Raw genomic sequence first — 247,735 nt, 5'->3', positions numbered from 1 at the left:
GCCAGCTAATTTTGTATTTTTAGTAGAGATGGGGTTTTTCCATGTTGGTCAGGCTGGCTCAAACTCCCGACCTCAGGTGATCCGCCCGCCTCGGCTTCCCAAAGTGCTGGGATTATAGGCATGAGCCACCACGCCCAGCCTGGGAATTATTTTTTATTGTCTTAGATGTGATACTGCTGTCTGGGTGTGAAGGAGAGCATCTTTAATTTTTGGAAATGTGTGCATGTGTGTTAAAGTATTGCGGTATAAAATATCTGTAATTTTCTTTAAAATGTTCTGAAAATGTATATATACACATATACATATATGTGAATCAAATATGGTGAAATGGAAAAATGTAATGATTGCTGAATCCCGGTGCTAGGGATATGAGTGCTCATTATACTGATTTTGCAGGCTTCTAAACTCCTAGAGTGAGTTTATCCTCCATATTTTCACATTATTTCTCCTTACCTTCTCACAAGCCTGCCTTTAAAAGGCCTTTTTTTTTGGCCGGGCGCGGTGGCTCACGCCTGAAATCCCAGCACTTTGGGAGGCCGAGGCGGCGGATCACGAGGTCAGAAGATCGAGACTATCTTGGCTAACACGGTGAAACTCTGTCTCTACTAAAAATACAAAAAAATTAGCCGGGCGTGGTGGCGGGCGCCTGTGGTCCCAGCTACTCAGGAGGCTGAGGCGGGAGCATGGCGTGAACCCGGAGGCGGAGCTTGCAGTGAGCCGAGATCGTACCACTGCACTCCAGCCTGGGTGACAGAGCGAGACTCCGTCTCAAAATTTTTTTCCTGGGTTCCAGCGATTCTCCCGCCTCAGTCTCCTGGGTAGCTGAGATTACAGGCACGCATAACCACTCCTGACTAATTTTTGTAATTTTAGTAGAGACGGGATTTCACCATTTTAGCCAGGCTGGTCTTGAACTCCTGACTTCAGGTGATCCGCCTGACTTGCCCTCCCAAAGTGCTAGGATTACAGGTCTGAGCCACTGTGCCCGGCCAAAAGAGACTTTTTGAGAATTGTAGATGTCATCCTGTACTGCATACATTTTGGGAAGAATTTAGCTGCTTTGTGCCTATACCAGTTTCTTTTGGAGGGACTCAAAATCATTATGCTCCTACTGTTTTTCTTTTCTCTTTTTTTTTTTTTCTTTTTTTGAGATGGAGTCTCATTCTGTCGCCAGGCTGGAGTGCAGTGGCACAATCTCGGCCCACTGCAACCTCCACCTCCTGGGTTCAAGTGATTTTCCTGCCTCAGCCTCCCTAGTAGCTGAGATTATAGGCACATGCCACCACGCCCAGCTAATTTTTGTATTTTTAGCAGAGACGGGGTTTCACCATGTTGGCCAAGATGGTCTCGATCTCCTGACCTCATGATCTGCCCGCCTCAGCCTCCCAAAGTGCTGGGATTACAGGCTTGAGCCACTGCACCTGACCTTTTTTCTTTTTTTGAGACTCACTCTGTCACCCAGGCTGGAATGCAGTGGTTCAATCTCAGCTCACTGCAACCTCTGCCTCTTACTTTTTTTTTTCTTTTTTTTTGAGTCTTACTCTGTCACCCAGGCTAGAGTGCAGTGGTGCAATCTCAGCTCGCTCCAACCTCCACCTCCTGGGTTTAAGCGATTCTTGCGTTTCAGCCTCTGGAGTAGCTGGGACTACAGGTGTGTGCCACAACAGCCAGCTAATTTTTTTTATTAGAGACAGGGTTTCATCGCATTGACCAGGCTGGTCTTGAACTCCTGGCCTCAAGTGATCTACCTGCCTCAGCCTCCCAAAGTGCTGGGATTACAGGCATGAGCCACCATGCCCGGCCTATGCTCCTACTTTTAAGTTTAAGACTTAACATTTAAATACCTTATGGGTATATTCCCTTTATCATCAGTACATCTAATATAAATTCTCTCTTCCCTGAAGGAAGGTGGGAAGTTAGATGGGGTGGTTTCCCTTCTTTTCCCTGCTAGTTAAAAAAAGCTTCTTATTTCCAAAGCATGTAGATTGTGCCTCCCAACAGGTCTCCATGCCTTTCACAAGGCCTTTGCTCTTCCCCCTGCCCATAATACTCAGACAGACAAAGACAGACAATCACACACACATAGGTTTCACTTGCCATTCACAGCCCACTTCAGTTGTCACGTCCTGGCTCCCCCAGGCACAATTAATTGCTTGGTTTTATGTCCTTGTAGCAACAGTTACCACTTTGGTAATTCACACATTTGTTCATCTGTCCTCCTCATAAGCTCTGAGCTCTTCAAAAGGAGGAACCATGTATTATTTACTTTGTACAGTGACTAACACATAGCAAGCGCTCAATATAAGCTTGTGGGTGAAAGAATAGATAAGTGGATGAGTAAATGCCTTTGAGCTGGGGTCTGGGGAAGATCTAATGACTTGTAAGACCATGGGGCCTATCAGCATTTCTAATATCTCCCTTCAGATCCTGATACTCAACCTTCAGATCTTGAACTTAATGTGATTGAACAGCAGCCACTCTGCATGAAATTAAAACCAAAAACTGTTAGAGGTATTTAAAGCCTAGGGCTTTTTTCCTACCAAATTTCTCTTTTTTCACAGTTTGAAAATTAGAACTCTAATAGCCATGCAGAACATTCATCAAACACTTCCAGGGGATGATAAAAGTCACAAAATATTCACAGGGCACATATGGACCCTCCAGACAGGTGGTGTTGGTGACCAGGCAAAAGTATTAAACTCAGAAAAATCCATCTGGAAAGACAGGCATTTTTAAAATTATTATTATTATTATTATTATTATTATTAGAGACAGAGTCTCACTCTGTCACCCAGGCTGGAGTGCAGTGGCGTGATCTCGGTTCACTGCAACTTCTGCCTCCTGGGTTCAAATGATTCTCCTATTTCAGCCTCCCAAGTAGCTGGGATTACAGGCACCTGCCACCATGCCTGGCTAATTTTTGTATTTTTAGTAGAGAGAGGGTTTCACCATGTTGGCCAGGTTGGTCTCAAACTCCTGACCTCAAGTGATCTGCCCACCTCAGCCTCTCAAAGTGCTGGGATTACAGGCATGAACCACAGCACTCGGCCAGAAAGGCATTTTTTAAAATCAAATGTTAGCAAACATTTATGCTAGGCTGTATTCTGAGGGATTTAGGTATAATATCACATTTAGACCTGCAGCAGTCCCATAATGTAGGGTCTATGATCATCCCCATTTTATAGATGTGAAGGCTGAAGAATGAGGCAGTGAGCACACTCACCTAAGAGTCAGTCTGAATGAACTCAGTCTTGCCCTGGAGCCTGTGCTGTATACCACATTGGACATCAGGGTATCTGGCCATGTGCAGAGCTGCAAGACTCACCAAATATTAGCTACATATTATCAGCCATCTAGTTAACCGACTGAAGTTCTAGAGAGGCACACTGAGGCCCAGAGAAATGAATGACCTTACCTGGATTATATAGATTGTTCCCCGGAAAATTGGGCTAGAAGCAGGATCCCTGGTTGCCAGCCCAATGTGGTGCCTTCCCCAATGACACAGGACCTTGCCTCTGGACTGTTTATCATATGACATCTGCAGGTTGGTTTGGGGTAGTTAATGAAATTAGTCTGTGTTTCTCACAAATGGATCTCAGAGTGTCCATCCCACCCAGACAATTATGTTGAATATGCTCAGGCTAAGTTAATACACCAGTAACAACTACTGTGAAAGAGATGAAACCTAAAGGAGGAAAAGGAGGAGGAGGAGGAGAAGGAGGAGGAGGAGGAGGAGGAGGAGGAGGAGGGGGAGAGGGAGGAGGAGGAGGAGGAGGAGGAGGAGGAGGAGGAGAAGGAGGAGGAGGAGAAGGAGGAGGAGGAGAAGGAGGAGGAGGAGGAGGAGAAGAACAAGAAAAGATATTGAAGGCTGTTTCCCCCTCAGTAAGGTTCAGTTTTTTTCTCCACAACTTTTAACAAAATGGGAATCTCTTCTAGAATGTTAACATCTGCTAGATGTTATTAAATATCAATTTTCTAGCAACTGAACCATTGGACATTCTTGCCTAAGTGAAACAAACCCTACTTGTGCTTCTCCACGGGTACAGAGCTTTAATTAAAGGCATGTGATTAAATATTTTCCCGTTAACTTAGAAAAGAGAGCCACAAGGTAAACAGACAGTGGATTAACTGAATTTTTTTTAACTCTTGATCTTTCTGCATTTATTTTCAAGTTCATTTGTCATTTAATTTGTTGTCACAAAGATTTTAGATTTTCCAGATTTAACATTAAATTTGAAATTAAACGTAACATAATCATGAATTCCAGATTTCTTAAAACTGGAATCCTGGATACCTAACTAGCAATTTGCCGTTTTATTCTCTGCCCTCCACCCTTTCAGGCAACAGACAAAGCACTAACATGTTTCAGAAATTTGTTAACAGAGAAAACAGTAATTTGTGCTGTCATCTCCTAGGTGAAACAAACACCCCTGTGTCTTCTGTTCTCTCTAGGAAGGATGGAGGTGACCTCCTCCCTTAGAAGCCTCCTCCATACTGAGAGGAAGGGGAGGTTTCCCAGGATGTACCTCTTTCAAACATCTTTGAAAGCCTAGTTCTTCCTTCCAAGTTTGGTAGGCTGTTTAATTGAGACATGTAAAATGTGAATGTGGGTTGGGTGCAATGGCTTTTGCCTATAATCCCAACACTTTGAGAGGCTGACGTGGGAGGATCATTTGAGCCCAGGAGTTTGAGACCAGCCTGGGCAACATGGCAAAACCTCAGCCCTACAAAAAATAAAAAATTAGGCGAGCATGGTGGCACGTGCCTGTAGTCCCACCTACCAGGGAGGCTGAGGTGGGAGAATCACCTGAGCCAGGAGGTAGAGGCTGCAGTGAGCCATGATCATGTCAATGTACTCCAGCCTGTGTAAAAGATTGAGAACCTGTCTCAAAAGAAAATAAAAAAAAATTGAATGCATTCAGGACAAATAAATGCCATGAAATCCAGATTCTCTGACTCTTCCTTCAGAACCTATTTGCTCTCCTGCTGAAGAGGTCCCCCAGGATTTGATCACAGCCTGGTTGTCCCAGTATCAGAGAACCCAACCAACATTAGCATTATAACTATCAGAGCAATGACCATTGTTTGAGGGCCCACTGTGAGCTTACTGTGTTATCTGATTCAGCATGAGTGGATCACCTTCTTAGAATTAGGATTGTCAGCCAGGATGTGGTGGCTTACGCCTGTAATCCCAGCACTTTGGGAGGCTGAGGCAGGTGGATCACGAGGTCAGGTGTTCAAGATCAGCCTGACTGACCAACATGGTGAAACCCAGTCTCTACTAAAAATACAAAAATTAGCCAGGCGTGGCGGCATGCGCCTGTAATCCCAGCTACTCAGGAGGCTGAGGCAGGAGAATCGCTTGAACCCAGGAGGCGGAGGTTGCAGTGAGCCGAGATCACGCCACTGCACTCCAGCCTGGGAAACAGAGCAAGACTCTGTCTCAAAAAAAAAAAAAAAAAAAAAGGAAAGAAATAGGATTATCCAGGCTGAGGGTAGTGGCTCACACCTGTAACCCCAGCACTTTGGGAGGCCGAGGCAGGTGGATCACTTGAGGCCAGGAGTTCAAGACCAGCTTGGTCAATCTGGTGAAACCCCATCTCTACTAAAAATACAAAAATTAGCCTAGCATGGTGGCAGGTGCCTGTAATCCCACCTACTCGGGAGGCTGAGGCACGAGAATCACTTGAACCCAAGAGGCAGAGGCTGCAGTTTGAGCTGAGATCGCACCACTGTACTCCAGCCTGGGTGACAGAGCAATTCTCTGTCTCAAAAAATAAAATAAAAAAATAAAAAAAGAAATAGGATCGTCCATGGCCGGGCGCAGTGGCTCATGCCTGTAATCGCAGCACTTTAGGAGGCCGAAGTGGGTGGATCACCTGAGGTTGGAAGTTCAAGACCAGCCTGACTAACATGGAGAAACCCTGTCTCTACTAAAAATACAACTTAGCTGGGCATGGTGCTGCACGCCTGTGATCCCAGCTACTTGGGAGGCTGAGGCAGAAGAATCGCTTGAACCCGGGAGATGGAGTTTGCAGTGAGCCAAGATCGTGCTATTGCACTCCAGCCTGGGCAACAAGAGCGAAACTCCGTCTCGAGAAAAAAAAGAAAGAGAGAGAGAGAGAGAAAGAAGAGCGAAAGAAGAAAGAAAGAAAGAAAGAAAGAAAGAAAGAAAGAAAGAAAGAAAGAAAGAAAGAAGAAAGAAAAAAGAAAGAAAGAAGAAAGAAAGAAAGAAAGAAAGAAAGAAAGAAAGAAAGAAAGAAAGAAAGAAAGAAAAAGAAAAAGAAAGAAATAGGATTGTTCAGTAAAATCAGGAATTTTTGTCCTGTCCAGGCAGTTCTGCCTTTACAGGTCAGACAAAGAAAGGAGAAGAGTTGGTTTACATCCACTTCCTCTTTTTGAGAAGAAAGTGACCCTCTAAACTGCCATACAGGCTGTTTTGCTGGGAGCTCTTCCATTGTCTTTTTAAAATTTTAATGCGCAGTAATCTTGACTCTTTAATGAGGGACCATCAGAAAGAACTTCCTAGTCGAGTTGTAAGGGGGCGGAGGTGTAGACCTTGTTCCAGGTTCTGCTCATTTCTTCCCCTGCCCCTCCCAGGCCTGTCACAGGTTCAGGGCTGGTCAAATCTTGTCCCAAAACCAAAGAAATCTGCCCCAGAAGACTTCTGAGAATGTCACAAGATTTCTAGTTATCAGAACCAAGGCCATCCAGGCCTCCAACTGAATCTAGATAAAAACCATCTGAATTGAGAACATTCTAGAAACTGAGATCAAGGACAGGATGATACTTTGTAACTATGGGAGGGAATGTGGCTTCTCATTTTTCAAGAGAAAATAAAAACAAGATTTCTTGACGTTCTTTCCACTGAATGCTAAAGAAAGCTTCATTGTTAGCTGTCTCCTCTCCCAAACAATAAGGAAGCAAACAAACCAGAATAGAAGACCCCTGTACTTCAGAGGTCTTTTTTCTTAGTGCTGCATGTTTTATGCATTATGAACCGAGGTTATCTTTTTCTCGTTAGGGTTTACATAGAACCAAGATAGCCATCAGATATTCTGATTATTAAAGAAGTTAGAAATATTTTTTTAACTCTAAAGGGGCCTCTCTTATTTAATTCTTTTAAAAATCTATTTATTACTGTAACGCAGAGCATTGTCTTTGTCATTAAAAAGAATTTTAAAAAATGATAACTAATACAGTCTTGTTTTTGAAGTTGTCTTCTAGTTCAGAAGGGAAAGGGAGAATAAACCAAGAATATGAAAAAGCAAGAAAAGCATTAAGTGTGAAGGGGTCTTTTAAAAACTTGTCTTAGGAGTGGTGGAAGGTAGTATTTCGTAGTGTTCCTAGGATTTCACTAATGAGCAGATTGAGGATACAAATGATTAATAAAACACATTATCTTGGCCTGAAGGATCTTCCAGGCTAGTTGAAGGACAAGCATGTAAATCAATTGATTACAGTTAACAAGACAAGAGTTATAAGGAATAGAAATGACATGCTGTGAAAACTGAGAGAAGAGAATGACTAGGTCTGCTCAGGAAAATCAAGAAAGGCTTCACATAGAAGATGACATTTGAGCTGGGTCACCAAATGTGGTAGTTTTAAAATATGTTCACAAATTTTTAGATACTTCTCCTTTCAAGAGGTGGAACTTAACTCCTCTCCCTTTGAGTGTGGACTGGACTTAGTGACACTCAGCCTCCCAAGTAGCTGGGATTACAGGCGCCCACCACCATGTTCAGCTAGTTTTTGTATTTTTAGTAGAGACGGGGTTTCACTATGTTGGCCAGGCTGGTCTCGAACTCCTGACCTCAGATGATCTTGCCCTCCTTGGCCTACCAAAGTGCTGGGATTATAGACATGAGCCACGGCACTCGGTGTCAACTTCTTTGTGCTGTCTACTAGTGACACTAATAGAGAATGGCAGAAGTGACAGTGTACTTCAAAGATGAGGTTATCAGCAGCATTATGGTTTCCTGTTTACTCTCTTCCTTGGATCACTCACTGTGAAGGAAGTCAGCTGCCATGTCATGAGGACACTCAAGCAGATCTATGAAGACGACTACATGGCAAGAAAGTAAGGCCTCCTGCCCACAACAGCCACGTGGGTGAGCCATCTTGGAAGTGGCTCCTCCAGTCCCAGTCAGGTCTTTGGATGACTGCAGCCTCAGCCAACATCTTGACTGCAACTGCATGTGAGACCGTGAACTAGAACCGTACAGCTAAGCCACTCAGAATTCCCGACCCCAGAAACCGTGAGGTAATAAATGTTTATCATTGGTTTAGATCACTACCTTTTGGGATAATTTGTTATACAGCAATAGATTCCTAATACCCCAGATGAGTATCAGTTTGCTCTATTGGCAGGTGGGAGGCATCCAAATAGAAGAACTGAAAGGGTCCCAGTGAGTGGTTGAGTACGGCTGGAGTATAAGACATGTAGTTGTGACTCTTAAGCTTTTAGTGTATTAGCAAATGCCCTAAGTATTCTTAAAAGTGGAATTTCCTTGAATTAATGAATATCGTTGGCCAGGTGCAGTGGCTCATGCCTGTAATTCCAGCACTTTGTGAGGCCAAGGCAGGAGGATCATTTGAGGCCAGGAATTCAAAACAGGCCTGGGAAACATAGTGACACCCCATGTCTACAAAAGAAGAAAAAAAAAAAAGAATACTGTGGAATATGGCTACTCACTGCACTTTGGGGGAAAAAAATTAAATTTTTTGCCATGACCTAAAAGCTACTTCTCTAGTTCATACTGTGTCACAGTCCTCCTTGCTCACTACACCTGAATCACATTGGCTTTCCTTATTCCATTTCCCCTACTAGGAGTTCTGTGCACACAGCTACTTCTGCTTAGATAGCTCTTCTCTTTACCTTCCCTCTGGTTGACTCCTGCTTCTCTTATAAGACACAGCCTGCACGTGCCTTCAAGGAGATCCCTTTTCTGACTATCACAACTGTTGTTCTTCTCCGTAGCGCTTGTTTGTTTCTTCCATCAGAGGAATTACTCTCCAAAGTCATGTTATTTATGTTATTTGTCTGTTTGCATGTTTTTGTCTGTCTTTCACTCCAGACAGTACATTCCACTACGCAGGGGCCACTTGCTGATTGCAGTATCTCCAACACGTGGCATGGTACCTAGCGTGTGGTAAGTGCTCACAAAACATTGATTGTAGCTATCTTCCCCTTCCTCCTGTGTAGTAAAACCTTTATATTAGGTATTCCAGTTTGTTTTGTTTTGTTTTTTCAGATGGCGTGAGCCATCGTGCCCAGCCAGGTATTCCCATTTTAAGACTATTTGTCGGCCAGGCGCAGTGGCTCACGCCTGTAATCCCAGCATTTTGGGAGGCTGAGGTGGGCAGATCACCTGAGGTCAGGAGTTCGAGACCAGCCTGGCCAACATAGCAAAACCCCATCTCTACTAAAAATATAAAAATTAGCCAAGAGTGGTGGGAGGTGCCTGTAATCCCAGCTACTTGGGAGGCTGAGACAGGAGAATCGCTTGAACCCGGGAGGCGGAGTTGCATTGAGCTGAGATTGTGCCACTGCACTCCAGCCTGGACACAGAGCAAGACCCTGTCTCAAAAAAAAAAAAAAATGTAGATTAAACATCTTGGCAGCAATACTTCAGATACAAGGCTGTACAGATACAAGGCTGATACAAATACAGACACAAGGCTGTACTTCATACATACATATATATGTGTAAGTAACTCCCATGTATCATATGTATATATGTATATCAAGAGGTACATAATTTAGTGTCTCTCTTTTGGTGATGCCAAAATTGGACACTGGGCTTAGGTGGTAACTCCCAGATTTCACCCTGTAAAGTTGTGTTTTTCCCCTTGAGACTGACTGCCAAGCCATCTAAGGAGTGATCTTTTGCCATCACAAATTGGAGACATAGTAATATCCCACCCATAAATACTTTAGCATATGTCATTAAAATGTAAGAACATTTTCCTTCAATGCTAAAATAAGATTATCTCACTGAACAAAATTAATATTAACCCCTTAATATCACCTAACATTCAGTCCATGTTCAAATTTTCTCCCAATTCCCAAAATGTCTTTTATATCTGGTTTTCCAAACTGGGATCTAAACCAGAGAAGCCAATTTTTAAATGATCATAGGAAAAACTTTAAAACGTATATTACCTTCGATACAGACTTTTCCTTTTAATTTCATATTTTATCCACTAGTTAAAAAGAAATGTTGGCCGGGCGCGGTGTAATCCCAGCACTTTGGGAGGCCGAGGTGGGCAGATCACGAGGTCAGGAGATCGAGACCATCCTGGCTAACACAGCGAAACCCCGTCTCTCGTAAAAATACAAAAATTAGCTGGGTGTAGTGGCGTGCGCCTGTAATCCCAGCTACTCAGAAGGCTGAGGCAGGAGAATTGCTTGAACCTGGGAGGCGGAGATTGCAGTGAGCTGAGATCGCGCCACTGCATTCCAGCCTGGCGACAGAGCAAGACTGTCTCAAAAAAAAAAAAAAGAAGAAAAAAAAAGGAAATGTTATTGCTGTCATTGCAGTAGGTGAATGTCATATGCATGTAGTTAGGAAATTTACAAATCCTGTTCTAAAATCTTTAACTGAACCGGGTGTGGTTCAGTTTACAGGCTCATGTCTGTAATCACAGCACTTTGGGAGGCTGAGGTGGGCTGATCGCTTGAGTCCAGGAGTTCGAGACCAGCCTGTCCAACATGGTGAAAACTCGTCTCTACTAAAAGTACAAAAATTATCTGGGCGTGGTGGCACACACCTGTAATCCCAGCTACTCAGGAGGCTGAGGCACAAGAATCGCTTGAACTCTGGAGGTGGAGGTTGGAGTGAGCCGAGATTGCACCACTGCACTCCAGCCTGAGCCACAGAGCCAGATTCTGTCTCAAAACAATAAAAATAAAAAAATAAAATCTTCATCTGGCAGTTCTAGTTCCAAAAAAAATAAAATAAAATTTATCACTAATAACATTATATCCTCATGATTTTTAAGTCCTTACTAATGATAAAGAAATATTAAAATCACTATAAGATTGAAATATATTCATTCATAAGTTGAATCCAAGTAGTAAATCTTGCCCAGTGGCTAAGAATCAGAAACAGAAAAAAAAAAAAAAAAAAAAAAAGAATCAGAAACAGAATCAGCTTCTTGGCCGTAAGCACTATCTCAGCAGAAGAAAGAGGGAAACTAGTAGCTAGGTTCACACTAACATCAAGGATGAGAGAAATGATACATTTCGACTTCTCAGTGAAGAGGACTGGGAGCTAAAGCCTTACAGAATCTCTTTTCTCTTTATAACGACACCTTAAACTTTCCAAGCCTTCCTCGGAGTCTGTTCATTTTACTAAAAGAACAAAGAGTATTCATTTTCACATCACACCCTGACCAGGTGTGGAAATTAACAAGTCAAAGTGATATTTCCAAGATATGAAATCATGTATCTTTCATCCCTTTGTACCCGCAAAGTATTTGAGCTATGCAAAGACAATAAACTACAACTTTATTTCTTATCAAATATTTCTGATGAATAGGAGGGAAACATTCATGTTTTAAATTAGCCTTTTCATTAAGTACTAGGACCTGTGTTATTCAAATGAAGCAAGAAAATTTGTTCATAATTTTTTGTTTCTGTTTTTTTCTTCTTTTTTTCTTTTTTGAGATGGAGGCTCACTCTGTCACCCAGGCTGGAGTGCAGTGGCACCATCTCAGCTCACTGCAACCTCCGCCTCCCAGGTTCAAGCGATTCTCCTGCCTCAGCCTCCCCAGTAGCTGGGATTACAGGCATGTGCCATCACACCCAGCTAATTTTTGTGTTTTCAGTAGAGACGAGGTTTTACCATGTTGGCCAGGCTGGTCTCAAACTCCTGACCTCAGGTGATCCACCCACCTCGGCCTCCCAAAGTGTGGGATTACAGGCGTGAGCCACCGTGCTCGGCCTTGTTTCTGTTTTTTGGTCTGAACGTTGGTGGTCGCTTGTTTGATCAGTAACACTGAAATATGTCATAATCATAACTCTCCTTTTATATAGACACTTTAATCCTGAGACCACAAAAATCTTTATAAGAATCTGTTTTCAAGTAATATTGGTCACTTTGAAAATAGGAAAGCTGAAGACAGGAAATTGCCTGCACACTCGAAAGTACATGAGTCAAGAAGCAAGTCAAAACTAAAGCTAGGTCTTATCAGTCTCAGCCTTGGCCTGATCAAAGTCTGAAGGACTGACTTTATATCTTAAAGACCCTTTGTTCTTCCTAGTCTCATGATATTGACCCAAAATATTTTGCGTACTTTATCACTAAGGTAATGAGTTCTCACTTGATACGTAGACCATTTTTTCTATAACTATATGAAATATCTATGCATAAATGAATCAATGGCATGGTTTACATGTGTGTTTATTTTGTCTGTTTCTTTTTAGTGACTAGACACATCCAAGAGACAGAAGAGTCTATATAGTTAGGAACAAAAGAGAAATAGACATTGATCACTTTGATAATTTTTTGATAATTTATTGTTCTTTTCTTGGGCTACAAAGGTAACATATTTGTTGTACAAATTTTGAAAACCTAGGAAAAGCACTAAAAGGCAAATGCAAATTAACCATTTTCATACTTCCCTCTCTTAGAGAGAGCTACCATTATCATTTTTTATTTATCTTAATAAACTCCTTCTCATGCATGTACTTTTCACCTATCGTGGAATCTCCCTATCCCTAAAGACGCAGATAAATTTGGCTCAAATCTCTTTCCAAGGCTGTGGAAAGTCCAATAATCTCCTAAACATCTCTGTAAATTCTTCCAGGCTAGGGGCAGGTGGGAGAGTGAGGGGAATTTGAAGAGGGCTTTCATAAGGCACCTTTAACTGATTTCTTGCCTCTGCTGATTCCTATACTCTGCCCAGGCAGTCTCTTTGTGGTTTACATTCACACACTAAATGTAAGGCCCTGCTGCGTCAGACTTTACTCAAGGCTTGAGAAGATTTGAGAAGATGGAGGGAATAGAGGTTTATTGCAATATAAACAACTTACAATTGAATATTTAATGTCCTGTTCTTAAACTCTCTTAGTTTCTTTTTGACAACTTGGACTGTAGCCTCTTGACGTTTTGCTGGGCTCTTTTTACGTCTTCACTGACTGCCTGGAACCTGTCTACAACTCTATTCCAAAAAACACCTCTTTCCATTTTGTAATACTAAGCTATTCAGCTTTATCTGTATCTCTAATTTGGAGTCTAGGGGCAGAGGGCATAGATTAAAATCCTGAGACTTGTTCTTGGACTAGTAAACTCTCTAAGCCTCAGCCTTCTCATTTGTAAAATAAGAATATTGATAGAACCTCCTTCACAGGCAAAGCACTTAGCTCATCTCCTAGCACACTGAGTAAACGTGAGCTACTTTCATTACTATTGGGAATATTTCATCTGGGCTATACAGAGCCTGGAGAACCTGTCTGGACTTCTGTTGAGTACCCCATTTCCAGTGCCCAGAACACTTATATAAAGGGAGAGTGAGGCTTTGAGATTAAGAACACAGTCTGGGGCCAGGCATAGTGGCTCATGCCTGTAATACCACTACTTTGGGAGGCTGTGAGGGGTGAAACGCTTGAGCTCAGGGGTTTGAGACTAGCCTGGGCAACATGGTGCAACCACATCTCTACAAAAAATACAAAAATTAGGCCTCTCACCTGTAATCCAGCACTTTGGGAGACCGAGGCGGGTGGATCACAAGGTCAGGAGTTCAAGACCAGCCTGACCAACATGGTAACACCCTGTCTCTACTAAAAATACAAAAATTAGCCAGGCGTGGTGGTGTGTGCCTGTAATCCCAGCTACTCAGGAAGCTGAGACAGGAGAATTGCTTGAACCCGGGAGGTGGAGGTTGTAGTGAGCCAAGATCGTGCCACTGCACTCCAGCCTGGGAGACAGAGCAAGACTCTGTCTCAAAAATAATAAAATAATAATAATAATAATAATAATACAAAAATTAGCTGGGTGTGATGGCACGTGCCTGTAGTCCCAGCTGCTTGGGAAGCTGAGGTAGAAGGATCACCTGAGCCCAGGAGGCAGAGGTTGCAGTGAGCATTGATTGCACCACTGCACTCCAGCCTGGATGACAGAGTGAGACCCATCTCAAAAACAAAAACAACACATAGTCTGATGCTGGAATGCCCGTCAACCATAACTGGGGTACAAGATGTTTATTAGGGATCAACACCTGTGGAAGGCAGGGGAAGGAAGCAGGATTGGGCTGAAGCAATAAACCATCCTGGTTTGTATGCAGCTGAGGGTTTACTGGGGCAAGGAATGTTCAGTGCTAAAATCGGGAGACTACTGAGTAAACTGGGACAGTGGTCACCCTCGTTGAGGAAACTGGTTATAAAGCCTTTGAAGGAGGATCTGAACAGTGAGGATCTGGACAGTGCATCTCTGTGTCTAACGAAAGCGCCAGTTTGTGCCTGGGTTTCCTTATCTGCAAAATGGCGATAATAATGGTAAATGCCTGATTGCATTGTTGTGAAGGTTAAATAAGTTGCCATGTGTAAAGTGATTAGAGCAGTGCCCACACAGTAAGCTCCTAAGTATTAGCTATCTTGCCAGATCAAGTCTCCTCCTGTCAGATCCTGAAATTCTTGATCTTTGGTCTCCTTTGTCAAACCACCACACTAGTGTTCATCATTACTTCAGTCTGGTTGTAATGTACAACCAGACTGATTAAATTTGGATTCATGCTGGTTTCTTGATTACAGCCAAAAAACTGGGGTAAGAGGGTCTTCCATTTCCCTCTCACTCCCATATTTTGACTGATTCAGGAGACCCCCTCAACTCCTTGTGCTATCCTATTTCTATTACTGAATAATGGAAAGAATTAAGTGAGGAGAAAAGTGACACAGAAGTAAGGGCAGAAGAAATAATTTTTATTTATTTTATTTTATTTTTTGAGACCGAATCTTGCTCTGTCACCCAGGCTGGAGTGCAGCGGCACAATCTTGGCTTACTGCGACCTCTGCCTCCCGGGTTCAAGCTATTCTCCTGCCACAGCCTTCTGAGTAGCTGGGATTACAGGCACGTGCCACCACACCCCAATAAGTTTTGTATTTTTAGTAGAGATGGGGTTTCACCATGTTGGCCAGGCCAGTCTTGAACTCTTGGCCTCAAGTGATCCACCTGCCTCGGCCTCCCAAAGTGCTGGGATTACAGGTGTGAGCCACCATGCCTGGCCCTATTTATTTTTATTTTTATTTTGGAGATAAGTTCCTGCTCTGTCACCCAGGCTGAAGTACAGTGGCACGTTTGTAGGTCACTATAGCCTTGAACTTCTAGGCTCCTCGCACCTCAGCCTCCCAAGTAGCTAGGGCTACAGACTCACACCACCACACCCAGCTAATTTTTAAAATTTCTTGTAGAGCTGTTTTTAAATTTTTTGTGGAGATGGGGACTTGCTATGTTGCCCAGGCTGGTCTTGAACTCCTGGCCACAAGTGATCCTCCTGCCTCAGCCTCTCAAAGTGTTGGGATTACAAGTGTGAGCCACTGTGCCTAGCTGATTTTTTTTTTTTTTTTGAGACAGAGATTCGCTGTTGTCATGATCTCAGCTCACCGCAACCTCCGCCTCCCGGGTTCAAGCAATTCTCCTGCCTCAGCCTCCCACGTAGCTGGGATTACAGGCATGTGCCACCACGCCTGGCTAATTTTGTATTTTTAGTAGAGACAGGGATTCTCCATGTTGGTCAGGCTGGTCTCGAACTCCCAACCTCAGGTGATCCGCACGCCTTGGCCTCCCAAAGTGCTGGGATTACAGGCGTGAGCCACAGCACCCAGCCTGAATTTTTAAGTTAAAAGTAGCTTTCAAAAAAAAAAAAATGTAAGTATGAGACTTTGGAAGCCAGAGGGGGATGCATAAAAGGCAGAGTGACTAAAGATCATTTTTAGCCTGGGTAACTTTTGTGATTATGAAGCTGATGAAATAAATGATCCTCACTCTGACTTCTCTTTTCTCCAAAATAAACCATGTCGTGTAATTCCATCAGGTGATCACTGGTTGCTTGTTCCTCCATTCTGAAGAAGCTAAAGCTACTAAAAGTCACGTGAATCACTTTATGAGCAAGAGCAGGAAACAGCACTAGGTTAAAATTTGGTGTATGACATTTTCAGTATGAGAATACTTCCCTCCCCAAAGAGTTGGACACAAATTACTTTTTATAGCAGCCCATGGCTTTTCATTTTGCCAGGAGGGAAGTATGAGGTAGCAGGGCTCCACACCCTTGTACCTGGATGACATCCCTCTGTGTCATTTAAACAGATGCTACTTAGAATAAGGAGGTGGGTTATTTACTCTCTATTCTCATCACCTGAACTAAAGCAAGCAAGCGAACAAGCCAAGCAAAAGAGCAATCTTAGAAGTCATTTTTTAAAATGCCTCGACCTCTTTTGGCTTGTTCTTCTGTTGAATTCCAAGCGTTATTTGTCTAGGTTCCCTTGCCTAAACTGTTGGCACAAGAGGTGCAATTTTATCCTTGAAGCAGGGTGTTCCTCGGGCACTGAGCCAATGCAGTTGGCTCATTCACTTCCTTCCCTGCTATGTTTCTTCAGGGCTTTCTACATGTAAGAAGCCTATTACACAATGATTCAGAAGAGGATACAGGAAGTGTTATTCCTACTGTGACATTGGCTGCTCACCTCTCTCTAGCCCAAACTGGTTTACTTCACCAAGGAAGCCACAGTTTTCTTCGTTTCAATTCCTTTCTGATTTCACAGTTACCCATGATGGAAATCTGAAGTAGAAAGGACTTCGGCCAGGTGCAGTGGGCTCATCCCTGAAATCCTAGCACTTTGGGAGGCCAAAGTGAGATGACTGCTTGAGCTGAGGAGCGTGAGACCAACCTGGGCAACACAAGGAGATCCCTGTCGCTACAAAAAAATAAAAAATATTAGCCGGGCATGGTGACACACACCTATGGTCCTAGATACCAGGCCGCTGAGGTGGGAGGATCACTTAGACCCAGGAGGTTGAGGCTGCAGTGAGCTGAAATCATGCCACTGCACTGTAGCCTGGGTGACAGAGTGAGATCCTATCTCAAAAAAAAAAAAAAAAAAGGCAAAAAAGAAAAGGCATGGTGGCTCACACCTGTAATCCCAGCAGTAGTTTGGGAGGATGAGGTGGGTGGATTACTTGAGCCCATAAGTTTGAGACCAGCCTGGGCAACATGGTGAAACCTCATTTCTACTAAAAAATACAAAAAAATTAGCTGGGCATGGTGATGCACACCTGTAGTCCCAGCCACTCAGGGGGCTGAGGTAGGAGGATCACCTGAGTCCAGGAGGTCAAGGCTACAGTGAGCCATGATTGCACCACTGCACTCCAGCCTGGGCTACAGAGTGTGACCCTGTCTCAAAAAAGAAAGAATAATATGAAAAAGAAAAAGTAAAACAAACAAACAAACAAACAAAAAAACAGAAGAAAGACTTCCACGTCCACTTTGTGGGGAAAGTGATTAGGACTTTTGCAGCTTCTGATGGAGAGCCTGGGCTGTCTGTCATGCAGGGCAGGGCTGCTTGTCTGATTTCCACTACCCATGCTGCTGAGCTTCTTTTGTGCAGGTGGCCCAGCTAAGCCCTGTCCTAAGGACAGGCACATTCATGTGTTTCCCTTGTGGAGGTGTTGGTGTGCATCACTGCATCCTTTCTCACTCTCCTGGCTCTTCTCAAGAACCAGAGCACACAGTTCCTGTCCTAAAATTTTATGATTTGAGGCACCTGGCCCAGGTTAGGGATGCCTACTCTGCATCTCTTTCCAGGAATCATGCAGACACCTTGATCTCAGAGCCCACCCAACTGTGTGAAACATTCCCAGGAAGCCTAAAATCCTGTTTCTTTGTAATGAGCCAGACCTGCCTGTCCTTACAGGCATCTCCACACAGGCTCAGGGTTCTGATCAGAACAGTAATGGGGCAAAGGGGACCTGCACTGGAAATGTGTGTGCAGAATCATGACAGAGGATGGTCTCTGCGTAGAAAGCCTGCCAGAAACCAGAGGGAAGAGAAAGAGAGAGCTGCAGGTTCAGACTTCTCCCTTCTATCATGCGACTCGAAGATCCTCTTACCAGCTGGAGGGGTGCCCAGCCCAGCTTCTCATTCAAGGACGCAGGAGATAAAATGACTGGGTTGGTGTTTAAGTAGATGATTCACTCACCTTTTTATAGTCAGGAGGACGCAGGAAAGTTTTATTCTTTCCATACATTTTGTACTTTATCCTTACATTCTATTGATTAAAATGAGAAAAATGAAAAAGAAAGCGCAGTGTCTGGGAAAATTCTTTCATATGCTGCAGACTCAAATTTATTTTATCCCCATAAACCAAAATCATCTTATCTCAGAACTGCTTGAGCTTTATAATTAATGCATTGTTAAGGTTTCACGTTGACTATACCTGTACCATGAGACTTCTTACAGCCTACAAAGATGATTGAATAGATTCAATATCTTTTTCCTTCACTACCTCTTTTTTTTCACTCTCCACTTTCAATATAACCACTGCTAAATGATCTTACAATCGATTTCATATACATAAAAACATGGTGCTTAGTTCCATGTTTTTATGTATATGAAACTCTGGGACGTAGGGGAAGAAGACATGTGTAAGAAGGTATTCTGGCAAAGACACGCTGTGTCAGTTCCCTCTGGATGTTTTGTAAAACTGGTTGTGAGAAAATTTAAGAGAGCGTAGACACTGCATGACAGTGATGGAAACAGGCAGTGATGAAGGAACCATCTCCCTGAAAGCCAGCTATCTTCCAAGTACATCCTGAGTCACGTTTCTCCTCCACATCTCCTGCTATTCCTCCTCGTGTAGCTTGTCTGCCTACCACATCCTCAAGATTTGTCTCTTTTCTCATCTAAGGTTCAGCTAGAGATACAAAGAGTAAACTGAGGCCCTCAGATACCTTTTCCACTGTCAAAGCTCTCCAGAATGCATCTTTAACTTGGAATCAAACTTAAAGGGCTTACCTGCCTTCCCTGTAAATTCTTTTGGGCCACTTGGGCAGCTTGTGAAATCTGTCCTTCAGAACATTGCTGGGTGCCTCTGTCACATTCACCAGTTTTTCCTTTCTTTGTCCTTTGATGAATTTTGAAAAATGTACAAGGGTTCACTATACAAGGGGCAAACCATGTTTCCAAAAGACATCATAAAACCAAACCAAAAAACAAGAAAACAATGAAAATCTTGTACCTACATAATTCTAAGGCATTTTTTGTAATTTTTCTAGAGAAGAGATGTTTAAATGCTATATGCAGAACTCAATCTGTGGACATAATATTGCTTTGTGATCTTTTATGAACCATAAGCTGGAACTGTTAAAAATAAATTCAGGTGGACAGATGCCAAATGAAAGCTGGGGTGGACAGTGGTGGCAAAAAGGGATTTTTACCGCTCCATTTCCTCACAGAAAAACTCCACCCAATAATTTCTGCAAAGCAAGACTAAAATACATTGAATCCTCTGCTGATCTCTAAAATCTGCATTTTAGAGATGCTTATGCTTCTGCATTAAGGTGAGGAACATATCCTGATTGAAGTCATTAAAATAAACACTGGTACAAGTGCCCGGAGAAAGCTGGCAGTGGTACTGCTGAGAAATTCCTTAATTTGTTCAATTTTCCTAAGACTCAGTGCTTGTGCTGACATTCTGAATTTATGTGCCAAAGAAGTTCCTGTATTCTGTTAACAGACAAATACACTGGGGTGTAGGAGAAGAAGACATGTGTAAGAAAGTATTCTGGCAAAGGCACACTGTGTCAGCATAAATTTTATAGGACAAGTTGACTGTTTTAGGCCATACTTTTCTAGTTGTTGAAAAATACCATTATAACAACAACTATGAAACATTGAAAAATAAAAATAATGCTTCAGAAGTCCACCAGCTTGATCCTAAACTGTTCTGACTGGCTTGAATGATGACTAGGTACAGCCAGTGATATCCATTTGCAGATGTCAATTTGTGTGACTTGATTTGCATGAGGGGAAAGGAGAGAGGAGCCTGTGATTTGGAAAAAGAATAAAGAAACAAAAAAGAGCTAGGCGCAGTGGCTCACGCCTGTAATCCCCAGCACTTTGGGAGGCCGAGGCAGGTGGATCACGAGGTCAGGAGATCGAGACCATCCTTACTAACACAGTGAAACCCTGTCTTCAATAAAAATATAAAAACAAAAATTAGCTGGGCGTGGTGGCAGGCGCCTGTAGTCCCAGCTACTTGGGAGGCTGAGGCAGGAGAATGGCGTGAACCCGGGAGACGGAGCTTGCAGTGAGCAGAGATGGAGCCACTGCACTCCAGCCTAGGTGACAGAGCGAGACTCTGTCTCAAAAAAAAAAGAAAGAAAGAGAGAGAGAGAGGAAGAAAGAGAAAGAAAGAGAGAGAAAGAAAGAGAAAGAAAGGAAAGAAAGAAGAGAGAGAAGGCAAGCAAGCACCCTGTTTGATTCCTCAGCTCATTTCCAGTACACACTTCTGAGCCCTAGAGACAAAAGGGCTTCATACAGTTGTTAAAGGAAGCATTTTTATGAGAGACATCTGTAAGGCAAATGGGCCTACTTTGTGGTGCTGGGTCGAGGGGTGACATGGAGTGAAAGCATTAGGAGGCAGCACACATTTATCATGGGCAACAATCTTGTCATGCTTGGCACTGACATAGGTATGGACCTGCAGATGGCTTCTTGGGCCATAGCCAACAAAATAGGAGGCAAAAGAGAGGAATATGAGAGACCTGTTTGTGAGCACATACGAGATCATCCTTGGGGATTCTAGGAGAGACATCGGGTGAGGCTGGAAAACCTGCATTATGTAGGTTGAAACAAGAGCCAGTAAAATTTAGGATTTGTCATTAATATGACCAAATTGGCTGGGCACGGTGGCTTACACCTGTAATCCCAGCACTTTGGGAGGTTGAGGCGGGTGGATCACCTGAGGTCAGGAGTTCGAGACCAGCCTGGCTAACATGGTGAAACCTGTCTCTACTAAAAATACAAAAAATTAGCTGGGCCTGGTGATGGGCACCTGTAATCCCAGCTACTGAGAAGGCTAAGGCAGGAGAATCACTTGACCCCGGGAGGTGGAGGTTGCAGTGAGCTGAGATCATGCCACTGCACTCCAGCCTAGGCAACAAGAGCAAAACTCCATCTCAAAAAAAAAAAAAAAAAAAAAAAGTGACCAAATTTATATCTACAGGCTGGGGAAACATGATGAACAAGAAAAATAAATCACTTTTTTTTTTTTCTCTAGATGAAGTCTTGCTCTGTCGCCCAGGCTGGAGTGCAATGGTGTGATATCGACTCACTGTAACCTCCACTTCCCGAGTTCAAGTGATCCTCCTGCCTCAGCCTCCCGAGTAGCTGGGATTACAGGTGCCAGCCAGCACACCCAGCTAATTTTTGTATTTCTAGTAGAGATGAGGTTTCACCATGTTGGCCAGGCTGGTTGCAAACTCCTGACCTCGTGGTCTGCCCGTCAGCCTCCCAAAGTGCTGGGATTACAGGCGTGAGCCACCATACCTGGCTAATAAATCACTTTTAAGACTTTTTCTTTTTTTGAGATGGAGTCTCACTCTGTCACCCAGGCTGGAGTGCAATGGCACGATCTTGGCTCACTGCAACCTCCGCCTCCTGGGTTCAAGCGATTCTCCCACCTCAGCCTCCTGAATAGTTGGGATTACAGGCACCCGCCATCATGCCTGGCTAATTTTTTGGTATTTTTGTGGAAATGGGGATTTCACCATGTTGGCCAGGCTGGTCTTGAACTCCTGACCTCAGGTGATTCTCCCACCTCAGCCTCCCAAAGTGATGAGATTACAGGCGTGAGTCACTGTGCCTGGCCCACTTTTAAGTCTTTCAGCCTAATGTAAAATCATGAATGTAGGTATATTGTTCAAGATTTTTGGTTGCAAACAACAGAATCCACTCTTGCTAGTTTAAAAATAAAATGAACTGGGCGTGGTGGCTCATGCCTGTAATCCCAGCACTTTGGGAGGCCGAGGTGGGTGGATCACCTAAGGTCAGGAATTCGAAACCAGGCTGGTCAACATGGCAAAACCCCATCTCTACTACAAATACAAAAAATTAGCTGGGCGTGGTGGCTTGTGCCTGTAGTCCTAGCTACTCAGGAGCCCGAGGCAGAAGAATCACTTGAACCAGAGAGGCAGAGGTTGCAGTGAGCTGGCATCACGCCACTGTACTCCAACCTGGGTGACAGAGTGACACTCTGTCTCAAAAAAAAAAAAAAAAAGAAGGAAAATAAAATAAAATGAAAGTATTAAAGGGTATTAGATAGTACATAGACTGTCTGGAAGGGCCAGAGAATCATGTTCTGGGCTACTTGGCAGGAAGTTATATCCAAATCACACTGCTGGACTGTTATAGAAGAGAACGCCACTGGCGTTGGCACTGTGGCTGCACTAACTCTCTGCTGGGGATACCAACACTGGTGCTGGGCCATTTCTGTGCCACTGGCAAGCTCCATACCTTCACCAGAAAACAGATTCTGCACGACACCTGCTTTCTCATGGTTTTTTCTTCTGCATTCAGTGTTGCATGGCTACATCTGATTGCAGAAACTAGGTCACATGCTTGCACCTTGGCCGCAAGTAAGACTAGAATAGAGAGTTCTAGTTTTACCTTGAAAAACAGAACTCAAAATGTAGAAATTCCCTTGATATGGGAAGGGCTTTTAAGAGATGATAAGAAGCCACAAACATAAAAAGTGTCTACTAGGGCAGGCACAAAATGATTAGGCCACCAAACCCTTGAAAAGCAGCAGGAGGCCAGTGTTTGCAAGGAGACTTCTGTTCGTGATTGGAACAGAAAACAGCCATAAAAGGATTTTTCTGTAACAAAAAAAAAGTCTTGCAGGAGGCATTCAATCTATAAATTGTTTTTTTCCCACCAAATGCAAGGAGAGATTCAAGGTCTCTCCCTCACAGCTTGGCTTTGGCAGGTATTCCCAGAAACTTTGCAGACATTATTAGCACACTGGAGGACAGTCATATCTCCACCTTGACACAGATTTGGAAAAGAGTAGGCAGAAAAAAAATGAAAGCAATTTAAACGTAGTTCTTAACATTTGTGTGGTGCAAAGCAAAAGATCTCCATACCAGACTTTAAGTAACTGCAGATAGAGAGACTGAGAACTCTATAAACAGTGGGTCCCATCAGTTGAGAGTGCTATGGACCCGTACAGAAGTAGATCAGCACAAGGCACAGAATCCGGACAATATAGGAACGAATTCTGGAACTGAACTAGGACAGTGACATTACCTTAGCCAAAATCCTCTACGGCAGAAACGCTCAATAGATTTTATCTTACGTACCAAGATCTATGGTTGTGGCAACCTCAGTTACCTTGTTAAAGACTACCAAGAGGCTGGGTGCGGTGGCTCACGCCTGTAATCCAGCACTTTGGGAGGCCGAGGCGGGCAGATCACCTGAGGTTGGGAGTTTGAGACCAGCCTGACATAATGGAGAAACCCCATCTCTACTAAAAATACAAAATAGCTGGGCGTGGTGGTGCATGCCTGTAATCTCAGCTACTCAGGAGGCCGAAGTAGGAGAACCACTTGAACCCAGGAGGTGGAGGTTGCGGTGAGCGGAGATCACGCCATTGCACTCCAGCCTCCAGCCTGGGCAACAAGAGCGAAATTCTGTCTCAAAAAAATAAAAATTAAAAAATAAAAAATAAAAAAAGACTACCAAGAAAAATGTCCTTATGTAAACCCATTTTCACGTGGTTGATACTTAGAAGGTTGATACTTAGAATTTTGTATTCTGCCTTTTTCCTCATTCATTGAATCAAAAACGTCTTTTCATGTTGTTTAATCTTGTTAATTATCCCTTTTAACATTTGCATAGTATTCCACCAGCTGATGCACTCTAATTTACTCAACATTTCTCCATTATTTTATACTAGGATAAGCTCTAATAATTTGAGAAAGATAAGTAGAATTTTTAAAATAAATTATTTCTGTTATTCTAAAGAGATTGCACAGAAATAGTACCTGAGCTTTTTACGGATATGGTCATGTCAACCTTGGGCCTACAGAGATTCCACAAGTACCTTTAAAGGAAAAGTGGCTTTATGAGAAATCAGGCTCCATACTTTCTTGGAAACTTGAAGCAGGAAGACTTTAGGAAGTCCTGACATATGTTCCCAAGGTGGCAACTACGTACTACAATAAGACCTCTCTTCCTGAACTGAATATCTCTAAGATATCCTAGGGGAAAGAGACCCAGAATGGGGCTGGCTCCCACTTGAAGTTCTGAAAACCACTCACCTTGAAAGCTCAGTCTCCGGAGTCTGGATAATTAGTAGCGAGAATGCAGAAAGCTGCTCAGCCTGTTGTGGGTTTTGAGATAAAACCTCAATTTCCATAATCGTCATAAAGAGCAGAATAGTCTTTCTACCCCAAAATATATTCAATATGAATTGTGAAGTGTCTTAGGAAGAATTTGCATGCAAGGAACAGAATTCCACTAACTCAAATAAAAAGAGGGTTGATTGAAAGGCAGAGGTTATTATGGGGGTCACAATAAGCCAGCGCTGGAGATACAGCTGCTGGGCATTATAGGGCCAAGAAGGGGATTATGCAGATTTTATTTCTCTCTCTCTCTCTCCTCTGCCTTTTGAGGTACATGGCCTCTCTATTTGACTCTGGGTATCAGTCTGCCCCATCTTTGTGCTCTTTTGTTTGCAGATGAGCTTTTTCTGCTGACTCATGGTTTCTCAGCTTCCCTTCACTGTGGCTAGCATGAGGTTTCAGCCTGCTGTGGCAGGCCAGCTGGGCATGACCTTGCAGCTTGGCTCCACACAGCTAAATGACTCAGCCTCTTTGTCCCTATTCCAAATTCCTGGGAGAGAATTCGATCAACCCAGCTTGAGTCAGAAGTCTATTCCTGGGTCAGTAACTGAGACTGATGGGGCACAGTCACATGGCAGGTAGTACTCTCCCTTCCAAGTCAGGAGTGGGGCAGAGTCTCCAAGGCAGCATATGGGTAGGGAGGAGGGAATGTTTGACATCTCTGGGGCAGATATGGGGCTGAGAGAGGCATGCATGGTTGTGATTTAAAAAAAAAAAAATGCATGGGGTTTGGAGAAAAAAGAAAATCTGCCATTTCATAGTCATGAAACTATAGACAACTTTCCTAATCTTCCAAAGACTCATGTCCTTAATATGTAACCTGAACAAAATGACCTCACAGCTCTCAGGATCTATTACTGCTATTTTCATTTTAGGAATCTCATAATGTAAGGAAAGACCAACTCTAATATCAACAATTTGGCAGGTTTTACATGAACAAACATTGAAAAAATTGTCTTTGCAGTAAGTCCAATGGTGTATTATTACCAACATTACCATTACTGTAAACATTTTTGGAAGGCTGCTCACATGTGCTAACAATGTTGAAGTCCCCAGCTAGGCATTCAGCAAATGTTTCTTGCTTAGGGGGCAATTCTAAAGGAAGAGGAAAGCAGACCTTCCTCTGAGGTTTGCCTGTTAAGGTGTTAGAGGCTTGAAAAAGTAATGTGGTGAATAGATGCCTCCATTTCAACAGAAGATTCACTCAGTTCTAATGCTGAGGGTGAGCAATGCTCTAAAATGCATTACTGGTGAACTGCTGCAAATAAAGAAAAAAGACTATGTTAATTGAAATTTCTATCTATGCCAAATTAATACAGCTATCCTACAGTGTATGAAACTGAGGCATTCCTGTAAAGTTGTCTACAAAGCAAGATTAATTTTTCCCCATTGAAATCCATTGTGGCATTGAATGTTTAGTATGTTCCTATGACAAAAGGAAGGATCCAAAGGGAAACTTAGCAAATAACAATTATCCTGGTGAGGATCTTAATTTCTCAACCTACTCAAGTTTCTTTTAAAAATCTGAGCAGCCGGCTGGGTGTGGTGGCTCACGTCTATAATCCGAGCACTTTGGCGGCGTGGGGGGTGGGGGGAGGGGGGAGTGGGAGGGGGGGCGGATCACGAGGTCAGGAGTTCAAGACCAGCCTGGCCAACATGGTGAAACGTTGTCTCTACTAAAAATACAAAAATTAACCAGGTGTGGAGGCACGTGCCTGTAGTCCCAGCTACCCAGGAGGCTGAGGCAGGAGAATTGCTGGAACCCAGGAGGCAGAGGCTGCAATAAGCCAAGATGGCACCACTGCACTCCAGCCTGAGCGACACAGCGAGACTCCATCTCAAAAAAAAAAAAAAGAAAGAAAGAAAAAATATCTGAGCACCCATACAAATCCATGTTTGATAGCAAGTAAATATGTCTCTGGAATTACCCCAGGCCACCACCAGTTTCCCAGTTGGGCCCCTAGGTCTTCCTATATCCAAGCCCTCACTTGGTTGCATACTTCATTTCTCATCATTTACCTGCCTCTTCTTTTCATATATAAATGTAAAAATATATTATTTTTGGCCTTGAGCTGAAGAGTTAAATTCAATTTAATTAAGTTCATTGATTCATTTATAGCAGAAGAGAAAGGCCCCTGGGTTGTAGGTAAGCCAAATTCTTCAAATAGGATGGTCCTTAGGCCAGGTGTGGTGGCTCATGCCTGTACTCTCAGCACACTGGGAGGCTGAGGCAGGAGGATCACTTCCGGCCAGGATTTAAAGACCAGCCTGAGCAAGGTAGTAAGACACTCCCCCACCTCTACAGAAAAGTTTTAAAAATTAGCTGGGCATGGTGGAATGCATCCTAGTTCCAATTACTTGGAAAGCTGAAGCAGGAGGATTGCTTCAGCCCAGGAATTTAAGGTTGCAGTGAGCTATGATCATGCCACTGCACTCTAGCCTGGGTAATAGAGTGAGGAAAAAAAAAATAAAGGATAGCCCTATGTACTCTGTGGTGCTAGGAGAAGCTGACTTTTCTCTTGTCTAACCTAGATAGCTCCTCCTAATAACCCCAGGCCCTGGGCAGGGGCAGACTTTATTGCCACCTGCTATGCCTGATTGTTACTGGGAAAAGATTGGATTTTTTGTTTTCCTTCTTTAATTTTAAAATAGTAGATATTTTCCTTTCACATATGAAATCTGTACTCTTTTTTCCCACCAAAATTGAATATCTTACTGCTTTTTCTTCTGATTATAAAAGTAATTCATGCTTAAAAAAATTCAACAATATGAAAAGTGATAAAGTGGAAAGTGAAAACTTCCCATAATTCCATTCCCAGAGGCCACAATTATTAGTTTCATATGTTTTTTCCTATCAGATGGGTAATATGCCAATGTTTTAACAAGGTTCCAGGGTGGCACATCTCACACATGTGCGTGATCACCCAATCATCTTGCTCACGAACTACAAAAGGATCTAATATGTACTCTTTCAGATACATATTACACACACACACACACACACACACACACACAAATATATATATGTATGTGTATACATATATGTATGTACCCCAAATATACTATGTACAGTACAAAATATATACTCTATATGTTAACAAAAATGGGGTCATATTATCCACTCTTATCTGTGCCTTGCTTTTTTTATTTTTCTGAGACAGAGTCTTGCTCTGTCACTCAGGCTGGAGTGCAGTAGCATGATCTTGGCTCACTGCAACCTCTGCCTCTTGGGTTCAAATGATTCTCGTGCCTCAGCCTCCCAAGTAGCTGGGACTACAAGTGTGTGCCACCACGCCTGGCTAATTTTTGTATTTTTAGTAGAGACAGGGTTTCACCATGTTACCCAGGCTGGTCTTAAACTCCTGACCTCAAGTGATCCACTTGCCTCTGTTTCCCAAAGTGCTGGGATTACAGGCATGAATCACCATGCCTGGCTTTTTTTTTTTCTCTACAATTTGTCATATACATTTTACATACCGATCCATCTCATTCTTTATAATTTTTATAATGGTCTCTCAGTATTCTTTTGTACCATAATCTCTACCCTCTGCTGAAGGGTATGTATGATGTTCTAAGTTTTTCTTAAATACTGAAATACCGCAATAAACATATATGTAGATATATGCCTATGCATGTTCTGATTATTTCCTTAGGATAAATTCGTGTAAGTAAAATAACTGGGTTAAAGCTTATGCACATTTAAAATATTAAAACATAATGCCCAATAGTACACTAGAAAAATCATATCACCTTCCTCTCTTAGCAAGTTTCCTTGAGTTATCTTTATTTTTCATTGTTGCCAATCTGACAGTCCAAAAAAAAAAATTAGTACCTCACATTGTTGTACTAATTTGCATTTCTTTGAATATTAGTGAAGATGAGTATCTTTTCAAGTGTTTGTTAGCCATTTGGTTTTCTTCTTCTACAAATTGTTTGAAATTATGTGTCTGCACTACTCAATCTGTTTAATCCCCCCATCCCATGTATATGTACATGTGATCGAGAGTGTCAGGGGCAGGTATGTAATAGAAGCTGGGCCAATAAATTCCCTCTTCTAGGAATTTGGGTTGGAGAATAGGGCACCTGTAGTCTGCTGTATTTAAGCCAGAAAATCATGCAGTGCTGTCTGGGTCAACAATTTTTTATCATGTACATCATAAGGAAGAGAAAGTAGGTCTGCAGAAAGAAAAGAAACAGGGATACCTTGGAAGCAGAAAAGATGAGGGCTTGTGGCCTTGATCACATCCTTTCTCCAGGCCTGTGAGAAAGTTCTGTGTCCTTAAGCTAGTTTGATTGGATTTCTGTTAAGATAAGCAGTATCACAAGTTCTCTTCATAGGAATGTTAGGGTGGGGAGGGAGGAAATGGTTTTGAAAGAATATTCTGATCTTTATTTTCCTCCCTCCTGGTTCCTAAGAAGCTCAAAGAGACCCTAAGATATCTGTGATCCCAAGCTTTGAGGAAAGCCGAAGCAAAAAATTGCACAATGGACCACATGTGTCATCACTGTATTAGTCCTTCAACTTGTTCTTCTAGGATTCCCCATCTGATCAGTTGCCACTCAGCTCCCTGTCAGCCTGATCTCAGTACTACAGCGTTACCATAGTATTGGCTCTGTTTATTGAGCACTCACTATGTACTTGCTGAGTGCTTTGCATACATTAATTATTTGACCATAGTGCATATATTATTGCTCAATTTGACAGAAAAGGAAATGATGGCTTAGGGAGGTTTAGTAAGTTGCCCAAGAACACTCAGCTAGAAAGTGGAGGAGCAGGTTTCCAGTTGCTGCTGTCTGATTCTGCTATACCTCCTGCTCCAGGCCAGCTTGGCGACTACAGCCCAGAACTTAGGGGACATTGGCTTCTAGGGCAGAATTGAGGTCTCCAAGATTATGACTTCAGGCCGCCTCTTACTGCCACCTTCAGATCCTTGTCTTTCTTAGAACAGGAGGCACACTAATAACCTAGCAGCTAGCACATTTCTGGCCACAGGCAGTGCAGCCTCGCTGCCCATTTCCAGTGTGAGGTTTATGCCAGGACCCTTTGTTGAATAAGCAAGCTCTGAAGGTTGTGCAGGCTACGTCCTGAAGATGGGCTGGGTTTAACAAAGGTGTACTCACTCTCCTCTCTACTCTGTCTTCCCTTAGACACAGGCTTCCCATCTGCCCTGTGGTCTATGTCCTCTATAATAATGATAGCTAACACTTACATAGAGTTGGTCATTCAAAGCCCTCTACATATACTAGCTCATTTGCTCCTCATATCAGCCCTTAGAGTTAGATACTATTAACATCGCTGTTTGGGAGGCCAAGGCAGGATGATTGCTTGAGGTTAGGAGTTTGAATCCCGCCTGGGCAATATAGTGAGACCCTGTTTTTACAAAAAATTAAAAGACTAGCTTGGCATGGTGGCATGTGCCTGTAGTTCCAGTTACTTGGGAGGCCGAGACTGGAGGATCACCTGAGCTCAGGAGTTTGAGGCTGCAGTGAGTTATGATTGTGCCACTGCACTCCAGCCTGGATGATATGCATGATAGAGTGAGACTCTGTTTCTGAATGAATAAGTAAGTACATAAATAAATAACCATCCCTATTTCAAAGATAAGGAAATGGAAGCATAGACAGGTTAAGTGACATGCTCAAGGTCACACAGCTAGTAAACAGCAGCCAGGATTCCAACCCAAGTATCAGACACTCCTTTGAGTAGTTGATGAAAGCTAAGACTTGCTCTTCAGAAAAATGCACACGTTTGTGATTTTGTGTAGTGTCAGGGTTTCATCTCAAGGAATCCCCCTATTGTAGGTCGAGCACTTTGCATAGGAGGGCTCAGAAAATGTAGATGTTCTCAGGGGCCAGGCAGGAATGTTAATGAGCGAAGGGGCTAGATGTGAAGAAAGACAGTGGGCCTGCAGGGTTTTTTCTTCCCAAAAGCACTCTGATGAGAATAACCAACCAAAGCAAATCCCCTGTACTGGACCAAGAAAACTCACTTGTAAGCTGACCTCAATCAAGTATTATACAATCAGTTGGCACTTCTGTTAGAACACAGCATAGGCCCTTATTTGCTATAGACTCCTGGCAGATCTGTCTGGTGATCCTAATATTCTGGTATGTTGAACTTCTCTCCCAGCTCAGGGGGGACCTACAGCTTATTCCAGGCAGAATCTCCCCATATGAACTCTAGAGATGATTCCCACTTGACTTTCACCAAACCTCTGGGTATCCAGGGCCCCAGCTACTCTTGCTTGGGCTTCTGATGGGCTAAGGATGTTTTGAAGGTGCAGTTGTCCAGGTTGCGTGAGTCAAATGGTGTTACTCCTGCAGACAGTCGTGAACGTGGAGAGGGGATAGCTGGCTCTCAGAGACTCTGGATTTAGGCAATGGCAGTTCCCAGCTCCCAGGTGGCTCCTGGACTCTGGAAGATAGCCCACTGTAGGTGAGATGTGCCTGGTTTCTCTCTTCCTGGCCTCTTCAGTCCAGCCCTCTCTTTTTTGATCCCCTAATCTCCCTCTTGTCTTTGTTCTTCCCTACATCCACTCTCAGGAAGTTAGAAATATTTTTCTAGTCCTGGGAAAGCTGCCCTCTCTCAATACTGCTGCTGTCTTTTCTCAGTGGCACTTGCTCCATTTTGTTATTACTGCCTCAAAGCACTTGGCATAATTTGCTTAATAGGTTTAGGCTTTTTGGAAACACAAAAGCTAGAAAGCATTCCTGCTTTCCACTTGGTAATGTTCCTCTTCTGAAGCAATGAATCACATGCTCGAATGTGATGCAAGGAATACCTGCTTGAATGGAACGGAGTGGGAGAGAAAAAGAAGGGTGGAAATATGGGAGAAAAAAGTTACCATTAATTATTAAAAATGTTATTCTATCACGTATTCATCTTAAGACATTTTACAGTTTTTTCTTTTATTTTAAATTATAAAATAATTTTATTTGACAAATTATAATTGTATATAATGATGGGGTACACAGTGATGTTATGATATATGTATCAGTAATAAATATCTGTCACCTTATCATTATTTTCATTATTCTCTAAGAAATTTGTACCCAAACCCCTTTACATTTTTCCCAAAATGCTGGGATTACAGGCGTGAACTACCGCACCCACCCTTTTTTTTTTTGTTTTGAGATGGAGTATCACTCTGTTGCCCCGTCTGGAGTACAGTGGTGCGATCTCGGCTCACTGCCACCTCCACTTCCTGGGTTCAAGCAATTCTCCTGCCTCAGCCTCCTGAGTAGCTGGGATTATAGGCACCTGCCAACACAACTGGCTAATTTTTGTAATTTTAGTAGAGACAGGGTTTCACCATCTTGGCCAGGCTGGTCTCGAACTCCTGGCCTCAAATGATCCACCCGTCTTGGCCTCCCAAAGTGCTGGGAATACAGGCATGAGCCATCGCGCCCAGCCACATTCTTTTTATTTACTTATTTATTTATTTATTTGAGACAAGGTCTTGCCCTGTCACTCATGCTGGAGTGCAGTGATGTGATCACAGCTCACTCAGCCTCAACATCCTGGGCTCCAGTGATCCTCCCACCTCATCCTCCCAAGTAGCTGGGACCACAGGCGTGTGCTACCATGCAGAGCTAATTTTTGTACTTTGGGTAGAAACAGGATTTCGCCATATTGCCCAGGCTGGTCTTAAATTCCTGGGCTCAAGCTATCCTGCTGCCTTGGCCTCCCAAAGCACTAGCATTATAGGGGTGAGTCACCACACCTGGTCCCCTTTATGTTCTTGACAACCCCCAAAAACTTGTTTATGTGGGCTATATCGTATTGATGTTTATTGTTTTAGAAATTAAGATGGATAAATGTTTCAAGTATTTACTAATACATTTAAAAATAACAATAAAACCATGATATGTTAACAAAAATGACTTTAAAAAAAAATTGTGTTTTCCAAAACAAATGAACAAACAAAAAAGATTTACTGAGAAGAATGGCATCACGCATGTTTCTGCAAGTCTTTTTAATGTCCAGCATAAGAGAAGAAAGTTGGATTCACATCTGTGGTTCTGTACTCAATGTGTTGTGATATAGCACATGTCACATAGCTTCTGGAAAACTCCCCCATACACTGGTGAGCAAACGAGTGAAAGACACATCTTAGTATTTGGTGAAAATACCTTTACCCAGAGGACCGCCTGAAAGGACCACACTTTAATAACTGTTTGATAACTGTTCTTTCAAATCATGACGTGTACGCAGTCTAGAGTGCTAGTCCTGCTAGGAAACATACACAGTCATCATCTTAAGGAAGCAATACATGGTCAAGTGCACTGATTTTGGAAGCAGACACTTCCAGGTTTGAAGCTCAGCTCCTCAACTTCCTACAGAGTGGCCTTGGGAAGGTTACTGAACTTTCCTAAATTCCAGATCTCCTACCTAGAAATAGAGAATAGTACTTACCTTACTGAGTTTTTGAAAGATAATGTAGTATTTTCCAAACTTCCTTAGTCATAACATTCGCCAAGTCCGTGTAAGACCTATAATATTATCCTCTTGGTGTTTTTCTGTTGCTCACTTTTTAAACTTCAACAAATGTTTTAAAACGAAATTTTATATCACTGTTATAAATGCAACACTACTAGCCCTAAATTGAAGGTGCAATGAAAGTTAAAGAACTTGTTGCTTGAGAAAGTGTTAAGCCTAAGGCCTACTCTTCTTTTATAACAAAAGGAATAAGTTGATGTTAGAAAGTCATTCAAGACCTGCACCAAAGGGAGACTCTCTGCCAGGTGTAATTAGGAGTCAGAGGCTTGAAGAAGGAACAGCTTTCTCAATATGTGATGCAATTTGATTTCTGCCTAGCCCGTGTACCACTAAGCCATCAACTACCTGAAGCCATTTCCTGTATCACCCCACACTTAGGAGACAGTGAGATCATGCATGTAAGCGCTAAGCTCAATGCCTGGCACAACGTAAGGACTCTGCCATGTAGCTTTTGTAATGTTTTCTAATTCTTTCTTTTCTTTTCCCACAGGGGTTAAATGAGTCACCTAAGCCTGCAGCTGTTAGGTGAACTATGACTATAATGTGTGTCTTATATTCCCTTGTGGGTAACGGCATGGACTCTAGAACTGGGCTTTGCCACTTTAGTGTTGTGTGACCTTGGACAAGGGACTCAACCTCTCTAGGTCTCAGTTTTCTCATCAGTAAAAGAATGATACAATAGCAGCTAATTTATTTATTTATTTATTTATTTATTTTTTTGAGATGGAGTCTCGCTTTTTCACCCAGGCTGGAGTGCAGTGGAGCGATCTCAGCTCACTGCAAGCTCCACCCCCCGGGGTTCATGCCATTCTCCTGCCTCAGCCTCCCGAGTAGCTGGGACTACAGGCGCTGCCACCACGCCCGGCTAATTTTTTTTGTATTTTTAGTAGAGACGGGGTTTCACAGTGTTAGCCAGGATGGTCTCGATCTCCTGACCTCGTGATCCACCCGCCTCGGCCTCCCAAAGTGCTGGGATTACAGGCTTGAGCCACCGCGCCCGGCCTAATAGCAGCTAATTTATAAGAGTAAATGAGTTAATGCACATAAAGCACTCAGAACAGTGCCTGGCACACAGTCAACACTTTGTATATATTAGCTAATAGTGTTCTTTTTCACCATGCTGGCTTTGATGGTGGTAATCATTAACAGGCAGCTACACTACTATAGAGAAATTTTTCTCAAACTATCTGCAGGAACAGCTTTTTTCCCCAATCCATGTTGACCAATAATTTTGTAAATAGAACAAAATTAATTACTAGAAAAAAGAAATAAAAAAGAGAAAATATGAAATATAAGCCCATATTTTTTATTATTTGATTCAACAGACATATATTTTAATAAATATAATCAGAGGCAGGCCGGGTGCAGTGGCTCATGCCTATAATCCCAGCACTTTGGGAGGCTGAGGTAGGCAGATTGCTTGGCCTCAGCAGTTCAAGACCAGCCTGGCCAAAATGACAAAACCCTGTCTCTCTCTAAAAAAATAAAATAAAATAAATAAATAAATAAATTAGCTGGGTGTGGCGACATATATGAGGTAAGAGAATTGCTTGAGCCCAGGAGGTTGAGACTGCAGTGAGCTAAAATGGGACCACTGAACTCCAGAGGGTGACAGAGTGAGACAAAAAAAAAAACAAAACCCCGAGGAAAAACAAGAAAAGATAAATTACAAAAAATGTACATATTGTTAATGGAAAGCCTAGGTATACACAATTAATAGAGTCTTGCTTCACTATTCTTGTTATTCCTTATTTGTGATGAAACAAAAAGTCATGAAGGAAATAGCAATTATCTATGTTAAGTGCTGATACGTACACTTGAAACAAACACCTTGTATACTACTATTTAAATTTTTTCATGGCAAAAACCACATTTACCTTTGCACCAACCTAATACGATCCTAAAGGCATGTTTCACACTGTTGACTTGGGTGGCAAAGAAACTCTGAAGGAAGGAGATGGATTAAATTTTACAGAACATCATAATGGAAATAAGTAGAAGCGGTTAACTAAAATTTTCCTTTTTTTTTTTTTTTTTTTTTTTAATACAGAGTCTTGCTCTGTCACCCAGGCTGGAGTGCAATGGTGCAATCTCGGCTCATTGCAACATTTGCCTTCTCGGTTCAAGCGATTCTCCTATCTCAGCCTTCTGAGTAGCTGGGATTACAGGCACATACCACCATGCCTGGCTAATTTTTGTATTTGTAGCAGAGTCGGGTTTTCACCATTTTGGCCAGGTTGGTCTCAAACTCCTAACTTCAGATGACCCGCCCGCCCCAGCCTCGCAAAGTGCTGGGATTACAGGCATGAGCTACTGCACCCGGCCTAAAAAAAATTTTTTTAAAGAGAGTCTCATGTTCCAGAGGGCACAAAACATGTCTCCTACAAAAGCCTCATTTTTTTTTTTTTTTTTTTTTTTTTTTTTTGTGGTGGAGTCTTGCTCTGTCGTCCAGGCTAGAGTGCAGTGGCACGATCTTGGCTTACTGCAGCCTCTGCCTCCCAAGTTCAAGTGATTCTCCTGCCTCAGCCTCCTGAGTAGCTGGGATTACAGGCACCTGCCACCACACCCAGCTAATTTTTGTATTTTCAGTAGAGACAGGGTTTCACCATTTTGGCCAGGCTGATCTTGAACTCCTGACCTCAAGTGATCCGCCCACCTTGAGCCTCCCAAAGTGCTGGGATTACAGGCATGAGCCACCACACACACCCTCACTGTTTTGTTTCTCCATGGAACCTGACACTTGAGTACCAAGCTTTAAAAGATGATTGATTATTGCAGTATCACGTTTCTGTTTTAAGTGATTGAGTTCTCCAAGAGTATTGTGAAATGACATGGCCCACATGACTTATTTGCCTTTTCTAAGTAATGTCTTTCATCTTTTCTCTAAAACAGCTAGCACTTACCTACAGATCACTAAAAATCATTCCCAAATTATATTAACCACACCTTTTACTTCACCTAAATAGATAGAAGTTCAGGTTCCTTTCATTCCTCTTGGTTCCTTGACACTCAAAATGTGAACCATAGACCAGGGGAAGCAATGGCATCACCTGGTAGGACACCATTGGCATCACCTGGTAGAATCCAAATCTGCATTATAACAAGATCCCCCAGGTGACTCACATGCATCTTAAATTTGAGAAGCTCTGCTCTAGTTCACTTAACTTCTTGGCAGATGTGTCAATGATGCTATGCCACGGTCCTCAGGTGTGTGGCAAGCCCTCTGTGAGGCCACAGAGATACTAAGATAACTAATAACTAAGACATGACCCCGTGATAGAAAGTAATAGTCTCTACTCTGCTCCATTTTAGACTGTGTGACCTTAGGCATGAGCCACAAATTCAATAGTAAAATGGGATTAACACTATGACCATGTAGGATTTTTATTAGGATTGGTGCAAAAGTAATTGCAGGTTTTGCCATATTCCCCCCACATATTGACAACCTAGGCTGTAACTCACCTATCTAGGCAGGATTAAAGTGACACACACCCTAAAACCCAACTGCACTGATTGGGAACTTCAGATGTTATCTGAGTTCCCTCTTTTGCACTCTCTCTAGTGATATTTGTGTACATTTCTCCTCCACTAGACTATAAGCGTAAGGGAGGGGCAGTGTCTTCTTCATCTTGCTAGCCTCCGTGTTGTCAAACAGTGTCTTAGACATAGCAGACTCTCAGTACATGGTTGTTTAAACAAGGAAGACTACTCTAGGTGTTCAAAATAATCTTTGTGTGCACCCCAATCTCATCTTTCATGTCACTTTTCATATTCCAAAATAAACTGCCAACACACAGGTTTAATGAACCCAATCACTATTATCTTCTGTTGTAACCTAAAAGGCACAGTAGGTTTTAGAGGTTGGAAATTAGGCCATAATCCTGACAGTCACTACTCCTATATTGCATGCTTATCAGAGAACATTCAATTGGGCTGGCTGATTCTCTTCTCAATGAATACTCATAGCCTTTCTTTCAGAAGGGTTGTGAATTTTTAAATTGACAATTGTGCATGACCAAAACATTAAAAGATGAGACTCCATTAGAATTGGAATGTCAGCTGGAGAATGGTTTGGAATATTAGTTTGACAGTTTTGAGTCTGAACTCCCACTCTTCTTTGGGAAGACATGTAAGAAGTCTTTGAAACACAATAGAAGATAATAAGGAACATCCTAGAAAGGCAGTCAGAGGTGAGAATTAAACTCACTACCCAGGAGTAAGGCAAAATTGAATAAAAGTCATTGGCAGCATTCTGCTTGGGCGTGTATGTGGTGGAGGCAGTTGGCTCAGAAACTGGACCTCAGCAGCCATAACTGGACTGTGGGGAATCTAATAGACAAAAAGGCTTGGGGAGATTTTGGAGTTTTCCTTAGCATGATAATAATAGACATGGCTAACTAAGGGTTTATTATGCACTAGACAGTATTGTGTGATGTACTGGCTTTTAGTCTCCAGACTGATGGTAACTGGGATGACTTTTTTTCTCCAGAAAAAAATTAGATTTTATTTTTCCAAATTATTATGATAAATGGGACTTTTGAAAAAGAATTTTCAGACAAGCTTGTAAAATAGAAAGTAAGCTTTGAAGGTAGGAACGTCTTATTCCCACGAACCCACTCCATGACCCCACTACTCAGAGGCAAACCATACCAGGAGTGTGAACTGTCTCTTTTAAGTACAAGATGGGGACAATCCCTTGTACTCATCTGGCCACAATATATAACAAACTGTGGGACACAAGTTTCAGATAAAATCTATCAATTTTTTGAGTACTCTATAAAGTCCTAACTTTAACACAAGCCCTGAGGACTGCAAGGCACCAATAATCAGTCCCAAGGTGATGCTTGTTATCAGTGGGTGGGGTTAGGAAAGCTGCTCCTGGGCTAAGAGTTGAGCCTCTTTTTTCATTTCCTTCACACCATGCACCTGGCTAACCCTTATAACAATGGGCTTGCAGAGGAAGCCCAAAATATTGGGGAAGTGCAGGTATCATCTCATTCTCTCAAAAAGCCTCATCAGAGAAGGTTTGTGGTGGCATCATGGAACCACAGGACAAAAGGCACAAGAGGGAACGAGAGCCTGACACAGACAGTGACACCAATTCTGAGTCAGGCTTGGACGTAAGCAAGACAACGGAACAGACAGCTGCAGTAGAAGGTGTGAGGGAATTCCAAAACTAAATGACGAGGTGGGGCTAGAGACAACCATCAGGGGCTTGAGGTCCCCCACCAATGGGGAGATAGTGTGTGAAGCTTTTCATTATTCATCAAATGTTTACTGTTTAGTTTATAGCTGGCACTCTGCAGTGACTAGAACATGCATGGTCCAAAGTATTTCATGTATTTAACTTTCCAAACAACTGAAACTTTAAATTATCTGAATCTTAAATACCTTCTATGGGATATTTTCTGTTTCTTTTCTTCCTTTCTTTTTTTTTGAGATAGAGTTTCACTCTTGTTGCCTAGGCTGGAGTGCAATGGCACGATCTCTGCTCACCACAACCTCTGCCTCCCGGGTTCAAGTGATTCTCCTGCCTCAGCCTCCTGAATAGCTGGGATTACAGGCATGTGCCACCACGCTTGGCTAATTTTGTGTTTTTAGTAGAGACAGGGTTTCTCCTTGTTGGTCAGGCTGGTCTCGAACTCCCGACCTCAGGTGATCTGCCCGCCTCAGCCTCCCAAAGTGCTGGGATTACAGGTGTGAGCTACTGCACCCAGCCGGGATATATTTTTTTTAAATTATACTTTAAGTTTTAGGGTACATGTGCACAACGTGCAGGTTTGTTACATGTGTATACATGTGCCATATTGGTGTGCTGCACTCACTAACTTGTCATTTACATTAGGTATATCTCCTAATGCTATCCATCCACCCTCCCCCCACCCCACAACAGGCCCGGGTGTGTGATGTTCCCCTTCCTGTGTCCCAGTGTTTTCACTGTTCAGTTCCCACCTATGAGTGAGAACATACAGTGTTTGGTTTTTTGTCCTTGTGATAGTTAGCTGAGAATGATGGTTTCCAGCTTCATTCATGTCCCTACAAAGGACATGAACTCATCCTTTTTATGGCTGCATAGTATTCCATGGTGTATATGTGCCGCATTTTCTTAATCCAGTCTATCATTGTTGGACATTTGGGTTGCTTCCAAGACTTTGCTATTGTGAATAGTGCCGCAATAAACATAAGTGTGCATGTGTCTTTATAGCAGCATGATTTATAATCCTTTGGGTATATACCCAGAAATGGGATGGCTGGGTCAAATGGTATTTCTAGTTCTAGATCCCTGAAGAATTGCCACACTGACTTCCACAATGGTTGAACTAGTTTACAGTCCCACCAACAGTGTAAAAGTGTTCCTATTTCTCCACATCCTCTCTAGCACCTGTTGTTTCCTGATTTTTTAATGATCACCATTCTAACTGGTGTGAGATGGTATCTCATTGTGGTTTTGATTTGCATTTCTCTGATGGCTGGGCAGGATATTTTCTAATATCATGTTTGTTACACATTTTTTGAACTGCATACTAAACATAGTTTGTGCTTTTCTTGATGATTCATGGTCACTGTCTTGTGCTCCTTACTTAGGGTTGCCAGACAAAATACAGGGCACCCAGTAAAATGTGGGTTTCAGCTAAATACATGCAATATTTGTGATTTTTTTAAAAAATAGAGATAGGGTCTCACTATATTGCCCAGGTTGGTCTCAAACTCCTGGCGCAAGCAATACTCTCGCCTCAGTCTCCCAAAGCTTTGGGGTCATGGGCATGGGCCACTGCATTCCAGCCTGTTACATATTTATACTAACAAATAATTCCTTGTTAATCTGAAATTCAAACTGAATTTGAATTTGGGCATCTTATATTTTTGTTAAATCTGGCAACCCTACCACTGTTACACATGATGTTATAATAATACAAGGGAACCTCAGCTGCAGTCGAGCTGTGGTAGGGCTAATTGTCCTGACAGGGAGGTGTCTCAACATTGTTGTGCTTTTTCAATTCTGTAGTTATTTTTGACAGTCTCTTTTATTGCTATCCAATGATTGTACTGCTTGTTGTAGCCAGTGTATAGCACCTTTAATTCTCTTTTCTCTCTCCTAGTATATTCTTTCAGTTGGTTTGGACCGGAAAATAAGATCCCCAAGCACATTTGAATTTTCTGTCAAGTTAAGAGTAAATAGTTTTTGAAGAAGGGTGCAGGTACTTGAGGGCACATACTTAAGAAAAGTATGCAAATTTAAAAATAAGGACTTCATGATATCTTAATATGACTGTCAGAGATTATCCTGTAATTTCTTTTCAACGTTCCTCAGGCTAAGTGAATCATGGTTTATTTCCTGGAGTGCATAGGGCATTGTATAAGGAGAACTCAGTCGCTGATGAAGAGATGAAAGCTATATTAGGTTGGTGCAAGAGTAATTAAAAGTAATGGCAAAAACTGTAATTACTTTTGCGCCAACCGAATTGATAAAAGAATTTGCAATTGTGTTTTTTACACTTGAACGGGATTCTGAATGTTCTTGACAATCTTTAGGAAGAGTCAGAAACTGGTCTGGCTTGAGTAGTTAACAGGTAATCTTGCCTTGAGACTGGATCGCACTAGGTGACCTCTTGAAATCACTGGCAGATATATGGTTCTGCTTACTCTGTGATCTACCCGATCGACTCAAAATAATGACCACATCCAAAATTATGAAAACTGAAAAATTAGTCAGCATCATATCTACAACAGAAAGTACTGTGTATTCCAAATATGGTGCTCAGAAGAGATTTGGGCCAGCTTGCAAAATCTTATGCAGAAGGAATTACAATGTCTATTCTTCCCTAACTGCACTCATTTACACAACGATTAAACAACTTTTCTGCCCTAGACAATCCTTGTTCTGAATATAGATTTGAAGTGGCTCCTGAATTAGAACTGCCGTTCCTAATGCTGAGCCTATGATTATTCAAACTCAGCATGAAAAGTCAGCAAACACCTCCCCACACCTTATATATTTGCATTTATCTTTATTTGACATCAGAAAAAAATTGTTTGAAAATGATTTAACATAAGCAGACGATCTTCAGTCTCAGGATGATGAGGTCTTATGTTACCCAGCTATGTCTACTTTTATTGGCTTTAGTCAAAGAATGACTCATCAGAATCAGTTCCTGGAGAATATTTCGGGAGGTGTTAGGAAAGTCTAATACCAAGCAAGACCAGTATCTTGGTAAAATAATTTTCTTCAGAGGCTTCTGAGATTGTACAAATCAGAAAATACTTGCTAGGTCATGGTAAAACTATTCTAAATATGTTAAACCTTTAAAACTTGTTACAGGCTTTTTAGTTACAACAGGAGCAATTCTGGTCTGTGTAGGTCACTGGAGCCATTAGCTGTACTGTATATTTAGATTCATGTGACCTGATTCAGCTTATTAATGTGTTAAATATAGTTTTCTTTTTCTTATTTTTTCTTTTTATTTTTTTAAACATTTTTTTTGTAGATATGGGGGTCTTGCTATGTTGCCCAGGCTGGTTCCAAACTCCTGACCTCCTCCCTGCCTTGGCCTCCCAAACTGCTGGGACTGCAGGTATGAGTCACTGCCCTCAGCTCTTTTTCCTTTTTAGTACTTCCTTCCCCCCACCTCCCGTCTTAAGGTCTGCTGTCTTTTTCTTCTTGATCAACAAAATAAATTCATTTCTCAAACATATTGTGGTGGCTTACACTTATAATCCCAGCACTTTGGGAAACTAAGGCGGGAGGATGGCTTCAGGCCTGGAGTTCAAGACCAACCTGGGCAATGTACTGAGACCCTGTCTCTACAAAAAATTTAAAAATTAGCTGGGTATGGTAGTGCAAGTTTGTAGTCCTAGCTACTTGGGAGGCTGAGGCAGGAGGATCACTTGAGTCCAGGAAGTCGAGGCAGCAGTGCGCCTTGATTGTGTCACTGCACACCAGCCTGGGTGACAGACCAAGTCCCTGTCTCTAAAAAATAAAAGTAAAATATACTATGTCATGACTTACGGCTTTTAAGTATTATCTTTATTTTCAAGTTTAGCCTAATAAATACTTTTGTAGGTTTTTTTTTCAACAGCTTCCTTCTACTCTAAAAGGGTTGCTATAGTATTTTAGCAGATCTATAAAGGAATAAGGATAATGTGGGCTACTGGGGATAGTGTGATAAAAAATGTTTAAGAAATATTCAGTGGACATTTACTGAAGCGTGCAAGGTATTATACTATTGGTGAGGAGCTAACAATGACAGGAGAGGCAGATTCATGAACAGAATTTTATTGCGATGTGGTGAGGATAATGATGAAAATATGCAGATAGGTGTCTCTTTCTCTGTGAGGCTATAAAACTAACTTGGCTTTGAAACACTGGGGAAGGCTTCCTGGAGGAGTTAATGCCGGGCTTGAGTCTTAAAATATAAGTTGTCAGGCAAAAAGTGTGGAGCAGAGAGCCTGAGCAAAGACATAGGTGAATAGGGAAGGGTCTTCCTTGTCTTTTTAGTTTCTGAAGTAGCTTCCTGAGTCATTGGTAGAAGGGGAGGCACCCCAGCCCTGTCACTGTTTAATCTTGACAGCCTTTTGCAAATATGCTGTGTAGCAGTGACCACACAGGCAACTATTATGACTAAACTATCAAGTTTACCAGATATCCGCCACCACCTTTAAGTACAACAACACTTTGCTGGCTGGGTGCAGTGGCTCAGCCTGTGATGCTAGCACTTAATGCTGTAATGCTAGCCTGTAATGCTAGTGGGAGGATCATTTGAGGCCAGGAGTTTGAGACCATCCTCGGCAACTTAGACCTCTGTCTCCACAATTAAACAAAAGAATACTTTCCTCATTTTCTAGGCATTCTGGTGTATTTCAAATGATAGCCTGATAACCACAATCCTCTCTGTATTAGTTTCTTACAGCTGCCATAACAAAGTACCACAAACTGGATGGCTTAAACTACAGAAATTTATTGTCTCACGGTCTAGAGAATACAACTCTGAGAAGGTGTTTTCAGGGTTGGTTCCTTCTGAGGACTGTGAGGGAGAACAACTTCTCTCGTAGCTTCTGGTGTTTTGCTGGCCATCTTTGGCATTCCTTGGCTTGTAGAAGCATCACCCTAATCTCTATTTTCATGTTCATGTTCATGTGGGTCAAAATTCCCTTGGCCCCATGCCTGGGTCCAAATTCCCACCCCCACCCAGTCTCCCCTTCACCCTGGCCTTTTTTTTTTTGAGACAGGGTCTGGCTGTGTCACCCAGGCTGGAATGTGGTGGTGTGATTATAGCTTACTGCAGCCTCGACCTTCTGGGCTCATGCAATCCTGTCACCTCAGCTGCCCCAAGTAGCTGGGACCACAGGTGTCCACCACCATGCCTAGTTAATTTTTTTTAAATTTTTGTAGAGATGAGGTTTCTTATCATTGCCCAGGCTAGCCTCAAACTCCTAGCCTCAAGTGATCCTCCCACCTCGGCCTCCCAAAGTGCTGGGATTACAGGTGTGAGCCACTGCACCTGGCCCAAATTTCCTTTTTTTTTTTTTTATAAGAATACTAGTTATATTGGATTAGGGGCCCATCCTACTACATTTAGCTAATTACGTTTGAAATAATCCTATTCCTAAGTAAAGTCATATTCTAAGGTACTGGAGGTTAGGACTTCATATGAATTTTGAAGTCCTTGAATTCCCTCAAACATAGGAATTTAACTCACAACATCACATTTCAAATGTAGATTTTATAACTTATGGGCAAATCTTAATTTCAGAAAATATTACCATGTGTTTAGAATTTAGTGTTTAGAATTTAGTAGAAATTTACCTAGTAGGTGTCTTAGTTAAGCTGCTGTTTCATTAAATGCTTATCTTTTTCAAAAGATTTTCCAAATGTAGGAAATGTAGGATATTTTCAAATATCCTAAATTAAAACCAGAAGGGCTTACTTGTTGACACAGTGTGATCTCTGAAGCACTGGACAATTCTGTAAAATTGTCTATAAAAAAGAATATACTGAACTACTTCTAAATATGGTTTAAAATAATAGACAAAATGGCTATAAAACATCTGTTACTGAATAAACAAGAATAAATGAGCATTGGAAATCAGTATTTATAATCATTTGACAGTTGGCATTCACAAAATTGTTTTGTATTGCACTGGTGATAGTTTCTACATATATCACTTTTTTTTTTTTTTTTTTGAGACGAAGTCTAGCTCTGTCACCCAGGCTGGAGTGCAGTAGCTTGATCTCGGCTCACTGCAACCTCCACCTCCCGGGTTCAAGCAATTCTTCTGCCTCAGCCTCCTGAGTAGCTGGGACTATAGGTGCGCGCCACCACGCCCGGCTAATTTTTTGTATTTTTAGTAGAGACAGGGTTTCACCATGTTGACCAGGCTGGTCTCGAACTCCTGACCTCGTGATCCGCCTGCCTCGGCCTTCCAGTGCTGGGATTACAGGCATTAGCCACTGCGCCCGGCATCATTTTCTTTTCTTTTCATTTTTTTGAGACAGAGTCTCGCTCTATCAACCAGGCTGGAGTGCAGCGGCAACATCTCGGCTCACTGCAACCTCCGCCTCCCGGGTTCAAATGATTCTCCTGTCTCAGCCTCCCGAGTAGCTGGGATTACAGGCACGCGCCACCACGCTCGGCTAATTTTTGTATTTTTAGTAGAGACGGGGGTTTCACCATGTTGACCAGGCTGGTCTCGAACTCCTGACCTCAGGAAGATTCGCCTGCCTCGGCCTCCCAAAGTGCTGGGATTAACAGGCGTGAGCCACCATGCCCGGCTACATAGATCACTTTCTAAATTAGTGCTGTATTTGATTCTTATTTTAGGTATGTGATTAAAAGTTTAACTTTTAGAAACACTTTTTGCCCCTCCGCTTACAAAATGGATCCACCCAGTATCTATTACCTAAGCATTTCACTGTCTTGATTAGTTTTGTACCAAAGTTCACAATATATGCACCAATATTCAAGAGAAATTATGCAATGTCTGATACCACTTGCTTTTTACCCAACGCAAAACAATTTGATTCTGGAAGTCGTTCAAATCCTATTCATTTACAGAAGCAAAGCTAGCTTTACAGAATTTCATTAGTGGATGAAGCAGCTACCTGCGAAGGGCAAAGCATCGAGTTGAATCAAGGATCCTGTAACCTGATACTATTACTGTTGTTCTGTCTGCCAGTCCTAAATAGGTTTCATAATCTCATTATCTCCTATCCTCTCCAAGTGAAAGGTCTTGTTTTGGGTACTGTCGATACCGAAATTAATCTAACTTTGACTAGAGATTGGCTTATTATATTTCCCAGATCTGAAATCACTGTGGCAGCAACTATGCGAAGAATCTTAAAAGATTTCTACGTCGCTTAGCCTGCTTTTGCCACAGGTTCGCTTTCCCATCTCCCACTGTCTCAGCACCTTCTCTTTTTTTTCTCTTTTGCTTAGTTCCTCTTACACTCAAGCTGTGCAGGGGGATTTAAATTCCAACCCGGAACTCGGAATCACGCGCCTTGCATGACGGAAGTCGTAGTTTCTGTGACTCCTCCCTTCCCGCCTTTCAAGCCGATTCCTCCCGGTAGCTAAAAACTACAACTCCCAAAATGCATCCTTGGTTTGGCCCGCCCCCGTGCGCACGCGCTCTGAGGCCGCCGGATTTGAATCGGCGGCGTTGTTATTGACGCCATATTGGGGCCGGCGGCGGGTGGGAGAGTCCTACGGGGGAGGGGGAAGCCGTTGGACGTGTTCGCTCGCGCTCCTGCTGCCGCAGCCACCTCGCGATCTCTCTGCATCGATCGCCGCTCGCAAGCTACTGACTGTACTCGGGCGTGTTAGGAGCCGCGTTCCAGCCTCACACCCCACGGTGCTGTTTTCGATTTCAGAAAGGACCTAGTCTTCGCACAGAAGCGCCTCAGGCGCGGCGTAAAGCTCGAGCGGACGGCGGGGGCGGCCGGAGCCTCTCCCGGGGGAGCCGCGCCTGAGAAGGCGGAAGAACCCCCCTGACGCGACTGGTGTGTGCTTCTGCCCGCCACCGCCCCACCCGCTCTCACCCGGGCCGTCTCTGGCCACTGCCCCTGCCGCGGAGGCAGCGGCGGCAGCGGCTCTCCTTTCCACAGCCGGCGCTCCGCGACCCGCTTGGCTCCTGAGCCCGTCGGGTAGGCTCTCCTCGAGTTCCCGCTCTTCACCCCTTCCCTCGCCCTCTTCTTTCGTCACCCCTCCCCGACCCCACCCGAGCCCGGCGCCTCAGCTGCCCCCGGCCATGGCGTGCGGAGCCACTCTGAAAAGGACTCTGGATTTCGACCCACTGTTGAGCCCGGCGTCCCCGAAGCGAAGGCGATGTGCGCCATTGTCAGCGCCCACCTCGGCCGCTGCCTCCCCGTTGTCGGCGGCCGCGGCCACCGCCGCCTCCTTCTCCGCTGCGGCCGCCTCGCCGCAGAAGTATCTCCGAATGGAGCCATCCCCCTTCGGCGACGTCTCCTCCCGCCTCACCACAGGTGGGACCCGGCCCCGCGGCCGCCGGGGTAGTCGAGAGAACTGGGAATAGGGGTCCTGGGGCGTGGGATGTGGCCCCTGGGATGGGGGTGCCGGACTGTGTGGTTCTTGTTCTTAGCAAAGTAGTAGGGCAGCCACATTTTTTACTAGGTCCTCGTAGCCCGAGGACCTAATAAGACACAATAGAAATGGGCTGATGTCAAGGGGATAGTGTTTGGAGGTGGGTAGGGGCTTTGCCTTGCCGGTATTGGGTAGAACAGGGACAGCTTTTTCTTTGGGCCGAATGATTGGAATTGTTTCCGTAGTCGCTGGAGCCCCAGCGGAAATGATCAGAGAGGGCGATATTATTCGTAGATTTAGGCGAAAGGGTCACATTTCACCCCAATCTGGATGTGTGCCTTCCGTAATCGATTGGTTGCAGCTATTAACTCTGGGACTGGGTGGTTTGAGGCGAGGCTACAGCCCCTCCTCCAGTTCAGACATGGCTGATTTTAGTATAGTGGGGGTGGGGGGTAGGGATGGATGTCACTGGGGCGAGAGCTAGGCCTGTCATTAATCACCCACAAGAACGCCACTTTGGCTGAGTCAAGACCTGTTTCCCTAGCAGGGTCAACAACAAAGAAAATGCTCTTCCCGAGTACTGTAATATGATCACACTATACGTCTAGACCTTGAGAAATCTTGAACTTTTAATAAACACATTGCATTGAAAATTGGGGCTGAGGAGTTGCTTTTATTTGGAAATGCTTTATTTTTGCCCAACAAAGTATGTTGGGAAAAAACAACCTAGCCTTGAGAATAATGAAGAAATCAACCCAAGATTCCAAGGGACTTCTACTTTTGCTTTTCATCTTGAAACATTTCCTGAGAGAGACTATGGGGAATGTCTCTGGCTGCTTTGTAGGGCATGTGTATGCCCAGTTTTTTCTGTACTTTGAAATCCTTGTGTGCTCCTGGCACAGTCCTAGGATAGGCTTTTGTGGACTAGAAGTGTAAATGTTTCCTTTGTGTGTAGCATGCAAAGATTTCTGTGTGAGCCTTTAGTAATAATATCACCCTTTAGACAAAGCCTTTCCATAGCTTGATTTAAATGTCTCATTATCATTAGCTTAAAAAAGTGAAGTATATACCTCCATATTTGGTGACTTCCATTTGAAACTGACTTTAGTGGTTTTTTTTTTTTGTCACATTTTAGAATATTTTCTAAATCCATGGAGTGACCCTCGAATATGCAAGCTACCATTTTTGCTATTAAATATTTGGTCTAATTTAAGGACATACTGTTTTAGAGTTGTAGTGAGTTTTCACGGAAATTCGTAAATAAATTTATTTAATGACCTTACTAAACTGTCTTTTAATTAGATTGAAAAGGGATTTGTTGATTAATTGTTAGGCTTTACTTTGGAAAAAAAAAAAAAGGAAACAGCCAGTGTCAAGAATGAGCTACTGGTGGTTGACATTTTTGGAATTTGTTTTTTAGTGAAATGGTATCATTGGAAATTGAAATGGATTCTGTACTTAACTAATAAAGCCATTTCAAAATAACGTCATTAAGTAGCTAACCAGCAATAAATTTCAGTCGAGGGAGTGAATTAATACAGTGCTAGGTTTGGGAATTAAAGTACTATATCTCAATGTCAAAATAATCTTGGGCATGTATGTAAACAAATTGGGGGCTATAACGTGTTCCTCCCCTTTAAAGCACACTTATTCAGAAAGAATTGTGATCCTTTGTAAACTTGACTTTTCATTGGCATATCTGTAGCATTGGTTAATACAATTGGCTCCACATTAGCTCAAGTTTAAATTAATTGGACTATTGTAGTAAAACGACTGGAATTATTGGAATTGTTTAAGCCAGCTGATTGAGATTCACATTCACTTCTTCAAGGTGTTTTTTTTGACATCTACTTTGGAAGTTTGATTATATCCGGAAACCTAAGATCACATCCTTATTGATTCTGAGTCTGCTAAAAGTTATTTCAACTAATTTGAATATTATCGTAAAAAGTTTACTTGAGAAAACAAGTTGAAATTGAAGTTTTGACTTGCTAAAATTACATTTTTTAAACTGTAGTTTTGAATGACATTCTAAATGTAATTTAGTTTGACTTTGTGTTTATATGGCCAATTTGGGGTATGGTCTTGTATGTTTTTTGTAATGTCATAATGGGAGCTGCAGTGTTGTGCAGGTATCAAAGAGCTTCCCAGTTTTCATGTTACTAAACTTGGAAATAATTTTCTCATGCACCTGATTTTTAGCTTCCTATTTTAACACCGATTATTCTTAAACTTTATGGGAGTAAATACCCATCTGTTATTAACTAAAATGAGTAGTTAGGATTGGAAGTAGACAGTGGCTTACCAAATTGAGATTGGCAAACTTGTGGGAACTCTTTGTTTTCCTTTCACATCTGTGAGTTCAAGTATAATACAAATAATGTACAACTAGAGTACTAAAGTGAATTTTTTTCAGAGCATGTATACAATTTATTTTATCATTGTTCTCCTCTAGATACTTTCAGTTTCTGATGGCATAGCCGAAGTCATGTTGTGGCTTTATTAGTTTCAGGAACTTGGATGTCTGTTTTAAACCTTAGCTATCATTTTAGTCATCCCAGGAAGTTTGACTTGACTATTCTTATTTAAATATTTTTCAAACTGTTGCAACTTAGTACTAGGAAAAAGGAAGGGACTAGCTGAGCTGACGGAAGTTAAGCTTGCTTTCTTAACCGCAAGGCTTGGAGCCTTTATTATGCTAATTGGCATTATGAATTTTTTAGGGGCTCCTTAACACACAGCTATCCCAAACCTGTTTTTTAGGACACCTAAGTGTTACTAATTCAGAAATGCTGTCCAGGGTCTAGGGATGGTTGACAAAGTACAGCCATATGTTTGTGTAGCCTGCGAGCTAAGAATGTTCTTTACATTTTTTAAATGGTTGGAAAAGAATCAAAAGAATTATTTTGTGACACGTGAGAATTATGTGAAATTCAAATTTCAGTGTCCATAAATAAAATTGTATTGGAACACAACTGTGCTCATTCTTTTTTTTTTTTTTTTTTTTTTAAGTATTGTTCATTGCAGGTGACGATGGCAGAGTTTAATAGTTGTCACAGAGAGTGTATTGCCCCCAAAACTCCATATTTGCTCTCTGGTGTTTACAGAAAAAGTTTGCTTACCCTACTGTGGGGTGTCAGCAGTGAGGTTTATAATACCCCTGGGTATGGGAAAGGAAAAGTGATCAGTGGAAGTAAGGAGAGGGGGAGCAGAAGCATTGAATATCGTTGGTGAAATGAATACCTCTAGTAGCTGCATCAATACTTACCCTGGTAAGTTAGTTGAGAACCAAAATATGCTTTACTATTGGTTTTTGAAATATCTCATAATATTACCATTTAGCCAAAAGATTATCATGACATTCCCAAGAAAGAAATTATTTTAATAAAACCAAAATATTGCAACATTGTAAGAGACCGTCAGTCAAGTCCAGCACATTGTTTTCATTATTATGTAGTGAATGAATGGTCTGAAGATACCCTTCTGTGAATGTTAATGTATTTGTGAGTTTGTTAGGCACATTAATTCACATTGTTTATGGCTTGGTACCATTAATCTGCCTTAGGAATTGAATTCTGTGAAGAGTTTAAGTTCCTTTGTAAGAACTCATTGTACTTGCTGGAAACTTGCCATTGAAAATGGAAACTACAGCTTGTGAATGGGGAAGGGTTTATAGGAACATAGATTGTTCACCAGACATTGATGCATGCCTGCAAACGGAGACACCAGCTGTCTTAAATGAAATATAAATTGTTCTAGGCTAACAAATGAGACGTCTGTTGGAGGAGGCAGCGTCTCTCTTCAGATGTCATTTATATTGAGCCAGAAGTATTTTTTAATATTTTGTGGTTATTTAGACAGCTGTTAAATTGCTCCTAGTTTCTCACTGGATTTGGCAAATAAATGTTTTTAATGGTCTTTGTACTTTGAATCTTAAACCTGATATTCTATTTAGGGCTGTGTATGTAGCTGCAGGCACTGCATATTTCTATGATTTATGCATTTAAGAATCCTGTAAGTTTATGGCCATTAAAAACTGCAGTTGTATTCATTACTGATACAGAGCTTTTTTTTTTTTTTTTTTTTTTGAGACAAAGTTTTACCCAGGCTGGAGTGCAGTGGCATTATCTCAACTCATTGCAACCTCCATCTCCTGGGTTCAAGTGATTCTCACGCCTCAGCCTCTGGAGTAGCTGGGATTACAGGCGTGCACCACCACACCTGGCTGATTTTTTTTGTATTTTTAATAGAGATGGGGTTTCACCATGTTGGCGCGGCTGGTCTTGAACTCCTGACTTCAGGTGGTCCAACTGCCTTGGCCTTACAAAGTGCTGGGATTATAGGTGTGAGCCTGTGCCCCCGGCTTTTTTTTTGTTCGTTTGTTTTTGAGACGGAGTCTCTGTCACCTAGGCTAGAGTGCAGTGGCGCAATATCTGAATTCGCCTGCCTCCAGCCTCCTGAGTAGTGATTACAGGACACCACCAGCCCGGTAATTTTTGTTTTTTAGTAGAGTGGCTCCCAAGTAGTTGGGACTACAGGTGCCCGCCACCATGCCCAGCTAATTTTTTGTATTTTTAGTAGAGACGGGGTTTTACCGTATTAGCCAGGATGGTCTTGATCTCCTGGCCTCGTGATCTGCTCGCCTCAGCCTCCCAAAGTGCTGGGATTACAGGCGTGAGCCACTGTGCCCAGCCCCCGGCTTTTTTATTAAGGTAGAAAAATAAAGCCTAACTTGAGCACAGCAACACATACGCTAAACGTGGCTAGATTAGAGTTTAGCCCCTCTTTAGGTGTGGAAGGTACTAGTCACTATGGTTGCCATGGAGACATAACCTGAGATGTAAAGGAGAATAATATAAATGTCTTCAGTTTTTTAATGGCTTTATTGGAAAAAGAATGTAGTACATATTAATTGGGTCTTTGTTTTGTTTTTGTTTTCTGAGACACTCTTGCTCTGTCCCAGGCTGGAGTGCAACAGCACAATCTCGGCTCACTGCAATCTCTGCCTCCTAGGCTCAAATGATCCCCCTGCCTCAGCCTCTCAAGTACCTGGGGCTACAGGCATGTGCCACCATCCCCAGCTAATTTTTGTATTTTTTTGTTGAGATGGGGTTTCAACATATTGCCTAGGCTGGTTTCAAACTCCTGGGGCTCAAGCAATCTGCCCGCTTCACCCTCCCAAAGTGCTGGGATTACAGATTTGAGCCACTGTGCCCGGCAGGTTTTTTCTGCTAAGTGTTTTGATAGACCTAGAAGGACACAGTGATAGAAAGCTTTCGTTTTGAAAGACTGAGAATAAAAGCTTCAGTGGAAGTAAGATTGAGCATAAAAGCTTCAGTGGAAGTGCCCAGTTGTATCTTTCCTATTTGAAGAGATTTTTCTCTTTATTAAAGAAGAATGTGAAGTAATAGCATGGGTTAAGTTTGGGCCTCTTGAATAGTTGGTCCGTGAAACTAGATAATGGTATTAGGAGTGGGAGTAGGTATTTTCAAGTACCTGTCACTGAATTAGTTAACCAGCAATTTGTAGTCCCTGTAGTCCTTGTGTTAACCCTATGCCTAGCACTGTTGATTCACAGAATGTTCTCTATATATGTGAAACTACAGGGAATTTCTTGCCTTTGAGAGAACCGCTTGCTTTTAAAAAGGTACGAGAGAAAATATTTATTTAAGCCTATACAAAACAATCAGGCATCTTAAGTCTTGACATTTCCCAAGGTTCTTAGAGTTGCTATGGTTGAAAAAAAATGTAATTTCAGTTTTACCCTGTAATTCTGTACCAAATTTTCTTTTTAGACTGTTCTGTGACATTGTCATAATGTGTAACATTTTTGACAAAAAATGTGACTCAAACGAGTCGTAATAAATACTGCAATTAGTTTAAGACTTTGAATAATACTTTTCTGAGGCACTTTAAGTATATTTCTCTCTTCATTTTTCTGGATAATGATGAGAAACGTGGATTACATGAATTACAACATTTTAAGTAAGCCCATGTATAAAAATTTTTCTGTTATCAGATGTTTGCTCATTGGAAGAAACATTTTAAAGGGTTTCACAGGATTTTTAGAAGAAAATACTTTTTAATATGAAGTTCTGATTTATTTCCAAAGAAATTGAATTATTTGTTATAGCAAGTTTCTCACATGAGATGATACTGTAGCTATATTAAGTAGGGAATCCTTGCAGGTAATTTAAAATTCTAGTGGATGTTAGTTTTTCAGCTTTGATATTTATTTTGGGTCTATTGATCAGAATTTTACAGTATAATAGATTTTGTAATATTTCTGGTGACCAGGATTTTACAGTATAACAATTTTTGTAATATTTCTTGTGATGGTAGGCTTTGTTGGGTGGTAAACTTTCTAGCACTAAGAAAGCAGCTCATCATAATATACTTTTAGTTTGTCTTGGGGTGTAGCTTTTTTTCCCTTTAGTTTTTTCTGTCAGAAGTGTCATAGGCAGATCATCTTGAGATGTACTAGTGGCTATTGTGATTTTATTAACATTGTAATCTTTCCATTAAATACAACTTCTGGATTCGACTTTTTAGGTCTTTTGATGTACCGGATTTCTTAACATTATTAAAACATTTAAATTCTTCTTCTAGAAGTCACTTGTTCAAACCCTTATGAACCTCATTTGAGTTCCAGATACTGCACTGGCTAGGTAAAGAAAAGTAAGAGTCTCTCTTGAGAGACTGGTGATAGAGCAGCCACTGTTGATACTTTATTAGCTAGCACTTTATGCTTTATCAGTATACCTATTTTCATTTCTTATTAACATTTTTCCATATTAGTATTCATTTCCCCTTTGATAGCCTAAGTATTGAAATTGGTTTACTGATTAAATCACTTTTGAAACAGTTTTTTTCCTTAAAGTGTTAAGGCTTGTTTACTAAGTTTCTGAAATTGTGTCAGTATATGATGTGTATTCTCACTTTGGTTAGCATTCATTTGCATTTCTGTTAATGTTAATTCTTATAAAACTCCCTCAAAAAAATCAAACTAGATGGAATGGTTGGAGAGAGGGACTTGGATTTTTCTTTGTTTGTTTTTGTTGAACTGATTAGTAAATGAAGAGTAGAATGTACAGTGAAGTTTGAAGAAAGCCAATTTTTCAAACATTACTGTGCCCCTGAACTGTGCCTTTTAATTATGATAGGAGATTGCCTTCTTCCTCCTACTAAAATATGATTATCTAGAAGAACTTTTTTAAGTGGTATACTTGATTTAAAGTATAGAAGATTTTAGTTGCTATGATAGAGAGGGGGACCTGATGCTCACTGTGACAATCTTTCATAGCCAAGGGTAAAATAGTGCATTATCAGAGCCTGGCATTGTAATTAGTTGTACATGTGTGGAAATACTGACCTATCAACTTGGAATAATTCTTCACTGTTTTTTTTTTTTTGGTTTTTTTTTTTTGTTGTTGTTGTCGTTGTTTTTTGTTGAGACAGAGTCACGGTCTGTCACCCAGGCTGGAGTGCAGTGGCGCGATCTCGGCTCACTGCAACCTCTGCCTCCCGGGTTCAAGTGATTCTCCTGCCTTAGCCTCCTGAGTAGCTGGGATTACAGGTGCGCGCTGCCACACCTGGCTAATTGTATTTTTAGTAGAGATGGGGTTTCACGATGTTGGTCAGGCTGATCTTGAACTCCTGACCTCGTGATCCACCCACCTGGGCCTGCCAAAGTGCTGGGATTACAGGCGTGAGCCACCGCGCCCGGCCATTTCTTAACTTTTAAAACACCAATAAAACATTCTGGTTAGATATAAATACCTGTCCCGAGAGGAGGCATTTTAGACTCTTGAAGCATCCCTTATGTACATTTCTGGATGTAACATGAAGAGGTATTACAATTTTTTTTTATAGCTAGTGATTGCTGTTTCAGGGGTCTCATTAGATGAGAGTTATGCTTCATTTTGGTTATTGCCTTTTTCTTTTTTTTTTTTTGAGATGGAGTCTCACTCTGTCGCCCAGGTTGGAGTGCAGTGGCGCAATCTCGGCTCACTGCAACCTCCGCCTTCTGGGTTCAAGTGATTTTCCTGCCTCAGCCTCCCGAGTAGCTGGGACCACAGGCGCCCACCATCATACCCGGCTACTTTTTTATATTTTTAGTAGAGATGAGGTTTCACCATGTTAGCCAAGATGGTCTCGATCTCCTGACCTCGTTGATCCTACCACCACAGCCTCCCAAAGTGCTGGGATTACAGGCGTGAGCACCGTGCCCGACCGGTTATTGCCTTCTTGACAATCCCATTTTTTGAAGTTTCAGTGTATGAAAGTATAAATTATGCATAGTAGTGATGTCTCTATTCTAACTCCTGTTTTCTAAAAATTAACTTTCCTCATTGTGATTATTTATTTTTGAGACAGAGTGTTACTCTGTCGCCCAGGCTGGAGTGCAGTGGCACGATCTCGGCTCACTGCAATCTGCCTCCTGGGTTCAAGCGATTCTCCTGCCTTAGCCTTCTGAGTAGCGGGGATTATAGGCGTACACCGCCACACCCAGCTAATTTTTGTATTTTTAGTAGAGACAGGGTTTTGCCATGTTGGCCAAGCTGGTCTTGAACTCCTGACCTCAGGTGATCTGCCCACCTCTGTCTCCCAAAGTGTTGGGATTACAGGCGTGAGCCACTGCACCCAGCCCATTGTGATTTAACATTAGATGCTAATAGGATTTTGATTAAGTGTAGTAATATACTACTGGAGAGGGTAGTAGATGTTAAGAACTTGGGCCCTGAGGTCAAACCTGGCTCTGCTATGTTCAAGCCATGTGACATTTCAGAAGACATTGAAGCAGAGCCTCATTTTTCTCATCTCAGGAAATGTGCACATGATGATAGTAGCATATGCGTCTTAGGGTTGTTGTGAGAATTAAGAGCATTTACTGGCCAAGTGATGGAAATGGTCTCAAGAAGGCAACCTCAGATGGGACTTTTTACTGACCATCAAGTTTGCCTTTCAGTGAATAAGCCTGCCTTCTACAAGAGTTGCCATCAAATCACAGTTTTTTCATTGTTTTTAGTACCAGCACTACTGACATTTGAGCCTGTCCTGTTTTAGTATCATTGAGGATTAAACAATTATTAAAGCACTGTATATAGTGAGGGAAAGATTCCACTTTTCTCCAAAGTAACTTTCCTTTTGATTATTCTCTATTTCTTCTCTCAATTGGATCTTTGCTTTTGGCTTTATATATTCCCAGGCCTTCCATGAGAAAGTAAAAGAACAAAACATACTCATTTTCCTCCAGCTATCTTCCAGATTTCCTCCACTTCAAAATCAAATTCAAAGAGCTTTCAAATAGTCTCTTTGCTTCCATTTCTTCAGTTCTCAATTCCTGACATGCCTCAAGCAGCTCCTGTCAGGTAATCAGTGACTTCCATGACACTCAATCAGTGCTCCTCTTATTTGACCTTTCTTTCAGCATTCTGCCTGCTGGCACACTCCTTTCTTTTTGAAATGCCTTTTTCTCCTTCTTTGGCTACAATTTCCCTCTACTCCCTAGCTGTTCTTGTCTTTACCTGGGCATTAAACCTTGCAGTTCTTTAGTTCTAGCTTTAGCTCCATGCTTATCTCACTTAATAGCTCCCTAAGCAGTCACATGCCTGCCCCTGACTTCAGTTTCCATTTACAGATGTCTCTTTAATTTGTATCTTCAGTTGGTTCAGACAATTCCTCTTTAGTTCCAGCCATGGGAAATTTAGACTTTTTTTTTTTTTTTTTTTTTTTAAAGATGAGGTTTTGCCCTGTTTCCCAGGCTGGAGTGCAGTGGTGCGATCTCGGCTCACTGCAACCTCTGCCTCCTGGGTTCAAGCAATTCTCCTGCCTCAGCCACCCAAGTAGCTGGGATTACAGATGTGTATCACCATGCCCAGCTAATTTTTGTATTTTTAGTAGAGACGGTTTCACCATGTTGGCCAGGCTGGTCTTGAACTCCTAGCCTCAAGTGATCCGCCCACCTTGGCCTCCAAAGTGCCGGGATTACAGATGTGAGCCACCACGCCCAGCCTAATTTGGACCTTTTTATCGTCAGATCTTGGTAGCGCCTTCCCTCCACCACTAGAAGTCAGAATTTTTGTGAAATCTATTGACTTTTAAATGTTCACAACTAATTTACAAAATACATGGGATAAATAAGAGATGTATATGGACTTCTAATCAGCGTCTTATGGTGTGAGAGGTGGTCTTTTTGTTGTTGTTGAAACCGTCTCACTCTGTTGCCCAGGCTGGAGTGTAGTGGTGCAGTCTCCGCTCACTGCAACCTCCGTCTCCTGGGTTCAAGTGATTCTCCTGCCTCAGCTTCCCTAGTAGCTGGGATTACAGGTGCCTGCCATTATGCCCAGCTAACTTTTGTATTTTTAGTAGAGATGGGGTTTCACCATGTTGGCCAGACTGGTCTTGAACTCCTGACCTCAAGCCATCTGCCCACCTTGGCCTCCCAAAGTGCTGGGATTACTGGCATGAGTGACCGTGCCTGGCCTGAGAGGTGATCTTAATTCCTCTTTTTAAAAAGTGGTCACGTTGGTAAAGTAAATGAATTGCTTCATCATCAGTCACATAATGACGAATATGAATTTCGTTTTTTAAAATGTATTAGGAGAGATGAAATAATCATTATATATAGGTTAATGTCATGTAATGAGTTTTCCTAAGTAGGTCCAATCAAGTTAAATTAATTTGCAGAATATTTTCCTCCTACGAGAGGGGTATGTCTAACTTAGAATTACACTTGATCTTAGCCAAAAGGCTGAGAAGCAATGAACTTACAACTACAAAAACCAGGTGAGGGTGGCAAAATGATTTTAAGTTAGCTTAGGTATTTTCCTACTTGTAATAACCTTGCTGCTAATGTCTTCCTTTCCTTCCTCTCCACTCCCTAGTATGTCCAATAGTAAACCAACCACTTTTTAAAAAATGTTCAATTAAGAGTTGTTTTTTTTGTTTTTTGTTTGTTTGTTTGTTTGTTTGTTTTGAGATGGAGTTTCGCTATTATTGCCCAGGCTGGAGTTCAATGGCGTGATCTCAGCTCACTGAAGCCTCTGCCTTCCAAGCTCAAGCGATTCTCAGCCTCCCAAGTAGCTGGGATTACAGGCGCCCGCCACCATGCTCAGCTAATTTTTTTGTAGTTTTAGTAGAGACAGGGTTTCACCATGTTGGCCAGGCTGGTCTCCAACTCCTGACCTCAAGTGACCACCTGCCTTGGCCTCCCAAAGTGCTGGGATTACAGGCGTAAGCCATCGCCCGTGGCCAAGAGAGTTGTTATTTTAAGCAGGGGCTAGAAACTTTAAATACGCATAGTTCCAGACGTATATAAAGTAAACTAGGAGGGAGCTAGTGAATTCCAGTCCTGACCAGCAGCATCACCTCATAAGGAATGTAGAATCTTAAGCTCCACCCTTCAGAGTCTACATTTTAACAAGATCTGGAGGTAATCTGTGTGTGCATTAAAATTGTAGAAGCACTTGAGAACTTAGGCCCAAAAGGTAGCAGTCACTATGAATCTTCAGCTGAGTTTTGCCGTGTTATCTGGTTTTCCCAAGAGTAGTCAGAAGTCTGACTTATATATGTAAAACCACCCAGTTTTTAAATGTCCACAAATTAACATGTTTTTAAAAAAATCATGTCCATGGGGCTGAGTTTGGCCTGTTAGTCATCAGTTTGGCAAATCCTGGTTCCAGGTATGCTTTTTTTGTTTGAGACCGAGTCTCACTGTTGCCCAGGCTGGAGTGCAGTGGCACTATCTCAGCTCACTGCAACCTCCCCCTCCCAGGTTTAAGTGACTGGGATTACAGGCATGCACCACCTTGCCTGGCTATTTTTTTTGTATTTTTAGTAGAGATAGGGTTTCGCCATGTTGGCCAGGCAGGTCTCGAACTCTTGACCTCAGGTGATCCACTCGCCTCGGCTTCCCAAATTGCTGCGATTATAGGCATGAGCCACTGCGCCTGGCCCAGATATGCTAATTTTTTGGGGGGTGCCTGAACAAGTTGTTACAGGAGATGGGTTTGTTCTTCAGCTTGATTGTGCTGTACTGGAGTCCTCAAAGAGTCTGCCTTCTCAGTCTCTGCAAGCTGGCTTAGGTTCTACATTTATACTTATATAATAATTAACTGTATAAAAGGCATTCATTTATCTTCCCTACAGGAGGAGGAACAACTGGAATCAACTAGGTCAAATTCTTTCATTTCATTGGTACTGTATAGCTAGTGCTACTTATTTGAAGTAAATTACTCAATTTGTTAAAACCCTGCAGGTAAATACACATTACATTGCCCCTGTGGTTGTGGTTAATTGGAATAGAAGCTGAACCTTTTGCCTTGGAACCAAATGTTTCTGTAGCATGCACATTTTGGGTTTTGGATTTGGGGCAGTTCAATTTCCCCTTCTCCATTTATTGCGTGTTTTTTTTTTAATTTTATTTTGGAGACGGAGTTTCGCTCTTGTTGCCCAGGCTGGAGTGCAGTGGCTTAATCTCGGCTTGCTGCAACCTCCACCTCCCCCAGGGTTCAAGTGATTCGCCTACCTCAGCCTCCCGGGTAGCTAGGATTACAGGCACATGCCAGCACGCTTGGCTAATTTTTTTTGTATTTTTCGTTGAGACGGGGTTTCTCCATGTTGGTCAGGCTGAGCTTGAACTCCCTACCTCAGGTGATCCGTCTGCCTTGGCCTCCCAAAGTGCTGGGATTACAGGCATGAGCCACTGTGCCTGGCATTTTTTTTTTTTTTTTTAAGACACAGTCTTGCCAGGCATGGTGGATCATGCCTGTAATCCCAGCATTTTGGGAGGCTGAGGCGGGAGGATCACCTGAGGTCAGGAATTCGAGACGAGCCTGGCCAACCTGGTGAAACTCTGTCTCTACTAAAAATACAAAAATTAGCTGGGCGTGATGGCGGGCACCTGTAATCCCAGCTACTCTGGAGGGTGAGGCAGAAGAATCGCTTGAACCCAGGAGGCAGAGGTTACAGTGAGCTGAGATCACACCGTTGCACTACAGCCTGGGCGACAGAGCAAGCCTCTGGCCCTCCCCCCGCAAAAAAAAGCAAGAAAATAAAACTCAAGGTCTCACTCTTGCCGAGGCTGGAGTGCAGTGGCGCCATTGTAGCTCACTGTAGCCTGGCACTCCTGGGATCAAACTCTCTTTCTACCTCATTTTGCCAGTAGCTGGGGACTACAGGGGCAAGCCACCACACCTGGCTAATTTTATTTTTTGTGTTTTGTAGAGAGAGAGTTTTCGCTTTGTTGCTCAGGCTCATCTCCAACTCCGGGCCTCAAGTGATCCTCCTGCCTCGGCCTTGCATAAGCCACTGCATGCAGCCATGCTTTCTTTGTTATTACTCTATTTTGGTAGCTTGTAAGTTATTTGAGAAAATACTTAGTTAAGAGCTACATAACAATAGCAACAAGGTTAATGTATCCCCTTAGTGTAATATAAGCTGGAGGTGTAAAACTTATATTTACCTGCAGAGTTTTAACAAATTGAGTCGTTTCTTTCAAATAAGTAATCATTGGCTATATGTACCAGTGAAATAATAGTATTTTAAGGTGAATTTAAAATGGTATCAGCTCATTCTTTATAGTCTAATAGCCCTTGGTTGGATAAGAATATTGTCCTTAAGATTCCATCAAGGAGAACATAAATGTTTTAGTTTCTGAAGAGATGATCCTGGGAAAATAGCCAATTAATAAAGATGGGTCTCCATAGCAACTCCAAGTTGTGTGTTGTTTTTTTTTTTTTTTGAAACGGAATTTTGCTCTTGTTGCCCAGGCTGGAGTGCAATGGCTAATTTTGTATTTTTAGTAGAGACAGGGTTTCTCCATGTTGGTCAGTCTGGTCTCGAACTCCCAACCTCAGGTGATCCACCCACCTTAGCCACCCAAAGTGCTGGGATTACAGGTGTGAGCTACCATGCCCTGCCCAAGTTGTGTGTTTTAATTTAGAAAGTAGTCATGACGGTATCTAGTATGTAGTTCAGAACTGTACATTGCTCTGTTATTTTGGAACAGAGTGTCTTAGTTTTAAGTCTTAATGACTACTGCAAGTTTTCTTTACTTAATTATGTACAGGTTTCCATATCATTTGTGTTCCTGACTAGAACTGGCAGACTTTCAAGATCTCTTTTTTTTTTTTTGAGACTAAGTCTTGCTCTGTTGCCTGGCTGGAGTGCAGTGGTGCAGTCTCGGTTTACTGCAACCTCCGCCTCTCGTGTTCAAACAATTCTCCTGCTTCAGCCTCCCGAGTAGCTGGGATTACAGGCGCCCACCACCAATTAGTAGAGACAGGGTTTCATCATGTTGGCCAGCCTAATCTCGAACTCCTGACCTCAGGTGATCCGCCTGCCTTGGCCTTCCAAAGTGCTAGGATTACAGGCATAAACTACCGCGCCCAGCCCCAAGATTTCTTTTTTAATTCTATTGTTTTAATTGTCTTTCTAGGTCCACTTTCATTTTGTGTTTTCCAAAGATATTCCATGGAGAAATAAATGGTATTGATCTATAAAATGATACAGAGGGGCCCCATACACCTCATCTTAAAACTGTTCGCGAAACCTTAATGTTTGATCTAGTAATGATGTCTGGAGGAAAATAGTAAAGCTTTATGGGTCTCGAGCAGAAGTTTCTAGTTTCACATGTCAGAGTTTTAGAACTTAAATTTATGGACCCTAGAAAGATATTTTGACACCCCACCTCCCTTCCTTTGTGGTTCTCTTTAAACTTATTTTTAGTTGCTTCTAATTCCATGTTCTTCCCTTTGCTCAGTCTTATCTTGATGCTGTTTATCCTGCCCCCATCAATTCCATCATGCTTTTTATCCCATAACTACTTTCTCCTGTTTATATTGTTGACCTTATTCGTGGTGTCCAGCATTTCCTAAGTAATCAGTGGCAACTAAAAAGAGGCCTTTTCTTTCCACATTTACCTTATTTATTTATTTATTTTTTTGAGATGGAGTTTTCATTCTTGTTGCCCAAGCTGCAGTGCAGTGGCATGATCTCAGCTCACTGCAACCTCTTCCTCCTGGGTTTAAGCAATTCTCCTGCCTCTGCCTCCCAAGTAGCTGGGATTTCAGAGGCCCGCCACCACACTCAGCTAATTTTTATATTTTAGTAGAGATGGGGTTTCACTGTGTTGGCCAGACTGGTCTCAAACTCCTGACCTCAAGGGATCCTCCTGCCTCGGCCTCCCAGAGTGCTGGGATTAAAGGTGTGAGCCACTGTTTCTGGCCTCCTAATTTGTCATTAAAAATATTCCAAAAGAATAGGTGCTGACCTGTTAATACTGCCTACCTGCTAAGGAGAATTTTATTAGCAATTTTAGTGTCATGTACTAGGTTTGAGAATGAAAATGCTGAGTTGTAGAACTTGCTAATAATGACTTCCGCTTAGCAGTATTTTATGGTAAAAGAGTAAGGTAGTTTTTAGGATTTAGAAAAAGAATATATAGCCATTTGTGTGCTGTAGCTTGTCTTGAAGATAACTGTAGATATTTTGCTCTAAATGGTTGCTGCAAATTCAGTCTGTGCCTCATAAGCCAAATAGGAAGGCATATGATTAAAACTGGAATATGCAGCTGATAATACTGGAATATGCAACTGATAATACAAGTGAAGCTTGGACTTCATTTTTCTTTAATGAACTGTAAATTGTGTTGGCAAGACAATGTCAGATATTACATGTACCTTGGATAAAATAGTAACTTGCTGGTTTGATAAGAGATGCCCAGATCTAAGTAGCTTAAGACTAAGTAGACAAGTACTTGACTGATATATGGAAGGCCTTTATCTACCTGGTATGAAAGCAACTCAGGTTAGCCGAGTATCTAGATTGAGCTTAGCAATGTAGTTGTAGAATATTGAATCTGAGGAAATTTCTTGCGTTATCAGCTTCAAGACTGTTTATATCCCTGAACTGAAATAAATTGAGCTTGAGGCTTGCCGTTGCAGTTAGCTGTTTGCTACTTGTGTGGTTGAGATCTTGGCCAAGTTAAATTGGACCCTTCACTGCATAACATTGTTGATCACATGTTACCAGTATTAGAGCATTTGAGGGCACAGTGTGGCTTAGATGACATAGTTGCATCATATTAGATGTAAAAAGCAATGCAGGTAAAAGTATTAAAAATTCTAAAGCTCTTTAGCTGACAATGTCAAGTGTTGGCAAGGATGTGGAACAGCTGGAGCTGTAATACTTTTATGGTAGGAATGCAAAATGACAAATTAATTTAGTGATTTTATTTTGTAGGAACAAAATAAACCCTTCACTTGCCATATGATTAGGCAGCCCATTCCCACTCCTAGGTATTTATCCAAGAGAAATGAAAACATGTCCACCAAAGACTGGTACTTGAATATTCGTAATAGTCTCAAATTGGAAACAGTCTAAATGTCTATTAACAGGAGAAAGGCTAGCTGTGTGTGTATATATATACATACATACAATGGAATACTCACCAATAAAAAGGAATTTCTGATTCATGCAACGTACATGAATCTCAAAAGCATTTTGCTGAGTGAAAGTAGTTCAGACATAAAAGTCTATACTCTTTATGATCCCATTTATGTGAAATTCTAGAGAAGGCAAAACTATGTAGTAATAGCAGATGAGTGTTGGTGGACTGTATGGGGGAGTGATGATAATGGTAGTGAATTAACTGCAGAGGAGCCCAAGAGAAGTTTTTGGAGTGATAAAAAGTTATCATAGTTATGTTAGTTCCAAAACTGTATGTATGTACTTGTCAGAATTCAAATGAATTGTACATTTAAATTGGTGAATTTCGTCATTTGTAAATTATACCTTGAAATTGTTAGTGATGTCCCTAAGTATCTGATGGTATGGAGTTTTACAAAGATAAATTTTTTAAAGTTTTACTGTTTCTTAATTCTGGGTTAGCTTTCATTTGAGGTTATCAAATGAACAAATTGAGGTTGTTACTATACAAGCATTCTTTTGGTACATTTTAGTTGTGCTTTGGTTGACTTGTGAAGCAGAAGTAAGACTAAATCTGAGAACAGCTATGTGGTGATGAAAGAACGTATATAAGTCACACAAAAGATAAATATTAAGGTCAAGTTACTCCAAACTAGTACCTCCTAAAATCTCTGGTTATAAATAAATTTTATGATGTTTTGAATGGCACTTTTGATCAGGATAATGGTAGCTTTGGACAGAAAGTGATGAATGTGAGTGAAGCTTACTCTCTCTCAGAGAGCAAAATATAATGGCTGGGCACGGTGGCTCACACTTATAATCCTAGCACTTTGGGAGACTGAGGAGGGTGGAGCACCTGAGGTCAAGAGTTCGAGACTGGCCTGACCAACGTGGTGAAACCCTGTCTCTACCAAAAATGCAATTTAGCTGGGCATGGTGGCTCGCGCCTATAGTCCCAGCTACTCGGGAGGCTGACGCAGGAGAATTGCTTGAACCTGGGAGACGGAGGTTGTAGTGAGCCAAGATCACACCACTGCACTCCAGCCTGGGTGACAGAGTGAGACTCCGTCTCAAAAAAGAAAAGAAAAACCCTTTAGATTGTTGTTACTGAAAACAGGTCTGTTACTAAAAAATAAGGATATTTGTGTTTATCCTGGTTGATACTGGATGTTACATTAGTTTTATTGGGTACCTCTGGTGAATATTAGGAAACCCATTTATATCAAGGTATGCTTACCATTCAGTAGACAACTGTTTCATGCCAACACTGATAATTTAACAATTTAACCACTGTCACTCGATTGGAATAACTTTGTTTTCAAATTACAAAGTAGTTCAAATAAATGGAAAAGAACTGAAAATGACCGTAACCCGTATTAAACAAATGTTAACAAATGAAAAATGTTAAATACAGCTAAAGCACCCTGACATAACTATCCTGAAATTAATCATTATAGACCTGTTTATGTACACATGAATGGGTGATTTTGTACTTAAACCGCACATTCATGTATATATAAACAGGCCTTTTTATACCACAAAATTTACGTAAATGGTATCTTTAACTGGATATGTCTTGCAACTTTTTTTTCAGTTTAAATAATGAAACAGGCAGTATCTAAAATGTTTAAGGAACTTATTTGTCCTCCCAGAGTCTCTCAAAAATTCTGAAAGTTCTTCTCCTAGGGAAATAAAGTGAGAAAAGAGATAAGTGACAAGATTTTGTAGATATGGTGGTTATCTACGAAAACCACCAGTATTAAATTTTAAAAAGAATTATTGTATGTAAATCTTTAGCTTTCTTTTTTGTGTGTCATAAAGACAGGGTCCCTGTATGTTGCCCAGGCTGGTCTCGAACTCTTGGCCTCTAGTGATCCTCCCACCTCGACCTCCCAAAGTGCCAAAGTTACAGGTGTTGAGCCACCACACTTGACCAATATCTAACAGTTCTTAAATTAATGCATCATTATCAAATTGAATGTTAAGGCTACACCCCACTCTATCAGTCTTTTTATTGCCACCTAAACATTTCATTTTTGTTTAATCTTGCTTTGGATTTTGATTAGTAAACTTCTAGGGGTGTAGTTTCACGTTGATAACCTGTTAACTTGGGAGCTATGGAGTATGGAGGTGTAGTGAGGAAGTCTGGAAGGGGAGTGGAAACCCCTAGGCAGGGGTTTTCTGGAGGGGCCAGATGGTAATTATTTTGAGTTAGAAATCTTTCTGTAATGAATCATACTGGCCTAAAGGATGTGCCAGATATAATTTTACTCATTTGTGTGATTGTGGTTCAAGGTAATTGCACTGTGGTATAGTGGTTATTTATTGAGGACCTGTCATGTACCAATCACTTTACATGGTCTCCCCCTCACCCCACCCTCCAGCTCCAAGATTCAGAATGCTGTAGTATTCTTAGGTTTTATTGAGCTTAAAATAATTGGCCATGGCTGTTTAATGTATGATGACTTTTTAAGTTTCCATCTACTTTGTCATTTTGTTGACCTATTATCACTTCAGACTGTTGTGTGCTTGAATATACATAATCCCCCAAGCCGCTTCTTATTTATGGGCTTGGAAAAGGCATACAGGCAGTTGGAAAAGCCTGTTAGTGTAATAGTTCTATGTGATGAATAAATGAGCGTTGAGTTTGGAACTCTTAAGAATCTGAGTAAAATAGGTGTTTTGGTTCACAGACTCCTTGACCATTATTTTGATCGAAAAACTTTATTTTTGCTAGTCAGTGCTCAGCAAGAATATTGTTGAACAGCTGAATTCCAGTTGGTGTGTATGTGCTAAGTGAATGTCCGCATTTATGCTGAAATGAGTTCCTACCAGAATGTCAGTTTTCTGGATATTATTTGAAAGGAATATTTTGGGTAGATTAGTCCACTAAATAATGTTGGAAAGCCAACCTCTTTTTTAATATGAAAGTTTTTATCTTGCCAAATTTTAACTTTTATTTTAGAACAAATTCTGTACAACATAAAACAAGAGTATAAACGAATGCAGAAGAGAAGACATTTAGAAACGAGTTTCCAACAGACAGATCCGTGTTGTACTTCTGATGCGCAGCCACATGCATTTCTCCTCAGTGGACCAGCTTCACCAGGTAATAACATTTCTTGTCATTTACAAAGTTTATTATTTAGAGTGGGAAAAGTCTAATCCAAGTTGTCTTTAGTCATTTAAGCTATTATATCGCCTCTGAGTTTGAAAAAAACATTTATACAAGTAGTGCATGACATCTTAAAAAATAATATAGTACAAAATAAGGAATTACCACCTGGATTCCCACTAACCAGAGACAACCCCCTGCATATAATATCCCTAAAGTGGACATCCTGTAAGTACTATGATTTGTAGCCTTTATTAAAAAAAATTAACAATAGGCCAGGCACAGTGGCTCATGCCTGTAATCTCAGCACTTGGGGAGGCCGAGCGAGGTAGACAGGTCACTTGAGGTCAGGAGTTTAAGACTAGCCTGGCCAACATGGCAAAACTCTGTCTCTACTGGAAATAGAAAAATTAGCTGGGCATGGTGGCACGTGCCTGTAGTCCCAGCCCCTCGGGACCCTGAGGCATGAGAATGACTTGAACCCGGGAGGCGGAGGTTGCAGTGAGCTGAGATCGTGCCACTGCACTCCAGCTTGGGCGACAGAGTGAGACTTTGTCTCAAAAAAAAAAAAAAAAAAAAACAACAATACTATATGCTCCTTTGTTAGGTATAGATGTACCTTGTCATGACTGAACACTTAATGATAGATAATTCAGCTTAGAAGTTTTGCTGGTATAGTATTTTAAGAAATATCCCTGTATACATACCCTCCCTTACACACTTGTCTTATTGGGATAGATTTCTAAAGGTGGATTATTATTATTATTATTTGATCCTGTATCTGTCTTTACCTACCTTTTGTTGGGGGGAATGTTTGCAAATAACCTTCCTTTTTTTTAAAAAAAAGGGGAGGCGGGGAATAAGGGCTACTTGAAGCAAAGAGAAAGTTGAAGGTTTTGCTGAAAGAGAGCCATCAATAGTGGCTCTTACCTTTAGTAAAGTTCTCAGCAAAATAGCTTTTCTTGTGACAACAGTTGCCGTTGTTCAACGCTTTCTCTCCTCTCCCTAGCAAGGGAAGGAAGACCTGGCAGAGTAAAAGAATTTGCAGCCAGGCGCGGTGGCTCATGCCTGTGATCCCAGCACTTTGGGAGGCCGAGGCGGGCTTATCACGAGGTCAGGATATCGAGAACATCCTGGCTAACACAGTGAAACCCCGTCTCTACTAAAATCCAAAAAATTAGCTGGGCATGGTGGCAGGCGCCTGTAGTCTCAGCTACTGAGGTAGGAGAATGGCATGAACCCGGGAGGCAGAGCTTACAGTGAGCAGAGATCGCGCCATTGCACTCCAGCCTGGGTGACAGAACGAAACTCCATCTCAGAAAAAAAAAAATCAAAGACCATAACATAGTCAAATAAAATTAGATTGGGAAACATGAACTTGTTCAAAACTAAATACTGCCATGCCCATTGTGGGGGCCAGGTATTAGTGGTTGAAACATAGAGGTGAGGATTGGGGACTAGACTATATTAGCAGGAAACCAAGATCATTATTTCCTTACTTACTTCACTTAGAAGATCAGTTAACTGGCAGTCTTAAGTAACAAAACTGGGAATGTGAAAGTAAATTAAGATGGCCTTGGATAATTATGGAATAAAGCTGGTGTGCTTTGTTATTGTGGTATGCACAGTTCTAATAAGCATAGTTAACTAGCTCCTGCCATGCAGGTTATAAGGAGCAAGTTAAGAGAGTAAGTAATATTGGTGGTACCAGGGCAAATTCACAGAGTGAGATGAAGAAACAATTGATAACGAATAGTGCACTTGAATATGTATAAAATACTTTTAGCAGTATTACAGTAGATGTTATTACTACAAAATATTTTCTCTTTTATAAAAAAAATCCTAATAGGCATAAAAATGCTGAAGGAATATTTGAAACTGACAGATGCTGATGTTGCAGCTGCTTTGGGATTCTTAGTGTGATGACAGCGTAGTTCTATGGTATAGAGTTTTGAGCATAGCATTATCAGCTCAACGCTTGAGCTTATTTTTCCATGCGAATTGTTGTTAACTTAATGGGAATTAGTGGTCAATGTGTTCAAAAACCTTTAGAATCATTTATGCTTCTCCAGCAAAGTAGATTTCAGAATGTCTTTTTTGTTTTGTTTTGTTTTTGAGACAGGGTCTCACTCCGTTGCCCAGGCTGGAGTACAGTGGTGAGATCTTGGCTCACTGCAACCTCCACCTCAGCCTAGCCTGTAGCTAGAACTACAGGCACGTGCCACCACTGCCAGCCAATCTTTGTATTTTTACTAGAGACATGGTTTGCCATGTTGCGCAGGCTGGCCTTTAGCTCAAGGGTTCCACCTGCTTCGGCCTCCCAAAAAGTGCTGGGATTACACGTATGAGCCACCACACAAGCTAGATTCCAGAATGTTTTTTAATCTTTTTATAAAAGGATTCATGCTGTACCTTCTTTTTTTAAACATAAAAGTTTTATTGTGCCAACATGAAATTTCTTTTTTTTTTTTTCTGAGATGGAGTTTCGCTCTTGTTGCCTAGGCTGGAGTGCAATGGCATGATCTCAGCTCACTGCAACCTCTGCCTCCTGGGTTCAAGCAATTCTCCTGCCTCAGCCTCCTAAGTAGCTGGGATTACAGGCATGTGCCACCACACCTGGCTAATTTTGTATTTTTAGTAGAGATGAAGTTTCTCCATGTTGGTCAGGCTGGTCTTGAACTTCTGACCTCAGGTGATCCGCCCGCCTTGGCCTCCCAAAGTGCTGGTATTACAGGCGTAAGCCACCATGCCTGGCGTATTTTCTTTTTCAATAAAGGAAAACCCCTTTCTAAAGGTGTGAAATGATGGTAGAATAATTACCAGTTCATTGTGTGTAGGCTATTAAGATATTAATGGTATGGCTTTGAAGACTAAGTGTCTTTTTACAGGCATGATTTGTTATTCTGGCACTAAATAAAATTAAGTTTAGACCTGAGGTGTTCTTCATTCCTAGTGTAGGAAAGTAATTTAGTCACTAAAATACTTCATGGTATGGTATTTTCCAGAAAGGAGATAAGATGTTTTGTAATGGGACCCATCATTGTAATGTTTAAGTTTTGTTTATGTCTTTTTTAAATTTAATTTTTAATTTTTTGTTTTTATTTTTTTGAGACGGAGTTTTGCTCTTTTTGCCCAGGCTGGAGTGCAGTGGCGCGATCTTGGCTCACTGCAACCTCTGCCTCCCGGGTTCAAGTGATTCTCCTGCCTCAGCCTCCTGAGTAGCTAGGATTACAGGTGCCCGCCACCATGCCTGGCTAATTTTTTTTTTTTTGTATTTTTAGTAGAGACAGGCTTTCACCATGTTGGCCAGGCTGGTTTCAAACTCCTGACCTCAGGTGATCCGCCCGCCTCGGCCTCCCAAAGTGTTGGGATTACAGGCATGAGTACCACGCCCAGCCTTTCCTATGTCTTAAAGTTTTTTCTACTCACCCTTCAGTCTTTTTTTATCTTAATTACATCTTGCCATGTTTTTCCAGCGTCACCAGCCGATGGAATTATTATTTTGGTTGTTTTAAGACTTGTGAAATGCTGTGCTTAAAATCTGATTTTAAAATGCTTTTATATCAAGATTGAAGAGATCCAAATGAAACCTCTTCGTTTAGAAACTGCTTTATGTCATGGCTCTAAACCAGGTGCTATTTTTTGTCCTCATTGTACATAGGGACTTCATCTGCAGCATCCTCACCATTAAAAAAAGAACAGCCCTTATTTACTCTACGGCAGGTTGGGATGATCTGTGAACGTTTGTTGAAAGAACGTGAAGAGAAAGTTCGAGAAGAATATGAAGAAATATTGAACACAAAACTTGCAGGTATGAGGTGTGTTTATTAGAGTTTCCGAGGAACTCAGTTGTGCGAAATGCATTTTCCACGTGTACTTTAATTTCACTTTGTATACACTAGTGTGGTATATTCTCTGAGAATGAGAAAATTCAGTTCAGGAAAGGAAATTAACCTTCTTATAGCTCATGGCCCGCCTTGGTAACCTCAGGAAAAAGAATATTGGCTAGCCCTGTAGATCGGCAGTAATATTAGTATGTACCCTGTACTAAAAACTGATGTTAGTAGTTTACCTCAATTTGGTTGTGAATTTTTTGACTTTATATTTTTCATAACTTTGCCATCAATCTAGACATTTAAAATATCTAATTGGCTGTCACTGTGTAAGTCATTTGAGTATCAAACTGCAGTCCTGTTTTAATTATCAAAAAAATTCAGTAAAATTTGATAATTTAAGTAAATAAAATTTATTATGTATGGTAACAAATAGAATGTTTAGCCACAGATTTACTGTTTATATAGATATGTAAGCTTTTTGATTCTTAAGGAATTAATATAGAGGCGTTAATGTAGAGAAGATAATTTGCTTAGATATATAACAACTTTTTCTGTGATACTTGATCAGGTTTTAGGTAGTATTTTGTTGTTAGCTTTTGTTATCCTACTCTCATTGCAGTCAGTTGCCATTCATAGACCACATACAATAACTTTCAGAGTAGAAAGGTCTTTTTATTGAAAGTCCTTTGTTTTTTTTTTTTCTTTTTTTTTTCTGAGACGGAGTCTCACTCTGTCACCCAGGCTGGAGTGCAGTGGCGCCGTCTTGGCTCACTGCAAGCTCTGCCTTCCGGGTTCACGCCATTCTCCTGCCTCAGCCTCCTGTGTAGCTGGGACTACAGGCACCGGCCATCATGCCTGGCTAATTTTCTTGTATTTTTAGTAGAGACAGGGTTTCACCGTGTTAGCCAGGATGGTCTCAGTCTCCTGACCTCGTGATCTGCCCGCCTTGGCTTCCCAAAGTGCTGGGATTACAGGCGTAAGCCACCGTACCCTGCCAATTGTTTTCTTTCTTTTCTTTTTTTTTTTTTAAGTTTTTTTTTTTTAAGACGGAGTCTCACTCTGTCGCCCAGGCTAGAGTGCAATGGCACGATCTTGGCTCACTGCAACCTCTGCCTCCAGGGCTCAAGCAATTCTCCTGCCTTAGCCTCCCGAGTAGCTGGGACTACAGGTGTGTGCCACCATGCCCAGCTATTTTTTTTTTTTTTTTTGTATTTTTAGTAGAGATGGGGTTTTACCGTGTTAGCCAGGATGGCTTTGATCTCCTGACCTCGTGATCTGCCCACCTTGGTGTCTCAAAGTGCTGTCATTACAGGTGTGAGCCACCGCGCCTGGCCTTGTTTTTTTTTTTGTCTCCCAGGCTGGAGTGCAGTGGCGCCATCTTGGCTCACTGCAAGCTCCACCTCCTGGGTTTACGCCATTCTCCTGCCTCAGCCTCCAGAGTAGCTGGGACCACAGGCGCCTGCCACCATGCCCGGCTAATTTTTTTGTATTTTTAGTAGAGATGGGGTTTCACCGTGTTAGCCAGGATGGTCTCGATCTTCTGACCTTGTGATCTGCCCGCCTCGGCCTCCCAAAGTGCTCGGATTACAGGCGTGAGCCACCGCACCTGGTCCCAGCCTTGTTTTTAATTGTTAGGAAATAAATAAATCTCACCTAGCCTTTATGTCAGGTCATGTAATTGGACTAAAACCTAGGTTTCCTGACTAATAAGCTGCATGCTGTTTTTATTTGATACAGTTAGTACTACTGAGGAACTAATAAGCTGCATTCTATTTTTATTTGATACACTATTAGTACTACTGAGGTTATGTGATTGTCAACTTAGAATTGTTTTACTGTATATTTTGTATTTTCAGTTTATCTGGCTCTAATATTAAGGCATTTTACAAATCATGTAATTGACATGTACCTTTATTTATAGAACAATATGATGCGTTTGTGAAGTTTACGCATGATCAAATAATGCGACGATATGGAGAACAGCCTGCTAGTTGTAAGTATTTCACCTTTGAAGTTATAAACTGAAAATAAGACTGTCTTTTAATTATTTATAATTATAATTATTTTCATACTCAAAAAGAGAATTTAACAAAATTGCTGAGAATGTATGGAGGAAATAGGCAGCATAACTTTGCAAGTCTTTTGGTTACTTAAATACCTAGGGGCAAATTTGGGAATCAAGCTCTAGTATTCCTTTGGATTTTGACCTGTATTTTGCACTAATTTTCTTTTTCTCACCTTTTAGATGTTTCATGAATCACGTATCCTGCATTTTTGGGCTGCCTTGTTCCTTGTTGAGTTGTTGCAAGAGGTCCCAATTATGACATGCAGCAATGCCAATACCCCTTCTGTGAATACAGGTTATTTCAAGCTTTCGTCAGTGGCAGCCACTCTTAGGCAGCAGCAACTGGTTTTGGAAATTTCCCTGATGTCAGTACCACCTGGATGTGGACCTTTGCTACCTGTATTAATACCAGTGGCCTCATTTTGCTGTATCATTACAATTTGGCTTCTTATATTAATGTTTGAAAAGGATTAAAGCTGGTATTCTAGAACATGCCCTTCACTGGTTGTGTAAATAAAACTGTAGAATGACACTTCAGATGAAGTTAGTGTGATTTTAATTGTGCACTACAACCGAGCTGTAACCAGTTACTAATTTTAGAATGTAATCCCAGGACAATATTAAGCAAATAGCCTGCAGTGCTTCCTGTGAAATAGTGAAGGAGGAGGGCATTTCTGTATTCCAGGACTTCTTGGGGTTTCAGAATGGGTTTATATGATTTTTTTTTTGGTAGTTTTATTTATTCTATCAGTCTTTTTAACAAATGTTTATTGCTGCTTTTTTTTTTTTTTTTCCCCAGTGTATCATTGTTTTACTGCCCTTGTAGTACTGGAATTTAGTTGGAAGAATAAAACATTTACTTCTATTCTGCTTGTTTCTTAATGTACGGATGGGGGTAGTATTTGAATAAAGTCGGTGTTTTAAAACGTAAGCATTTTCCAGGAATCAGTGAAGTTAATTTTGTAAGATTTGAGTGCTATTTCAAAAAACTGAGTTCTGATTCTAAATTCCTTCTTCTGTAACTTACTGCCTGATAGAATGTTACAGGTATTTTAACTGCTATAGAATTACCTCAGATATCAGTAGAATCCAATTTTTTCTTTTAAGAACTTGATATGCAAAAGCATGATTCAGCAAATTTCACTCCCTTTCCATACATAGCTTTCTTATAATGAAGTAAGCAAAAACATGCTTAAGTGAATTCATTTGTTGAATTCTAGTAGCATATTTCCAAAATTTAAGACAATCTTAAATACACATTTATAACTGACCAAGTTAGTAGAAGAAAAAGGAATTTTTTTTTTTTTTTGAGACAGAGTTTTGCTCTTGTTGCCCAAGCTGGAGTGCAGTGGCGCAAACTCGGCTCACTGCAACCTCTGCCTCCCAGGTTCAAGCGATTCTCCTGCCTCAGCCACCTGAGTTGCTGGGATTACAGGAACGTGCCACCACGCCCGGCTAATTTTTCTTATTTTTAGTAGAGACGGTTTCACCATTTTGGCCAGGCTAGTCTCGAACTCCTGACCTCAGGTGATCCGCCCACCTCGGCCTTCCAAAATGCTGGGATTACAGGCGTGAGCCACTGTGCCCAGCCAGATCTTTTTTTTTATTTTTATCTATCTTTGGTAATTATATTTCACCAATTCTCTGTTTAAAACAAGCCTAGAAAGTGGTTTCACAAGGTGCCCAGGCAATTTATATGCCAATTAGTGATTGAGAAACATTGGTACAGCACAGGGTGGCAATAAGGTGCATAGTTCTCCCCCCCCCGCCCTGCTGCCCCACTTTTTTTTTTTTGAGATGGAGTCTTGCTCTGTCGCCAGGCTGGAGTGCAGTGCCACCATCTCGGCTCACTGCAAGCATTCCACCTCCCGGGTTCAAGTGATTCTTCTGCCTCAGCCTCCCGAGTAGCTGGGACTACAGGTGCGCACCACTGCACCCAGCTAATTTTTGTATTTTTGGTAGTGATGGGGTTTCACCATGTTGGCCGGGATGGTCTCGATCTCTTGACCTCATGATCTGCCCACCTCAGCCTCCCAAAATGCTGTGATTACAGGCGTGAGCCACCGCACCCGGTCAATTCTACCCCCTTTTAATGGTCTAGAACAGAGATTCTCAACTTCAGCACTACTGGCAGTTTGGGCCAGATCATTCTTTGTTGTGGTGGCTATTGCTGGGCATTATAGGATATTTAGCCACATCTCTGGCCTCTACCACTAGAGGCCAGTTAAACCCCCTCCCACAGTTGTAATAACCAAAGTGTTTGCAGACATTGCCAAATGTCCCTGAGGGACAAAACAGTTCCCAGCTAAGAACCACTGGTTAGCAGGATAGCCTGTAGTCCCAGCTACTTGGGAGGCTGAGGCATGAGTATCGCTTGAACTCAGGAGGCAGAGGTTGCAGTGAGCTGAGATCGTGCCACTGCACTCCAGCCTGGGTGACAGAGCGAGACTCCGTCTCAAAAAAAATTAAAAAATAAAAAAATTTTTTTTTCTTCCACAGCCAGATTTCTGCATTATCACTTACCCAAAAGTCCTAGCTTATGGGCTACTCTGACTTTAGATGGGTCCAGTAGTATCTACAGAATTGTGTTAAGTCATCTTATTCTTTTAGTAAAAGGCAGTACTGATACAGTACCATACTATGATGCGTTTAGTAAATCTTTAACAAGTGCACATAGGTATAATCCTTTGTATTTTTGGAAAAACAGGCAATCTGAGAAAAATATATATTGGAGATTTAAGCTACTAAAGCTGTCTTTGGCCTATGGCAAGAACTTGACACGACCCTAAAGAAAATGGTAGAAGATTCTCAGGCTCTACCTATCCCCAGAGACTGCTTTAGACAATTGGTGGGAGGGGAGAACTTTTGGAATCTGTTTACTATGCTGCCTAGGTGATTCAAGCAGCTAGGGTTGGAAATGACTTGTTTTTGCCCTGTTTGGGTTCTCTTTACTCCCTTCAAACTCTTACAGTAATTGGTATTAAATGAATATTCTACAAAAGCACCCGAATAGTCCGACTGTGTCTACTCATGGATATACGGCTCCCACAATTCTCTTGCTCCTGCATTTGCCCTAGGTAAGGAGCACGAGATGCAAACCCATGTCTCAGGCAAAGATACAGCTCCAGCAGTCCTCTCCTCTCTCTACTGCATCTATTCTTTCTCTACTAAATCATTTCCAAAAGCATAATGAGCATGTTATTAAAAAATCTTTTGATCCTATATCCCTTGCTAGTGATTATTTTACTGCTCCCCTTTATAAAAGCAAAACTCAATTTTCTGAACTTCCTCCAGTTTATTACCCCCTCCTTTTTTTCACCAACTTGTTTTATTAGGAAAAGAAATTCAAACAGAAAAGTTCAAAGACTTTCCCACTTAAAATACTTCCCTAATTTAACATCAAGTCCTTATTTCAGATATTTCCATGTGTCTCTTTTTTAAATAGCTACCCTCATCCCCCAAACAGGATTCAATTAAGATTCTTACTTTCTGAAAATATTAGGCCTGTTGTCTTGTTGAGTTTTTCTTTGCAATGTCATTAATTTTAACTTCTGATATCCCTTTGAACTTCCTGTAAACTGAAAGGTCTAAAGTTTTTGTAAGTTTCAGGTTAAACTTGTGGAAGAGTGCAAGGTGATGCTATGGTCTCCATATTGCATCACACAGTTACGGCTTTTCCAGGCTGTTAAGTCAAGTCTGGACACTTGGTTAGGTCATCTGATAGGTGATTAGAGTTCGTTTCCACTCCGTCACTCTTAGTAAAAACACAGCAAAGATTTCCACATTGTTAAATCTAATCAGCAGCCAGCATTTGACCTTGAAGCACTCTTCAGTTGGCTTGCAAAATACTACACTTGCTTGACGTTTCTCCTTTATTGGCTGCTCCTTCTCTGTCTTTTGCTGCTGGCCCAATCTTCATTTCCCTGAATTTTGCTAAAACATAGGTGTGCCCCCGAGCTCGACCTTGGGCTGCGTGCCTCCTCTCAGTACTCATCTTGGTGAATTCATCATAAGGACATCAGATTATATTAACCTCTCCATGTGACATCTTCAGTTAGGTATCTAGTAGACACCTCGAAATTTACGTCTAAAACTTATTTTTGCCTCTGAAATTTTTCCTCTCAGTCATCCTCAAGCACTTAATGGCCACTCCATTCTTTGTTTCCAGGCAGAAACGGTCTTGGACTCCTCACATCCTTCATCTAATCTTAGTTCCACCTAAAATATTAACATCTCTACTGCTATTACCCTAATCCAAGGCACTATCATAGCTTGCTTGGATTATTTCTGTGGTTTCCTAACCGGTCTTTGTTTTGCCTCATTTTGTGTCTTCTCACCCCATCCTATTCTACTCTGATAGCAACCAGACTGATCCTTTAAAAGTCTAAGTCTTGTTTAGATGGCTTCCTAAGTAAAAGTAAAATAAACTTCACAAAGGTCTGTGGAGCCTTAAATTACCTGCACTCCACCCCACCTCATTCAATTCCTATTGAATTCCTCCTGCTCACTTTACCTTGTCCACGTTGGCCACTTTTGCTGTTTTTCCAGGCTAGGATTTTTGTTACTGGTAGTGTCTGCCTAGCATGCTCTTCTCCCACAGAACTTCATGGAAAATTTTTTCACCACTTTTGACTTTTTGCACAAATGTCATCTCAATGAAGCCTGTTCTGACCACTCTGTTTAAAATTGCAGCCTGACATCCTGGTGCTCTGCCCTGCCGTTTCTTTGTTTTACTTCCTCTGCTAAACACAGTGAAGGCAGGGATCTTTGCTCACTGGCATACAGTGCCTGGCACATGGCACATGCTTGGTACTTTTTGAATGAATTTCACCCTACTTCAATTCAGGGTTTTCAGATCAGTATTTCATTAAATGAAAGATTTAGTAAAGCAGAATACTTCCTTTGGAAGATATTTTGGTAGAGGTTTCCTGAATTACAGAATGGACATGAAATTGAACTGGCATTTCATAGGCTGTCTTGAGGGTTTTGTGCTCCATTAATGATTACCACAAAGGAGCTTCATGTTTTAATTTTATAGCTCTTTTGTGTATTCATTGTGAAAATAGGGCCGTTTTCGACTGGGCATGGTGGTTCATGCCTGTAATCCCAGCACTTTTGGAAGCCTAGGTGGGTGGACTGCTTGAGCCCAGGAGTTCAAGACCAGCCTAGCCAACATGGCAAAACCCCATCTCTACTAAAAATACAAAAATTAGCCGGGTGTGGTGGCACACACCTGTGGTCCCAGCTACTTGGGAGGCTGAGGCAGGAGAATGGCTTGAACCCAGGAGGCAGAGGTTGCAGTGAGCCCAAATTGTGTCACTGCACTCCAGTCTGGGTGACAGAGTGAGACTCTGTCTCAAAAAAGAAAAAGAAAATAGGGCAGTTGCCATCCTGCTACTTTATTACATAATCTTTAGTGAGGAAAGTCAAAGTGGTTCAGTGCATGACGTGCGTTTATGTTGGATAAATTCAACTTAGTGCCCAGCAAATGAAAAGTAAGGCATGGCTACTTACTCTACTCAGTGAATCTGTGCCTTATATATGAATCTGCTGGTCTGTGTGAGGCCAGTTCCTCTGTACCTTATAGTGTAAAAAGCATCTTGCTGTATGAGTGTTGTTCAAAGTAATGGTTTCTAAACACTGACAATTTTATCTGGTGCTCATATGCATCATTTGAAACCACACTGTACATAGTGATGGTGTCCTTGTATTGGAAGACCTTCCCTGTTGCCAACTTCCTTACCTTAAATAGATGGAAAAATAATTAAAATCACCTATTCTTTCCCTAGATTTGTACCAACCATTGTTTAAAAAATGAAACACATGGTTGGAGGCAAGACTAGAAGAATGACTAGGATATTGAGAAAAAATATTGAGCTAATTGCTATGAAGGTAAATAATGGAATCTCAGTAACTTGACATGAGAAATTTATTCTTTGATCATATTCATTTGGTGGCCTGTGTTTTTCACACCCTCACTCAAAGACCCTTAGAATGATAGAGGCTCTGTCTTTAATACATGGATTCCAAGGTGTCAAGGGTTCTATTTGTCCAGCTGCTTTCTATGGTAGTGGTGGTACTTGTGTTTGCATATAATAAATTCCTTAACATTCAAGCTGACAGTCCTGTGTACATACGTACAGGTGTTTACATTCTGTTGAATAAGAAATCCTGGCACCTTTTAAATGAAGATGAAAAGATACCTAATCTAACTTAACTACCTACACTGGTCATTGTCTTTCCCAAAGCTCTGCAGGGCTAGGTGCTTTCTGCTCTGACTTGCAGTTGATTATTTATGGTACCTTGGGGTTTCCCCTTCTTTTTAGCCTTGGCAACATTTTGACTTTTTTTTTTTTTTTTTGAGATATATTTCATCTAGCTTTTGTTTTGTTTTGTTTTTGAGACGGAGTTTCCCTCTTCTTGCCCAGGCTGGAGTGCAATGGTGCAATCTCGGCTCACTACAACCTCCACCTTCTGGGTTTAAGCGATTCTCCTGCCTCAGCCTTCCGTGTAGCTGGGATTACAGGCGTGTGCTACCGCGCCCGGCTAATTTTGTATTTTTATTTTTTTGACACAGAGTCTCGCTCTGTCGCCCAGGCTGGAATGCAATGGTGCAGTCTCAGCTCACTGCAACCTCCGCCTCCCAGGTTCAAGTGATTCTCCTGCCTCAGCCGCCCAAGTAGCTGGGATTACAGGCGCCCACCAACACGCCCAGCTAAATTTTGTATTTTTAGTAGAGATGGGGTTTCACCAGGTTGGCCAGGCTGGTCTCAAACTCCTGACCTCACGTGACCCGCCCGCCTCAGCCTCCCAAAGTGCTGGGATTACAGGCGCGAGCTGCTGCACCCAGCTCATCTAGCATTTTTATGTGCTTGAAGCAGGGAGTGAGGTGGGGAGGATGAGCAGCTACCCATTAGTGTCATCTCAGCCCACCACGCTGCCAGAGGTCTAAGGTGTTCTTTATTCTAAGCTCATATTAATACCTCCTTTTACATTCCTGAATGAAGGAGGTCTGATTATGCAGGTTGAATATCCCAAATCCTAAATCTGAAGTGCTCCAAAATCTGAAACTTTTTGCGTACTAACATGCTCAAAGGAAATGCTCACTGGAGCATTTTGGGTTTTGGATGCTGAACTGAACTTGTTAAGTATAATGCAAATATTCCAAAATCTAAAATCCAAAACACTTCTGTTTCCAAGCATTTTGGATAACGGATACTCATAAAACTCTTCAAAGCCTGTGAGCACACACACGGGCACACACACATAATCCTGCAATGACATAGTTCTAAAGTTTGCAAACCAAGTTTTTTCTGGACATGGACTTTTCCCCCATATCTGCATGGTAATTTTGTATGTTAGTGAGTAGTCTTAAAGTCCCAGAATTCTCTTGGGAGTAGAGCATTAAATAATGAACTTTAGCTATGTTTGTTTCATTATGTCTTGCTGAGTTTCTGCCATAGAAGAGATCGAGATGTCATTTCATCTAGGCCTTACTTTCCTCATCTGAGCTGTATTTGTTTGGGATGTGATTTGTAGAGGCCTTACTGGCTCCATGACGGGTCATCCCGAAGTAGAATATTTACTGCCCAAATAAAGCCAAACAGTTTGGGACTTTTTTTTTTTTGACACAGAGTCTCACTCTGTCACCCAGGCTGGAGTGCAGTGGCCGATCTCGGCTCACTGCAACCTCTGCCTCCCGGGTTCGAGCAATTCCCCTGCCTCAGCCTCCCGAGTAGCTGGGACTACAGGCATGTGCCACCACCTGGCTGATTTTTTGTATTTTTCAGGAGAGACGGGGTTTCACCTTGTTGGCCAGGATGGTCTTGATCTCCTGCCCTCGTGATCCATCCGCCCTGGCCTCTCAAATTGCTGGGATTACAGGTGTGAGCCACTGCGCCTGGCCTTTTTTTTTTTTTTCTTTAAAGTTGTAAGACTACAGGAGACGGAGAGGCAGAGACAGTTTTGGAACCTATGTAGTCACCAGGAGAAACAACCTGTAAGATATTCATGTTACTTATTGCCTACTACACTAAAGTGAGGAATGTCGATGCAGGACATTGGGAGATGAGGAATGAGGATTGCTAAAGCAACTGCAAATAATTTATACTCCTGGATAACGGGATTTATTACATTTATGTACTCTAAGTTCAAGAATGATTTACTCACAATTTAGTAATGACTTTGTGGAAAGTACAGTAAAATGTGTGAGCAGTTTTAGTTACATATTATTTGTTGGATTCTAAAGTACTCCACAGGTGTTTTGATACATGCCTGTTTGGGGTTAGCAATATACTTTTCTGGTTAAACATCAATGGGGATTACACATTTATCTTCTCAACAAAACAGGCTCCTCTAGTGTATGTAAATATGACTGGTCACCTTTTTCTCTTAAGCTAAATGTGATAGTTCTGGCTTCGCTTATTTGCTTTCTAGCAGCCTCCCCATGTTAGTCTTGCCACATGGTCAGTCTTCTGTTTGGTAGGTTTTATAAATCCTAAAAGTTCTAGTTCAGAAACAGCTCTAATAAACCGAGCACTGGAGGCTTTAATTAAGGAAACTGGCCGTGCTGTATTTTTGACAAAAAGGGATTAAAATCTCAATGTTAAAATACTAGTTGGTAAAATGAAGTAGACAGTTCAGATATAAACTCCTAAACTATAACTGTTACTGGAAAACATTAATTAGAATCCACTATCAATAAAACATAAATGGAAAAGTACTTAATGCTTCCTAAATCTAATGTTCTACATAGTATGGAAATTGCTCCCCGCCCCCACTTCTAAACGTACATTAGAAAAATAGAGAACTCAGACCAGGTCAGTGGCTCATGCCTGTAATCCCAGCACTCTGGGAGGCCGAGGCAGGCAGATCACCTAAGGTCAGGAGTTCGAGACCAGCCTGGCCAACATGGTGAAATCCCATCTATCCTAAAAATACAAAAATTAGCCAGGCATGGTGGCAGGCACCTGTAATCCCAGCTACTTGGGAAGCTGAGGCAGGAGAATCGCTTGAACCTGGGAGGTGGAGGTTGCGGTGAGCCGAGATCGTGCCACTGCACTCCAGCTTGGGCAACAATAGCGAAACTCTGTCTCAAAAAAACACAAAAAACAAAAAAGAATTAGGCCGGGTGAGGTGGCTCACACCTATAATCCTAGCACTTTGGGAGGCCGAGGCGGGCGGATCACAAGGTCAGGAGTTCGAGACCAGCCTGGCCAACATGGTGAAACCCCGTCTCTACTAAAAATACAAAAATTAGCTGGGCGTGGTGGCGGGCACCTGTAATCCCAGCTACTTGGGAGGCTGAGGCAGGAGAATTGCTTGAACCCAGGAGGTGGACGTTGCAGTGAGCCAAGATAACACTACTGCACTCCAGCCTGGGTGATAGAGCGAGGCTCCATCTCAAAAAAAAAAAAAAAAAAAAAAAACCAACAAAAAACAAAAAAAGAGAATTCAATAATGGCAGTTTCATTTTTGGTAAATTTTAAAATGTAATCTTGACATAAATTTGATACCAAAAGTTTTAGGTTTGGTCTCATTTTGGATTAAATTCAAAATAAAGATTCAGAAATTTCAGTTATTCTGGCACCATATGGTTAATATTAACAAGTAATATGGTTGTTAGGAGTATGCCTTTATAAATATCTAGTGTAGATCTGGAGAAATTATAAAGTTATATTTTATGTGTATCTGGACATTGTAGAAATGGTTTTAAAAGGATACTGGATAATTTCATTCATTTCTTCTGAGGTTGCAGAATTTGTATCCACTTTTTCAGCAGCTGTCACAACTGTTGCAAAAGCCTTTTGAATAGACAAGACAGAAGAAAATAAAAATATCTACAGTTGCCAAACATCTTTTACTATACTTCTTTTAATGGCTGTTGATAGCTGGCACATATTCTTCATTATGTCAAATTTAAGATTGTCAAAACTACACTGATGATCACTTTAAACCACTTATATATTAAAAGATAAAGTAATGGTTCCTGAATAATCTTGTTTCAGAGAACTAACAGTACGCAGAGAAAAACAAGAAACAAAGCTAGTCAAAGTTAAAAGAAAAAGAAAGCCCTGTTTCCTCTACTAATCTTACTCCAGGAAAATATCTATTTTTCTTGGAAGCAGCCAACTATGGATATTTTTTAATGGCGACAAGACATCTGTAAGGCCTTTAATAGAGTTAAGATCTTTGTAATACTATTCTGAAGACAGAAAGAATAGTTGTTTATTTTAAAGAATAACAACAGTTGTTTATTGCCTTGCCAAGTATTCCTTGTACTTCCTGATTGCTAAATGTGTTGTGTAGTTATTTCTATTTTTTTCTTTTACGCAAGAAGAGAAATGCTAGTTAATAATATACTTTATTTTGTGAAATAACAGAACTGACCTAAATTGTTTAGTTTTTGCTTAATGCTAACTATTGGGTTAGATCACATACTTATTTTGACCTGGCATGAACACAGAATTGGCTTAGTTAAGGAATTCACGATCAGAGGGCAGGGGATTGGGAGTGGGGACTGTTGGGCTACCACTTCCTAAGGAACTTTTAAAATTTGAAGTGATTTATGCTTTCCAAATAAAAGACAAGGCATTAAACACAAGATAAATTCCAAAGCACTAAAGTATAAAACTATTCTGAGAAAGTCATCATGGATGGTTAGAAAAATATCTAGCTTGTTCTTTTCCCTACAACCTACCTCTGACCAGTCCACGAGGTTGATGAGCCTGCTACACTCTAGGTGCAGTTTGTATGCTATGCAGATGTCTGGGGCGATATTCGGAATGCAGCCTTCTTCGCTTTTCAGTGCTTCATTCTAACAAATAACAGTAAACTAAGATGACTCACTTTTAGAAATTATTAGGAATAAAATCAGACATTAATGAGGCCCCCAACCTACACTGAGTAAATCAGTAAATGGAATCTGTGTTTCCCTTATTTAGTGAGTGGGTCTATCCAATAGTTAGCTAGTTCTTGTTTAGGTTTATGTCTTGGTCATAACCCCTCTAGTTCTTAGTCACTAGAAGAATATTCTCAGGATTAGAAGATAAGCATATTTTTCATTTCAATCCATAAATTACTAATTTCTGAGATCTGAATGCACTTAATGTAAAAAGTTTATGGAAATCTTTAGGAATATTTAATAAAATGGTACTTCCAACACTTATAATTAGCTGAATTCTAACAATTACTATAGTGTATTAGTAAATACTAATACCACTTACCAGGGGTATAAATTTCTTTTAAAGAAAAGACTACATTGTCAACACTGCAGATCTTAAGCCCTATAGAAATCATCAGTGTTTCTTCAACCTATTTGAAATCCATGGCTTTTATTGAAAAACACAAAGTCTTACATACACACCCTGCTCTGATATTATAATATCAGGGGTGTATTATAATATATCCCACCCAAAGACAACTGAAATCATACTAGTTCTCTTCTGTGACCCACTAGCCAAGAAGATAGATTTTGTAAGTTTTAATTTATGGTTTATATATTAAAATTAACTGATTTTTTGGTTCTTTAAGTATGAAATTATTCAGTGGTTTTCACCATCACTGAAAACCATTGACTTATATCGTCCTACTCAACATTCTCGTAATACTCTGCATGTTTGTGTGCCATTTTGCAATGAGAAGCCAATACACTGGAATGCTCTTCATAGGTCTTATGGAGTTGCTTCTTAAGTATTTATTGTGGCAAGATTTCTGGGTACTTAACTTACAACTCTTTCATGTATATACAGCTTATTGAATGTTTAAAGTGATCATTTTGCCCAGTCATAAGACTAGTTTCTAAAATTGTGGGCTGTCTTGAGCTATTGTTTAAAGAGCTTCCAGGAGTTGATAACTGTGTCTGGACTTTAAGGGCACTGCTGAAGTGTGCTGCCCCAGGAGTTTTAGTGGCAGACTGCTGGTTATCCTCTACACTCAGCTCTGCAGATGATCTCAGAATAGATCTTTCTTTGTTTTAAAATCCAAGATGAAGTTCCAAAGTATTTCTCTTTCCCACTAGAAACAACCATTTCGGTATTTCAGTAATTTATTAGGCCATATTGTTTAATCCCTATCTGCTGTTATGTTTACAGGAAACATTTCCTTTATTTTCACAAGAGTGGTAACATTATACTCTCAAGTCTTTGTGCCTATGATCTGACTTTAGCATGTGAAGGGCAAAGATTACACATGGTCAAAAACTGGCAGCAACAGCTGACTACTAATTGGTATCTTTATGGGGTTAGAAATTTTTTTCTACAGTCTAAAGAATTTTAAAAAATATATGAGAGGTGCAACCCTGAGTTGCCGACTCTCTGCTCATTAAAACGTAACTGCAAATTTCGTATATTTTTATGACAATGACGCCCAGAGTCTGAGCTAAACTATCAGAAAACTAAATGTTCATCTTACCTTGAGATAATAGTAAGGATTGTTGAGTGCAGTATGGAGGGCAATTCGCGGAGCAGCATTTAAATGCTCACGAAGGGCATGGGCAGCACTGAAGTACACTACCTCATGGAGAGGCTGTGTCTCAGGAGGCAGAAGGTATTCTCTGAAACAGCCAGTCAGGCATCCATGTTTAGATAAGCACAGGTTTATTTTCTTTATATATAATATATATATTGTTTCCTTTAAGCTCTGTTGGACTTCAGTTTTCACTATAACATTTTTGTCAGTCCTCTCTCTGTAGAGGACTGAACCATTTACTAAAAGCAAAATTAACAACCAAAAACAAACGAAACAAACCCAAATATCAGCTCTAATACAGTTTCACTCAGAACTGCATCTCTTCCATATAATAGTTTTTAAAACTACCTCTAGACTGTTTATAAGAAGCTGTATATTTCAGTTCTGAGTTAAACCTTTAGGAACAAATGTATATATACTATATTTCTGCTTAGAAATCTTCAAGATAGCATTTCTTAAAGTAAATGAGAAAACAGATATCTACATTTTCTAGCACAGCTAACATTTAACCTTTGGCAATATTAAACACAGGCCTGGAATTAAGAGTTCAGGAAATTCTTCTTGGATCACAGAAAATTTTTAGTTGGTATCTTTCATGAAAATGACACCTCAAAAGTTGTTTTTGGTTTTTTTGTTTTGTTTTGTTTTGGTTTTTTTTGAGACGGAGTTTCGCTCTTGTCGCCCAGACTGGAGTGCAATGGTGCGATCTTGGCTCACTGCAACCTCTGCCTCCCAGGTTCAAGTGAGTCTCCTGCCTCAGCCCTCAGCCTCCCAAGAGGCTGGGATTACAGGTGCCCGCCAACACGCCCAGCTAATTTTTGTATTTTTAATAGAGATGAGGTTTCACCATGTTGACCAGGCTGGTCTTGAACTCTTGACCTCAGGTGATCCACCCACCTTGGCCTCCCAAAGTGCTGGGATTACAGGTGTGAGCCACCGTGCCCGGCCCAAAAGTTTTTTATATATTGGAATTATTTATTACGTTAGAAGGCAGAAAAGACTAAATCTTAGTTTCAGAGTATTGAAAAACAAATCATTAATAAAATTTCACTTATAAAAAATCTACCATAATTTGGGATTTTTTTCACCTATGAGCTAGATGATAAAACAATTTTAATAAATTTGGAACTAAAAAATACGGCATTAAAAATTTGCTTTGCATGTATAATGAGCCCATCAGGTGGTCTGTGCCATGACAGTGATATCATCCTGGATGCCTGGAGGGTGGCAAATTGGAGGGGAGAAGCTTTGGCACACATAACCCATAGACAAAGTAATGTCACTAACTGGATTAAAGTATATAGTTAACTCACATGACTTCATAAAGAAGATTTCTGGGGCTTAGTCCAGTCCTGAGCCTAAAGTATTTTGGCCACATGACAGCTTGTGTCAGCTCCTTTTCCCACCAGTACAAGCACAGCAAAGCAGCTACCTCAGCCCAGTCACTGGGGACATTATTCCCCTTCTTCCAAGTATCCTTTCTCTTCTTCTGGAGAGGATACCACTTCCTAGAAATCCCCTACACTTACTTTGTCCTGATGTGGCCAGGAGCTCTGGAGAGGAAGTGGAAAGGGTATTCAACATGGACATCACTCTTCACCATCCTCCTTTCCTCCCCCATCTCAAGAGCTAATGACCCCTTGCTCATTCTAATTCTAGGTACTGCTCCTTCTCCAAAGTCAACTGGAACAAAACTTACTTGTATGATTTTGACTTGATCCTCACTAAGGAACAGTATTCCATACCTCAGATACTGTTAACATCTTAATTACTCAAGGTTAAGTTAACTTAGCTGTAGCTTCAGGAAATAGTTTCTGTGATGGCTAGCTACCAATTTGTAATTTCTGACCATAAACTCTTCCTACACTAACCTCATGCAGTTATTTCCCAATCATTATACATGGCTGTCATTAAAAGATCTTGTTGCAGTTCCTGCTATGTAATAAGGATTGGATATCTAACAAGGCAATCAGATAGAGTCAGCTTCAGAAACTCAAACTGTTGCCTCATATTTTAACATTTTTACATGTGATATATAGAAATTCAGGCATTTCCCAAGGCAAAAGACCTCTCTAGATATCCTCAAAGAACCATCAGAGCAAAAATAAAATATCTGCCTTAATTTTGTTTCCACTGGCTACATTAGTTGAACAACAACAGTAACAAAATACATTATACATTAGAATTTTTATCTGACTGCAGACTTGGAGATTGGCATGGAAATATATTTCTGTGACTTATTTATATGAGAAGAAATAAGCAATGAGTCTGGCACTAAAGCACTGCATTATGCTCATTTTGGATTCAGACCAGACAAATGATAGGCCTTCCCTGAAAGAGGTGGTTCTGAAGGAACTGGTGGAATTAGTATCAACAAGGGCTACAAAGTTGAAGCTTGCTATTGGCAAAAACAGTAACTTAGAAAGTGGCAATTTATTCTCAGCTCTCAAGATCTGGCAATTTATTCTTGCCTGTCAGTATTTTTGCCAAGAGCTGCTCATGGTATACTGTGAACTCTGCCTCCTGAAGTCTCCTGCTTATATTTGTCTTTAAAGGACATCCTTTCTTCAAAACTCCAAGCTCTGCCCAGACATCTGTGGTGTGGCTGTTGAGGGCAGTGTAGAGAAATGGAGAGGGCCTTTTGGCAGGTGTCAGGAGAACGAGACTGTGTGACCTTGCATGAGTCACAGCCTCTCTCTGGCCTTTAGCTGCCAAAGGGCTGACTCTTCAGGTCTCTTTTAGCTTTAACATGCTACAATTCTAATCTCTTCTCTCCTGGGACAATCTTGGTAAAGACACTAAATCCTAGTATGGAAGATTTTGTGATTTTACAACAAAACACATTTAATCATACTGAGCATTATTTCAACAACTGCTCAGAAAGGTAAAAAGTCAGACATATTAGGTGAAGGATCATGACGGAAACGGCTGATGTGATTTCAGAGCCTACAATTTGAAATTTGTAAGAACTCTGGAACCCGACATTTGGCCTAAAATTGGCAAATCACATTGCAAAATTATTTTTAGTGACAACCATGTTCACTACCTGGTAAAAGGGAAGAGTCAAGAGTTTGGGGCTAGACTCTACAAGAAAAGGAAAGCCCAGTAGGGCAAGGTTAACTCTATGTAATTTTTGACCAGTATTTGGCCAATATTGCAGTTCATCACTTTTTTTTTTTTTTTTCTCGAGATGGAGTCTTGCTCTGTTGCTTAGGCTGGAGTGCAGTGGCGTGATCTCGGCTCACTGCAACCTCTGCCTCCCGGGTTCAAGCCATTCTCCTGCCTCAGCCTCCCGAGTAGCAGGGACTACAGGTGTGCCCCACCATGCCCAGCTATTTTTTGTATTTTTAGTAGAGTCAGGGTTTCACCATGATGGCCAGGCTGGTCTCAAACTCCTGACGTCAAGTGATCTGCCCACCTTGGCCTCCCAAGGTGCTGGGATTATAGGCGTGAGCCAACGCACCTGGCCTTGGTTGATCGTTTTGGACCTTTTCATGGCATTAGCAATTTCTCCCCAATGACTAGGAACAATGACTAGGAACAATGACTCTGTCCCCACATTATTCTGGAAAACTAAACTTTTCACTTTCAGAAAAGACATGTAATTTGTCAGAAAAGCACTCTTTCTCTTTAATAATTGTGCTGCTATTTTCTCAGTACTTTATCAGTGCCTAGCCTGCTGCTGGGTTTAAACTGCCATTAAAAATTACAATAAACAATGATAACAGGTTCCCCCCGCCCCACTTTTTAGGTATTAAATCATTTTCCTTTGCACACTTCTCATTTTTTTCTGTAGCATGCCCAACTTCCACCAAACTTAGGTGGGTGATTTTACACGGCTACATAAAGCTGACTTTTGGGAAATCCATGAATCAGAATGATCTGGGTTTCCTAAAAAGGAAACATCTTAAAACACAGGCTGGATTAATTGGTAGACTTCTAAATTTACCAAGCACATGTCTTAACATAAATTTAGTGCTGATAATGAGGTACACTGGCATTGTTTAGAATTAAATGTTCTTTCTTCAGGATAAAATAGAGCAGCATGGCTAGTCTGCTCTGTTTTCTGGGCTTGGCTCAGATCCAGCATTTACTCCTAGCAAAGATAAAGTGTAATACAAATACTTTATTATTAGGAAGAGAAACACTCACTTTCTATCTCATCTCTCCCCACCTGGCCTAATGAAGTAGATCAAATTTAAGCCTGTATTCTTGAACTGAGAGTAAAAGAATGAACTAAGTCATTTGATTAGACATCTTGATAATGATGGAAAAAGAATAAAAATTACAATTTTTTTTTTTTTTTTTTGAGACGGAGTCTTGCACCATTGCCCAGGCTGGAGTGCAGTGGCAGGATCTTGGCTCACTGCAAGCTCTGCCTCCTGGGTTCACGCCATTCTCCTGTACCAGCCTCCCGGGTAGCTGGGACTACAGGCACCCGCCACCACACCTGGCTAATTTTTTGTACTTTCAGTAGAGACGGGGTTTCACCTTGTTAGCCAGGATGGTCTCGATCTCCTGACCTCATGATCCGCCCGCCTCGGCCTCCCAAAGTGCTGGGATTACAGGCGTGAGCCACACCGCCCGGCCTAAAAATTACAATTCTAAGCTAGATGGAGAGACCTGAAAAGCATAAAGCCTAACCTAGGAGAATAATGTTCTGGATTGGCTATAGACAGCTATGACACCAGTGTTATTTGGAAAAACAGCATGATTTTTAGCTCTTAAGAGCTAAATTTAGACTTACCTCACTAGACAGTCAATGAAGTTCACAACATTTTCTCTGAGTACTTCAAATTTGGTTTGCTTCTTACTTCTTCTTAACTCCTTCATTTCCAATAAGGACTATGGATAAAAGAACATAGCTTTTCTGGTGATCCTGAGACAGAAAACCCCTCAGAGGGAGCTCTGTTGGTAAGTTCTATAGAAGCAGCTGATGCCCTTTCCATAAGACAGGATGTACACAGAAAGATCAAAATGGGTTTTGTTTATTCTTTTTATTTTTAAGGTCTGGCAAGAATCTCGCCTCAAAGGTGTTTTGCTTTATAATATACAAGTAAATTTTTGGGGAAAGAGGAAAAGGGCAGTTCACTTTACTACTAAATTACATGGCAGAGTGCTCACTATTCAGTCCATTAATTCATTTAAGAAAAGGACTTAACAGGATAAAGAAAAAAATCTTGCCTTTTTGCCATACTAACAGAATAGATTCCATGTGTTTTATTTTACTTAGACTGAAATTTTACTATACATTTATCATAATTTGGTATCACAGTACAAAGAAGGTTCTTCATTTTGACAATCAAGATCCTAAAGTTAGAACTATCTGAAAAAGAATATATTGGACATACTGTGGCTCAATTTCCGCTCTATACTTGAATATGCATTTTTAAAAATCAAGAAAAGTAACTAAAACGAATGAGTTAGGCTCTTTTAAATCTCTCAGTTTGATCAAACAGAAAAATACATCAGATAAATAATCAGATTTGTGCAGCCATGTTCCCATTTTCTCTTATTGCTAGCTAATTCTCTTTCTCTTGCTGAGCCCACAGGAATGGTTTCCACCTATGTTAGCTAGTAGGTTCCAGAATGTGTGTATGTAGAGTAATGATGGCAATGGGACTAACAGGATGTTCAACTTAGAAGTGAGTTAAAAGTCTGCTTTGTTCCTGGTTGTGGTTTAAAAATGAAAACAAAAACATCCAGGCAGAGCTAATCTAGAGGACAAACTGAAAAAAGGGAGTGTCACAGGATGCAGCTGGAAGGGAGGAAAGTAACCTGACCTTCTGAAGATGATAGAGGTCTGTCTTCTGAAGCCCCTTTGGCTGTGACCCAGAAGCATCTTCTTCCTCTTTGGTTTCTGCTTTTAATACAAAACCAATAGACATCAATGAGGGTAAATTCAAGTCAAGAGAACAAACATTTCTACTACTCCAAAGGAAGTAAAAGTTTCACCTATATATATTTTTTTAATGTGGCAAGGGATCAAGATTCCATCTGATAAATGATTTCTTACAGAAGCTGAAGGCCAATAATACATAACCTGTGCTGTAGTGATGTCTTCAAAAAATCAGCTACTGAATTTTAAAAGTGTTACCACAATGAAAACAAAACAAAATACAACCTAACAAAACTCCCTCAAACCAACAGCAAAAAGTCTCAAAAAAAATTTTTTTTTTTTTCAGACAGAGTCTTGCTCTGTTGCTCAGGCTGGAGTGCAGTGGCGCCATCTTGGCTCACTGCAACCTCCTCCTCCCAGTTCAAGCGCTTCTCCTGCCTCAGCCTCCGGAGTAGCTGGGATTACAGGCGCCGGCCACCATGCCTGGCTAATTTTTGTATTTTTAGTAGAGAAGGGGTTTCGCCACGTTGGCCAGGCTGGTCTCAAACTGCTGATCTCAGGTGATCCACCCGCCTTGGCCTCCCAAAGTGCTAGGATTACAGGCGCGAGCCACCACGCCCAGCCAGTCTCAAATATTTTTGATGTTATACATAGCTTTTTAAAAAAATCATAAAAACTTAAAACTGTTTTCCTTTGATTATGTCAAGATTGTAAACAACAAAATTTGAGTATGAAGAGGGTAGTGTGTAAAAGTTTTGAAATAATCCACTAAAACATAAAGTGCATCATGGTTCTTTGGCAAAGGGAAAGAAAACCATAACTGCTTAAATGTACAGCTGTGCTCCTTCTAGAGAGCATAAGGCTCTCATATTCTTCTTCAAGTGCAGGTTGGGTTTTGTGAACTCCACACACATGGTTTGTTTGGCCGGAAACTATGACAGGAGGATGCAGCTGGAGAATACACACTGGCTTAAAGAATAAACTGCTTTTTAGCTATAAGTAATTTCTGGTTCAAAAAAGACATTACTAAAGGTTAAAATGTCTACTAGATTCTTTGTCCCATGTCATTAACATGTAGTCTGCTACATGTTAATAAACCTAATGTGCCTCTAAAATACATCTAATATGGGCTGAATGAAGTGCCTCATTCCTATAATCCCAGCACTTTGGGAGGCCACGGTGTGAGGATTACTTGAGACAAGGAGTTTGAGACCAGGCTGGGAAACATAGTGAGACACTGTCTCTACTCCAAAAAAAAAAAAAAAAAAATTAATTAGGCTGATGACGGGGCTTATGCCTGTAATCTCAACACTTTGGGAGGCTGAGGCAGGCAGATTGCTTGAACCCAGGAGTTTGAGACCAGCCTGAGCAACACGGCAAAACCCCATCCCTACAAAAATACAAAAAAATTAGCCAAGTGTGGTGGGACATGCCTGTAGTCCCAGCTACTTGGGAGGCTAAGATGGGAGGATCACTTGAGTCTGGGAGGTAGAGGCTGCAGTGAGCCCATCATGCTACTGCACTCCAGCCTGGACAACAGAGGGAGACTCTGTCTCCAAAAAAAAAAAAAAAAAAAAAATTCAGCTGGATACTGTGGCCCTTTTCTGTAGTCCTAGCTACTCAGGAGGTGGAGGCAGGAGTATTACTTGAGCCCAGGAGTTCTGAGGTAACTGTGAGCTATGACTGCACAACTGCACTTAAGTCTGGACAACACAGCAAGATCCTGTCTCAAAAAAAATCTGATATGACACTCTGTCCTACTTAACTCTTCCCAACTGTAATTTTAAACCCAAACTGTAATATGTAATAAATGTTAAGGAACAGAGATAGCATATAGCCAAATATTTCTACTCATCCAACGTGGGGAGTTTTAATTTCAGTTTATTATTAATAATGAGTCACTTTTGAAAATCAGGAAATAACAGACATTTCTTCAAGACAGTGGTTTTGCTTTAATTTGTAAAATTCTTTATTCTTTAGGCTACTAATCATCTTAATCTTCAACCTTCCCATTTCAAAAGCTGCATTCCTTTATTTAGTTCTAGCATATCACACAATTTGTTTACTAGCTCATATTATATTAACTCTAATTAAAAATGTATCTAGATTACCTCCAGTTAATGGTGTCCAGCAAAAAAAGAAGAAAAAATTATATGTGCAGTTTATTTTTACAGCAATCTTCATAAGTCCCAGTTTGTAAAAGATTGAAATTTACACGGTATTTACCTTCTAGTTTTCTAAGCCTTTTACCCTATTTATGTACTTAAGGGTGGCCCCTTGCTGATCCAGTGATCACTACTAGGGCATTTATATTGTAGGTCAGCGACAGAAAAACAATGAACTAGTGGTTAAGAGAGATGGGCTCTGGTCTGAGTGCTACCACTAGCTAGCTGTGTGATCTCAAACAAGCTGCCGTCTTTTCCTAGACTTTAGTTTCTGGTTATATAGCTGAACTCAATGATCTTAATAATACCAACATCCAGCCCTTAAAAGTTTTTGTGTTCTGAAAAGTAGTTGAGCTCATGCTGCAGTGGCAAGAGCAATGCCCACACATAACATGAAAGAAAATCCCTTAGTGCCTGTTGATGACTTCCTCACTCTGGCTGCTCAGGCCACTCTAGTCAGGCAAACATTCTCTTTCATCTTCCATGACTGAGCACTCATCAGGTGCCTCACATTGCAGCTATGGAGAGATATGGAAAGATTTTTGCAAAAGCAGTTTCCTAAAGCCAAAAGATTTTTAAGACAAGCACTTGCCAAACATAAAAAAAGGATTAAAACAGACATTTTAAATAAGATATTTTCAACATGTCATGTCCAAGTCTATGTGATTATATATGAAAAAACTACCTTTTCCCCCAAAACTCCATTAAAAAATTGCCCTAAATTTGGGAAAAGTAAAAGGTACACACCAATATTTTTTATTGTTGTTATTGTTCTACTAAAAGAATACCATACTTTGGTGCTAGAAACAGAGCAAGAAGAGCCCATGAAAAGCTAGTATTTAGGGAACAGAACATGGCTACCTATATACAATCAGACACCCTAAGCGTTCAGGATATATAAATGATCACGTGGAGGTCAAGCAAAAGAGAGAAACTGTAACCCTCCAACAATGAAGAGTGCCAGGCTGCCTCAGTTAATTTAGGACTGAAAGATTCCAGCTTTTGTAAATCCGATTAAAGTAAGCCTCATGCAGATTTTGGTAATCAACATACCAATGAGCCTCAATGCTGTGAAAGCATTTCATAGCTATTAATTATTCAAGCTTACAAATGATTTATGCAGTGCTTTGGAAATCTATAAAGAACTTGATGAAATGCTTAAGAAAAAACCTCTAAAAAGAGTTCTTAATTATGACACCCTGCTACTCTTTCCAATCTTTTCGATTTCTTTTTGTTGACTTTTTAAAGACAAGTCCCCTAAACTGTCAATCTGGAGAAAGAATTTCTTTTTCTGCCCATTTGATGCTCTTCATTGTTTAAACCAAATCTAGAAGAGAAACATTTGGCCTATTTGTGATTGTTAAAACGTGATACTATGAGGCTTGGCATACTGACTGATCATGAACTACTTTAAGTCTTTATCTCTAAGCACATCGGAAGGTGGGGTTTTCCATGCCATTTTAGTTAAATGACTGTCATGGCCAATAGAATTGGGAGGATATTACACTCTTACCATCCAGGCTCTGAAACTGGGCCAGGAACTCCTCTATTCTCTTAGCTGTGCTGCCAAGGTGGTTTTCACAGTAAGACTTAAAAACCTTGAAACATTTCTCAAGGATGGTCATGAGTTCATCCTTTGCCAACATCCTAGAACAGAACAGAGTCAGTGACAGGAAATGTAATATAACTAGAAAATTAACACTTAAAAAACATTTTATTTAATATACATATTAAATGTTTCTGCTCAGAAGATAAAAGAAATTCTTCATTAGTAGCTATCAACATTTTTTGGAGAGATTTTCCTCCATATATGTGACATTCAGAAGAATTCCTGAAGGGTTCTCATGATAAAGTTTAGCTTAGAAAATTTACAAAGGTCTGGATTCATAGTGTGGCTCTAACACTATGTTTGTAATATAGAACAAGGTTACTATACATCTCTGATCCTTGGTTCGTTGTCTGTAAAATGGAAATAATAACTTGCTTATTTCACAGGTTAGATGGAGACTTAAAAATTAAATGACAAGAAGAACTGGAAGACTCCAGCACAGTGCTTACCACACAGTAGGCATTTAATGATAGCTTTCTTTTCTTTTGATCTAAATGTACATATGAAATAAGAAATGTCTACAGAAGATATGATGTGCTAAATGTAAACTTGTTTGAAAGAACAAAAATATTACACTCATTTCTCTAATTATCACCATTTAAACTATTTTTACATCTCCTCTGGGCTTTATAAACATCAGTCAGTAAACCCACTGAACTTTAAATGAAGTAGGCAATTCTAATTGTTATTTATAGCACAGGCAGAGTGGCTGAGTAGCTCATTCACAGCTATAGAAGAAATCTTTGTTAGAAATGGAGAGAAAATACAGATATTCTGAAGTTAGGATCTTGTTCTTGGAGTTTACAGGACTTCTCCACTAAGATCATACTCAGTAACGGCATCAAAAGGAATCAGACCAATATTAGGAATTTTTAAGCAGTGGCATTACACAAATATTCAAATTATTCTCAGCAAATGCATCTAAGTCATTAAAACTATGATGATTAAAAGTTCTAATATTTCCAGGTGCGGTGGCTCACACCTGTAATCCCAGCACTTTGGGAGGCCGAGGCGCGCAGATCACAAGGTCAGGAGATCGAGACCATTCTGGCTAACATGGTGAAACCTCGTCTCTACTAAAATTACAAAAAATTAGCTGGGCGTAGTGGCGGGCGCCTGCAGTCCCAGCTACTTGAGAGGCTGAGGCAGGAGAATCGCTGGAACTGGGGAGTCAGAGGTTGCAGTGAGCTGAGATCACGCCACTGCACTCCAGCCTGGGCGACAGAGTGAGACTCAGTCTCAAAAAAAAAAAAGTTCTAATATTAACCACGATGTAACAGACAAATCCAGAATGTGGGCATTTTGAAATACAACTAATTCACTTATGTTTGACATCTTTCATAATAAAAAAATGAGAAGAAATACTAATATTGCTAACTTGGGAGAAAAAAACAAAGCTAAATAGACTATGATTACTGAGAAATTGAACCGGTTACTTGAACTAAAATTTAAACCCCAACAACAACAACAAAAAGACAACCACTAAATATGGAAATTGTTAAGGGTAGACCAAATAGTAAATTTCCACAGAGTTTTTTTAAAAGTATAAAACTTTATCTTCCTCTTTCTACAATAATTATCTAAGATACAATCTTTATCTGTGAAAGGCAGCTAATTGGTCCAGGAAAAATACGCCAAGACATTTCATACTTGATTACATTTGAGATTTAAAATTTGTGGCTTTCTATTGCCCAGATAGAGTTATGAGAAGAAAGTTAAACTCTGAAATTGAGGCAATAATCAATAGCTTACCAACCAAAAAAAGTCCAGGACCAGACGGATTCACAGCCGAATTCTACCAGAGGTACAAGGAGGAACTGGTACCATTCCTTCTGAAACTATTCCAATCAATAGAAAAAGAGGGAATCCTCCCTAACTCATTTTATGAGGCCAGTATCATCCTGATACCAAAGCCAGGCAGAGACACAACCAAAAAAGAGAATTTTAGACCAATATCCTTGATGAACATTGATGCAAAAATCCTCAATAAAATACTGGCAAACCGAATCCAGCAGCGCATCAAAAAGTTTATCCACCATGATCAAGTGGGCTTCATCCCTGGGATGCAAGGCTGGTTCAACATACGCAAATCAATAAATGTAATCCAGCATATAAACAGAACCAAAGACAAAAACCACATGATTATCTCAATAGATGCAGAAAAGGCCTTTGACAAAATTCAACAACCCTTCATGCTAAAAACTCTCAATAAATTAGGTATTGATGGGATGTATCTCGAAATAATAAGAGCTATCTATGACAAACCCACAGCCAATATCATACTGAATGGGCAAAAACCTGGAAGCATTCCCTTTGAAAACTGGCACAAGACAGAGATGCCCTCTCTCACCACTCCTATTCAACATAGTGTTGGAAGTTCTGGCCAGGGCAATCAGGCAGGAGAAGGAAATAAAGGGTATTCAATTAGGAAAAGAGGAAGTCAAATTGTCCCTGTTTGCAGATGACATGATTGTATATCTAGAAAACCCCATCGTCTCAGCCCAAAATCTCCTTAAGCTGATAAGCAACTTCAGCAAAGTCTCAGGATACAAAATCAATGTACAAAAATCACAAGGATTCTTATACACCAATAACAGACAAGCAGAGAGCCAAATCATGAGTGAACTCCCATTCACAATTGCTTCAAAGAGAATAAAAAACCTAGGAATCCAACTTACAAGGGATGTGAAGGACCTCTTCAAGGAGAACTACAAACCACTGCTCAGTGAAATAAAAGAGGATACAAACAAATGGAAGAACATTCCATGCTCATGGGTAGGAAGAATCAATATCGTGAAAATGTCCATACTGCCCAAGGTAATTTATAGATTCAATGCCATCCCCATCAAGCTACCAATGACTTTCTTCACAGAATTGGAAAAAAGTACTTTAAAGTTCATATGGAACCAAAAAAGAGCCCGCATCACCAAGTCAATCCTAAGCCAAAAGAACAAAGCTAGAGGCATCATGCTACCTGACTTCAAACTATACTACAAGGCTATAGTAACCAAACAGCATGGTACTGGTACCAAAACAGAGACATAGATCAATGGAACAGAACAGAGCCCTCAGAAATAATGCTGCATATCTACAACTATCTGATCTTTGACAAACGTGACAAAAACAAGAAATGGGGAAAGGATTCCCTATTTAATAAATGGTGCTGGGAAAACTGGCTAGCCATATGTAGAAAGCTGAAACTGGATCCCTTCCTTACACCTTATACAAAAACTAATTCAAGATGGAATAAAGACTTACATGTTAGACCTAAAACCATAAAAACCCTAGAAGAAAACCTAGGCGATACCATTCAGGACATAGGCACGGGCAAGGACTTCATGTCTAAAACACCAAAAGCAATGGCAACAAAAGCCAAAATTGACAAATAGGATCTTTTTTTTTTTTCTGAGACGGAGTCTCGCTCTGTCACCCAGGCTGGAGTGCAGTGGCGTGATCTCGGCTCACTGCAAGCTCCGCCTCCTGGGCTCACGCCATTCTCCTGCCTCAGCCTCTCCGAGTAGCTGGGACTACAGGTGCCCGCCACCACGCCCGGCTAATTTTTTGTATTTTTAGTAGAGACGGGGTTTCACCGTGGTCTCGATCTCCTGACCTCGTGATCCACCCGCCTCGGCCTCCCAAAGTGCTGGGATTACAAGCGTGAGCCACCGCGCCCGGCGACAAATAGGATCTAATTAAACTAAAGAGCTTCTACACAGCAAAAGAGACTACCATCAGAGTGAATAGGCATCCTACAGAATGGGAGAAAAATTTTGCAACCTACTCATCTGACAAAGGGCTAATATCCAGAATCTACAATGAACTCAAACAAATTTACAAGAAAAAAACAAACAACCCCATCAAAAAGTGGGCAAAGGATATGAACAGACACTTTTCAAAAGAAGACATTTATGTAGCCAAAAAACATATGAAAAAATGCTCATCATCACTGGCCATCAGAGAAACGCAAATCAAAACCACAATGAGATACCATCTCACACCAGTTAGAATGGCCATCATTAAAAAGTCAGGAAACAACAGGTGCTGGAGAGGATGTGGAGAAATAGGAACACTTTTACACTGTTGGTGGGACTGTAAACTAGTTCAACCATTGTGGAAGTCAGTGTGGCAATTCCTCAGGGATCTAGAATTAGAAATACCATTTGACCCAGCCATCCCATTACTGGGTATATACCCAAAGGATTATAAATCATGCTGCTGTAAAGACACATGCACACGTATGTTTATTGTGGCACTATTCACAATAGCAAAGACTTGGAACCAACCCAAATGTCCAACAATGGTAGACTGGATTAAGAAAATGTGGCACATATACACCATGGAATACTATGCAGCCATAAAAAATGATGAGTTCATGTCCTTTGTAGGGACATGGATGAAACTGGAAACCATCATTCTCAGCAAACTATCGCAAGGATAAAAAACCAAACACCGTATGTTCTCACTCGTAGGTGGGAATTGAACAATGAGAACACATGGACACAGGAAGGGGAACATCACACACTGGGGACTGTTGTGGGGTGGGGGGAGGGGGGAGGTGGGAGGGATAGCATTAGGAGATATACCTAATGCTAAATGACGAGTTAATGGGTGCAGCACACCAACATGGCACATGTATAGATATGTAACAAACCCGCACGTTGTGCACATGTACCCTAAAACTTAAAGTATAATAATAATAAAATTAAAAAAAAAGTCAGATACACTTGAACAATCTGTTAAATCTGACCTTTAGGCCTATTCAAGCAGACAAGATTAGCATTTCTGGTGTCCAAGGAATCACCGGCACTGACTTGCTTGGAGGGGAAAGGCGGGTGAGGTACTGCTGGCAGAAGATCTAACCCAAGTTAGCAGCACGTGAAGGATTAGCTTCCCAGGATAGGGGCAGCAACAGCTCTTGTCCACTTTGAGCTCCAAATAACTGAATATCAAGGAAGGCCAAACCTAGCCTATTATCCAGGAGACCAAAAAAGAGGGCATTATTTCATATAACTTTGGAAGCAAACTTCGTTAGTCATAACTCTTAATGTGTCATTTGATTGGAGAAGGTACTCAGATGTAAACTGCCAGGGATTCAAATAGTTATTAGTCCTCTTATTCGTTTTTTTTTTTTGAGATGGAGTTTTGCTCTTGTTGCTCAGGTTACAGTGCAATGGCGTGATCTCGGCTCACTGCAACCTCTGCCTCCCAAGTTCAAGTGATTCTCCTGCCTCAACCTCCCGAGTAGCTGTGATTACGGGCATGCACCACCATGCCCAGCTAATTTTGTAGTTTTAGTAGAGGCAGGGTTTCACCATGTTGGTCAGGCTAGTCTCGAACTCCTGACCTCAGGTGATCCGCCCACCTCGGCCTCCCAAAGTGCTGGGATTATAGGTGTGAGCCACCGTGCCGGTCTAGTCCTCTTATTCTTAGCCAAAGATTATGTTTTGCTCCCAGAGCAGAAAGATCTTACACTTTCTCAAGTATTCTCTAGTTTAATGTAAAATGACAAGACTTGAGGTAAGGCTGATTAGAAATAATAACCAACCCCAATAAAGTCATTATTTAAAATTTTTTTTCCAGTAAAATTATACACACACAGAATCAATGCTGCCTGCTATCATCACTATTATTCAGCATCATTCTGGAGTCTAGATGCTACAATAAATTAAGAAAAAGAAATGGTATAAATGTTAAGAAGGAGGATGAAATTAATCATTTCATATGATGTGACTGTAAAGTTAGAAAATCTAAGAACTGTAAATAAAATAGAGAGTGTAAAAGAGCTGGGCGTGGTGGCTCATGCCTGTAATCCCAGCACTTTGGGAGGCCGATGGGAAGATCACTTGAGCCCAGATGTTTGAGACCAGCCTGGGCAACAAAGTGAGACCCTCATTTCCACAAAAAATAGAAAAAATTAGCTCAGCCTGGTGGTGCACGCTTGTAGTCCCAGCTACTCAGGAGGCTGAAGTAGGAAGACTGCTTGAGCCTGGGAGGTCAAGGCTGCAGTGAGCCGTGATCATGCCATTGCACTCCAGCATGGGTAACAGAGACCCTCTCTCAAAAAAAAAAAAAAGAGAGAGTGTAAAAAAGTGAGTGAATGAAAGATATATATGCATTCATATATACATATCCACATAATGTAATCAATACCTTATATTAAACTACATAATGAAAAAAAGCCCACGTTCAAAATGGTAACAAAACCTACTGAATACACAATATACATTATAATACATGTGTACAACCTATATTAAAAAAGAAAGCCCTGAATAAATGAATAGACATTTTAACACTCACTATTGTAAAGATACAGATCTTTCCAAATTAATCTATATTCTTAACAGTTTGAAACAAAATTACACAGGGTAAATTTTATTTTTATTTTTATTTATTTATTTATTTTTTTGAGACAGAGTCTCGCTCTGTCGCCCAGGCTGGAGTGCAGTGGTGCAATCTCGGCTTACTGCAAGCTCTGCCTCCCGGGTTCACGCCATTCTCCTGCCTCAGCCTCTCTGAGTAGCTGGGAGTGCAGGCGCCCGCCACCACGCCTGGCTAATTTTTTGTATTTTTAGTAGAGACGGGGTTTCACCGTGGTCTCGATCTCCTGACCTCGTGATCCACCCGCCTCGGCCTCCCAAAGTGCTGAGATTACAAGGGTTATTTTTATTTTTTTTTGAGATGGGGTTTTGCTCTTGTTGCCCAGGCTGCAGTGCAATGGTGTGATCTCGGCTCACTGCAAGCTCTGCCTCCTGGGTTCAAACGGTTCTCCTGTCTCAGCCTCCCGAGTAGCTGTGATTACAGGCATGCATCACCACACCCGGCTAATTTTGTATTTTTAGTAGAGACGGTTTCTCCATGCTGGTCAGGCTGGTCTCGAACTCCTAACCTCGGGTGATCTGCCTGCCTCGGCCTCTCAAAGTGCTGGGATTACAGGTGTGAGCCATGGCGCCTGGCCATAAATTTTAAAAACTAATAAAATTATTCTAAAATGTATCTGGAATAATTGTTCTAAAAAACAGGAACAACATGTGTACACTTGAGTGTGTATGGTAGGGCTGTAAATATATTAAACAGTGCTAAGCTACAGTGATTAAAATTGATGGTACTTGGGAATAGACAGGTCAACAGAAGGCAATGAGTTCAGAAAGAGATCTAGGTGTTTGTTATGTCACAGGGATAGCATTTCAAATCAGTGGGGGAAAAGATATTGGGTATCAGAATTAACTATTTTAAAAAAACAGGTCACTATCTCGCCTTAAACACAAAAATGCATTTCAGATAGAATAAAAATGTAAGTACGGTCTGGGAGCAGGGAAAAAGAACTAGCTCATCAACCATAAAATACTAGAAGAAAACCAAGAAAGATATTTAAGCCTGATAATATCCAGCAGCAGCAAGAGTATAGGGAAATATACACTGGTGCGTGGTTGATGTGAGTGTACACTGTACAACAATGTTTGTATTTTAGACTCAATATGTTTACAGCTACCTTTGTTTTGTGGAAATAGTTATACAAATATACAGACTTTCCACTGCTCATGATTATTGTTTGTAATAGTGAAGAATTAGAAACAATCTAAATATATATCAAAAAAGGGTCTGATTAAATAAAAAGCACTTTAAAAACATGATATTATATAGTGATGAGAAACAACGAGGTAGGGCAATAGGTAATACTAATGATGACAGCTAACATTTATATCCACATGTGTATCAAGTGTGGTTTGATACAATACAATGTAAATACTATTATTATTCCCATGTTAGAGATGAGAAAACAAAGGCACAGAGAACTTAAGTAAACTTGTCCAGAATACAATAGCTGGTAATTGGCAAAGCTGGGATTTGAGCCTAGACAGATTAGCTTGACATTCATGCTCTTACCGAGCATGCTATATTGCATCTCAAAACATGGCATCTGTGGTAGAATATTAGGCACAAACCAAAATAACCACCACAACAAAAACAAAACAAACACAAAAAAAACAAAAAATGCAAGTGTGGAACACCATATATAGTATTATTTAATATACATTTGTGTGTGGAAAAAAATCTGAAGTGCAAAGAGCTAACAGTGGATGACTGGTTTTCGAAATTATATAATACAACGGGTAATATCAGAAAAATACTTATTTTTTCACTTAGATTATTAGAATGACTACAGCAAACACTTTTTTTTTGGTTTGGTTTGGTTTTGTTTTTGAGGCGGAGTATTGCTCTGTTGCCAGGCTGGAGTGCAGTGGGGCAGTCTCTGCTCACTACAACCTCTGCCTCCCGGGTTCAGGCAATTCTCGTCCTTTAGCTTCCCGAGTAGCTGGGACTACAGGTGCACACCACCATGCCTGGCTAATTTTTTGTATTTTTAATAGAGAGGGGGTTTCACCATATTGGCCAGGCTGGTCTTGAACTCCTGACCTCAAGTGATCTGCCTGCCTCGGCCTCCTAATGTGATGGGATTACAGGCATGAGCCACTGTGGCCATCAAAGCACTTTGGATAAACCAAACCTAACTGAAGAAGATGACTTGAAAACAACTACAAAATATTTAGCTTATTCCAAAAAAGTGTGTTTATATATAGCACCTCGAATAAAAAATTAAGGATTGAGTCTAGCTATCAGACAAGCATTTTTCAAACTGGGTTTCAACTCCTTTGTCAGTCATGAACCAATCATTCAAGAGATATTTATTGAATGCACACTACATACTAGGCACTGTTCTGGGCATTTGAGGTAAACCTTATTGAATGAAAAATCACCGTCGTCATGGAACTTACATTCTAGTGGGAGAGCTGGGAGAAGCATAGACACTAAACACTATGTATCTATATCATATATACGATATATGCGTTAAAAATTGATAAATGTTATGGAAAAATATTGAACAGAGTAAGTGGAGAGCCATGGGAGGTGGAAGCTTTCAATGTTTAAATGGTTAGGGCCTCATTGAAAAGATGACATTTAATCAAGTACGTAAAGGAGGAAAGGAAGTTAGCCATACAAATATCCAGAAGAGCTTTTCCTGGCAGACAGAACAACGGGTGCAAAGGTTCCATAGTGGGCATATCTGGAATATTCAAGAAAACAAGGAGGCCAAGATGTCTGAAATGGACAGAGAAAATGAGCAGTAATCAGAGAGAGGCCACGTGGGGAGAGCAGGGGGGCAGTCACGCAGTGTCACTGTATACGGCTTTTACTCTGAGTGAAATGGGGAGTTAATGCAGGGTTTTGAGCAAAGGAGTAACATTATCTGAAATATTTTAAAAGGACTATTCTGACTGCTACTTTGAGAAGAACCTGTAGGGGAGCAGAAAAACCAGAAAGGAGGCTACTGCAATAATCCAGGTGAGCAATGACGATGACTTGGACTATGGTGGTACAAGCGAAGGAAGGTGGCAAGAAGAGGTCTGATTCTGGATAAATTATGAAGGCAGAGCCCAGGCTTTTGGTTTGAAAAATCAGAATGATAAAGAGACAGTAGGAAAATGATAGATTTCAGGGGAAGATCAAGAGTTCAGTTTTGGGTATGTTAACTTTGAGGTGTGTATTGGATATCTAAGTGGAGGTATTAAATAGGACATAAATGGACATAACAGCCTGGCACTCGGAGAGAGGTATAGGCTTATGATTAAGCCCTGGGGCACTGTAATGTTAAGATGTCAGAGAGAAGAGAAAGCACTAAAGGAGAATGTGAAGGAGCATGCACTGAGGTAAGAGAAAAACCAAGAAAGTCCTAAAAGTCCATTAAGAAAGGAGTGATGAACTGTTGTCAAATGCTGCTAACAGGTTAATGCTAGATTTAGGAACATGGAGGTCACTGGTGACTTTGATCAAACTGGTTGTGATCTGGAGCACAAACCTAATTGTAATCAGTTAAAGAGAGAATGGGAGAAGAATTAGAGACAGTGAGACAATGCTTTCCAATTTTGGTGCATTCCAACTAACATTTTGTTTTAAAATAAAGAGAATAAAATTGTAAAGAAAATAGCAGAACTAAAAAATTTGAAAGCCACCATGTGAGATTAAAGAGAAATAACAAAAAATGTCTAAGATAGGTCACATTAATGCCACAAAAGAGCGATTTATCTTTATCCAACTTGATTAAGAAATAATTGCTTCGCAACTGGCTGGGCACGGTGGCTCACGCTTGTAATCCCAGCACTTTGGGAGGCTGAGGCGGGTGGATCACGAGGTCAGGAGATCGAGACCAGCCTGGCTGACACAGTGAAACCCCATCTCTACTAAAAATACAAAAAATTAGCTGGGCTTGGTGGCAGGCGCCTGTAGTCCCAGCTACTCAGGAGGCTAAGGCAGGAGAATGGCATGAACCTGGGAGGCGTAGCGTGCAGTGAGCTGAGATCACGTCACTGCACTCCAGCCTGGGCAACAGAGCAAGACTCTGCCTCAAAAAAAAAAAAAAAAAAAAAAAAGAAAAGAAATAATTATTTCACTATCAGGTAAATGGTCCAAAAAATGCCTGTGACACCTAATGTATTAAAAACTTTATAGGTAATCTGTCACAGGAGTTGAGAAAAACAATAAAGGCTTTATAGATTGTCATTTTTAAAAAAAGTTTTCTTAACTAAGACAGAAAGAGAATCATTAAGCAATCATTAAAAGCAATCATCCTGCAGGGCAATGGAGTATTCTGCTTCATCATACAGAAAGCCAATAATTTCTGGTTAAGTACTAATTATATAAATGTCTGATTATAAGAACAGGCTACAAGGAAAAACTGGCCAATCCATGGCTAATGAAAACACCTTTTGCCTGATGAGTTTCCAAATTCTAAACAAACATTACCATTACCAGCCAGTTTTGAAAAATACTCAGAACTCAAACTTGCAAATGTATATATATCAATGAAGACTGGAAGTTAAGGAAACGAAACAAAAAAGCATGCAAAAATAATAAAAAGCATGTAAAAAAATTAAAAAGCATGTAAAAATAAGAAATTGTCTTATTCGAAGACTAACACAACAAAGCAATTATGTAGGATGATAACAATGAAACAGAAACCAAAAGTATGTGTATCTCCTCCTAAGCCTTGATATTTCGTATTAGGTGCACTTCCTAGAGAAGCTGTCCAACCCCACAAATGGAGGTTAACTGTCCAGTCTACTGGTTCCTCAGCACCCTAGCCCTAACCCATCACAGCTCTTACTACTCTGTATTGTAGCTCTCTACTGTTCACGTCAATGATTTGACCAAAATTCTGTATTGGTAAGGACCAGGGTTATCTTTGTCATCCGATCAGTGGTTTCAAAAATGAAGCATTTAAAAAACACTTTTTTTTAATGGATGGGCAAAGCAATAACCGTGCAGTAATTAATAATTTCCTAACCTAATGCCTTAGTGAAGAATACTTTTTCTAAAGGGAACAGTTCTCAAACTGGTTCATCCCGGGAAGCACCTGGAAGTCATGATGTCCTTTGTGGGATGCCATGCTTTTTTGTGGAATACATCAAAAAGAATAAATTTAATTCATTACATGGTTAGAAGCAACTTGAGTAAGTTCAAATATACACATACTTTATTGATGCAATTCTTTTTTTTTTTTGGATAGAGTCTCGCTTTGTCACCCAGCCTAGAGTGCAGTGGCACAATCTCAGCTCACTGCAACCTCCACCTCCCAGGTTCAAGTGATTCTCCCACCTCAGTCTCCAGAGTAGCTGGAATTATAGGCACACGCCACCATGCGAGGCTAATTTTTGTATTTTTAGTAAAGACGGGGTTTTGCCATGTTAGCCAGGCTGGCTAACTCCTGCACCTCCACCTCAGCCTCCCTCGTAGCTACGACTACAGGCGTGTGCCACCATGCCCAGCTAATTTTTGTATTTTTAGTAGAGACAGGGTTTCACTATGTTGGCCAGGCTGGTCTCCTGAACTCAGGTGATCCTCCTGCCTCGGCCTCCCAAAGTGCTGGGATTACAGGCGTGAGCCACCATGCCTGGCCTATTGATGTAATTTTTAAAAGTACAGTCAGCCATCTGTATCTGTGGGTCCCACATTGGTGGATTCAATCAACCTTGGATTGAAAATATTTTGGGGGGTAGGAGCAGAGACTGTATAGAACATGTACAGACTTTTTTCTTGTCATTATTTTCTAAACAACACAATGTAACAACTATTTACATAGCATTTATATTGTATTAGGTATTACAAGTAAAGTAGAGATGATTTAACATATTTGGGAGGATGTGCACAGGTTATATGCAAACACTATATACCATTTCATATATGGAACTTATGGTGTCCTCTTAAAACCAATCCCCCACAGACAGTGATGGATGACTGTATAACCCTGAGTTCACAAGAAAGAAAGAAAAGAGCTGTCAAAGTTTGATGAGTTATTTCTGAGTTTTTAAAATTAATATTTCTTAGTTATCTGTTCATTTTGCTAGCAGAAAAGTGACAGTAGGCACTAAATGTTTAATAAAGAAAAACAAAATACAAATTCAGATCTTTTTTTCTGTTTACTGTGATAAAAACCATTAGCTCACTATTAGTGGAATACCTCAATCCAGTTTTCGAGCCAATTTGAGATCAGTTGCCTACAGCCATTCAGCTTCTCCACAAATAAAGACTTTTCCTTTGATGGCTTCATTGTTTTCCTCAAAAGTACCCCCGCCCCCCGCCTTTTTTTTTACTTCTCCCTTTATTTTCTAGAAGTATTTCTCAAAGTATAGTTCCTGGGCCATCTGTCTGAATGTGCCAGGGTGCTTGTTAAATGCTAATTCCTACTGAAACACCATACCAGCGTTCCCAACAGAAGCTCTGGGGAAAGAGCTGAAATGATTAATATCTCAGCTAATTCTTTGACCTCCTGATCGGCCTGCCTCCCAAAGTGCTGGGATTACAGGCATGAGCCACCTCGCTAGGCCATATCTCAGCTAATTCTTATGCATGTTGAAGCCTGGAAACCATTACACAAAAAAACAGTGACTCTCAATATCTTTTGTTTTAAAGAGAGCTTTAACAATTCTGCCCCAAGCCTGATTTCATCATCTGTAAGCCTACAGATAATTGCGAAGGCCCTGATGTGATGCAAATTTAGGATTGGCAATTCCTTTTCTAAAATAAAGAAATTATATCATATTATTTTATTTATTTCTATTTTTTATTTTTTATTTTATTTTTATTTTTTATTTATTTTTTTTGAGACAGAGTTTCGCTCTGTCGCCCAGGCTGGAGTGCAGTGGCGTGATCTCAGCTCACTGCAATCTCCGCCACCTGGGTTCATGCCATTCTCTTGCCTCAGCCTCCTGAGTAGCTGGGACTACAGGCATCCGCCACCACGCCCGGCTAATTTTTTGTATTTTTAGTAGAGACGAGTTTTCACTGTGTTAGCCAGGATGGTCTCGATCTCCTGACCTCGTGATCCGCCCGCCTCGGACTCCCAAAGTGCTGGGATTACAGGTATGAGCCACCACACCCGGCCATTTATTTCTTTATTTTTCATTTTATTTATTTATTTTTGGGTCGGAGTCTCGCTCTGTTGTCCAGGCTGGAGTGCAGTGGCGTGATCTTGGTTCACTGCAACCTCTGCCTCCCGTATTCAATCGATTCTCCTGCCTCAGCCTCCTGAGTAGCTGGGATTACAGGCATGCGCCACCATACACTAATTTTAGTATTTTTAGTAGAGACGGGGTTTCACCATGTTGGCCAGGCTGGTCTCGAACTCCTGACCTCAGGTGATCCACCCACCTCGGCCGCCCAAAGAGTTTGGATTACAGGCGTCAGCCACTATGCTCAGCCTATTTATTATTTTTTTTGAGACAGGGTTTCACTCTGTTGCCCAAGCTGGAGTGCAGTGGTACAATCACAGCTCACTGCAGCCTCAACCTCCTGGGCTGAAGTGATCTTCCTGCCTCAGCCTCCAAGTAGCTTGGACTATAGGCATGCACCAACATGCTCATATACTTTTTGTATTTTTTGTAGAGATGGGGTTTCTCCGTGTTGCCTAGGCCAGTCTTTAACTCCTGGGCTCAAGTGATCTGCCTGCCTTGGCCTCCCAAGTGCTCTAATTCATAGGTGTGAGCCACCATGCCCTGCCAGAAATTGTATTTTAATGATGCAGTTTCATAAAGCTCTTGGATGGATAAATCTACATCATCATAAATTAGATTATTAGGAAGCTTATTACAGATTGTGGAGCTGTGTCATTTTTCCTAGTAGATCTTTAAATATCACCTAAAGTTGATCTGCAAAGTAAGGAAATAATGCATTACTTAGAGTCCAAATTTCTAGTCTCTTTGAACTAAGCTGAAGGGATCAAATGTTAATATCATTATTCAGGTCATGTTTTTATTTTATTTTTTAACTCAATGAAAGCTGAGATGACCTGCTAATATATTACTGTTTAAGTCAAAAGCCTTACTCAAAAATTAGAATAATTCCTTTAGCCTAAGGTAAATTCCTCCAGCTATCAATCACCTTTGATTTGTAAGTCTGTTTCTTTGCAAGCTCATAAGGTTACACTTAGGATAAGCAGACTAGACACTGTGGCTCCTTTCATTTATGTCTGTGTCCTGTGCCAATATGGCTAGTGTCAGGATGGGGGAGGGGGGTATCTGAGTCCACAGAAGCTTGCTCTGCTAGTTTAAAATTTTGGATACACTCTGAACATGGACTACTGGCCACAAAACCATAAATTTCCTTTTATTACCACCTCTAAGTAACTGGAATAGGGTTGAAAGAGTTTCAGCTCTGTCAACTGTAGAAAAGTCAATGTTTCTGGCCTTGGTTTCCTTATTTGAAAGAAAATGGAATAACTGTAGATGAGTAATTCTCAATTGATGAGGTAGGGGACATAAATTCCCCTAAAAAGTGGGGTGCACTTTTCATTATCCCCAATCCAAGAATCCACTGCTACTGGTATGAGAGTGTAGTACTCTTCAGGTCTGGCTGATCCAACACGCTCCTTTAAGTTGAGGCTCTGATTTTTTTTTTTTTTTTTTTTTTTTTTTTTTTTTTTTCTGAGATGGAGTCTCGCTTGGTTGCCCAGGCTGGAGAGCAATGGCAAGGTCTCGGCTCACTGCAACCTCTGCCTTCCAGCTTCAAGTGATTCTCCTGCCTCAGCCTCCCAACTAGCTGGGATTAGAGGTGCTTGCCACCAAGCCTGGCTAATTTTTTGTATTTTTAGTAGAGACGGGGTTTCACCATGTTGGTCAGGCTGGTCTCGAACTCCTGATCTCCTGATCTTGTGATCTGCCCCTCCCTTGGCCTCCCAAAGCGCTGGGATTACAGGCGTGAGCCACCACACCACCCAGCTGGCTGTGATTTACAATAACCCCTAAAACCTTATTTATGCAAGGTTCTGTGAATTTTAAAAATATGAAAAATTACTGGCCTAGCATTTGATTTCTAGATGGGTGTTCAGAAATTCTCTCCAATAGAGGGGTGAAATTTTCCTCTTACAGTCTTTCACATCTGATAAGGAAAAACAGTTGTACTTACCTGGCTCACTGCTGGGTTAGCATCATTTGTTACTACTTTCTGTTCCCAAATGGCTTTTTAATGGAAACATATCCTTATATAATGACACAGGGTTGAGTGAAAAATTAACCTACTCATATATATCCCATATAGGGATGTGGTCTTCATACTCCAAGAGTTGACTAAGCAAGGAAAGGCAGAACATATGCAGAACCACTGAGCTCATGTCAAATTATAGCACATATTATAAATGCACATTTGCATGCTCCCCACACACATGAATGTCTGTTGCATACATTTAAAAAATGACTGTGATATAAAATTATATAGGTCTTTTTCCACTAATAAATATGTGACATAAACATTCTCCCACATTATTACAAAGTCACTGTAAATATGTTTTAAATGGTCACCAGATATCTCTTCAAGTAGATGACATATTGTTTGTTTTATTTTCCAGGTTTCAACAGTTTTATTGGGAGGTTTTGTTTTCTGTGAAATACACTAGAGGCTGAAGAAGGGGGGACACATTGCCTTTACAAGATCAGCGTTTTCCACCACTAAAGAAAAGGCATGAGGTGTGACATACTGGGGTTCGAATCTGCCTCCTGCTTTGCTCACATTTCTTTTTTTCTCTTTCTTTTATATGTATATTTTTGAGACGAAATCTCACTGTCATCCAGGCTGGAGTGAAGTGGTGCGATCTCAGCTCAGGGCAACCTTTGCCTCCCAGGCTCAAGTGATCCTCCCACCTCACCCTCCAAGGATGGGACCACAGATGTGCACCACCATGCCAGGCTAATTTTTTTTTTTTTTTTTTTGTATTTTTGGCAGAGAGGGGGTTTCACCACGTTACTCAGGCTGGTCTCAAACCCCTGAGCTCAAGTGATCCGCCCACCTTGGCCTCCCAAAGTGCTGGGATTACAGGTGTAAGCCACTGTGCCTGGCCTCTTCTTTCTCAACAAGTATCACAGAACACAAACACAAAGGCAAGAAATAAAAACAGCCAGATCAACCTCCAACAGGGCCACACCCACACCTTGTCCCACTCCCCAGGCTGGGTCAGGCCTGGGAGGGGCTGGGGCAGCTACTTACTCTACAGTCCTCAGGCTGCATGAGAAGGCTGCAGGCTCAGAAGGGGTGGGACTAAATTAATAAATTAGAATAAATTAGGGGAGAGGAATGCAACTTTGTGCTGGGAGGGCCCCTTCTCTCTAATATACAAGAGTTGTTGGGGGAAGGTAGGAGGCATCGCCAAAGGCCACTATGGTGGGGGTAAGAGCAGCAGAGGCAGAAGTCACCTTTTCTTCCATGTTCTTCCCAAACAAAGCAGAAGAATTAAGGGTAGATGGATGTCTACAGCCATACTACCCTGAATAGGCTGGATCTCATCTGATCTATGGTTATTTAAACATGTCAGCTTCCACCTACAGATTGAGTATCCCTTATCTGAAATGCTTGGGACCAGAAGTGTTCTGCATTTTGGATTTTTTCAGATTTTGGAATATTTGCCATATGTGCATAATGAGATTATCTTGAGAATGGGATGCATGTCTAAACACAAAATTCCTTTATGTTTCAAATACACCTTCTACACACAGCTTGAAAGTAATTTCATACAATAATTTAAATAATTTTCTGCATGAAACAAGGTACACTGAATCATCAGAAAGCAAAGGTGTCACTATCTCGGCCAACTAGATGGACAATCAATCTGTAGTTGTTTGGTATCCCCATCATTACTGACTCTTGAATTCATATGCAACCATTTTCTTACACTTATTCGCACGTAAGAACTTAACACTTAAAAAACAGGACATACCATTGGTACAGTGAAAAAATAATGTGTTAAGTGTAACTAAGTAATACCCACATCAGTGTTAAACAACAGCAACAAACGATGGCAAGCTGAATAAACTGTGGTGTGCCTCTGTTTTGCTGCAACCCATTTCATGAGGTCAGGTGTGGAATTTTCCATTTGTGGTATCACAAGTGCTCATGAAGCTTTGAAATTTGAAGTGTTTCAAATTTTAGAGGACTTTGAATTTCAGATTTTCAGATTAGAGATGCTCAATCTGTAAAAAGTATTTTTTCTTGAAAAATCATTTAAGCTGATTCTTATAAAAAATTTCAAATAAGAAATTTAATTAGATTATGTTTCTAATAGTACCTTAGCAGTTATTCTTTCCAAAGCATCATTCAGGGATCATTTTAGTCTTTTCTCTCATGACTTAAATAAAATTTCAAGACAGGTGATGAGAATGGTCTCAAGTTCAGGTGATGCCTATTGAGAATGCCTTAACTAAAAAGTGTCCCTGACTTCTGGTCTACACCAAATCTGTACAAAGGAGAAAAGGCTGATTCCAGCCCAGAGGTTCCCTGATTCCTTTCCTCTTTTATAGAACCCAGACTCCTGCCTGTCCTTGCTGTAGGTATTATATTTGACCCGTAGTGCTTTTTACGTTGCTTTGCTTTTGACTGCCCATGTTTCTGACCTCAGCTTAGCAAAATGAAATCTCACTTTCTATTTTTTGCTTCTGCCGTACTCAGATCTCCAAATCCGTATTTTTGATCTTGGCAAAGAATAGCAGAAGGTATAACAGCTTTGAAGTCAGACCTGGAGTAGAATCCTGGTTCCCTCGGCAGCTAGGTGATCTCAGGCAAGTCACTTAATCCCTGTGTGTGTTTCAGATTCCTCAGGGGTAAAGTGTGCCTAATAATATCTACCATAAAGGTATATTAAGAGTTTTAGATTGGAAAATGTACTGAGAGTGCCTAACAAAGTGCCTTGCACACAGCAAGCCTTCAATAAGTGATGGTTACTGCTATCACCATTACTACTGCTGCTCATGTTTCCTTACCCTACTTTGGAACTGGCATTCTTGGTTCTTGACTGTACCCTAAGACAACTGGTGTTGGGAGGTTCAGAACAGAAAGAACAAGTTCCTTCTTGACAAAAGAATCTATGAATTTGGGAACACCTCACTGGAGAAGGAAGACAATTACTAATGACAAAGCTTAAAAGAGAAAACCCTGAAAGAATCAATTGGGCATATAAGATAGGTATATTTACTTGAATAGAAAGCAAAATAAGCCTCAGAAATACTATAGTTGACATAAGCTTATAAATACATAGAAATCTTACTGGGATTTTTTGGTTTCCTTATGGGTAAAAAAAAAAAAAAGAAAAAAGAAATCTTATTGGGATTTTAAAAAATGAAATAAAACACAGCTTTTCAGTGGCGATCTAGTTTCCATGGGGAGGTATTTTTCCAGATAGCATGAAATCCATTTTCTATCTTAAGCTGCACCTGCTAGATCACTGATATTTGTATTATTAAGTCTCTGGACTTAAAGTGCTTTCAGTGTGAATTTTCCTCCTACTGTGCCCATCTGTTCTTTTCTTGTGGGCCCAGAGGAAAGCAAGACTTAATAAATATTCAGTTTTCAGACTTCTTTAAAATATTTTTATATAAGCACTTACAACCTCTGAGGAAAATTATAAAACTGTTTGGCGAAACTTAGCTCACATGTGATTTCCCCTTATAACTATCCAAGTGTCATTTTTTTATGGAAGACTAAAAAGTAACTATACATATAAGAAGTGAAGCCAAGGAATATAAATAATAACTTTAACACTAAGATATCTTATTTACTTGTATATTATTACATAAAGAATTTATGAATTAGCCAATGTTAAGGTGGGGGAAGGCACCAAGGCCACTGCCTACTCCTTGCTGCTCCTAATCAAGGTCAGCTGTGACCACTGGGTACCTATCACCCAATGATGCTCTTCCTCCATTCAGCCAGGTTGGGGACATGGTGACCTCACTTTTCATGACTTGCTTTCCCTGCCATGATATAAAGTTGGCTGGATTCAAATGATCCATATCTAAGCTCTCTTAGGGTAGTGTCAGTATTTGACTAAACAATCATGGATTTTCCTTTAAAAACCACAAATTCAAATGCAAGGTTAAACCAGCAAAGAAATGGATAGTTGCTATATTGAAAACATCATAGGCTACATGGATAAATTCAAGATACATGCAAATATTCTTAGACACAACATGGCTATTTATGAAACTTTTTGGCAGGCAGGGTTCTAGAGGAAGGTGCTACTTACTGGCAGGCTTATAGCAGACAAAAACAGAAAAACAAGAAAAAACGAAACTACCTCAGCAGCTGCAAGACTGATGCATACTCCTCTGAATCCCATATGTTCTTTTCTAAACATGTGCAGTACAACTCTCTGACCTGTAAGTGAACAACACATTTGTGAGGAACCAAAAGTGTATACACACTACTAGTTTGGCAAAATCATTTCTGGTCAACACACACAAAAAAATGTTATTAAGTCATTTTCTTTAGATTATAATAGACTTGGCATATATCTCATGGATCAGCCTTTACAAGAATGCAATTTACGGCCAGGCGCGGTGGCTCCCGCCTGTAATCCCAGCACTTTGGGAGGTGGAAGCAGGTGGATCATAAGGTCAGGAGATCGAGACCAACCTGGCTAACACGGTGAAACCCCGTCTCTACTAAAAATACAAAAAATTAGCCGGGTGTCTGTAGTCCCAGCTACTCAGGAGGCTGAGGCAGGAGAATGGTGTGAACCCAGGAGGCGGAGCTTGCAGTGAGCGGAGATCACGCCACTGCACTCCAACCTGGGCGACACAGCGAGACTCTGTCTCAAAAAAAAAAAAAAAAAAAGAATGCAATTTACGTAAAAGTAAAATGAGACTATACTGAGATTGGTTGATATCAGTGGTCATTTAAAAATAAGAAACTGATAAAGGAAAAATGAGAAAAAGAGGCTCATTTAAGGCTCAATGGCAAAAATCACCTCATGAACAAGTCATTCTTTTTTTTTTAGACGGAGTCTCATTCTGTCATCCAGGCTGGAGTGCAGTGATCTCAGCTCAGTGCAACCTCTGCCTCCCAGGTTCAAGCCATCCTCCTGCCTCAGCCTCCCTCATAGCTGGGACTACAGGCATATGCCACCATGCCGGGCTAATTTTTGTATTTTTAGTAGAGACAGGGTTTCACCATGTTGGCCAGGCTGGTCTCGAATTGCTGACCTCAGGTGAACCACCTGCCTTGAGTCACTGCACCCAGCCAACAAGTCATTCTTACATACTGGTATTTGTTCTCCAAAGCTTTGAGCTAAGATGATTTAGGAATATAGAATTCCTCTGCTAAAAGCTACTCTACAGATGGTTGATAGGTTTATGGAATAACATAAAGGCCAGCTGAGCATAATTTTTCAAGGAGAAGAAGTACTGCTTCTCTTTTTATTCTGGGTGTAGTGCAAGGTTAACCATCAAGCATTCTCAAACAGATTCCTTCTTCCATTAAGGGAAGAGAAACAGCCCTCTCAGTATAGGCGACAAGGAAGTGTTAAAGAAAGAAAGTTCAAATGCCTTAGTACAAAAACATTGTAGGGGAAGCAACACCACTGGGATTCATATGGCTGTTTCTAGCTGTGGCCATCTGAACAAAAAATAATTTCAATTACCAGTAATGTGTACAGCTGGAATGGACTTAGATTGTGTTCTCATTGTAAGGATTGGCTTCATTTCACATTCTGATGCCTGAATGCTACAAAAACCAAAGCAAGAAAATACTAACATTCCTACTTCATAGATTCCAAATGAGGAGGCTTGGATTACCTGTCGACCTAGTGGATACTTGGGAAGAGAAGAGGTGAACTTATGAAGACATCTCAAAACCAGGAAGTAATTCATATGATAAACATGCAGGTTTTCTAGTAATAATTGTGTTTCTTCCTAAAAATCACAGAATATATTATTAATATATAAGTCAGCTAATAAAAGAGCATAATAATACAATCTACTTCATGGCTATATAAAATTTCTGGAAAACTGAAGAAGATTCAAAACTACAAATTCATGAAAATTTGAAATACATATAAAATCCAGAATACAGGCTAAGCATTTCTGATTTAGTATCAAGTCTGGTGATACTTTACACATGCCAGAATTGATACTGTATTTTAATCTCCTGATAGCTCTAGCATACCCACAATACTTTGGCCCCCAAAATTACAAGTGTGCAGGAAAGCACCTTACTGGATGCTTGCCTGCGCCCATCACCTGGTGTGTGCCACAGCGAGGGAAGGTGGTTTATCCTCCACCTTGCTAGCATCAGAAGAGTGAGATCACCAGACGGAATGGTACCAACCTAATGAACTTGCTAAAGTTCTGCTTATGTTGTATACTTTTCCTAAAGTACTGCTCAAGTGTGTTAGTGTGTTTGAAGAGGAAAATGAAACGACTATGGCAGAAACACAAGTGATTCTGATGAGTCTCTGCCTCTTGCTGAGATCTCCAATACTGGTTTTATTTGCTTCACCAATTAAGAAAAAAAAAGAATAAATAAATAAATAAATCTGAAGCAAATAAGCTTTATAATTTAGCATCTAGCAAGAATGATGACATGAGGGATAGTGTCTTAAGAAATCCATGCAGGGGAGGGGTGGAGCCAAGATGGCCGAACAGGAACAGCTCCGGTCTCCAGCTCCCAGCCCCAGCGACACAGAAGACGGATGATTTCTGCATTTCTGCTTGAGGTACCGGTTTCATCTCACTAGGGAGTGCCTAACAGTGGGTGCAGGACAGTCGGTGAAGCGCACTGTGCGCGAGCCGAAGCAGGGCGAGGCATTACCTCACTCGGGAAGCGCAAGGGGTCAGGGAGTTCCCTTTCCTAGTCAAAGAAAGGGGAAACAGACGGCACCTGGAATATCGGGTCAGTCCCACCCCAATACTGCGCTTTTCCAACGGGCCTGGAAAACGGCACACTAGGAGATTGTGTCCCGCACCTGGCTCGGAGGGTCCTGTGCCCACGGAGTCTCGCTGATTGCTAGCACAGCAGTCTGAGATCAAGCTGCAAGGCGGCAGCGAGGCTGGGGGAGGGGCGCCCGCCATTGCCCAGGCTTGCTTAGGTAAACAAAGCAGCCAGGAAGCTCGAACTGGGTGGAGCCCACCACAGCTCAAGGAGGCCTGCCTGCCTCTATAGGCTCCACCTCTGGGGGCAGGGCACAGACAAACAAAAACTCAGCAAGAACCTCCACAGACTTAAAGGTCCCTGTCTGACTGACAGCTTTGAAGAGAGTAGTGGTTCTCCCAGCACGCAGCTGGAGATCTGAGAACGGACAGACTGCCTCCTAAAGTGGGTCCCTCACCCCTGAGCAGCCTAACTGGGAGGCACCCCCCCAGTAGGGACAGACTGACACCTCATTCAACCGGGTACTCCTCTGAGACAAAACTTTCAGACGAACTATCAGACAGCTGAATTTGTGGTCTCACGAAAATCCGCTGTTCTGCAGCCACCGCTGCTGACACCCAGCCAAACAGGGTCTGGAGTGGACCTCTAGTAAACTCCAACAGACCTGCAGCTGAGGGTCCTGTCTGGTAGAAGGAAAACTAACAAACAGAAAGGACATCCACACCAAAAACCCATCCGTACATCACCATCATCAAAGACCAAAAGTAGATAAAACCACAAAGATGGGGAAAAAACAGAACAAAAAAACTGGAAACTCTAAAAAACAGAGCACCTCTCCTCCTCCAAAGGAACGCAGTTCCTCACCAGCAACGGAACAAAGCTGGATGGAGGATGACTTTGATGAGTTGAGAGAAGAAGGCTTCAGACGATCAAACTACTCTGAGCTACGAGAGGAAATTCAAAACAATAGCAAAGAAGTTAAAAACTTTGAAAAAATATTAGAAGAATGGATAACTAGAATAACCAATGGAGAGAAGGGCTTAAAGGAGCTGATGGAGCTGAAAGCCAAGTTTCGAGAACTACGCGAAGATTGCAGAAGCCTCAGTAGCAGATGCGATCAACTGGAAGAAAGGGTATCGCTGATGGAAGATGAAATGAATGAAATGAAGAGAGAAGGGAAGTTTAGAGAAAAAAGAATAAAAAGAAATGAACAAAGCCTCCGAGAAATTTGGGACTATGTGAAAAGACCAAACCTACGTCTGATTGGTGTACCTGAAAATGATGGGGAGAATGGAACCAAGTTGGAAAACACTCTGCAAGATATTATCCAGGAGAACTTCCCCAATCTAGCAAGGCAGGCCAGCATTCAGATTCAGGAAATACAGAGAACGCCACAAAGATACTCCTCGAGAAGGGCAACTCCAAGACACATAATTGTCAGATTCACCAAAGTTGAAATGAAGGAAAAAATGTTAAGGGCAGCCAGAGAGAAAGGTCGGGTTACCCACAAAGGGAAGCCCATCAGACTAACAGCTGATCTCTCAGCAGAAACTCTACAAGCCAGAAGAGAGTGGGGGCCGATATTCAACATTCTTAAAGAAAAGAATTTTCAACCCAGAATTTGCTATCCCGCCAAACTAAGCTTCATAAGTGAAGGAGAAATAAAATACTTTACAGACAAGCAAACGCTGAGTGATTTTGTCACCACCAGGCCTGCCCTAAAAGAGCTCCTGAAGGAAGCACTAAACATGGAAAGGAACAACCGGTACCAGCCACTGCAAAAACATGCCAAATTGTAAAGACCATCGAGGCTAGGAAGAAACAATAGCAACTAACGAGCAAAATAACCAACTAACATCATAATGACAGGATCAGATTCACACATAACAATATTAACGTTAAATGTAAATGGGCTAAACGCTCCAATCAAAAGACACAGACTGGCAAACTGGATAAGGAGTCAGGACCCATCAGTGTGCTGTATTCAGGAAACCCATCTCACGTGCAGAGACACACATAGACTCAAAATAAAGGGATGGAGGAAGATCTATCAAGCAACTGGAAAACAAAAAAAGGCAGGGGTTGCAATCCTAGTCTCTGATAAAATAGACTTTAAACCAACAAAGATCAAAAGAGACAAAGAAGGCCATTACATAATGGTAAAGGGATCAATTCAACAAGAAGAGCTAACTATCCTAAATATATATGCACCCAACACAGGAGCACCCAGATTCATAAAGCAAGTCCTCAGTGACCTACAAAGGGACTTAAACTCCCACACAATAATAATGGGAGATTTTAACACCCCACTGTCAACATTAGACAGGTCAACGAGACAGAAAGTTAACAAGGATATCCAGGAATTGAACTCAGCTCTACATAAAGTGGACCTAATAGACATCTACAGAACTCTCCACCCCAAGTCAACAGAATATACATTTTTTTCAGCACCACACCACACCTATTCCAAAATTGACCACATAGTTGGAAGTAAAGCTCTCCTCAACAAATGTAAAAGAACAGAAATTATAACAAACTGTCTCTCAGACCACAGTGCAATCAAACTAGAACTCAGGATTAAGAAATTCACTCAAAACCGCTCAACTACATGGAAACTGAACAACCTGCTCCTGAATGACTATTGGGTACATAATGAAATGAAGGCAGAAATAAAGATGTTCTTTGAAACCAACGAGAACAAAGATACAACATACCAGAATCTCTGGGACACATTCAAAGCAGTGTGTAGAGGGAAATTTATAGCACTAAATGCCCACAAGAGAAAGCAGGAAAGATCCAAAATTGACACCCTAACATCACAATTAAAAGAACTAGAAAAGCAAGAGCAAACACATTCAAAAGCTAGCAGAAGGCTAGAAATAACTAAAATCAGAGCAGAACTGAAGGAAATAGAGACACAAAAAACCCTTCAAAAAATTAATGAATCCAGGAGCTGGTTTTTTGAAAAGATCAACAAAATTGATGGACCGCTAGCAAGACTAATAAAGAAGAAAGAGAAGAATCAAATAGATGCAATAAAAAACGAAAAAGGGGATATCACCACCGATCCCACAGAAATACAATCTACCATCAGAGAATACTACAAACACCTCTATGCAAATAAACTAGAAAATCTAGAAGAAATGGATAAATTCCTCGACAAATACACCCTCCCAAGACTAAACCAGGAAGAAGTTGAATCTCTGAATAGACCAATAACAGGTTCTGAAATTGTGGCAATAATCAATAGCTTACCAACCAAAAAGAGTCCAGGACCTGACGGATTCACAGCTGAATTCTACCAGAGGTACAAGGAGGAACTGGTACCATTCCTTCTGAAACTATTCCAATCGATAGAAAAAGAGGGAATCCTCCCTAACACATTTTATGAAGCCAGCATCATCCTGATACCAAAGCCTGGCAGAGACATAACCAAAAAAGAGAATTTCAGACCAATATCCTTGATGAACATTGATGCAAAAATCCTCAATAAAATACTGGCAAACCGAATCCAGCAGCACATCAAAAAGCTTATCCACCATGATCAAGTGGGCTTCATCCCTGGGATGCAAGGCTGGTTCAACATACGCAAATCAATAAATGTAATCCAGCATATAAACAGAACCAAAGACAAAAACCACATGATTATCTCAATAGATGCAGAAAAGGCCTTTGACAAAATTCAACAACCCTTCATGCTAAAAACTCTCAATAAATTAGGTATTGATGGGACGTATCTCAAAATAATAAGAGCTATCTATGACAAACCCACAGCCAATATCATACTGAATGGGCAAAAACTGGAAGCATTCCCTCTGAAAACTGGCACAAGACAGGGATGCCCTCTCTCACCGCTCCTATTCAACATAGTGCTGGAAGTTCTGGCCAGAGCAATCAGGCAGGAGAAGGAAATAAAGGGTATTCAATTAGGAAAAGAGGAAGTCAAATTGTCCCTGTTTGCAGATGACATGATTGTATATCTAGAAAACCCCATTGTCTCAGCCCAAAATCTCCTTAAGCTGATTAGCAACTTCAGCAAAGTCTCAGGATACAAAATTAATGTACAAAAATCACAAGCATTCTTGTACACCAATAACAGACAAACAGAGAGCCAAATCATGAGTGAACTCCCATTCACAATTGCTTCAAAGAGAATAAAATACCTAGGAATCCAACTTACAAGGGATGTGAAGGACCTCTTCAAGGAGAACTACAAACCACTGCTCAATGAAATAAAAGAGGATACAAACAAATGGAAGAACATTCCATGCTCATGGGTTGGAAGAATCAATATCGTGAAAATGGCCATACTGCCCAAGGTCATTTATAGATTCAATGCCATCCCCATCCAGCTACCAATGACTTTCTTCACAGAATTGGAAAAAACTACTTTAAAGTTCATATGGAACCAAAAAAGAGCCCGCATCGCCAAGTCAATCCTAAGCCAAAAGAACAAAGCTGGAGGCATCACGCTACCTGACTTTAAACTATACTACAAGGCTACAGTAACCAAAACAGCATGGTACTGGTACCACAACAGAGACATAGATCAATGGAACAGAACAGAGCCCTCAGAAATGACGCCGCATAGCTACAACTATCTGATCTTTGACAAACCTGACAAAAACAAGAAATGGGGAAAGGATTCCCTATTTAATAAATGGTGCTGGGAAAACTGGCTAGCCATATGTAGAAAGCTGAAACTGGATCCCTTCCTTACACCTTATACAAAAATTAATTCAAGATGGATTAAAGACTTATATGTTAGACCTAAAACCATTAAAATCCTACAAGAAAACCTAGGCAATACCATTCAGGACATAGGCATGGGCAAGGACTTCATGTCTAAAACACCAAAAGCAATGGCAACAAAAGCAAAAATCGACAAATGGGATCTCATTAAACTAAAGAGCTTCTGCACAGCAAAAGAAACTATCATCAGAGTGAACAGGCAACCTACAGAATGGGAGAAAATTTTTGCAACCTACTCATCTGACAAAGGGCTAATATCCAGAATCTACAATGAACTCAAACAAATTTACAAGAAAAAAACAAACAACCCCATCAAAAAGTGGGCAGAGGACATGAACAGACACTTCTCAAAAGAAGACATTTATGCAGCCGAAAAACACATGAAGAAATGCTCATCATCACTGGCCATCAGAGAAATGCAAATCAAAACCACAGTGAGATACCATCTCACACCAGTTAGAATGGCCATCATTAAAAAATCAGGAAACAATAGGTGCTGGAGAGGATGTGGAGAAATAGGAACACTTTTACACTGTTGGTGGGACTGTAAACTAGTTCAACCATTGTGGAAGTCAGTGTGGCGATTCCTCAGGGATCTAGAACTAGAAATACCATTTGACCCAGCCATCCCATTACTGGGTATATACCCAAAGGACTATAAATCATGCTGCTATAAAGACACATGCACACGTATGTTTATTGCAGCACTATTCACAATAGCAAAGAGTTGGAACCAACCCAAATGTCCAACAACGATAGACTGGATTAAGAAAATGTGGCACATATACACCATGGAATACTATGCAGCCATAAAAAATGATGAGTTCATGTCCTTTGTAGGATCATTTTCATTAGTAATAGGACAAAAAAACCAAACACAATTTCTCATCTAGGTAGATTGAACAATGAGAATGGACAGAGTAGTGGCTCACGACTGTAATCCCAGCACTTTGGAAGGCTGAGGCAGGAGGATAGCTTGAGCTTAGAAGTTTAAGACCTGGGTGAGCAACATAGTGAGACCTCATTTGTATAAAAATTAAAAACCCACAACCGAAAACTAGCCCTACTCTCCATATTAGGGATTTAGATACAGAAAAAAAAAAAAAAAAAAAGCAACCTATGGATGATTAATCTCACAAATCAGTTTTAAAAGGTTTTGTTGATGGGAGAGAGATGTTTTCTAGAGCCTCCTGAAATAGTTTAGAAATGATTTTAAAACATTATATCCTATCAAGTAATTTTCAGGCCTCAATTCCTTTTATAACCACTTACTCTGTAACATTTTCTTAAGAGGATTATCATCTGTGCCATGGTCTTCAATATTTTTCTCCTTTAAGAAGTCAAATAAAGGCTTTGCTGGGCTATGTCTTTATTTCAGTAATATCTTGCAGATACCCATTATTTTTAGTGGTCAACCATATAGAAAATAACTCAGACATCAATAAATTCAAGCAAATCTAACCTCTATAAAGCAATAAATATGACATATCTTCCTAAACACCAACTCACTTAGGAAATCAATTCCTTGGTCAACGATCTATGGGTCATTACCTGAAAGCACAGGGCAAATTAAAGAAAAGTTTTTAGCACCTAAATGTTTTCCCTCCCATTATTTGAGTTAATTGGTAATTTCAAAATCTATGTCTCCCATCATAACAAAATCTAAATCTCCTATCATAACAAAAGTAGCCATAATCAAAAATTGTTTTAACCACCATTGGGAGGGTATACTTTAGTTCTAAACTTTAGTTTAGTTCTTTAGTTTTTTACTGTGAGCCATAACATACAGATGGCATAAAGCCATTAATTACCTTGATGTGTGCTTAAATAGCTTTTAAACAGAGGGAATATTTTGAAGAAAATGAACTAATTACTGAATAATCATACTGCATGATACTTGTGCTACCTATTTTCTTTTGCCTTGTGGAATAGCTATGTGTACAAGTATCTGGGTGATGCAGTAGAAGTGAGTATCTTCATTCCATTTACTTGGATAAGGAGAGAAAAGAAATACTTTACTCACTATAGGGCAATACTGCATACTGAAGGAACATACCCGCCCCGGAATAAGTGTTCGATGAGGGATATAAACATGTTTTTCTCCTAGGTGGTCTCAGTTCTTTCATCCTTTTCACTGTGTGGTGCATCCCTGTGCTGAGTAGAGTTCTAGTGTTTAAAAAATGTTTTGTTTTGCTTTAATCATTATTTTAAGATAAAAATAAAAATTTTAAGATGAAGTCTCACTCTCTGCAACCTCCACCTCCCAGGTTCAAGCGATTCTCCTGCCTCAGCCTCCTGAGTAGCTGGGATTACAGGTGCCCGCCACAATGCCCAGCTAACATGTTGTATTTTTAGTAGAGATAGGGTTTCACCATGTTGGCCAGGCTGGTCTTGATCTCCTGACCTCAAGTGATTCGCCCACCTCAGCCTCCCAAAGTGCTGGGATTACAGGTGTAAGCCACTGTGACTGGCCTAAAAAATGTTTTGTATTGTATTGTTTTGTTCCATACAACATATGTGGCAGACTATATCATCTGGTGTTCAATTGAGGAAATGGTGGTTGGTTCCAACAATGGAGAAAAAGACTGGCTATGATGGACTTAACGAATGAGAGAAGGTTTGCTGTACCTTTCTATGGGATTTTTCAAAAGTAATTTTGAGCATCCCAGATCTTCACCTTATGTGCTGACTTTAGAACCTAATCTCCACACAATAAAGATTTCATTGTTATTTATATGTGTTTTTATCAGTTGCAACAAAAAACATCACAAATGATTAACATTTTCTTATAACATGTCCTCTAAGTTCTCCATCTTACTTAGATACCTGCACATATGTATCTGCCTTTACTTATTCAAACAATAATTCTTTTTTGTTTGTTTGTTTTTGGAGATGGAGTCTTGCTCTGTTGCCCAGGCTGGAGTGCAGTGGCGTGATCTCAGCTCACTGCAACCTCCGCCTCCCAGGCTCAAGCGCCCGCCACAATGCCCGGCTAATTTTTTGTATTTTTAGCAGAGATGGGGTTTCACCGTGTTGGCCAGGCTAGTCTCAACTTCTGACCTCAAGTGATCTGCCCATCTCGGCCTCCCAAAGTGTTGGGATTAGACACTGCGTGAGACACTGCACCCGGCCTTAAAACAATAATTCTTAATGTACTTATGGACACTATTTTACAGACTCAAACCTGTAAAAGGTTTTGATATATGAGAAAATTTTCAGGCCGGGCAGGGTGGCTCACGCCTGTAATCCCAGCTCTTTGGGAGGCTGAGGCGGGTGAATCACCTGAGGTCAGAGTTCAAGACCAGCCTAGCCAACCTGGCAAAACCCCATCTCTACTAAAAATACAAAAATTAGCTGGGTGTGGTGGTGGGCGCCTGTAATCCCAGCTACTTGGGAGGCTGAGGCAGGAGAATCACTTGAACCCGGGAGGCAGAGGTTGCAGTGAGCCAAGATCGCGCCGTTGCACTCCAGCCTGGGTGACAGAGTGAGACTCCATCTCAAAAAAAAATTTTCCATTTAATACATTACAGCAGTATCATACCATGTACATGTGAAAATAAAGCCTGTTGAAATATTAACCCTACTTTCCATTCATTAAATTTTTCTTCAGGCATTTTTTCTGCACACTAGTCATAGCTGTCACCATTTTGTTTCATAATTGTGTTTAGAATGATTCTTTTCTACAGAGATACACTTTGTCTAGGAATATGCATTATTTACTAAAGAGATATGCTTTCTCTGTTCTTTAAGCATGAAGACTTCTTAGTCTTTACTGATTTTTGACAAAGGAACAGAAATATTTCTCTGCTATAAGAAAAACAGGCATGGCATAGTGGCTCATGCCCATAATCCCAGCACTTTGGGAGGCCACAGCGGGAGGATCACTTGAGCCCAGGGGTTCAAGACCAACTTGATAGTGAGCAACATAGTGAGAGACCCTGTCTCTACAAAAGAAAAAAAAAATTTAAATTAGCTGGGCATGGTGGCATGTGCCTGTAGTCCCAGATACTCAGGAGGCTGAGGTGGGAAGACTGCTTGAGCCCAGAAGGTCAAGGCTGCAGCAAGCTATGATTGCACCACTGTACTCCAGCCTGGGTGACAGAGCGAAACTGTCTCAAAAAGAAAAAAAAAAAGCAAAGCAATACATAGCATCCTCCTTGCTCTTCTTCAAATATGGCAGACGTGTTCCAACCTCAGGTCCTTTCTACCTGCTCAGAATTCCCTTCCTCCAGATTCTTGAGTGGCAAGCTCTGTGACTTCCTTTAGGTCTTTACTCAAAATTTACCTTCTCAGTCAGGTCCTTATCTAAAATTTTGACTCCACTTCCCACGCACATGGAACTTTATATCCTTCTTCTCTGCTTCATTGTTTTTACCTCAGCACTTATCACTAACAGATATTTTACTTATTTATCTTATTTATTGTCTGTCTCCCTGATACAATGAAAACGGTATAAGTTTTGACTGTTTGGTTCACTCCTGTATTCTCAAAACCCCTAGATTAACACCTGGCACATAATAGGCACTAGAAAAATATTGGTGGAATGAAGAGTACATTAATGAATGAAGACCAAACAGTCTCTCTTTTATTTATTTTTAATTTTTGAGACAGGATCTTGCTCTAGCAACCAGGCTGGAATGCAGTGGTGCAATCTCAGCTCACTGCAGCCTTGACCTCCCAGGGTCAAGTGATCCTCTTGTCTCAGCCTTATAAGTAGGTGGGACTATATATAGGTGCACATCACCACACCTGGCTAATTTTTTTAGAGATGGGGTCTCATTATGTTGCCCAGGCTGATCTGCTTGCCTCGCCCTCCCGAAGTGCTGGGATTACAGGTGTGAGCCACTGTGCCCAGCCTCAGTCTCTCTTTTAAGCAAGAGCAACCATACTTTGTCTTGCTGGATGTGGTCTAGATTTCCTGATTTTTCAAAAGTCTGAATTTGTAACGTAAAATTTCTCAATATGTAAATATTGGTTCTAACATATTTTTTTAAATGTATGTTTAAAAAACACATTTACATTAGACTGTGGGTTGCCTCTTAATGTGCAATATACCCTCTTAAATTAGTCATCTCCAACCTCATCAATCCTGTCTGTTATTCATACAAAAATCATTCACTGATAGCATGTCTTTTGCAGCAACATGGATGGAGCAGGAGGCCAGTATCCTAAGTGAAAGAACTCAGAAACAGAAAATCAAATACCGCATGTTCTCACATATACGTGAGAGCTAAATAATAGGTACACATGTATATACAGAGGAAAATAACCCCAAAAGGGGTAGGGTTGGGAGGGGTGAGGGCAGTGAAATTATTATTATTATTGTTATTTTTTGAGACGGAGTCTCGCTCTATCGCCCAGGCTGGAGTGCAGTGGCACGATCTTGGCTCACTGCAAGCTCCGCCTCCCGGGTTCACGCCATTCTCCTGCCTCAGCCTCCCGAGTAGCTGGGACTACAGGCGCCCGCCACTACGCCCGGCTAATTTTTTGTATTTTTAGTAGAGACGGGGTTTCACCATGTTAGCCAGGATGGTCTTGATCTCTTGACCTCGTGATCTGCCTGCCTCGGCCTCCCAAAGTGCTGGGACTACAGGCGTGAGCCACCGCATCCGGCCGGAGAAATTATTTATTAGGTACAATGTTCACTATTCAGGTGATGGTCACACTAGAAGCCAAAACCTCACCATCATCCAATATGTAACAAACCTGCACCTGTAACCCCTTGAATCTATTTTTTAAAAATCATATATCATTGTTTACTTATATGACAGAGCCCCTATCGTTATTGAGCTAGCTGCTTTCTCTGGAGGAGAAGTCAATACATATGTAAAACTTATATAGGTAAAGAAAAAAAGGCTAGGCAGAATTATATTTGCCGTGCATTCACCTCTCTTCTACATCCATAGTACTTACCACTTTTATCTCTAGAATTGTATGTATAGGGGTGAACAGTGACCTCAGATTATAAAATAAAGTATGTAAAAATGACTATAAACTTCTGTAATTTCAATCAATCCACTGATCATTAAAAACTGGTAAAACAGACTGTTGAATTTTAGGATTAAGAGATATCAGCTGTCTAAGAACACAGCACTTTCTCATTTATCATCTTGTTATAACTAAGCCTTATTTCTCTCATTAGAGAAAAATGCTGGCTGGCAGTGTTTTCCAGACTTAGCGTATTACTGCTATCTAATAAGAATGCCAAACCACAGCTTTCTCCTAGCACTTATGTGGCAAGAGTGCTAGTCTTCTCATCTGTCTCTGCCTTTTGTTCTCCATATTCCTACCTCAGCAGTGTAGATCAAGACAAGCACTTGACAAAGAGTTTGAATTTAAATGATTAATTCTTGACGCACTAGGCTAATGCCTAGCTCATTTGATCACATTTGATAGACTGCGATTGTTTTCCTTTTTCCTTTACTTTTCCATTTATTATTTTTTCTAAGAAATTTTCTTCCCCCTGTCCGCCCTGTAGGTCTGACAAAAGAAATAGAAAGAGGTGGGGGCAAAGGTGAAAGGCAGGTCTCCATCAAACTCATGAACTGATTTTGTGCCTTTTGTTCATGAGACACCATGATAAACACACCAAACGGTGAAAAGAAGTCCTTACTTTACCACGAACTTGCTCTGTGACATCAGATATTTCACTTCCTTTCTCTTGGCTGCAGTTCTTCATTTGTGAAATGAGGGTGCTAAAGGAGTTCAAGGTTTATTTCCCACTCTAAAAGGATTTAAAATCGAGTTGGGAAAATAGGTATAAAGACACGAAACATTAACAAGTAAGAATAATAAAACTTCAATTGTCACCTGCAAGGGAATGAATCTAAGCTTTCTACATAGTATGATGATTTTTAGTATTTCATCAGCTGTACCAGGTCTTCTAATGTCCCTCCTTAGTAGGAAATTCCTAGCAAATCATCTACAAATGTACATTGTTTAGTCAGGTAAAGTTTTAAATTTTATTTTATTTTAAGTTCTGGGATACATGTGCAGGACGTGCAGGTTTCTTACTTAGGTAAACGTGTGCCATGGTGGTTTGCTGCACCTATCAACCCATCACCTAGGTATTAAGCCCCGCATGCATTAGCTGTTTATCCTGATGCTCTCCCTCCGACCTGTGTTCTCATTGTTCAGCTCCCACTCACAAATGAGAACACGTGGTGCTTGGTTTTCTGTTCCTGTGTTAGTTTTAGTCAGCTAAATTTTTACATTTAAAAGTACACTTTTTAAAAAACCCATTACTGAGTTCATTAAATTCAAAGCTGACAAATAGTTTTGAAGCAGTGGATCCATAATTTTGAGGGAGTTAAAGGTTTTTGTTAACATCTTGATTCTAGTCAGAGGATAACTGAGATCAATCACTTGTTTAGGTGGGAACTCAATAGATTAGTTCTAGCTTAAGAAAATAAGGTGATGGGGGAAACAATAACAAATGCTTCCTCCTAGGGAGGCAGTCTAACTTAGTAGTTCTTAAAGTGTGGTTTCCAGTTATACAGACTGTAAATTTCTCTAGAATATTCTGTGAGGTCTATCTCTTAGACACTTGAATATAGAAAATGGGCACAAAATGATAAACTCTAATGGTAGGCATGTCTATACAACTATATAACATAAGAGTATTATTACATATAGATTGTATGTTATAATACATAAAAATGTATATACATCTTTACACACATTGAAATTGTTCATATTGGCTGGGTGCGGTGGCTCACGTCTGTAATACCAGCACTTTGGGAGGCCTAGGCGGGCGGATTACTTGAGGTCAGGAGTTCAAGACCAGCCTGGCCAATATGGTGAAACCCTGTCTCTACTAAAAATACAAAAATTAGCCGGGTGTGGTGACCCATGCCTCTAATCCCAGCTACGAGGGAGGATGAGGCAGGAGAATGGCTTGAACCCAGGAGGTGGAGGTTGCAGTGAGCTGAGATCGTGCCACTACACTCTAGCCTGGGCGATAGAGCGAGACCCCCTCAAAAAAGAAAAAAAAAATCGCTGGGCGCGGTGGCTCACACCTGTAATCCCAGCACTTTGCGGGGCTGAGGCAGGTGGATTATCTGAAGTCAGGAGTTTGAGACCAGCCTGGCCAACATGGTGAAACCCCGTCTCTACTAAAAATACAAAAAATTAGCCGGGTGTGGTGGTAGGCACCTGTAACCCCAGCTACTTGGGAGGCTGAGGCAGGAGAATTGCTTGAACCTGGGAGGTGGAGGTTGTAGTGAGCCAAGATCTCGCCATTACACTCCACCCTGGGCAACAAGAACAAAACTCCACCTCAAAAAAAATAAAATAAAATAAAAATAAATAAATAAATAAAATGTGTTCATATTGATCTTAATTTTTATGAGTGAAAAATATATAAGAAGCTATTATTTTCATTTATAAAAGTTTTATTGTCATATTTGTTTTCAAATCACTTTATTTTTATTTTTATTTATTTATTTTTTTTGAGACAAAGTCTCACTCTGTCGCCCAGGCTGGAGTGCAGTGGCACGATCTTGGCTCACTGCAAGCTCTGCCTCCCAGGTTCATGCCAATCTCCTGCCTCAGCCTCCCGAGTAGCTGGGACTACAGGCGACTGCCACCATGCCCAGCTAATTTTTTGTATTTTTAGTAGAGACGGGGTTTCCCTGTGTTAGCCAGGATGGTCTCGATCTCCTGACCTCGTGATCCACCCGCCTCTGCCTCCCAAAGTGCTGGGATTACAGGCGTGAGCCACTGTGCCCAGCCTCAAATCACTTTTATTTGCTGAACAAACTTTGATTATTACTAACCCTATGAAAAAATCATACTAGGAATTATTATCCTACTTTTTTTTTTTTTTTTTTTTTTTTTGAGACAGAGTCATGCTGTGTTGCCCAGGCTGGAGTGCAGTGGTGCTATCTCAGCTCACTATAACCTCTGCCTCCCTGGTTCAAGGGATTCTAGTGTCTCAGCCTCCCAAGTAGCTGGGTTAACAAGCACACACCACCACACTTGGACAATTTTTTTGTATTTTTAGTAGAGAAGGGGTTTTGCTATGCTGTCCAGGCTGGTCTCAAACTCCTGGCCTCAAGTGATCTGCCTGCCTCGGCCTCCCAAAGTGCTGAGATTACAGGCATGGGCCACCACACCCAGCCTATTATCCTACTTTGTATATAAGAAAATTGAGGCTTAAATAGCTCCCATTCACAATTACTACAAAGAGAATAAAATACCTAGGAATCCAACTTACAAGGGATGTGAAGGACCTCTTCAAGGAGAATTACAAACCACTGCTCAGTGAAATAAAAGAGGACACAAACAAATGGAAGAACATTCCATGCTCATGGATAGGAAGACTCAATACCGTGAAAATGGCCATACTGCCCAAGGTAATTTATAGATTCAATGTCATCCCCATCAAGCTACCAATGACTTTCTTCACAGAATTGGAAAAAACTACTTTAAAGTTCATATGGAACCAAAAAAGAGCCCGCATCACCAAGTCAATCCTAAGCCAAAAGAACAAAGCTAGAGGCATCATGCTACCTGACTTCAAACTATACTACAAGGCTATAGTAACCAAACAGCATGGTACTGGTACCAAAACAGAGATATGGACCAATGGAACAGAACAGAGGCCTCAGAAACAACACCACACATCTACAACCATCTGATCTTTGACAAACCTGACAAAAACAAGAAATGGGGAAAGGATTCCCTATTTAATAAATGGTGCTGGGAAAACTGGCTAGCCATATGTAGAAAGCTGAAACTGGATCCCTTCCTTAACCTTATAAAAAATTAATTCAAGATGGATTCAAGACTTAAATGTAAGACCTAAAACCATAAAAACCCTAGAAGAAAACCTAGGCAATACTAAGACATAGGCATGGGCAAAGACTTCATGACTGAAACACCAAAAGCAATGGCAACAAAAGCCAAAATTGACAAATGGGATCTCATTAAACTAAAGAGCTTCTGCACAGGAAAATAAACCGTCATTAGAGTGAACAGGCAATCTACAGAATGGGAGAAAATTTTTGCCATCTACCCATCTGACAAAGGGCTAATATCCAGAATCTACAAAGAAGTTAAACAAATGTACAAGAAAAAAATAACCCCTTCAAACAGTGGGCAAAGGATATGAACAGACACTTCTCAAAAGAAGACATTTATGCAGCCAACAGACATATGAAAAAATGCTCATCATCACTGGTTATCAGAGAAATGCAAATCAAAACCACAATGAGATACCATCTCACACCAGTCAGAATGGTGGTCATTAAAAAGTCAGGGAACAACAGATACTGGAGAGAATGTGGACAAATAGGAACACTTTTACACTGTTGGTAGGAATGTAAATTAGTTCAACCATTGTGGAAGACAGTGTGGTGATTCCTCAAGGATCTAGAATTAGAAATACCATTTGACCCAGCAATCTCATTACTGGGTATATACCCAAAGGATTATAAATTATACAACTATAAAGACACATGCACACGCATGTTTATTGTGGCACTATTCACAATAGCAAAGACTTGGAACCAACCCAAATGTCCATCAATGATAGACTGGATTAAGAAAATGTGGCACATATACACCATGGAATACTATGCAGCCATAAAAAAGGATGAGTTCATGTCCTTTGCAGGGACATGGATGAAGCTCGAAACCATCATTCTCAGCAGATTATCACAAGGACAGAAAACCAAACACCGCATGTTCTCACTCACAAGTGGGAGTTGAACAATGAGAACACATGGACACAGGGCGGGGAACATCACACACTAGGGCCTGTTGGTGGGTGGGGGTGCTGGGGGAAGGATAGCATTAGGAGATATACCTAATGTAAATGACGAGTTGACGAGTTGATGGGTGCAGCAAACCAACATGGCACACATATACCCATGTAACAAACCTGCACGTTGTGCATATGTATCCTAGAACTTAAAGTATAATAAAAAAAAGAAAGAAAATTGCGGCTTAAATAAGGTAAGTGATTTTCTTAAATATACATAGCTAATGAGTAACTGCAGTTCAAATACAAAATTTCCTATATTTTGTAGTACCACATTATTGATTGTCATGTATTTTTACAAAACTATAAAAAGAGAAGCATTATTATGAGAATATTCAAAGATACTTTTACTCTAAACTAAAAAATCAATAGACACATTCTTTTGTTTTGTTTTTGTTTTTTGAAACAGAGTCTTGCTCTGTTGCCCAGGCTAGGGCATGATCTTGGCTCACTGCAACCTCCACCTCCCAGGTTCAAGTGATTCTCCTGCCTCAGCCTGTGGAGTACCTCAGATTATAGGCGTGCACCACTATGCCCGGCTAATTTTTGTATTTTTAGTAGAGACAGGGTTTCACCATATTGGCCAGGCTGGTCTTGAACTCCTGACTTCAAGTGATCCGTTCACCTCAGATTCCCAAAATGCTGGGATTACAGGAGTGAGCCACTGTGCCTGGCCTAAAACATTCATTTTTTCTTAGACATTTTCTGTCTTTTGATTTCAGCAGGTAGCCTGCAGGTAACTTTTTCAGGGTAAGGGTACAAATCTCTGTGCTTCTTCATATTTCTCACTGTATAAGTCTCTAGAAAACATGCGCTTAAATGACAAAGTATGTAATTTGAAAATGAATACACCAAAGATCATAACAAGCAAAACTGACAGTGCAACAAGAACAAGGATAGTATAAATAAATGCTAAGAAAATATGTAAAAAGTCACTGAAAAGCAGACATAAATGTCAGGCTCTTTTTTTTTTTTTTTTTTTTTTTTTAAAAAGACAGAGTCTTGCTCTGTCACCCAGGCTGGAGTGCAGTGGTGCAATCTTGGTTCACCACAGCCTCCGCCTCCCAGGTTCCAGCAATTCTCCTGCTTCAGCCTCCTGAGTAGCTGGGACTACAGGCATGCGCCACCACGCCCAGCTAATTTTTGTATTTTTAGTAGAGATGGGGTTTCACTATGTTGGCCAGACTGGTCTTGAACTCCTCACCTCAAGTGATCCACCAAGCCAGGCCTCACAGAGTGCTGGGATGATAGGCGTGAGCCACCGTGCCTGACCAATGTCAGGCAATTTCTATAATACACTAGCCTAGACATTCTCTCCCTCTGTCATCTCAATGGTTAAAGGTATTCTTAAAAAATCTATTCCTGGCTTCTGAAATACACTCTGACAGAAAGTTCTAGCAGGAAATGGACTTGACAACTAGCTGACTCAGCAGAGAGCTAATCTAGCTAATCTTCAAAGACTCAATAAACATGCACACATTCTTTCTCACTAGTTCTTAAATTTCTTCCCAGCAGAACAACCTGCATGGAGGTCTGAGAACCTCCTACACTGCTCTGAAGGCATTACAGAGATTACTAAAATGATTATTGAGCCCAGTCTAGAAGTGACTTTATATTACAGCCCAGTGTGGACTCTACATTAGAAATAATGTTTAATAAAAGGTTTAATAAAAGCCATTCTGAATATTTTTTGAGCTTTTATAATGGGCACAAATTACCAATGGAGGTAAACACATGCCCTCTAGAATCTAACATTTTTTAAAACACATTTTTAATTTTTTAAATTGATATACAATTTTTAAATTGTATGTTTAAAATTGTATGTTTAAAACACGTTTAATTTTTAAAATTGATATACAATTGTACATGTATAAGATCTAACATTCTCTTGTTCAAAATCTGAAAATCATACGTATTACCAAAACTCATCTTTAGCACTATGGCTTACCTTCAATCTCATCTTACTATCATTACAATATTCTAACAACTTTTTCCGAAAAAAGGCATGAGGAGTATGAAAATAAATGTGACATTATGTGTTTCTAAATGCTCATCAGTAAGAGACATGTTCTTAAAAAAGGTACATTAATTCAATAGACTACTATGTCACTCTTCAGTACTAATATGGAACGATTTCCAAGATTAAGTACAAAATAAAACAAGGTGCAGAATATTGTAAGAAGGCAGCAACTGCCAAAATATAATATAATTACTTGTATGTATGGAGACTATATCTAGAATGAAATATAAGAAACTAGTAACACTGGCTGTATCCAGGGAAGGGACATGGGTAGTTGGAAGACAGAGGTGAAAGGAAGCCTTTCACTGTATATTATCTTTACCTTTTGAATTATATACTATATCCAAGTATTATTTATTCAAGGAAGAAAAAAGCTTTCCTTCTTTTGATATTCCCTATGTTGTACAGCTCGCTGATAATTTTCTAAGCTCATTACTTCTTTCCTAGCATTATATTATCAATATATAATGATATTTCTTCAAATCAAATCAATACCCACTTAGCAGCAGACGCCTAAGTTGCCTGGCTTCTAAATGCTTTTATTTATCACAGCCTTTAGAAAGAACATTACAATGAAATTGCTGGCAGATTCCAAAACTGCTAGGTGGAAAAAGATTCACATAGCAGATCTCTATAGATCTAAAGGTGCTTTCAAAATAGGCCACAAGAGAAACTTGGTGTTTAATATTTTTTCTTGATTAAAAAAAGCCTCATCTTTTAGAGCTAAGGTTTTATGTCATCTTTAAAACTCACATTCCTAGTTGACTATCAAGACCCAGTACTTCACTGTATAAATATTAAGATGCACAAATATGTTTTATTAACTCCATAAATGTTATGTGCATATTCTTCTTTATGAAAGGAAAAAGAGAATGAAATTGAAACACATTCACATTCCTACCTTCAAACATCTCTCATCGGTCAAGAGCGCAACTTGCTTTTCTGAAGCTTGCTTTTCCACGTACCTAGAATTTTTACCATTCCAAACACAAAAAGAGAAAATTAAACATTCAACATATTTAAATAGCATATTGGGAAAAAGAACTACCTAGATTGGTAGCCATTTTTTTCATTTCTTCACAAAAATAAATTCAGTATGACATTTATGGTTTAATGGCAATTTTAAACTCCTTAAATCAGCTGGATTTCATAGTCTATAGATATAAACATTAAAAAAGGCCATAAACCCCAGGAATAGGAAATGTTATTTCTAAAAAGTAACTCTGGAGAACTTACAAATTATGTCCCTTTGTAAAAATACTTTTCTTTTTGCCCAATTTTCAAATCCAACAAGGAAATCCCACAATTAAAAACAGAATAGGTTACTATTCCTTTCCCTACTTCAGAAATAACTGGATCTGAGATCTCTTATTTAGTACCAAATTCTAGTATAGTATGTGTTAAATATGTACTTCTCTTTTTACCTCCTAAAAGATGGAAGACGTCGGATGTTTTCACATTGATTATTTGATAAAAAATTTATTCTTCTTTTGGCTTCTGGAAGATTACAGCACAGGACACTTAAGGGCTGGGAATAGAAATGCTCTAATAGAGAAAGCTGAAAGACATGTGAAGATTAAACATATTTGTTATATTTTGGCAGTAAATCTATTGCACTACATCTGCTCAATTTTAAGGATTTTTTTTAAAGAGCCAAAGTATTTATGGCACTAATATATTTAATAATGTCACAATAATACTGCAAACAACATAAAAATGGCTATATAACTCTCATATTTTAAGGTTCCAATTCCGTGAAGAAGGTCAGAAAATGGTAATCTTTGAAATACAAACTAAGATAAACTAATATAAAAGGACAGAATAGCTATCTGCAAAAGCAACACATAATAATTATAAATGTGGTGTGGACCAAACTGAGGTTTAACTTAAGGGTCTAATAGATACCTCAAAAATCATAAGAAAATGCCAATCTAAAATCAGTGTAAAAACTGGTCTGTTACAAAAAAATAATGCTACAATGGTAGGAGCTGTGCCTATGGATTAAAGTGAATGATGAAAATTTATCTTTTCAAATTAATTTTTTTCCCATGGAGGAAAACATGGTGTACTATCTGGTAAATATTAAGTATTCTAATAATAGAATGCTGTGGGCTCTATGGTAGAAGGGAAGACAATTTTCCAGATTCTAACATTCAGTTTGCTTAGAATCAACATAATGAACATTTGGATAATCTTGTATACATTTGGATAGTCTTGAGTTTTATACCTAGAAACCGGTATAACTCGCAAGACTATGCAAATGTTCATTATGTTGATTCTAAGCAAACTTTGCTTGACCAGTTTGGTATTTTTGGGTACCTTGATACTGGTCACTCCTCATCACAAATTAATAAATTAGCATGTTAGGTTACATATCCATCTTAAGGTATTTGTTTGGGATGAATCAATAATCTTGGGCTTGATCCTTCCTGGGGGAACTGATAATGAATTTCTGAGTTTATAATGCTGACAACAAGACACCCAAGGCTAGAGGAAATCTTCCAAAATAGTCCATTCTCTAAGGCTGTAATGCAAAGGGCCTGCCTAACTTAGAAACAAGTACAAAATAGAAAGCAACTGTTTATGCCAGGTGCTAAATTACTTTTGCACATATTAACATAATTTTGTTTCTTATCTTTTCTAATTATGTCAAAGTGATAATGCTTATCCCAATGTTAACACTACTTTTTAGACACAAGAAAAATAAAAACTAAACAGGCTAAGGGGCTTGCTGCGGAAGAGGAATAGGAGGAAGCCACAGAAGTTACAGTAGAGCTACAAATAGGATATGAACCCATTATCACTTAACTATTTTGTTCAAGTGTGTTTTCAATATCTGGGTCAATCAACAAGTTGGTTAACATATCTACCTACTGAAGGGAAGGCTAAAACACACGGAATGATAATATGTCCCGTTGTACATCCTACGGAAATCAGGAATTACATAGTCCTAGTTACTCAGGAAACTAAGATGGAAGATCGCTTGAGCTCAGGAGTTTGAGACCAGCCTGGGCAACAGAGTGAGACTCTGTCTCAAGTAGAAATCAGGACTTACCAATATTTTCCACTGAGGACTAGGAAAACTGGGGAAATGAGGTCTAAAGATGCTGTCACTTGTTAGTGGTGTGACCTTGGCCAAGCCACTTAACTTAAATCTTAATTTCTTCATGTGCAAAACTGAGGATAATACACATGAATAAAACCACGTAGGCCAGGCAAGGTGACTCACGCCTATAATATCAGCACTTTGGGAGGCCAAGGTGAGCAGATCACCAGAGGTCAGAAGTTTGAGACCAGCCTGACCAACATGGTGAAACCCCATCTCTACTAAAAATACAAAATTAACCAGGCGTGGTGGCGCATGCCTGTAATCGCAGCTACTCAGGAGGCTGAGGCAGGATAATCACTTGAAATCGGGAGGCAGAGGTTGCAGTGAGCTCATATTATGCCACTGCACTCCAGCCTGGGCAACAGAGCGAAACTCCATCTCAAAAAGAAACAAAAACAAAAAAACCATGTAAATAGTTTAGTAAAGTGTCAAGCATAAAGAAAGTGCTTAATAAATTATCAGGAAACCATAAAATCATCTAATCTGATTGCCTTATTTTACAAATGAGAAAACTGAGACCCTGAGAGATTACGTAACTTGGTTAATGTCCTTTACTTTCTGTCTCAAGGTATTTAGAGTACAGTTTCTATTTCCTGAATCTCTTTTTCTCTTGGCTTCAGTGGTACTCCACCACTTTCTATTGGTTCTCCTTGTTTTTAGTCTCATTTTCTACTGCTCAGTTTTACAGGTCAGTTTGTCTTAAGGTGCTGCCCTTAGCCTTTCCTTACTCCCTCTAGCTGACATTTCATCCTTATAACATGACTTTAACAGCCACCTTTTAAGGATAAGTCCTAAATATCTATTTCCAGTCCAAATCTTTCTCCTGAGCACAAAATCTTTATATCGAACACACCCCTAAATTAACCATATACAAAAAGAAACTCATCCTTTTCTCACAACAACCTTGCTCTTTGCTATGTATTAACATGTACAGTTAATAAATGGTACTAACCTCCAATCTGCCAAGCTAGAGCCTGTGTCATCTTACTCCTCTCTTAAACATCCTTTCAGCTTCAAGTCAAGTAAGAAAAAACAGAACAAAACAGAACATCCTATCACCTACTTAGTCACCAAGTTTTTTGATTCGATCTCATCCTCAAATTTGTTTCCTCCTCTGTAGTTCCACTATCATTACCTTAGTTTATTTAAGTGCTTGTCATGTCCTGTCTAGATTACTGCAATAGCATTCTAACAGATCTCTCTTCCCCTACTGTTGCTTTTGCCTGAAATTTTGACCTGGCTAGCTCCTATTTCTTAGGCATACACTTCTGTTTTCCTGTGGAACCCCAAGGCATGTTTCTTTCATAGCATTGACTACTCAGACTTGTGGGTTTACTGTTTTGCCTCCATCATTAAACAAATAACAATTTGAAGGCAGAGATTTCTTTTTTTTTTTTTTTTCTGAGATGGAGTCACACTGTTGCCCAGGCTGCAGGTGCAGTGGCATGATCTTCGCTCACTCGCCCACTACAACCTCCACCTCCCAGGTTTAGACGATCTCCTGCCTCAGCCCCCTAAGTAGCTGGGATTAGAGGCATGTGCCACCATGCCTGGCTAATTTTTTGTATTTTTAGTAGAGACAGGGTTTCACCATGTTGGCCAGGCTGGCCTCGAACTCCTGATCTCATGATTCGCCTGCCTCCGCCTCCCAAAGTGCTGGGATTATAGGCGTGAGACACCGTGCTCAGCCCAGAGATTTCTTTTTTATCTGTATCTTCAGGGTTCAGCATAGTGCTTGGTTGACAATAGGTTCTTGACAAATATTTATGAGTAAATGAATGAAATGAAATTAAAGAAATAATTTAGAAAGTTTAATCTTGATATCATTTAATTCTACATATTCCTAAGGTAAATAATGCTTTATTCTTTTAAAATACTCTTTAAAAGGTCAAAGTTGGGAGGAAAAGATACATATTAGACAAAGAAACCACTGCTATCTTTTTTTGAAGAAAACATGAGAAATTATAATCTTCAAGGCACTACACAAAATGAAGTATTACCAAATTGAACTTTTTTTTTTTTTTCTTTAATGGAGTCTCACTCTGTCACCCAGGCTGGAGTGCAGTGGCGCTATCTCGGCTCACTGCAGCCTCCGCCTCCTGGGTTCACGCCATTCTCCTGCCTCAGCCTCCTGAGTAGCTGGGACTACAGGTGCCCGCCACCACGCCCAGCTAATTTTTTTGTATTTTTGGTAGAGACAGGGTTTCACCGTGTTAACCACGATGGTCTTGATCTCCTGACCTCGTGATCCACCCGCCTCGGCCTCCCAAAGTGCTGGGATTACAGGCGTGAGCCACTGCACCTGGCTATCAAATTGAACTTTTGCACCAAAGGTTACTAATATACATATAGGTTTCTAAAATCATAATTTTGTTTGTTTTTTATAGAGACAGGTCTCTTGCTCTGTCACCCAGGCTAGAGTGCAGTGGCACAATTACGGCTCACTGCAGCTTTGACTTCCCAGGCTCATGTGATTCTCCCACCTCACCCTCCCGAGGACCTGGGACTCTGTAAATAAGCCACCACGCCTGGCTTATTTTTTTATTTTTAGTAGAGATGAGGCTGCATTATGTTGTTCAGGCTAGTCTCAAACTACTAAGCTCAAGTGATCCTCCCACCTTGACTTCCTAAAATGCTGGGATTATAGTCATGAGCCACCATGCCTGGCATAATATATAGGTTTTAATGAACTAGACAACTGGCATGTGTTCACAATGACTACACTTAATGTAGCTGCCAAGAAAAGGAAATAATACTAACTTTTAAACAACTGGAGAATGGGGATCTTTTTTAGGTTACAGCATGTATCATGAAACTAAATTCCTGAATTAGCTTCGGGCAATTCACGAAACTAGTGAAAATGCATTCCCAATGTATCAGAATACAAATTACAGAGACACACACACACACACACATGCACGGTCCAGAAACTAAAAACGTTTTTCATATCTTTAAAGGATTATTAAAGAAGAAGAAACAGAAACAGAAACAGCAGTGACCACATGTAGCATGCAAAGCTAAAAATGGGCGGGCGTAGTGGCTCATGCCTGTAATCCCAGCACTCTGGGAGCCAAGGTGGGTGGATCACCTGAGGTCAGGAGTTCGAGACCAGCCTGGCCAACATGGTGAAGCCCTGTTTCTATTAAATATACAAAAATCAGCCAGGCGTGGTGGCATGCACCTGTAATCCCAGCTACATGGGAGGCTGAGGTAGAATTGCTTGAACCCGGGAGGCGAAGGTTGCAGTGAGCTGAGATCGTGCCACTGCACTCCAGCCTGGGCAACAAAGTGAGACTATATCTCGAGAAAAAAAAAGCTAAAAATGTTTAATATCTGGCCCTTTACAGAAATTTGCTGACCCCTTATATATAGAATTTCCTTGGCAGAAAAAGTCCATAAGCTTTCATGAGAGTCTCGGAAACAAACCAAAAAAGTCCCCTTGTCCCTACCCCCAAAATGGTTAAGAATTGCTGGAATAGAAGTCTTTTCCCATTATTAATATCCTAATGAATGTATTCTCTACATTTTGCTGCAAGGTAACAAAGGAATTGTAGAACCTAGAATAAAATAACTGGAATTTACTTATTCTAGATTTTGCCATTTAAAATGCCTGTCACACTAGACAGCCTGAAATCATGTGCAAATTATTTAGAATCAGCTTGAGAATTTTCAAACCCATTACTGTGTTCTTACCTGAAGTCCTTTTATAAAGTTTTGAATTGAGAAATCATGATACAAAAAAATGTTGGTCAGAACCTGTAATACTTTTTCATTTATTTTAAAGGGAAACTGAGTTGTAAGAAGTAGCTGAAAGAGATTAAAAGGGAGGGGGACATACTCCTTGTTAGTCTTCATAAATACTCTTCATAAATACTAAGTATTAATAATGAGGCAAAGAATGATACTATGACACGGTTAACTATGAAAGCTGCGATTAATAGCTAGTTTTTTAAGCTCAAATGTCAACAAAAATTTTAAGTTAATTTATACAAGACTAACAAAAAGAAGCTACTTATACTATATCTTCAGAACCAAAGATCTATACCATCTTCCATCAAATTCCTGATTTTAAAAAATACCACCTATTAACTATATGATTCTTTTTATTTTCCTCATCAGAAACCACTGAAGAAGCTGCAGGCTTTGGCAATTCTTATTACCAGATGAGATTTTTTTCATTCCTGCTGATTCAAATTAATGAAGAGTAACATATTATGTATTGTTGAAAGAGAAACAGAAATGTCTATTTCACAGACGTCTATTTCAAAAGTATAGAATAGCTGAATTTGTATTATTTGGCTAATTTTCAATAGTCTATAGTGATGTTTTATACCTGAAAATGAAAAGTCACACAAGGCTTCTTAAACAGAAACATAGTTGTAAAAGGCCAATTGAATTTGGCTATAACCAAGTTTTTTTTTTTTTTTTTTGTAGAGGAAAGGTCTTGCTCTTTTGCCCAGGCTGGAGTGCAGTGGTGGCATCATAGCTCACTGTAGCCTTGAACTTCTGGGCTCAAGTGATCCTCCCACCTCAGCCTACCAAGTAAAAGGGATTATAGGTGCTTGCCACCCTTTCCTGCCTAGCCAAGCAAATTTAAAAATTGTAGCTTGAAAACATTTTCCTTAAAGTGTCTATAAATCACTTTTATGGAAAAAAAGAAAAACACTAAAACCCATGTATAAGTGGCTAGTGGGCAGGTTGTTATTAGTTTACCTTAAATAAGCAGCATAAAGCACATCTTAAAGGAGGTGAGTCCAGAAGCAATTTGGGAAAGGTCAATGATATGGTTTGGCTGTGTCCCCACCCAAATCTCATCTTGAATTCCCAAGTGCTGTGGGAGGGACCTGGTGGGAGGTAACTGAATCATGGGGAAAAGTCTTTCCCATGCTGTTCTCATGATAGTGAATAAGTCTTATGAAATCTGATGGTTTTATAAAGAGGAGTTCCCCTGCACAAGCTCTCTCTCTTTGCCTGCTACCATCCATGTAAAATGTGACTTGCTCCTCCTTGCCTTCCACCATGATTGTGAGGCCTCCCCAGCCATGTGGAACTGTGAGTCCATTAAACCTCTTTCTTTTGTAAATTGCCCAGTTTCGCCTACGTCTTTATCAGCAGTGTGAGAACAGACTACTACAGTAAATTGGTACCAGCAGAATGGGGCACTGCTGAAAAGATACCCAAAAATGTAGAAGTGACTTTGGAACTGGATGACAGGCAGAGGTTGGAATGGTTTAGAGGGCTCAGAAGACAGGAAAATGTGGGAAAGTTTGGAACTACCTACAGACTTATTGAATGTTTTTGACCAAAATGCCGATAATGATATGGACAATGAAACAGGCTGAGGGGGTCTCAGATGGAGATGACAAACTTGTTGGAAACCAGAGCAAAGGTGACTCTTGTTATGTTTTAGCAAAGAGACTGGTGGCATTTTGCCCCTGCCCCAGAGATTTGTGGAACTTTGAACTTGAGGGAGATGATTTTGGGTATCTTGAGGAAAAAATTTCTAAGCAGCAAAGCATTCAAGAGGTGACTTGAGTGCTGTTAAAGGCATTCCATTTTATGAGGGAAGCAGGGCATAAAAGTTTGGAAAATTTGCAGCCTGACAATGAGATAGAAAAGAAAATCCCATTTCTGAGGAGAAATTCAAGTCAGCTGCAGAAATTTCCGTAAGTAACAAAGAGCCAAATGTTAATCCCCAAAACAATGGGGAAAATATCTCCAGGGCATGTCAGAGGTCTTCATGGCAGCCCCTCTCGTCACAAGCCTGGAGACCTAGGCGGAAAAAGTGATTTCATGGGCTAGGCCCAGAGTCCCCGTGCTGTGTGCAGCTTAGGAAGTTGGTGCTGTGTCCTAGCCACTCCAGCTGTGGCTGAAAAGGGCCAACACAAAGTTTGGGCCATGGCCGCAGAGAGTGCAAGCCCTGGCAGCTTCCACATCGTGTTGAGCCTGTGAGTGCACAGAAGAACTGGGGTTTGGGAACCTCCGTCTAGATTTCAGGAGATATATGGAAAAGCCTGGGTGTCCAGGCAGAAGTTTGCTGTAGGGGCGGGGTCCTCATGGAGAACCTCTGCTAGCGCAGTGCGAAAGGGAAATGTAGGGTCGGAGTCCCCACACACAGTCCTTACTGGGGCACTGCCTAGTGGAGCTGTGAGAAGAGGGCTACCATCCTCTATACCCCAGAATGGTAGATCCGCCGACAGCTTGCACCGTGTGCCTGGAAAAGCTGCAAACACTTAACACCAGCCCATGAAGGCAGCCAGGAGGGAGGCTGTAACCTGCAAAGCCACAGGGGTGAAGTTGCCAAAGACCATGGGAACCCACCTCTTGTGTCAGCATGACCTGGATGTGAGAAATGAGTCAAAGGAGATCATCTGGAGCTGTAAGATTTGACTACCTCGCTGGATTTCAGATTTGCATGAGGCCTGTAACTCCTTTGTTTTGGCCAATTTCTCCCATTTGGAATGGCTGTATTTACCCAATGCCTGTACCCCCACTGTATCTAGGAAGTAACTAACTTGCTTCTGATTCTACAGGCTCATAGGCAGAAGGGACTTGCCTTGTCTCGGATGAGACTTTGGACTGTGGACTATTGAGTTAATGCTGAAATGAGTTAAGACTTTGGGGGACTGTTGGGAAGGCATGATTGGTTTTGAAACGTGAGGACATGTGATTTCAGAGGGGCCAAGGGCAGAATGATATGGTTTGGCTGGGTCCCCACCCAAATCTCATCTTGAATTCCCAAGTGCTGTGGGAGGGACCTATTGGGTGGTAATTGAATCATGGGAGCAAGCCTTTCCTGTGCTGTTCTCATGATAGTGAATAAGTCTCATGAGATCTGATGGTTTTATAAAGAGGAGTTCCCCTGTACAAGCTCTCTCACTTTGCCTGCTGCCATCCATGTAGGATGTGACTTGCTCCTCCTTGCCTTCCACCATGATTGTGAGGCCTCCCCAGCCAAGTGGAACTATGAGTCCATTAAACCTCTTTCTTTTGTAAATTGCTCAGTCTCAGGTGTGTCTTTATCAGCAGCATGAGAACAGACTAACATAGTCAATATTAAAGAATCATACTTGCATTTATGTAGAAACATAGTTAATTAACTTTAGTTGCTAAAGTCTAGGAAAATGTTAGTATTTATTTGTTGTCAAGAGCTGCATGACAAATCAGTTAGGAAACAGTCCACTAAAAACTTCAAATCATTTTATACAAAATGTAAGAGTCAGGCTGGGTGTGGTGGCTCATGCCTGTAATCCCAGCACTTTGGGAGGCCAAGGCAGGTAGATCACTTGAGGTCAGGAGTTCCAGACCAGCCTGTGTCTACTAAAAATACAAATTAGCCAGGCGTGGTGGTGCACCTCATGTAGTCCCAGCTACTCGAGATGCTGAGGCAGGAGAATCACTTGAACTTGGGAGGCGGAGGTTGCAGTGAGCCAAGATTTCGTCACTGCACTCCAGCCTGGATGACAGAGCTAGACTCCTTCTCAAAAAAATAAAAATTAGAAAAACCAAAATGTAAGGGTCAAAATATATTGTTACTACAAAGTCTACAAATTCTGTAAAAATTTACATTATAAACCTATAATTTTCTACTGAGTAAAGATATAAAGAGATTAAGCACATAGATATGATCACTCTTTTCATAAAGCTTATATTTTACCTGAAGAGGTAATATACAAAATCACTGTAAAACTATAAAACACTACAAAAATTATTAAGTAAAAATATTAAAGTATGTGAAGGAATATGTTCAATACAGTACTCAGAGAGTTGTAGAGGCTTATCATTAACAGTTATCTTAACAATCTATTATTGGCAGTTTTCTTTTCATCCTATTTCACTGGTAAAACTTATTCTTTTTACCTTATCGAGTACCGTAGTCAGGTGCTCCTTACAAGACAAAGATTGGAACAATTCTATGCACAATAGAGATGATACTGCATGAGGAAGCAATCGGTGGATGATAATAGGAGATGTGGCTATTCCAAAAATGAGTATTAGTGGAAATTCATGGAGATGTTGACTAGTTTTGAAAGAAAGACACAAAAGTGAAATTTATTTAGCAAATATATTTCAATACATCATATTTCAAGATAAAACAAACTTTAATGCTTACTTTATAGACACTGTTAAGGATTATCACTGCAAATACTAAAATTTTCTAAGTCTTTCACTTTCTTCTATTAAACAGAGAAATAATTACTTTCCAGACAGTCTAGCTCTGAAATCAATCTCTTAATAAAACCTCTCATTTTATAAATAAGAACAGAGAAGTCCAGAAAGTTTTTCCGAAGATTGTACAGTCTTTTTTCTTTTCTTTGTTTTTCAGATGTAGTCCTGCTCTGTCACCCAGGCTGGAGTGCAGTGGTGCAGTCTCGGCTCACTGCAACCTCCACCTCCTGGGTTCAAGCGATTCTCCTGCCTCAGCCTCCTGAGTAGCTGGGACTACAGGTGCATGCCACCATGCCTAATTTTTTAATTTTAGTGGAGATGGGCTTTCACCATATTGGTCAGGCTGGTCTCAAACTCCTGACTTCATGTGATCCACTCACTTCGGCCTTCCAAAGTGCTGGGATTACAGGTGTGAGCCACCGTGCCCGGGCCGAAGATTATACAATCTTAAGTGTTAGAAGAGATATTAGATACCATTCCATTTAATCTCTTATTCAAAGTTTGAGCCCTATCTATAATCTTCCTCACTTTTGGTGGCTAAGGTAGTCATTAAGTCTAAGCTCCAAAAAAAAAGTACAGCTTTTCTGTCACTATTTTGTACTGCGTACTTTCCCAGCATGCTAAGCAGTTCAGTGTCAGCATTAAGAAAAGTCCTAGGATCTGGGCTGGGTGCAATGGTTTATGCAAGGCCTAGGATCTGGGCTGGGTGTGATGGTTCATGTCTGTAATCCCAGTACTTTGGGAGACTGAGGCGGGCAGATCTCTTGAGGCCAGGAGTTTGAGACCAGCCTGGGCGACACGGCAAAACCCCATCTCTACAAAAAATACAAAAATTAGCCGGGCATGGTGGCATGTGCCTATAGTCCTAGCTACTTGGGGACCTGAGAAGGGAGGACTGCTTAAGCCCAGGGGGTGGAGGGTGCAGTGAGCCAAGATCATGTCACTGAGCTCTAGCCTGGGTGACAGAGCCAGACCCTGTCTCAAAAAAAAAAAAAAAAAAAGAAAAGAAAAGTCCTAGGATATAGAACTCTTAGAATCAATGAGGGAAAAAAGATCCTATCAAAGTAGAAATTTAAAGTATATTAGTAAATTAGCCAGGTGTGGTGGCTCATGTCTGTAATCCTAGCACTTTGGGAGGTCCCAAAGAGCACTAAGGAAGGCAGATCACCTGAGTTCAGGAGTTTGAGACCAGCCTGGCTAACATGGTGAAACACTGTCTCTACTAAAAATACAAAAATTAGCTAGGCGTGGCAGCGGGCACCTGTAATCCCAGCTACTCGGGAGGCTGAGGCATGAGAACTGCTTGAACCCGGGAGGCAGAGGTGGCAGGGAGTCGAGAAGGCACCACTGCACTCCAGCCTGGGGGATAGAGCAAGATTCTGTCTCCAAAAAAAAAATGAAAATAAAGTATACTAGTAAATTATTGAACACAATATATAGCTTTAGGCAAATGTAGCTATAACTATTAAAACAAGTTGACATATAGAAGAGGCCAAAATAAACTCCATCCTAAAAAATACACCATGGAAAATGCATGTCACTGAATTTTAAAATAAGAGTTCATTACTTCAATTCTGAGTCTCACATGATTGCTTTGAAGATGCAATGCAATTGTGAAAATAGTTTCTCACTAGAAATATTATATAAATGCGAGATAATGTTATTTAGAAGACACTTGTGCTTAGTAAAACTATATGCAACTCAAAGCATTTAAGAATGGATGGGTATCAGAAAATAAGACCTAATAAAAATCTCAACTTGGCCAGGCGTGGTGGCTCACTCCTGTAATCCCAGCACTTTGTGAGGCCGAGGCAGGCAGATCACCTGAGGTCAGGAGTTCGAGACCAGCCTGGCCAACATGGTGAAACTCTGTTTCTACTAAAAATACAAAAATTAGCCAGGTATGGTGGTGGGCATCTGTAATCCCAGCTACTCAGGAGGCTGAGGCAGAAGAATTGCTTGAACCCATGAGGCGGAGGCTGCAGTGAGCCGAGATCGTACCACTGCACTCCAGCCTGGGCAACAGAGCAAAACACTATCTCAAAAAAAAAAAAAGAAAAAAACAAAAACAACAAACTCAACCTGGAGTAGTTTATCTATTTAATGAGTGAGTAAGAGACAGTCAATCTTGGTGAGATAAACCATATTTAATACTATCTTACCATGTCAATTTAAAATTGGCTAAATGTGCCTTTGATTCTCATTCTTGGCTCAAAAAGCAAATGGAAAATCTGATAGGAGGTCTTTGAATATTCAATTATAAAGAATTTGAATACTTTGATTTTTATCCAGTTGGTATTAAAATGAAGATTATACTTTTCAAGTTAAAAGTATTATTTTCTTAAAAAGGGAATTTTTCATAAAAGCCAGGTGATACACCATCTACCTGCTGATAATTATGAAGTCTTGTAGTACTTTTGTGACAAAGCTTTCCATATCCTTCAAGATAACGACAACAGGAGGAGACTGCCATTGGCTAGAAGTAGTCCTTTTTTTGCTTTGCATTTTTGGGTCCGTCTTCTTTTAAGCCATTGCAGAAAGAAAGAGTTAAAGGTAAGCCTTACCACTCAAACAATGTTATAATGCCACATGTTGACATATCTCTCTTTAAATTTCACAATAACACTGTTTTTTTTTTTCTACCACATGATAAATAGAAACTCAGGTTACTAGAATCTTTCTGTGTCTGACATGGGAATGATAACCAAGAAGAAAAAGGTTCAGTAAAAATCTATAACTCATATGAAATATTTATATTTTCTGCTAAGGAAATGACAGAAAAAAACACAGAAGAGGAAATTTTCTACAAAATTGGTTTTTCTGTTGGTAGAAAGTTATATTCTGCTTTGCTTTACAGTGAGAACTAGTATTTTTAATGAAAAAAACATAATGAATAGTAGTACTTGCTACTCTGCCACTGTGAAATTTCAAGCCTGAAATGGATACTAGGTATCATCTGGTCCAATCTCAATTTTTAAAAAGATATCTGACATAAACCAAAAGTAGCATTTGATCTGGAAAGTCTAAAATTGTGGAGCAAATAAGGTATTATGGTAAGTATTAGACATAGTTTAGTCCCTATATAAAGCAAAATGAAACTTCACTTACAATGATTTCAGCAAAAATGTTGATTGGAAAATGTAACCACAGTATTTTTTTTCCCATACTGTCTGGCCACAAAGCACCATAACCTAAGACTATGGTTTTATGATGCAGTTACCTAGTGTTAACCTAGGTTATTATTTTTCACCAGACTGTCATGGTAGAATGGAATTTCTTTTTACTTATCTGTTTGTCGAATATACTTTACTTAAAGAGCACTGATTCCCTAAGAACTCTAAACATAAAACAAATTAGATTTTAGAAAATACATGATTATTCTTCACTGAACTAAGTTGACAGTGGATACTAGCAGCATGGTTCTATTGGACAAAGCAAACATTGAGGAACCTAAGAGATAATATATTAAAGTTATAGTTACTGTCACAGAGATGGAACATGCAACAGAAGCAATTCCTGATGCTCTGTTTTTGTCATTAGAGGACATTCTCCAACAAATAATATGTCCTTGTAAAAACCTAAGCACTTACCAGGAATTAGGCTGCATACTAATAAAAGAACATTTTAAAATTTGAGTAGCATTAGAAAAAATAAATAGCTACTTTTAAATTAACACCTAGTGCTGCAGAAACATATCCTTGTTAGATCAAAACAGTACTGTCTAATATTATTCCAAGCCACATCAATCATATGTCAATTTCCTGGGAGAAAATCGTCAGTTTATATCTACCTGTGTGACAGTCATATACCAACTGGAAAGTGAATCCATTGAATAATGTGTCTTTCTTTGGGCGACCTGAACACTTTCCTCCTCTTTGGATTTTATATCTACACAGCAGTCCATCAACTGTGAGACCAACTTTTGCAAAAAATGTTTTATATCTGCGGAATATAAAAAGTAAGAAAGCTTATCTCTGCCTCTTCTAAAAATAAAACCAAAGCTCTTGAAACTTCTTGCTCAATGTATTACTTTTTTTTGGCAGAATGTGTTTTTTTATACTTACCATCAATATAGCTAATATAACATTTAACATATTAACTATTGATGCTCATTAGTACTTTCATTAATTCAGACTAAGACTAAACCAAAGCTTATGTATATTATCTTTTTTTTTTTTTTTGAGATGGAGTCTCGCTCTGTCGCCCAGGCTGGAGTACAGTGGCAGGATCTCGGCTCAATGCAACCTCTGCCTCCCGGGTTCAAGCAATTCTCCTGCCTCAAGCCTCCCCGGTAGCTGGGATTACAGGAACATGCCATCATGCCCAGCTAATTTTTGTATTTTTTAGTAGAGACAGGGTTTCGCCATGTTGGCCAGGCTGGTCTCGAACTCCTCACCTCATGATCTGCCTGCCTTGGCCTCCCAAAGTGCTGGGATTACAGGCATGAACCACTGCTCTCGGCCACTAATGTATATTATCTATAATAAAAAGGTCACAGAAGCAAATGTGTAGATATGCAAACTATAAATTTTAGGAATATGTATTTAAATTACACAGGAAAATAAACAGTTTTCAAGGTCCCTAAGAAAAATCAAGTGTCATATGAATTATTTTGCTGATCTTTCATATAGCCATTTTTAAAGATGCTTTTAAGGGCTTTTACTTAATGTCAGTTTATGAATATGAAAGCAATATAAGCACACAAATCTCTTTTATCAATCTAAATCCAAACAAATTTTACTACATTAGGGCCAGGCATGGTGACTCAAGATGTAATCCCAGCACTTTGGGAAGCCGAGGCAGGAGGATTGTTTGAGCCCAGGAGTTCAAGACCAGTCTGGGCAACATAGCAAGACCCAATCTCTACAAAAAACAACAACAAAACCCCACAACGTAGCTGATGCAGCTGAGCGTAATGGCATGCACCTGTAGTCCTAGGTACTGGGGAAGCTGAGGTGGGAGAACTGCTTGAGGCCAGGAGTTCAAGCTGCACTGAGCTATGATCATGCTACTGTAGTACAGCCTAGGCAACAGAGTGAGACCCTGTCTCCAAAGAAAAAAAATAAAAGCTTTTTACTATATTAGTGTGAACACTCTTTATGATTTCGTGGGTTCACATGCTCAGGATTAGCTCTGTCAGTGGACTATTTTTCACCATGGTGGCTTTTCAAAGTGGGACAATAAGATGATTTATGGATGAAAAATGAGCCCATGTAGTCTACTCTCTTTTGAGCTGAACAAGAGCTCCTCATTCCCCAATTCTCAGCTTTCTGTCCTAAGTCTTTCTACTTACTAAACGTTTCACTGGGTTAAAGAACGCATCTCGCAAAATGCCTGGACTGCTACCGGCAGTTAAGCTGATAGGGCAGAAATGGGTCAAGAATAAAGACAGCAAAAAGAGGCAGAGTTCTGTAATAGTCACAATTACTCTGAGAGGCCCCAAACCTTACCCTGCCCAAAACATAGCACTGTGTTCTTTCCACCAAAAAAAGGGATAAAGAAAGCCTGAAAAAGAGAGAAAAGGATGAAAGAAGTCTGTAACATCTCACCAAGGTTATTATGGCATTTATATTTTACCTGGACAATCTTTAGCTTGCAATGAGACTACATATGGTGTGACATTATTCTGAAGGGCCTCTGTTAGACTTTTGAATGTCAAATCATGATCTGTGACATTCACACCTATGAGATAATAATACATCAATATTACATCACCATTTTCATTAATAATAATTTAATGACAAAAGCTATTTAATATATCAAGCAAACAAGTAAAAACATTTAAAAAATGATTAATAACAGAAACCAAGAAAATATGCTATATAAATGAGATATCCATTAACAATAGCTATCAAAAGGCATACACTATATTTGTCAGGAAAGATATTTTGCACAATTCCTCTTTCAAACAAATTATGGGGATGTACACTTGAAAACTTTTTTTTTTTTTTGAGACAGAATCTCGCTCTGTCATCCAGGCTGGAGTGCAGCAGCTCAATCTCGGCTCACTGCATCCTTCACCTCCCAAGTTCAGGTGATTCTCCTGCCTCAGCCTCCTGAGTAGCTGGAATTACAGGCATGTGCCACCACACTGGCTACTTTTTGTAGTTTTGGTAGAGACAGGGTTTCACCATGTTGGCCAGGCTGGTCTCAAACTCCCGACCTCAAGTGATCCACCCGCCTCAGCCTCCCAACGTGCTGGGATTACAGGTGTGAGCCACCGTGCCCAGATGACCCTTGAAAACATCTTAGAAGTAATTTCATTGCTTTGTCAAATTCATAATGAGCTCTTTAAGGAAATTAAAACTGGCCAGGTACAGTAGCTCACGCCCATAATCCCAGCACTTTGGGAGGATCACTTGAAGCCAGGAGTTCAAGACTGGCCTGGCAAACATGGTGAGACCCTGTCTCTATGAAAATTTTAAAAAAGTAAAACTATGGGTTCTTTTGGTATTTATGGAATCCCTGGTTTTCATTTCTGCAAATCACACTTTCAGGGCACCGCATACAGTTATCAAATTTTTGAGTGAAAAATTTCCCACTACTTTGGAAAAAAAATTCTGTTAACTGGTATCTTCCCTAACATAACCATCTGTGATTTCTAGAAAGTCATTTGGTGCTTAGGCAGATAGCAGCAGCAGCAGCCACTTTCAAACTGCTTAAGAGTTACAGTCGCAAAATTTTCATTGCTTGGAAGAAAAAGAAAAATTTCAGAATCATCCATGCCAGCAATAATAAACCATTTTTTTTCCTAGAAAAGCCAAAGAATAAAAATATTAGCAGACTATTTTTTAAATGGATATTGAAAATAGAAAATATCAAAATGATTCCTAGCATGCATTACGGTCTATGATTATAATAATGTATCTCTGAACAAATTTAGAAGTTCAGTAAAACACTGGTTTATCTTGTCTTTCACTGACTGGCTATACGCTATTTATTAATAACATTATATTCGTTATATTTATATTATAAAACAATGAACTTGTCTATCACAAACAAGATAATCAACAATGTGTTTAACTAGAAAAATGTTCTCCTCAGACCATGATTTTGAAACATTCTTTCCATTAGCTTGGTACAAGTGGACCATCACTGGGCCTGTTTTTCATCAAATGGGAGAGTTTTTAGATGTTGCATTGTAAAGCTGGTCCACAGCATAATAAAAATCATTCCCTTGAGTCTTATTAGTGTGGTCCTGGGACTATGGGCATCAGCTGGTACCCTGTTAGAAATGTAAAATTTCAGGCCCCACCCCAGACCCATTAACCAAAATCTACATTTTAATACGATCCCTGGAGGTTATTTGTGGGTACATTGAAGTTGAGAATTAATTCCTTATCTCAGAGCTAACTAGCATAACAAATCTTGAATAAATTGAAAGAGAAATTAAGAGCATGTTTGGAACCCAAATAAATTCAACTTTGTTTTCAAAGGGAACGAAGAAAATTTGCTAGTATTCCAAAGAAATTTTTTGCATTGTGCTGGAATCCAAATGTTTGGTAAAGATGAGATATTAATGATGGATATTTAAGTACTTAAGAAATTTACAACCTGCAATTTGAAAGCAATTTATGTGCAATTCATCCAAACACCTCCTTGTAGGTAATTAATATGAATATAATGAAACAATCTAAGATGGAAAAACTATGCACAGGAAAATAAAATTAAGGTCATAGAGTAATTCCATTGAAGATATGACTTAAAAAAGTATGAAAACCAAATCTACTAACACTGGTAGTTTCTGTATTACCAAATCTCATATACTCTTGTAATGTATCTACAAAGAAAGAGTAAAACAAATATATTTTCCCTTCTGACCAAAAGTTGGGGAGAGCATTAGCTAGATAAATACCTTTTAATTTACAAACATATGATCATCTGTAAAGATAAGGAATTTTTACTGGTTTTTGAAAATATGTAAAATAAACTATAGTTGGTTTAATTGTATAAATAAAAGAGACAAAACAGGCTCTTCAAAACAGGTCCTTCCATTATTCTCAACAATTAAAAAAAATTTAAAAACGAAATACACAGAGAAGCATGCATGAACAAACATACGCATATATACCAAGAACAAGAGCAGCAGTTGGAATTTCTCTGAGTTTTATTTGACCGCCCAAGTCTCTTGAATTCTTCTGGAATCCACAATGAGATTTTTGCAGAAATTCAATTAGACTGTCAAACAAGTTTTTATTTAATTCCTCTTGTAGTCGCTACAAAGAACACACAAAAACTTATTAGAAATAATAATCTGATGTCTTTCCTGGTTGTGGAAAGAAAATTGTCATGGATTCAATGATGTAAAATGATCAAAAGATGAACCTAATTAAAAAATGTTTTTTCCTTAAATCTCTAGTAATTAGTGCTCTGGGATCCCCCATTAAAAATTCCCTCTCAAGCCTGGTCAACATAGTGAGACCTCATCTTTACAGATAAAAGACAAATTAGCTGGGTGTGGTGGTGCACGTCTGTGGTCCCAGTTACTCGGGAAGCTGAGGTGAGAGGGTCACTTGAGTCTGGGAGGTCAAGGCTGCAGTAAGCTATGATCATGCCATTGCACTCCAGCCTGGGTGACAGAGCAAGACCTTGTCTCAAAAAAAAAATTTTATATATATATATATAAATATTATATATATAAATATATATGATTTAATGTCATATATATGACATTAAAGGGTTTGGATTTTGTCCTATGGGGAGCACCACTGAAGGGATGTGAAGTAAAGACATAATTGGATCAGGGTTAAGAAGGGTTAATCTGGCAACAGGGCTGGAGGAGTTGCCTGGAATTGGGCTGCAGTTGCCTTGAAGAGGGTCTTTTCTAATTTGGCCAGTGGTGTCAGGGATGCCAGTTAGGAGGATATTATAACAATCCAGATTAAGAAATGAAGACGGCCTAAACTGGAAACCACAAATTCAAATACCTTGAAGGATCACATGGAATACATGAATGAGCAAAGCCACTAGGTGTAAATCAGTAAGGACTGGTAGGCGGCAGTTATAAACTGGAAAGTATATAACCTTCCGAAAGGCAATTAAACCAAAAACTACAACACTGTGTTAGCCAACAACAACAACAACAAAAAGTTGTCAGCCTAAAATGCTGGCCCTAGAGCTACCAATTTGCTATAGTGAAGAAATGTTTCAGAGCTGGAATATAAAGATGAGAAAGTGAAGGAGTTTAGAAACAGCTTGATTTCACAGTTGTATACCTGAAAGGATAATTTAAGAGTGTCACCATTTGAAAGCTCTTTGCCTTAACAGCTATCATAAACATCTGTTCCACTCACAAGAAATATGAGTTTTTTTTGTTTTTGTTTTTGAGACAAGGTCTCTCTCTGCTGCCCAGGCTGGACTGCAGTGGTACTATCTCAGCTCACTGCAACCTCCACCTCCCAGGCTCAAGTGATCCTCCCAACTTAGCCTCCTGAGTAGCTGGAATTACAAGTGCACACCACCATGCCCGGCTAGTTTTTGTAGCTTTTGTAGAGACAGGGTTTCACCAAGTTGCCCAGGCTGGATTATGGTTTTTTTAAGGATACACAGGCTATGCTTGACCAATACTTCCTATATTTCATCAATACTCTTGTAAACTGGTGGAAAGGAAGATGAGATGCAACAAAAATGAGACTTAGGGTGTTACAGAAAAGTTATTAAAAAAAAGTATTCACCTCATTTTCAGATTTCATCTGCTGCCATATCAACTGGTAAGTTTCGAACCGAAGCTTACTGTCCTCAGGCTCATTTTTCCCTTTGTTAAAATAGTCCTCTAAAAACAGAAAGAAATAAGTCAATTTCTTTTTTCATATAATAGTATAAGTTATAGATCTTTTTTTTTTTTTTTTTGAGACAGAGTCTTGCTCTGTCCCCCAGGCTGGAGTGCAGTGGCGCGATCTTGGCTCACTGCAAGCTCCGCCTCCCGGGTTCACGCCATTCTCCTGCCTCAGCCTCCCGAGTGGCTGGGACTACAGGCGCCCGCCAACACGCCCGGCTAATTTTTTTTGTATTTTTAGTAGAGATGGGGTTTCACCATGTTGGCCAGGCTGGTCTCAAACTCCTGACCTCAAGTGATCTGCCCGCCTTGGCCTCCCAAAGTACTGGGATTACAAGTGTGAGCCACCGCGCCTGGCCTTAATTTTTTTTATATTCATCAAAAACATATATTTGGGGACAGATAACATTTAATATCCTCTGTACTTCATTTTATTTATAATCTTTTATTTTTACCATATTTATTGTATATTTAAGATTAAAAATGTCAATCTTTCTACTGTATTTCTATCATTTGCTTTTGAATTTCTAACAGTTTTTAAGTGGTTTTTTAATTAGAGTTATATGCATTTAATAATGTTTTCATTATTTGCTGTTATTCTACAACCTTGTATACTTTGTTTCATACATTTGCTTTGAACTCTCCTGTATTGAATGACCTACTACTACTATTCTTGTATTTTTCCACTGACATAGTTTAGTCCAGTCTTTCATTTATTCTGTCTGTATATTTTTATATCCTTTTTGAATGTTTTCTCCAAATGGTTAGCTATTTGTGAAAATACCATTTATTGCACTGGCTTTCAAACTTTTCAAACTATGATCCACATTAAGGAATACACTTTACATCATAACCTAACACACAGACAATGAACAAAAACTAAAGTCACAAAAAACAACACTCACCCTTATTATGTAATAGCAAATGTTTTCTTTCCTATTTTGTATATACTCATAGTCCACTAAATTGATTTCATAACTCACACATAAATTATGACATTTGGTTTGAAAAACCCTCATTTTTTGTACAATCCATCCTTCTCCCACTGATTTGACATGCCCTTATAGTCTAAATACTTATATATACTTTGAACTATGTTTGAACTTTTTATTTTGTTCTACTGAATCCAACCCTATTCCCCTACCAGTCCTGAACTGTTTTAATTATTATGGCTTTGTATGTTGTACATTTTATCAAATACATTCAGGTCTTCCTCCTGCTGCCCCCAAACATTGTTATTCTTTTTCAAAAAAATTTAAGCCATTTCTTCAAATTAATTTTATAGTAATCCTGTCACTTCTCAAAACTAGTTGTATTGGTATTTGACTAGATAAAATCAAATCCATAGATTGATCTGGGGAAAAATCACATCTTTAATATGTTAAAAAATCCCCAACCCCAATATCACAGGTCTCTTTTTTTAATCAAATATTTTAGATTCCTTATAGTTTTCTACTTTCCCTCCTATTTCTTGTTGTTTACTGCTACATATTTTATTGTAACAACTGGAGTGTTCATGTTAAATTTCTGCTGCTAATAATCTACCACCAAGTTTTAATGTTAACTGATAGTTTGGAATAGAAATTCACTTCATGTTAAGGAACTTCTCTCCTAATCACAGTTAACTCAGAGTTTTTAGCAACTATTGATTTTTAATTTTATCAAAAGCCTGAGAATACATTGAAGTCATCATATGGTAAAGTGGCAGACAAGGTTATAGAATTAAAATGCCAACAAAAAAAGAAAGCAAGGAGACACTATTATTATTATTATTACTATTACTTGAGATAGGGTCTCACTCTGCTGCCCAGGCTGGAGTGCAGTGGTGAGATCTCAGCTGACTGCAACCTCCACCTCCCAGGTCCAAGTGATTCTCCTGCCTCAGCCTCCCGAGTAGCTGGGACTACAGGCGCCCGCGACCACACTGGCTAATTATTGTATTTTTAGCAGAGACAGGGTTTCACCACATTGGCCAGGATGGTCTTGAACACCTGACCTCAAGTGATCTGCCTGCCTTGGCCTCCCAAAGTGCTGGTATTACAGGCATACATCACCCCACCCAGCCAGAAGACACTATTAAAGAGACAAAGCAGGCCGGCGTGGTGGCACATGCCTGTAATCCCAGCACTTTGGGAGGCCAAGGTGGGCGGTTCATGAGCTCAGGAGTTGGAGACCAGCCTGGCCAACATGGTGAAACCTTGTCTCTGCTAAAAATACAAAAATTAGCCGGGCATAGTGGCATACACTTGTAGTCCCAGGTACTCAGGAGGCTGAGGCAGGAGAATCACCTGAACTTGGGAGGCAGAGGTTGCAGTGAGCTGAAATTGCACCACTACACTCCAGCCTGGGCGACAGAGCAAAACCTTGTCTCAAAATACATACATACATACATACATACATAATTAAAAAAAGAGACAAGGCAGAACAACAAGGTAGCTTTAAAAAGAACAAAAATAGTCACTTTACATTAATAGGTAAAATCATAGTATAACGTGAAAGTGGCAAATCAAGACACAATTTTTATGTGCAGAATAATGCCGCATCAAAATACACATGAAAAGCCTCTTAGAAACTGGGAAACACAGCAGTAGGATACTTTAAACTGTTACCATGACTTCTCTCAGTCTGTTACAGATTAGGTAGGTAAATTTAAAAACTACACTGAAGAATATAAGCTCTCACTGTTGCCAGGTTTCTACCTGCCTTGGCTCCTATTCACAGTGCTCTACTTCAATGTGGGTATCTCCTACAGTGCCAGTGCTGCTGCCAGTCTCTCTCTCTCCAGTTCCTATCCAGTTGTTTTGCTGGATATGCAGTCATCCACAGAATACTGAGGAGAGGGAGAGTTACCAGTCTTAATTACATGGCCAAGTGTCTTCAGTCAGGGTACAGATGGTGGGCAAAATGCAGAGCATCTTCCTACTTCTTCAGTCAATCTGTTTCAACAACTGAAGCCAGTGAAGGCAAATGCTAAAGTCTGGGTATGTTTCCCTCATTCTTGCTCCATCTGCCTTACAATCAGGGTCAATTCCTCAAAGATTTTCATATTATAACACTATCTGTTGGTCTTAGAGCTACATAATGAAAAAAAAAAGCCTAGCAAACTTCTAAAGCAAAGTTCAAATCATACAATTATACACATCAGGTTTACTAGTACTAAAAACTATAAACCAGTCCTAATAAGTTGTAGCTTAAATTCAATACAAAAAGTTCTAAGTAGAAACTTGGCCTTATATAATGAGAGGCAATATTAAGCTATGGTTAAATCATGAGCTCTGGAATCAGAGAGGTTGGGTTCAAATCCTAGATCTACCATTTACTAACATTATAATATTGAGAAAGTTATATGTCTAAGTATCCTTATATATTTCAATGGCAGTAATACATTCCTTGTAGTTTGCTGAGGGGATTAATCAAATTGACACATATAAAATGATTGAAACAGTCTGGGTCTATAATCCCAGCGCTTTCAGAGGCCAAGGCAGGTGGACTGCTTGAGCTCAGGATTTGAGACCAGCCTGGACAACAAAGTGAGATGTCATCTTAAAAAATAAATAAATAAATTAGCAAGCAAGGTGACATGAGCCTGTAGCCCTAGCTGAGGCTAAGGCAGGAGGATTCCCTGAGCCCAGGAGCTCAAGTTTGCAGTGGGCAATGATTGTACCACTGCACTCCAGCCTGGGTGACAAAGTGAGATCTTGTCTCAAAAAACAAAACAAAACAGTCTGGCACACTGTAAACACCCAAGAAATATTAACAACTGTATTAGTTATAATTACATTGGTGATGATATTAGATGTCACTGCATGCTATGTGTCCCTAATGATAATGGGGGAACAAGTCTTGAATTTTCTCTGACCTATTTCTAGTAAGTTGAGCAATCTGCAACATTAAAGAAATGTGTGGTCAGGCATGGTGACTCACCCCTGTAATCCCAGCACTTTGGGAGGCCAAGGTGGGAGGATCACTTGAACTCAGGAGTTCAGGACCAGCCTGGGCAACATAATAAGATCTCATCTCTATTCAAAAAAAAATTGTGTGTGTGTGTGTGTGTGTGTGTGTGTGTGTGTATCATTACTTAAAACAAATCCTGTATGTTCAAGTTACCCATTTATTTCCTTAGTCAAAGAGTGGCATAGTTCATTTTTTCTTTTTTCAATTCAAAACTAGTACATGGGTATGCTTAATTCCATAAAATAATTTTTCCACTGGAATTAATTTTCACAGTGCTGAATATGGAACGTAAATACTCAATAACCCCGTGGGGAGCTTTTGAAAAATTCTAACACTTAGGCCCCACTCTTGAGATTCCAATTCAATTGATCCGGGTTAGGGTCTTAGCATTGGCACAGGCTGAGCATCTCTAATCCAAAAATCGGAAATCCTCCAGAATCTGAAACTTTTTGAGTACCAACATGATGCCACAGTGGAAAATTCCATATCTGACCTCAAGTGACAGGTCGCAGTCAAAACACAGCCAAAACTTTGTTCATGCACAATATTATTTAAAATATTATGTAAAATTTGTTTCAGGCTATGTGTTTAAGGTGTATATGAAACATGAATGAATTTTATTTTTAGACTTGGGTCTCATTCCCAAGATTATCTCATTATATACAGGCATATATTTCAAAATCTGAAAAAATTCCAATAACCAAAACACTTCTGGTCCCAAGATATGGGATAAGGAACTCTCACCCTGCATTTTTTCAAAGTCCCACAAGTTGGAATTGAATAAGGTCAGTAGATTGTATTAATATCAGTTTCTTAATTGTGACACTGTACTATAGTTATGTAAGATACTACCACTGGGGATAACTGGTCGTAGGGTACTTACTGGTGGAAGATTATTATATGTAATTATATGTGCATCTACAATTATATTAAAATAAGACTTTTTCAAAGTTCCCCAAATGATTCTAATGTGAAGCTATGATTGAGAACCAGTGCAATAAATACTTTCTGATACTAATACTGGATTTGATTGAAGAAGTCAAGTCTTCTTAATTTGATCACTAAACAGGTATCAGGATATAAATGAAAAAAGTGAAGACAGTATCTTTTTTTATTAATTGAATTTTATTGAGGTATAATTTACAAATAATTAAACACAATCATTCTAACAGTTTGACCCAGGTATATACTTACATAACCACTCTTTCAACAGAGAACATTTCCATCACTCCAGAAAGTTCCCTCTTGCCTTTTTGCAGTTAATTTCCCCTACTTCATCCCAGGAAACCACTGGGACTTTAAGACAATCTGTGTTGTTTTTGCCTTACAAAAAAAAAAAACAGCCAAGCGCAGTGACTCACACCTGTAATCCTGGCACTTTAGAAGGCTGAGGTGGGCAGATCACAAGGTCGGGAGTTCGAGATCAGCCTGGCCAACATAGTGAAATCCCGTCTCTACTAAAAAATACAAAAATTAGCCAGGCATTGTGGTGCATGCCTGTAGTCCCAGCTACTTGGGAGACTGAGGCAGGAGAATCACTTGAACCTGGGAGGCAGAGGTTGCAGTGAGCTGAGATCATGCTGAGAGCTAGACTCCATCTCAAAAAACAAACAAACAAACAAACAAACAAATTAGGCTGGGCACAGTGGCTCACACCTGTAATCCCAGCACTTTGAGGTCTGAGGCGGGAGGATCACTTGAGCCCTGGAGTTCAGGACCAACTTGGGCAACAAAGTGAGACCCTGTCTCTACAAAAAATTTTAAAAAATAATTAGCCAGGCATGGTGGTGCATGCCTGTAGTCCCAGGTACTTGGGAAGCTGAGGTGGGAGGATCATTTAAGCCCAGGAGTTTTCAAGGCTGCAGTGAGCTATGATCAGGCCACCAAACTGAAGCCTGGGTGACAGACGGAGACCCTGTCGCTAAAATAAATGAATAAACAAAACCAAAAGAAATGTCTTTCCTCTCTTACCCACATGGGTATATGAGTGTGTGAGTATGCAAATGTCTGAGTGAGTGATAAAAATCCACTCCCTTAATAACATAAGTATGTGTGTCTATGAGTGATTAAAACCCAGTAATTTAACAAATTAGTTTTATGAGATGAAGAGTGATTGAGAACTGTGTGGGACTCCTGTGCTTCCGAGAGATGATGGAGGGTGCAAACTGGTAGAAAGGATGTGAAGACTAACAGAGAGGAAATCTGGGCCACTTGGAAATATGTAGCCATTGTGAGAGTAGAAAGTCTTCCGCTACTCATTCTCAGCTTTTTCCCTTCCCTCAGGCTAGTGAGAAACAGGAGTCTTGGAACACAAACTATAAGGCCAAGGTGGTAACAATCCATGATAACACAAATTTATTCACATGGTATTTACGATAGTCTTACAAAGCTCTACAGGTTAGCTCTTAGAGAGACAGAATGAGAATAGGGAGAAATCTTAGTGATAAGCGAGTATAGTTGCTCATTTTACAGATGAAGAGACTTAGGGAAAGGTTAAACAGCAGGGCCAAAGCCATAGAGCTGGTCAGGCTCAGGATCACACTCCAAATTCCTTTACTTATAGTCCAGGAGATTCCATAACTTTGTGCTCTAGCAGGTAGAATTACTGTAAGAGATCCAAGACCTTGGGCTTTTTTCTCAGCTTGTATTGATGGGCACAGCATTTATCCCTAAGTTAGAACATGCAATATTCTAACATACATGTAGTTACTAAGCCCTAAGTTCCTATATGTTCCATACAGATGATTGCTTTAATTTACTTTGCCAAGTTTATTCATAAAATGGAATATCACATCAAAATTTTTAAGCATATTTAAGTCTCCCCATGAATATTGTATTTTAACACAAAAATAATTTTTATACAATTTTCATTAGAAAATATACACAAATTTATAATCATTCTTTCTTAGGTTTTCCTTATGTTACCAATTATCATTTTATCTTCTATATAACATTTCCCCCATCGTTAGAAATCTGGGTTGCCAAACGGAATCCAGCAGCACATCAAAAAGCTTATACACCATGATCAAGTGGGCTTCATCCCTGGGATGCAAGGCTGGTTCAACATAGGCAAATCAATAAATGTAATCCAGCATATAAACAGAACCAAAGACAAAAACCACATGATTATCTCAATAGATACAGAAAAGGCCTTTGACAAAATTCAACAACCCTTCATGCTAAAAACTCTCAATAAATTAGGTATTGATGGGGAGTGAACTCCCATTCACAATTGCTTCAAAGAGAATAAAATACCTAGGAATCCAACTTACAAGGGATGTGAAGGACCTCTTCAAGGAGAACTACAAACCACTGCTCAATGAAATAAAAGAGGATACAAACAAATGGAAGAACATTCCATGCTCAGGGTTGGAAGAATCAATATTGTGAAAATGGCCATACTGCCCAAGGTAATTTATAGATTCGATGCCATCCCCATCAAGCTACCAATGACTTTCTTCACAGAATTGGATAAAACTACTTTAAAGTTCATATGGAACCAAAAAAGAGCACGCATCACCAAGTCAATCCTAAGCCAAAAGAACAAAGCTGGAGGCATCACGCTACCTGACTTCAAACTATACTACAAGGCTACAGTAACCAAAACAGCATGGTACTGGTACCAAAACAGAGACATAGATCAATGGAACAGAACAGAGCCCTCAGAAATAATGCTGCATATCTACAACTATCTGATCTTTGACAAACCTGACAAAAACAAGAAATGGGGAAAGGATTCCCTATTTAATAAATGGTGCTGGGAAAACTGGCTAGCTATATGTAGAAAGCTGAAACTGGATCCCTTCCTTACACCTTATACAAAAATTAATTCAAGATGGATTAAAGACTTACATGTTAGACCTAAAACCATAAAAACCCTAGAAGAAAACCTAGGCAATACCTTTCAGGACATAGGCATGGGCAAGGACTTCATGTCTAAAACATCAAAAGCAATGGCAACAAAAGCCAAAATTGACAAAGGGGATCTCATTAAACTAAAGAGCTTCTGCACAGCAAAAGAAACTACCATCAGAGTGAAGAGGCAGCCTACAAAATGGGAGAAAATTTTCTCAACCTACTCATCTGACAAAGGGCTAATATCCAGAATCTACAATGAACTCAAACAAATTTACAAGAAAAAAAAACCCCATCAAAAAGTGGGCAAAGGACAGGAACAGACACTTCTCAAAAGAAGACATTTATGCAGCCAAAAAACACATGAAAAAATGCTCATCATCACTGGCCATCAGAGAAATGCAAATCAAAACCACAATGAGATACCATCTCACACCAGTTAGAATGGCCATCATTAAAAAGTCAGGAAACAACAGGTGCTGGAGAGGATGTGGAGAAATAGGAACACTTTTACACTGTTGGTGGGACTGTAAACTAGTTTAACCATTGTGGAAGTCAGTGTGGCGATTCCTCAGGAATCTAGAACTAGAAATACCATTTGACCCAGCCATCCCATTACTGGGTATATACCCAAAGGATTATAAATCATGCTGCTATAAAGACACATGCACATGTATGTTTACTGTGGCACTATTCACAATAGCAAAGACTTGGAAGCAACCCAAATGTCCAACAACGATAGACTGGATTAAGAAAATGTAGCACATATACACCATGGAATACTATGCAGCCATAAAAAATGATGAGTTCATGTCCTTTGTAGGGACATGGATGAAACTGGAAATCATCATTCTCAGTAAACTATCGCAAGGACAAAAAACCAAACACTGCATGTTCTCACTCATAGGTGGGAATTGAACAATGAGAACTCATGGACACAGGAAGGGGAACATCACACTCTGGGGACTGTTATGGGGTGGAGGGAGGGGGGAGGGACAGCATTAGGAGATATACCTAATGCTAAATGACGAGTTAATGGGTGCAGCAAACCAACATGGCACATGGATACATATGTAACAAACCTGCACATTGTGCACATGTACCCTAAAACCTAAAGTATAATAATAAAAAAAAAAATAATAATAAAAAAATCTGGGTTGCCAGTCAGCCTTTATTGTTTTGATTACTTCATCAAGGATCAAAATGTTTCTCTAGCAGAAACTCACTTTCATTTCTAAAGTTGTAGATAAAAAAACAATGGCAGAGAAGTAATCAAAAAGACAATCTCTTTTAAAGAACAGCAGCATATCCTTTGAAGGGAATTTGCTTCCAACTTACCTTTGGAAGGTGTAATTGGATTCTCTTTTCAATTAGAGCCCTGGGGTGTCCTCTTATCTCTTTGACCAATGCCTTGGAACATAAATCCTACATCAACATGGCAAGTAAGCCAAGCTCAGAGAAGAGAATTACTAAATTCAATTAGGGTTAGTTCCTAATAGTTTAAGAAGGTAGGGAATAAAAAATTTAATATTCAGACACCTTACCTACTGGCAGAGAGATCTTTCTCTTTTTGGAGTTTGGCTTAAAAACAAAGCAGCCCTATAAAAAGAAAGAAAGACAAAAAGCATAAAGTCAAAGTAGCCAAGGAGCAGAGAAATCTGATTAACCAAATATTTTATGGGTAAGCACTTTTTTAAAAAAAGATGGTAGGAAGAGAACATATTTCTTTCAGGTTCTAAGAAATGACATCACTTCTCTCTGAGCTACAGAAAGAAAATTCTAAAACAACAAGGGGGACTATCCACTCCCTCCCCTCCCTCCCATGAGATGCCCATTTTTGATTTTGCTCTTTGACACCTGATCTAAGAGGTAGACAAAGAAAATAAAAGCTGATTAAATTAAAGCCCAGAAAGGTTCCATTTTCATAAACTTAAAGGAATTAATACTATACATTAAAATGTGCTGGGCACGGTGGCTCATGCCTGTAATCCCAGCACTTTGGGAGGCCAAGGCGGGTGGATCACAAGGTCAGGAGTTCGAGACCAGCCTGGCCAACATGGTGAAATCCTGTCTCTACTAAAAATGTAAAAATTAGCCAGGCGTGTTGGTGGGAGCCTGTAATCCCAGCTACTCGGGAGGCTCAGACAGAAGAATCACTTGAGCCCTGGAGGTGGAGGTTGCAGTGGGCTGAGATTGTGCCATTGCACTCCAGCCTGGGCAACAAAGAGCAAAGCTCTGTCTCAAAAAATAAATAAATAAAAATGAAGATCAAAAAGGTTGAAAACAGTGATGTTCTCCCAACCCAAAACTTATTTAAACTTGAAGTATCTACAACCTTAGTAGTAAATAGATAATTGCAGCTGTTTCACTCTACACACTTTTCTTCATTTATCCATTAAAGTTTGACTCAACACTCATCTCCTTCAGGAAACCCTTCACAATTCTCTAGCCAGAAATTCTCCTTTCCCCGAGATCTCTCAGTACTTGAACATCTTTATTTTGCATTGTTTTAAGTCACTTTAATTGTATATCATAGTTGTGTATGGGTGTGTCTCCCTGAGTAGACTGTGAGCGCCTTCAAGCACAAACTGTATTTTATTTATAATTGTTTCTCCAATGTTTGGAATAGTGCTAACATACATATTAGGCAATCAGTATATGGAATGAATAAATGCTTGCCAAGTAATTGTCCTGGTAATTTCCCAGCTATGTTTAGTTCCATATTATTATTTGACTAGTGGTAGATCACCCCCAAGTTAGTGGTCCTAGTGATGGATACCTTCTTTTTTTTTTTTTTTTTTTTGAGATGGAGTCTCGCTCTGTCGTCCAGGCTGGAGTGCAATGGTGCGATCTTGGCTCACTGCAACCTTTGCCTCCCGGGTTCAAGCCATTCTCCCGCCTCAGCCTCCTGAGTAGCTGGGATTACAGGTGCCCACCACCATGCCTGGCTAATTTTTTGTATTTTTAGTAGAGACGAGGTTTCACTATGTTGGCCAGGCTGGTCTCGAACTCCTGATTTCGTGATCCACCCGCCTCTGCCTCCCAAAGTGCTAGGATTAGAGGCATGAGCCACCGCACCCGGCCTGATGGATAACTTCTTAAAGATTTCAATTTCTATGGAAAATAAAAGACAGAATGAAAGAACGATACCTAGGAAAAGTTGTCTCAGGATAGTGTTAAAGACTGCTGTGCAAATATAAAGTAGCCGTTTGGATTACATGTTCCAAATTAAGAACTGTGCCTTAGATTCTTTTTTTTGTTATTGTTGAGACAGTCTCCCTCTGTTTCCCAGACTAGAGTGCAATTGCACAATCTCGGCTCACTGGAACTTCTACCTACCAGGTTCAGGCGATTCTCCTGCCTCAGCCTCCTGAGAGGCTGGGATTACAGGCGCCCACCAACATGCCAGGCTAATTTTGTATTTTAGTAGAGATGTGGTTTCACCATGTTGGTCAGGTTGGTCTCGAACTCCTGACCTCAGATGATCCACCCACCTCGACCTCCTGAAGTGTTGGGATTACAGGCATGAGCCACCGCACACAGCCCTGTGCCTTATATTCTTATACCTGCAACTAGCAGAAGTGTGTGAAATCACATACGTATTTAGAAAAATCATGGGATACCATGACAAACCTGTCATTGCCTCCTTTCCAAATCCACCTGCAATTCAGTAAAGGAAAAACGAGCTTCAAAGGAGCAAGATATGAGGAGTGATCAGAAAGGATCTTAATATAGGGCAGTGATAGTAACATGGTTAACCATTTGGAACTGCTGGTCAAGTGATGTTGTTTGATAGAGGAAGGCCAACAGCCAGAAAATTTCATGAGGAAAGAGACATTAAAATGTTTTGATACGTTTAAGGACCGGGCGTGGTGGCTCACGCCTGTAATCCTAGCACTTTGGGAGGCCGAGGCTGGCGGATCACTTGAGGTCAGGAGTTCGAGACCTGCCTGGCCAACATGGTGAAACCCTGTCTCTTCTAAAAATACAAAATTAGCTGCGTGTGGTGGTGCGTGTCTGTAATCCCAGCTACTCTGGAGGCTGAGACGGGAGAATAGCTTGAACCAGGGAGGCGGAGGTTGTAGTGAGCCGAGATCGCGCCACTGCACTCTAGCCCGGTAACAGAGCAAGACTCCATCTCAAGAAAAAAAAGAAAAGAAAAAGAAAAAAAGCTTGCAGTTCCATAAATTCATGAAATAGTTCTTAAAGCTTCTTATTCATGTAAGGTCTCATCCCAATACAGACATTTCTGTTATAATACCAAAAATGCTTTCCTGAAAAATCTTACTTTCTGCAAGATACATAAAAATAAGAGGTGCTTATGCAATCAACAGGATTAAGGGATAGACCATTCAAAACCTACAGAACATTATAACCAGGACAAAATAAAACCAGTACCATTTCTAATAAAAATACTACCTTTAAATCTCTACTAGCATAACCTTAAACCCCAGGGCTTGTCCTTTCTCCTTGAGATGTAGTCTTTAAAAGCACTGCTTCTCATAAACCATTTTAATCAAAATAAAAAATCAGATCCATGATACGGCCTTCTTCATCAATCCATTGTTTTAACATAGGGAGAATGTAGCTTCTTCATTTGCATTTTTCAGCTTTCTCAGACAGCTTAACTTCAGGGGCTTCCCGGTGCACTTATAATAGAACTCAAGGTCTTACTTTTTGTGGTCCAGAACAGCGCTGTCCAACAGAACTTTCTGTAATGATAGAAATGTCATATATCTGCACTATCTAAAATGGTAGCTGCAGCCACATGTGATGATTGAGCACTTGAAATGTGGCTAGTGCAACGGAGGAACTGAATTTTTACTTAATCTTACTTTATTTTAACTCAAATTTAAATAGTCACATGTGGTTAGTGACTAACAAATTGGACAATACAGCTCTAGGGCTTATCTTCTTACCAACTACACTATGTCTTGCAATTTCTTGCCATCTGGGTAGCCAAGATGAGGAGGTCTATAAGATACCCCACCACACACATCCGCATCCACATTACTTTTCCATTCTCATTTTTCATGACGCTCCCACTCTTTGTCTACTTTCTGATTATGATTTTTAAATTCCTCTAATATGCCATTTTATTTCTATCTTCTGGGCCGAAGAAACATGTTCTCTCTGCCCTCCTCGCCCTAATCCTTAACCTAACTTCTACTCATTTTTCAGGTCTCAGCGAAAGGGTCACTTTCTCCAAAAAGCCTCCGCTAACCCCTGGCAACCTATATTAGGTTCTTCCCACTCTTCTGTTGTCTGCCTAGAACTCTTTTCCTTGCTAACACTTAAAATTTGTGATCGTCAGTTTATCTATGTTTACCGACTTTCTTGACTGCAGAAACTGCATCTCGGTACCTAACGGAGTGCTTGGCGCACAGTATTTGTGAGAGGGAAAAATGAGAGACCGGGCCACATCATCAGGATATCCGATCTCCACCAACTAGAACTTAAAAATCCTCCTAGCCGTACCACAAGGCAGATCCGCGTCCTCGCTCCCCAAGCAAAGTTGGCCTCAACTGATCTGGAGCAAGGACGCCTCGGCTCAGTACGCCGCTCCCTCCCTCCCCTCCAGCCAGGGAACGGAGGCCTACGTAACCTCCGCTTCATCCCTTCTTCAAAGGGGAATGAGGCAGCGGCAGAGCCACAGTGAGCATCGGCCACCACATACCTTAGACATCGAGGACGTGGCCATGGTCTTCCTGGCTCTGCGTATTCCAGATGCACTCGGGATTTCCCGCGCTCCCTCGCGGCTGCAGGGCAGAGGTTAGTGGCGAGCCACGCGGCTCCTTGATTGGCTGGCATCACCCTCCGGGGCGGGTTTCCGGCGCGGGGAGGCGGGACGTATAGGGAGGTGGCGCGAGGCCGGGACTGGGGGACTGCGGCGCACTTCCCTAGAGGCGGACATGGCGTGCGGCTTTCGCCGCGCTATTGCTTGCCAGGTATGGATCCCGGAGCGCGCAGAGGAGTCCCTGAGGAGCTAGGGACCCCAAAGGCCTTTCACCGCTGCGGGCCAGTCCTCAGTCAGCTGGAGGGTGGGTCCCACGGAATCCGGTTAGTTTCTACCACCTCCTCCCCCTTCTCTGGAGCTGGTGGAGCTTCAGAAGTCCTGTGGAGGGTCGGCTGGGATCAGTTTGTCCCGGTGAAAAGTAAACTTTGAAAGGTACCTAGTGCTTTCTTCACTCCTTCCCACCCCACAGCTACGAATGCTTTACCTGGGTGGCGGCAAGTCATTAGACCGTGATTAGACCCCATAGAAGTTAGTGTTCTTTACACTTTAGTGACATTGATGATGGATCTGGATTGTTCTTCAGAAGGACATTTTAAAGCTGCTTATTTCTCTTGCAGTCATTTAGGCAGCCTACCCTAGAATTATTTTTAGTAACGCCCAAAGATACAAGAGCTATCTGAGACGCAGTTTTTCTTGGTTCAGGGTCATATTTGAACAGCACTGTTGTGAGGAAGGGCTTACAAAATTGCAATATGCTTGCTTTGTTTTGTTTTTCCTTTTTGTGGAGAACGGGGTCTCGCCGTATTGCCCAGGCAGGCCTCAAACTCCAGGGCTCAAACTGTCCTCCCTCCTCTGCTTCCCTAAGAGCCGGGGTTACAGGCGTGAGCCACTGCGCTGGGCAAAATTGCAGTATAAATGTGGAACTAATCAAAAAGAATTTTTAAGACTCATTGGCCACCCTTGCAAGGAAACTTTCTATTGTGGTCTTGGCTAACCCATTTCCTTCTGATTAATGGATGTATTAGTGGACGTAATTAGCCTGGTGTATAATTTATCTTAGCTCATTTTTACAGTGTTTATAGACATTTGTGGGGAAATCCCTCTGCCTTGTCTTTATGTTTATAGATGTACTGCCTTGTCCAGTGATAATTCGCCAGATATCACCAACATGACATTTTGTTAAGACAGCTGAATTTATTGCTTACTGAGATAAGGAAGAACACCACTTAGAGCTTTGGTAGTGTATTAAACTGGGAAAGCAAGGTCAGATTTTACTGATGAGTATGGCTTAAGGCTGGTTTTTCAGAGGGAGAGGGTAGGAGGGTGTTGGAGGAAGATGGCTTGATTAGGGTTGGACACAGATCTGATACAGCAATTTAAGATTGGTAGGAAAAGCAAAGAGTGCAAGAAGCCTTAAGGCATAAACTGTTGAGGTTTTCTATTAGAAGAACTAATAGGCCTGGCATGTGGCTCATGCCTATAATCCCAGCACTTTGGGAGGCCGAGGTGGGAGGATGGCTTGAGCCCAGGAGTTCAAGACCAGCGTGGACAACATAGGTAGACCCCGTCTCAACAAATTTTTTTTTAAAAAGTAGCCAGGCATGATGGTGCACCTCTGTAGTCCTAGCTACCTGAAAGGCTGAGTCTGAAGGATCACTTGGACGGACCCACGAGTTTGAAGCTACAGTGAGCTATGATTGTGCCACTGCACTCCAGGAGGGGCAACAGAGTGAGACCCTGTAACCAAAAATAAAAATAAAAAACGTGAAAAGCTAATAGATTTCTCATGAAGTTCTTATAATGAATGATTAAGTTATTTGGGCAGAAGTCTTCTAGAACAGTAAAGTTATGCTAATGAAGACAAAAAAATAATAAATTCATGTTAATGTAGACAGTAAACCATATCAGGGAAGGTAGTTTTGGACCTTAGTATCTAAGCCGTGTGTAAGGGTGGATGTTTTCCATTCTTAGCCCTTAGGTCAAGATAATGCCATGATGAGAAACAAATTGTGTTTAGTTTTGCAAAGGCTGTGTTCTTTGTAAAGAATGTAAATTGGGCCAGCATGGTGGCTCACACTTGTAATCCCAGCACTTTGAGAGGCCGAGGTGGGAGGATCCCTTGAACTGACACGTTCAAGACCAGCCTGGGCAACATAGGGAGACCCCCATCTCGATAAAAAAATAAAAAACAAAACTTAGTTAGGTGTCGTGGCACACACCTGTGGTCCCAGCTACTTGAGAAGCTGAGGTGGGAGGATCGTTTGGGCCCAGGTGGCTGAAACTAGCGAGCTTTGATTGCACCACTGCACTCCAGGCTGGGGGACAAAGTGAGACCCTGTCTCAAAAACAAAAACAAAAACAAAAACAAAAAAAAGAGATAAGTTGGAGAAACAAGAACTAATATATTGAGTATATATTTGTGCTAATTACTACACATTCACATTTAAGCTCATGGCAACCCTATGATATAGAAGTATTAACCTTATTATATAATTGAGTCAGTTGAGATCCACAGAGATTAAATAACTTACCCAAAGCCACATCATCAATACATTGTAGAGTTGGTTTATGAACAGAAATCTAACTTTAAAATTAGATATTTCCTATATACAGTGCTCTTTGTGAAAGCAAGAAGCACAATCCAATCATTGAATGGAATCTAATGGATTTATACAGCAGTGTAAATTATGCAGATATATATCTATTTCTCTGAATATAGAGTCATTGGGGAATGATGTGAAACTTGAGGATAATAATATTTTCAATACATTAGGACATGGGGAAAAAAGAGCAAAGAAAAAACATGTTCAGTACAGTTTGAGCATCCCTAAGCTGGATATCTGAAATGCTCCAAAATTTGAAACTTTTTGAGTGCTGACATGAGACTCAAAGGAAATGTTCATTGGAGAATTCCAGATTTTCAGATTAGGAGCTGGGTATGGTGGCTCATGCCTATAACCCCAGCACTTGGAGAGACTGAGACAGGTGGATCACTTGAGCCCAAGAGTTCAAGACCAGCCTGGGAAACTAATTAGAAAATTAGTTGGGCATGATGGCACCCTCCTGTAATCCCAGATACTTGGGAGGCTGAGGTGGGAGGATCACTTGAACCTGAGAGGTGGAGGTTGCAGTGAGTCACGATTGTGCCACTGAACTCCAGCTTGGGTGGTAAAGCAAGACCCTGTCTCAAAAAACAAAACAAAACAAAACACCAGCCCCACAGATTTTCAGTTTAGGGATGCTCAACAGGTGAGTATAAAGCCAATATTCCAAAATCTGAAAAAATTGAAAAGTTGAAACACTTGTGGTCCCGAGGATACTCAGCCTGTATTTAATACCTTTGCGAATGAGCATTGTTTTGCTATAATAGTTTAGGAATGAAGGAATGTGTAACATGCAATGGCAAATGCATTTAGCAAACTTTGATTAATTAGTCAACAGTTTTCTAAGCGCTGTCATCAGTCCCAAGGCTAAAAGTGAACAGAAAATAGTTTCTGCCCTGAAATGGCCTCAGACTTGCTTGGAAAAAAATGTAAACAGGTAATTGCATTGCAGCCTGTAATCCCTGTATTAGAAGCATGTGCAAAGTGCCAAGGGAACTTGAAAGCTCCTAAGGATCAGACAAAGTTTTGTAGAAAGGTGATGTTAGGTCTCAGTTTTGAAAGGGGTATGGGTAGGAGTGTGCCAAGTAAATAGAGCGAGAGCTTGGGGAGAGGTCAGGTATTGCAAGAGGAGGATGTGCATAGACACATCTGGAAAGCATGATATGTACATAGAATCACAATATTTGGAATGCCTTCAGCAAGTCCTGTTGATTTTGTCTTTATATCTTGAATCCATCTACACTATTGCTGCTGCCTCCCCCTCTCCTTTCTCTATTCCACACCAAGCCCCCATTATCACCTATATTGACTGCTTACAACAGCCTTCTGATGGGGTCTTTGTTTCCATTCTTGCCCTCCCTCCAATTCATTCTCCATTTATCAAGAAAAGTGACATCTAAATTGTGAATCAAATCATATCACTTATCTTTCTTTGTTGCACGAGTCTCTACCAGAACCTTAACTTCTTCAACTTCCATTCATGCCCCATTCTATCATTTTTATAGGAACCTAGCTACAATGTTAATTTGTTTTTCTAACATAGCAGGGTCTTTCCGTTCCCATTGTATAGATTATTCCTTGTGCCTAAAAGAAATGCATTTTATACCATCACTCTTTATGCACGATGAAAGTTTCATGAAACAATACTTATTTCTACTGTATTCTGTTCTGTTTTATACATATTTTTTAAGGCTGGTGGTTGAGACTCAATGGAATTTGTTTTTATTTTTATTTATTTATTTATTTTGAAGTGGAGTCTTGCTCAGTCACCCAGGCTAGAGTGCAATGACGTCATCTCTGCCCACTGCAAGCTCTGCCTCCCAGGTTCACGCCATTCTCCTGCCTCAGCCTCCCGAGTAGCTGGGACTACAGGCGCCCGCCACCACACCCGGCTAAATGTTTTTGTATTTTTAGTAGAGACAGAGTTTCACCGTGTTAGCCAGGATGGTCTCCATCTCCTGACCTCATGATCCGCCCATCTCGGCCTCCCAAAGTGCTGGGATTACAGGCGTGAGCCACTGCGCCCAGCAACGGAATTTATTTCTAACTGGCAACCTATAATTTGAAAAGTATGTCCTCTAGTTCTCTTAGTCCCTTGTTTGCTTCTATGATGACGATAATAAGAGTAATTGTTTTGTTTTCCTTGTTTTAGTGTCTGTTTCCTCTATAAGCTTCATGAAGACAGAACATGTCTTGTTCACTCTTATTTCCTCAGCACCAGCAAAGTGCCCGAAACATAAGTGTTTAATATGTATTTGAAGAGTGAATACCTGAGTATCTCTGTTGTGATCTCATATAAAATATGCAGCTTCACTGAATGAGTTCATAATTTTAAAGCTACGGAGATGATGTGGTGTGGTGGCTAAAGTAACTCCATCTTGGATGCTAATCTGCCATGTTGACTTTTGATTATCCCCAGTTCCAGGAATACCTGTAAGATTTCTATTTTATCTACTGTTCATAGTACTTAAGGGCAGGATTTCTATTTTATCTACTGTTTATAGTACTTAAGGACAGGATTTATAATTCTTGCCCTTAAGCAAATGATAGGCTATGACATAGCATTCTTGATTTTTTCTAAGGAGTTGACCTCAATTGTCTTAGACATCCCTTCTGAAGCATGGTTACCCCTTCTCTGTGGTATATACCATAGAGAAGCCCTGGGTCTTGGGGTAGATAACTGCGCAAGGATTCATCATCTTGTCTCTTAGCTTCCTGAGATATGACTTCTGTTCATAAATCCATATTAAATGTTTCTTTCTGAGAAGCTGGGTTTGTCAGCCGCTTTCTTCAGTCTCTCAACTTCCTCAGTCTTTTGAGGGTAGATTTGTGTAGACCTGCTTACCATGGAGCACTTAATAATGGTGGGAAGGATTAGAATTCTAGCTTCACTATTTGTGTAACTAACTCTTGGCAAGTCAGCTGTAAGATGATGGTTTTGATTGCAAGTTTACAGGATTGCTGCAAGGATTAATAACGATGTTGAAGATTATAATAACTACTATTTGTGGGATACCTCACTTGTACGGTGCTGTATTTTGCTTTGCTTTACAGGACTATTAATAAAATGTAGTGAGATAAAGATAATAGAGTGCTTAATGTCAGGAGTTGCAAAGGGTCTGTGATTTTACGCTCTTAAGTTTCTACCACAGTTCCATGGATGGTAGCAGAAAACATCAGACCCCTGAATGAGGGAAAAGGATTTTACTGTTCATAGCAATAGCAGTAGCCACAGTATCAACATTATTTTGTGTGTCAATTTCCCAAGTTCTTTTTCTTCCCATACCACAATGTGAAGAGGGTCAGATAATACCTCTATAAACTGTGTACTGTGCTACAGGAGAGAAACCTTGAGTCTTTTATAATGGGCAGTAAGCATGCCTGCCCTTTGCTCTGGAGTGAGGAGCCATCTTTATCTTACAAATCTGTATCCTTGAAAGATAGTCCAGAACAAAGGCAATTTGTGTCTTGTTTACATACGCAGAAACATTAGAGTCCCACGAAGATTTGTCCCTCAACACTAAGCATGGTGGTATATTGTGCTTAGTGGTACACACATACAATTTACAATACTTGAAATTTTCATTTCATCATTTCAGTCATGCCATTGCTATTTGTATTATTATCCTTATTTTACAGAAAAGGACACTGAGATTCAGAAACAATGAAAGGAATAACCTAAGGTTACTCAGCTATAAAATTCTAGAGTTGAACTACTAACCTAGCTATTTGCCTCAAAGCCAGAATTCTTTGTATTCTATATGTAGAGTTAAATTTGTAAAATGGCCAGTACGTGTCTGGCTGCGAAATAATGATGGAATGTAGATTTGTCTCCCTTTCTTACTTGCTTTTCATTTTGCGCATTAAACTTAAATTCAGCTGGTTCTGTTTTTTTTTGAGATGCAGTTTTGTTCTTGTTGCCCAGGCTGGAGTGCAATGGCACAATCTCGGCTCACCACAACCTCCACCTCCCAGGTTCAAGCGATTCTCCTGCCTCAGCCTCCTGAGTAGCTGGGATTACAGGTATATGCCACCACGCCTGGCTAATTTTGTATTTTTAGTAGAGATGGGGTTTCTCCATTTTGGTCAGTCTGGTCTCGAACTCCCGACCTCAGGTGATCTGCATGCTTCGGCCTCGCAAAGTGCTGGGATTACAGGCAAGAGCCACCATGCCTGGCCCAGCTAGTTCATTTTAATTTTGTGTACTTTTAATTTTGAAATAATTTCAGACTTATAAAAAGTTGTGATAGTAGTACAAAGAACTCCATATCCTCTTTATCTAGATTCAGCAGTTATTAACATTTTGCCACATTTGCTTCATTATTCTGTTTAATTTTTTCCTGTGTCATTTGAGAGTAGGTTTCATACATAATGCTCCTTTACCTCTTAATATGTAATTGTTTATTTCCTAAGAACAAGGCTTGTTTTACATGACCACAGTACAGTTATTAGATTCACATAATATTGATAAAATGCTTTAACTTACAGTCCATATTCCAGTCTTGTTGATTTTTTTTCCCATATAGAATCACAAATTGCATTTAGTTTCTTGTAACTAGTACATTTTAAGTAGCTTTATGCTCTCCTTATTAACTTACATCTACATAGCTTGATAGAGGAGCTACCCTGCTAATGGTGAGCAGGAAGACCCGCTTTCTTGACTCTGCTGATGAGTTTATTATCAAATTTCAGGTGTGGCCTCAAGAAGCAATTAAACTAGTTGTCCAATTGTTGTCATTTAGTCCTGAGGTGCAGTATGTATGTTGGGAAGATATTCATCCACATTAAGGCATTAAGGTAAACAGCAGGACTGACTGAATTATCTACGTTTGTACTGTTCTTTGCTTCCAGTCTATTCTCACAGACCCACCAGCATTCCATTCTGCTTAGAACCACAAGTTGTATAATAACCATACTACAGCAAAAAAAAAAACTATCATCAGAGCAAACAGGCAACCTACAGAGTAGTATAGAATTTTCGCAATCTATCTAACAAAGGTCTAATATCCAGAACCTACAAGGAACTTAAACAAAACAACCCCATTAAAAAGTGGGCAAAGGACATGAACAGACACTTCTCAGAAGAAGACATTTATGCGGCCACAAACATTTGAAAAAAAGCTCAACATCACTGATCATTAGAGAACTGTAAATCAAAACCACAATGAGATACCATCTCATGCCAGTCAGAATGGCAGTCATTAAAAAGTCAAACAACAGATGCTGGTGAGATTGTGGAGAAATAGGAACACTTTTACACTGTTGGTGGAAATGTAAATTAGTTCAGCCATTGTGGAAGATGGTATCATGGTTCCTCAAAGATCTAGTACCAGAAATACCATTTGGCCCAGCAATCCCGTTGCTGGGTATATACCCAAAGGAATATAAATCATTCTGCTACAAAGATACGTGCACATGAATGTTCACTGCAGGACTATTCACAATAACAAAGACATGGAATCAACCCAAATGCCCATCAATGATAGACGGGATAAAGAAAATGTGGTTGGTACATATACACCATGGAATACTATGCAACCGTAAAAAGGAACGAGATCATGTCCTTTGCAGGCACATGAATGGAGCCAGAAACCATTATTCTCAGCAAACTAATGCAGGAACAGAAAACCAAACACTGCACATTGTCACTTGTAAGTGTGAGCTGAACAATGAGAACACATGACCATGGGGAGGGGAACAGCACACACCAGGGTTTGTTGGGGGTGGGGTGGGAAGAGGGAGAGCTTTAGGAAAAATAGCTAATACATGTGGTGCTTAATACCTAGGCGATGGGTTGATAGGAGCAGCAAACCACCATGGCACACATTTATCTATGTCACCTGCACATCCTGCACATGTATCCCGGAACTTAATTTTAAAAAAGAACCGTGCTAAATTTCTTTTATTATAGTCATAATTTGCCTTCCAAATTGGGATATTCTCTTCTAAGCCCCAAAGTTTTAATTCTAACTTTGTTTGCTTCTTGTTTGTGTCTTGAAACTAATGCAGACCTGTTCCTGAGGAAAATTTCTGCAAATGTGGGAGGGCTTCTGCACTGGTCTTGGTGGCAAACCTACAGTGCCTGACTTGGTAGTGTTGGAGAATCACAAGTGAGGAACAACTGGGGTAACTGCCTTTTTAGACTCATGGCCTATAGATTATGTTAATGTGGATAAAAATACAGAGCTAATCTTCATAAGATGATGTTAATTTTGCCACCTGAATGTCTGGTTGCTAAAGATATGGATCCCTTTTTCATTAGCAAAATTAGGTTTTTATGCAGTTTTCACAGATTTTGATCCTGAACCTGGCAAGTTTAGCTCCTAGCTGAATTTAGTACCTGTCTAGAGCCAGACTGAGAATATTTTTTGACTTTGCTCTCAGTTATCTGAGTACTAGAGGTAGGAATCATATTTGCCATCGTATCAGAAAAATAAATGGTTGAGGACTGCTGACAAGCTAATTGATTGATGTGCTTTCCTAGTGAATGCTCTGGAGCCAAAGATTCTATTATATTAGAATCTCTGATATTAGGTTCCTAAATCTAAAGTTTAGAATTGTGCTTGGTACATTGTAAGCACTCAATACATATTAGCCATTCTTATATTACATATTAGAATCTCTGATCTTAGGTTCTCAAACAAGATCTGGCAGTTGTGAATTTTCACTTGATATTCCCTTAAGTGCTTCCTCTTAAAATAAATAAGTAAGCAAATAAATAAATAAAAGGCCAGGTGCAGTGGCCAATGCCTGTAATTTCAGTGCTTTGGGAGGCTGAGGTGGGAGGATTGCTTGAGTCCAGTAGTTCGAGACCACCCTGGGCAATATATTGAGATATAGTGAGACTTCATCTCTAGAAAAATCTAAAAAATTTTTAAAAAGTGTTTTTTTTTTTTTTAGACAGAGTTTCACTCTCAAATTCCTGACCTCAGGTAATCCACGTGCCTTAGCCTCCCAAAGCGCTAGAATTACAGGTGTCAGCAACTACACCTGGCAAGAAGTGCTTCTTGTTTTCAACCGCAGATTTGCTCCTCATTCAATGTGTTATTTAGTTTATTTCTCAAGGATTGTGCCTAATTTTGTGGATTTTATTTCTCTGTTAAAATTTTCAGGTTTACTGTCAGTCTTTTATTATTTGGTTCTCATTGTGTAACCTTTTTAGGATATTTTATTCTGTGAAACTTTTATTAGTTTGAAGCCTAAAGAAGATAGTTATCAGTAGACCTTCTTTTCGCTTGTGCTAGTCCTAGGTGAAGCCCAGTGCCAGGTGAAACAGCCCTACCTGAAGGGAGCAAAAGAAAATAAACCCTGAAGCTAAGCAAACCCATTAGTCACATTCTGATCCAAGAAAGCTCTAAATCCAATCTCAGAGACAGTTGAAGAAAGTCGTATTACTCCCAGAATAATTCTGAACCTATGAGAATGTAAGTGAACTTAAAACCATGCTCCAAGCCTGGCACTGTGGCTCACGCCTGTAATCCCAACACTTTGGGAGGCGGAGACGGGTGGATCATGAGGTCAAGAGATCGAGACCATCCTGGCCAACATGGCAAAACCCTGTCTCTACTAAAAATACAAAAATTAGCTGGGCATAGTGGGTGCCTGTAATCCCAGGCTGAGCCTGTAGTTCCAGCTACTCGGGAGGCTGAGACAGGAGAATCACTTGAGCCCAGGAGGCAGAGTTTGCAGTGAGCAGAGATCGTGCCGCTGCACTCCAGCCTGGCAACAGAGCGAGACTCTGTCTCAGAAAAAAAAAAAAAAAAAAACATGCTCCATGCTCGGTGGCTCTCAATTTGTTTTCTTTTCTTTTCTCTCTCTCTCTCTTTTTTTTATGCTGCACCCATTTGAGAGAAAGAGAAACCTCTAATTAAAAACATTCATTACTTTGGACATTATTAAAATGGGAGGCAACTGCTCTCTCCCTAAGCCGTGGTTCTTAAGCACTAGCTGCAGACTTGAATCACCTGAGAAGCATTTAAAACTGCTTAACCCCAGGCCCTTTAGCCTGAGGTTGGGCATCGGCCTAGAAGTTATAAAAATTATCAGGTGATTCAGATGTTCATCCAAGCTTGATAACCACTACCCAACGGCTACCCAGAGGCAGAAAGGTGTAGTGCAGTGGTCTCTCTGCACATTAGATCTTCTGGGGAATGTTTTACATCCTTCTGCCCAGAGCCCACTTTGTACTAATTAAATCAAAATATTTGCACGTGGGAGTCAGGTGGGTTTTCCTAAAGATTTCCGGTAGTCATTCCCATATACGGCAAAGTATTGGAACTGCTGGTGAAGTGACTAAGAACATTGACCATGGAAGACTCGGGTTTAAATCCAGTTTCTCCTCTGATAGATTTTTAAGTTTTCTTCACCTTGTCTGTAAAATCTGGAAAATTCTTTAGCTACCGTATAGATGTGTCATCGGGATGCAAGGTATTAATACGTATGGAGTGCTGAGAATTGTGTTTGGTATATTGTATGTATTCAGTATCAGTAAATGTTAGTCTTTTTTTTTTTTTTTTTTTGAGACAGAGTCTTGCTCTGTCTCCCAGGCTGGAGTGCAGTGGTGCGATCTCAGCTCACTGCAACCTCTGCCTCCCAGGTTCAAGTGATTCTCCTGCCTCAGCCTCCTGAGTAGCTGGGACTACAGGCACCAGCCACCACGCCTGGCTAATTTTTTGTATTTTTAGTAGAGACGGGATTTTGCCATGTTGGCCAGGCTGGTCTTGATCTCCTGACCTCAGGTGATCCGCCTGCCTCGGCCTCCCAAAGTGCTGGGATTACAGGCGTAAGCCACTGCGCCCAGCCAATATTAGTCATTATTATGTTATTTTAGAATATCTCAGGGTGGGGTATTTTGAATACCTCTCCCTCCCTCACCACCATCCTAGGCTTAGCACCATGTGAAGTTAGTAAACAGTACATGTCTGAGCCATACTGCTTAACATTCAACAGGAATTCCTTAAACGTACTTTTATAAAGTTGTGGTTTGGTAAGGGAAAAGTTCTGATTTTTGCAAAATAATGCCTGCTCATTTTAAATAATTAAGCAATACAAAAATGCAAAGAATTTTTTAAACTACCCCAAAAATCATCATCATTAACACTGACTTTTATTTTTAGGTATATTTCTATGCAGATATACAGGCAGAAAAAAGAAGGAAGGAAAACTGGATAAATATGCTTTTTACAAAATCCAGGCTGTATTGCAATGAGTTTTTATTTTCAGAGTGTTATTTTTAAGTTTTACAATGGAAAAATGTCCAACATATTGAAAAGTAAAATAATCTTATTATTCCTCATGTGCTCATTACTGAAATGCTGTTTTATTTTTATCATTTTTATTTTTAAATAGAGATGGGGGTCTCACTATGTTGCCCCAGGCTGGTCTCGAACTTCTGGCCTCAAGTGATCCTGCACCTGAACCTCCCAAAGTATTGGGATTACAGGCATGAGCCACCGCGCTTGGCCTGAAATACTGTTTTAAATAAAAATGTTAAAAGTAGTTTTGTTTGAATTCAGTGAAAAACCAAAGTGCAGTTCAAAAAATTATTGATGTATTTCCTAAATAAGGTTTTTACAGTAAGAAAATAAATTGTGAAAAACATTACAATTTGTAGTGTTTTTACAAAAAGATCTTCATGTCTCAAATTTAGACAGCATCACCTTCTACCATAAGGGATGAAGACATTGGCACTCTCACAAATGATACAACTTTCTTCCACCTTTACCAGTTTGTGTTGGGTAACTTTCTCACTCAAAGTTTATAACATTTATAGTCTGTTTAGTAACCATATCTGCACAACTTGTCTCCTGTTCATTTTATGTTGAACCAGATAAGATGCTTACCACCAATCTTTTTCCTGATATATGGCTTAATTGGCTGTATTTAAGAAATTATGACTTCTCAGAAAAAGTAATCCTAGAAATATCAAAAGGAGGCTTAATCTTTAGAAAATTACCATGTTTAGAAATAAGGCTGGGTGCAGTGGCTCACACCTATAATCCCAGCACTTTGGGAGGCTGGGGCAGGATGATTGCTTGAACCCAGGAGTTTGAGACCAGCCTGGACAACAGGGGTGAGATATGCCGTCTCTACAAAAAAATACAAAAAATTAGCCAGGCATAGTGGTGTACACCTGTAGTCCCAGCTACTCAGGAGGCTGAGGTGGGAGGACTGATTGAGCCCAGGAGTTGGAGGCTGCAGTGAGCCATCATCATACCACTGCATTCCAGCCTGGGCAACAAAGTGAGACCCTGTCTCAGAAAACAACAACAACAAAAGTGTCAGAATCTTTCTTTTAGAAATAAAGGAATAACACTGTTTAGTTCTTACCTCACATTTTTTCTTCTGATATCATAGATGCAAATGCATAGGGCAATCCCAGTGTAATTGTAAAATTTTCCAATCTTCCTGTGTTGCCAATTAATTCAAATTAAAAAACAACTGAGCAGGTGAAACACACTACTTTGCAACTTCTTTATTGAAGGAATCTGTTCCTATATAATATCACCGTTAAATTATCTGCTTTGACCAGATCATGATCTTTGTGATTTAATGTGACTACAAAGTAAAGTACATTTATTTCATTTCCCATGGAGTTTTCTTGATTGGGTGCTTTATTTTCCAAATTTAGCAACTTAACCAGCATGCATCTCAGTGTTGAATTTTCTGTATATTTTCTTGACGTAATTTATCTTGATATGTAGATTCAGTTTGTCTTTTTTGAAATATGTTAATCATAGAAAAGAATATAGTTAATACTTATATGCTCCACACCCAGCTTCGAAAATAAAATATTACAAATACTTTAAAATTCCCGAGAGTACCCATCTCTGGCAAACTCTTACCTTACGCAATAGGTAATGTCTATCTTGAAATTTGTGTTTATTATACCTGTGAATGTCACTCATTACCTATGAATGTATCTCTAAATAGTATTATTTTACAAGTTATTAAATTTTATATAAATTATATCAAAGTGTAATTATCTTTGTGCAGCTGCAGCTTGGAATGTTTTGTTTGACTCAATTTTTAAAGAAGACTTATCCAGCTGGGCGCAGTGGCCCACACCTGTAATCCCAGCACTTTGGGAGGCCGAGGCAGGTGGATCACTTGAGGTCAGGAGTTCGAGACTAACCTGGCCAACAGGGTGAAGCCTCGTCTCTACTAAAAATACAAAAATTAGCTAGGCATGGTGGGTGCCTGTAATCCCAGGCTGAGGCAGGAGAATTCCTTGAACCCAGGAGGCAGAGGTTGCAGTGAGCGATCACACCATTGCACTCTAGCCTGGGTGACAAGAGCGAAACTCCATCTCAAAAACAACAAAAAAAGATTTATCCACAATGATGCATGGAGGTGTAGTTCTTTGATTTTACTGCTGAATGATGTGCCATAGCAGTAGTGTACCACAATTTAGATTTGTTTCTTCATTTCGTGGAAGTTTTTCCCTTTATTGTTTATATTGTGCCCTATCTCCCATCACCTTGGTCACACCTCTGATTCCAGCTGCCACAGTTGTAAATACAGGTTTACAACTATTTACACAGGTGTAAACAGTTTCGTGTGTGCTTCCATTCACTTATTGCTAATAGCACCTCATCCTCTCTGGAGCCTGCTGGTCCCAGCACATACATAGCTCCAGTGTGGTGGAATTATTTTGGATAGAGAATTCTGGTAAACACTACGTCTGTATTTTAGGAGGTACCATGGAAATTAAGCCTCCATTGCTTATAGCAATGACTTTGATGGCATAATCTTGTATTAACTTTTCTTCCTTCCCTCTCTCTCATCACTTCTGCCCTCAGGAACCATCTCCCAAATAAACTACTTGCCTGCAAGTCTTTTTCTCAGGCCCTGCTTTTGGGGAAGCCAAGGGGTGTGTGTGTGTATGTGCGTGTGTGTGCACTTTCTATTTTGTAGGGTTCATCTCTGTGGCTTCTGATAAGTGAGATCAAGTTAGGAGCCCTGCCACATAAGGCTGCTCCATTCTGCTTCAGAATCTGTAGTATCTTTTCTTGGAGATCTCTTTTGAAGTTTATGGCTTTGGATTTTGTCTCTCTATTCTTATGATTGGTTGCTAGGGAAGCAGTCTACCTTCCTTCCTTCCTGTCTGCATGTTTGTTTGCTAGTCGTCATTCTTTTTGTATTTTAGGGACACCAGTTTTCCTAAGGTTGGATTATCTTTCTTCAATTCTATTTATTTTTCTGATTACATTAATCTTTGTATTCTCTGATTAGTTCTTCTATGTCAGTTTTTTTTTCAATTATGACTATACTCTTATAATAGTATTGTTATGTATGTAATGTTTGTAATGTTATGAATGTTATGTAATGTTTAAAAGTGTGTAGCATCTCCCCATACTCTTATAAAAATGGCCGTCTTAGCCATTTTTAAGTATACAGTATAATAATTCTTAATTATTAGTTTTATGGTAAAAAGTTTGATCATTAATTTTTAGACTCCTTATAAAATTCACTCGTGTTTTCGCATCTTGTCTTTTAGTTCTTGTTTATTTTATTCACATTCTCAGTAAGTTCCAAATCCTGAAGCATTTGTGAATAATGTTCTTCGTATTCATTGGGTTACATTTTTCTCCTGGGCAGAGTTCTTTGATCTGTTGTATGCTACATTTTTTCCAGCTGTCTATCTTCTGGTCTCTGCCTCCCTCCCTATTCTCTCTCCCTATTTTTGTTTATTTCAGTTTGATCACCTACTGGTGATGCCTGTTCTTTTTCCTCTTGCTCATGCTTGACAGCTCTGCCCCAGCTTTCCATTTGTTTGCACACTGTGGGATGACTTCTTCACTCCTCATGTCACATTTGTTTTTGGCTTACCTCACCTTTGTGGTTGCACAAAGGTAAACTCCTCCCCCTTTGCATTCCTCTTTTGTCTCTCTGTCTAGTATGTCATGGTGACCTGTACACATTATTCCTCAACTCTGACATGGTATATTAAATTTTTGCAAACTAGCCCTGATATTTTTCTGTCTTCCTGTAAAAACTACTCTGATTCTTACTGCTCACACAACACCATATCAAGATTTGCTTTCTGCAGTAGGAGAATGGATTGTGTTTTCATTGGAAAGGCCATCGGTGTGTTACCCTAGAATTTTTACTTTTGCTGGAAAGTGCTGGAATTCATTTCTGTCTTACTAATTGTTTCCCACAGCTTGGGCAGCATTTCCTAGTTGCAAGAGGGAAAAAATAATGGAATTTATTCAGTTTGTTTTTCTCCAGATTTGGGGTGTTAATGAGAATTGTTAATTCATCTCTGACTTCTGATACATGAGGACTGAGTTAGCCTTGCCAAACAGGGCTGTTCCATTCTCCTCCAGAAGCTATTGTATTTTTACTTGACTATCAACTTTGAAGTTTATGACTTTGAGCTCTTTCTGTCTTGTGTATTTGCTGCTGGAGAACCAACCTACCTATGTGTTTACTTACTTTCCTTCCTTTTCTTTTTGATGTTGGTTGAAGATGGGAGATTATGTGAAGAAGCTTTCATTTCATTACTTTATCCCGGAAGTCTTCTTGATTGCTTTTTTTTTTTTTTAATTGTGAAAAAATACGCATAACGTAAAATTTGCCATCTTAGCCATTTTTAAGTATACAGTTCAGTGGCATTAAGTACATTCACATTGTGCAACCATCACCACCATCTGTCTGCGGTATAGTTTTCATCTTGCACAACTAAAACTCTCTACCCATTAAACAGTAATTCCACATTCACCCCAACCCCCTTTTTCTTGTTTGTTTGTTTTAAAATTTACATTATGTAAGAATGTTTCTATACTGATATGGTTTGGCTCTGTGTCCCCACCCAAATCTCATGTTCAATTGTAATCCCCAGTGTTGGAAGTGGGGCCTGGTGAGAGGTGATTGGATCATGGGGATGGTTTCTAATGGTTTAGCACCATTCCCCTAGTGCTGCCTCGGTGATAGAATTCTCACAAGATCTGGTTGTTTAAAAGTGTGTAGCATCTCCCCATTCACTCTTTTCTTCCTGCTCCCACCGTGTAAGATGTGCCTGCTTCCCTTTTGCTTTCTGCCATGATTGAGTTTTCTGAGGCCTCCCCGTACATGCTTCCTGTACAGCCTGTGGAACCATGAGCCAAGTAAACTTCTTTTCTTCATGAATTAGCCAGCCTCAGTTATGTCTTTATAGCAGTACAAGAACAGACTAATTATACATGTATCCTCTGTGAAGCTGCTATTGAAACTACTGTCTTGTTATTTATATCTTCATATGAGTAAGATAAACTAGTCTTAGAATTACTTTCAGGAAAACTTCATTCCTGCTATTTACTGTATATATATGTTTACCCTGTATTACTAGGGGTAAAACATGCTGTGTAGATAGATTCCCTTTGTACCTTGACTGCCAAGAACGTAAGTACCTTGAGCTTAGGGTTTTCTGGTATAAATTTATACCTCCATTTCATTTTATGTGCTTAAGCCCCACTCAGAGCGTTTTGGTAGCAAATGAAATATAGTAAGATAATACATGAGGCTGGGCATGGTGGCGCAATTCCTTGGAGTCCCAGCTACTTAGGAAGCTGAGGTGGGAGGACCGCTTGAGACCAGGAGGTCGAGGCTGCAGTGAGGTATGATTGTGAGCCACTGCACTCCAGCCTAGGTAACAGAGTGAGACCTTGTCTCTGGGGGAAAAAAAAAAGAAGAAGAAGAAATTATTAAGTACCTTTTAGTTTAGCCAAAAGAATTCTCCAAATGAGAATTGCATATTGTTCATTTAAATGTCAGCATTTTATTGCTACCCAAGTTCACAACCTATTTGTCAGCTGAAATGCTTCAAAATTGACCTAATCACTAAGTTTTTTTCAGCTGAATTGTTATATTTAAGATAGACAGAAAATCTTAGTGATTATGGTTAAGTTTGGGAGATGTGTCCAAAATAAATTTTTTTAAAGGAGAAGGAACTATTTATTACATGTTTATTATATGACATATTTTTCTTAGTCATCACAAGAGCCCTAGTTTATTGTTTAACAGATTTATTATCCCCATATTTCAGCTGTGAAAACTATAGCTCATTCATGTAAAATTACTTTCTCAAGGTCTCTTAACTAATAAAAGTAGAACTGGAATTTGGATCCTTTTTTTTTTTTTCTGAGAAATTACGATAGAACCTTTATTACTGATGTTTCTATTCTAGAAACATTTCGTACTATAAACATGAACTGTTTGAGCCTTTATCCTATAAATGCTTTGGAAATATTTACCTACTTCTGTAAATACGTCCCAAAGAAATGACTTTTTAGTAAGGAATACAGTAATTTACTTCCTAAAGTCTAGAAAATAAAAAATTTTGTACCCTGAGAGGAAACTTTAAAAAATCAATCTGTACCAAGCCAAAGTGGAAATGTACAAGCCTCTTAAAGAAAGTGATGTCTCCAGGTCTGCTAGTTTGGGCAAGTTTTTACAGTTAATACGTTTGTGAAATTCAACAAATAACTTCTGTTGACCACAGGAGAGTATATGTTATTATTAATCAAGAGACAGTGGTTTTAATTTTATTGCTCTCCTGAACAGTCACAAACACCCTTGAAGATGATTTCTTCTTAAACTCTTCTTACATTCTTACTTTTTCTGTTTCCCCCATCATTCCCTTCTCTTTTTCCCAACTCTACAGCCATGAGTATTGGAGAAGTGGGGGAAAAGTTGAAGACAGTTGTAAATTTATACTGGCTATGCTGTTATTTCACTATTTTGTTTTTATGCATTTCTGAATGAAAGGATATACATATATGTATTAGTCTGTTCTCACACTGCTAATAAAGACATGCCTGACACTGGGTAATTTATAAAGGAAAGAGATTTAATTGACTCACAGTTCAACATGGCTGGGGAGGCCTCAGGAAACTTATAATCATTGCAGAAGGGGAAGCAGACACATTCTTCACATGGCAGCAGCAAGGAGAACTGTCGAGCAAAGGGTAGGGGAAAGCCTCTTTTAAAACCATCAGATCTTGTGAGAACTAACTCACTGTCACGAGAACAGAATGGGGGAAACCACCCCATGATTCAATTATCTCCACCTGGTCCCTCCCATGACACGTGGGGATTATGGGAGCTATAATTCAAGATCAGATTTTGGGAGGAAATACAACCAAACCATATCAATATGGCATAGGGGTTGAGTATAGGTTCCGGTTTTAGATAGCCTGTGTTCACATCCTAGCTTTTCTTTCCACTTAGGCAAGTTAAGTAAATTCCCTGTACTTCAGTTTGATCATTTATAAATGAGGTTTGAAATAGTAGGAAAGTCTGGGATTGTTGCAAGGAAAAATTAAGGCACTTAAGACATGCCTGTCAGGAATAATTCAGGACTGGTGCGGTGGCTCGCTCTTGTAATCCCAGCACTTTGGGGGGCGGAGGTGGGAGATTTGCTTGAGGCCAGAAGTTAGAGGCCAGCTTGGTCAACATAGCAAGACTGTCTCTATAGGCATGGTGGTTTACGCCTGTAATCTCAACACTTTGGGAGGCTGAGGCGGGTGGATCATCTGAGGTCAGGAGTTTGAGACCAGCCTGGCCAAAATGTCAAAGCCCCGTCTCTACTAAAAACAGAAAAAATTAGCTGGGCTTGGTGGTGTGCGTCTGTAATCCCAGCTACTTGGGCGGCTGAGACAGGAGAATCGCTTGAACCCGGGAGACGGAGGCCGCAAGTGAGCCGAGATCACGTCACCGTACTCCAGCCTGGGTGACAGAGCGAGACTCTATCTCAAAAAAAATAAATCATTCAGTACATGGGAATGTCTCTTCCACCTAACTTTAAGTGTCCAATTAGGGTAATAGTTCACAACTTTGGCTATGTATTAACAGTCACACAAGGAGCTTTTAGAAAACACAAATCTAGCAAGGCAGAGTTCCTCACACCTATAATCCCAGTACTTTGGGGAGTTGTTATGGAAGGATCACATGAGGCCAGGAATTCAAGACCGGCCTGGGCAACATAGCGAGACTCTGTCTGTGCTACAAAATATATGTATATAACACATCCACCTCTACTATTCTAATGATTAAGCCTTTGATAGGGACGGGGATCAGATTTTCCCTATTATTTACTTGTTTATTTGTAAATGCCATGAGGTTTTTTTGGTCTGTTTTGTTCACCACTGTATCCCCAATACCTGGAATAATGCCTGGCACATTAAGTAGCCACTCAATTTTTTTTAATGAAAAAAGTAAGTGAATTATCTGTGGGTTCTCAGTGGTTTATCTCCTCTCGTGCCATACTTTTTTTTTTTTTTTTAATTTACGAAGGTAAAATTCATTCTTTTTGCTGAACAGTTCTGTTAATTTATGGTCAAATCCTCCCCTTTCGGTTTTCCAGAGGGTCAAATAATTGAATCATACACTATATACCTTTTTGAATCTGGCTTCCTTCACTTGGAATGCATTTGGAGCTCATTCGTGTTAAGTGTATTAATAGTTTATTCTTACAAGTGGTATTCCATTGAATGGAACAAATACGTCAACAATCTTGCACTGTTTTGTTCTTTTTGATTTTTAGCTTTCCAGAGTCTTGAATCTTCCACCAGAAAACTTGATCACATCAATATCTGCAGTTCCAATTTCCCAAAAAGAGTTAAGTATAATATACTTTTAACAATCTAAAATGTTGCTGACTTTGTTGATATACCAAAAAAGCAAAAAAGAATTGTTACTTTTCAATTTGTGGAATAGTCCTTGAAATTAACTGTAAGATATGATTCATTATATTCAGCCTATTACTCCTATTGACTTAATAAAATTAAAATCTGTATTTTAAATACTCCGATATGGCAGATTATATATTCTTATAGTCATTATTTTAGTTATGCTAGTAACTATAATTGTGGCAAAGTCTTTGGGAATGAGGTTCAAATTCAATTCTGTAACAATAAATAAAATAACTAAAATTGTGGTTAGAATCTCAGGGTTTTTGAAGGGATATTAAAGATTGTACAACCATCTGGTGCTTGAATACTGTTGTACCATATTTATCTACTAGGTTTTTAATGTTGTTTTTGTTTATTGAGTTTCCTTTTGAGTACTCCCAGTGATAGAAAACTGTTGGTTAGGACTAGACACAACCAATAGTTGCTTTCTCAGTTACAGAGAGGTATCTCTTTGTGAGTTTGGTCATCCTAAATGATTCTTGTTTACGATTTGGGTAGAAAACTTCAATACTTGGATAGATTATTGTCTGTCAATTAATAATGACAAGAAATTAGCTACATAGTAATCATTTAAGTCCTAAGCTTTGAAAAGAAGTAAAGATATAATTACCAGTACCATTCTGTCCTTGTATTTTATTCACTTAACTTTGTCAGGATTTTGAGTAGAATGAATATTCTTCTCAGAATAGAACAAAGAAGTAAGTGGAAAAGAAAGAGAAAGGCTACATTTGGCCTTCTAGTAAAAGCACCTTTAAAATGGCCCACTGCAGCTTTTTATATTGACTTTCTGTAAGAGAGGCAAGAGGATCTCATGATTATATGTAAATAGATGTAACCTTCCAAACTAGCTATTTTGTAAAATCTATAAATGACATTCTGCATAATAAGGGAAATGTTACTGGTTTGTTGTTTGTTTTGAGACCAGGTCTCATTCTGTCGCCCAAGCTGGAGGGCAGTGGTGTGATCTCGGCTCACTGCTGCCTCAAACTTTTGTGCTCAAGTGATCCTCCCACCTCAGCCTCCAGAGTAGCTTGGACTACAGGCTCACGCCACTATGCCTGGCTGACGTTTTTGTATTTGTTGTAGAGATGGGGTTTAGTCATGTTGCCCAGGGTGGTCTTGAATTCCTGAGCTCAGGCAATCCACCTGCCTTGGTCTCCCAAAGTACTGGGATTACAAGTATGAACCACCACACCCAGCCTGTTTGTTTCCATTTTCATTTAATGTGTCAAAGGCCTTTAATAAGCTGAACCATCTTGGCCCGTCTTTTGAATAGGATTTCCTTTGCCTGCTTCCACTTTAAGAATCTGAGGTATTGACTTTATAGAAAATAAATATTGGGGCCGGGCGCGGTGGCTCACGCCTGTAATCCCAGCACTTTGGGAGGCCGAGGCAGGTGGATCATGAGGTCAGGAGATTGAGACCATCCTGGCTAACATGGTGAAACCCCATCTCTACTAGAAATACAAAAAATTAGCCAGGCGTGGTGGCATGCGCCTGTAATCCCAGCTACTCGGGAGGCTGAGGCAGGAGAACCGCTTGAACCGGGGAGGCGGAGGTTAGAGTGAGCCCAGATCTCGCCACTGCACTCCAGCCTGAGTGACAGAGCGAGACTCCGTCTCAAAAAAAGTAAATAAATAAATATTGGGGAGGGCCTCAAGATTTTTCTGGCCTACAAATCTGAAATTCTTCATATTAGGTTTACTTAAAACAAAGGGAACCTCTAGTGCTTTGCCATAATAAATTCAGGTTTCCTTTACAGTATGTAACTAAGCCTAACCGTTCTATATTTCTAACTTTATTCCAGAATGCTTGTAAGTGCCAGGAGAATTAAGAAATAGTATTTTTGTTAACATGGTTTAATTAATATAATGAATTAATTTACTCTGATCTAATTCTCTCTATTTTATTTTCTTTCTACTATCTGATGGTAGTAAACAGAATTAACAACTTTATTATAAGCCAATGGCTATCAAGTCTGTGGATTTCACACTAACGAATATCACAACTCCTCAGAAGTAATGGGAAAATAACTATTGCTTTTTAAACTTTTTTAAGTATAAAGAATGAATGTACAGGGACTAGTTTAATGAACCCTATGTGTGCCCATCACCCACCATCATCTGCATGGGACCAGTTTTTTTTTGTTGTTTGTTTTTTTGAGACGGAGTCTTGGCTCTGTCACCCAGGCTGGAGTGCAGTGGCACAATCTCGGCTTACTGCAACCTCCGCCTCCTGGGTTCAAGCCATTCTCCTGCCTCAGCTTCCCCAGTAGCTGGGATTACAGGCACATACCACCATGCCCAGCTAATTTTTGTATTTTTAGTAGGGACGGAGTTTCACCATGTTGGCCAGGCTGATCTCAAACTCCTGACCTTGGGAGGCCAAGGCAGGAGGATCACTTGAGCTCAGGAGTTCAAGACCGGCTTGGGCAACATGCACCCGCCTCAGCCTCTCAAAGTGCTGGGATTACAGGCTTGAGCCACCATGCCCGGCCCGGTTTTGTTTCTTTTATACCCCGTCTATTCTCCTTGTCCACATTTTTTTTTTTTTTTTTTTTGGAGACAGGATCTAGCTCTGTTGGTTGCTGAGGCTGGAGTGCAGTGGCAGAATCACGGCTTACTGCAGCCTTAAGCTCCCAGGCTCAAGCTATCCTCCCATCTCAGCCTGCCAATTAGCTGGGACCAGAAGCGTAGGCCACCATACTTGGCTAAGTTTTTAAATTTTCTGTAGAGATGGTGTCTCCCTGCGTTGCCCAGGCTAGTCTTGAACTCCTCGGTTCAAGCAATTCTCCTACCTCAGCCTCCCACACTAGAATTATAGGCGTGAGCCACTGTGTTGGGCTCTCCTCATCCACAGTTGTTTATTTTGATACCTACTGCTTTTCATACTTAGATGTTTTGTCTTTTTAAAGGTTTTATTTTTAAATGTGTTTTTCTACTATAAAAGCAAAACAGATAATCTTCTTAAGGAAATTCAGTAAAATACAGAAGAATAAGAAAAGATAAAAGCCCCCAATAGTCTACTACAGTAAGACAACTGATTTTAACAAGTTGATGTATTTTTTACTTTTTTCTTTGAATTTTTTTTAGTGTTTAAAAAGACATAGCTATAAGACTACATAGAAAAACATAAGATATTTGAATCCTTTTCCTGACATAATTCTTTTTTTAAAGTGAATATCACTTTTAGCAATATTGTAACATTCCCTTGTTGCTAGACATTTAGATTGTTTTCATTTTTTAATATAAATTTTTTTTCTTAGAGATTGGGTCTTGCTGTGTTGCCCAAGCTGGTCTTGAACTCCTGAGCTCAAGCAATCCTCCTGCCTTGACCTCCCAAAGTGCTGGAATTACAGGCATGGGCCACTGTACCTGGCCAAAGTGTAATACATAGTAGGCTGCTGGATGATGTATTAAGGCTCAGGAAAATTCTTAATGGTCATTGTGGACTAGGTTTTTAAATGTGATGTTAACCAGAAGTCACACAGGAATTTTTAGTTATTTCCCTGAGTTTCGTAAGTGTTAATGAAGGAAATAATTTGTGCCTTCTCAAAAATAAGTCTTTTCATTCCAGTGACAGATGGGCTGGATAAATAATGTTTCCGCCCTCTTACTCTGCCCATCGAGTCTCATTCTCTAGTTCCATATTAAACACCAGAAGATAAATTAGTGTGAGTAGTTATATAGATGCTTATATGTTGATTAAAAAAAAATTTTTTTTGCACCTTGAACTATTTCAAACCTACAGAAAAATTCATAGAGAATGATGTAATGAGTACTCTCATGGTCACTTTCTAAGTTGTCACGTCCTTTTTCCAAATTTGCTTCAAGTCTTATTTTGTAGGGAAAGGGAGAGCTTTTGATTTTTATTAAGCATTACAGATAATGTTAAAGTCACTGATATATATTTGTTTGACTTCATTCCCTACCCCTCTTCCCTAGAAAGAACTGATCTCATGATGCAAATGATTTGTTTTCATTAATCATGCTTTGTGTTTGTTTCTTTGTTTTTGTATTGTTTTTTCACCTACCCAATGAAAAGGATAAATGGCATTGCCCGTCTCTTTAATGAACTACTGAGTGTTAAGAGTAATATTCTTCTTTTTCTCATGTTGAAACTCAAATTACAACATTTAAAAAATATGTCATTTGGAGGTCAGTGGAGAGGTTTGAATTAGAAGCACACATTTGGAGTAGTAGAGGAAGCATTGTAGAAGAGGTAAAGAGACCTGGGCTTTTTTCTCAATCTGTTTTTATTTGCAGTAGGATTTTAAAGGAGACATTTAGCTTGCCAGACATCAGTTTTCATGTCTATAAAATAAGGTGGCTGCTCTACCTGTTTCACAGAGATACCACTTAAAGCTACAATTGGGTAATGGAAGAGGAAGAATTTTTTGAGACTGGGTCTTGCTCTGTCACCCAGGCTGGAGTGCAGTGGCATGATCTCAGCTCACTGCAACCTCTGCCTCCTGGGTTCAAACAATTGTCATGCCTCAGCCTCCCGAGTAGCTGGGCTTACAGGTGGACACCACAACGACTGGCTAATTTTTGTATTTTTAGTAGAGATGGGGTTTCTCCATGTTGGCCAGGCTGGTCTCAAACTCCTAACTTTAAGTGATCCACTTGCCTCGGCCAACACCAAAGTGCTGGGATCTGCGCCCAGTCAGAAAAGGAAGAATTTTATAAGATGATAAGAAAAACATTCTAAATAAATACTAGGTTATTTCTCATTTTCTTGCTTTTAATTTTGTTTTTTATTTATTTTATTTTATTTTATTTACTTTTTTGAGACAGAGTTTCACTCTTGTCACCCAGGCTGGAGTGCAGTGGTGCAATCTTGACTCACTGCAATCTCCACCTCCAGGATTCAAGTGATTCCCCTGCCTCAGTCTCCCAAGCAGCTGGGATTGCAGGTACACACCACCATGCCTGGCTAATTTGTGTGTGTGTGTGTAGTTTTAGTAGAGATGGGGTTTTACCATGTGGCCAGGCTGGTCTAGAACTCCTGACCTCAGGTGATGCACCTGCCTTGGCCTCCCAAAGTGCTGGGATTACAGGCATGAGCCACCGCTCTCGGCCCCCTTGTTTTTAATTTTGAAAGTACACATAACACCTTCTTCTGGTAAAGGTATGTCTCAATGGAGAACTCATAGTGATTAATCTTTGTTACACAACTAATGCTTTTAAGGTAACAGTTCTATCTCGTTTCAATGCCTGTCTTTAGAGAAGTAGCTGATTTTCAGCTTTCTGTGGATTCTTTACTGGAAAAAGACAACGACCATTCAAGACCAGATATTCAAGTTCAAGCCAAGAGACTAGCAGAGAAGGTACGTTAGCACTATTATCTCTTTTTGACATTGTAATAGACTTGTTATTAAAAAAAAAAATACTTTGCAGGCTATCTCAGCCATAATAGTGAATTTAATAGTGTTTCTTTGTTCGAGGCATCTTGTGTAATATAATTTAAATTCATTTTAGCCATGTACTATAAGGTTATAATGATTTTTCAAATTAGTTATAAAGCATTCCTCTTGAGCTGACATTGTTCAATTTTTTGATTAACCACTTACAGGAAGACCGAAGTGTTAATTAAATTTAAAGATTGAAGCTGGATGGACTTTTGAATTTAGGAGAACAAGCTTGATAAATTAGAGCAGTGAGTTGCAATTTTTAAAATGAGTTTCTGAAAAGATGAACATTGAAATATGAGAAGAAATGATTAGATGTAAATAGAATCATGATTACAGAGAAGAGGTGGTTAGATGATTTAATAAGCCTCTTTCATTTCTAAGTTCTCTGATGGGTTTGATATCTAAAAGAGGAATTGAAAGGATTGTAAGGAATTACTAAACATAAATTGTTAGTGTAATTCCTTCAGAAATGGGAGATATGTTGGACAAGGTTATTAACATATGTCACAGAGTCAGTGTCTGGGAACTCAAAAGAATTGGAACAATGAAAGTCACTATCATAGAAAAAGATGCTTATTTAAAGGATGACTATGATAAAGGAGCATTGGTAGCTTAGTAAATATTTATTTGATCAGAAAATCACTCCCAGATATTGACCAGGAATAGAATTATTCAAAATACAATATTTAGTTCCTTTTCCCCATTTCTTGTAAGTTCTTAAAGACTAGTTGCTCTTTAATGACAGCAGATATCTCTTCAAGTCCTATAGGTTTTTCATGAGATGGGTTCAAACATCTAATAGGTTAAAAAGTGAAGGCATATGCATAGAAGACAAACTATCTAAATTACATCTTATCTGTTGGTGCAGGTGCTTTAGCGTAGACCCTGACAGAATGTCATGTTCTGTGGCTCTCATGAAAGCTAGGTGAGATTAAAAGTGTTCATCATATGTCAGAGTAGGTAGAATATGGGTAGAGTGATTTTTCTTACTTGTTAAAAGGTGAATTTGAGGGGAGGGAAAGAGAATGAGGAAGAGAGAGACTGAATACAGAATAGCATGTTAGTTGGGAAAAAAAGAAAATGTGTTTACTTAAATAGAAGTATGGAACTAAAGAGATTGCCTGAGAACTAGGACCCGATATTGGGACCATGAAAGATGACTTACTTGTGTCTTTGTAAGCCAAAAATAGCATTAGAATTACATATCTCATTAGGCCTATTATATAACATACCTACTTTGTGTGATTTGTTCTTTTCAGCTAAGATGTGATACAGTGGTGAGTGAAATCAGTACTGGTCAAAGGACTGTAAATTTCAAAATAAACAGAGAGCTCTTAACAAAGGTAAGAATAAGTTAATATCCAGCCATTGTGCTTTCATTCTCTGCTTCAGCCACAGTGGTCTTCCTCCAGTTTAAATTCTTTATGCCTCCTCTAGCCTCAAAACCTTTGCACATACTGATCCATAACTTGGGGTGTGCCACCCCAAGTTAACACCTACTCATCCTTTAAATCTTGATATTTCTTTGGCAGTACCTTTCTGACCCCTTCATTTATATGCTCTCATAGCACTCTATAGTCATATACCACATAATGACATTTCATACACAACGTGTATAGATGATGGTCCCATAAGACTATACCATATTTTTACTGTACCTTTCTGTGTTTAGATATATTTAAGTATACAGACACTATTATGTTACAGTTGCATACAGTATTCAGTACAGTAACATGCTGTACAGGTTTGTGGCCTAGGAGCAATAGCCTGTAGCATACAGCCTAGGCATGTAGTAGACTGTATTGAGAGGTAACAGCATGCTGGCAGTCCTCACAGCCCTCGCTTGCTCTCGGCGCCTTCTCTACCTGGGCTCCCACTTTGGCGGCACTTGAGGAGCCCTTCAGCCCACCGCTGCACTGTGGGAGCCCCTTTCTGGGCTGGCCGAGGCCGGAGCCCGCTCTCAGCTTGCAGGGAGGTGTGGAGGGAGAGGCGCGAGCGGGAACCGGGGCTGCGCGCGGAGCTTGCAGGCCAGCGAGAGTTCCGGGTGGGCGTGGGCTTGGCTGGCCCCACACTCGGAGCAGCTGGCCGGCCCTGTCGGCCCCAGGCAATGAGGGGCTTAGCACCCGGGCCAGCGGCTGCAGAGGATGTACTGGGTCCCCCAGCAGTGCCAGCCCACTGGCGCTGCACTCAATTTCTTGCTGGGCATTAGCTGCCTTCCTGTGGGGCAGGGCTTGGGACCTGCAGCCCACCATGCCTGAGCCTCCCACCCCCTCCGTGGGCTCCTGTGCGGCCCGAGCCTCCCTGATGAGCGCCGCCCCCTGCTCCACAGCGCCCAGTCCCATCGACCACCCAAGGGCTGAGGAGTGCAGGCCCACCGCGCGGGACTGGCAGGCAGCTCCATCTGCAGCCCTGGTGCAGGATCCACTGGGTGAAGCCAGCTGGGCTCCTGAGTCTGGTGGGGACGTGGAGAACCTTTATGTCTAGCTCAGGGATTGTAAATACACCAATCGCACTCTGTATCTAGCTCAAGGTTTGTAAACACACCAATCAGCACCCTGTGTCTAGCTCAGGGTTTGTGAATGCACCAATCGACACTCTGTATCTAGCTACTCTGGTGGGGCCTTGGAGAACCTTTGTGTGGACACTCTGTATCTAGTTAATCTGGTGGGGACGTGGAGAACCTTTGTGTCTAGCTCAGGGATTGTAAACGCACCAATCAGCGCCCTGTCAAAACAGACCACTCGTCTCTACCAATCAGCAGGATGTGGGTGGGGCCCGATAAGAGAATTAAAGCAGGCTGCCCTAGCCAGCAGTGGCAACCCGCTCGGGTCCCCTTCCACACTGTGGAAGCTTTGTTCTTTCGCTCTCTGCAATAAATCTTGCTACTGCTCACTCTTTGGGTCCACACTGCCTTTATGAGCTGTAACACTCACCACGAAGGTCTGCAGCTTCACACCTGAAGCCAGCGAGATCACGAGCCCACCGGGAGGAAGGAACAACTCCAGACGCACCACCTTAAGAGCTGTAACACTCACCACGAAGGTCTGCAGCTTCACTCCTGAGCCAGCGAGACCACGAACCCACCAGAAGGAAGAAACTCCGAACACATCCGAACATCAGAAGGAACGAACAACTCCAGACGCGCCACCTTAAGAGCTGTAACACTCACCGCGAGGGTCCGCGGCTTCATTCTTGAAGTCAGTGAGACCAAGAACCCACCAATTCCGGACACAATATCATCTAGGTTTGTATAAGCACTTGGGAGGCTTAGGCAGGAGGATCACTTGAGCCTGGGAGTTCTAGACCAGCCCTGGCAGCATATCTCTACAAAAAAATTTAAAAATTAGCCACACATGGTAGTTTGCGCCTGCAGTCCCAACTACTCTGGAGGCTGAGGTGGGAGGATCGCTTGAGCCTGGGAGTTTGAGTTGCAATGAGCTGTGATTGTGCTATTGCACTCCAGCCTTGGTGACAGAGCGAGACCTTGTCTCACAATAAAAGTTTCAATGGCCATGAATTTTCAAGCTTTATTTCAATTAACAAACTAAATAATTTTTTCTGATTTAAGGATACCCATTAGCTCACTTATTAAAAATATTCCCAAATCCTTCTCAATTGACAATGAAGGGACAAGAGTCAGGGCTTTGAAGTCCAGCTACTCTTTCTCACATGGGAATTCTTCCGTATTGCAGCCTTGAGGATCTGAATCTTAGTGGGAATTTTCATTAAAGGAGCAAGCAGACTGCTTACAGTTGCCTTCCTCAGTGTCACAGTAAAGCCAGATTCTAGAGCAGTGAGCACTCATGTTCAGAAAAGGACTATTGAATGTACCTTTGCTGTGTGTTACAATTTTAATGATAATTCTTCTTTACTGAAAACTTAATGTATTCTACATTTGGCTGTCAACCTAAAAGGAGGAAACTGAGGCAAAATTAATAGAAGTAGAGAGTTTACTTGGGCCAGGCTTGAGGATTGCAGCTGAGGAGTACAGATTCAAGTTGCCCTGAATATACCCTTTGATCGGCAGCAGTTACAAGTGGATTTTTAAAGGGAAAAAAGAGGGAGTTTGAGTTGTTAACCAGAATTTACATTAAAATAATGTAAGCTATTGATAGGCTGTATATTTTTCTTCGTGTCACAAATTCCAGTAACATGAAGATAATGTGTGAGGCAGCTAGTTGGGAACAAAATCACATAAACAATTGTCGCCACCCATAGGAGGAAGAGTTTGTGCATAACTGATGTCTGATACGCGTGTCTTTCTGGGCCTGCATACCTCACATAGCTGAGACTACTCTGAGCTATTTTTCTTTTCTCAAGCTTATGGCATCTGTTTTTCTCACGTATTGGATCTCTAGTTTTATAATTTTAACTGTTTTACAGTCCATTTTTTAATAAGTAGGATAATACTCTAAAATAATGATTAAAAGTAAATATATAAATCACTAACATAGTCCTTTATAATGAAGTATTATGTACTGTACATAATTGTATGTGCCATAGTTTTATACAACTGGCAGTGCAGTAAGTTGGTTTACACCATAAGTTTTAGGTCTCAGATGATGGTCATTTGCATGGTTTTTTTTTGATACGGAGTTTTGCTCTTGTTGCCCAGGCTAGAGTGCAATGGCATGATCTTTGCTTACCGTAACCTCCACCTCCCAGGTTCAAGCGATTCTCCTGCCTCTGCCTCCCCAGGTAGCTGGGATTACAGGCATGCGCCACCGTGCCCAGCTAATTTTGTATTTTTAGTAGAGACGGGGTTTCTCCATGTTGGTCAGGCTGGTCTTGAACTCCCAACCTCAGGTGATCCACCCACCTCACCCTCCCAAAGTGCTGGGATTACAGGCATGAGCCACCGCGTCCGGCCATCATTTGCATATTTAATGGATTTTTCAGATCACATCAAGAAAAAAAATTCGACTCTTGGTTAGGACCAACAAAGAATTAATATATCTTTGCTTGAGAAGTAACCATAATGGTATTGAGAAGAACTGTCACTTTGGTACCAAACTTCTACCTGTCAGTAGCTTGCAGTACTTTCAAGAGAAACTGTAACTTCAAGTAATATTTAATTGTTAAAAGGGAAAAAACAAAGTATGATCTAAACCAAATAGGAAAAATGCAAACAAAACCCTGTTTTCTTAGGGATGCTTCAAAAATACACAATGGATAACGTCATTTTATTTCACACTTTTTAATTTGCCAAATTAAACTTTGCATGTTTAACCAAAAGTAAAAGAAAAAGTTAAATTTAAAAATCTCTTAAACCGTTCAAATCATTGAAGGGTTTGAATAAAACAGACTCGATTAAATGTTTGTGCTATGTAAAAAGATAATTAGGTGTTATTGTTTTGTTATGTAGTCATGTGTTGCTTAACAATGGGATACATTCATAGAAATGTGTCCATAGGTGGTTTTGTTATGGGACATCATAGAGTATACTTACACAAACTTAGATGATAAAACCAACTACATGGACCTAGGCTATAAACTTGTGCATCATGTAAAATACCAAATACTGTATTTGTGCAATTGTGACACAGTGGTATTTGTATCTTGTCTAAACATAAGAAGGGTACAGTAAAAATACAGTATTAAATGTAAAAGATGCTATACCTGTATTTACCATGAATGGAGCTTGCAGGACTTGGAGTTGCTCTGGATGAGTGAGTGGTGAGTCCATGTGAAGGCCTAGGACATTACTGTACACAACTGTAGACATTATAAACATGGTACACTTAGGTTACAATGGGTTTATGAAAAAATATTTTTCCTTGTATCATAACTTCAGAGTAAAATAATAAAAATTAAAAAATCTTTTTCTTGGCTGGACATGGTGGCTGATGCCTGTAATTCCAGCACTTTGAGAGGCTGAGGCAGGAGGATCACTTGAGTCCAAGAGTGTTAGGGCTACAATGAGCTAGGATAACACTGCTGTACAGGATCACACTGCTGTACTCCAGCCTGGGTGACAGGGCGAGACTCTGTCTCTCTTTTTTTTTTTTTTCTTTTTTGAGACAGAGTTTCACTCTTGTTGCCCAGGCTGGAGTGCAATGGCACAGCCTCAGCTCCCACCTCCGTCCCCCGGGTTCAAGCAATTCTCCTGCCTCAGCCTCCCAAGTAGCTGGGATTATACGTGCCCACCACCATGCCTGGCTAGAGACCCTGTCTCTAAAAAATAAATATTTTTCTTTCTTCAATAATAAATTAACCTTAGCTGACTGTAACATTTTTATTTTATAAACTTTTTCATTTTTTAAACTTTTTTCTTCTATTTATTTTTCTTTATATCTCAGCTTAATTGTGTAACTTTTCAGCTCTTTTGTAATAACAGCTTAAAACAAGCACATTATACAATTACAAAAATATATCCTTATTCTGTAAGCTTTTTCTAATTTTTTAATTTACTTTTTAGACTTTTTTGTTAAAAGCTAAGACACAAACACATTAGCCTTAGCCCACACAGGGTCGGGATCATCAATATCACTGTCTTCACCTCCACATCTTGTCCCACTGGAAAGTCTTCAGGGGCAGTAACACACATGAAGCTATCATCTCCTATGATGACAGTACCTTCTGGAGTATCTCCTGAAGGACCTGCCTGAGGCAGTTTTACAGTTAATTGTTTTTAATAAGTATAAGGAGTATGCTTTAAAATTATGATTTAAAAATATTGTAGATTAAATACATAAATCAGTACAGTCCTTTATTATTATCAGGTATCTTGATGTGCATAATTGTATGTGCTATACTTTCACATGACTGGCAGCCTAGCCTAGTAGGTTTGTTTACATCAGTGTTACCACAAACATGTGAGTAATGCATTGCACTAGCCATTATGACCTGCTGCAACATTGCTGGGTGATAAGAATTTTTCAGCTCCATTATAGTCTTAATGGGACCACCATTGTATATATGTGGTTCATCATTGACTGACACATCATTACTTGGTGCATTACTGTAGGTGTTGTTTTGCAGTGGTATAGCTGACAGATGAGGGCCTAAACCAGGGCAGAGGAACTAGTTATTAAATAACTGTAACGATATTTAGGAGATAACACACACAGGGCCCAGTGATTAACAGGTGATTGATTACAGAGGTTGAGGGAATAAGGTAAGTGTTAGGGACTCCTAGGTTTCTGAGTAGGTTAGTTGGGTGAGTGGTAGTGCAGTTTGTGGAAATAGACAGTGTAGATGGAAGAACAAGTGTATTTTCTGTGAAATGCCTGAAAAGCATGTCCAATCAGTCTGTAGCACTAGAGAGATCAAGTAATTAGTATTTGAAGTCTTTTTTTTTTCTTTGAGATGGAGTTTCGCTCTTGTTGCCCATGCTGGAGTGCAATGGCGTGATCTCGGCTCATTGCAACCTCCATCTCCTGGGTTCAAGGGATTCTCCTGCCTCAGCTTCCCAAGTAGCTGGGGTTACAGGCGCCTACCACCACACCCGGCTAATTTTTTGTATTTTTAGTAGAGACGGGGTTTCACCATGTTGGTCAGGCTGGTCTTGAACTCCTGCTCTCAGGTGATCCTTCTGTCTCAGCCTCCCAAAGTGCTGGGATTACAGGTGTGAGCCACCATGCCCGGCCAAGTATTTGAAATCTTAAGGGAGTGGTTTAAGTCACCTGAAAGTGTAAAATAAAAAACTAGAAGCAAGAATGGAGCACAGAGTGCAGAGTCAAGGGCAGATGGTGGAAGAAGAGCCTACAAAGGAAATTGAGAAGCAAAAGTTGAGAGAGAATTGTGTCTTTACAACCAAGGAAGGAGGATAGTTGCAAGAAGGGAGTAGTCACCAGGTAAGATGATGTTTGAAAAGTGTTTACTCCTGAAGAAGGAGGGAAGGAATTAGGATAAGGACAGATGATCGAAAGGGACTTCAGCCTTGTCTTAAATGTTCAATTTTTTAAAAATTATTAACGTTGCCTTTTTGTTGTTTGTGCCAGATAAATCAGTAGATAGAGGGTTATTGTTAAAGAGAATTCTAACTTTGATTAACTGTTGTGGAGTCTACCATTCATTACATAAAAAGGAGAAGTGGGAAAGATTTGTAGACTTTCAACTTAGAATAATCTGAATCTGGATTTCTTCTTACAGATGTGTTCTTGTTATATATGTTCTTGGACTAATAATACTGGGTCCCTAGTTTATGACAGACACTATTCTGTGTACTGTCTATATATTGTATTAATCCTTTATCTGTTTCTTATTGCACACCGTGAGTCGAGAGAGTATTATTTTCTCTACGTCCTTGTGCACATACAATTTCTGAACCGTAGTTTTTGCATCCATTAAATGGGAAATGTTGCCCATCTTTAAGATTATGAGGCTTAAAGACAACGGGTACTGTAGGAGCACCTGGTCTTGGACCTAGCACTTTATGCTTCTTAAATGTCGATTGTTATGTACTGGCTGCTGCTCCCTTCTCTGCCTGTTCCATTTAGAGACCATTTTAACCAACTCTTTAATAAAATTTTTCACAACATAAACCACGTTTTTAAGACTCAAGATGCATTTTGGGACCAGGCATGGTGGCTCATGCCTATAATCCCAGCACTTTGGGAGGCTAAGCTGTCAGGATCAGTTGAGCCCAGGAGTTCAAGACCAGCCTGGGCGACAAAGCGAGCGAGAGACCCTGTCTATTAAAAAAAAAAAAAAAAATTTTTTTTTCTTTTGAGACAGAGTCTCACTGTGTCACCCAGGCTGGAGTGCAGTGGTGCGATCTCGGCTTAGTGCAACCTCCACTTCCCGGGTTCAAGCGATTCTCCTGTCTCAGCCTCCCAAGTAGCTGGGACTACAGGCACATGCCACCATGTCTGGTTAATTTTTTTTTTTTTTTAATTTTTTTAGTAGAGATGGGGTTTCACCATGTTGGCCAGGATGGTCTCAATCTCCTGACCTCGTGATCCACCTGCCTCAGCCTCCCAAAGTGCTGGGATTACAGGCGTGATCCACTGTGCCCTTCCAAAAAAAATTTTGTTTTAATTAACTGGGTGTGGTAGCATGTACCTGTAGTCCCAGCTACTCTGGAGGCTAAGGTGGTAGGATCGCTTAGGTAGGAAGATCGTTTGAGTCTGGTTGAGGCTTCAGTGAGCCGTGATTGTGCCACTGCACTTCAGCCTGGGAGACAGAGTAAGGCCTGTCTCAAAAATATAAAAATAAAAATAAAATATAGATGCAGTTGGGGAAACAAAATCAACTAATACGAGTAAACAAAAGTTCATCACCATTAACAAAAAATAAAATATGAATTTTGTGAACTATATATGATAGTTCTATGTTAATAACTAAACACTAACCTGGAATATGTTTGGGAAGTTTCTGTGGGATTTCCTTGTTTCTCACTTGTGTAGTGAGAAACTTGTATAATAGGCATTATACATTTTTATCTTTTTCCTACCATTACTTGTGGTCTTTAATATCACAAAAGCTGCAGCAACATGTAGCAGTTAACAGGTTAACTGTGAAGTGGAAAAGTTCTTTTCTGCACTATTTAATCCCTCAGTACTTTCTTTCTTTCTTTGTTAAAATAGTTCTTATCTCTATGGCTGTCGTGAGGAGTAAGTAAGTTAATGCATATAAAATGCTTGGAACAGTGGCTGGCACATAGTATGAACTCAATAAGTGTTAGATGGTGCTTTTGGTTTTGTTGTTAATATTTACTGTGGGACTTTTGATTGTTACTTAACTTCACCAAGCTTCAGTTTCCTTCTCTGTAAGATACCTACATGACTGGTTACTGTAAGAATGAATAGACATGGAGTATAAAAGGGCACAGAACCCTTGTAAATGTTAACTCATGTTACTACTATAACTAGCATTAGTAACAAGAAAAGTGGTGCTGGAGGTAGTGCTACTGAGGATGCTATGAAATTCTCAGTTCCATAAATTAGAATGAACAAATTGGCAACATTTAATTCTCAGTAACAGAGTAATTAAAAGCATTGTAATTTTTGTTCATTAAATTACACTCCTTTAATTTTCAGACAGTGCTACAACAAGTAATTGAAGATGGCTCAAAGTATGGATTAAAAAGTGAACTTTTCTCTGGTCTTCCCCAGAAGAAGATTGTGGTTGAATTCAGGTGAGGGTGTACCCCTTTTACGTGTTGCTTAATCAAGTTGACTGAGCAGAGGAATGTTATTACCATTATTTGGGGGTCTTCATAAATAACATATGGAAAACTTGAAAACCAGTGCAATTATGTTATTTCTTGAAATCACAGTGAATCAATCATTGAACTATGAATAAAAAATATATTTTTGGACCTCCAAAAATGTCTAATAATTTTTTTTTAAGTATTAACAATTACTTTTTTTGAAGAACTAGTTATTCACTTTATTTATTTATTTATTTATTTTTGGGACGGAGTCTTGCTCTGTCGCCCAGGCTGAAGTGGCAAGATCTCGGCTCGCTGCAAGCTCCACCTCCTGGGTTCACGCCATTCTCCTGCCTCAGCCTCCTGAGTAGCTGGGACTACAGGTGCCTGCCACCATATCTGCCTAATTTTTTTTTGTATTTTTTGTAGAGATGGTGTTTCACTGTGTTAGCCAGGATGGTCTCCATCTCCTGACCTCGTGATCCGCCCATCTCGGCCTCCCAAAGTGCTGGGATTACAGGCGTGAGTCACTGTGCCCGACTAGTTATTTACTTTAATAGACTCTTAAGGCAAAGGTAATGGTTACTACCATATTAGGAATTTTAAAGTGGCCAGACATGGTGGCTCAGCCTGTAATCTTAGCACTTTGGAAGGCAAGGTGGGAGGATCACTTGAGGCCAAGAGTTGGAGACCAGCTTGGGCAACATAGTGAGACCTCACCTCTTAAAAAAAATAGAATTAGTTGTGCATGGTGGCACACTCCTATAGTGACAGCTACTTGGGAAGCTGAGGAGGAAAGATGGCTTGAGCCTAGGAATTCAAGGTTACAGTGAGCTGTGATTGTCACTGCACTCTAGCTCAGGTGAGACACACCAAGATTCTGTGTCAAAAAAAAATTTTTTTTGAGTAATTTGATTACCAGAGAAACAAGTCTTTTAGTATTTGTAATAAATGTATTTTTTTAATTACCAGAAAAATAGCTTGAAGTTTTAATGTGCCTCTAAATAGTCTTCATAGAAATTTCTAACATGCTGTCAATATAACTGTCTGATATTTGGACTGTTAGAGGTAACCAAGAGAGAAAAGGGAACACTAAGAACTAATACCTTCATTGTACAGCCGACAGATTGACAACCCTAGGAAATTATCAGAGATGTTGCATTTGTCTTCCCAAAGCTGAAGAACAGTCTTGATGAACTGTTTTTCTACTTAGAAAGATAGAACTTGCTAAGAGCCTTTTGTCTTATTAAGTATTTATGTCTGTGGAAGATGTTTAAAAATTGATGTGGGAAGTATTATCTCATGTTTACTAACTCATTATTGCAGTTTATGATAATAGCTTTTAAACTTAGTTATGATTAGCTCCTGGACAATCAGAGAAAGAGCGGGTATTATGCGTGTGTACTGTCTGCCACTCACTTGTCTTCTTAGAGAACACAGACCCTGTGATGCAAAAATCCTCCATAAAATACTGGCATACCGAATCCAGCAGCACATCAAAAAGCTTATACACCATGATCAAGTGGGCTTCATCCCTGGGATGCAAGGCTGGTTCAACATACGCAAATCAATAAATGTAATCCAGCATATAAACAGAACCAAAGACAAAAACCACATGATTATCTCAATAGATGCAGAAAAGGCCTTTGACAAAATTCAACAACGCTTCATGCTAAAAACTCTCAATAAATTAGGTATTGATGGGACGTATCTCAAAACAAGAGCTATCTATGACAAACCCACAGCCAGTATCATACTGAATGGGCAAAAACTGGAAGCATTCCCTTTGAAAACTGGCACAAGACAGGGATGCCCTTTCTCACCACTCCTATTCAACAGTGTTGGAAGTTCTGGCCAGGGCAATCAGGCAGGAGAAGGAAATAAAGGGTATTCAATTAGGAAAAGAGGAAGTCAAACTGTCCCTGTTTGCAGATGACATGATTGTATATCTAGAAAACCCCATTGTCTCAGCCCAAAATCTCCTTAAGCTGATAAGCAACTTCAGCAAAGTCTCAGGATACAAAATCAATGTACAAAAATCACAAGCATTCTTGTACACCAATCACAGACAGAGAGCCAAATCATGAGTGAACTCCCATTCACAATTGCTTCAAAGAGAATAAAATACCTAGGAATCCAACTTACAAGGGATGTGAAGGACCTCTTCAAGGAGAACTACAAACCACTGCTCAATGAAATAAAAGAGGATACAAACAAATGGAAGAACATTCCATGCTCATGGGTTGGAAGAATCAATATCGTGAAAATGGCCATACTGCCCAAGGTAATTTATAGATTCAATGCCATCCCCATCAAGCTACCAATGACTTTCTTCACAAAACTGGAAAAAACTACTTTAAAGTTCATATGGAACCAAAAAAGAGCCCGCATCACCAAGTCAATCCTAAGCCAAAAGAACAAAGCTGGAGGCATCACGCTACCTGACTTCAAACTATACTACAATGCTACAGTAACCAAAACAGCATGGTACTGGTACCAAAACAGAGACATAGATCAATGGAACAGAACAGAGCCCTCAGAAATAATGCCACATATCTACAACTATCTGATCTTTGACAAACCGGACAAAAACAAGAAATGGGGAAAGGATTCCCTATTTAATAAATGGTGCTGGGAAAACTGGCTAGCTATATGTAGAAAGCTGCAACTGGATCCCTTCCTTACACCTTATACAAAAATTAATTCAAGATGGATTAAAGACTTACATGTTAGACCTAAAACCATAAAAACCCTAGAAGAAAACCTAGGCAATACCTTTCAGGACATAGGCATGGGCAAGGACTTCATGTCTAAAACATCAAAAGCAATGGCAACAAAAGCCAAAATTGACAAATGGGATCTAATTAAACTAAAGAGCTTCTGCACAGCAAAAGAAACTACCATCAGAGTGAACAGGCAGCCTACAAAATGGGAGAAAATTTTCTCAACCTACTCATCTGACAAAGGGCTAATATCCAGAATCTACAATGAACTCAAACAAATTTACAAGAAAAAAACAACCCCATCAAAAAGTGGGCAAAGGACAGGAACAGACACTTCTCAAAAGAAGACATTTATGCAGCCAAAAAACACATGAAAAAATGCTCATCATCACTGGCCATCAGAGAAATGCAAATCAAAACCACAGTGAGATACCATCTCACACCAGTTAGAATGGCCATCATTAAAAAGTCAGGAAACAACAGGTGCTGGAGAGGATGTGGAGAAATAGGAACACTTTTACACTGTTGGTGGGACTGTAAACTAGTTCAACCATTGTGGAAGTCAGTGTGGTGATTCCTCAGGAATCTAGAACTAGAAATACCATTTGACCCAGCCATCCCATTACTGGGACCCTCTAAGAGCAAACTCATGAATTTATAATAAGGACCAATTACTGGTTCTTGGATTTCTTCTGAAAAGGAGAGAGGTGGGAGAAGAGAATCTTTAAAATATGTAGTATCCTGAATAGACCAAGCAACATTCCCCAGAAAACAAGAGATACGATCACTGTGCTCAAGGAACTTTCTCCCTAAATTGAGTTGATTATGATAATACTAGATTAAGTAACTTGCCCAGGTTCACAGAGCTAACTCTTGATTCTGAAACCTGTATACTTAACTTTTACTGCCTCCCTGGTACGTAGTGTAGGTTGTCATATATTCTGTCTGATTTAGGAGCAGTGTGATAAAGTACCAGATAAATGGCTGTCCATCATAGATTTGGACTCCCCATGGTAGATGGTGTAAGACTTGAAGCTGATTATTGTTTCCTCTCTCCTCTCTCTCTAGTCAGTCTCTCCTATTTTGTACAGATCAGCTCTGTAAGATCATGGTAAGCAGTGGTAGCCTTTTCTTTTCTTTTCTTTTCTCAGCATGATTTTCCCCAGCACCTGCTGCTCCCAAGTGTGAGACACTCTTCTCGCAAAACAGATTGGAGACTTCTGCCTGGTAAAATGAGAATTTTGGAGGTCAGGGTAGCAGTTCTGACTGTTAGTAACTGGCTCAGTGATCTTGGATGGGACAGTTTATTTCTCTGGCCTCTTATCTGGAAAATAAGAGTAATCTTTTTTTTTTTTTTTTTTTTTTTGACGGCGTCTCTCTCGCTCAGGCTGGAGTGCAGTGGCATGATTCACTGCAGCCTCTGCCTCCCCGGTTCAAGCAATTCTCCTGCCTCAGCCTCCCCAGTAGAGTAGCTGGACTACAGGCACACACCACCATGCCCAGCTAATTTTTCTATTTTTAATAGAGACAGGATTTCACCATGTTGGTCCTGCTGGTCTCCAACTCCTGACTTCAAGTGATCCACCCAGCTCGGCCTCCCAAAGTGCTGGTATTGTAGACGTGAGCGACCACACCCGGCCAAGAGTGATGTTATCTGTCCCTTCTTAGAAAAATTAAGGAAATTACATGAAATAATTTAACAAAAGTCCCAGTAAGATGCCCAAATTATAATTCATAGTAACTACTTCAGTTGCCAAAAGAATTGAATTTGTATTTTCCATTTCATTGTATTCCTTTCTCAGTAGAAATATGGTATCAGAGAGAAGCAAATTGTTGATTTCAAGGGACATTTTGTCAAAACTTGAAGACCTAGATAGATTCAATTTTTCTAATACCGGAGGGAAAATGTGAAGCTCTGTAAAAGTTTTTTTTGTTTTTGTTTTTCTTAACAGACATTATAAATACCTAGTTTTAAAAAAATTCAGAGATTACAAAGAGATATTTAATGAAAAGGAAAGCTCTTCCCCATCTCAGTTTCCTCTGTGGGTATCTATTAATCCCAATATCAGTGTTTTATTCACCCTCCTAGAGATGTTCTACGCATTTGTAAACAGACTATACATATTTTACATTGTTTTCACTTCTTACTTTTTTTTTTTTTCTTAATGTATTTTATGTTCCTTTAATATGAATGCATCTAGGGCTGGCTTTTTATTTTTATTGTTCCATTGTATTCTTTTTTTTTCTTAAATCAGCTTCATTGAGGGATAATTACATACAATACTTATTTAAACATATAATTTCACCATATTTAAACATATAATTTGGTGAGTTTTGGCAAAGATATGCAAGTTGTATAACTACCTCCACAATTATGATATAGAGCTGTTTTTCTGGGGTTTTTTATTTCTATTGATTTTTTTTGCTTTACTTTTATCTATGTTATTTTCTTTTATTCTGCTTGCTTTGGATTTAGTTTGCTCTACTTTTTCTAGTTTCTTAAAAGAGAAGCTCAGATTATTGATTTAAAACCTCTTTTCTAATGTAAACATTTCATGTTATAGATTTTTCTGCTTTAGCTACATCCAACAAATTTACTAGTAAGGCAGCAATGTGGTGCAGCGCCAGGACTCCCCTTGTTTGCTCTTCTCTCAGACATCACAGTCCTTCACTGACTATTGTCCAGTTTCATAAAATCAGTGTTTCATCTATTTTTCTGGCTTTCTGATTATTTAAGGCAGAAGAGTAAATCCAATCTTCTTTTGGCTGGAAATGGAAGATTTTTTTTTTTTAAGCCTTTAGAATGACATTTACTTTCTTTCTAAACAATGATTAAATAAAAACCTGTGTAGTTTCATAATTTCATAACTGTGCACACATATCCATAGGATCAAGTAAATCATAGTACTCTTAAGGGTGTATAATAAGACTTTGGAGACAGATCAGAATTTAAGCTCTGGTTTTACCACTTTTAACCAGCTATGTTCAAGTTAATTTATCTTTTTTTAAATATTGAAAAACTTACGAGGTTTTCAAACATGCACAAAACAGGGAACAGTATAATTAACCCCCATATGTTCATTACACATATTCAAGAGTCATCAAGATATTGCCATATTTGCTGCATCATCTCTCTTCGTTGTCCCACTTCCCTCATCTGTAAAATAAAAGATAAAAGCACATATGAGTATTAAATGAGTTAATGCCTGTGAAGTGTGTGAAGCTGTGCCTGTCAGATAGTGAGTGCTTTAGAAGCATTTGCTATGTTAAATGATTGATTAAAACTTCTTGAGCACACACAGGAGTGATAAATGTGTTGATTGGGAATTTGGAGTGGTGAGTCACGTTCTGATTGTTCTGGGAGGTTTTATGCATAAAAATTTTTAGATTTTTTTTTTTTTTTTTTTAATTTTACAGACAGTCTTACTCTGTTACCCAGGCTGAAGTGCAATCATCATAGTTCATTGTAACTTTGAACACCTGGGCCTAAGCTACCCTTCTCCTTTAGCCTTCTAAGTAGCTAGAACTACAAGCATGCACCACCACACCTGACTAACTTATTTATTTATTTTTTTTATTTTTTTGAGACAGAGTTTTGCTCTCGTCACCCAGACTAGAGTACAATGTCGTGACCTCGGCTCACTGCAACCTCCGCCTCCCAGGTTCAAGCCATTCTCCTGCCTCAGCCTCCCAAATAGCTGGGATTACAGGCATGCACCACCATACCTTGCTAATTTTTTGTATTTTTAGTAGAATCAGGGTTTCACCATGTTGGCCAGGGTGGTCTAGAACTCCTGGCCTCAAGTGTTCCATCCGCCTTGGCCTCCCAAAGTGCTGGGATTGCAGGTGTGAGCCACCACATTCAGCCGCCTGACTAATTTTTTTAAAAAAATTTTGGAGAGACAGTGTCTTGATATGTTGCCCAGGCTAGTCTCAAGCTCCTGGCCTCAAGCAGTCTTCCCATCTCAGCCTCCCAAAGTGCTGAAATTACAGGCATGAGCCATTGTGCTGGGGGTATTTTTACATTTTTAAATTTTGATTTCTGATACAGTAAATACTAGCAGATACCACTTACGTGAATGCTATTACTTGAGGAGTCACAAGATCAATTTCATTAAGACAATGTCAAAATTTTGAGTTCTAATTTATCCTTGCTCGAAATTTTTAACTTTTAACTTATCTTTGCCCTAATACCAAAGGCCATACTCCACAGTTTTGACAAAGTATGGAGGCATGACCTAGTTGATTCTTAGAAGTCTTAATTCTTAGAATAGAGAAATAATGTTTCCCGTTTTTTTTTGCAGTTCACCTAATGTTGCCAAAAAATTTCATGTTGGACATTTGCGTTCTACCATCATAGGTAAGTGTTTAATTTCACATAAAATACTAAACGTTTCTCTGAGGAAGTATTTGATAGTTCGATTTAATGTTTTAATGCTTAAATAACAAAATAGCAAAAAACAAAAAGTTTAAATTTATATGAGCCTCCTGCCAATTCAATATTACATGAAATGGACGACATTGGTTACACTGTTTTGTGGAAACACAAAATTGATTTCAAAACCAAAAGATTAACTGAGAAACTAATTTTAACTGCTATATATGTTATGATTTTTAACTTTCTAAAAATAAGTATAAATATGGAGAAGACCTGAAAGATGCAAAAGTAAAAATAGTTATGTGGGGATGTATAATCTTTCAGATTTTTTTGTTCATTTATTTTGTGGTTTTTTTGTCACCTAGGCCAGAGTGCAGTGGCGCGATCTCGGCTCACTGCAACCTCTGCCTCCCAGGTTCAAAGGATTCTCCTGCCTCAGCCTCTCAAGTTGCTGGGATTACAGGTGTGCGCCACCATGCCTGGCTAATTTTTGTATTTTTAGTAGAGACAAGGTTTCTACTTAATAACAATTTTTGTCAAAATTACAAACCACAAATAACAATTTTTGTTAAAAATTCACCTCAGTCATGTGAGCACTTAGTGGAATGTTCAAGACTGGAAATTAAAACAAGACTATTTCTGGCCTGGCGTGGTGGCTCACACCTGTAATCCCAGCACTTTGGGAGGCTGAAGCAGGCAGATCATTTAAGGTCAGTTGTTCGAGACCAGCCTGCCCAACATGGTGAAACCCTATCTTTACTAAAACTACAAAAAATCAGCCGGTGTGGTGGTGTTGCACCTGTAATCCCAGCTACTCAGGAGGCTGAGGTGGGAGAATCTCTTGAACCCGGGAGGCAGAGATTGCAGTGAGCTGTGCACCACTGCACTGCAGCCTGGGCGACAGAGCTAGGTTCCGTCTCAAAAAAAAAGGAAAAAAAGACTATTTCAATAAATAGAGATTACTGCATAGTACTTCATAGTTGTGATGCTTCAGTGTATAATATACTTACGATTTTCATTTATTTAACATGTCATGCAGCAGGTCAATTTAAAAACTGAAATTAAAATTATATAATATTAGAATTGGAAGGGACTTTGGAGTTTATCTCAATCTCACTTCCAGTGTAGAAATCTGGCCTGTTGCATGCTTAAGAGAAAGTTGTTTAACCTGTACTTCAATACTTTTCAGAATTGGAGAAACTAGTACTTGTGACATAGATTGTTGTGGGGTCAGCTCTTACTGTTCTTGAGCAGCATTTTAAGAGAAGAAATGACAGGATTTGATGAAAAAGTATAAGAAATACACAGTATAAAAAAAGCTATATGAGTAAGTCAAAAGTATAGGAGTGAGTAAATGATGGGTAGGGTATGATAAAGTTGTTTTCACAGTTGAGGGAAATATTTGGACCAGTTAGAGATAATATTTGAGAACTTACCATGCTGTGTCTTCATGTATTGTATCATTCAATTTTATAACAGCCCAGTTTGGTAAATACTGTTAACTCTGGTTTATGGACGAAGAAATTCAGCAACCAAAAGTAACTTTCCCAAGATCCCAAAGTATTGTAGCCAGGATTTAAAATTAGACAGTCTAATTCCAGAAGTCTAGGTTCAAACATTTAATTGGATTTGTGATATAACAGGGGGCTGAAAAAAAAATAGGAATATGCCATCTGTGTACCAGCTGGAAAAACTGGGGTTCCAATTGCAGGGACTTTATAGATTGGGAAAGTCTAGAAGTAGGGAAGCTGGAAAAGAAGATAGCTGCAGTAGTTTAAGTCAGGTGTGGATATTGGTGAGGGTTTATTTGCAAAAAACTAAATCCATTCTTAGTAAAGGCAGGAGAGGATTTATTATAGGATATTGAATGGTTTACAAAGTTGTTGGAGGGCTGCAGAAGCTTTGGATTAAGCTGACATAAATAACTCCCAAAACTGCACTATGAAACTTTGTCATCAAGGGAGCTTCTGCCTCTTCTGCAATCACTTGCACTGCTCTAGAACCATGCTGCCACTGCCATGGTCAAGAAAATGCCACTACTCCTGCCATGCCACCTAGAATCCATACAGGCATAAGAGGCAGACCCATATACTTTCAATTTCTTTGGTGGTCATCATGGAATACTAGGACCTCTGTTCATGGTGTCACAAAAAAAACAAAGCCCCCACCACTGTGCTTGTCATAAAAAAATAGAAGTAGCTCCGCTTCCAAATCTTACACAGACTGTATCTGATTGCCCAAACCTGGAAGACTTCTGGAACTCTAACCACAAGAGACTCTGGGAATTGTACTTTTTAGGTTTTCAGCCTCGGCAGTAGATGAGGGCACCCAAGAAGGAAAGCAGAATAGATGTCGAGTATGAAACCAGCCTCAGCAGTATGGGAAAGTGAAGGCCTTAGGGAGCAGGCATGCATAGGGTAGATGTTAGTGATTAAAAGGAGATAGAATGAGCTATTTAGAAAACACAAAAAGGGAAAATACAACAGTGAGGCTTCGGTTCTTAGGGCACAGACAAATATATTTCTTGCTAATTACTGGGTTTTTTTTTCTCTTCTTGAAATTGACTAGAATAGCAATTACTCTAACATGTCCTCAAATCCTGTTAATAATGTAGATGAAAGTTCTGTTACTGTGAAAATGTGAGATTCTTTGGAATAACTGCCCTACAAGTAATTTCTTACTCCCTTTCCATAACATATATGAAAACACAATGATGAATGTTTTAGTAAAAACATTGAGTTGGTAAATTTAGTGAAAAGAATTTTCTATGTATGCTTTGATAATAGAGAAGTACATGGTTCTTATGTCAAAAATGGTAACAAGAATGAGAAACTGTATACTTTATTGATTACTAGGAAATTTTATAGCAAATCTCAAAGAAGCTTTAGGACATCAAGTAATAAGAATAAATTACCTTGGTGATTGGGGCATGCAGTTTGGTAAGTACGCTTGAGATTTTATTTTTCATTTCATTGTAAAATTCAATTTGTAAAAACTTTGATCTGGACAGAATATAGGCAGAATCTCGTTGGATGAAGTAGTATGTCCTACCTATTTTTTTTTTTTCCTAATGGTTCTTTTGCATAAAATCTTCTATTTATTTGAGTAATTCTCACCACACAAGTTACCTTTGGGGAAGGTAACTTCACACATTCAAAGAAGACCTGGACCAGGCATGGTGTTTCACTCCTGTAATGCCAACACTTTGGGAGGCCAAGGTGGGTGGATCACTTGAGCCCAGGAATTTGAGACCAGCCTGAGCAACGTGGCAAAACCCTGTCTTTACAAAATACAAAAAAATTAGCCAGACATGGTGGCATGCCCTTGTAGTCCTAGCTACTCAGAAGCCTGAGGTAAGAGGATCGTGTTAGCTCAGGAGGTCAAGGCTGCAGTCCACTGCACTGCAGCATGGGTGACAGAGCAGGACCTTGTCTCAAGAAAGAAACCCCAGAGTAGGACCTGATATAGGCTTTTGTGGTTTTAATAAAGAGAAATTGCCTACTTTTATTAGTTAAATGTAGAAGTGAGTATACAGGGAAGAGGTAAGTCTAACTGTGTACACCCTTCTCAACCACAGCCCTGCCATTTTTCAATCTAAGGACATCCAGCCTCCCTGGGCCATCCTACATGAGGTAGGATCCACTATTATACCATAGCCAGTGGCCCAGAAGATAAGCAAAGGGTGACACTTTGTCTTCCCCTTTAACCGTACAGTGAGGGATAGGAGTGGGTTGGGGAAAGTCCAAAAGGAAAAGAGAAAAAGAGAGGAGTGCGATCCAAACAGTTAAGTACTACCACAAATTATCTCTCATATAATGAGTTTACTCAGAACCATTCCTAACTCATGTAAACCAGTAATCAAGGTGTGAGAGGGCAAGGTAAATGAAGTTGTTATGGTAGTGAAGGATGGGGTAGATTGTGAAATACAAACTTTAAAAAGATATCTGGTGTTACCACCATGTGTATTTTAAGAAACAGCTCTAGTTATCACTTCTATAAAGCATTCTCTGACACACAGACATACCCTTGCCCATCTTCTTACATCACCAATTTCTTGGTATCCAGCTCTACTCAAATACGGTAAGGCTCCTGTCTTATGTTCTTATTTGTGTGCTTCCCTGCCCTACTAGGCATGTTCCTTGAAGGCGTGGACTTAATTTTTTTTTTTTTTTTTTTTTTTTTTTTTTGCGTGAACCCAGGAGGCAGAGCTTGCAGTGAGCCGAGATTGTGCCACTGCACTCCAGCCTGGGTTCACGCCATTCTCCTGCCTCAGCCTCTCCGAGTAGCTGGGACTACAGGCGCCCGCCACCACTCCCAGCTAATTTTTTTTTTTGTATTTTTAGTAGAGATGGGGTTTCACCGTGGTCTCAATCTCCTGACCTCGTGATCTGCCTGCCTCGGCCTCCCAAAGTGCTGGGATTACAAGCGTGAGCCACTGCGCTCTGCCAGCGTGGACTTAATTTTTGTATCTACAATGCTTGTCACATAAGAAGCACTCTAAAAAGAGTAGACCTTGAACCTGTTAACAGTACCATTACTATTCACTATGGAAGAATCAGAATACATGCCCTGCGTTTAAAAAATCAACCTGTAGTTCACAACAGCTGGTAGTCAGAGGGCGAGGCCCTAGGCTCAATAGTCAGACTTAATAGATGGCACTGATTTTTATTAGTTTGACTGACTTAGACATTTCAGAGGCATTAGCAAATACGTGATTAGGGTATTCATTAAATTTTAGCTGCAGGATTTCGTTATAGCAGTTTTTTCTCTAAAGGACTGCTATGGTTAATGATCTGTCAACATTTCCATTATAACCATCATTGTTAAAGAATAATTTTGCTGTTTCAGCTATCTCCATTTGAAAGTTGGCAGTTTCTAAGCACAGAATTAGTTTTTGAAAATGTATTAGGCTGAATGTTAAATGGAATTGGCCCTTTTCCCATTTTTGTGTTTTGGAACACTGAGCATCTTTCCACACACTACTCCAACCACCCTGAATTATAATCACATTTGCTCTTGCTTGAAAGTGAATAGAGCTTCAGTCATCTTTCTTGTTCCTAGGTTCCAAAGTATTGTATGTTCTTGTGTCCTGTGTTCAGTCACGTCCCACTTTCTACTGAACCTTGAATAGAAAAATGTGTATCAGTCAAGCCCTTTAGATCTGAAGCTTGGTAATTGATATAGTTATAGAAATAAATTGTGTTTTTTTTTTTTTCTTTCCGAGGTGGAGTCTCGCTCTGTCACCCAGGCTGGGATGCAGTGGCACCATCTCAGCTTGCTGCAACCTCTGCCTGCCAGGTTCAAGTGATTCTCCTGCCTCAGCCTCCCGAGTAGCTGGGATCATAGGCATGCACCACCATGCCAGGCTAATTTTGTATTTTTAGTAGAGACAGGGTTTTGCCATGTTGATCAGGCTGGTGTCGAACTCCTGACCTCGAGTGATCCGCCCACCTCGGCCTCCCAAAGTGCTGGGATTACCGGAGTGAGCCATCACCCCCGGCCAATAAATTGTTTTTTTTGTTTTTGTTTTTGTTTTTGTTTTGAGACAGAATTTGCTCTTGTTGCCCAGGCTGGAGTGCAATGGTGGGATCTCGGCCCACTGCAACCTCCGCCTCCCAGGTTCGAGCGATTCTCCTGTCTCACTCTCCCTAGTAGCTGGGTTTACAGGCATGTGCCACCACGCCAGGCTAATTTTGTATTTAGTAGAGACAGGGTTTCTCCTTGTTAGTCAGGCTGGTCTCGAACTCCCGACCTCAGGTGATCCACCCACCTTGGCCTCCCAAAGTGCTGGGATTACAGGCATGAGCCACTGCACCCAGCCGTAAATTGGTTTTTAAAGTAATAAAAATAATGTTCCTCTTTTTTTTTTTTATTATACTTTAAGTTTTAGGGTACATGTGCACAACATGCAGGTTTGTTACATATGTATACATGTGCCATGTTGGTGTGCTGCACCCGTTAACTCGTCATTTAACATTAGGTATATCTCCTAATGCTATCCTCCCCCCTCCCAACGAATGTTCCTCTTAACCCAGGCTGCATATATCCTTTCCAACAGAAGTTATGATCATCTTTATGCAGAATATCTTGAGTCTACATACTCCCAGACTGTACAAGGAATTTTAATATGTAGTTTACCAACCTCAGTTAGTTTTTGGTGTTTGGTTTTTTTTTTAGGTTCAAATTAAGACTATCCCTGAACTCTGAATTTATCATCAAAAACTAAAAAATTATACACAGTCAAATTAAAGATTTTTGTTGCTTGTCTACCTTGAACCTGAGGAATAATCAAGGATGTTCCAAGTTTTACCTTGCTGTTTTCCTCCAATTATTTAAGAACTAATATAACAACAAAACCATTGCTGTCTTCGCATTAATGCCTACAAGTTTAAAAAGAAAGTTCGAAAACACTTTCCATCAGTTTTTTAAATAAATTTTGAGTGCCTAGTGTCTAGCTTCATGATGTCACTTCAACAGAGTAGATGCTTAATAAATGTTTATTTTTTAATGTCTGCTAAGGTGGTGTTCAGCACTGTTAGTACAAAGATAAATTAGTCCTAGACTCTACCTTTGATGAGCTCATAACCTATTGGTTTCTGTGAACTTAATTTCAGTGATCTATTCAGTATGTTGAATTCATGATTAAATCTATTGAATTTGACTTGTGTCAGTTTATGGGGTCATAGAAGGTAAAAGTGTGTTTTGTAATAGTTCTCAGGATACATAATATGACAGGTTGCTCTTTTTATAGAATTATGCCTATTCCCTGTCATGCCTATTCTCTGTTGTTCAACTTTATAATTTTTCATTTACGGATTATCATGGTAGGTCTTCTGGGAACTGGCTTCCAGCTGTTTGGCTATGAGGAAAAACTGCAGTCCAATCCTCTACAGCATCTCTTTGAAGTAAGTTGGCAAGAAAACATTTCAAAAATTTTTCAGAGTACTATGTAGCTTAGTAACATATTTTTAATCCCAGAGGTTTATTTTTCTTTATTTTGAGACAGGGTCTCTCTCTGTTGCCCAGGCTGGAGTGCAGTGGTGCAATCGCAGCTCACTGCAACCTCTGCCTCCTGGGTTCAAGCAATTCTCATGCCTCAGCCTCCCAAGTAGCTGGGACTACAGGCATATACCACCATAACCAGCTAATTTTTGTATTTTTAGTAGAGATGGGGTTTCTCCATGTTGGCCAGGCAAGGTCTCAAACTCCTGACCTCAGGTAATCTACCCACCTTGGCCTCCCAAAGTGCTGGGATTACAGGCGTGAGTCACCACGTCCAGCCTCCAGAGGTTTAAAAAATATGTTCTTTAAAACAAGGAACCAAAACATAATTGAAAATGTTGCTTTTGGCTGGGCACAGTGACTCACACTTGCATCCCAGCACTTTGGGAGGCCAAGGCAGGAGGATTGCTTGACACCAGGAGTTCAAGGCCAGTTTGGGCAACATAATGAGACCTGGCCTCTATAAAGTAATAAAATATTAGCCAGGCACAGTGGCCTGTGCCTGTAGTCCTAGTTACTGGGGAGACTGAGGCAGGAGGATTGCTAGACCCCAGGAGTTCAAGGCTACAGTGAGCTGTAGTCACGACACTGCACTCCAGCCTGGACAACAGAGCAAGACCCTGTCTCAGAAAGAAAGAAAATGTTGCACTTATTTTACTAGGTTATTTTTATTTCCTAATCTAAGATTTTTTAAATGTTCTTTTAGTTGATTTGGGACAGTATTTCTTCAGGTATAGAGTCTTTCTAGAATAAACATGCAAGATAATGATTCAACACAGAAATTTCTCAATTTTCTGTCAGTTAATATGTGCTGCAGTTTTTTTTGTGGTAATAACTATTACCAATTAGACTTGAAAAATGAATATCTTTGTTCTTTTTCTGGTATGGGGGACGGCATGTCTATTTCTCTCTGAAATTGTGTGTGCTTTTTCCATTTACATCTTTCACCTCATTTTCCTGGCTTTTGTCCAATGTGAATTTCTATCTACTCTATTTCATTTAGTCCCTTGGATACTTTGCTTCGTTATCTTCAGTTCTTCCTGAAGTTTATTAATAAAGCCCTTCCTGTCCAAACAATCTCCAGGGATGTATTTCCTTTTTCTTGTCCCTGTTGTTATCTCTGCCGTTTCTGGGCCTCACAGTGGAAACACAGATACGAAGTCAGCCATATTGGTGACAGATCAGGGGATCAGACTAAACATGTTCTGCTTGTGTGTGAGAAAGAGCACTTTCAAAAATAATGCTTTACTTCTCCAGCTTAAGCCACAGAGAGTGCTTCATCATTTTCCTGTTACGTGATTTTTTCCTGCAGCTAGCTTTGCAGTTAAATTGAACAAAAACATATTCCAGTTTTTTTTGTTTTTTTTTGAGGAGTCTCACACTGTTGCCCAGGCTGGAGTGCAATGGTGCGATCTTGGCTCACTGCAACCTCCGCCTCCTGGGTTGAAGCAATTCTCCTGCCTCAGCCTCACGAGTAGCTGGGATTACAGGTGCCCACCACCACCACACCCAGCTTTTTTTTATTTTTATTTTTATTTTTTTTGTATTTTTTAGTAGAGATGGGGTCTCACTGTGTTGGCCAGGCTGGTCTTGAACTCCTGATCTCATAATCCGCCCACCTCGACCTCCCAAAGTGCTGGGATTACAGGTGTTAGCTACCGCGCCTAGCCCATATTCCAGTTCTTAAAGACCTTTAAAGGTTTGCCATTTTCCCCTGAGTCCATGCCAATACTGCACTCTAAATGACTGCATTTTGATTTATCATGTTAAACAAAAGATTTTTTCTGTCTTTCCCATTAAGAGTTTTATTGATAGGTAGGAATTTAAAAATTAATAATTCTTCATGGTTGTCTATAAATAATGTTCCCTTAGTGCCTGGAGTTTTTACTGTATTTATTTATTTATTTTTACACTTGAATAATTTTACCTCAAGCTTAACCTTTCATGAGATCCAGGCCCACAGATGTTATATGTAAAAATGTTTATTTAGAAATAGAATGCTTGTTCCCTGGTGCCACAAAGAAATAGCACTTGAACATAAATTTGATTATCTCTGCAAGGCCATTTTTACTCTCTGCAGAAAGGGTACACTTGCCAGCAGTTTTGCCACGAGAGTACACTGAACAAAGGAGACGGTCATTTATAACTTGACACGTCCACCCTACTGCTGTGTCCGGTTTCCATTGGCTGGAACGGAACCTCACATTCTGTATTTGTCCCGATTGGCTAGCAACTTTAAACTTTTCAAAAGAGGCAAAGGCAGGGGAGAACAAAGGAAGCAGGAAGTAACTTGTGGAATGCTGAGAAAGGTAAAAACACCTCCAAATAAGGAAGAGGAACAGGCTATCACCTAATGCTTGCTTGGACCAATGTAAGCATGCCAGGGCAGATATTTAGGCTAAATTGTAGGAGCTAAGAACACAAAGTATATTGATTTCTTTATTACGGCTAGCAGATATTTAAGAATGTTAGCACAGGTCTTTGAATAAATTTTACTTCGAAGAGAAGTGACTATTTGTCCTTAATTAGATGGGGAGGAAAGTGTCTTTGAAGGGGAACCTCTACTTCACTTTTTACACAGAGACACCGCATGATGCAGAAAATACAAATACCTGCTTGGAGACCTTGTGTCATTGATTTAGAGTGCAGCATGACATGTGAGAGTTATTCTTTTTATCTTTCTTCTGCCCCACCTCAAAAGTTTTTATTTAATCTTACAAATAGTAAACCTTTGTCTTCTATGACATTTTATTTTTATCTTTTAATTATTTATTTATTTTTTATTTGAGACAGGATCTTACTCTGTTGCCCAGCCTGGAATATAGTGGCACAATCACGGCTCACTGCAGCCTTGACCTCCCAGGCTCAGGTGATTCTCCCACCTCAGCAACCCAAGTAGCTAGGACGACAAGTGCACACCAGCACACCCAACTAATTTTTTGATTTTTTGTAGAGATAGGGTCTCCCTATGTTGCCCAGGCTGGTCTCAAACTCTTGGGCTCAAACAATCCTCCTGCCTCAAACTCCCAAAGTGTTGGGATTATAGGTGTGAGCCACCACACCCAGCCTATTTTTTAATTTTTTAAATAGCAATAGGGTCTTGCTGTGCTGTCCAGGCAGGTCTCAAACTCCTAGCTTCACGCGATCCTCCCACCTCAACCTCCCAAAGTATTGGGATTACAGACATGAGCCATTGTGCCTGGCCATATATAGGTGTAGGTTTTGTGGGTTTTTTTGTGGAGGCAAAGTCTCACTATTGCTGAGGCTGTACAATATTTCAAATATTTCAGGAGAATCTGTTTTCAAACTCCACAGAAACCTAAGAATATATTTCTTTCTATGCAGTTTAATATGATTTCCTGCCTTTAGAGACTCAAAAATAGTGGAAGATCAACATCTATGTTAGAGGTTATTTACTGATCGGTACACATATGGAAGGAATAAGGGCAACAGAGTACTTCTATGAATAACTAAAAAGTCGAATAATAATGGTGTTGCTTTGATTAGTGTTCTTTTGCTGAATAGATTCACTGGGAAACTGCATTTAAAGACAAAAGAAGGCAAGTCAGATACACCCACTTTGCTATTTGTAATAGACGACAAGACCATTAGAGTACTCACTTGCTCTTTTCCTTCTGCTTTTGCAGGACAGAAAATATGCAAAGCCTAAAATGGCAGCCTACAGGTTATTATATCTTTATGCGAATTTTATAGACTATTTTCATTTTAAAATTACATTTGTCACTTTGGATTACTTTCAAAAACAACTGTTAGCATACATGAGGAATTTTTTTGAGCTTTAAACAAATGTTGATGTTATTCTGTTTCTAAAAGAAAATCTGAAAGTCAACAACTCAATTTATTTAATAATCGAAAGATGCCTTTGCTTGTCCTGCAACGTCACAAATAGCGTAGGTGGTAATACAGAATCTCTGCCCCATCGTTATTTCTGGTCACCTTTCTGGTGAAAGTCAGAGATAGTGATTCTAAGCTTGGAAAGTGCTTGGTGTATTTGTAAATAATGTTGGCTGATTTATTCGAAGGAAAACTTTAAGACGATCTGCATTTACTCTTTCTTATTTGTGAAAGTCTGTTTTCTCAAAGCTTTGATGGAACACTTGTTTTTTACCTTATCAAGTTGTAGTTAGTAGTGAGCTCTTTGAGAGGAAGGACCGTGTCTTCCTTATCTTCCTTATCCACAACCCTAAATACTATGGCTTGCAGTAAATGCCTGAATGAATCTGCTTTTATAGTTCTCTTTTGCCCCCTTCTCTAATTATATTTAAGTTGTGGAATATAAAATGTATTGTTTGTCCAGGAAATAAGTAACTATTATAGGATACACTAATTACCATTTGTCAGAATTTAACTTACATTGTTAACCTAGTTTACTGCGGAGGAAACCACAGGCCAAACCCAGGATTCTGGCACAGGTAGTCTGGCTCCTGAGTGCTCTATGCAGTGAATGCCCCCACACCCCCACTATAGAATGGCTTTATGAGCCATTGATTTCCATTGGTTTAATTATGTACATAGAATTTTCCTTTCTTTCATCACCTGAGTTGCTATACCAGGGACACAATTAGTAGTTTAGTTTTGGCATTTTCAACCTTCTGGCATATTTGTTTTGAATTTGGCATAGGCCATCCAGTAGCAGATTTTATGGCCTGCCTTCCTCTAAATTGAACTATGATCAGTATTCTCTAAATTGCACTATAATCAGTATTAGTATATTCAGTTTCTCAGCTAGCTTGGAAATGATATTATATGATAGTTTCAGAATTTCTTTGATGAAAATATTTAACACCCACAGTCATTTATTGCATTTCCATTTTGGTGATTATGCTTCACTACTGGTTTTTCTCTGTACCTGATAGCATTCTTTTCCCATGACATCTAGCTGTTTTGTACGTGGGACCTAGGATTTTGTTGGCCAGCATTTGAAACTTTAATTATTCTAATTTGGTTTTTTTCAATTACAAAACGGAAGTAGTTTTTTTATAGTTCCTCTTCCCTTGTGAATTGGCTGTTAAATAACTAATGTTTTTTTATTTAGAATTCACATTAGTGATTCAGGAAAACATTTGCAATAAGCTTTAGACAATATATCAAAAAGCTTTTCCACTTACACTGAAAAGTAATTTCTTTTTTTTCTTTCTTTTTTTTTTTTTTTCCCGTGACGGAGTCTTGCCCTGTTGCCCAGGCTGGAATGCAGTGGCGCGATCTTGGCTCACTGCAACCTCTGCCTCCCGGGTTCAAATGATTCTCCTGCCTCAGCCTCCCAAGTAGCTGGGATTATAGGCACGCACCACCACGCCCAGCTAATTTTTTTGTATTTTTGCTAGAGACGGGGTTTCACCATGTTGGCCAGGCTGGTCTCAAACTCCTGACCTTGTGATCCGCCCACCTTGGCCTCCCAAAATGCTGGGATTACAGGTGTGAGCCACCACACCCAGGCAAAAAGTAATTTCTTAAGGTAAAAGTTAACAGGTATTAAATCTGAATCATGGATATGAGGGTGTCATCATTTACTTTTACCTATTTAAATAATACTTTTAAAGGTAGCTTATCAGGCTTCCTTTTAGATTTAAATTATTTGAATAGACATTAATATCTAACAGTATCTCTAAGCATATTAACCACTTTTTTTTTGCTATAGAAGGTTTTATTAATAGAACTTGACTCATTGCATATTGCCTATTAATATGGCTTTTGTAACCATAGCCATTCTTATGAAATGTAAAGGCAGCCTCTTATAAGAGATAAATGTCGTGCCAATAAAATATGGATTAGCCTGTATCCTAGCACTGACATTAAAAAAGTTTACATAGGCCAGGCGCAGTGGTTCATACCTGCAATCCTAGCACTTTGGGAGGCTGAGGTGGGTGGATTGCCTGAGCTCAAAAGTTTGAGACCAGCCTGGGCAACATGGCAAAACCCCATCTCTACTTAAAAAAAAAAAAAAAAAAAATACAAATAATTAGCTGGGCATGGTGATGAATGCTTGTAATCCCAGCTACTCAGGAGGGTGAGGGACGAGAATCACTTGAACCCAGGAGGTGGAGGTTGCAGTGAGCTGAGATCACACCACCGCACTCCAGCCTGGGCAACAGATCGAGACTCTGTCTAAAAAAAAAAAAAAAAAAAAAAAAAGTTACATAATAACACAAATAGTATAAAAATTTCTTTAAGTTCAAAATGGCCTCCAAAGGTTCTATTTCAATATTTCTACCTTGCCCCTTTCTAACAGGATTTAAGGTAATTACAGTGATAGGCATTTAATAAAAGAAAAATAGAAAGTCAGGGGTTAATGTATCACTAGGTAATATTACATAATAGTTTTGACCCTGAGCTTCCCCATATCAGTAGGCAAAAAAAAATTTTTTTAAATAGGACAAGATCAAAGCACCAATTCAGTGAGTGATAATGTTTACTTGCTCTCATTTTTAAAAACATGGAATTAGTATCCCTCAAGAGACAATGTTTTTCCTAACTTTAGAGTCTCCAATTTCTCAACTTTAAGTAAATAATTCAAGACTAAATTCTCGTCATATGTAGGGATGTTTATGCAGTTGAAGTTTTTATTTTGTGAAAAATTGCGTTCAAGATTTCATCATTGTTTAAGTTACGTTTCTTTTTCCAGGGAATGCTACTGTTATTGCTAGTATGAATTTTGTCCCTTAATAACATTTATATGTAAGAAATAGTTTTTAAATTATAAGTGTAAGAAAATCTGATTCCAGCCATCACTTTTAAGAGTCAGTGTAAGTCATTGTTAAGAATTTCCCACCTACTAAATCACGCAAAGTTCTCAAGGCTCTTATGTGCCTCCTAGGGCAGTCCTAGAGGACTGTTGTCGTCATTGCACACTGGTTTCTTACATGTTTAGTATCCAATCTATGTGATGCCTGGAGGCATGCAGCTCTTCTTGTGTGACAGCCGTTAGCTGGTGGTCCTTGCCCTGTCCACAGGCCTAGAGACAAGATCGCTATGTAGACACACTGTGAACCATTTCCCATTGTGGGCCTGCACCACCCCAGGGGCTTCCTAGCTTCTGCTCCTCCTGGAAGTCTTCCCCATCTCCTCCCCGTTCCAGGTAATTCTCCTTTCTCTATCCTGGCAGTTTCTACACCTGGCCATTGCTCCCTGCTGTCCCTTCCCAACACTGCTTGCTTTTCTACTTTCTCTGCTTGTTTGAGACAACACTACAGTGTGTCATTGTCCTCTTAGTCTTCCTCTTAGAATGAGTTTTGAAATACCTAGCAAGAACCAAGTACAGATTAACAGCTCAGTAAATATCTGACACCATTGAAATGTGCAAAAAATACTTTTATCAGCATGAGAAATGTTAACATTTATTAGGTGCTAGTGTGTAGTGCTCTACAAGGAGTTAATAATTATCATCCGTGAATAAAGATGTAAGATATAATGAATGTGGTTATATATATATACATAGAGTAAAAGTAGGAGATTCTAAATATGAAAAGATGAATGGAAGGTGAAATACAGTTTATATTCTACTAATAATGTATTAAGAAGGAGAAATTTGATAACTCATGAATTAGCTCAAGTTAGTTATTTTTTTACCTACCACATTTTGGCTTTATTGTTAACTGTTTACAGTATTGATATTTTCAATTTTAATTACATAAACTCATTTGAATGTCTTTAATTTTTCATTTCATGTTCGGAATCAACTAGCAGCTAAGAAATTTCTGATCAAGGCATGAAACAGCATTAAACAATGAAGTTGTTTGTTCAAATTGTAATCATGAATATTTTTACATGTTCTTTTCTAAACTAGGTAAAAATTCAGTGCATTTTAAGATGACATAAATATATGAAAAAAGGGTCTGTGGTTTCTAGGGTTTGCTAACCATCCTTAGCAGTTATTCTCAGTATTTCTAAGACAAGCATGGCTAGAAGTGGGGTTAGAGCCCCACGTCAAGGAGTTAAAGTGTGCCCATGTAGCTAATGGTATTCTAGGATCAAATTTAAAGGGATAAGAAAGGCTTAGCCTACTACTTTTAATTTTCGTGCTTAGTTCTTTATATTTGGGCAGATCAGCCCAAGAGCTTACTGTAATTATCTCGGTTAAATTCAAAATAAAATGTTACGCTATTTGGCAGGCCCAACATCTAGAAATAGTGAAAAGGGAATGTTAATTTTTTTAAGGAAGTCTAAGACATTTAGTTTATTCCCTAATGGAAACACAACTAGTTTTTGTGTTTTCTTTTAAGAGAAAAATTGTGTTTCCATCCTCAAAAACTTTACTAAGCCATGCTGCCTTATTATCAAGCCCAAATTTAAAATTGCCTTTTTATCTCTGTGTCTAAATTTAGCATTAAAATGAAGATATCTTCAAAATGCATACTTTCCAAGGGTTAAAAAGGTTCATGGTAACTGTATAGACTTATATTGTGCATTTATAGGTATATTGGGAAGTGCTTATTAAAGCTTTTCTCTTTGATAGTGTCAGTTGATTTTCACTAATGTTTGTTTTATAACTACATATTGTGGAAATACTAAGAATATTCACGTTTTAAGGGCTTTTTGTTTTAATTCTATTTTTTAAGAAAGAGAAGATTCTGGTGAAGTTTTTTCTAAAGTAGTTATATCATAATGCATGATAGATTTTTAAATGTTTGATTATTTGAGTTTAAAGTCCTAGATTTAAAAACAAAGAAACTTCACCCTGAAGAAAGGCTTTATGGAAAAAAAGAAACTAAACTCTTGTGAAAATAAGGACATTTTACATATGTTTGCTTATAACTTGTGTGCACATGTATGTATGTGTGTGAGATAGAATAAAAAAACACTTGTGAATATATATTTATGTTTTTAACATCTGTATACTGGACTGTTAAGCAGTTGTCAATGGCTGGGTCATTCAAAAGTCAAGAAGTCTGCAGTTTACTATCTTTTGGGGACCCTCTTTGTTTTCCTATACTTTATCAAAATCTTCTTTGTTTTCTAACTGACATTGTATGTATTATTCTGGACTTACTAATAGGACTACATAAATATCACCTTTTTATGATGTGTCAGGTATCCTAAGACTACCCCTCTCCCCGATTCAGTGATTCACTCAGATGACTCACAGAACTCAGCACAGTCTTACTTGTGGCTATGATTTATTACAATGAAGGGATACAAAGCAAAATCAGCAGAGGGAAAAGGCACATATGGGGTAAAGTCCAGAGGAAACCAGGCTTTCCAAACTCCCAAATTTTCCCAGTGGAGTCACACAAGGTGCACATACTTCCAGCAGCAAATTATGAGAATACATGTGAAATGTCCACTGGCAAAAGTTCATTAGATACCCTATGTCCAAAGTTTTTGTTGAGAGTTGGTCATATAGGTACCCTCTGCTTAGAGTGTCCTAAATCCCAAACTCCCAGAAGGAAAGCGGAAGTTCAGCCTAAGCTGTACTGTTTGCATCCACAGTGTAGGCACAGTGACCGCTTTTATCAGTTAAGTTGGTGGAAACATTCCCAAAAATCTAAGTTAATAGATGCCATCCGGTGGCCAACCTTGCAAGCAGGATGTTTTAAATATAACAGTATCAGACCTGCTATGTTAACTCTTTTCTAGGGGAAAGAAAAAGGTAATTTTAACTTTATTTAGCAGTATTTATTTATTTAAGTCTGTCATTCCAGTGATATAAATCATCTATGAAAGGTGAAACATTTTTACCTTGAGAGATGTTTAATGCCCTGTCCCATTTGTTGGTAGTATCTAGTGGGTATAAGCCAATGTGTCCTCCAGCAATAAAATCATTTTTTCCTATCCAAATACTGCTGTCCGGATGTTTTGATAATAACATTGTAAGAGCTTAGAAGCCTTATTTTTTCATAGTTTATTCACCAATTTTTATTGCTTTCATGAGACTTTAATAGCTTTCTGGAAATAATATGATAGTAAAGTTATCATTGATGTTTCAGCCTGCAAGTGAGTTACAATTTGTAAATATTTGTAGTCCATATGTATAACTTCAGTACTACTTGAACTATAATGTTAATATTTTAATGTCATTTATTAACATTATATTTTGGAGGCTGGAAAATGATTGAAACTACATTGGGAACACAGATTCCTAGAGCTGGAAGAGTAAGCCTGAGCCCTTAATAAACTATCAGCTCCACCCTAGTCCTTGGCTGAGTATGGAACTAAACCAGCTAAGACAGGTGATGCAAAATAAAACTCCAGAAGAGGTGCTCAACAGTTTTTAGGATCTTAAGTTTAGAGTATAATTATACTAACTATCCAAAAGCTGTCTTTTTTACCAAGATCATCTATTTTATTGGTCTTTACACAGTAAGCTGTTTAGAGAACCGTTTAAAAATCTTTGATTAAAATAAATGCTAAATCATCCTTTAGCTGTTTCTTTGCCAGATCGAGCCATCCTACTTTATTCAACCTTTTTCAGCGAAGTTACAGGATAATAATATGGCATTTTGGAAAAAAAAAAAAAAAAAACAGAAGAAATGCCAGTTTAGTCTTGCCAAAGAGGTATTCTTACCCTGGGGATCTGTGGATTTAGATGGAAAGAAAAAATTATACTTTATTTTCCCTAACCTCTCTCAGAAATTGAGTATTTTCCTCCATTACTATATCACAAATTAATTTTTGGCTATTTGGTTATTTCAGAGTAATTCTTTTTTCGTAACCCTGTGTATTTTATTTTATGAATTTAGAAACATTTTGAGAAGGGATCTATATGCTTCACCAAGGGCCTATGGCAAAAAAGAAAAGTTACACTCTGTAATGTACCCAACTTGGAAAATTTTAAATGAGAATTCTCAGAATGTGCTTTTTTTTGCTTTCTTTCCGTATTAGAGATAACAGTGACCTGTTATATACTTCATTTAATGTACTATTGTACTTTTAGGTTTATGTACAAGTTAATAAAGAAGCAGCAGATGATAAAAGTGTAGCAAAAGCAGCACAGGAGTTCTTCCAACGATTGGAACTGGGTGATGTGCAAGCACTTTCACTGTGGCAAAAATTTCGGGACTTGAGCATTGAAGAGTACATTCGGGTTTACAAGGTATTGGTTGACCCTCCCTTCTGCTTTCCCATGATGCGGTGCGGCTCTCGGCTGTTACCTGCATAGTAAAGTTGCATGTTAAGCTTGTGTTTTAAAAATAGATTTGTAGGTGAATTTAAAATTAAGACTCAAATTTTGTTTTTTGGGCTGAAAGAACTGCAAAATAATCCTGAAGCAGTGTCAGGTGATATTCTCATACTTTATTTTTATCTGGCTTTTCTGTTCTAGCATTCCTTCACTTTTTCGTATTTATTTTTTGTTCTTTCACTTCCTTAGGCCGGTATGTAATGGTTAATAAACTGATTCAGGCCGGGCTCTGTGGCTCACGCCTGTACTCCTAGCACTTTGGGAGGGCGAGGCGAGTGGATCACGAGGTCAGGAGATCGAGACCACGGTGAAACCCCGTCTCTACTAAAAATACAAAAAATTAGCCGGGCGTGGTGGCGGGCACCTGTAGTCCCAGCTACTCGGGAGGCTGAGACAGGAGAATGGCGTGAACCCGGGAGGCGGAGCTTGCAGTGAGCCAAGATCGCGCCACTGCACTCCAGCCTGGGCGACAGAGCGAGACTCCATCTTTAAATAAATAAATAAATAAATAAATAAATAAACAAACCGATTCGTTTAATAAACATTTGGTGGGTAGGGGATAATATACAACAGCGAATAGAAGAGGAATACCCTTGCTCTCGCAGACCTTACATTCTAGCCTAGAGACAGAGCACAAACTAAACAAAGCAAGAAACAACTATGTTTTTATTAGATGGTGCTAGATGCTAGCTGGGGAGATCAGGTATGGAGTGTTTAGGTGGAATGACAGTTTTGTAAAGAAGCCCATGTGACTGAAGTAAGTAAGCAAGATGAACGACAGGAGAAGGTTGAAGAGCTAGTAGCATATGGGGCATAATTCTAGGATTTCTCTAGGGCTGTCCAGTGCTTTTTGTGGTGATGGGAATCTTCTGTATCTGTGGCCGTCTCCTTCAGTAGCCACCAACCACATGTGGCTTGAAGGGTGAATAGTGTGACAGAAGAGCTAAATTCTCAATTTTGCTTAATTCCAGTTTAACAGTTTAGATTGTCACTTGGGCCTAGTGATTACTGTATTGCACAGCACAGTACCATTGTGAAGACTTGACCGGTATAGTGGAAACTATTAGGAGGTTTGAGGAGAGGAGTGATTTTTTTTTTTTTTTTAAACAAAAATAAAGAGGTCCTCGCCATCTTGCCCAGGCTGGGCTTGAACTCCTGGGCACAAGTGATCCTCCTGCCTCAGCCTCCCAAAGTGCAGGGATTATGGGCATGAGCCACCACACTCAGCCCTTGATTTAATTTTTATTGTGTTCATGTGTGTGACAGGTGGTAGAGCATCCTTAATTTTGCCTTAGGGTAAGAATAGGAGATTTAATTAACATTTCTTTGTCTTTTTGTTTCTGAACTCTTTTAGCGTCTGGGAGTATATTTTGATGAATATTCAGGAGAATCATTTTATCGTGAAAAATCTGAAGAGGTCTTAAAGTTGCTGGAGAGTAAAGGACTCCTACTGAAAACAATGTATGATCAGGTTACTATTCTTTGGTAAAATTATTTGTTCTTTGAAATTGTTATTGATGTATCCTTTGAGTAAGGACAACAGAATGCAATGTGCAGCTTTCTTGGGATTTTTTATAGTGCTTTTTCCTGTTCAGAGTACTTTCTCACATTCTGTATTTTCCTGCCATAGCAAAAGCTGTTAAGGTTTGGAGAAAGGATGTTACTTGTTTTTTATAAGGCTGGGAACTGAAGCACAGAAAATACAAGTGACCTACCTAAGGTCATATAACCTGATAATGGTATAACTGAAAAAAAGGGAGTATAATCTTATTGTCTTCTGATTCAGTTTTACCTTCTAAAAGAAATCCCTGCCTTTTCAAAAAATATTTAAGGCAGTGTGTGAAAATAAGTATTCTATAACAGGCTTATAAATGAGGAAAATGGTGAAAACAGGAAGTAGGGGCAGGAAAAGTCATATGAAATCGAGATGATGTTAGCATATCCCTCCTGGAATTCTGTTTCCTTGCTTATATCAGAGTTTTTTCTTTAAAAAAAAGTTGTAATTGATGAATGACATATTGCATATATTTATGGTGCACAACATGATTTGATATATGCACACTGTGAAGTGTTTAAATCAAGTTAATTAACATATCCATCACCTTACATACTTACCTATGATGAGAACATTTAAAATCTACCCTGTTAGCAGTTTTCAAGTGTACTATGCATTATTGTTAATTATACTCACAATGCTGTACAATAGATCTCCAGAACTTACTCCTCCTGTTTACCTAAAACTTTGTAGCCTTTAACCAACATCTCCCCATTCCCTGCACTTGGTAACCTCCATTCTACTTCTCTGCTTCTATGATTATAATTTTTTAGATTCCACATGTGAGACTATACATTATTTGTTTTCTGTGCATTGTTTATTTCACTGAACATAATGTCCTTTCAGTTTATCCATGTTGTCACAAATGACAGGATTTCCTTTTTTTTTTAAGGCTGAATATTACCTGTTGTATATTTTAAAGTCCACTCATCTGTTAAGGTTGATTCACATCTTGGCTATTGTGAATAATGTCACAATAACCATGGTAGGGCAGATTTCACTTGGACATACTGATTTCATTTTCTTTGGATGTATACGCAGATGTGAGTTTGCTGGATCATATATATGGAGGTTCTGTTGTCAGTTTTTTGAGGAACCTCCACATTGTTTTCCATAATGGCTATACTAACATTCCCACCAACAGTATACAAGGGTTCCCTTTTATCCACATCATTGCCAACATTTATCTTTTTTTTTTTTTTTTTGATAAAAGCCATCTTAACAAGTGTGAAGAAATATCTTATTGTGGATTGTGGTTTTAATTTTGCATTTCCCTGATGATTAGTGATGTTCAGCACCTTTTCATATACTTGTTAGCCTTTTGTAGGCCTTCTTTTGAGAAATGTCTATACGGGTCTTTGGCCCACTTTTTTTTTTTTTTTTTATGTTACTGGGCAAATGTACAGGATGTGCAGATTTGTTACATAGGTAAATGTGTGCCATGGTTATTTGCTGCACCTATCAACCCATCACCTAAGTATTAAGCCCAGCGTCCATTACCTATTTTTCCTGATGCTCTCCCGCCTCCTCACCCCCCAACAGGCCCCAGTCTGTGTTCTTTGCTTCCTTGTGTCTCTGTGTTCACATTGTTCAGCTCCCACTTATAAGTGAGAACACGTGGTATTTAGTTTTCTGTTCCTGCATTAGTTTACTGAGGATAATGGCTTCTTTGGCCCACTTTTTAGCTGGGTTTTTTTGGTGGTGGTGGTGGTGGTTTGGTTTAGTTTTTTTGTTGTTATTTTTCCATTGAGTTGAGTTCCTTATATATTTTCACATTAACCTCTTACCAGATACATGTTTTCCACATATTTTCTTTCATCTTCTAGGTTGTCTCTTCACTCTGTTGATTGTTTTCTTTGCTGTGCAGAAGTTTTTTTAGTTTTATGCAATCCCATCGGTGTATTTTTGCTTTTGTTGCCTATGCTTTGAGGACTAGCTCCAAGAAATCTTTGCTAAGACTTCAGTGTTTTCCTCTAATAGTTTTACAGCTCAGGTCTTAGATTTGTCTTTAATCCACTTTGAGTTGACTTTTGTACATGGTGAGAGATAGGGATCTAGTTTTATTCTTCTGCATATGGATATGCAGTTTTCTCAGTGTCATTTAGTGAAGAGACTGTCCTTTTCTTTTTATTTTTTTGAGACGGGGTCTCACCCTATCACCAGGCTGGAGTGCTGTGTTGTGATGTTGGCTCAGTGCAACCTCTGCCTCTCAGGTTCAAGCGATTCTCCTGCCTCAGCCTCCCAAGTAGCTGGGATTACAAGTGCACACCACCATACCCAGCTAATTTTTGTATTTTCAGTAGAGACGGGGTTTCACCATGTTGGCCAGGATGGTCTCAATCTCCTGACCTCCTGATCTACCCACCTTGGCCTCCCAAAGTGCTAGGATTACAGGCGTGAGCCACCGCGCCTGGCCGAGACTGTCCCTTTCTTATTGTGTTATTTTGGCACCTTTGTCAAAAATTAGTTGACCTGGCTGGGCACGGTGGCTCACACCTGTAATCCCAGCACTTTGGGATGCTGAGGCGGGCGGATCACCTAAGGTTGGGAGTTCGAGACCAGCCTGACCAACATGGAGAAACCCCATCTCTACTAAAAATACAAAAATTAGCTGGGTATGGTGGGGCATGCCTGTAATCCCAGCTACTTGGGAGGCTCAGACAGGAGAATCACTTGAACCCGGGAGGCAGAGGTCGTGGTGAGCCAAGATTGAGCCATTGCACTCCAGCCTGGGCAATAAGAGCAAAATTTCATCTCAAAAACAACAAAAAAAAATCAGTTGACCATAAATGTGTGAATTTGTATCTAGGCTCTCTATTCTATTCCATTGGTCTCTATGTTTTTGTCTAGTATGATGCTGTTTTGATTACTATAGTTTGTAGTAGATGTTGGGATTAGGTAGTGCGATGCCTCTAGCTTTGTTTTTTTTTTTTTTTTTAAGACAGGGTCTGGCTTTGTCATCCAGGCCGTAGTGCATTGGTGCTTTCTTGGCTCACTACAACCTCCACCTCCAGGTTCAAGCTATTCTCCTGCCTTAGCCTCCCAAGTAGCTGGGATTACAGGCATGTGCCACCACACCCAGCTAATTTTTGTATTTCTTAGTAGAGATGGAGTTTCACCATGTTGCCCAGGCTGGTCTTGAACTCTTGGCTTCAAGTGATCCACCTGCCTTGGCCCCCCAAAGTGCTGGGATTATAGACGTGAGCCACCACAGCTAGCCCAGCTTTATTCTTTTTGCTCAATATTGCTTTGGGTATTTGGGGTTTTTTTGTGGTTCCATATGCATTTTATGATTTTTTCTATTTCTCTGAAAAATGTCATTGGAATTTTGATAGGGATTGCATTGAATCTGTAGATTGCTTTTGGTAGTGTGGACATTTTTAAAATATTGATTTTCCAATCCATTAATACAGGATATCTTTCCATTTATCTGTGTTTTGATTTCTTTCATCAGTGTTATATAGTTTTCAGTGTACAGATATTTTACCTCCTTGGTTAAATTTATTCCTATTTTAATTTTGTTGATGTTATTATAAATGGGATTTTTTTTTTATTTCTTTTTCAGATAGTTTGTTGTTGTATATAGAAATGCTACTGATATTTGGCTGGGCGCGGTGGCTCACGCCTGTAATCCCAGCACTTTGGGAGGCCAAGGGGGGCAGATCACATGAGGTCAGGAGTTCGAGACCAGCCCGGCCAACATAGTGAAAACCCGTCTCTACTAAAAACACTAAAATTAGCTGGACGTGGTGGCGCACGCCTAATTCCAGCTACTTGAGAGGCTGAAGCAGGAGAATTGCTTGAACCCAGGAGGCGGAGGTTGCAATGACCTGAGATTGTGCCACTGCACCACTCCAGCCTGGGCAACAAAGTGAGACTCTGTCTCAAAAAAGAAAAAAGGCTACTGATTTTCATATGTTGATTTTCTATACTGCAACTTTACGAAATTCATTTATTAGTTCTAACAGTTTTTTGGCGGAATCTTCAGGGTTTTCTATTTATAAGATCATATTCAGAGTTTTCTATTTATAAGATCATATTGAGAAAAAAAGATTATGTTGCCTGCAGAGACAATGTAACTTCTTTTCCAATTTGGATGCCTTTTATTTTTGTTTCTTGCCTAATTGTTTTCTAATTTAGCTTTTAGCTTCCTGTCAGCTAAACAGAGAAATAGCAGTGAAAGAAGCCCAGACCTCTATAATGTAGAGGCAAACCAATTGCTTAAGAGACATGTCACTTTTCATAGTACCAAAGCAAACTTTCTCCTGTCATAAGGAAGATGTGAAACATAGTTAATAGCATCCTCAGTAATGTCCTTAAGGAAAATTTTTAGATTGTCATATACAGATTCCAAATTTTGGTCATACAGGAAAGACAAAAATCTGTAGTTTTAATACTTGGGTACTTTGTGGCATGTTAAAAATTATCCCGATATTGAATGTTATAATACTGTGAATTAGAAGGAGAATGTGTGACATTTCATAGTTACGATGCAGCTGCATCTCATTTTTCAACTGGGTATATTAAAGATTTTATCTCTGAGTACCTTATCTGGAGCTACAGATTTAAAAGCTAAGATAACCAAATATTAATTACATCATACCCATTCATAAGAGATTCTTGGTCATATTCTTGTTTTTTTCCATTGTTGATTAAAGCTTGAATTGGCACTGCTCATTGCAACGTGGGTAATAAAAATAGCTTCTGGTTTGCTAATGTTTTAGATATTAAAATTTTAACGGTCTGAATTTATTATGTTGCTTCAGTTACCTTTTTGCATTTCTAGAAAAGGAACGGCTGTAGTAGATCTCTCTGGGAATGGCGACCCCTCCTCAATTTGTACTGTAATGCGAAGTGATGGGACTTCTCTCTATGCAACCAGGTTTGTAGCCTCTGTGAGGGTCAACATTTTGTTCTAAATCTGTTGCTTTCAGATGAAACACTATTTACAATTAATTATGCATTATCGGACTCCACAGCTAATGACATTATTCTGTAAACTGTAAAACTAAAGTGCTTCATAATCAACTAAAAGTATTTTACAATGGCACGTTGGCAGGAAATGTATACTAAAAGATGACCATATTAGCTCGGGTTTCCTTATGCTGTGAAGAACATCTTACATGCACATAAATACCAGACCTCATTGGGATTTGGTAAAGCAGGCTGAGGGAGAAAGCAGCCGTGTCACATTTTTATTTCCATCCATCTCTGTGACTGACCTTTGTGGAAGGGCCAATCTGTGTTCATCAGTAAGAGGTGGGTTTATCAAGCACCCTTATTTCTGGGACAAAGCTAATAGGAAAGAGAAGCACTGCTGGCGAAAGTGTCTCCCAGGCCAGAATTTTCTATTAGGTCACAAATCACTTTTGTAACATAAAGTCATGATACTTTGTTGTTTTATATTAACTACCATAATTTGTTCCAAACAACTTTAAGCAACCAATGAAGTCTTTTAAGTTCCCCTTAGGAAATTCATCTCTTACCTTCTATTACTTTTCGACATTTCTCTTTACCAATTCTATGCAATTGGGATTAGGAAGTGAGAAGAGCTTATATATCTAAGAGGTACATTATTTTTCTAGATAAGCAAATATATATATTAGAAAAGTTTTTTGTATCAACTAATTATTGCTAGATAGATTAAATAAATAAACCATTGCACAGTGGTTATAAGAAGTATCCATTGAGAACAGAGGCTCTGTAACTATCCTGGTCTGGTGTCTTTTTTGGGTTATCATTAGGTGTCAGTTTTTCAATGCCTGTATTTTTCTTTGGAAAAAGAAACATCCTGTCAGAAAAGGGGCCCTATGACATGAAGTCTCTACAACTATCCTGATTTGGTGTTTTTTTCAGGCTGTCATTAGATGTAGACTTTTCTGTGTATTTACCTTACCACCTGTACTTTCTCTTTTTCTTTGAAAATAATTGTCTTTTTGCCACTTATTGAAATGTTTGATTTTTCACTTTGCTTTAATGTCAGTTGCTTCTGCCTTCTAGTGGGTTTCTTATAGAATACCTTTATGTGGGGGATGTAAATGAAAGTTGTTATAGCAGGCAAAAGTGCAGGAGAATACTGAAAAGAGCAGAGTGTGAGGCTTGAGACCTGGGACTGTCATTTAACTCTCTGGGCCATGATTCTCTACTTTGTAAATGAGAGATCTGGACTAAATGACCTGGCACTTCTTCTGGCTTTGAAATTCAGTTTCTACAAACTCAACCTAGAAATTTTTCTTATTCTTTTTTGTTTTTTCATTGAATCAAAAAGTTTGCGTTTGTTTTGTCCTTGTCTCAAACCAAAAAAAAATAACAAGTGTCTATTTGTGACATCATTTTTGTGATAATCTGCTATACAAGTGTTTCTCAACATTTTTAAAATTATAATCCCTCCAAGCAAGCTTTTCAGCCATATTTTTCCTAATTGCCAATCCTCATGAAATTTTATCCCACAGATATTCTGTATCTCTGTATATATTGTATGCATATCTGTGGTTTATGCATGAAGAATAAGATTTTTTGTTGGCCAGCTGTAGTGGCTCACTCCTGTAATCTTAGAACTTTGGGAAGCCAAAGCAAGAGGATCACTTGAGGCCAGAAGTGTGAAACCAGCCTGGGCAATATAATGAGACCCATCTCAACAAAAAATATGCAATGGCTCTTGCCTGTATTCTCAGCACTTTGGGAGGACGAGGAGGGTAGATCACCTGAGGCCAGGATTTCGAAACCAGCCTGGCCAACATGATGATACCCCATTTCTACTAAAAACACAAAAATTAGCCAGTTTTTGCCTCCATTGAGAATGCATGCTCTGTGTAATGTCAGGATCATGAGATAGGTACTAATGACATTTTGATGATCCCTAACATTTCAAAAGATGGAGGAATTTTTTCAATCTTTTTAGTATCATATATAATCAAAAATAGCTCTAATTTTAAACTTTAATATTTCATAATCCTTGACTTGAAATTTCGGTTTATGAAATTTTATGGTTTTTCATTATTTCATATGCAAACTCTAGATATTTGTATCTAATCAGAGATAAAAGAGATAGAAATTCTGTCAAAAGACTTTATGGCCTTTTTTTTTTGAGACGGAGTCTTGCTCTGTCGCTCAGTCTGGAGTGCAGTGGTACGATCTCGGCTCACTGTAAACTCTGCCTCCTAGGTTCAAGCAATTCTCCTGCCTCAGCCTCCTGAATAGCTGGGATTACAGGCGTGCGCCACCACTCCCAGCTAATTTTTGTATTTTTAGTAGAGACGGGGTTTCACCATGTTTGTCAGGCTGGTCTCAAACTCCTGACCTCGTGAACCGCCCGCCTCAGCCTCCCAAAGTGCCAGGATTACAGGCGTGAGCCGCTGCACCTGGCCAACTTTATGGTCTTTTAAATGCATTAGAAGGTATTCCCCCTGACTGACCCAAGACTTTGAAAGTCCTTAGTAATACTAATAGAGTATCTAGACAATACCTGTTTACTACATCATCTATATCTTAAATATGTTCATTAAGAGAATATATTGCAGAGAAGTAGCAGGTGATTCTTTTTAGTAGAGACTTAATCATAAAACATTTATCTACAAGACACTTCACCCAGAGCTGTTTTAGTTGTTATTACTACTTGTTGTAGAACTTTTATATATTAATTTTATTTATTTATATTTATTTTAGGTTTTGCTTTTCCCAGTGTTTTTATTGTTGTTTTTCCCAAACCTATTTTTATCATTTTATATCAAAACATGATATTTGGATTATCTAAGTGTAGATGGAATTCCTCAGGCTGTGGGATAATTTAAGTTCTTAATTAGAAAATGCTCATTGCTATTAAATAGGTAAGACCAATTATTACCCAGATCTGCTTAGTAACTCTTGGTTTTTGGCCACTTTGTTTCAGAGATCTTGCAGCTGCTATAGATCGAATGGACAAGTATAATTTTGATACAATGATATATGTGGTAAGTAATCAGCACAAAAAGTTATGATCTCTAACTCATGAATACTACAGAGTTAGAAATTAGATGCCATGTTGAAAAACTATGGAAAACTACAGAGAGAAGTCAACATTAAGTATGTTTAAAGTGGGCAACTTCTAAAAGTTTAAACACTTACAAATGAAAAAGTTTACATTGCTTCATAGCAAGAAAAAATTACCTGAATCCAGTAAAATGGTTATGTGAAATTAATATATCCAGGTCACTATAATGCCAAGTTTTTTTGTTTTTTATTTTTCAATTCTGATTTGGGCTCAACAGTTGTTTTAAATAACTTTTATTTGAAAGTAATAACTTTTATTTGAAGTAATTTAAGAAGTTTTAAAATAGTACAGTGTTTCCCCCCAAAGATAGTACATAACCATAGATTGATAGTACTTTAATCAATATCAGGAAATTAACATTGATAGAGACCTTACTGAAATTTCGCCAGCTTTTACATGTACTCTCCTGTAGATGTTTGTGTGGGTATGGTTTTATGAGACTTTATCACATGTATAGATTCATGTAACCATCACCACATTCAGAATATAGAAGTGTTCCATCACAAAACAGACTCCCTCGTGGTCAGCCACTTAATAATCACACCTTCACCCAATCCTAACCCCTGGCAGCCAGTGCTCTGTTCTTCAGCCAATTTTGTCACTCTAAGAATGTTGTATAAATGGAATTATACAATATGTAACCTTTGAAATTGGCTTTTTTCACTCAGTATAATGAATGCCCTGGAGAACTATCCAGGTGTCCTGTGTGTCAGTAGTTGGTTCCTTTTATTGCTGAGTGGTATTCTAGTATCTTTTCCCCTTTCCTTATCATGTGAAACCTTCCTTTCCACTTAGAAGAAAGTTACCATCAAATATTTATTTAGAGTTTAGCTTTGGTCTCAGAGACCAGGGTCATAATAGCTGGGAGGGCAGAAATTTAAATAGAATACTCAGAAGATTGAAGCTCACATTTCCTACTGACTCGGTGGAGTGCTATGGCTCTTATTTCCCTCCCTTGTAGAGCACTCCACTTAGACACTCTTCCTGTGGCATCCTCTTTGTGTTTAGTTAAAACATATCAATTGACAATGACTTTAGTCTGTCAAACCTCAAATATCTCAATTTGATTCAAGTCCAACCTATTTTTATACATTAATTTGTCAGAAATCTTTTATTTTATATATATGTTCTTCCCAAGACAGATAAAGGACAAAAAAAGCATTTTCAGCAAGTATTCCAAATGCTGAAGATCATGGGATATGACTGGGCGGAAAGGTAATGTCTGCATGGTTCTTAATTGTCTGTGCACTGTCGGCTAAGCCTGAAAATGTACCTAGTGGTTAAAGTTTTTCATTCAAATGTCAATTCTTTGTTTCAAGATACTGGTTTGGAAAAGTAGATTTGATTTTTGTATTACGTCTTGGTTATAATAATTTCCACCTTATAAACATTAAATAACTGTATTTTTATTAGTTATCTGCTCTCAGTGGCTTAGTTTTCAAAATTCTTAATCCACATCTCCTTTTTCTCCTAAAGACAACTAGTAGTTTAATCACATGCTGGTAATTATAAAGTGAAGCTGTGCTTAACGTCCTTTGTAGCATACAAATCACATCAATTTCATTTTATTAATTTTTAAAAACTCTGCTCTGATGGTTAAAGTTCAAACCACTCTCTGAAAGGTATTATATGCTTTCAGCAGCAGCTCTTGTTTAGCTTTCAGTTAACTAGATGCTCACTCTTGTAGGTGCCAGCACGTGCCCTTTGGAGTAGTACAGGGAATGAAGACTCGAAGAGGAGATGTCACTTTCCTGGAAGATGTTTTAAATGAGATTCAATTAAGGATGCTACAGAACATGGCTTCAATTAAGAGTGAATTCAGTTTTTTGTTATTAAAGTCATAACTTACATGCCACTTTTATGTTATTCTGGACTTTGGGCAGTGTGATTTATTATGTCTGTCCCTCCATTGAAGTGTCACTAACTTTGTCAGAAATACCTTTCACTAATTAGAGGTGCCAGAATTTTTATATTTGCTACACAGGAATTGGTCTCTTCAATAATCTGAATTGCTGTAACCTTGGTCCTCTTTTCATGAACAGCTTGAGCATTGTCATTCTGTTGTCTGGGTGGTTACATGAAGTTTCTATGTTACAATTTGGGTACAAGTCACAAGTCCTTATGACTTTAACTAACTTCACCCTTGGAAAACTAAGTATCAGATATATATATATATACACACACACACACACACATATATACACACATACACATGTATATATATATAATCAGAAATCCGAATTTATTTTTCCTACAAGTATCTTTTGAATAAATAAATTTGGATTTCTTTCCCTTTAATGTAGGCAGGGGAAATGTCATTATCAAAGGTAAAATAGCCTAAATTAGGAAAGTAAATTACTCATTCTGAATCTGTTCTTGATTGTCAGCATACATTTTTGGCAGATGTTACCTTCACTTGGATCCATGATTGGCAGTGTCATGTAGACTAAAGATAGCTGCCTTTGTCTGTTTCAGCAACTAAAGAACTCAAGAACCCACAAGAGACTGCAGAGAGGGTTGGGCTCGCAGCACTCATTATTCAGGTCTGTTAAGACTCCTATCTGTAAGGCCCTTTTGTTTGGTACTAGAGCAAATCCCAGCAGTGAAGATTTCCTCTGTTGTTTTAGGACTTCAAAGGTTTACTCTTATCTGACTACAAGTTCAGCTGGGATCGTGTTTTCCAGAGTCGTGGGGACACAGGAGTCTTCCTACAGTACACACACGCCCGCCTCCACAGGTGAGAAGAGGCTGCAGGGAAACCTTGTGCTGCACTGTCCTTCCCTAGGCTAGGTCCTGTGATTCTAAGACCAGAGGCCATGTTTTCTGGGCTTTTCCAATATCTTCTATTCAGATCTGACTAGAGTAGACCTTCTTTTAGGAAAAAAAAATTTATTGAGCACCTATGTTAGAAATACATTTATGTGTATTATCTTAGTCCTCAGAATAACCCTGTCAAAGAATATACTGTTACCTCCATTGTGTATGGATAAAGAAATAGATTTAGGAAAAATTATCAGATTAAACAATGTTGGCATCAAATCTAGGGCTATATTAAGGAGACCAAAATTGTGTATTATAAGGTGATGTTCATCACTTGCAGCTCTGTGCCCTTGTATGACTTTTTAATCTTTTGATGTTTTTAACTTTAAACTGCTGATAAGTTTGGAAGAGACTTTTGGATGTGGGTACCTGAATGACTTCAACACTGCTTGTTTACAAGAGCCACAGTCTGTTTCAATTCTTCAGCATCTTCTCAGGTATGATGTTTTCCAGGGATCATCAAGTGTGCTTCTGCTTATCAAAATGGCTATTAGCATTTTTGCTGCCCAGTAGAGTCAACAGTCCATTAGCTGCCTTCTGCCTCTAGACTTTTCCCAAAGGTATGCCTTAAAAAGTGATTATTTGCATTTTGAGGACAGAGGGCATAGATTAAGCCAGTGCTCAAGGAGGACAGTCTTTGGGTTTTCAGAATATTATCACTGATGAATAGCGCACATGTCTAGCTGCCTGTAGCTCACATAAAGCCTTATAAAAGCATAACCTTTTAGTTTGAGAAAGAGCATCTTCTTGCCCTCTGTGACAAGTGAAGGAAAATACCTGCCTTTGTGCAGCTTCCCAGAGACCGTAAGTCATTCATTTGCCTCTTGGTTTCGATTCACAATCTCAAATACATATATGTATCTGGTGCTCCCATGCTAGGCAAGACACCCACACATTTTAGCTCTGACGGGCATTGTTGGTGAAGCCAAACATGCCAGAGATTAGTCTCTAGAAGGGATGTGGATGGTTATGAACAAGGCGGTTTTCTTTCCCATATAGTAGTCAGTGGTTCTTTCCTGGGATCAGAAAAATTTACTCACATGTACAATAGGGAATGTAAGGAAAAATAAGCCAACTAGGTTTTCTTAGCATTGAGGGTAGACTTTGCTAATTTATATTTTATATTCTTAAACATGGCTGGAGGCTTTTTACATTCACCAGCCATGATTTAAGTTTTTGCTGTGGACTAGGTCTAGGAAATAGCAAGATGATTTAGAAAGTCCCTGCCATCAAAGAATTTGGAAGAAAAATGTTCCTTTGCCTTCAAATGTACACATGCTTTTTTCATATCCTTCTACTCTTTTTTTTTTTTTTTTTTGAGACAGAGTCTCGCTCTGTTGCCCAGGCTAGAGTACAGTGGCTGGATCCTGGCTCACTGAAACCTTCGCCTCCCGGGTTCAAGTGATTCTTCTGCCTCAGCCTCTCAGGTAGCTGGGACTACAGGCACGTGCCACCACACCTGGCTAATTTTTGTATTTTTAGTAGAGAATGGGGTTTCATCATATTAGCCAGGCTGGTCTCAAACTCCTGACCTCATGATCCACCCACCTCAGTCTCCCAAAGTGCTGGGATTACAGATGTGAGACACTGCGCCTGGCCATACCTTCTACTCTTAATCGTGTCGAGTCAACCTTATATTCACAATCTTTTAATGTCTAATGTCTTAGTGTAACGTGTACAGTCTTTTCCTGTTCACTGTTCCTGTCATCTTTTAGGTTCGATGAGGTGCTTTATAAATCATCTCAGGACCTTCAACCCAGGCATATCGTCAGTTACCTTCTAACTTTAAGGTACTTTATAATCTTCCTGTTTTCAGGTGTTAATGGCATTTGAGACCTTTCTTTCATCTAAAGGTTTCCTATAAACAAATTCCTTGGCCTAAAATTTGATGTGCTTTTAGTTACAGGAATTATTGCTTCATCTATATAAATTAGCAGTTAATGTTCCTTCATTCATTCGGTGATACAAGGTACTGTCACTATAGACTGGAGAATGGGAACTGACAACTACACAGTTACAGCACAGTGCATGTGTTACGTCAGAGTGAACATAAGAGATGGTGTTAGGGCAACCAGCCCAGCCTTGAGCGATCAGAGAGGGCTTCTCAGAGGAAAGGAGATATTAATCAGAAGGAATGTGGCTGGGAAGAAAAAAAAAGCCCAGAGTTGAGCAAGAACGTAATCATACATTTTAAAGGATCCATAAGCATTGTACTGGGAGGGCTGGTGAATGAAGCATGTATAAACCTGTTTGCCATGTACTGAGGCATTTAAACTTATTTTTGGGGTGGTGGGGTCCATACAGGGATTTTAAGCAGAGGCACAGAAAAATAAGCTAGAAAACTTAATTTTTCTAATCTTTAATGACAATTTCATGGTGTCTATTTTAGCAGCTTGAAATCAAAATTGAGTCCACCCTTGTATAGCAGCAGCTGTATCTTCTGTAAAGCTATTTAATAAAGGAAATGTTGCTTTTACTCAACATTTATTGAAATCAGACACTTATCAGGACTGTTTTCTTGATTATACTTTTTAGCTTGTCTTCTCTAGATTTATGTAAGGATTTTTTTCTTCCTTTAAATGACACTTAAGACATATAGAGGTGAAGAAGCTACAAAGTCTTTTTTTTTTTTTTTTTTTTTTTTTTTTTTTTGAGATGGCATCTCGCTCTGTTGTCCAGGCTGGAGTGTGATCTCGGCTCACTGCAACCTCCACCTGCTGGATTCAAGCGATTCTCCTGCCTCAGCCTCCCTAGTAGCTGGGATTACAGGCACGCACCATCATGCCCAGCTAATATACAAAGTCTTATGTCATTTTATCATTAAAACTGATGTCTTAAGTATCATTTCTCCGGCACATTGTAATACTTGCTGCCATATCTAAATTTAAAAAGATGCTTTAAAGAAGAGTGGCCAGTGTGGGGGGAGAGTGGATAGATAACTAGTGTCTACCCACCTCACTGTACAGAGGGAAAGGCCATGCTGTGTTATACATTGGATTGTAGGCTGCCTAAATGAGGAAAAATGATTAGAAAAGGATTCTTTATATTTGTAAAATTAACAATGAAATCATAATTTTTTTTTTTTTTTTTTGAGACAGAGTCTCGCACTCTTGCCCAGGCTGGAGTGCAGTGGCGTGATCTCAGCTCACTGCAAGCTCCGCCTCCTGGGTTTACGCCATTCTCCTGCCTCAGCCTCCCAAGTAGCTGGGACTACAGGCGCCCGCCACCACGCCCAGCTAATTTTTGTATTTTTAATAGAGACGGGGTTTCACCGTGTTAGCCAGGACGGTCTTGATCTCCTGACCTTGTGATCCATCCGCCTCGGCCTCCCAAAGTGCTGGGATTACAGGCGTGAGCCACTGTGCCCTGCGAAATCATAATCTTAAGAATTGCCCACCTCTTAGTAGTAGAATAGGGCCAAGATCTAAAGCTTGAGTTTTGAAGTCCAGTTTCAACTTTACAATTTTGAATACATCCTTTAATGGTTCTGGGCTTTATTAAGTTGAAGGAGTAAGATTAGTTATCAAGCTCATATCTTACAACACAAAATTACTGCTGGTACTATCGTGATTTCTCTCTTCCTGTTTCAGTCATCTTGCAGCTGTGGCACACAAAACACTACAAATAAAAGATAGTCCTCCTGAAGTGGCTGGGGTACGTTATGTTGAATGTTTTCTGTATAATCCCTAGCTCCTGAGACTAATATTACTAAGTGAGTCTTGTAAATTTTTCTAAAATAGCATTGTTGTTCAACTGTAGTAGTGTACTTCCTTAGCTCATTAGGCTGTAACAATCAATGTTTATATACTTCCCAACATACTTGACTATGAAGCACATTTTCCTACATGAAATATTATAGTGATAAGTTCCCCTTATCCGAAGCCATACTGTATAATACTATCACTCCCACTCCATGACACTTTATGTACACGTCTTATTGTAAGGGGTGCTAGGAATTTATCTTCTCTTGCCTATAGTAACTCTAGGGCACTTGGACATATTATTCCTGCTTTAAACTAGAAAGAATAACCTTTAAAACCATTCTCATGTATTGAATACATTCCTGTTACTGAATATTTTAAATCATTCTTTGATTTATTTTGTAGGCCAGACTTCATCTTTTCAAAGCTGTCCGTTCTGTCCTAGCCAATGGAATGAGACTTCTTGGAATAACACCTGTATGTAGGATGTAATTTCCATTAAAATGGCTTTTAAAATGTCAAATGAATTCTAGTTATCTATTCTGGGATGACTTGCTGTTCAGAATAAATTTATTTTTTTTTTTTTTGAGATAGAGTTTCGCTCGTTGCCCAGGCTGGAGTGCAATGGTGTGATGTTGGCTCAGTGCAGCCTCCGCCTCCCGGGTTCAAGCAATTCTCCTGCCTCAGCCTCCTGAGTAGCTGGGATTACAGGAACGTGCCATCACGCCTAGCTAATTTTGTATTTTTAGTAGCGACAGGGTTTCTCTATGTTGGTCAGGCTGGTCTCGAACTCCCGACCTCAGGTTATCTGCCCGCCTTGGCCTCCCTAAGTGTTGGGATTACAGGCATGAACCACCACACCCAACCAAAGTTAAACTATTACTGTGTCAGAATCTATATTAAATGCGACTTGTCAAGTTATTCAGTCTTTATCCTTGAATAAATAAGTTATCTGAATTCTCTCATGGTCAGTAGGTATTTAAATAGACATTGAGTTTTTTTAAACCCAAAGCATTGTGGTCTAATGGGGCTAAAGGATTTGAGTTTAATCTTTGGCTTGAAGTTTCTTACCATGTTATTCTTCCAGAAACTATTCTTATAACTGAAATGATTTAATGTTTTCATGAAATAAAAGAATTGGTGGGGGGAAAACGTTATCAATTTTCTTGTTAATTGTGGCTAGTTTGGAATAAACATAGGGAGATCAAAAATAAGCATCATTCTGTCAATATAGCTGACAGCTACTCCTAGAGACAATAGACCTTGTGCTTCCCTTTGAGTTAATATATACAGGGCAGGGCGTGGTGGCTCACGCCTATAATCCCAGCACTCTGGGAGGCCGCGGCGGGCAGATCACGAGGGCAGGAGATCGAGACCATCCTGGCTAACACGGTGAAACCCCCGTCTCTATTAAAAATACAAAAAAAGTAGCCGGGCGTGGTGGCGGGCACCTGTAGTCCCAGGTACTTGGGAGGCTAAGGCAGGAGAATGGCATGAACCCGGGAGGTGGAGCTTGCAGTGAGTCGAGATTGCGCCACTGCACTCCAGCCTGAGCGACAGGGTGAGACTCCGTCTCAGAAAAATAAGTAAGTAAAAAATAAATATATATATATATATATACACACACAGACACACACAGGTAACTCTTTGTGTGTAAATTTAGGAACTAAATACATTTTAATAGGAAGGAATTACTTGTAAAGACATTAAATTAGGATCTTTTTGTAAAATGTCCATTAATTCAACCATAATTTGAAATGGAGTTTCTTATAGTTTCCTTCATGTATCTTCATATTTTTGTGTGGCTTCATTAGATGATAACATGAGCATGGCTTAGGAAACAAGAGTAGGATGTGATGTGTTTGATCAGTACGGCCATTCTCATCAGCCAGCATTTCCATTCAGGTCTGCTATAATTTATTCTAAACGTTGCTAATAGTAGTCTTTTGAATACCAGTGACGGTCTATTTAGCAAGTTAGCACAACTGAAGCTTCTCTAGTTAGAGTGGAAATTGTTTCATATTAGCAATTACGGCTTACCTTCTTAGTCCTAGGAAAGATTCAGCCTTGCAGTTCCAATTTAAGTAAGTGAATTAGCTCCCAGATAGCTAATTTTCGACTTAAAAGTAGTGTTGAATTTTTCTTAGCATAAACCAGCCATGGGATAAAAATGTAAAGTAGGGACATGTTTTACACATCCAATATCCCTCTCTACTTGTTTGAAGAAACTTTCCCCTTCCAAGATGAGTAGTGTCTTCCTGAGTATTTGAATCGTGAGTGAAACCATACAGGAACAGTAATGGGTAAAGCCAAATCTT

At 39.9% G+C, this 247,735-nt stretch overlaps 3 protein-coding genes and 1 non-coding gene across 9 annotated transcripts; 2 read left to right on the top strand and 2 right to left on the bottom strand.

The window, feature by feature from the left end:
- Positions 1-27,253: 27,253 nt before the first annotated feature.
- Positions 27,254-27,357, bottom strand: LOC116477755 (small nucleolar RNA U13). Its single transcript, XR_004250632.1, has one exon. It is a non-coding gene; the product is annotated as a small nucleolar RNA U13 (small nucleolar RNA).
- An 18,209-nt stretch (positions 27,358-45,566) lies between these two features.
- AKIRIN2 (akirin 2) lies at positions 45,567-72,751 on the top strand. Its single transcript, XM_032154972.2, has 5 exons — positions 45,567-46,381; positions 65,836-65,979; positions 69,647-69,796; positions 71,743-71,814; positions 72,067-72,751. Exons 1-5 carry the CDS (start codon positions 46,147-46,149, stop codon positions 72,075-72,077), a joined length of 612 nt encoding a protein of 203 aa, XP_032010863.1. The 5' UTR covers positions 45,567-46,146; the 3' UTR covers positions 72,078-72,751.
- A 7,238-nt stretch (positions 72,752-79,989) lies between these two features.
- On the bottom strand, positions 79,990-168,283 carry ORC3 (origin recognition complex subunit 3). 3 transcript variants are annotated; one of them, XM_032154890.2, is made up of 20 exons: positions 168,226-168,283; positions 164,093-164,147; positions 154,639-154,736; positions 153,036-153,180; positions 150,542-150,646; positions 148,755-148,906; positions 147,351-147,484; positions 144,656-144,815; positions 140,489-140,602; positions 135,111-135,244; positions 134,588-134,651; positions 115,075-115,191; positions 113,577-113,656; positions 93,872-94,005; positions 90,138-90,217; positions 89,102-89,199; positions 84,298-84,439; positions 82,586-82,702; positions 81,610-81,689; positions 79,990-80,424 (listed from the first exon to the last, which is right to left on the bottom strand). In XM_032154890.2, the coding sequence occupies exons 1-20, from the start codon at positions 168,247-168,249 to the stop codon at positions 80,319-80,321; spliced, it is 2,139 nt and encodes a 712-aa protein (XP_032010781.1). In that variant the 5' UTR covers positions 168,250-168,283; the 3' UTR covers positions 79,990-80,318. The 3 variants fall into 3 exon arrangements, with proteins under 3 accessions (XP_032010781.1, XP_032010787.1, XP_032010796.1); XM_032154896.2 differs by having other exon boundaries at positions 90,138-90,214; XM_032154905.2 differs by having other exon boundaries at positions 79,990-80,431; positions 168,226-168,280.
- Positions 168,284-168,390: 107 nt separating this feature from the next.
- RARS2 (arginyl-tRNA synthetase 2, mitochondrial) lies at positions 168,391-246,701 on the top strand. Of its 4 annotated transcripts, XM_058435387.1 has the most exons (21): positions 168,391-168,496; positions 188,416-188,489; positions 193,790-193,892; positions 195,236-195,319; positions 203,960-204,057; positions 211,100-211,155; positions 214,029-214,112; positions 218,002-218,078; positions 229,067-229,225; positions 230,667-230,773; positions 235,654-235,749; positions 238,756-238,816; positions 240,035-240,111; positions 240,584-240,708; positions 241,372-241,439; positions 241,524-241,633; positions 242,058-242,153; positions 243,432-243,506; positions 245,307-245,370; positions 245,823-245,894; positions 246,012-246,701. In XM_058435387.1, exons 1-21 carry the CDS (start codon positions 168,461-168,463, stop codon positions 246,048-246,050), a joined length of 1,761 nt encoding a protein of 586 aa, XP_058291370.1. In that variant the 5' UTR covers positions 168,391-168,460; the 3' UTR covers positions 246,051-246,701. The 4 variants fall into 4 exon arrangements, with proteins under 4 accessions (XP_058291370.1, XP_032010817.1, XP_032010855.2 ...); XM_032154926.2 differs by lacking the exon at positions 246,012-246,701 and having other exon boundaries at positions 245,823-245,940; XM_032154964.2 differs by lacking the exons at positions 168,391-168,496; positions 188,416-188,489; positions 193,790-193,892; positions 203,960-204,057 and having other exon boundaries at positions 195,303-195,319; positions 246,012-246,699.
- The last annotated feature ends 1,034 nt before the right edge of the window (positions 246,702-247,735 follow it).

This window comes from Hylobates moloch, unplaced genomic scaffold, assembly GCF_009828535.3.
Source record: "Hylobates moloch isolate HMO894 unplaced genomic scaffold, HMol_V3 SCAFFOLD_2, whole genome shotgun sequence".
NCBI lineage: Eukaryota > Metazoa > Chordata > Mammalia > Primates > Hylobatidae > Hylobates > Hylobates moloch.
Note: the sequence above shows the minus strand (reverse complement) of the source record. Positions and strands in the feature narration are given on the sequence as shown.

What these genes read in the sequence shown, in the direction of transcription:
- AKIRIN2 (XM_032154972.2), top strand. Translation starts at nt 46,147, where the DNA reads ATGGCGTGCGGAGCCACTCTGAAAAGGACTCTGGATTTCGACCCACTG. An exon ending in CTCCTCCCGCCTCACCACAG is followed by an intron (nt 46,382 to 65,835) that starts GTGGGACCCGGC and finishes CTTTTATTTTAG; the next exon opens with AACAAATTCTGTACAACATA. An exon ending in CAGTGGACCAGCTTCACCAG is followed by an intron (nt 65,980 to 69,646) that starts GTAATAACATTT and finishes CATTGTACATAG; the next exon opens with GGACTTCATCTGCAGCATCC.
- RARS2 (XM_058435387.1), top strand. Translation starts at nt 168,461, where the DNA reads ATGGCGTGCGGCTTTCGCCGCGCTATTGCTTGCCAG. An exon ending in AAGATTGTGGTTGAATTCAG is followed by an intron (nt 204,058 to 211,099) that starts GTGAGGGTGTAC and finishes TTTTTTTTGCAG; the next exon opens with TTCACCTAATGTTGCCAAAA. An exon ending in CTCTACAGCATCTCTTTGAA is followed by an intron (nt 218,079 to 229,066) that starts GTAAGTTGGCAA and finishes TTGTACTTTTAG; the next exon opens with GTTTATGTACAAGTTAATAA.
- ORC3 (XM_032154890.2), bottom strand. Translation starts at nt 168,249, where the DNA reads ATGGCCACGTCCTCGATGTCTAAG. An exon ending in TGACTACGGTACTCGATAAG is followed by an intron (nt 140,603 to 144,655) that starts GTAAAAAGAATA and finishes AATCTCTTTCAG; the next exon opens with CTACTTCTTACAACTCAGTT. An exon ending in AGTATCCACTAGGTCGACAG is followed by an intron (nt 113,657 to 115,074) that starts GTAATCCAAGCC and finishes GTTCACTTACAG; the next exon opens with GTCAGAGAGTTGTACTGCAC.